At 57.9% G+C, this 249,187-nt stretch overlaps 17 protein-coding genes and 1 non-coding gene across 48 annotated transcripts; 9 read left to right on the top strand and 9 right to left on the bottom strand.

Moving 5' to 3' along the window:
* The first annotated feature begins 4,644 nt into the window (after positions 1-4,644).
* On the top strand, positions 4,645-16,954 carry SH3GL1 (SH3 domain containing GRB2 like 1, endophilin A2). Of its 2 annotated transcripts, XM_007524930.3 has the most exons (10): positions 4,649-4,838; positions 13,715-13,783; positions 13,859-13,931; positions 14,138-14,281; positions 14,511-14,644; positions 14,739-14,897; positions 15,584-15,687; positions 15,860-15,993; positions 16,076-16,132; positions 16,224-16,954. In XM_007524930.3, the coding sequence occupies exons 1-10, from the start codon at positions 4,794-4,796 to the stop codon at positions 16,421-16,423; spliced, it is 1,119 nt and encodes a 372-aa protein (XP_007524992.1). In that variant the 5' UTR covers positions 4,649-4,793; the 3' UTR covers positions 16,424-16,954. The 2 variants fall into 2 exon arrangements, with proteins under 2 accessions (XP_060038017.1, XP_007524992.1); XM_060182034.1 differs by lacking the exon at positions 15,860-15,993 and having other exon boundaries at positions 4,645-4,838.
* Positions 16,955-17,067: 113 nt separating this feature from the next.
* On the bottom strand, positions 17,068-21,451 carry MPND (MPN domain containing). The gene is made up of 13 exons (XM_060182000.1): positions 21,322-21,451; positions 20,931-21,199; positions 20,391-20,627; positions 19,792-19,912; positions 19,629-19,689; positions 19,415-19,511; positions 19,135-19,207; positions 18,977-19,053; positions 18,231-18,399; positions 18,081-18,151; positions 17,780-17,869; positions 17,507-17,599; positions 17,068-17,226 (listed from the first exon to the last, which is right to left on the bottom strand). Exons 1-13 carry the CDS (start codon positions 21,326-21,328, stop codon positions 17,140-17,142), a joined length of 1,452 nt encoding a protein of 483 aa, XP_060037983.1. The 5' UTR covers positions 21,329-21,451; the 3' UTR covers positions 17,068-17,139.
* Positions 21,452-26,748: 5,297 nt separating this feature from the next.
* On the top strand, positions 26,749-33,934 carry STAP2 (signal transducing adaptor family member 2). Of its 3 annotated transcripts, none has more exons than XM_016188954.2 (13): positions 26,756-27,026; positions 29,030-29,101; positions 29,202-29,324; positions 30,676-30,732; positions 31,428-31,528; positions 31,846-31,980; positions 32,334-32,403; positions 32,509-32,611; positions 32,739-32,807; positions 33,046-33,216; positions 33,329-33,415; positions 33,514-33,558; positions 33,776-33,934. In XM_016188954.2, the coding sequence occupies exons 1-13, from the start codon at positions 26,922-26,924 to the stop codon at positions 33,862-33,864; spliced, it is 1,227 nt and encodes a 408-aa protein (XP_016044440.1). In that variant the 5' UTR covers positions 26,756-26,921; the 3' UTR covers positions 33,865-33,934. The 3 variants fall into 3 exon arrangements, with proteins under 3 accessions (XP_060038014.1, XP_016044440.1, XP_016044439.1); XM_016188953.2 differs by having other exon boundaries at positions 33,046-33,222; XM_060182031.1 differs by lacking the exon at positions 32,739-32,807 and having other exon boundaries at positions 26,749-27,026; positions 33,046-33,222.
* A 190-nt stretch (positions 33,935-34,124) lies between these two features.
* Positions 34,125-43,956, bottom strand: FSD1 (fibronectin type III and SPRY domain containing 1). 3 transcript variants are annotated; one of them, XM_060182013.1, is made up of 14 exons: positions 43,830-43,918; positions 43,596-43,666; positions 43,016-43,111; positions 42,776-42,907; positions 42,008-42,109; positions 40,189-40,256; positions 39,897-40,018; positions 38,343-38,552; positions 36,555-36,653; positions 35,858-36,017; positions 35,532-35,611; positions 34,619-34,870; positions 34,449-34,537; positions 34,125-34,359 (listed from the first exon to the last, which is right to left on the bottom strand). In XM_060182013.1, the coding sequence occupies exons 3-14, from the start codon at positions 43,031-43,033 to the stop codon at positions 34,249-34,251; spliced, it is 1,443 nt and encodes a 480-aa protein (XP_060037996.1). In that variant the 5' UTR covers positions 43,034-43,111; positions 43,596-43,666; positions 43,830-43,918; the 3' UTR covers positions 34,125-34,248. The 3 variants fall into 3 exon arrangements, with proteins under 3 accessions (XP_060037996.1, XP_016044495.1, XP_007524884.1); XM_016189009.2 differs by lacking the exon at positions 43,596-43,666 and having other exon boundaries at positions 43,830-43,956; XM_007524822.3 differs by lacking the exon at positions 43,596-43,666 and having other exon boundaries at positions 40,189-40,211; positions 43,830-43,940.
* On the top strand, positions 43,843-53,707 carry TMIGD2 (transmembrane and immunoglobulin domain containing 2). The gene is made up of 5 exons (XM_060182237.1): positions 43,843-44,005; positions 48,697-49,059; positions 52,206-52,232; positions 52,314-52,418; positions 52,631-53,707. Exons 1-5 carry the CDS (start codon positions 43,843-43,845, stop codon positions 52,840-52,842), a joined length of 870 nt encoding a protein of 289 aa, XP_060038220.1. The 3' UTR covers positions 52,843-53,707.
* Positions 53,708-53,795: 88 nt separating this feature from the next.
* On the bottom strand, positions 53,796-60,636 carry SHD (Src homology 2 domain containing transforming protein D). Its single transcript, XM_060182045.1, has 6 exons — positions 59,730-60,636; positions 58,063-58,168; positions 57,815-57,988; positions 56,813-56,936; positions 54,769-54,885; positions 53,796-54,143 (listed from the first exon to the last, which is right to left on the bottom strand). The coding sequence occupies exons 1-6, from the start codon at positions 60,009-60,011 to the stop codon at positions 53,957-53,959; spliced, it is 990 nt and encodes a 329-aa protein (XP_060038028.1). The 5' UTR covers positions 60,012-60,636; the 3' UTR covers positions 53,796-53,956.
* A 2,766-nt stretch (positions 60,637-63,402) lies between these two features.
* YJU2 (YJU2 splicing factor homolog) lies at positions 63,403-74,171 on the bottom strand. Of its 2 annotated transcripts, XM_060182049.1 has the most exons (8): positions 73,956-74,161; positions 72,444-72,544; positions 69,786-69,930; positions 69,344-69,478; positions 66,017-66,198; positions 65,336-65,444; positions 64,348-64,492; positions 63,403-63,978 (listed from the first exon to the last, which is right to left on the bottom strand). In XM_060182049.1, exons 1-8 carry the CDS (start codon positions 73,977-73,979, stop codon positions 63,866-63,868), a joined length of 954 nt encoding a protein of 317 aa, XP_060038032.1. In that variant the 5' UTR covers positions 73,980-74,161; the 3' UTR covers positions 63,403-63,865. The 2 variants fall into 2 exon arrangements, with proteins under 2 accessions (XP_060038032.1, XP_060038033.1); XM_060182050.1 differs by lacking the exons at positions 63,403-63,978; positions 64,348-64,492 and adding an exon at positions 64,871-65,149 and having other exon boundaries at positions 73,956-74,171.
* A 1,690-nt stretch (positions 74,172-75,861) lies between these two features.
* LOC103115173 (ankyrin repeat domain-containing protein 24) lies at positions 75,862-112,265 on the bottom strand. Of its 18 annotated transcripts, none has more exons than XM_060181899.1 (24): positions 111,999-112,265; positions 109,849-109,925; positions 103,133-103,222; positions 102,858-102,988; positions 102,676-102,764; positions 101,870-101,934; positions 101,054-101,111; positions 97,603-97,673; positions 97,313-97,419; positions 97,022-97,209; positions 94,215-94,243; positions 93,726-94,028; positions 93,292-93,336; positions 93,106-93,204; positions 92,398-92,470; positions 92,074-92,192; positions 90,165-91,949; positions 88,143-88,310; positions 86,941-87,066; positions 81,003-81,156; positions 80,404-80,659; positions 78,632-78,810; positions 77,504-77,661; positions 75,862-76,661 (listed from the first exon to the last, which is right to left on the bottom strand). In XM_060181899.1, the coding sequence occupies exons 2-24, from the start codon at positions 109,882-109,884 to the stop codon at positions 76,509-76,511; spliced, it is 4,482 nt and encodes a 1,493-aa protein (XP_060037882.1). In that variant the 5' UTR covers positions 109,885-109,925; positions 111,999-112,265; the 3' UTR covers positions 75,862-76,508. The 18 variants fall into 18 exon arrangements, with proteins under 18 accessions (XP_060037882.1, XP_060037884.1, XP_060037881.1 ...); XM_060181903.1 differs by lacking the exons at positions 109,849-109,925; positions 111,999-112,265 and adding an exon at positions 103,929-104,056 and having other exon boundaries at positions 75,873-76,661; positions 93,726-93,833; positions 93,948-94,028; XM_060181901.1 differs by lacking the exon at positions 103,133-103,222.
* A 137-nt stretch (positions 112,266-112,402) lies between these two features.
* Positions 112,403-118,016, top strand: SIRT6 (sirtuin 6). Of its 5 annotated transcripts, none has more exons than XM_007524924.3 (8): positions 112,403-112,516; positions 113,870-113,997; positions 114,649-114,831; positions 115,095-115,154; positions 116,583-116,678; positions 116,756-116,836; positions 117,115-117,238; positions 117,322-118,016. In XM_007524924.3, exons 1-8 carry the CDS (start codon positions 112,451-112,453, stop codon positions 117,610-117,612), a joined length of 1,029 nt encoding a protein of 342 aa, XP_007524986.1. In that variant the 5' UTR covers positions 112,403-112,450; the 3' UTR covers positions 117,613-118,016. The 5 variants fall into 5 exon arrangements, with proteins under 5 accessions (XP_007524986.1, XP_016044437.1, XP_060038021.1 ...); XM_016188951.2 differs by having other exon boundaries at positions 116,756-116,842; positions 117,161-117,238; positions 117,322-117,370; XM_060182037.1 differs by lacking the exon at positions 113,870-113,997 and having other exon boundaries at positions 112,415-112,516.
* Positions 118,017-118,176: 160 nt separating this feature from the next.
* On the bottom strand, positions 118,177-126,967 carry CREB3L3 (cAMP responsive element binding protein 3 like 3). Of its 3 annotated transcripts, none has more exons than XM_016189006.2 (10): positions 126,834-126,966; positions 125,501-125,629; positions 125,192-125,411; positions 124,655-124,767; positions 124,206-124,346; positions 121,492-121,598; positions 120,742-120,810; positions 119,627-119,711; positions 119,355-119,451; positions 118,177-119,160 (listed from the first exon to the last, which is right to left on the bottom strand). In XM_016189006.2, the coding sequence occupies exons 2-10, from the start codon at positions 125,627-125,629 to the stop codon at positions 118,841-118,843; spliced, it is 1,281 nt and encodes a 426-aa protein (XP_016044492.1). In that variant the 5' UTR covers positions 126,834-126,966; the 3' UTR covers positions 118,177-118,840. The 3 variants fall into 3 exon arrangements, with proteins under 3 accessions (XP_016044492.1, XP_007524985.1, XP_060038013.1); XM_007524923.3 differs by having other exon boundaries at positions 124,206-124,343; XM_060182030.1 differs by lacking the exon at positions 125,192-125,411 and having other exon boundaries at positions 124,206-124,371; positions 126,834-126,967.
* An 11,653-nt stretch (positions 126,968-138,620) lies between these two features.
* MAP2K2 (mitogen-activated protein kinase kinase 2) lies at positions 138,621-147,405 on the top strand. Its single transcript, XM_007524821.3, has 11 exons — positions 138,621-138,812; positions 141,076-141,286; positions 142,245-142,391; positions 143,547-143,624; positions 143,927-143,978; positions 144,068-144,192; positions 145,331-145,544; positions 145,791-145,855; positions 146,586-146,647; positions 147,052-147,097; positions 147,224-147,405. Exons 1-11 carry the CDS (start codon positions 138,721-138,723, stop codon positions 147,332-147,334), a joined length of 1,203 nt encoding a protein of 400 aa, XP_007524883.1. The 5' UTR covers positions 138,621-138,720; the 3' UTR covers positions 147,335-147,405.
* An 8,521-nt stretch (positions 147,406-155,926) lies between these two features.
* ZBTB7A (zinc finger and BTB domain containing 7A) lies at positions 155,927-173,157 on the top strand. 2 transcript variants are annotated; one of them, XM_007524921.3, is made up of 3 exons: positions 155,927-156,237; positions 163,269-164,572; positions 168,641-173,157. In XM_007524921.3, exons 2-3 carry the CDS (start codon positions 163,284-163,286, stop codon positions 169,173-169,175), a joined length of 1,824 nt encoding a protein of 607 aa, XP_007524983.2. In that variant the 5' UTR covers positions 155,927-156,237; positions 163,269-163,283; the 3' UTR covers positions 169,176-173,157. The 2 variants fall into 2 exon arrangements, with proteins under 2 accessions (XP_007524983.2, XP_060037969.1); XM_060181986.1 differs by lacking the exon at positions 155,927-156,237 and adding an exon at positions 157,439-157,571.
* A 1,989-nt stretch (positions 173,158-175,146) lies between these two features.
* PIAS4 (protein inhibitor of activated STAT 4) lies at positions 175,147-181,917 on the bottom strand. The gene is given in 12 exon segments (XM_007524820.3): positions 175,147-175,695; positions 175,832-175,962; positions 176,673-176,833; positions 176,911-176,984; positions 177,595-177,700; positions 177,800-177,928; positions 178,104-178,194; positions 178,267-178,308; positions 178,389-178,473; positions 179,663-179,894; positions 179,896-180,099; positions 181,777-181,917. Coding segments are annotated over 12 exon segments (1,575 nt in total). The 5' UTR covers positions 181,804-181,917; the 3' UTR covers positions 175,147-175,402.
* Positions 181,918-197,039: 15,122 nt separating this feature from the next.
* On the top strand, positions 197,040-202,630 carry EEF2 (eukaryotic translation elongation factor 2). Its single transcript, XM_007524819.3, has 15 exons — positions 197,040-197,181; positions 198,522-198,736; positions 198,828-199,009; positions 199,083-199,294; positions 199,488-199,666; positions 199,748-199,853; positions 199,931-200,044; positions 200,117-200,255; positions 200,352-200,547; positions 200,630-200,888; positions 200,970-201,077; positions 201,154-201,507; positions 201,590-201,772; positions 201,864-201,996; positions 202,074-202,630. Exons 1-15 carry the CDS (start codon positions 197,179-197,181, stop codon positions 202,265-202,267), a joined length of 2,577 nt encoding a protein of 858 aa, XP_007524881.1. The 5' UTR covers positions 197,040-197,178; the 3' UTR covers positions 202,268-202,630.
* On the top strand, positions 199,344-199,408 carry LOC132535707 (small nucleolar RNA SNORD37). The gene has a single exon (XR_009547420.1). It is a non-coding gene; the product is annotated as a small nucleolar RNA SNORD37 (small nucleolar RNA).
* Positions 202,631-204,035: 1,405 nt separating the features above from the next.
* On the top strand, positions 204,036-212,702 carry DAPK3 (death associated protein kinase 3). Its single transcript, XM_016188921.2, has 9 exons — positions 204,036-204,194; positions 204,769-204,915; positions 207,963-208,323; positions 208,701-208,830; positions 208,916-208,964; positions 209,238-209,264; positions 209,565-209,717; positions 210,005-210,050; positions 211,896-212,702. The coding sequence occupies exons 2-9, from the start codon at positions 204,854-204,856 to the stop codon at positions 212,442-212,444; spliced, it is 1,377 nt and encodes a 458-aa protein (XP_016044407.2). The 5' UTR covers positions 204,036-204,194; positions 204,769-204,853; the 3' UTR covers positions 212,445-212,702.
* Positions 212,703-218,676: 5,974 nt separating this feature from the next.
* NMRK2 (nicotinamide riboside kinase 2) lies at positions 218,677-225,021 on the bottom strand. The gene is made up of 7 exons (XM_007524919.2): positions 224,873-225,021; positions 221,510-221,600; positions 220,033-220,081; positions 219,812-219,968; positions 219,444-219,515; positions 219,225-219,331; positions 218,677-219,129 (listed from the first exon to the last, which is right to left on the bottom strand). Exons 1-7 carry the CDS (start codon positions 224,896-224,898, stop codon positions 219,044-219,046), a joined length of 588 nt encoding a protein of 195 aa, XP_007524981.1. The 5' UTR covers positions 224,899-225,021; the 3' UTR covers positions 218,677-219,043.
* A 1,442-nt stretch (positions 225,022-226,463) lies between these two features.
* Positions 226,464-244,309, bottom strand: ATCAY (ATCAY kinesin light chain interacting caytaxin). Its single transcript, XM_060182035.1, has 12 exons — positions 244,212-244,309; positions 237,877-237,935; positions 236,476-236,685; positions 236,078-236,263; positions 235,703-235,805; positions 234,661-234,792; positions 234,373-234,459; positions 234,002-234,100; positions 232,147-232,182; positions 229,417-229,494; positions 229,030-229,062; positions 226,464-228,670 (listed from the first exon to the last, which is right to left on the bottom strand). The coding sequence occupies exons 1-12, from the start codon at positions 244,286-244,288 to the stop codon at positions 228,661-228,663; spliced, it is 1,110 nt and encodes a 369-aa protein (XP_060038018.1). The 5' UTR covers positions 244,289-244,309; the 3' UTR covers positions 226,464-228,660.
* Between the last annotated feature and the right edge of the window lie 4,878 nt (positions 244,310-249,187).

Genomic DNA, 249,187 nt, shown 5'->3' with positions numbered 1-249,187 from the left:
GAGTGCAGCTTCAGCCGTGAGACATTCAAGGCATGTAGTAAAATAAAATAAGTCAACGTTTTATATAAGCAACAAAAGTTAAATTAAACTGAACCTGGATGGCGCTTCAGAAGCCAAGGGAATGAATGAGCATGCATGTTCTCGCGCTCATTCTGGCTCTCTGGTTTTCATGTTCTCTCCTGGCCCGGAACATTCTTGTTCCAGTTGTTCTGATAACTAATGTCATGTCTGTCGGTGGCAGTTTAGATGTGCTGCTCCCTCAGACCCAGCAAGATGAAGTGTCTTCAAGACTTTGGTTCCTTTCTGTCTGTCTTACTGTCTGTCTTGTCTGTCTGTCTGTCTCTCTCTCTCTTTTAACATTTACTTATTTTTACCATAGAGCGTTGCTCCAGCAAATGTGCGCAGGGGCCAGCTCAAGACCTCATGCTCCACGGCGCAATTCTTCTTTTTTTTTTTTTAAACTTTTTCTTGTTATTTTTTTATCTTTATTTATTGGATAGAGACAACTAGAAATCAAGAGGGAAGGGGGAGAGAGAGAAGACCCCTGCAGCCCTGCTTCACAGCTTGTGAAGTTTTCCCCCTGCAGGTGGGGCCCGGGGGTTTGAACCTGGGTCCTTGAGCTCAACCAGGTGCGCCACCTCCTTTATCCATTGCACCGACTTCCAAGTCCCCAAGATTTCTATTACTTGATGCGATCCCAATGCCTCTGTGCGTGTGAGCTGATGATTTCACTAGTGAATTGATTGGCTGCTGCCAGTATCTCCGTGAAAGGCAGGACTCATTAAGGACGTATGCTGACGGAGGCATTAGTGTCTAGTGAAGTTTTGTTTTTATAATTTTTTTAGATTTATTGATTTATTTTCCCTTTTGATGTCCTCTTTGTTTTTCATTGTTGTTATAGTTATTGTTGTTGTTATTGATGTCGTCCTTGTTAGCTAGAACAGAGAGAGATGGAGAGAAGAGGGGAAGACAGACACCTGCAGACCTGCTTCTTCGCCTGTGAAGCGACTCCCCTGCAGGTGGGGAGCCGGGGGCTCGAACCGGGATCCTAATGCCGGTCCTTGTGCTTTGCGCCACCGGCTCCTAACCTGTTGCGCTACTGCCCGACTCCCAAGATTATTATTTTTTCCCCTTTTTTGTTGCCCTTGTTTTTTATAGTTGTTGTAGTTGTTTTTGTTGTTATTGATGTCGTCATTGTCAAATAGGACAGAGAGAAATGGAGAGAGGAGGGAAAATCAGGTGGGGGAGAGAAAGACAGACACCTGCAGACCTGCTTCACCGCCTGTGAAGCGACTCCCCTGCAGGTGGGGAGCCGGGGGCTCGAACCAGGATCCTTACTCTGGTCCTTGTGCTGTGCACCACCTGCACTTAACCCACTGCGCTACCGCCTGACTCCCAAGATTTTTTTTTGATTTTTTTTTTTTTACCCAAGCACTGATCAGCTCTGGCTTCTGGGGGTTAAAGGGGATTGAACGTGAGACCTTGGAGCCTCAGGCATGAGAGTCTCTTTGTATAACCATTATGCTATCTATCCCTGCCCATCTCATAAAGATTTGATTGGGTCTTTAAATAGACTATTTATGGGATCTTTAATCAGGTTTGTTAAAAACGATAATAATAAGGAGTCAGGCCATAGCGCAGCGTGTTAAGCGCCAGTGGGGCAAAGCATAAGGATCCCGGTTCGAGCCCCCAGCTCCCCACCTGCAGGGGAGGCGCTTCACAGGCGGTGAAGCAAGTCTGCAGGTGTCTGTCTTTCTCTCCCCCTCTCTGTCTTCCCTCCTCTCTCCATTTCTCTCTGTCCTATTCAATAGTGACGACATACAGTACAACAAAAGTAACTAGGGCAACAAAAGAGAAAATAAATAAATATTAAAATAATAATCACACTGAGGGGACTAGGCTGTGGCACACCCCTTTGAGTGCACACAGTAAAGTACAGAAGGACCCAGGTTCAAGTCCCTGGTCCCCACCGCCAACTGGGGGGAAGCTTCCCTAGTGGTAAAATAGATCTGCAGGTGACTTTATCTCCCTGTCTCTCTCTCTGTCTCTCTCTCTCTCTCTCTATATATATATATATATATATATATATACCCTCCCCCTCACAATTTCTCTGTCCTATCCAATTAATTAATTAATTAATTAATTAAAAAAACACATCACACTGGAAAGAGAGAACTTCAGTCTCAGACTGCAGCCTTAGAGATAGAATTTTTTTTTTGGGGGGGTAGATAGCATAAGGGTTCTGCAAAGAGACTCTAATACCTTGGGCTCCAAAGTCCCACTTTCAATCCCCAGCACTGCCGTGGACCAGGACTCTGCTGAAAAAAGAAAAAAAAGGGGGGGATTTTTTTTTTGCCCTAGGGAAATAACCTATGGGTCCAGAAAACTTTGATGCTTGAGGTTCTGAAGCCCCAGTACCTACATAAGTCAGAGCTCAGCAATACTTCACTTTTAAAAAAAAATTTATATAAAGAGCTGGGGAGAGAGCATAATGATTATGCAAAAGACTCATATCTGAGATTCCAGAGTTCCCCAGGTTCAATCTCCACCACCAGCATAAACCAGAGCTGAGCAGACCTCTGGTAAAAATAAAAATTATATATATATGTATATGCCATATATATTTTATATAATTCTTCTGTTCTTGTGCTTTCATCTCTCAAGCAGGGAAGGAATGAGAAAGCTGTGATTTCGCCCATATCTGGAGTTGGTTCTATAGACTGAAATAATTAAATCCTTAGACTTGACTGGAAAGACTGTGGAGACGTAAGAAATTGAGGAAGGTCACTGTCTTATTCAGAGTTTTGATTTTCCTCATCTGAACCATGAGGAGGGATGCTTTCCTTGCACTTATTTTTAAAATTTGTTTTTTAATAGACTTTATTTTTTGGATAGAGACAGCTAGAAATTGAAAGGGAAGGGGGAGATAGAGACAGAGAGAGACAGAGAGAGACCTGCAACACTGCTTCACCACTTGCAAAGCTTTCCCCCTTCAGGGAAAGCTTGAACCCTTATACATTGGGAGCTTGAACCCTTATACATTGTAACATGTGCGCTCAACCAGTTACACCACCACCCGGCCCCTTTTCTTTGCATTTTTATATCCCAACTTCTGCTAGGATTTGATTAACTGGATTGAGTCTCTCTCTCTCTCTCAACTGTCTTTTAAGAATCACATGGGAATTCTTTCAAACTACACATAACAGCCCTATGAGGAATCTGGAGAGGGCCAACGCCCATGTCCAGTGGAGAAGCAATGACATAAGCCAGACCTTCCACCTTCTGCACCCCATAAAGAATTTGGTTCCAGGGTGGAGTAGATAGCATAATGGTTATGCAAGAGACTTTCCTGCCTGAGGTTCCAAAGTCCCAGGTTCAGTCCCCTGCTACCCACCATCAGCCAGAGTGGATCAGTGCTCTGGTTAAAAAAAAAAAAGGAAGAAAGAAAGAAAAGTTAAGAAGAAGGAGGAGGAAGAGGAGGAGGAGGAGAAGAAGAAGAGGAAGAAGAAGAAGAAGAAGAAGAAGAAGAAGAAGAAGAAGAGGAAGAAGAAGAAGAGGAAGAAGAGGAAGAAGAAGAAGAGGAAGAAGGAGAAGAATTTGGGTCCTTACTCCCAGAGGGATAAAGAATACAGAAGTTTCCAATGGAGGGGATGGGACACGGAACTCTGGTGGTGGGAACTGTATGGAATTGTGCCCCTCTCATCCTACAATCCTGTTAATTATTAAATCACTGAGAAGAAGAAGGAGAAGAAACCGGAGAGGGAAATGTAGTGTGTGTCTCCTGAAATGACCCTTGCTTGGGTCTATTCCAGTAGCTTCTAATAGACATTTGGAAACTTCCATCAAGACGTCTGCTTGGGAAACTGAACAAATCTGTCAGAGCTTTTCAGCGCTAAAGTTGCAAGCTCTGGTTAATTTCTTCTTCTTTTTATTTGTTTTGTGTTTTTTTTCCCCACAGTCATTCCCTTATTCCTCTTTTTTACATCCATTTACTGATTCGGACTCATCATTCCTTTCCAATCCATCTGCACTATTTTTTTTTCCCCAGATAGAGCTGAGATGCAGAGAAGAAGGCGTGAGAAAAGAAAAACCACAGGCCTGAAACGAGATAAGATAAAATGTATAATCACGGGGGCCCAGCCGGTAGCGCAGTGGGTTAAGCGCACAGGGCGCAAAGCGTAAGGATTCCCTTTCAAGCCCCCGGCTGGCTCCCCACCTGCAGGCGGTGAAGCAGGTCTGCAGGTGTCTGTCTTTCTCTCCCCCTCTCTGTCTTCGCCTCCTCTCTCGATTTCTCTCTGTCCTTTCCAACAACAATGACAACAACGATAATTAACAAGAGCAACCAAAGGGGAAAAGTAGCCTCTAGGAGTGGTGGATTCGTAGTGCAGGCACGGAGCCCCAGCAATAAGCCTGGAGGCAAGAAAAACAGATGTCTAGTCATACAAAGTTCTTCAGCTGGCCTGCAGGGGACGCTGTGGCCACCGCAGCCCCTCTACGCTCCCTTTAGGAACTCGCTGGTGAAAAGGGCGGGGCTTCCTCCTAAGGCGCGCGGAGTGCGCGTGCGCCTGTCGGCCGGCAGGGGGCGCGCCTGCGTCGATGGCGCGGCGGGCGCGCGCGGGCGCCGGAAGTGTGCGGTTGCCATGTAATATCCTGGCGGCGCGGGCGCGCGAGGCCTTAGGAGAAGGCGGCGGCGGCGGCGGCGGCTGCGGGTGCGGAGCCTCGGAGGCGGCGGCTGACCGTGGACCCGCGGAGGTTCCGGGGCGACCTAGGGGGCCCCGGCGGCGGCCGGCGACATGTCGGTGGCCGGGCTGAAGAAACAGTTCTACAAGGCGAGCCAGGTCAGCGGCGGGGCCCGGGGGGTGGCAGCCGGGGCAGGGGCGGCTTCTACCCGACATCGGGGCGATCGGAGGGCGGCACCCCGCGATCGGGCCCGGAGGGGGGGTCCCCGCCAAGCGGGAGGGCGAGACCGAGGCTGTCGAGCCGGGAACCGGGGCGCCTGGAGGGCCAGATCAGCATCGGGGGCCCCTAACGGGAGGCAGAAGAAGTTGGGGACCCCCCGACTGTCCCCCCGGGTGTGTGATCGCTGAGGTGGCCACCCCCCTTTTCTCCCCTTTTCCCCCCAGGGATAAAAAGGGGCGGGGGGCAGGGGTCCACCAGCTGCGACAGCGAGGCAGGGAGGCTTCTTCCGGAAGTGAAGGGGCCCCCCGTTTCTTTCCCCACCAGAAGGTCTCCCCCAGCCCCCACTCCTGGCTCGTCCCCAGGGTCCTTTAGCAATTGGGGAGCGGGTGCGTGTGGTCTGTCCTGGGGGCCTGGACACTGGGCATCGGCTCCTCCGCTTCGGGGTCCCCCCACCCCCGTTGCTGCTGATCAGAGGGGCCACCCGGTCGCCCGGGTGTTGGGGGGTGTCGGGGTCCCCCGCCCCCCAGGTCCTGGCGCTGTGGGTTCCCTCTAATGGGCGCCTGGCAGCCGGGCCACGGAGTGGGTTGTAATTAGGCGGCGGGTGCGCATCTCTGCTCCTCCCAGAGCTTTCTGGGGTGACCAGCCGTGATCTCTGCTCGGGGGAGTGGGGTGGGGAGGGGGTTTACTTTGGACCTTTACTAGAGAGAGGACATCAGGAAGCACCTCTGGTCCATGTGGGGGGGGGGGGGGGGGGCTCGAACCCGGGGCTTCGGGCCTGCAAGTCCTGTGCCCAGATGCTGAACCCCTCAGAGGCTGCGTCTGTTGCCGTCTCCGGGCTCTGGTGCAGTGCAGCCGGGAGGAGGCCTCGGTATCCTAGGGTCCCCCCTCCGCCTCCGCCGGGTTCGGAACCTGGCGAGTGGATCGGGTGGTGCAGTGGGCAGCGCACAGGACTTGTGGGGGGGGGGTCCACCTCAGAGAGAGGGTCCCTGTCACCCCTCTGGGAAGTGGGGGGCAGCGCAGCCAGGATTCTCTGCGTTCCCGCTGAGCTCCCCGCAGCATCCGAGCATCCGGCAGTATCTGGGGGTGGGGTCTCAGTCTGAGAGGAGGGGTGAGACCCAAGGGGCTGCCCTGCACACCGGGCCCCCCCAGTTCCTCCAGCTGAACAAACAAGGGGGGCGCCCCAGGGTCTCGGCGCTCAAGGTGCTGGTGCCGGGGGAGCCAGAGGCTGGGTTGGGGGGAGGTATGGGGGGGGTCACATGGGTGGTGGAGGAGCGCGGGACTGCAGGTGTGAGGCCCTGGGCTGCCAGGAGCGCCAGCTCGACAGTGGGGGCGCCTGCTTTGCAGTGCAGTGGGAGCCCCATGGGAGTGCCACAGCACCAGGGAGGCTCTGGGGTGGTGGCCCTCTGCCCTCCGTCCTCCCTCAGTGGAAAGCAGTGCTGGACCTCACGCACTGTCCCTCTGCCCTTCCTCGTCAGACTTTCCCACTGGGGGGAAATAAAGAATTAGGGCTGTTGAAATAGTTCACTTGGATAGAGCTCCCGCTGTCGGGGTGTCTGTGGGGGGCTCCCCCTGCGCTGGCTCCCCCCACACACACACACACTGTTTACCCGCTGCTTCCTGGAGCTGCCTCTGCCAGCTGGCCTGTGGGTCACTCTCACGGGGTGTCGCCAGGGACGGCCTGGAATGCTGGCCTGACATTTTTGTTGGGGGGCCTAGAAGGGGGGGTCAAATGATTGGTTCCATCTGAGCGAGGAGGGACATTCCTCACCGCCTTGCTGTAGAGCCTGGAGAAGTGGGAGTCAGACCCTGGGTCCCTGCCCAGAAGGAGGACAGAGCACAGGAGGGGGAGGGAGCAGCTCAGCCCCTGGTGGGTGGGAGCCTGGGCTTGCCTCCCCGGCGCCACATGGCAGCACCAGGGCACCAGGAGAAGCTCACTTGCTCTGGATGAAAAAGCAGCCTGGGATCGGTGAGATCAGCTGTGAGACCCCTGTCACATAGAAAAAGAAAATGTGGGTCCCTACCCTGTGGACCCCAAGTGACAGGCAGCTCTGGAAGAGGGGCGCCCTGGGTCACCGTGGGAACTGGGTCACATTCTCTCTCAGCGGAAGTCAGCTCTGCGCCCTGCTATGGGGAGATCTTGATGCCCCCCCCAGGCCGGGGGGAGGGCTGTGGGATGGAGTTCAGGCCCCCCAACACTGCTGTCCTGTGGTTCTGCCCCGACCCCTTAGCCACGACACTCCGACTCAGGCCATACTTATCTGGAGCGCCTCTCCAGGCCACATCACAGCTCAAGCCTGGGAAGCTGGGGTGTTGGAAGCCCCCCCCCTCCCTTCCCTGTCCTGCTCCTGGCTGGGCTGACGTTTTGGGGGTGCCTCTCCTTTCCTGTTGCCCCCCCCCCCCCCCGCTTCAGCTCTTTTCCGCTTCATTCCTGCTGACTGGGCTGCCTCAGCGCCCCCACCCACCCCCAGACAGCAGGGTCACGAGGGCCACAGGAAAACAGCCCCACTTGCTTCCTCCGGGCCTGACTCAGCGCCCCCATCCCGGGAGGGCTCCTCACACCTGGGCCGGAAGCACCCTGCCTGGCCCCCCGCCGCCCTGCACCCCAGAGCCCAGGCCAGGGTTTCTGTCCCTGGACCTTTGGCCCCATCTCTCTCTCTCCTTTCCCTCAGAGGCAGAGCGAGGAGTTGAACCCAGGGCCCCAAGAGGCCTCCCCACACCCCACTCTTCCCCATCCTGTATGCTGGGAGAGACACCCCAGTCCCATGCCACCATCCATACAGTCCACCCTCCCCCGGCCACTGGTGGCACTCCCAGGTGGTGCTGGGGCCCCACCCTTGGGCCCACACACACACGCTGTTTGTGCCCCAGCTGTGAACCTGTCCCAGGAAGTGAGTGACAGGCAGGACCCGGGTGAGCCAGCTGATGGCCACGTCAGGAGGGGGTGTGCGCCTTCCTGGGGCACCCCCAGCTGACCTGGGCTGCAGTCCCGGCTCCGCCCCAGGCCATGGGCTCCCCTGTCAGACCAGCCTGTTCCTCCCTCACCTTCCTGCCTCCTCCTGCCTGCCCTCTGACACCTTTTCTCTGTGGTGCCACCCTCACCCCCTCCTCACCTCAGACCCAGGGCTCCTGCCCACCCGACTCAGTCAAATGCACAGGAGTCCAGGCGAGGGACGTTTATTTGTTGTTTTTTATTTTGCAAAGCTCTGCACCCCAACTCCCTAGCACCCCTGAGCAGACCTGCCTGTGGGAGGGGCAGAGGCAGCTGGGGAGGGGGTGGGCAGAGGAGGTCTCTCTCTCTCTCTCTCTCTTAAGATTTCCTGTTGGGGCCCGCACTGTACTGAACACACAGTTACGAGGCTCAAGGACCTGGGATCAAACCCCAGGCCCCCACCCGCTAGCAGAGGCTTCGGGAGTGGTGGAGCGGGTCTGCAGGTGTCTCTCTGTCTCTGCCTTCCTTCTGAGTTTCTCTCTGTTGTCCTGTCAGATAAAAAGAAGAAAGGCCGCCAGGAGCCATGGATTCAGAGTGCCGGCTCCCGGCCCCAGCGGTGCCCCCCACCCCCGTGGCAATAAGAAGAAAAGTCTTGGCTTATCAGTGTGTGAGGGGCGGGCACCGGTTCTCTAGCCACCGCACTGTCTCCTGGCTGGCTCTCTTGCTCTGACTGGCTGATTGATTATTCCCGTTGATGGCTCACACCACTAGGGACTGACCCCAGGGCCTTGTGTGCGGGCAGTACCGCCGCCCGTCACGCATTCGCTCCTTCCTTCCAGGGAGAGATGTCGAAGAACTGAGAAGCTCTGATGCCACAGCCAGGCTGCTCGGTCCTGACCCCATCCACGGTGCTGGGGGAGATGGGGGCTGGGGCTCCCTGCTCTCTCTGTCTCTGGAAGGTGGGGGGGCTTTAGATGGGCCCCGGGGGTCAGAGCACTGGGCTCTCAGGCATGAGGTCTTGGGGGTCACACGTGCCACAGGGACACTCCCTGCCCTCCATCTTTTTAAGTTGAATGTATTTATCAGATAGCGACAAATTAAGAGGAAAGAGGAGGGAGAGAGAGAAAGAGAAGCGCAGCCCTGCTTCACCACTCCTGAAGCTTTCCTCCTGCAGGTGGGGACCAGGGGCTCGAACCCTGGTCCCTGTGCACTATAATGTGTGCGCTTAACCGGCTGTGCCACCGCCTCCACCCCCACCCCCAGGCTCATGTGAGTAACTCACTGAGCCTTAGAAGGAGGCCGGCCTGTATCCTCGCAAGCCCACTGGCCTGCCCGGCCGGTCAGGTCACCTGCTCTGGGTGGCTCCGGTTTCTCTGCATGGTCAAGAGCTGCCCTGGCGCTCACACCCCGGTCAGTTTCCAGCCCTGTCAGTCAGGTACCCACAGTGGGGGGGGGGGATCAATGCTTCATGGAGCGCAGGGGGGACCCTCTGAGCCAGCACCGTGGCCCAACATTGCAGATTCCAGACACAGGAGAGATAAAAGGAGACACAGAGACAGGCAGATGAGGAAGAGAAAGAGACCCACAACCCTGCCCACCCTCCATGGGGCTCCCTGGGTGCTGTGCCTGTTGCTGAGAGAGGAGAGACCCCACAGCCCTGCCCACCCTCCATGGGCTCCCTGGGTGCTGTGCCTGGTGCTGAGAGAGGAGAGACCCACAGCCCAGCTCACCCTGCATGGGCTCCCTGGGTGCTGTGCCTGGTGCTGAGAGAGGAGAGACCCCACAGCCCTGCCCACCCTCCATGGGGCTCCCTGGGTGCTGTGCCTGGTGCTGAGAGAGGAGAGACCCCACAGCCCTGCCCACCCTCCATGGGCTCCCTGGGTGCTGTGCCTGGTGCTGAGAGAGGAGAGACCCCACAGCCCTGCCCACCCTCCATGGGCTCCCTGGGTGCTGTGCCTGGTGCTGAGAGAGGAGAGACCCCACAGCCCTGCCCACCCTCCATGGGCTCCCTGGGTGCTGTGCATGGTGCTGAGAGAGGAGAGACCCCACAGCCCTGCCCACCCTCCATGGGCTTCCTGGGTGCTGTGCAGGGTGCTGAGAGAGGAGAGACCCCACAGCCCTGCCCACCCTCCATGGGCTCCCTGGGTGCTGTGCCTGGTGCTGAGAGAGGAGAGACCCCCACAGCCCTGCCCACCCTCCATGGGCTCCCTGGGTGCTGTGCCTGGTGCTGAGAGAGGAGAGACCCACAGCCCAGCTCACCCTGCATGGGCTCCCTGGGTGCTGTGCCTGGTGCTGAGAGAGGAGAGACCCACAGCCCTGCTCCACCCCCCACCCCACCCCCGTGCTGTCCAGGGTGCTGACCGTGCCTTCCCCGCTGTCACGTGCTGAACTGGCTTATCTAGACTCTGCCTCCTGCCAGACCCTCTAGATTTTCTGCCCTCCTGGAAAACCCCCCTGTTCCATTCACGTGATCCACCTGGTCTGGCTGGCAGGGGCGCCCGGGGTGACATTTTACCTGGGCACAGGCCTCCGCCAGGAGCCAAGCACACCAGGAGGGCCCAGGCTGAGGTGTGCCCTGTGTGCTGCAGGTGTAGGATGGCAGAGCCCCGGTGGGCACCCCAGCTTGCTGGCTTGGCAGAGCTGGTCTTCGCCGGCTGGCAAGTCTCCCCAGAGCCCACTTCTGGGTCTTCTCTGCTCGTCCCGCCTGCTCTCATCCCACCTAATTTTTTTATATTATTATATTTTTATTTATTTACTTACAAGAACACTGTTCGGTTCTGGCTTATGGTGGTGCGGGGGATTGAACCAGAGACAGCGGAGTCTCTGGCATGAGAGTCTGTTTGCATAACCATTATGCTATCTACCCTCCACCCCTGCCTAGTGTTTTGCTCAAACCTGGGGCCTCCCTGCTGGGGTGAATTGGTGTCCTTTAGGGCCTCTGTGCTCACCCGTCAGGGCCCCAGAGCCCTGGCACCACCTCGGAGGCATTCTGGTACCAGGGCAAGCTCCAGTACTGTGGTAGCTCTCTCTGCATCACCCAGAAGGTTGGGTCCCATGTGCCAGGCCTCGCTGAGAGGAAAGTGATTCCTCAGAATCCCGGTCAGGGCTTTCTCCCCCGCAGGTCCCCCCTCCCCCTATTGCTCCTCTTTAGCATTCCAGCCTAGTCCTCCCGCCCCCATCCAGGGCAGCTCCTGGGGCTCCCTGGTGCTACAGTGGCTCCCCGACACAGTGGTGGGGTGCATAGAGGTTGGTGGGAGAACTAGGAGATGGCTTGCCCCTCCGCTCGCTGCAGGGCCTGGGGCGAGCCCTGGTACCACATGGGAGAGCCCTGGGCACCAGGGGGATCTCCCTGGATGGTGGAGCAGGGCTGTGGTGTCTCTCCCTGAGATAGAGAGAAGAGAGACATTAGCCCAGGACAGCGTCATCTTGGCATGTGCTGGGAACCAGCACCGCTTACCCCCCCCACACACACATACACACCTGGCCCTTGTGGCAGGCAACCCTGTCCATCCCTGGGCATGGGGCAGGCCTTCCAGAAGGGCGGGGCCCGGAGGTGCGAGCCTGTCAGGGGAACAGGAAGCGGTCAGGGGCCTCAGGTGCTGAGAGGTGGGGCAGGGTTTCCTGCGCAGGAGTGAGGGGCCCTCGGACCCTGGTTCCGGCCGGTCTGCGGGGTGTGGGGGCACAGTGGGTCCCGGCCTCCTGCACCTCCCTTGCCTGCCACTCCGCGGCACCCTGAACCCTCTGGAGTCGGGGTGACACCCTGCTCCCCCTCTGTGGCAGTTCAGATGCAGCCAGCCTGCAGAGAGACAGACGGACGGACGGGCAGACTGTTCATTGCTGCAGGCTCAGTGCTTCCTATAAGGTCAGGAGACAGAACACAGGGCTGGAGCTGCTCCCAGTGCTGTGGCACCCCCCCAGTGTGGTACCAGGCACTACTCCCTCCCGGGTCCGCAGGGGCAGGGCCCAGCGCCTGAGTCACTGTTCCAGGCCACCCCGCCTAGCCCAGGTCAAACGTGACCCTGAGTCACCGGGCTCTGAAATCCATGTCCCTGCCCTGCCTGGGCTCCCCACCCCATCCCGACCAACCCCCGGGGGCTGGAGAGAGCACTTAGCAGATGGAGTGCCTGTCTCTCCATGTGTGTTGCCGAGGTTTGAGCCCTGGCCCCTTAGGTGAGGCTCCACAGCACCGGGGGAAGCTCTGTCTGAATAATGAAAGCACCACCCAGAGCTGGGAAATGGCGCCCCTAAAACAGGCCAGTGAGGAATGCCACAGTTCAGCTGGGGGCGGGGGGGGGGGGGGGGGGACACAACACTCCGCTGTGCTCGTGGGAATCCATGTGGGGGTAGATAGTGTACCGACGGTGCAAAGAGACACTCAAGCCTGAGGTCCCAACGTCCCTGGTTCAATCCCCACACCACCATAAGCCAGAGCTGACACATATATATACATTTATATATATTCATATCCATCAGTGGGGGTCTTGAAGCTCTGTAGCTCCTGCTGAGGCTGCTTCCTCTGGTGCTGTGGCACCTCCCCCTGTGGAGCCTGGGCCTTGCCTGTGTGCCTGTGTGCTGTCCCTACTCGCTCAGTCCTTCTGGCGGGTGTGGCTTGGGCGGGGTCCCAGAGGCCTGGCTCAGAGCTCCTGGCAGCCTGACCCCCCAAAAAATCTGGCTCCATCACCAGGCCCCACCTCTGGCCAGATGTTCCCCCCCCACTGAGAGGGAGGGGCTGCAGATGGAGAGACCGGTCCTCTGGCGACCCTCCCAGTTCAGGAATGTCCCATCAGCCCCCGAGCTGGAGACGGGAGAGTGTACCGCCCTCCATCCGCATGGGTTATGGGGCCTGGGTTCAGCTGTACCCCACCCACCCTCATATAATTCCTGGGTGCCCGGGGCTGTGCCCAACTCCAAAAGGAAAAAAAAGCCCCTTCCCCACCCAGCTGGTGGGGCCCCAGGAACTGGGGGCAAGGCCCTGGGTTCGAGCCCCAGGCTATACATAGGAGCCCCGTGGATGTGGACAGTGGAGTGCCTCCCGTCTCCCAGTGGGGCTTGGGCTGGGCCAGGGGAGCTGTGTGTGGGGTGCACTGATGGCTTCCCATGGCGGGCAGGGGCCCTGAGGATGGGGGATGCTGGCTCCCTGGGGCACCCCCCCATGTGGTTTCCAGCCCCATCGCCCCTTCTCCAGAACCCCAGGCCCCACCAAGCTCAGTTCCTCTCCCACCACCTCCCAGCCAGAGCACTTCCTGTCTGAGCTTCATCAAAAGAAGTGAAACCTTGGGGTCAGGTGCTCGCCCCAGAAATGGGGGCGGGCACAGGCTGGAGTCTCTGCCTTCAGAATGAAGCTCTGCTGGGCAGTGTACCAGGCACCACTGAGAAGGTACTAAGGTCCCTGAGGAAGCTCGCTGTGGCACGGGCAGTACTGTGTGCAGGGTCTCCCCACTTCTCTGTGTCTCAGTCAAAGGGGGGAAGGGCACTCAGTAGGGGTGAGCCTACGTGTGGGGCAGCCCTAAGTGCCAGGGGCCAGGGCCAGTCCTTTGTTCATGGCTCTGTGGGGGCCGGCTCTGAAGTCAGTGACTTCCCATGTGAGCCCAGGCGACACCTAGTGGTGCCCTGGTGCACTAGAGGAAGCTCTAGGCACCAGCTCCATCAATAAAAATGAAACCCGGGTATAGGGGTTTCTGTGCTGAAAAAAAACTAAGATAAGCTGCATGGGGAGTCGGAGTGCTGGACTCTGAAGTGTGAGGTTCTGGGTTCGAGTGCCCACTCTGCTTCTCCTTTTAAGGAAAGTGTCCATGGGGCTCTTCCCACCTGGCTGGCCCACTCATCCCATGGGTGCCCCACACCACACACACTCATGCCACCTCCCTTCCCTCTGCCCCCCCCCAGCTGGTGAGCGAGAAGGTTGGAGGGGCCGAGGGGACCAAGCTCGATGATGACTTCAAGGAGATGGAGAAGGTGAGGGGCTCTGGGGGATGCCTGCCCCTGCAAGCCCGTCTCCCCCCACACCCACACCCTCCCCTCTGTTCGCAGAAGGTGGACGTCACCAGCAAGGCTGTCACAGAAGTCCTGGCCAGAACCATTGAGTACCTGCAGCCCAACCCAGGTTGGGGACCCCCCCCCCCCCATCCCCCAGAGCGGGAGCTGGGAGCAAACCCCAGGGCAGGTGGAGTTAGGGCAAGGCTGGATCCAGGGGACCAGTCTGTCCATCCCTGGGGTGGAGAACAGGGCGCCGCCGGCCAGCCCTGTGTGGAGGGTGCCCCTCGGGGCTCGGCCCTGTCCCACCGAGTGCCCCGCTCCCCGTTCTCGCAGCCTCCAGGGCCAAGCTGACGATGCTCAACACGGTGTCCAAGATCCGGGGGCAGGTGAAGAACCCGGGGTACCCGCAGTCGGAGGGCCTGCTGGGCGAGTGCATGGTGCGCCACGGCAAGGAGCTGGGCGGCGAGTCCAACTTCGGTGAGGCTGGGAGAGAGATGCCAGGGCTGTCCTTGGGGCTCGAACCTGGGGCCTCAGGCGTTGTCAAGTGTCCACACTCCCCGGCGAGCTACATCCTGGCCGTTTTGCTCATGCTTGTGTGGTGCTGGGACGCACCCTGGGGCCTTGCGGTTGGTTTTGGGGTCCCGGGGTGGCCGTGCGGAGGAGGGCTTCGGCCTGCTGTGACCCCGTGAGTGTGTGTCCCTCCCAGGCGATGCCCTGCTGGACGCGGGCGAGGCCATGAAGCGCCTGGCAGAGGTGAAGGACTCGCTGGACATCGAGGTGAAGCAGAACTTCGTGGACCCCCTGCAGAACCTGTGCGACAAGGACCTCAAAGAGATCCAGGTGTCAGAGCCGTCCAGGGGCCGGCCGGCTGGGGGCCATGGCGATGGGGCCCCGGGCCTGGGCAGGCGGCTGACTGGCCCCGCTCCTGCCCCAGCACCACCTCAAGAAGCTGGAAGGCCGCCGGCTGGACTTTGACTACAAGAAGAAGCGGCAGGGCAAGATCCCGGACGAGGAGCTGCGGCAGGCGCTGGAGAAGTTCCAGGAGTCCAAGGAGGTGGCGGAGACTAGCATGCAGAACCTGCTGGAGACAGATGTGAGTCCTGGGCCCGGCCGGGGCAGTCATGGGAGCTGCCTGCAGGCGGCAGAGGGCCAGTCAAGGAGGCCTTCCTGGAGGAGGTGGCCATGGGGTGGGCATCAGGGCACGGGCTACCCCCTGTAGTCTATTTGGTTATTCAGAAATGGGAGGGGCAGTGGAGACAGCTCAGGGGTCCTACAGAGACTCTCCTGCCTGAGGCTCTGAGGTTCCTGGTTCCACCCCCAGCATTCAGGATCAGCCAGAGCTGAGCAGGGCTCTGCTTTAAAAAGGAAAGAATGGTCGGGAATCGGATGGTAGGTAGCACAGCGGGTTAAGCGCACGTGGCGTAAAGTGTAAGGACCTGAGTAAGGATCCCGGTTCGAGCCCCCGCTCTCCATCTACAGGGGAGTCGCTGCACAGGCAGTGAAGCAGGTCTGCAGGTGTCTGTCTTTCTCTCCCTCTCAGTCTTCCCCTCTTTTCTCCATTTCTTTCTGCCCTATCCAACGACGACGTCAATAACAACAATAATTATAACAATTAAAAAAAAGAAAATGTTTAAAAATAATAATAATGGCCATGCCTGTGGCTGGCGAAGTCGGGGAAGACTTCCTGCAGGAGGCAGCCTAGGCCTTGGGGTCAAGGGGGAAGCAGTCCAGGAGGACTCCCTGTAGGAAGCAGCCCCTTCAGCCCCCCTCCCGCTGCAGATTGAGCAGGTGAGCCAGCTCTCGGCCCTGGTGGACGCACAGCTCGACTACCACCGACAGGCCGTACAGATCCTGGACGAGCTGGCAGACAAGCTCAAGCGGAGGTGAGGGGGGAATCCACTCCCTTCCGAGTGCCTGCCCTCTGCACTCCAGGGATCTGGTGCCCAATGCGCCTTTCCGGAGCCCCCACGTGCCCCCACACAGCGTGCAGCCCAGGTGGGTGTCCTGGGGGGTCCCCCTCACCCCCTTTTCCACCGCGACACCCCCCCCCCCCAGGATGCAGGACGCCTCCTCGCGGCCCAAGCGCGAGTACAAGCCACGGCCCCGGGAGCCTCTGGAGCTGGGGGAGCCCGAGCAGCCCAACGGGGGCTTCCCCTGCGCTACCGCCGCCGCGGCCCCCAAGATCACACGTGAGCGCGAGCCCACCGCGGGGGCCTGGGGGTGGGGCCAGCGCGAGCGGCGCCCCAAACTCTCTCTGCTCCTCCCACGCAGCATCCTCCTCCTTCCGCTCCTCCGACAAGCCTGTGCGCACCCCGAGCCGCAGCATGCGTGAGTGCCCCCTCCCTCTCGGGGCTGGGGCGCCCCCGTCCCCCGTGCCCCGTGCCCCGGGGCAGCACCCTCACCCCCCCCCGCCCCCCAGCGCCCCTGGACCAGCCGAGCTGCAAGGCGCTGTACGACTTCGAGCCGGAGAACGACGGCGAGCTGGGCTTCCGCGAGGGGGACGTCATCACGCTGACCAACCAGATCGACGAGAACTGGTACGAGGGCATGCTGCTCGGCCAGTCGGGCTTCTTCCCGCTCAGCTACGTGGAGGTGCTGGTGCCGCTGCCGCCGCAGTGAGGCCCACCCCGCCCGCCCCGCCCCGCGGGCCCACACTACGGTGCTCTCAACACTAACCCGACCCCCGCCCCGCCCCTCCCCGCCCGTTGCTGGCGATGGGCCCAGCCCGCAACCCCCAGCCGCTGCCGCCGGGCGTCCGCAGGCGGAGGACAGGCCCGGGGGCCCGGGGGACCCCCACAGGGTGCCCCACCAGCAGCCACACACCGCACGGGACCACAGGAGCACCCCGGCCTCGCTCTACGCCAGGCCAAGCACAAAGGCTTCTGGGAGTCGATGGTCGTCCCCCCCACCCCACCCCAGCACGCCCCTCCCCAATGTGATCTGAACAATGAGTAATGGGCCTGGTTCACATTCCCCCCATCTCCTGGGAAGTCCCCAGCCCTAGGACACCAGGCCCTGTGCACCCAGCACCCCACCCTTGTCGCCATTTCTTGGAGGTGGGGCGCTAACGGGCCACAGCCCACGGAATTATAATCCCGGTGGTTGTTTTTTAAAAGGAAAGTATTAAACGTCGGTTTCTACAACCTGGGGCCTGGTGGGGTGTGTGTGTGTGTGTGGTGGGGGGCTGGCCCTCCTGAGGGGACCCTGGGCCCGGGGCGCTGATACTGAGGCTCGGGGCCAGGTGATCCCAACAGACAAGCGCAGGCCGTTCGTGGGGCGGCTTTATTGTGTGGAACGCAGCCTCCGAGCACAGGGGGATCCTCGGGAGGCCGGGCTCAGCTCCCCTGCTTGAGGACGCCGAACACCTGTTCCAGCATCGGGCACACCCCCTGGTCCTTGGGTGTCCGGCTAGCCAGCGAGATCTGAAAGGCAGGGCCGGGCATCAGGACACTGCTCCCCAGCTCCCAGCACCCCCACGACCCCGTGCAGCCTGGCCAGAAAGCGGGGTGGGGGGGGTGTCTTGAACTGCTTCCACAAATTTTAAACACCAGGACAAGTAGCCAGCAGGCCACGGGGAAGAAACGAGGTCCCTCCCACTGCTTCCCGGAACGGAAGAAGGTGTGTGCTTGGTGTCTGCTTCCTCCTAGGGGCTCCCCCCAGATTCCTGTGCCCCGGCGGGGGTGGGGGATGACGCCGGCTGACCTTCAGCTTGTCTAGGTAGCTGTGCTCCGGGCTCCAGGCCTCCTGGAAATGCACCAAGTCGGGGGCGCCCTTGTAGAACTCAACCAGCAGCATCTACGGGGCAGGGAGTGCGGGTGGGACCCCTTCAAGCCACCCAGGAGAAAGGGGCGGCAGAAGGGAACCCCCGCAGGAAGGGCCGGGCAGCCCAGGTGTGGCCACTGCCTCCCAGGATCCACAGGGTCACAGGTGCTCCAGGAGAAGGAGCCGCAGCTGGTTCCCTGAGGCTGAGCTCACCATCTCATGCAGGATGTCGTTGGTCAGGAAGTTGTCCTGCACGTAGGCCATCTCCACGTCCATGGGGATGCCGTAGTCGCTCGGCCTTTGCTGGCAGGGCAAGGGCCACTCACCACCTGCCAGCCTCCAAGACGCACCCCCCCACCCAGAGGTATGCAGCGCCCCCACAGCGGGCCACGCCCACGACGTAAAGCCCCAGCTCTCCGCAGGTAGCCCCGCCTACCGTGTCTGGTCACGCCCACACCCAGGCTCCTGCCAGTCCATCAGGTGGCCCTGGCCACGCCCCCCGCGGCCCACCTACCTCCGGGGGCGGCATCACCCAGAAGGGCGCGATCTTGGACTCCGGGCCTGGGTTGCCGGAATAGTAAGGAGCTGTGGAAGAGGAGGGACAGTGGTGCAGCCGCCCCCAGGTCCCCAGCCACCCCCAGGTCCCCAGCCGCCCGGCACTCACAGCACAGCAGTGCCAGGCAGGGCTGGAAGCCGTTGCTGGAGCCTTGCAGCCGCAGCTGGTAGTCCATCTGCGCGTCCAGGTCCTGCAGCGACGGCAGCGCCGGGCTGTGTGGGTGGCTGTGGTACCAGCCCACCAGGGACAGGCCGCGCAGGAGCAGGCTCTGGTAGATCTGGGGGGACAGAGGAGGGGGCGTTCAGGGAAGGACAGAGAACAGAGGTGGGGGGTGGGGGAGGCACCGCCCCCGCTCCTAAGGAGGGCTAGCTGGGGCAGCCCCGCCTACAGCCTCTTCCCAGGCCACGCCCACCACGCCTGGCCCACCCACTTATTGACCACGCCCACGCGGGCCGGTGTTGCTGTCTGGCCACGCCCACGGTATCTGGCACCGCCTTCCAGTTCGTGCCCGTGCCCACTCATTGGCCGACTCCGCCCACCCGGGCTGGTAACGCCCAGACACTGGTCCGCTGGCGACCTCATACCCACCCAGCACTGGCCCCGCCTACCCACTATGGCCACGTCCCTGTCTCGCACTATTGGGGAAGGTGGCACAATGGCTACAGTTCTGGGCTCTCCAGACTGTGACACCAGGTTCGATTCCCGGCATGGTATGAACCAGAGTCCCGCTCTGTCCTTCCCTACCGCGATCATTCCTGACTCGTTCAGATGGCGTCAGAGGGGCAGGGGGAGGGAGACACCGCAGCCTCGGGGCTGGTCTCGAACCCTGAGCCGCCCACCCGTGCCATCCTCACCTCCTCTTCTGTGGCAGCTGCCGTCTCCGCGTCGCCCAGCCGGCTCCGACAGGGGAAAGCTCTCAGCACTGTGAGCACTGCAGGGGCCACAGGCAGGTGGGGGCCTAGCACCCATTTTCCCCTGCCCCTCCACTTCTCTCCTGGACCCCAGTACCCACTCTGGCTGTTGGTGTCCCAGCGGCCCCCCAGGTACCCCACGACCTCGCTGCGCGTCAGGTGGCTGTGGAAGTCCTGTGTAGGGAGGAGGCACGAGAGTCCCGGCTCAGACTGCAGCTGGGCACCCCCACATTTTCGGGGCCCCCTGCCACCCCTCTATTCACGGATTGACTGCCTGCTAGTCACCGGGAATGCGCAAAGCAGACAGGCTCCCTGGCCTCAGGGAGCTCACATCCGGGGGCCCCTCGCCCTCTGGGGGTGCCCAGCCCCACCCACACACACCAGCAGGAAGAGCACATTGCTGGAAACAGCCACGTTGAACGGCTGGAACTTGTTAATGGCAGAGAAGGAGGTCACCTCCACCAGCGTGTGGGGGTTCCTGGAAGAATGGGGTTCCCACGGCGTCAGCTCCCCCAGATCTCAAGTCTCCTACAGCCCCGTGCCCCACAAGCCACTGGGGGGTGGGGTGGGGAGCCGGGTTTGGGTGGTCTCTGACCTGGCCGAGTCTCGGCTCCCCAACATACAGTAGCGGATGGGCACCCGGAGTTTGGAAGCCTCTGCAGATTTAGGGGTGAGGGGGAGAGAAAGGACTGGCATCTCTAGGCTTCTGAGAAGCATCTTGGGGTGGAGGAGGGACCTGATTCCTCCCACCCCCTCACCCAGGTGCGCAGACTCCGAGGGGCCCTTCCCTGGGGCTCTGCGGCTCTTGTCCTCTGCTACGAGCTCTTCCTCCTCCTCCTCCATCACCAGCTCCTCCTCCTCCCCTTCGCTGGCAGGGCTCTGGGATGAGGGGACCCCAGGGCATGGTCAGGACTGGCCTGAGCCTCAGGCTCCCGCCAGTTCCCCATGTGACCACCAGAGGGAGACGGAGACCACACAAGTCAGGTCCCTTTCCCGTTCTCGAGCTGTCCTAAAGGCGGCCGGCGGCCACCAGAGAGCGAGTAGCAGCCGGAATGGTCCCTCCCCTCCCTCTGCCTGCTGCCCTCTGTGGCTCCCAGCTGCCTGCCGGGGCCGGTGGGCTACGTTCGAGTCCTCCCTGTGTCCATCAGGCCCTGTGTGCCCTGCTCCTTGCCTCTCCCCCCTTGCTCCAGCCCTCTAACTCTCCAGGGCTTGGCACCCCTTCCAGGAAGACTCCCCAGCCTTTCAGGACTTGCCACTTTCGTTTCTGCTACTCGACTTGCTAACAAACTCCTGTTCATCCCTCATAGCCCCAGCTCCAGTACCCAGCCTTGCAGGAGAGGCCACAGGACGGACACACCTCATCAGCGGCGGCTGTGGGCATGTGAAGCTGGTGTCGCTGCAGCCAGGCAGCCTTGTATTTGTCCAGCTTCTGACCTTTATACTTGACAGAGGCCCAGCCGCACCCCGACTTCTTGGCGGGGTTCACCAGCTTCTTGCAGTGCGTGGCCCAGGCGCTGGGGGAGTTGAACACCTGCCCCGTCTCCTGCCACACGATCCTCCCGTCGGGCTGCAGATCCCCCAGGAACTTCTTTCCCTGGCATGACAGAGCTGCTCAGCTGGCTGGGCCTGGCCTTGGGGCCTGACAGAGCGCCTCCTCCGGGAAGTCCTCCCTAATTTCACGCCACTCTCTGGGAGACCTGCTCCTGCCCACCCAGAAGTGTTCTTGCTGGCCCAATTCTGCTAACAAACTCCTACACACCCCTCAAAGCCCCAGCTCCAATGCCCGCCTTCTGGCCCAGCCCTGGAAGTGGCTTGAGTCCATCTGATTCCTTCTGGGCCTCAGTATCATCTTGTAGGCAGAGGCGGGACCGGGTGGAGGGGTGGGTGGGGCGCTCACCAGGTAGTAGATGGATAGCACCCCGACTCCAGGCTCCAGTAGCGCGTCTTTGAGAAGGACCCGCAGCGTGACCGCGCGCCGCGTGAGCGCGCCCCCGGGACCGCCGCAGCCCCCCAGCCCGGCCCCAGCCCCGGGCCCCAGCGCGCCGCCTCCACCGCGGACGCCGGCCCCTCCCGCCGGCCTCTCGGGGTCCTCAGCTTCCGCCTCGTCCTCATCTTCATCTGGCGCCTCCTCCCCCGCGCCGCCCGCCGGGGACAGCGACTCTGGAGCTGGGGGGGCGGGGATGGGGTTAGGGGTTGCTCTCCACCCAATGCTGCAGTCCCCCCCGCCGGCAGGTGCAGACCCCCAGCTGTGCAAGCCCCACCCCCGCCTGTACAGGGCCCCCCAATACCTGCCATGGCCGCTACGCCCCGCGGGCCGCCAGCCCTTTCTTCCCAGCACGTGACCCGGCTCCGCCTCCAAAGGGGGGGGGCCCCGCCTGGCCATTGGCCGCCATGGGGGGGGGGGGGGCGGCTGAAGGGCTCGATTGCTGCTGCCAGCGGGGGACACTGAGGACTGGTGTCCCCCTCCAAATGCCCGCACGTGGGGAGGTGGGCCTGGCTCGGGGGCGGGGGGTGCAAGGAATCAGCTCCCCCCATCACTCGGAAAACTCAGGAAGAAAGGTGACAGCTGAAGGCTCCCGGGCATATGTGGGTGAACTGAGGTCCAGAAATTAATTGCATTATCGGGGGGAGGGGTGTCCAGTGGTTTCTCTTAACCCCAGACCACCCAATATTGGATTGAGGGCTGCGGGGGAGGGGTTCTGTGCGCCGGGACGACTGGAGAAGCTGAAGTCCGCTGCTATGGCTTTCGGGGGCCGCGGAGGACACCAACAAGGGGACTCCCGAGAAACCGAGGTCAGCGAAGAGAGACCCTAAAGCCCGACGGCTGCGGGGCTCAATGAGAACGCAGCTGCGAGACGCAGACTTTTAAGAGCCCGCTGCTGGCCTGTTTCAAAATAGTTAATTCCTCTCCTTTTTGACTAGACCAGAGAGGAACCAGCCAACCAATTACAAGAGAGATTTTATTTTCACCAACCAATCATCAATCGGCACGGGCTTACTCCAGCCAATTGGTGCTGACGGCTGTCATGGGACTGAGCCAATGGGGAGTCGTTGCCCTCGACCAATCAGCGGGAGTCCTTGGATTTTTTTTTCCATCCAATCCACGGTAGGGGTTGGTCCTGGGACAGCCAATCAGATCCCAGGTCAGAGCAGCGGGTCGTGGGGTGCACGTGGGCGGGGTCCGAATATGTTCCCGGGCTGCGCGGAATCCCTGTTCTTTGTCCTTTGTCGCCTCGGACCTTCACCCAGAGGTGCAGCGCCTACGCCCGGGTTGTAGCATCTTCTGTGGTGTCCTGCTGCCTTTCCCGCCATCAAAAGCAAACCAGCCACTGTGAGCTTATTAGCCGCTGATGCTGTCCTTTACGGCAGAAAATGACTATCAACTTTATCAGTCCAGCTGCTGGAGAAACAGCCTTGAGTCACACAACCCTTGAATGGTTCCAAAGGCGATTCTAGTCGAGCAGGGAAGGGTGTAAAGTCCAGGCTGATGAGCTCTTAAACTATGAAGGAAATTACATCTGATTGAGAAACACCCGAGGTGCAGAGGGGGGATGGTGGGTGTGAGCTTTTCTTTTCTTTTCCTTTTTTTTTTTTTTTTAAAGATTTAATTTTTTTATGAGAAAGCTAGGAGGGGAGAGAAAGAACCAGACATCACTCTGGCACATGTGCTGCCGGGGGTCGAACTCAGGACCTCATGCTTGAGAGTCTAAAGCTTTACCACTGCGCAACCTCCTGGACCACTGCCCTACTCCCATAAATAAAGTTTTTTTTTTAAAAAAGAAAATATTAGCAAAGCGAGCCTGGTCATCTAGAAACGGATTTCTGCCATCATGACAGAGTGAAATTTCTTCCAGGGACACTGAGCTGGTTCATTACTCTGGGATCAATACTGTTTACATACTCTGGGTCAAAGGGCACAGACTCCATGAAAAAGAAAAATATGCTTAAAGAATGAAAAAGTGGTCGCAGGGAGGTGTAGTGGCCAGAATTCTAAACTCTCAGGATTCCTGAGGTCAGACCCTGTGGTTTCCATGTGTCAGAGTGATGCTCTTCCCCCCCCCCATCTGTTTTATAAAATGTTTTTATTATCTTTATTTATTGGATAGAGACAGCCAGAAATCCAGTGGGAAGGGGGAGACAGAGAGGGAGAGAGACACCTGCAGCCCTGCCTCGCCACTCACAAAGCTTTCCCCCTGCAGGTGGGGACCGGGGGCTAGAACCTGGATCCTTGCGCACTGTGTGTTCATCCTGGTGTACCATCACCGGGCCCCTCTCTCTATCTCTCTTTATTTTATTTACTTATTTTGCCAGAGCATTGCTCAACTTTGGTTTATGGTGATGTTAGATTCAACCTGTAAACTTTAGTACCTCAGACATGAAAGTCTTTTTTGCATATCTATTAAGATATCTCCCTAGCTCTAATAAGGACATTAAATTTAAAAGGGGGGGGGGAGAAAGAAGAACAACAAAAAAAGAGAAGTCTCTGGAATAATTTTTGTTTCTTTAATGATTGTCACTATTATTTTGTTCAAGAGGCTTTGCACTTCTGTTCAGTGATTACATTTATTACATTCTGTTCGATGATTACATTGTTATCAGTAGAATCTTTAAAATTTTTAAATTATTTTTTTTCCAGAGCCCTGCTCAGCTCTGCCTTAGAGGGATCCATGGCATTTAACCTGGGATTTTGGAGCCTCTGGCATGAAAGTCTCTTTGTAGAACCCTGATGCTATCTGCCTGCACCCTCAACAGACTCTTTTTAACTTAAAATAGAAGTGGAGTTGGAAAGAACAAAAACAAGACGCAGCATCATTCATGACACTTTCCCCAGGTCCCATCCACGGTGCTCCCACGTAGTGCAGGGGTTTCAGCCCAGCTCCTCAGGTACAGCAAAGTGTGCATTCCGCCGGGCGTGCTGTCTCTCAATCCTGAGCCACCAGGGCCATTACCACTGGGGCAGAGTGCTGGGACTATGAATACAATGCTGCTGCTAGTCCTTCTTTTCCGCTCTCTCTTTTTTCTTCATATTTTTTATTTGATAGAGAGATTGAGGAGAGGAGGAAATAGAGAGGTAGAGGAGCAGAGAGACACCTGCAGGCCTGCTCCGCTACTCATGAAGCTTCTCCCTGGGCGGAGGGGAGACAGCACAATGGTTCTGCAAACAGACTCTCATGCCTGAGGCGCCAAAGTCCCAGGTTCAATCCCCCGCACCACCATATGCCAGAGCTGAACAGTGCTCTAGTTAAAAAATTAAAAAATTTTTAAAAAAAAGAAACTTCTTCCTTCAGGTGGGGACTATGGGCTGGAACTCAGTCCTTACACAGGATAACGTGTTCTCAACAAAGTGAGTCACAGCCAGACTCCCAACTACTATTATTACTATTATTTGTAATGCAACGCCAGGGAATGAACCTAGGGCACTGTACATAGGCAACAGTGCCCTGTGGCTTCCTGGGGACATTTATTTTTTTTCAGTTCTTTAAGAGAGAGGAGGAAGGGAGAGAGAGGGAGAGACAGAGACAGAGAGAGAGACCCTTCAGCCCTGCCTACCCTCCATGGGCTCCCTGGGTGCTGTGCCTGGTGCTGAGAGAGGAGAGACCCCACAGCCCTGCCCACCCTCCATGGGCTCCCTGGGTGCTGTGCAGGGTGCTGAGAGAGGAGAGACCCCACAGCCCTGCCCACCCTCCATGGGCTCCCTGGGTGCTGTGCAGGGTGCTGAGAGAGAAGAGACCCCACAGCCCTGCCCACCCTCCATGGGGCTCCCTGGGTGCTGTGCCTGGTGCTGAGAGAAGAGAGACCCCACAGCCCTGCCCACCCTCCATGGGCTCCCTGGGTGCTGTCCATGGTGCTGAGACAGGAGAGACCCCACAACCCTGCCCACCCTCCATGGGCTCCCTGGGTGCTGTGCAGGGTGCTGAGAGAGGAGAGACCCCACAGCCCTGCCCACCCTCCATGGGCTCCCTGGGTGCTATGCAGGGTGCTGAGAGAGGAGAAACCCCACAGCCCTGCCCACCCTCCATGGGCTCCCTGGGTGCTGTGCCTGGTGCTGAGAGAGGAGAGACCCCACAGCCCTGCCCACCCTCCATGGGCTCCCTGGGTGCTGTGCCTGGTGCTGAGAGAGGAGACACCCCACAGCCCTGCCCACCCTCCATGGGCTCCCTGGGTGCTGTGCCTGGTGCTGAGAGAGGAGAGACCCCACAGCCCTGCCCACCCTCCATGGGCTCCCTGGGTGCTGTGCAGGGTGCTGAGAGAGGAGAGACCCCACAGCCCTGCCCACCCTCCATGGGCTCCCTGGGTGCTGTGCAGGGTGCTGAGAGAGAAGAGACCCCACAGCCCTGCCCACCCTCCATGGGGCTCCCTGGGTGCTGTGCCTGGTGCTGAGAGAAGAGAGACCCCACAGCCCTGCCCACCCTCCATGGGCTCCCTGGGTGCTGTCCATGGTGCTGAGACAGGAGAGACCCCACAACCCTGCCCACCCTCCATGGGCTCCCTGGGTGCTGTGCAGGGTGCTGAGAGAGGAGAGACCCCACAGCCCTGCCCACCCTCCATGGGCTCCCTGGGTGCTATGCAGGGTGCTGAGAGAGGAGAAACCCCACAGCCCTGCCCACCCTCCATGGGCTCCCTGGGTGCTGTGCCTGGTGCTGAGAGAGGAGAGACCCCACAGCCCTGCCCACCCTCCATGGGCTCCCTGGGTGCTGTGCCTGGTGCTGAGAGAGGAGACACCCCACAGCCCTGCCCACCCTCCATGGGGCTCCCTGGGTGCTGTCCATGGTGCTGAGAGAGAAGAGACCCCACAGCCCTGCCCACCCTCCATGGGGCTCCCTGGGTGCTGTGCCTGGTGCTGAGAGAAGAGAGACCCCACAGCCCTGCCCACCCTCCATGGGCTCCCTGGGTGCTGTCCATGGTGCTGAGACAGGAGAGACCCCACAGTCCTGCCCACCCTCCATGGGGCTCCCTGGGTGCTGCCCATGGTGCTGAGAGAGGAGAGACCCCACAGCCCTGCCCACCCTCCATGGGCTCCCTGGGTGCTGTGCAGGGTGCTGAGAGAGGAGAGACCCCACAACCCTGCCCACCCTCCATGGGCTCCCTGGGTGCTGTGCAGGGTGCTGAGAGAGGAGAGACCCCACAACCCTGCCCACCCTCCATGGGCTCCCTGGGTGCTGTGCAGGGTGCTGAGAGAGGAGAAACCCCACAGCCCTGCCCACCCTCCATGGGGCTCCCTGGGTGCTGTGAAGGGTGCTGAGAGAGGAGAGACCCCACAGCCCTGCTCATCCTCTGCAGCAGACAGAATTTAACACAAAAGTAAACAATGCACAACAAGAAGCCAAACCCAACGAGCAAGTCAGTCGAGCAGGTGGACTGAGGGCACCACTCCGCCAGGAATGACAAGGCAGCTCCCAGCAGGCCAACTGTGTTCATGGATGGGAATTCACGCTGTCATAAAAATGTCTGGTCTGGCTTGTCACGACTACTATCGGTCTTGTCACAATCCCAGCAGGATTTCATTTGACCACTAGAGGCCAGATTACTCTTCCGTGCAGGAGTTCAATATCCTGTGTTATTTGTGGTCACAGCCTGCACACTGGCCCCAAACTCTTTCCTTCCGGCCTTGCTGGGTGTCCCTGAGGCTGGCCTGTGCCAGCCCCAAAGTGCTCCTCCACCTCCAGGTAGCCCGCCTCCCTGACCCTAGGGCAGCCGGATAGCCTGGGATTTCGCAGCCTCCGCCCAGCTGGCAGGGGAGGGAGCAGTCAGGAAGCCACAGCCCAAGGAGGCAGGAGAGAGAGGGGGAGAGAGAGAAAGGAAATTCCCTTGGAACCTGTTTCTCTGCTTTCTGGCTGGCTGGCCACCCCCTCTGGAGGGAGAGGCTGATCTGAGACCTGGGGGGACCATGGCTACGGCCTTGGGCCCCCCACCAAGGGCCCCTAAGCCCAAGGGCGCCCAGCCGTCCCACTACCATGAAAGCTACCTGGAGAAAAAGGGACCCCGGGACCTGGTAAGGCTGGGCTGAGTGCCCTGGGGAGGGCGAGGAACGTCTCTGCGTCTCTCATCACCTGGTGGTCCTGGGGGACAAGGCCTGGGAAGGAGCTGGGGACAGGGGTGGACTCTGTCTACCTGTCCATCCGTCTCTGACCTTCTGTCTGACTGGCTTGCTTTCTTTTGCTCGGAGCCTCTGGTAGTCCTTCTCACTCTGCCTGTCTTTGTGTCTCCTGGTTTCTCATCTCTTGGTCTTTTGGTCTCTGATTCTCTTTCTGGAATGAAACAGGACCAGGGAGTACCTCCCAGGGGGTGAGGGGACTTTGGAATTCCCCCATTTAAGTCCTTGAACCTGAGCTGCCTGGAGGGAGACAGGGCGGGACCAGGCGTGGAGGTGGGGCATGTGTGTGTGTGTGTGTCTGTCTGTCTGTCTTTGTCTGTGTGTCTACCTCAGAATAAAGCCCCAACCCCCCCCCGCCCCCCCTAAGGCTCCAACCTCCCTCTAAAGCCTGACATAGTTCCCACTGTCTCAGCTGCCCAGCCCCACCTCTGCTTCCCTTTTCCAGGGATGGATCAGGGTGAAGAAACACCAAAGGCAAGCTTGGGAGTTGGCACAGTGGTTAGAGTGCTGGGCTCTCAAGCATGAGGTTCTGGATTCATTCCCTGGCCCCACATGTGCCAGAGGGAGGCTCTGTTTCCTCGCTTCCTCTCTCTCTCTTGTAATTTTCCCCAGAGCCCTGCTCAGCTCTGGTTGATAGTGGTGCTGGGAATTGAACCTGGGGCCTCAGAGCTTCTATCCCCACCACACACACCCTGAATTCCAGGCCTGCTTTTGAGCCTTTCCGTTCAGTCTCCTATGCTGTCAAGTGGGCAGACTGGGAGGCTGGTGGGATGGCTCACCTGAACAGTGTGTAGCACTGAGATGTGTGTGACCCAGTTTCGTGTCCAGCCCCCTCTGACCTGGTGGAAGCTTTGGGGCTGTGGTGTTTCTCCTTTTTTTTATTGGACTCTATCTCTAGATGACAAAGCTGACTGGAGTGGGGAGGTGGATAGCAGGATGGTTCTGCAAAGAGGCTCTCCTGTCTGAGTCTCTGAGGTCCTGGGTTCAATCTCCAGCACCAGCAGCAGCTAGGGCTTAGCAGGGTTCTGTGGGGGAGGCCAGAAATCTGTCTGGAGTGGCGAAAGCCCAGTGACAGCAAAAAGATTGGGGACACTAGGGTGGGGATCTCAGGGGCTGGGCAGGACTTGGGCAAAGCTGGGAGCATCACAGGTAATTCCTCTCTGCAGCTTCTCAGGGTGGGGGGAGAGAAGGAAGAAGGAATAGTGAACAGAGAAAGATGCATGAGGCACTGGACAGGCAGATGATGAGTGGATGGGAGAGTGAGTGGGTGAGTGGGTGGGTGAGTGGGTGGGTGAGTGGGTGGGTGGTTGGGTGAACAGTGGGCAGGGGAATGGGTGAAAATAGAGGAAAGGAGCAGTGGACATGCAGATGGACGGAAGGATGGATGGATGGGAGGAGAGATGGATGGATGGATGGATGGATGGACTGGAGGATGGATGGATGGATGGACTGGAGGATGGATGAATGAATGGATGGATGGACGGGAGGATAGATGGGTGGATGGATGGATGGACGGGAGGATAGATGGGTGGATGGATGGATGGATGGATGGGAGGATAGATGGATAGATGGATGATGGATGGGTGGTTGGATGATGGCTGGCTGGTGGCTGGTTGCAAGGTGAATGGAGGGCCCTAGACTCAGTTAACTCAACCTTCTCCTCTGCTCCTTCAATGTTGTCCCATCCACTGGCTCCTCAATTCTATCCAGGTTGCTTTTGCTCCTCCCCCCTTTCCCCTGCTAATAACGGATGCCCCAGAAACCAGGGGGACCAACAGGGTCCCCCTGAGGAAGGAGCACCTTGTGCAGGCATGGGGGCAGAGAGGGCAGTGCAAAGGCCCCGGGCAGATGCTTTGCAGCCGCTGCCTCCCCACTTCCTCTGCTCCCCCCCCCCCACCCAGGATTACAGGAAGTTCTGGGCCGGCCTCCAGGGCCTCACGCTCTATTTCTACAACAGCAATCGAGATGTGCAGGTGAGAAGGGACAGGGTCAGGGGACACACAGAAGTCGCGTGGTCCTCGGGGCCAAGAGGCCACGGGCCACATCCTCAGAGCCCCGTGTGTGTGCCCCCAGCATGTGGAGAAGTTAGACCTGGGGACCTTCGTGAAGCTCAAAGATGAGCCTCTGCGGGAGATTCACCGAGACCCGGGCACCCACTTCAGCTTGGTCCTCCGGAACCAGGAAGTCAAGTTCAAGGTGAGTGAGTCCCCATTCATGTCAAGCCCAGGACAAGGGGACTCACAGCAGCCTCCAGCCGTGCAGTGGACTTAACAGGACCTCTGCTGTGTGCTCAGTGCCTTGATGGTTCCGAGGCAGAGAACGAGGTCCAGAAACACGCCTATCCTGGGTCCCAGGACATAACTCAGCGGGTCCAGCACAGGACTTGCAGGTGTGAGGCCCTGGGTTCAACTCCTGGGGCTGCATGTACTTGCTGTTTTCGTCTTTTTGTTACATTTTACTCTCATGAAGTAACTCATTTTCAGAGAGAGACCCAGACCACAGCACTGAAGCTTCATGCAATACCCTGAGAACTGGGGTCTAAGCTAGGTTATGCACATGGAGAATAATCTTTCTTTTGTGTGTGTGTGGGGGGTAGATAGCAGGATGGTTCTGCAAATAAACTCTCCTGCTTTAGGCTCTGAGGTCTCAGGTTCAATCCCCAGCACTCCCCTCAGTTAGAGCTAAGCAGGGCTCTGGTAGTTCTTTGTGTGTATCTTTCTCTTTGTGTCTCTGTCATTAAAAATAAATAAATTAGAAAAAAAAAAAAAAGGGCCGGGCGGTGGCACACCTGGCTAAGCGCACATGTTACAGCGCGCAAGGACCCAGGTTCGAGCCCCTGTCCCCACCTGCAGAGGGAAAGCTTTGCGAGGGGTGAAGCAGGGCTGCAGGTGTCTCTCTGTCTCTCTCCTCCCTATCACCCCCTTCCTTCTCGATTTCTGGCTGTCTCTATCCAATAAGTAAAGATAATTTTAAAAATTTTTAAAAAAGAAAAAAAAAACAAAAGAGACACCACAGCACCACTCCACCATCCATGGAGTTTCACCTGTTGCTGTCCGTACGTGGTGCTCTCATGTGGTGCCTGGGCGCCAACCCAGTACCTCCTCACAACAAGGCGTTCACAGTACTGAGCTAGCTATCTCTAAGGTGCCACATAACTAATTCTGAGAACAGAACAAAACAAAAACACCAGCCTAAGTGAACCTGTCCCATTCATTTATCTTACAAAGTCCACACTCTGCTCTGGCTGATAAGCCAGGACCTCAGAGTCTCTGCATAATCCTGTGCTGTCTCCCCACCCAGTCCTCTCACTTATTATTATTTTTTAAAGATTGACTTATTTATTGTTGAGAGAGACAGTGAGAGAAGGAGACCAACACTCTGACACGTGAAATGCCAGGGATGGAACTCGGGACCTCATGCCTTAGAGTCCAATGCTTTATCCACAGCACCATCTCCTGGGCCATCAACCTTACCCAGAAGCAAGGACTCCGATCCCCTCCCATGTCGCAGAGGGACAGCCTGAGCTCACAGGCCTTTTCCTTTTCAGGTGGAGAGCCTGGAGTCTCGCGAGATGTGGAAAGGCTTCATCCTGACAGTGGTGGAGGTGAATGTGACACCCTCTTCCCCTCCTCCTGCTTCTGCCCGTCCTGCTGTCCCTCCAGGAGCCCCAACGTCCTCACACTGGTGGCTGGGGCATCCAAGGCCAGCTCTAATCTGTGTGGTTTTGCCAACCAAGTGTTACAAATATATATATATGGAGGGGGGAGGGGCTGGTTGAGGAGACAGCATAATGGTTCTGCAAAAGTTTCTCCTGCCTGAGGCTGAGTTCCTGGGTTCACACCCGGGCACCAGCACTCCCATCAGCCAGAGCTGAGCAGAGCTCTGGATTCTCTCTCTCCCTCTCCCTCTCCCTCTCCCTCCCTATCTCTCCACATAACACACGGATAACTAAAATCTAGCATCCCCAGAGCTGGTGCAGCCATAGAGACATTGCAGCACAATGTCCTGAGCTCAATCTCCTGCAATGTTATGTATTTTGGCAAGCATACTACTGTTCAGCTCTGACATAAGGCTTGAACCTGGGGCCTCCTGCTTGCAACCCCTGCATTCTACCCCTGAGCTATCTCCCCAGGGTTAAGAGGCCCCATCCCTGTCACCTGCCCCCAAGTCCTTTGTCCCTGAGATGTCAGGTGGTCCTGGAGTCTTCAGAGTATCTCCAACTTGCCTCCTGGCCTTGGTCTCTCCCACTGGGACCTGCACAAGAAACCTGCCCGCCTCTGAACCCCACTGGCACCCCAGCTCCAGGTCCCCTCGAACCTGACCCTGCTGCCGGGACACCTGTACATGCTGGCCGAGGCCCTGGCCAAGGAAGAGGCGCGTCGGGCGCTGGTGACACCCCCGTGAGCCCTGGGGACCCCTGGATGGGGTGGGGTGGGATGGGGAGTTGGCGGCTGGGGTGACTGGGCCCCAAGGGGCTGGCGGCTCAGGTGTGACAGGGGAGAGCCACTAGCAGTGGGGTCTACGGAGGGGATCCTGGGAGGGCTGGTATGTAGAGAGGGTGTGGCTGAACACCTGAGGGCGGGGCCCTGAGCCAGAGGGCGTGGTCGGGCCCATGCGCGGTGGGTCTGGCCGTGGTCGCGAGGCGGGGCTAAGGGGCGGGGCCTCGCGGAGGGGGCGGGGCCTCACGGAGGGAGGGCGGGGCTCGGCTCCCCCCCAGGTGCTTCCTGAAGGTGAGCCGGCTGGAGGCCCAGCTGCTCCTGGAGCGCTACCCCGACTGCGGGAACCTGCTGCTGCGGCCCAGCGGGGACGGCGGGGGCGGCGTGTCGGTCACCACGCGCCAGCTTCTCAACGGGTGCGCGTGCGCCGAGGGGCGTGGTCGGGCGGTCGAATCAGAACCGAAAGAACGGCCGAGGGGGTGGGGCAGAGCTTACTGGGGGGACCCGCCCGGGGCGGGGCTAGGGCTTCCCCAGGGGGCGTGGCCTCGAGGGTGCAATCAGCTGGTGCAGGGCCTGGGAGGGGCCAGTGCGCAGCGGGCGTGGCGCCATTCAGACCCGCCGGTCACGAGGGCGGGGCGATGGTCCAGGCCGGCTCTGCCCTGACTTCCCTTACAGGGCCTACTCTGGGGTTGGGGTGACCTCCTCTGGGTGCCAGCGGGGGTGTCTAGCGGGGCCAAGGCTTTTCTGAGCCCACCCATCACTCCCTCAGCACGCCCGTGGTTCGGCACTACAAGGTGAACCTTGAGGGCCCCAGGTACATCATCGACGTGGAGGAGCCGGTGAGTCTTGGGCTGGGCCGCGGGGTGCTCCTCCTTCAAAGAGTTCAGTCCCCCCAATCCCACTGGCCCTGATTCTCTCCTTCCCCTCCACCTCCCACCCTCCAGTTTTCCTGCGGGTCTCTGGACGCCGTGGTCAACTACTTCGTGTCCAATACCAACAAGGCGCTGGTGCCCTTCTTGCTGGACGAGGACTACGAGAAAGTACTCGGTGGGTGCGGCCTCAGGGGGGCCTGGTCCTTGCTGCTCCTGCCCTCCACCCACCCCGCGCTCTAGGGGATACCCCTGGGTCAGCTCCTGGCCCCCACGCCTCCTCCAGGCCGCCCTCTCTGTTCCAGGCTACGTGGACTCTAATAAAGAGAATGGCGAGAGCGTGTGGGTGGCACCCTCAGTGCCCACAGCCCCAGGTGACTGAACCCCTGGGGCAGAGACTCTGGCCCCACACTCCAGTTCCCTGTCCCTTTTATGCCCAGATTCCAAGAACCCAGAAGTCTCCCAGGTCCTCCCCGATAGGGAGCTCCCAGGTGGTGGGCAGAACTGGGGGCTGGGCAGGGCGCCCCTAAAACTGAGAACAAAGGGACAGGGTCAGAGGAAGACATGCAGCAGAAGCCTTTGCACACGTGACAGTGAACATTGTCCCCTCAGGTCCTCCCCCCACCACAGGTGGCTCCAAGAAACCACCTGTCGTGTCCACCAAGCCCGGGGGAGCCTCGGACAAACTGCCCCCTCTACCCCCCATGCCCCGGCCACCAGACCAGGATGACGAGAACTACGTGATCCCCATCGGAGATGCATCGGACCCCAAATATGAGAACGGTGATGGTGGGTGGGGGCTGGGGGGGCTGTGAGGTGAAGGTGGTGCTGGGGTGTGCAAGCCCCTGCCCCACGCCCCCCGGAGTGACTCCCTCAAGTCTGTCCGTCTGTACAGTGGCTCCTCCATGCCGGCCGGTGACAGCAAAGCCCAAGAAGTTGGCTGAGGCCAAGTTCCCCAAGCCACTGACTGTGCCCAAGTCAGGTAGGGAGGGAACTCCTCTTCCCCGGGGCACCCCATCAAACCCCCCACCCCACATCCGATCAAAGGCCAGCCCGAGCCTTGGTCCCTTTCTCTTCCAGAACCCAAAGGTCCTCTCAACCGGAAGATGGCCTTCCCTGCAACAGGTAGGGGGGTTGGGGAGGGTCCTGGGCCATCACATGGGACCTCACATTCCAAGGACTCCACAATTGGCTTATGCCTATCTTCAGATTTCCTGCACCCTCAAAAAACATTTTTTGTGTGGGAGGGTAGGGGAGACACATACCCTGTAGTGGACATGTGGAGGGGTCGTAATCTGACGGGGCACAGATGAAACTTTTTGGGATCCTTCTCTGATCCCAGGCCTGGCAGATGTGAGGGCAGAACTGGAGGAGAAACTCCAGAGGCGGCGGGCGCTGGAGCAGCAGGCGGGCCACTCCGGGGGCCCGTGAAACTGTCTCAGGGTGCAGCCTTGCCTGGTGTCTGTCCCCCAAGAATTAAAGGCCTTGCTCCTGCCCCAGGTCTGTGCATTTTCCCTGACTTCTTCAGAGGCGCTGGTGTATGTGTGGGGAGAGGGGAGGGAATTTCCACTCAGGTCATGCCCCCCCCACTTTCCCCACCCTAGCCCCTCCCCCCAAAAAAAAGCCCATTTCCAGTAGTAGTACTCCCAATATCACTCTCTGCCCCCCCCAAACCAGCAGCAGACCCCAGCCAGTGTTCGACATTTATTACGAGGTGAAGGGAAGGGGAGCTCCCCCCTTCTCCACCAGGCATTAAGGCTCCAAGCAGCAACGAGAGAAGAGGGTGTCCCCGAATTAGCCTGGCATGTGGAGGGCCTAGGTGAGGCTGGCGTTGGAGCTGCTGGTGGCGCTGCCTCGTTTCTGTAGGCAACGCACAGAGCTGGGTACCTGCAGGCCCGTGGTCACCTGGAAGCTGCCACACCAGACCTGGGGGCCAGAGAGGGGGTGAAGGGCTCAGCGGGGGTGGGCACGCCAGATTCCAGCCCCTGCTCCCCGCGGGCTGTGGCCCTGCTCACCGTGAAGGCAGGTAGCACGGGCTGCGTGAACTTGGTCTTAAAGGTGTGTAGCAGCTGCTTGGTGCGAGCGTTGTAGAAAGACAGGAGGCCTGTGGCAGGACAGGGCGGTCAGGGGGCGCAGGGTGGGCACCGCAGGGGCAGGCGGGGTGGCCGGTGGGGCTCTCTCTCACCCTGCGGGAAGTCGCAGTGCACGCCCAGACAGTCGGGCACCGGGGTGTCCAGGGCCTTGGCCTTGTTGTTGTGCTTGGCCGTGAAGCTGACCTGCAGCCAGTGGTTGACGTGCAGGCACCAGGATGCCGCCGTCTTGCCCAGCTGCTCGAAGCGACCCAGGCTGCGGTAAGCCACGCCCACGCCGAACGCCTTGCTGTCCGGCTCAAAGCGCACCTCCCAGTACTGCTCCCCGCTGTCGATCAGCGTGTCGCCTGCGGGGTGGGGGACGGGCCGATGGGGAGGACTGGGTCCCAGGGAGGTCCCCCAGAGGGGGCAGGCCATCCCAGGACTCCCTGCATCAGAGCTAGTTCCCCCTAGTTACTCCCCAGACAGGGGCTAGTCCCCAGCTACTCTCTAGACCAGAGCTAGTCCCCCAGCTACTCCCTAGACCAGAGCTAGTCCCCCAACTGCTCCCCAGACAAGAGCTAGTTCCCCAGCTACTCCCTAGACCACAGGTAGTCCCTCAGCTAGTCCCCAGACCACTAGTCCCTGCCAGCTACTCCCCTGACCACAGCTAGTCAACCTAGCTAGTTCCCAGACCAGAGATAGTCCTTTCCAACTACTCCTCCAGCCCACCTACTCCCTAGACCACAGCTAGTCCCCCTCAACTACTCCCCAGACCATACCTAGTCTCCCAGATACTCCCAGGCCAGAGCTAATCCCCAAACCACAGCTAGTTGCCTCCAGCAACTCCTTAAGTCCAGCTACACTCCAGACTAACAGCTAGTCCCCTGAAAAAATAACTACCCCTCAGATCTAGCTACTTCCTAGGAAACCATTCTCCACATGTACTCACCAGACCCAAGACCCCTCAAGTCTCAGCTTCCCATCAAGTCCCAGTCACACCCCAAGTCCCACCTCCCTCTTCCTTACCCAGTACCGTGTAGGACTCTGCTGTGAAGCGATCCCGCCCGCCGCGTCCGGAGGGCGTCCTCTTGGGTGATGGAGTGCCCCTGTGAGCAGCGGGGGGTGGGGGAGAAGACAGTTGAACCCTTACCTCCTCCACAGGAAGGCTTCCCTGATCCACCCTTCTCAGAACATGCCCGAGCACCCCTGCATCTGGAAAACTCCTATTCAACCATCAAAAGCCCAGTTCAAAAACCTTCTTTCCTCTCACTGACCTACTGGGCCCTCCAAGTCCTATCTCCCACTGTGGAGTGTAGCCCCCCAAGTTTCTGGGTGGGTAGGGGTCAGGCTACCTGGCCGGGGAGTTGACAGGCGAGGCCGTCCGCCCCTTGCCATCCTTCTCACGAGCCTTGATGTCCTGCACCTTCCCGCCCATGGCGTCCCACTCCACCGAGAGCTCCTCCACACGCAGGTTCTGGTGGGATGTGGACGCATCCAGGCGGAACATGAACGCTGGGGCCAGGCAGATGCGGGAGTCACAGAGATGGGGGCCCGGAGAGACACAGAGAGAGAGAGAAAGGGCGAGACAGAGAGAGGCAAGACAGTGACCAAGACAGACCCGAGCAGGGGCAGGGGAAGCCAGGGGCAGGCACACATCCAGACAGAGGGGAGGGGAGAGGTCAGCAGGCAGAGAGACAGAGACGCCAGGCAGAGAGAGAGACAGGAGTGGAGGGGGCGGGACACAGAGCCAGGGCTGTGATGGCTGAAGCTTGGAGCCCTCCTCAAGTCCTCTCCAAACACCACCCCTGCTTGTTACCGGTTCGGGTTTTTTTTTTTTTGGACCAGAGATTGGGAGTTTGTGTGAGTGAGTGAGTGAGTATAAACACCATCCAGCTTTTCCTGGGATCAAGTTAAAAAAGAGACACTCGAGTGAAGGATGAGAGGGAGCTTCCTGGCAACCAGGGCAAAAAGGACCCTGACCAGGGAATTCTCCCATCCACGCTGGTCCCCCAGGGTCCCAGAAGTCACGGTCAGGGTGGGATCAGTCACCTGGTGTCTCCAGGGTCACGGGCTCCGAGAACTCGCCTGCGACAGCTTTATTACACGCCTTCACGCGGAAATTCATGAATTTCATGTCAAACTTGAGACCTGGGGGTTAAGAGGGCCAACAGGGGGACCTTGATATTGTGCGAACGCGGAGCAGCCCCACTGTCCCTTGCGCTAAGGAGTGTCAATTTTATTTTATTTTATTTTGGATAGATATTGGGTTGTTGAAAAATGTCATGGTGTATCTTACAGTTTTTCTTTGAAATTTTTACTTATTTATTATTGGAGAGAGACAGAGAGAAACTGAGAGGGAAGGGGAAGACAGGGAGACAGACACCTGTATCACTGCTTCGCCGTTTGTGAAGCTCCCTTGGGGGCCTGGGTCCTTGAACCTGGGTCCTTGTGCTTTGTAACACACTCTCCCCCTTTCCCTGACCCCAGTGGGGCTACGTGTTAGGTTGTGGCTCCGCTCCCAATTCAGCCCAGCCAATGAAGTTATGCAGTGAGCCAGCCACTTCACCTGGCACAAGGACCCAGGTTCAAGCCCCCAGCCCCCATACAGAAGCAGCCTCACCAGTAGTGGGACAGTGCTGTGATCTCTCCTTTATCCCCACTCTATCTCCCTCTCTCTGTGTGCCTCTCTAAAAAACAAAGAAGCGGAATCATGCAGGCCTAGGGCCACAGCGGCAACCTTAGTGCCGAAACAAGAATAACAACAGTAATAATAATAAAACTTGGGCAGAGGAATAGTTCAGTTATAAAACTTGGTAGGAATTTCCTTCTTAACAGCAAAGGGCTGGGGGAAGTGGGGTGTGTTTATTTTGATCCCCACAGCACTAGGGAACCCCTTTCCAGACTGCTGGCTTTTCTTTCTGCAATTAGCAAGTTCATTAGTCAAGCATGGTAATTGAAGATAAGGAGCCTGTTAATTACAGCCCAGCACCCAGGGTGCCACTTAGCCTGTCAGCCAGGCCTCCCCACCAGCAAAGGCGCTCCCCCTGGTTCCGGGGTGGCCTTGAAAACACGAGGGACCCCAGATCTGAGCTTCTCCCCTACAGACCTGCCCCCATGGCCCCCACTCCCTTTGTTCACTGTGTTCTGGTTTTGGTTTTAAATCATTTTTTTCACTCTATTTTATTTATTTACTCACTTTTGCCCCCAGAGTCTTATGTCCGTGTGAGTCAACACACTCAGGAACCTCTCTCTCATTCTCTTCCTTTTTCAATTTTTCCAAAACGATGGTAAGAGACAGAGAGAAGAGAGACACCACAGCACTGTTCCTGCCCTTCGTGAAGCTTCCCCTGTGTGGGTGCCCACCCATGAGGTAGATGGGGACCCCAAGCCAGGTCCTTGCACAGAGGAAAGTGTGTACTTAGCTAACTCCTGGGCCCAGGTTTTTAAAAAGATTTCTTTATACTTGTACGAGAGAGAGAGAACAGGACGGCACAGCGTGACATGAATCAGTGCTGGGAATTGAACCTGGGGCCTCTGAGGCCTCAGGCAAGAGTCCTGTGTTCTAACAAGCTGAGTTAGCTCCCTGCTCCTCTTTCTCTTTCTCTCTCTCTCTCCTCCTTCAGATCTGGGACCTCACACTTGGTGTAATTCTGTCACTGCCAGGGTGTTTTTTTCCTGCAGATCAGAAGGGAAAGATATCATAGCACCAGAGCTTCCCACAGTGCTGGGGGACTAGCATGTAGTGCCAGGGCTCAAAGCAGGTCCACACACAGGGCAAGGCCGAGTGTCCTAGGGAACGAGTCCTCCAGCCCTGCCCTCTCTCGCGGCCGCCCTCACCCCTGAGCGTGTACTCTGTCTGCCGGATGCCCTCCACCACCATCCAGGGCTGCTCCTCCTTGAGACGGGGCGGGCCCTCGAAGTTGGTCCGCCGGTGCTCCAGCACGAAGTGGTCGATCTTGCTGTCTTCCTCAGGCATGCGCCACACCAGGGTCACGCAGTTGTCAGCCACCAGGGACTCGGCCATGTCGATTACGGGGGCGCTGGGCACTGCCAGGGCGGTAGGTGCTGTCAGGCCCCCCCCCCATCTGCAGGCCCGGAAGCCCCGCCCACTACGGCATAGGGCGGGGCCTCCACTGGAACCTATCCTTAGGGGCGGGGCCAGGACCTGGGGGTGGAGCTTCCTCTGAGTTCTACCTTGGCTACAGAATGACTTTCTTTCCAAAAAAAAGTTTTCAACTTCTGCTTGACAGTGGGATCATCCCATATCCATCCTTCTGTTTCTGACTTATTTCATTTAACAGGATTTCTTCAAGCTCCATCCAAGATGGGCTGAAAACGGTGAAACCATCCTTTTTAATAGCTGAGTAGTATTCCATTGTGTGTGTGTGTGTGTATATATATATATATATATATATATATATATATCATAACTTGCTGAGCCACTCTTCTGTTGTTGGACACCTGCATTGCTTCCAGGTTTGGGCCATTACAAACTATATATATATATATATATATATATATATATATATATAGCAGGACCAGGTGGTTAAGAGGACGTCTTATCCTACACAAAGATTCGGCTTTGAGCCCCCCTGCCCCCCACACACAGGGGGCAAGCTTCAACAGGGGTGGAGTAGGACACCAAGTTTCTCTTTCTTTTTCTCTATCTTCCCTTCTCAATTTCTCTCTAGCTAATAAATGTTTAAAAAGTTGTCTCTGATTCTTTGGAACTTTCTACCTAAGTTTAGCCATATTTACTTTAAAAAAATCTCGGGGCCAGATGGTGGCGCACCTGGTTGAGCGCACATATTACAATGCTCAAGGACCAGGGTTCGAGCCCCCGGTCCCCACCTGCAGCAGGAAAGCTCTTCAAGTGGTGAAGCCAGGGCTGCAGGTGTCTCTCTGTCTCTCTCCCTCTTGATCTCCCCCTTCCCTCTTGATTTCTGCCTGTCTCTATCAAATAAATAAAGGTTAAAAAAAAAACTTAATATCTTGTGAGTCAGCATTTACTCACAAAAGTGACACTGGAGGTGAGGGGAGATTTTTTTTTTTTTTTTTGCATGAATGAGAGGCAGTAAGAGAGAGAGTCTCCCTCAGGCACCTGCAATGCCAGGGCTCAAACTCAAGGTCTCAGACTGGAAGCTTTACCCGCTAGGTACTGGGGACCCTCACTCAGGGCAGGGCTCCACCCCCAGGGGGTGGAACATTCCTGGCTCCACCCCAGGGGCGGGGTATCCACAGAGCTCCATCCCCAAAGACTGGGCCTTTTTGTTGTCATTGCAACAAAAGTTTCTGGGCCTTCCTGCTGGCCCTGCCTCAGGGTTCCCCGGGCACCCAGGCCTTTCCCCCAAAGACCTGGCCGCAGGGGGGAGGGGGGGGCTCCCTCCTCACCGGGCAGGAACTTGAGTGCCTGCAGCATCCGCCGCTCCTGTGCGAAGTCCACCATGAGATGACTCATGTTGTCACTGACCTTGGCCTTCAGTGACAGCCGGAAGGCAGGCGCCATTGTCACACTGCAGGAAGGAGGCAGGGGCAGCTGTGGACAGGCGGAGGTTGGGTGGGGGGCCCAGGCTTCTGCTCAAAGGAGTATGTCGGGGGAGCACCCCTCATTCTGGACGGAGGGCCCCTCACCTGGGCGTCCCCACCTTCACACCAGGGCGGGGGCCAGACCCCAGCATCTTACCCATCTTTGATCTGCTTGGCGGCCTGCAGAGAAGGACAGTATGACATCCAAGAAGCTGCCTCCACGCACTCAGACAGAAACAAGAACAAGTACCAACAGGACAGGGCCTGAACCCCTCAAGTTTCCCACCTCCTGTGGTGCCCCCCAAAGGACAGGAGGGCAAAGACAGGCCCCATCCCACTCCCGCCTCCTGATCAGAGTACACAAAGGCAGGATGGCCTGTTAAGTTTCTATTTCTAATCCACAACCAATGACATTTTTAGTGTAAGTATATCCCCATGAAGCTTTGGCATAGTTGCATAATAAGCAGTTGCACAGCTGGGGAGATAGCACAGTGGTTCTGCAAAGGACTGTCCCGCCTGAGTCTCTGAGGTCCTGGACTCAGTGCCCAGCACCACCACCAGCCAGAGCTGAGCGGGGCTCTGGTCTCTGTCTCTGTGTCTCATTAAAAGAAAGTAAAAAAGAATAATTGCAGGGGCTGGTCAGTGGCACACCTGATTAAGCATACACACTACAGTGCGCAAGGATCCAGGTTCAAGCCCCCGGTCTCCACTTGCAGAGGGAAAGCTTCTCAAGGGGTGAAGCAGGGCTGCAGGTGTCTCTCTGTCTCTCTCCCTCTCTATCACTCTCTTCCCTCTCAATTTTTGGCTGTCTCTATCCAATAAATGAAGATTTAAAAAAATAGCAGCATAGGGCATATTTATACTTAAAAGTCTTCACGTCAGCTCAGCAAAATATGATGGGGGTGGGGTTAAAGTCTGATTCCATCCAAGATCTGGAACACACTTGTGTTACGTATTTCTGTGGGATCTAGTGACACACAAAGTCCTCTGCTGTTCGTGTGGATTTCTGGTCAACCACCAATGATGATTCCTAGTAAGACTAGCTCCCTCGAGATTCAGGACATGTTTATGACGGGGATAGACGTTTGCCTGAAGAACACTCAAACTAGTAATCCCTCCTTTGTGGCTGAACTTGAATTCCAGGTCACCAGGGAACGCTGTCAGGAGTAGAAGTCTTTACCTGGCCAGTTTCCTGGCCTATCCTGACGCTCAGCATTGGAAAATATGGGGCCTGCTCACACTAAAGCCAGTCACTGTCACAGGTGAAGTTCAAACCAAGTGCAAGTCACTCTTTTAACTGTTTCTTTTTTAAAAATTATTTTTTATTATCTTTATTTATTTATTGGATAGAAGCAGCCAGAAATCAAGAGGAACAGGGAGATAGAGAGGGAGAGAGACAGAGAGACACTTGCAGCCCTGCTTCACCACTTACAAAGCTTTCCCCTTGCAGGTGGGGACTGGGGGCTTGAACCCGGGTCCTTACGCACTGTAACATAGGCACTCAACCAAGTGTGCCACCACCTGGCCCCATTACTTTTTTTTTTTAAGTGAAGGCATGTCAGCTCCAAGATTAGGACATACTTATGCTACACATTTTCCCCAGGATATACTTATCCTCACCCGCAACGCGGGATAAACTAAGAGTCCTTCGTTGTTAGGTTTTAGCTTGAGACCACTCCTACAAAAGCATTTGCTGTTAAGGTGGAATCTCTAGTTAACAGCAAACGATATTAGTGACAATCTATCTCCTCTAAGCTTTGGGCTAGACTCATGCAAAGCACTCTGGGGGGGAGCTCCTTCCTACCCAAAACCCTTTGTTCCTCCATTTGAATGCTAAGCCAGGCACACAAACTTTTCTGTTCTCAAGTCAAAGTTTTCCCCATGCAACATCTGGGGTTGACTTATCCTCGGCAGTTGCATGGAAATACTCATCCCAGGATATGGCTGCCCCCCCCCCCAGCTCCCCAGATGCCCACCTGTGCAAAGTCCTCGCTGTCCGTGGTCTGCAGGGTCTGGTTGGCTGTTTCTAGAAGCTCCTCCGAGCTCTCGAGGGCCCGCGTGCAGGCAGCCAGCTGGTTCTGCGGGTGACAACGCATAGCAAGAGGGGACCCAACACCGACGTACCCACTGCGGCCTTGACTTTCTCCAGTGGGGGAAAGTGTATCAGAATCAGATTGTGTGTGTGTGTGTGTGGGGGGGGGGTTTCTCAAAGACTCAAATGCCGTCGGGGGCCCGGCGATAGTGCACCGGGTTGAGCGCACATGGTATGAAGTGCAAGGACCTGCACAAGGATCCCAGTTGGAGCCCCTGGCTCTCCACCTGCGGGGGTGCAGGGGGTGGTCACTTCACACGTGCTGAGGCGAGTCTACAGGTGTCTCTGTCTCTCTCCCTCTCCCTCTCCCTCGCCCCTCTCGACTGCTCTCTGTCCTATCCAATAACAATGAAAAATGGCCAGAGGAGCAGTGGATTTGTAGTGCGGCACCAAGCCCCAGCGATAACCCTTGGAGGCAAGTAAATAAATAAATAAGGAACTCAAATGCCTGAGCTCCCAGGGACAGACCTGGGGGTGTCTAGAAGTTGCCAGAGAGGTGGGAGCCATGGGGGGGTGTTAGAGCAGGTGTGGAACCAGATAGAGGGCAACACTGGGGAAGGCTGAGAGGTTAGAGGGAGTAGGGAAGGAGGAAGAGGCCCAGAGTCAGTGGGTGGCATCTGTGTGGGGTCCAGGAGCACCCCGCCCCCAGCACCTGCAGCTCGTAGGTGCGGCTGGCACGGTCCTGCTTGATCTTCATGAGCATGCCTTCCTTCAGCTCCTCCAAGACAGACAGGAGGGACTGGAACTCTGCCTCCAGGTCCTCCTGCACCTTAGTGGAGTTGGCCTTGGGGACAGTGTGTGTGTAGGGGGGGTCAAGCCAGGTCAAGCCAAGGCGTCCCCTCTCCCTCCCTTCCCCCTTCCAGGGCAGGGGCCAGGGCTGGGACATCCTCACCTCCACATTCAACAGCATCTGTTTGAGTGAGTAGATGAAGCTCTGAATCTCTTCGTTTTTCACAGCCAGCGTGGTGATAATTTTCTTCAGGGCCTCCTGGATCCCGGCCGCATCAGGGAGAACTGAGCCCCTCTGCCACCCCGGGATCCCCATCCTGCCCCCCCCCCCCCGGGATGACATGACACACCATGTGCAAAGCCCCTTTCACAGAGGGGGACACTGAGGCTCAGAGGGTGCTTCTCGGGGAGTAGGGGTGGGCGAGTGGGGAGGGGGTGACAGAACTTTCCACCAGCCTGGCACCTTGAATTCAGGGTGCGGGGAAGGAGAACCCCAGTAGCAGAGGCTGCTGCAGGAAATCCGATCGGGCAGAGTTGGGGCGGCTCCCCCGCCCCCCAGGAAAGGGCTAGCAGGGGGGGAGGGGGCTGGGGAAGGGGGTGGTGGGAGGGGGAGGAAGGAGCGCGGGAGAAGGCAGCTGCGGAGAGCCCCCCCGCCCCAGCACCGAGCTCTGGAGAAGCCCCGTTTCTGGGGCTGCAGGGTCGCTGGGGGTCCCCTAGGGCGAGCCTGCGGGCATCGGGCACACCTGCTCTGTCCTCAGCCTGGCAGGTGTGGATGCGGGGTCAGGGAGACGGGGTGCGGTGGGGCAGCGGGGGTCTGGACGGAGGGATGCAGCAGGACTGGGGTCAAGGTGATGCGGGAAGCCCGGGGCAGCGTGGGGGCTCCACGCGGGAGGGGTGGGGCCTCGCCTGCAGAGCAGCTGGGGGGCGCTGCGGCATCACCTGGGCCCCTTCCCACCGGCCCCCGGCCCCGCTCTTACCCGCTGATCCTCCATGGCTGCAGCCCAGTCGCCCCCGGCTCGACCCGCGGGCCCCGCAGCCTCCTCGGGACGCCGAGCTACCACCGCCGCCGCCGGGAGTGAATGGCCCGCCGAGCCCTCGCCGCCGCCGCCGCCGCCGCCGGTCAGCGCTCCATCACCGGCCGTACTGCGCAGGCGCGCGTCGCCCGAGGATCTCTGGGAAATGTAGTCCTGCCCCGGAGTCTCCCACACTCTGACCCCACCTAGCCACTCCGGTTTCTTCTTCTAGCGTTTGCCCTTCTTCCATAGCCAGTCAACAGCGTCAGGTTGAGCCTGATGTCAAGTTTCGAGACCTCCTTTGAATCTGGAGAGGTGGCAGTCGTTGACTGTGTGGGTCATAGTCTGTCTGGAGCCGCAGGGGCAGTTCGGGTCGTCTCTGGCTCCCCAGCGATGGAACATAGCGGCGCACCGGCCATGGCCTGTTCGATTGCGACTGAGGAGGGCCCCATCATAACGTGCTAGGTCAAAGCCGGGTTGACGCTTGCAGGGGTCTGTGATGAGGTGTTTGTTCTTGACCTCAGCTGACTGCCAACTCTGTTTCCAAGAGTCTGGAACAGAGAAGTGCAGTGCAGGCGTAGGGGACCAGATTGGGTGATGAGACGACAAGCATTGGACAGGGTGGGCGAAGATCTCCGCGTATATTGGCAGGTCCGGTCGAGCGTAGACGCGGGAAATGAACTTAGATGATGCCGCATCCCGACGAATATCTGGCGGGGCGATGTGGCTAAGAACTGGCAGCCATGGAACCGGGGTGGAACGGATGGTTCCAGAAATGATCCTCATGGAGGAATATAATTTGGAATCCACCAAGTGGACATGGGGGCTACGGAACCATCCTGGGGCACAGTATTCTGCAGTGGAATAGCATAATGCCAGAGATGATGATCGTAGTGTGGAAGCGCTCGCGCCCCATGAGGAGCTGGCCAGTCTTGCAATGATGTTATTCTTGTGCCCACCTTTGCTGCAGTTTTTATGAGATGTTCGTGAAATGACAGTGCGATCGAGAGTAACGCCAAGATAGACTGGCTGGGCTTCATGCCGGATTCTCGTATCGCCAAGCTACACATTAAGCTCACGCGAGGCCGAGGCATGGTGTAGATGGAAAACAGATGATACCGTTTTTGCAGTGCTAGGGATTAGTCGCCATTTTTTACAGTCATCAGATATCAGAGACATGTCTTTCGTGAGTGTTTCCTCGAGGATGTCGAACTTGGATGCCTGAGTTGCACAGCAGATGTCATCGGCATAGATGAACTTCCTTGAAGAAGTTTCTGGGAGGTCATTGATGTAAATATTAAATAGTGTAGGAGCCAGAACAGAGCCCTGGGGGAGGCCACTTGAGACAAGTCTCCATCTACTAGACTTGTCTCCCAGATGCACCCGGAATCTTCTGTTTTGGAGAAGAAACGATATAGTGTTGGCCACCCATGGAGGCAGGCATCTTGAGATCTTGACCAGGAGACCACGGTGCCAGACCGTGAGATCAACAAAGACAGCACCCGTCTTTAAATTCTTCTGGAATCCATTTTCAATGTAAGTTGAGAGGGCCAGGGCTTGTTCGCAGGTAGATCTTCCTGGACGGAAACCAGCCTGGGCGGGTGATAGGAATTTCTCTGTAAGATGAGAAATACGTGACAGAAGCAGCCTCTCAAGGAGTTTGTAACACACGGAGAGGAGAGAAATTGGTCTATAGCTGGCGGCCAGTGTTGGGTCTTTCTTTGGTTTCAAAACCGCTATAATCTTCTCACGACGCCAAACTTTGGGCATAGACTCAGATTCCAAGATGTGGGACAGGAATGAAGCGAGCCACTTCTTTGCCGCGGGACCCAGGTTAAGAATGAGTTCTGGGGTGATGTTATCATAGCCAGCAGCTGTTCCTGGTTTAACCCTCTTCAAAGCGTCTTCCAGTTCAGACAGTGTAAAGGGAGAGATTTTTGGAGATGGACAAGATAACCGGAAGTGGGATGCATTGGATCGACCTTCCCGTGGTGCATCCCCTGAGTACCCATTCATTGGGGAAACTGACGATCCTTCCTAGCCGACTGAATCCACATGGATCCCAGTCACTTTCAAAGCCAGCAACAAGCAGCTCCTGCCAGCTTTCAAGCTGTTGGTCCTGCTCTTCGAGTCCTCCAACTTAATGTTGAGGGGCTGTCCTTTGCCAAACGCGTTCTTATTGGTCAATTGGCGATTCAGCATCAGGCAGATGTTATCTGCCTACAAGAAACACATATAGCAGTCGATGAAGCTGCTCGATTCGCCACTCCGGTAATGACTCCCCATAGAAACAAAGCGGCGGGGGTGGGGGGGGGAGGCTAGGCGGTAGCGCAGCGGCTTAAGCACACATGGTGCAAAGCACAAGCGCAAGCGCAAGGACCAGCATAAAGCTACCGGTTCGAGGCCTCGCTCCCCACCTGCAGAGTGAAGCAGGTCTGCAGATGTCTTTCTCTCCCCCTGTCTTCCCCTTCTCGCTTTCTCTCTGTCCTAGAATAACAACAATAAACGGGCAACAAAAAGGGAGCAGTATTAATAATAAGAGCAGTATTGATAACAATAATAATAACAATAAACAAGGGCAACAAAAGGAAAAACAACAAAATAAAGAAGCTTCCAGGAGCAGTGGATTCTTAGTGCAGGAAACAAGCCCCAGTGATAACCTTGGAGACAACAGAGAAAAAGGACCTGTCAACAAATGTACTATAATATAAACCATTAATTCCTCAATAAAATGATTTTTTTTTTCAGGAGTTCGGTGGTAGTGCAGCGGGTTAAGCGCACGTGGCACCTCCAAGTCTGGCTTTTCCTTACTGAGTGGCTTCGATGTCCCCATGTTTGGGGGCCAGGGATTTGGAACTTCAGAAAGTCTGAAGGGGGCTAAGGGCCAGGCAGGCAGAGGCTGGAGTTGTGTGTCGCCGCAGGGACTGCCCCTGTGGTTGAGCCAGACCAATAGAAGGCCTTCTTCTCCTTGTCTCAGAGTGAGAAACCAGGTCACACTGTGGTCTGGGGGGCGGGGGAGGCACCAGAGGGCTTAAGATCTGTCCCTTCTGGGTGTGGGGGTGTAAGTCCAAAGTGGAGTTCTGCTATTCAAGGTCTTGGTGTCTGTTACTCACCCCCCACCCCCCAGCCCAGGTTGAGGAAGAAACTTCCAGAAAGACTCCCAGTTCTCTGAATGGGACCCATTTTCCCCACCCACAAAACCACTTTGGGGAAACTGAGGCAGCTGGAAGTCCAGTCTGGAGCAGCACTGGCTTGTGTGGAGGGCGGCCACCAGTTTCACCTCTGAGCCTGCGGTGGGGGACTGGGGGGGCGGGGCGGAGATTGTGGCAGGAAGTCTGTCAAGTGTGTGTGGGGAGGGGGGTGACTCAGGCACCAGCAGGGAGGGGGGGGCCTGGTGGGCTAGGGATGGGGTGCATGGGCATAGCAGCGCTGCTCCTTCTTGGAGAGTTCTGGGGTGAGTACCTGGATCTGTTCCCTGTGCCCCCCTGCTGATAGACATCACTCAGCTTCCTGCGCCCTCCACCCCTGCTTGACCCCTTTAAAAGGGAGGCTCCTTGCTTTGCCAAATGTGACCAGCATCTCTCTGACACACACTCCAGGGGGCTGGGGGTGTGGGGATTGGGGGGGGGGTGTCATCTAAAACTCAGTTCCAAGCATGACCTACATTCTTGTCTCCTGTGATCAGTCTCTCTCTTTCTCTCCACCCCCCATTCCCTCTCTCCCCCGCCTGGTGGGCCTGTCAGCCTCTCTCCTTTTCTTGTTCTCTGCTACAGCTCAGATGGATCCCACCCCTGCCTCGGGGACTCAGCCTCTGCTGTTCCCTCTGCTAAAAGAACACTTGTCCTGGAAGCCCCTGGCCCAGCTCAAATGCTCTGGGTCAGGCCTCTTTTTGTTGCCCTTGTTTTTTTTTTTTGTGTGTGTGTGTTTTTTATTGTTGTAGTTATTATTGTTGTTATTGATGTCATCGTTGTTGGATAGAACAGAGAGAAATGGAGAGAGGAGGGGAAGACAGAGAGGGGGAGAGAAAGATAGACACCTGCAGACCTGCTTCACCGCTTGTGAAGTGACTCCCCTGCAGGTGGGGAGCCGGGGGCTCGAACCGGGGTCCTTATGCCAGTCCTTGTGTTTTGCACCATGTACGCTTAACCCACTGTGCTACCGCCCGACCCCCCTTGACCCAGATTTGTATTTATTTTTCCCCAGAGCCCTGCTCAGCTCTGCTTGAGAGTGGTGTTGGGGATGGAACCTGGGACCTTGGAGCCTCAGGCAGGAGAGTCTCTTTGCTTAACCATTATATTATCTAGCCCCCCCTTCTCTCCCTCCCTCCCCCTCCTCTCTTTCTCTCTCATATTAACAGGAGAAAGATACTCAGCAAGGAAGATTGGAATTAAACAGGTGCAGAAAGTTCCAGCAATGAGAAGAGAGAGAAAAAAGTATGAAAAGAAGGAATGAATGAAGGAAGGGAGGGAGGAAGGAGAAAGAAAGGGAGACTAGAAGCTAGCTCAGGTACCAGCGGTGCACTTGGGTGCGTGAGGCCCTGGGTTGAAGCCTCTGCACCACATTGGAGCACCAGGGACCAACTGGGGGAAGTCAGCAGATGGTAGAGCAGGGCTGCAGAGTCTCTCCTCTCTGTGTCTGCTTCTCTCTCTCAGAGGTAAACAGAAAAGCAGCTCCCTCCCAGGCAGCTGTGGAATCAGGCAGTCGGTGAGACAGACAGAACTCCGAGTGACTTGAGCCATCTCAGGCCCAGAAGACACCCTGTCCCTTCCACCCTCCTGCCCCTGGGGCCTGGGTTTGGGGAGCCACACACACCCCTCCTCCTCCCCCCCAGCTCTGCAGGGAGCCCCAGGCCTGAGTGTGCAGCAGCTGGAGCCCCACCAGAAGGTGGTCCAGGGCAGCTCTATACAGCTGACCTGCAGGGTGACCCTGCCTGAGGTGGCCGAGAAGCTGCGGCTTGAGTGGCTCAAGGATGGGCAGATGCTGTGCCAGGCGCTCCTCAGTGGCCGCCATCTGAGCCCCGGGCCCTGTGGGCACCGCGGCCACCACGTCTCCTGGCAGCCCCCTGAGACCTTCTTCCTGCACCTGGACCACGTCACCCTCAATGACAGCGGGGACTATGTGTGTGGGGCCACCCTGGAGATACCACTGCTGGAGGAGGCCAAGGGCAACGGGTCCACACTGGAGGTGCTGGCAGGTAGGGGGGCCGGGGGCAGCACGGAGGGCCAGAACGTTCTAGAATCTCCTCTCTCTGTACCCTCCAGCTCTTCCCAGACTATAGCAGCCCCTAACTCCAGGCAACAACAATGCCACTTTCTCCTTATTTTCTATATTTGGAGAAGATTTAAGGGGGTATTTAAGGGGGTTGGTTGGGCTGTGGTACACCGGCTGAGTTCACCTGCTAGCAGGCACAAGGACCCGGGTTCAAGCCCCCAGTCCCCACCTGCGGGGGGGGAAGCTTCACCAGTGGTGGAGCAAGGCTGCAAGTGTATGTGTGTGTCTCCTCCCCCTTCTCTCTCTCTCTCTGTTTTTTAGAATTTATTTATTTATTCATGAGAAAGATAGGAGGATAGGAGGAGAGAAAGAATCAGACATCACTTTGGTACATGTGCTACCGGGGATCAAACTCAGGGCCTCATGGTTGAGAATCCAGTGCTTTATCCACTGTGCCACCTCCTGGACCACTCTCTCTCCCCTTTTTAAAAAAATATTTTATTTATTTTTAGTGAAAGAGGGATACAGAGAAAGATACACAGAGAGCTACCAGAGCACTGCTCAGCTCTGGCTTATGGTGGTGCTGGGGAACTGAACCTGGGACTTTGGAGCCTCAGGCTTGAAAGTCTTTTGCATAACCATTATGCTATCTTCCCAGCCCCTCTCTCCCCCTTCTATCTCATCTTCTCTCTGTCTAATAAATACATAAATAAAATGTGAAATATATACATATACATACTTAATATTTTTATTTAGGGTGGGAGAGATAGCAAGATGGTTCTGCAAAGAGACTTTCATGCCTGAAGCATCAAAGCTCCCAGGTTCAATCACCATCAGTGAGATCTGAGTAGGGCACTGGTTAAAAAAGAAAGAAAGGAGGGTCGAGCGGTGGCGCAGTGGGTTAAGCGCATGTGGCACAAAGTGCAGGGACCGGTGTAAGGATCCCGGTTCGAGCCCCCGGCTCCCCACCTGCAGGGGAGTCGCTTCACAGGTGGTGAAGCAGGTCTGCAGGTGTCTGTCTTTCTCTCCCCCCTCTGTCTTCCCCTCCTCTCTCCATTTCTCTCTGTCCTATCCAACAACATCAATAACAATAACAATAATAACTACAATAATAAAACAACAAGAGCAACAAAAGGGAATAAATAAATAAAATATTTTTTTAAAAATGGCCTCCAGGAGCGGTGGATTCATGGTGCAGGCACCGAGCCCAGCAATAACCCTAGAGGGAAAAAAAAAAAGAAAGAAAGAAGATAAACAAGTGTTTAATTTTTTTATTCTAATAAGACAGACATACAGAGAGTGAGAGATACAGGCTTTGGTTTAAAAAAAAAAAAAGGAAAACAAAAACAACTGTCTCTGTCTAATGAGAGAGAGAGAGGCACCAGAGTCCTGCTCAGCTCTGGCCGGTGGTGGTGCTGGGGATTGAACCTGGGTCCTCAGAGCCTCAAGCAGGTGAGTCTTTTGCAGAACCCCTGTGTTGTCTCCTCAGCCCAAGAAATCTTTCTCGAAACTGCTGTGGGGACCGGGTGTTGGTGCACCTGGTTGAGCACACACTTTACAGTGCGAAAATGCCTGGGTTCGAGGCCTGGCCCCACCTGCTAGGGGAAAACTTTGCAAGTGGTGATGCAGGGCTGCAGGTCTCTCTCTCTCTCTCTCTTTAATATTTATTTATTGGATAGAGACAGAGAGAAATTGAGAAAGGATGGGGAAGTAGAGAGGGAGAGACAGAGACACCCACAACCCTGATTCACCACTTGTAAACGCTTTCACACTGCAGGTGGGGACCAGGGACTTGAACCTGGATTCTTGGACACTGTAATGTGTGAATGTTTGTACTTAACTAGCTGTGCCACCGCCTGGCCCTGTCTCTCCCTCTCTATCACCCCCTTCCCTCTTGATTTCTGGCTGTCTCTGTCCAATAAATAAATAAATAAATAAATATGGGGGCCCGGCAGTGGTGCACTTGGTTAAACGCACACACTATGGTGAGTAAGGACCCGGGTTCAAGGCCCTGGTTCCCACCTGCAGGGAGAAAGCTTCATGAGTGGTGAAGCGGGGCTGCAGGGGTCTCTCTGTGTCTCTCCATCTCTACCTCCCCTTCCTCTCAATTTCTCTCTGTCTCTATCTAATAAAAATAAATAAACTTTAAATAAATAAATTAAATTAAAAAAATAGAAACAGAAGTTGTGGATTCTCAGAGCCAGAAGGAGCTTTCATCTTGCAAACAAGCCCAGTGAAAGCAGACATTGGTGTTCTCCGAAGCCTTGGCTCACATCCCCCCACTCCCCAATAATGCAGGGACCCCCCTCAAGGGCTGCTCCCCGGTAGGGAGGGCCCCGAGACCCAAGCAGATGGGTCCTTGGTGATGCCCCCTGTTGGGCACATGGGCCACTGCCCATCTCTCCAGCTGGTGCTGCCCTCCTGCTGGAGGTGTGTTAAGGCTGCTCCTGCCAGCCCCCCACCCCACCCCGGGCCCCTCCAGAGATGAGGGGGACAGTCACCAATAAGCAGAGGCAGGGGAGCCTGGCCCCAGGCTGAGGGCAGCTGACAGCTGTAGGGAGCCAGTGGGCAATGTTCCAGATCCCACAGCTGGTCCCCCCCCACCCCACCAGTGGCTCCCAGCTTCTGATTCTGCAAGATGAAAAGAAATGGGTGTCAGCTCCTCTTGATTAATAGGGCTGGGGAGACAGTGCTATGGTTATGCAAACAGACTGTCCTGCCTGAGGTTCTGAGGTCTGGGTTCAAGCCCCAGCACCACCATCAATCAGAGCTGATCAGGGCTCTGGGGAAAAATAAAAGAACAAATTAATTAATTAATTAATTAATATGCACAAAGATCCAGGTTCTAGTCTCCCCACCTGCCGAAGGAATGCTTCACGAGTGGTGGAGCAGGGCTGCAGATGTCTCTCTGTCTCTCCCTGTCTTCCCTTGCCCTCTCCTTTTTCTCTGTCCTATTAAATACTAATAAACATTTTTTTTAAAAGAAGGAAAAATGGAGGAAGCAGGCCCAGGACAAACCCTGTCGGGCACGGAAGCTCCCCGGGGGATGGAGGTGGGTTGGGTGGCTGTGCCTCTCGGGGTTCAGCAAGGTCCGTACCCCACACCCCAAGGCAGATGTCTTCTCTGCAGGTGAGAACTCAGACTCCAGCCTCCCAGGTGAGTACCACCTCCGGTTCCCCCAGGGCTCCTCCCTGCTCCGCCCAGCCCGCAGACCACCCTTTCCCCTCCGCCCTGCAGGCCCCCACGTGGCCCTGCTGCTGGCGGGGGGCGTGGCCTTGACGGTGACTTTGACCCTGCTGGGCTCCCGGTTCAGGAGCCGCCGCCGCCGCCACCTGGACTCAGGTAGGGCTGCTGGCCTTGCACAGCGCGCCCCCGCGTGGCCACGCGCGGAACTGCAGCGAGCTGAAAGCACCCTTAGAGCATGAGCTTGGGGGTGGGGGGGTTGGCGACAGACAGCCGGCTCTGTCCTCTGTGCTTTCCAGAAGCAAAGACGAAGCCCAGAGGAGCGGAGGACAGCACGAAGCTTTATTAACGGAAACCCCCCCTCTTTTCAGCGCACCCCCTTTACAGTAACGTCCTAAACAGACCCCGCAATAACCCCAAGGAATCCAAGACCAGGCCCATGGAGGAGGCGCAAGACGCTCCCGGAGAGGACCAAGAGTGTCTATGCCGTCCCTGTACCTCGCTGCCCCTGACCCCAGCAGCCACTGAGTCCCAGACACCCCAACTCCGCCGGCAGCATTTTCCCCGCCCCGGGCTTCTCTGAGTGGCCAGGGACAATACGGTTTCCTGAAATGGAGTCTCACTACCCCCCAGAGACCCGTGGGGGCGCCCCACTGCAGTGACCACATGAAGATGTGACATTAAAAAAGCCTGGGGGAAGTCGGGTGGTGGCGCAGCGGGTTAAGCACACGTGGCGCAAAGCGCAAGGACCAGCATAAGGATCCTGGTTCGAGCCCCGGCTCCTCACCTGCAGGGAAGTCGCTTCACAAGCGGTGAAGCAGGTCTGCAGGTGTCTGTCTTTCTCACCCTCAGTCTTCCCCGCCTCTCTCCTTTTCTCTCTGTCCTATACAACAATGACGACAACAACAACAACAATATATATATATTTTAAAGGGCAACAAAAAATAAATAAATAAATAAATAGATGTTAAAAAAAAAAAGCCTGGGGGCTTCATCATGCCACCCCCAGATCCCCATCCTCACTCTGGTCCTTGCACCTCTCTCCCTTGGCCCCCAGGACATGCAATAAAGGCTAATGCATGGTGAATTTGGGGGGTGCCAATAGATTTGAGGGTTCAGAGGTTAGAGAGCATCATCCAAGGACCCCGGAGCTGACGTCAGCATGGGGTCCACAGGGACGTGTCCAATTAGCAGGAAGGGGCCCCCTTTCCTTCACCCCCCCATCTCTTGGAGGGAGGTCCCGGTAACCCTGGGGCCTCCTGACCAGACTGTCACCTTGAAGTGACACCAGCTGGGCCTGGCTTCCCCTCCCCCGCAGCTGCCTCCGCTGTTTCCATAGTTTCCATAGGGACAGCTGTCCCCTGCCTGCTGGTTCTCATCTGTCTCTATCCCATCCTCCCCAGCTGGCCGGCTCAGTTAAGCTCCCTGGGTCATGAACCCCGGCCTGATCTCCCCCCACACCCCCCACCATAAGGAGCCTGGACAATGCCAGTGTCCCATCATCCTTCCCCATTTCCCAGAAAGGACTCTGGAAACTGTACACAATAAGTTATTTATTTGCAACCCGGGGAGGGCTTGGCATCCTGGAGCTGAGCAGCTGATGTGGACCTCGGAGGGAGGGCTAGGGAGGCCTGCCTTCCCCGCAGGCCTCCTCCAGCAGGAAGACCTCCAGGGTTTGCAGCTGGGCATCAGGGCCCTCAGGGCACCGCAGTGACCACTGGGTAAAGCAGGGCTAGGTGCTCAGCACCCTGCACGGGCAGCGGGCGGGAGCTGTAGTGCAGGACCAGCTCGGGCACGCTGGCGAACGGCCCACTGTGCTGCCCCAAGACCAGCTGGTTCTCGGAGGTCCGCGTGAACTTGAGGTGCAGGAAGCCCTGGCTGCTCCTGGAGGACAGAGACGACCCTTGAGCACCCCAAAACACTCAGGCCTAACCCCCTCAAAAAAATCCCTCTCATAGTCCCCCAAGAGTGGCAGGCTGGCACCCCCTAACATCGGTTTATATATATATATTTTTTTTTTTAATTACCTTTATTTATTGGATAGAGATAGTCAGATATTGAGAGGGTGGGGGAAAATAGAGGAGAGAGACCCCTGCAGCCCTGATTCACCATTTGCAAAGCTTTCCCCCTACAGGTAGGGCCCAGGGGCTCGAACCTGGGTCCTTGCGCATTGTAACATGTGCACTCAACCAGGTGCGCCACCACCTGACCCCCCCTAAGACAGCCAGAAATCAGGAAGGTGGGGAGAGTGAGAAAGGACACCTGCAGCACTGCTTCACCACTCGCAATGCTGTCCCAGCGCAGGTGGGGACCCGGGGCTGGAACCCAGGTTCTTGTGCATTGCAACATCACTCCGGGAGCCCTGCCCACAGATGCCCATGTCCCCATTGGTCAGAAAAACCTGCCTGGCAACCAACGAGACCCCGCCCACTGGCCAAAGTCCCACTGCCCCTGGAGCCACGCCCCTCTGAGCCCACAGGCAGCGGGGCTGGGGGTGCTGGGGACTCACCGGAGGGACAGGGAGCAGTCCTGGCTGGTCTCACTCAGCCGCACGAGGTAGCTACCTTCCTTGCAAAGCGACAGAAGGTTCTCTGCATCCGCCCGGCTCAGAGGGCCATGGAACCACCTGGGGGGGGGGCAGGGCACCCCACTTTCCAGCACACACTGAGGTCACAGGCAGCCCCCAAACTGGTGACAGCCAGGCCAGGAACAAAATTTCCCAGGGTTCTTGAGGAAACTGCAGTGTCTGGGTCTCTCCCATCCAACGCCAGCACCCAGCCTTAGTTGACGATTATCCTTAGTAATTATTACAGTTAATTTCCTCAGAGCCCTGCTCAGCTGATGGTGACCCCGTGGATTGAACCTGAGGCTTCAGAGCCAAGAGAGTCATGTTGTAGAACCCCTGTGCTGTGCCCCTGGTTCTGCCTTTTTCTTGTTGCTTTGTAAGCACTCTTTACATATGGAGGATTTTATTTTATTTATTTTTACCAGAGCACTATGCAGCTCTGGCTTATGGTGGTGCAGGGGATTGAACCTGAGACTTTGGAGTCAACCTCAGGCCTGAGAGCCTCTTTGCATAACCATTATGCTATCTACCCCTGCCTGAGGATTTTATTTTTAACCACAGAGCTCTGCTCAGCTCTGGCTGATGGTGGTGTGGGAGGATTGAACCTGGGACCTCAGAACCTCAGACAGGAGTCTTTTGAAGAACGGCTAGGGGATCTCTCCACCCCTCTCATTGAATTTTTTTCCCCCATCTGACTGAGAAGTGGCTTGCCTGACCCTGAAAGCTGGCTCTGGGCTCTGTGTCCCCCTCCTCTCTCCTAGAATCCCCAGCCGTCTATCTCTTGAATATCACTTTCTGAAGATTTGAGATTGGCCACTTCCTGTGTTCCCAGCCACCTGGCGGGGGGGGGGGGGGTTATCTTTCTCTGAGGGCTCAAAGAGGGGTTCACGGCTGTCGAGGCCTGTCGAGGTGTCAAACGCAGGGGGCCTTCACCCTCCGGGCAGAGCTCTGTGGTCTGTGGTTGTCTGTACTCCCAGAAGGCTGAGCACCCCCTTAATCCCTTCTGCCTGGACCCCACCCACCCACGGCGTCTGGAAATGACTGACAGTCACGGGGTCGGCCTGGGTGTGTGTGTGGGGGGTCACAGTCACGGGGTCGGCCTGGGTGTGTGTGTGGGGGTGAGAATTCAGGGAGATTCCTCCAGAAACTCCCAGACTGGAGGGAAACAGAAAAGACACCGCCCCTTCTCAAATCAGGACCCCATTCAAAATCCTGTCCCATTCAACTTTACACCAAGCTCTCTCCTGGCTGGAGAAGCTATTTCTGCCCCCCCCCCCCCAAGTGCAGGGTGAAACTCCTCCTTTTTCGTGATTTGAGCTGGACAGCCTCGTGGAAGGGTTCGAGCCTGAGGCTCAGAGAAGCTAAGTCACCTGCCCTGAGTCACACAGCAAGGGTTAGAGCCCCACTCACATCTCAGGCAGAAGTTAAAAAACAAGATGAGAAGAGCAAACACAAGTAAAACCTGAACTGGAGTTGGCATATTGCACCAAAGTCAAAGACTCTGGGGTGGGTGGGTGGGGAAGGTTACAGGTCCAAAAAGGATGACAGAGGACCTAATGGGGGTTATATTGGTTTTTTTTTTTTTTTTAAATCTATTTTCCCTTTAGTTGCCCTTGTTTTTCATTGTTGTTGTAGTGATTATTGTTATTGATGTTGTCATTGTTAGATAGGAAGAGAGAAATGGAGAGAGGAGGGGAAGACAGAGAGGGGGAGAGAAAGACAGACACCTGCAGACCTGCTTCACCACCTGTGAAGCGACTCCCTTGCAGGTGGGGAGCCGGGGTCTCGAACCAGGATCCTAATGCTGGTCCTTGTGCTTTGCGCCACTTGCGCTTAACCCGCTGCGCTACCACCTGACTCCCTGGGGTTGTATTGTTATATGGAAAACTAGGAAATGTTATGCATGTACAAACTGTTGTATTTACTGTTAATGTAAAACATTAATTCCCTAATAAAGAAATTAAAAAAAAAAAAGAACCTCACTCACGGCTGTCTCTCCAGAGGTAAGGCGGGGTCCACACGCTCAGCGGGCTGGGGGCTCCTGGGTGGGGGTCTGCGCAGCTCCTTGGCAGAGCCCAGGGTCCTGTCCCACTCAGGACTGTCAAACTGCACTGGAGGGGAAGGACCGGAGAGGACAGGGTTAAACTCAAGGACACTCCCCTTCCCTGGAGACGGGGGCGTGGTCACCCAAATATGATATGGTGGGCGGTCCTGGGGCCGGCCAATCGGAGAGCAGGGCTGTGGTCTCAGCCAGGCCTAAACAGTCTGGTCTGCCCTGGGCTAGTAATTCTGTAAAAGGTATTTCTATTTTATTTTGTAAGACATACTTTCCCCCCTTTCCCCCTCCTCATCCCTTTCTTTCCCTGTTTGTTTGTTTTACCAGAGCCCCACTCAGCTCTGGCTGATGGTGGTGCAGGGGGTCGAACCTAGGACTTCGGAGCCTCAAGCATGAGAGTTTCTTTGCAGAACCATTATGCTATCTACCCCACCCTAAAAGATATATTTATTTATTTGATAGAGGCAGAAATCGAGAGGGAGATCGAGAGGGAGAGAGACAGAGAGACACCTGCAGCCCTGTTTCCCCACTCATGAAACTTCTCCATGAGGAAAAAAGTTATTATTAAAAAAATATATACTGAGTAACGAGACGAAGCAAGAGAAGCTGGGAAGGCAACCTGGCACACAGAACACCCTGCAAGGCCCGTGCTCTCAATTCCAAGCCACACACCCGCTGCTAGCTTGTTTTTGGGAGGCTGAGCCGGGGCTTATAGAACTGAGCTTTAGAGATATGTCCAGTGTTTCCTGGCTCAGAAATCTGTCTCACGTCCACTCCTGAGCGGAAGACACATGATTCAGACATGGGGTTTCCCTGGAAGAGAACTTCCTATCAGCCACTCACACTCTAGTGAGAATTAGCCACAGGCCTGGCAGCCAGGGAGGCAGGGAAGGGGGGCGTTCAGGGGCCCGGCTCTGGGCAGGAGGGGCACACCTGCGAAGGCCTTGGAGATACTCTCCTTCTTCCATTCCCACGGCTGGTCGTACTCGTCTGCTGGCCGCTCGTCCTCCCTGGGCAGTCTCCGCGCATTCCGGGGTACTCCCTCGGGCCCCCTGTCCTGCTGTTCATACGGGGTGTCGTACAGTTGCATGCTCCTGCCAGGCAGTTCTAGATGGGGGGCCAGGACGGGTCATTTTCCAAACTGGCTGGGCCCGGGTCACCCCCCAGCCCCGCCCACTCACCGCTCGCCACCGGCTGGGCATCGTAGGGCCCCACGTAGCCTCCATCCGCGACTGGCGGGACAGGGTGGGCATCATAAGGGTCCGAGTACTCCGTGTCTGCTTCCGGCTGGAGCAAGAAGGAGAGCAGGGGAGGGGGCGAAGGTTCAGGAGACCAGGCCGAGCTCAGCCCTGCCTGCCTTCTCTGGGCCACCCACACGCCTCCTCCAGACTGGTGGGGGTTTTAAAGATTGACTGAATTATTGAAGAGAGAGAGAGAATAACCACAGCAGCTGAACTTCTCCTAGTGCTGTGGTACTCCCATGCGGTGCTGGGGCTCAAACCCGGATCTCATGCACAGCCAGGCTGGCGCCCCATCCCATAAGCTACCCCTCAGCCCAGGTCTGGTTTTGCAAAGATGTATTTATACACAACAGTGACTCCATAGATTTTTCCTGCTTGAGGCTCTGAGGTTCCAGGTTCAACCCCCTGGTACCACTATTAGCCAGAGCCGAGCAGGGCTTTTGTTAAAAATAAATAACTAGGGCGGGGGAGACAACATAATGCTTATGCAAACAGACTCTCATGCCTGAGGCTCCAAAATCCCAGGTTCAGTCCCCCACACCACCATAAGCCAGAGCTGAGCAGTGCTCTGGTGTTAGAAAAATAAATAAATAAATAAAAATACTGGAGAGGGAATCGGGTGATAGCACAGCGGGTTAAGCGCAGGTGGCGCAAAGTGCAAAAGACCGGTGGGATCCCAGTTCGAGCCCCCAGCTCCCCACCTGCAGGGGAGTCGCTTCCCAGGCGGTGAAGCAGGTCTGCAGGTGTCTGTCTTTCTCTCCCCCTCTCTGTCTTCCCTTCCTCTCTCCATTTCTCTCTGTCCTAGCCAACAACGACATCAATAACAACAACAATAATACAAGGGCAACAAAAGAATAAATAAATAAATAAATAAATAAATAAATAAAAAGATAAGAGAGACAGCATAATGTCTGTTCAAAAACACTTCTGCCTGAGGCTCTGAAGTCCCAGGTTCCATCCCTGGCACCACCATCAGTCAGAGCTCAGCAGGGCTCTGGGTTCTCTCTACATATCTCCACTTCTTTAAGTCAGTCAATAATTTCTTTCTTTTTAATAAAGGGAAGAAGATATAATAAACGCAGGAGATGGCTCAGCCAGCAGAGGGGGAATGTTCGAGCCCCCGTCCCCACTTGCAGATGTCTCTCCTTTTCTCTCTTTCTCTGTCTCTCATTCTCTATCTTAATTTTTTTTTTTTTTTTTTAGTCTGCTGGGAGCATCGGAGCCATCAGGGTGCAAACTCCCCATAAAAAGAAGACCCTGGCGGCAAAACCCCAAAATACATGCATATTTGTTTTGGGGGAAGAGTCCTGCCCGCCAACACTCTGGCGGGGGCTCGAACCCGGGACGCCACAGTACAAGTCCTGCGCTCTGCCCGGTGCGCCGCCACCTCCTCTTCTCTGTGCTCTTAGCCAGCCTCGCCCACAAGCCTCTGCGGAGTGGGGGTCCCCCAGATTGCAAATGGAAGCTGGCCACAGAGGGGAGGGGGCTCCAGCCTGGGGAACTGGGGGCGCCAGACGGAGTGGGGGGAGGGAGAAAACCAGCCTCCAGTGGAGACAGGGGGAGCCCCCCACTCTGCCCCTCCCGCCGTCGCCCCCCAGGCCACGCACCTCCGGGTCCGGGCTTCCCCGCGCACCCCGCGCCCTGGGGGCGTCCTCCACCTTGATGAGACGGTGTTTCGGGGACTCAAACGTGGGCTCGGTGGCCGCGGGGCCCTTGGGGTCGCGGGGGTCCCCCGGCTCGGGGTCCTCGTAGGGGTCCTCGAAGTCCAGGTCCCTCTGCTCCCGGTAGGCCCGCAGGACGTCGCTGTCGCCCGTGTAGTCGGGGGCGGGGGGCCGCGGGGGGGGCCGGCGTCCCCCGAAGCTCAGATAGTCCCGCAGCCAGCGGGCCATGGGGGAGCCGGCTGGGGGGGCGCCTGCACCCCAAAGCCCGAGGGGGACGGGAGGGGGAGGGGGCGCCGGCTTCGTCCGCAGGAAAGAAAAATATTAAAAGAAAAAAGAAAGAATGGGGGGGGCGAGGCGGGAACGCGGGAGAAAGTGGAGCAGAAGCCCCCGAACCCCGAACTGGGGGGCAGCCGCGCGCGCGGGGGGCGCAGCGCATCCAAAGGGCGCGCGGAGTTTGGGGATCAGCGCTCAGCCCCAGCCTTGGCGGGAGCCCGGGATCGCTCCCCGGAATAACTGGGGGGGTGCGGGGGGAGTCTGGGGGGACCCCCGGGAAAAGCGCCCCTCGCCTCTGGGGCTCCCCGGGGTGCTGGGTCCCCGCCGGCGCCAAGTTGATCCCGGGGCGCCGAGCGCGGCCTTTGTTGCGCCCCCTTCGGGCGCGGGGGGGGTCCCCCTCAATCTTGAGCCCCCATCCCCCGGCACAAAAGGAGCGGCCGCCGCGTCCTCCTCGCTTTCTGGGGGGGCGCAGGCAGACACCCCGATCCTGCGGGCTCCGTCCCTGTCTCCCCGACCCCCCTGCCCCCCCCCCGCGCCCCTCGGAAGTGACCGAGACCTTGCGGGCGGGAGGGGGCCGGGGGCGGGGACACCCCAGGCGGGCAGGCGCTGGACTTGGCCGCAGGGTGGGAGGGCGGGCACCGAGGGGGCGTGGCCAGGACGCTTGGGGGTCACCGGCTGCTGGGGGAGGGGCGCGGGCCCCCAGGATCCGGACCTGCCCCCCCACTCCCGCTCACTCCCCGGGGGCTCAGGGCTGGCGGCAGCTGGCGGCGGGACCCGGCGGCATTGATGGTGGGCGGCCCTGCATCTGTCCCTTTGAGGCTTGGGGACCTGGGGGAGGGAGGGGACAGAATGGACCAGGCTGTCACGTCCTGGTTCTTCCGGTAGCAGCTGGGGGGAGAGGGCTGAGGCCAGGGAGCTCAGAGATGTGGGGTCCCCCAGGGAGGACAGGGGTGTCGGCTTGGATTAAGCACCAACCCAGCTTCCAAGCGACTTGGTGATGAGAGAGCCAGAGACAGAGAACCAGAAGTCACCCTGGCACTTGGAGGCCGGGGATTGAACCTGTGGCCCTGAGCGGCAAGTCCTGTGCCCCAGCCCCTGCGCCTCCTTATCTGGCCCCATCACCCCAGTGGCTAGAGAGAGCTCATTAGGAAAGGGGCATCCCCAGAATGGACACCTGGTCCCAGGACCCCCAGAGTGGGCTGGTGCCATGTTGGGGGGGGGCTTGACTTTCTGATGGGGTGGTTCTCGCTTTCTGACAGAAGGTGAGAGACACAGACTGACTGCCTGCAGCCCTGCTCCACCACTCACGAAGCTTCCCTCCTGCAGGTGGGGAGTGGGGACTCAAACCCGTGGCCTGTGCTCCATCCAACCCCAAAAACATGGGGACCCCCACAAAAGCATGCAGAGACCACCCCCTCTTCACTTACCAGTGGGTAAACTGACGCACAGAGCAGCCTTTTGTTGGCCTGGAGCCACCCACAAGTTCATCACTATGGTAAGGGGACGTGTGACCCCCCAAAGCCCCCCTTTCCACTGTCACACCACTTTCCAGACCACCACCCCCTCAATCTGGGAGTGGAGACCAGGCAGGGTCCCCCAGGAGCTTGAGAGAAGGGCTGTGATTGTCTTGTTTTCTGTCAACAGCCTGGCGAGGGAGAGGGAGAGAGAGAGAGAGAGAGAGAGAGAGGGAGGGAGGAGGGGGATCTGAGGGGCTCTGGGGGCACCCGTGCCCCGACTAACAAGCAGGGCCCTGAGGTGGAATCAAACGGCATTTGACTTCCCTGCTCCGTGAGCTGCTCCCCCCAGGCCCCCTTTTTCAAGGCGGGAAGCAGGGAGGGGGTGCTGGGAGAAGGGGGGCTCTGGGAGGAGGGGGATCCCCACCATCTGATGCAGCCTGAAATGGGGGAGGCAAAGCAGATAAAATTGCAAACCAGCTTTGGGTTCATCCCAAATGGGGGCCAGGGCAGAGCATGGACAGAGGCCCAGGGGTGGGGGAGGTTTGGGGGGGTTCTGAGCCAGCAGAGGGGTCTCCCGACTCCCCAGATCCGGAGGCTGGAGGTATCTGAGAGAGAACATGCCATCTCTGGCTTTGGGGGGGCTGGGGGGCCGTCCCCCATGAGGGGTCTGGCAGGGGTTCAGGAGGGAGATTGGTGTTCCTGGCTGGGGGCTGTGCCTGGCTCCTCATCCTCCTTTCTCAGGGACCCCCCCATGGATCTGGAGGGAGGGGGTTAAAGGCAGCAGGAGCAGGACAGGAGGACAGCAGGACAGGGAAGGGAGGGCCCCTGCCTGAGGTCTCCTGCTGGGGAGGGGCCACTAGCCCTGCCCTGGAAGCTTCCAAAAGGTTCAAAGTCGGGCGGGTTCCAGAGGCAGGGAGACAGCCCAGCTACAGAGCACAGGACTTGCAGGCCCTAGATCCTGGGTTCGAGGCCCAGCACTGCTGGAGCTGAATATTGTTCTTCCAATACATAAAACAGGGCACCACTCCATGTACTGGCCCTCCCTGGCTCTGAGCCCCCCTCACTCTTCTGAGGTCCACCCCATGCTGATGGAGGGGATGCCCCCCCCCCCCCGCCCCCATCAGGACTGACAGCTCCAAGATGAGTGACAGATTCCAGGTGGGGCTGTTGCCAGGGGTGGCAGGAGGCCTCCAGACAGGAGCTGGCACCGCCTGGTGGCAACCTGGGGAACTGCACTGCCGCCACCTGCTGGCAGCTCCAAGGTGCTTTGGAACAGCTCTGAAGGGACAGCTGCTGCCTGATGGATGCTGATAAGGCACTGCTGCCTCCTCGTGGGCACTAGGGTATTGCACATGCCGGCAAGATAAGTGTTGAGACTGATGGATGGGGCATTGTTAGCATTAGGTGGCCACACTGAATATTGCACCCTCAGGCAAGACATGTGTTCATAGTCAAGGGGCGCTGTTGCCACCTGGTGGCCAAAACAGGGTACTGTACCCACCGGTAAGAAAGTATTGATGCGATGGGGGAGGGCCACTGCTGCCACCTGGTGGCCACACATGAAACCGCACTGAGCTGCCCAACAATGTTAGCAAGAAGGGCATTGCTGCTGCCTGGTTGCCACTCTGGGGAATTGCTCCATAACACCAGTGGGCGAGGTGCACTGGCGCCACCAGGTGGCCACTCCGGGAACTGCACTGTTGGAACTGCTTGGGGGATGGCAGGGGGGGACAGGCTAGGGAGACAGGGGACCCTCATGCAGGTCAGTCCCCAAGGTGAGGGTGCCTAAGGTGAGGCTCAGCCTGAGTTCTGCACCAAGCAAAACCACTTTGGCATCACACCTAGCAAGAAGCTCATTCCGCCAGGCAGGAGGATTGGTCAGAACCACGGACGATATGAAATGCTGTTTTATTTCTTGTGTCTCTGCCATGCCACTGCTCCCAGAAGACTCTCTCCTTTCCAGAGATGGGGAGGGGCAGAGAAAGAGAGAGGAGAGGCACCAAAGCCTGGCTCCAGCACTCATGAAGCCTCCCTGTGCAGCTATTCCATTGTGGTGCTGGGAGCTCGAACCCAGGTCCGGGAGCATGGCAGGGTGTGTCTCTGTGGGATGAGTCCCCTTTCTTGCTCCTGAATCAGGGTCCAGGCCATCTGGCCACGGGGCTCTGTCTGTCATTCCTGGGGCTCTGAGGTGAAAACGGATAGGCCCTGAGGCCTCCACACAGCAGTGCTGGGGCTGCTGGAGCCCTGGATCCTGCGTCTATGTGGAGAGGTGGGGGCTGGGGACCCCAAGTCCCTGGAGGCCACTTGTGTTGATCCTGAGCGCAGCTACGGTCACCTGTGGGCACGAGGGGCTCAGTTGCTGCCACTGTCCTCCTCACTGTCAGAATATGCACCCAGCTGGCTCAGGGAGGAGGCGGCGGGTGTCCGGGGCACAGCTACTGAGGCCTCCCTGTTCTTCACGGGACCTGAGAGGGAGAAGAGAATGGACCTGAGGTTCTGGGAAGAGGTGGGGGTGGAGAGGGGAAGGGAGGCTCCCTGCCAGCATGGTAGGGTTTTGGGCGGCTGGCTTGGCCTCTCTGAGCCTCCATCTCCTCAGCCCACGGTGGGCGCCATTTTGCTCACGGGGACCCCTGAGGACGCAGGATGAAGTCAGTCATGGAATTCGCTACCCCCACGAAGGTCCTAGGAGGCAGTTCTTACAGAAAAGGAAACTGAGGCCCAGGGCTGGAGGCCCACGAGAAAGGCCACTGAACAGGGAAGGCGGGGCTGGACTTGCTGCCCCCAAGTGGCTGCCCAGGGCACTGCATGCAGCTCTTGGGCCCGTGGGAACTCACCAGTCGTGGCTGCCTTCTGGGGCCGAGCAGGGGTGCCAGCCAGGTCCACTTTCTTCACCACAACCAGTCCTGACAGCTGGGATCGGCCGCCGAGGGTGCCCACGCTCCGCTCCCAGGTCTCTGCCTTCCGCTTGGCCTTGGGGGCCTGCAGACAACACGGTAAGTATTGGGATGTCGATGTTCAGGGGGTGGTCTGTCCTCGCCCCTTCTCTGTCCCCCTCGCTCCTAGGTCCCTATGGGCCCAGGACTTCCACCACTTCTCTGTTCCCACTGGGTCGACCCTGCTCCACGGTCCCCAGTGGTTCATTTCACAATCCCCCGTCAGCCTTCATTTATGCTTTTAAAGCCACGGCGGGGTTCCCACTCCATGCCGATCCTGACTTCCATGCCCAGCACGTCTCTCCTGCCCTGAGAACCTGGTCTCATGGTCCAAGCACAGGTGAGTACTGGGCACAGTGCCCCCTGCTACCTTGTGTACTGCCGCCCCGCCCCCGGATGTGGGTTCCTGCCCTCTTCCCGCCCCACACAGTTCTTGGTCCCAAGTAGATGTTGAATCAAAAGGCAGGATGCTATCAGCATCCAGGAGGTTCTGGGCCCAATCCCTGCTGTTCCTTCACCCCACGGGGACCCTGTTTATCTGAGGTTGTAGGAGAAGGAGAAAAAAGCACCAGACAGTGAGGGCTCTGTCTGAGCTGACTGAGGGAGGGGGAGAGCGGACAGGAGAGCCAGGTGACAGTTTCGTGGAAACTCTGACTTTCGCCAAACGGTGACACAAAACGAAACTGGGATCCCAATCCTGATGCTAGTTATAAAGAAATAGGGGCGTGTCACAGGCCTGGGAGATACCGGTTCTCATGCTAATCCAGTTGGGGGCTCACTTCAGGACCTGAAGTGGGGTTGGCTAGATGGGCCTGCCCCCTGGATACTGTTGGCCTGCAGTTGCTTCAGTGCTGGGAGAGCCGTGAATTGTGGGGTCCCCTCCCCTCACCTCATCCAGGATGGCAGTGGGGTTGGGCCGGGGAGCCGGGGCAGGAGCGTCTTCCTCCGAGTCAGAATCTTCCAGAAGCCTCCGTTTCCGAGATTCTTCCACCAAGGACCTGCAGGCGGAAGCGAGGCATTTGGAGCCCAGGGCACCACTGAGCCAAGCCAGTTGGCTCCGTCCCAGCCCTCACCACGGAGTGCACGAGTCCCTCTATCAGCAGAAGCTGTTCAGGCAGTGGGGGAGACGGACTGGTGGACGGAGCAAGCGTTTTGTGAACCTGAGGTCGGGGCTGGATCCCTGGGCACAAACATGGCCAAAGCCTTGCTCTTTCTCACTCTCCTCGCCACGTGAATAAAGTCATCTTTTAAAAACAGAAAAATGGAGCTGGGAGGCAGCTCCCTGAGTGTTCTGCACACTTTAAGGTGGATAGTGACCCAGGTCCAAGCCTCTGGCACCAAACAGGAGGACCATGCGAGTTGGAGGCTTCACGAGCAGTGAAGCCCGGCCTGGCGCCTCTCCATTCTCTCTCTCTCTCTCACCCTCTCTCTAGAAGGAGAAAGAAGAAACAAAACCGCACATGAAGGGAACCATACGCCCCAGGGAGTTTGCCGCCTGCCAAGCTGTCAGACTCGGGGTGACCTGGGAACCCCAACACAGGGCTGCGCGGCGCCCCGGGCAGACACTCACGCCGCCTCGCGCTCATCCTCCTCCTGCTCCTGCTTCTGCCGCGCCTCCTCTGACAGGCGATGCTGGCGCAGCATGGCCTCGAAGTCCACGTGTGCCTGGCGCTGGTTCAGGTCCTTGAGCTCCTGCAGGTTCTCCAGAACCTCCATCTCCAGCTTCGAGTCCTTTGTCCTGTTCTCCAGCACCTGGGGGGGGGGGGGGAAGCACTGAGGGCGTCCCAACCACACCCCAGCCACCCAGTTCAGTTACAACATAGAGTCCGGGGAGGGTGGGGGCTCCTGGGCAAAGCTGGAGGCTGATTCCAGTCTGGCTCCATTTTTAAAGTTGCCCCAATGTCATCACCTGGGTGTCCCTGCTCTAGGCTGTGGGGTCTCTCCTCTCTCAGCACATGGACAGCACCTAGGGAGCCCATGGAGGGTGGGCAGGGCTGTGGGGTCTCTCCTCTCTCAGCACCATGCACAGCACCCAGGGAGCCCATGGAGGGTGGGCAGGGCTGTGGGGTCTCTCCTCTCTCAGCACCAGGCACAGCACCCGGGGAGCCCCATGGAGGGTGGGCAGGGTTGTGGGTCTCTCCTCTCTCAGCACCAGGCACAGCACCCAGGGAGCCCATGCAGGGTGGGCAGGTCTGTGGGGGGGGGTCTCTCCTCTCTCAGCACCAGGCACAGCACCCAGGGAGCCCCATGGAGGGTGGGCAGGGCTGTGGGGTCTCTCCTCTCTCAGCACCAGGCACAGCACCCATGGAGCCCCATGGAGGGTGGGCAGGGCTGTGGGGTCTCTCCTCTCTCAGCACCAGGCACAGCACCCAGGGAGCCCATGGAGGGTGGGCAGGGCTGTGGGGTCTCTCCTCTCTCAGCACCATGGACAGCACCCAGGGAGCCCATGGAGGGTGGGCAGGGCTGTGGGGTCTCTCCTCTCTCAGCACCAGGCACAGCACCCAGGGAGCCCCATGGAGTGTGGGCAGGGCTGTGGGGTGTCTCCTCTCTCAGCACCAGGCACAGCACCCAGGGAGCCCATGGAGGGTGGGCAGGCTGTGGGGTCTCTCCTCTCTCAGCACCAGGCACAGCACCCAGGGAGCCCATGGAGGGTGGGCAGGGCTGTGGGGTCTCTCCTCTCTCAGCACCAGGCACAGCACCCAGGGAGCCCCATGGAGGGTGGGCAGCGCTGTGGGGTCTCTCCTCTCTCAGCACCATGCACAGCACCCAGGGAGCCCATGGAGGGTGGGCAGGGCTGTGGGGTCTCTCCTCTCTCAGCACCAGGCACAGCACCCAGGGCCCCCATGGAGGGTTGGCAGCGCTGTGGGGTCTCTCCTCTCTCAGCACCATGGACAGCACCCAGGGAGCCCATGGAGGGTGGGCAGGGCTGTGGGGTCTCTCCTCTCTCAGCACCAGGCACAGCACCCAGGGAGCCCATGGAGGGTGGGCAGGGCTGTGGGGTCTCTCCTCTCTCAGCACCAGGCACAGCACCCAGGGCCCCCATGGAGGGTTGGCAGCGCTGTGGGGTCTCTCCTCTCTCAGCACCATGGACAGCACCCAGGGAGCCCATGGAGGGTGGGCAGGGCTGTGGGGTCTCTCCTCTCTCAGCACCCTGCACAGCACCCGGGGAGCCCCATGGAGGGTGGGCAGGGTTGTGGGTCTCTCCTCTCTCAGCACCAGGCACAGCACCCAGGGAGCCCATGCAGGGTGGGCAGGTCTGTGGGGGGGGGTCTCTCCTCTCTCAGCACCAGGCACAGCACCCAGGGAGCCCCATGGAGGGTGGGCAGGGCTGTGGGGTCTCTCCTCTCTCAGCACCATGGACAGCACCCAGGGAGCCCATGGAGGGTGGGCAGGGCTGTGGGGTCTCTCCTCTCTCAGCACCCTGCACAGCACCCAGGGAGCCCATGGAGGGTGGGCAGGGCTGTGGGGTCTCTCCTCTCTCAGCACCAGGCACAGCACCCAGGGAGCCCATGGAGGGTGGGCAGGGCTGTGGGGTCTCTCCTCTCTCAGCACCATGGACAGCACCCGGGGAGCCCCATGGAGGGTGGGCAGGGTTGTGGGTCTCTCCTCTCTCAGCACCAGGCACAGCACCCAGGGAGCCCATGCAGGGTGGGCAGGTCTGTGGGGGGGGGTCTCTCCTCTCTCAGCACCAGGCACAGCACCCAGGGAGCCCCATGGAGGGTGGGCAGGGCTGTGGGGTCTCTCCTCTCTCAGCACCAGGCACAGCACCCAGGGAGCCCCATGGAGGGTGGGCAGGGCTGTGGGGTCTCTCCTCTCTCAGCACCATGCACAGCACCCAGGGAGCCCATGGAGGGTGGGCAGGACTGTGGAGTCTCTCCTCTCTCAGCACCAGGCACAGCACCCAGGGAGCCCATGGAGGGTGGGCAGGGCTGTGGCGTCTCTCCTCTCTCAGCACCATGGACAGCACCCAGGGAGCCCATGGAGGGTGGGCAGGGCTGTGGGGTCTCTCCTCTCTCAGCACCAGGCACAGCACCCAGGGAGCCCCATGGAGTGTGGGCAGGGCTGTGGGGTGTCTCCTCTCTCAGCACCAGGCACAGCACCCAGGGAGCCCATGGAGGGTGGGCAGGGCTGTGGGGTCTCTCCTCTCTCAGCACCAGGCACAGCACCCAGGGAGCCCCATGGAGGGTGGGCAGCGCTGTGGGGTCTCTCCTCTCTCAGCACCATGCACAGCACCCAGGGAGCCCATGGAGGGTGGGCAGGCTGTGGGGTCTCTCCTCTCTCAGCACCAGGCACAGCACCCAGGGCCCCCATGGAGGGTTGGCAGCGCTGTGGGGTCTCTCCTCTCTCAGCACCATGGAGAGCACCCAGGGAGCCCATGGAGGGTGGGCAGGGCTGTGGGGTGTCTCCTCTCTCAGCACCAGGCACAGCACCCAGGGAGCCCATGGAGGGTGGGCAGGGCTGTGGGGTGTCTCCTCTCTCAGCACCCGGCACAGCACCCAGGGAGCCCATGGAGGGTGGGCAGGGCTGTGGGGTCTCTCCTCTCTCAGCACCATGCACAGCACCCAGGGAGCCCATGGAGGGTGGGCAGGGCTGTGGGGTCTCTCCTCTCTCAGCACCATGCACAGCACCCAGGGAGCCCATGGAGGGTGGGCAGGGCTGTGGGGTCTCTCCTCTCTCAGCACCAGGCACAGCACCCAGGGAGCCCATGGAGGGTGGGCAGGGCTGTGGGGTCTCTCCTCTCTCAGCACCATGCACAGCACCCAGGGAGCCCATGGAGTGTGGGCAGGCCGCAGGGTCTCTCTTCTCTCTGTCCCATCTGTCTGAGCTCAGTCGGCCTCATTTCCAGGTGGCCCTTGAGCCTGCACGCCAAGTGTGGGTGGAGACCGGCCTACGGCACCTTCATGGGGTTGTTGAGCTCCTCGTCCTCTCTCTCCTTCTGGACGCGCTTCTCCTCCTCCTCCAGGAGCTTCTCGGCCTGGAAGTTGCGCGTGGCTCCATGCTCCACCGTGTAGTCCGTGTTCTCGGGATCTGTCTGCAGAGGAAGCACAGACGCCAGCTCCTGTGTCTGCCGGGCTGGGTGGAGCTCTGTGGGAGCAGCTCTGGGGTCCAGCCCCAGCACTGCACGCTCCACAGAGGGCTTCTAGCCCCTTTCACGTTCTTGCGACATAAAGACAAACATCTGTCATGTTTATTCGTTTTGCTTTATTTAGGAACGGAGGGGAAGGAGGGAGGGAGAAGCAGAGCCTTGTTCTGGCACCTGCAATGCCAGGGATCAAACCCAGGACCTCATGCCTGAGAGTCCAGCGCTCTAACCACTACACCCTCCCAATGGCCCCTACCTTGAAGGTGATCTCGGCCAGGCACCGCGTGCACTTGATATAGAAACGGAAGATGGGAAGGCCCAGGTAGACCTCGTTCTGCACCGTCTCCTTGCGTGCATTGAACTTCTTGCCTTTGTAGATGTACTCGCCACATGTCTTGCACCTGGGGGAGGGGGTGGGGCAGAGGGACACCAGCCACCCATCACCCGGGGCCCCTCACCCTCTGGGCCCGAGAAGGCTCAGGAGAAAAGGAGTCATCTCTCCTTTTTCAAAAGTTTTAAAAATATTTTAAATATTTACTTATTCATTCCCTTATGTCGGCCCTGTTGTTTTATTGTTGTAATTATTCTTGTTATTGTTGTCGTTGTTGGATAGGACAGAGAGAAATGGAGAGAGGAGGGGAAGACAGAGATGGGGAGAGAAAGACAGACACATGCAGACCTGCTTCAACGCCTGTGAAGTGACCCCCCTGCATGTAGGGATCTGGGGGTTTGAACCAGGATCCTTACGCTGGTCCTTGCGGTTTGCACCATGTGCGTTTAATCTACTTTAAAAAATTTTTTTTAAATTACTTGGATAAGGGTAGTAGTGCAGCGGGTTAAGCACAGGTGGCACAAAGTACAAGAGCCGGCAGAAGGATCCCAGTTTGTTTTTTTTTTTAATTTCTTTATTGGGGAATTAATGTTTTACATTCAACAGTTAATACAATAGTTTGTACATGCATAACATTCCCCAGTTTCCCATATAACAATACAACCCCCACTAGGTCCTCTGTCATCCTTCTTGGACCTGTATTCTCCCCACCCACCCACCCCAGAGTCTTTTACTTGGGGGCAATATGCAGAAGGATCCCAGTTCGAGCCCCCGGCTCCCCACCTGCAGGGGAGTCACTTCCCAGGCGGTGAAGCAGGTCTGCAGGTGTCTGTCTTTCTCTCCCCCTCTGTCTTCCCCTCCTCTCTCCGTTTCTCGCTGTCCTATCCAACAACGATGACATCAACAACAATAACAATAATAATAACTACAAAGATAAACAACAAGGGCAACAAAGGGACAAAAAAGAAGCAAAATTAAAAAACAAATTACTGGTTTCAACTTCCGGAGGTGGAGCTACGAGCAGCAGCAGGTAACTTTCTCTCCTCTCCTCTCCTCTCCTCTCCTGGATAAACCAGGAATACCAAAGGAGACCAACCGGGACCGAAACAAGACAGGACTAGAATGACCACAGAAACCCAGTAAATCACCCGTGAGTACAAACACACGTGGCTGGTGACAGAGAGGAGAGAGGGGCCTAAGGAGAGATTCAGCGACTGCTAACAGTTCAACAGTTTATCAGTGGAGACACCACCTCCAGTCTGCTCCACAACAAGGGGACAGCTGAAGGGAGGAGAGGACTCCCCAGAGACTCACCAAGTGCAACTCTGAGTCTCCATTGCTACTGCCCTCAGAATCTGGAGCAGCGACAGGGAGGGACACCAGGGGACAGAGATCTAACCAGGAAACTCAGGAGAAGACCTATACCTCGGTGGCATAGCTGAGGGGCTGTGAAAGTCTCTTTGCATAACCACTGGGTTATCTCTGCCACACCCTGCTTTATCTCTTGGTCAGGAGTCAGTGAATAAGCTAAAAAGCCTACTTGTAGTTTAAAAGCCCTCAGGCTCCCATAGCCTACAGGGAAGGAAAAAAAAAAAGAGGCTTTTACACCACTGAGCTCCAACTCAGGGATTAAAATACTATTGAAACAACTGTTAACTTCCACCACTGTGAACCCTTTAATTAACTTACTTAGACACAAGTCAATCCAGGCAATAGTGATCAATAATTTGAAAAGTATTGATAAAGGGAACTCATAACATAATATATAAAATGGTTAAAACAACAAGAAAAAATATTGGAGACTCAAACCAGGACAAGAGTCCAGCTAAAAGTCCTCCAGAGGGTGAAGCACAAAACAACGAGTTCAACATCAGCTAAGGAAATAATAACAGGAGTGAGTAAAGAATTTGAAAAAATTGTAATCAGAAATGCAGGAACAACAAATGAGAATATGGAAGACCTTGAAAAATTCATGTTTAGTGAAATAAGTCAGAAACAGAAGGATGAATATAGGATGATCTCACTCTCAGGCATAAGTTGAAAAACAAGATCAGAAAAGAAAACACAAGTAGAACCTGAAATGGAATTGGCATATCGCACCCAAGTCAAAGACTCTGGGGTGGGTGGGTGGGGAGAATACAGGTCCATGAAGGATGATGAATGACATAGTGGGGGTTGTATTGTTAAATGGAAATCTGGGGAATGTTATGCATGTACAAACTATTGTATTTACTGTTGAATGTAAAACATTAATTCCCCAATAAAGAAATAAATTAAAAAAAAATTACTTGGATAGAGACAGCCAGAAATCAAGCTGGAAGGGCTACAGAGAAGAAGAGAGACAGAGAGACACCTGTATCCCTGCTTCCCCACTTGCAAAGCTTTCCCTGACTGTGGGGACCGGGGGTCGCACCCGGATCCCAGAGCATTGTAACATGTGGGCTCAACCAGGGTCGCCACCCTCCGGCCCCACGGGGTCACCTCCCCAGGCATTTTCCCAAACATGCAGTTGCTCTGTCTGTGGCCGCAGGCCTGTGAGCCCCGGGGAGGGGGGGTGCGCGGAGTGGGGCGGGGGTCACGCACCTCATGTTGAAGGGGGCCATCAGCCGCACCACGTACTGTCTGTCTTTGGGGAGCTTGAGCTTGGGGATCTTCGACGGGTCGAAGTCGGGGGGGTAGTATTTCTGTGAGGAGGAAAGAGGTCTGCTGGGCAGATGCCAGGCTGGAGGGGGGCGGCGGCGGCGGGGAGCTGGCCTGGACCTGGGGGTTGGGGTGCGGGGTTGGGGGGGCTCCCAGGCCCTGCGCCCACTCTGCTCTCCTGCCGCCAGCGCTGTCACTGGGGCTCGGCACCTGCAAGCCCCCACCGGCGGCTCCTGGTGGGCTCACTGGTCTACCTTTTCCAGACAGATGAGGAGAGACACCACGGCACAGCTCCACCCACAGAGCTCTCCCCATATGCTCCCGTAGGGTGCCGGGGTTTGAACCCCTGCAGGAGGTGAGCGCAGCCCCCAGCTCTTCGTGGCCAGGACTCAGAGCGCCTCACACCCCCAGGTCCCCTTCCTGCCAAGTCTCTCCATGACGCGTCACTATGCAGCACAGGAGTCGGGGTCCAGTACTCCAGCTGCCCCTGCCTGGGGGAGAGGACTCTGGGGGAGGAGGGGAAGCAGTGTGGTAGAAAGATCTGGAACATGGGGACCGAGCTTTGTCCCCTTTCTTGTCCCTGGCTAGGTCACATCCGGTTTTCCTTTCTTTTTTTTTTTTTTTTTTTTTGATTTTTTATTTTATTTATTTATTCCCTTTTGTTGCCCTTGTTGTTTTATTGTTGTAGTTATTATTGTTGTTGTCGTTGTTGGATAGGACAGAGAGAAATGGAGAGAGGGAGGGGAAGACAGAGAGGGGGAGAGAAAGACAGACACCTGCAGACCTGCTTCACCGCCTGGGAAGCGACTCCCCTGCAGGTGGGGAGCCGGGGTTCGAACCGGGATCCTTATGCCGGTCCTTGTGCTTTGCGCCACCTGCGCTTAGCCCGCTGCGCTACCGCCCGACTCCCTTTTCCTTTCTTTTTATTTACTTTCTTTTATTATTGGGTAGGGACAGAAATTGAGAGGAAAGGGAGATAGAGACAGAGACACCTGCAGCCCTGCTTCCCCACTCGTGAAGCTTCCCCCCTGCAGCTGGGAACCAAGCTGTAACAAGAGCACTTAACCAGCCGAGCCACCGGGACCCCTGAAACCCGAGTTGAGCGGAGCCCCGCCCCATGACGCAACGCAATACTTCTGGGAGGGCCCCGCCCACGGGACGTCATTGGTGACCACCAATCAGAGAGAGGGAGTGGGCAAGGCGCTCCGAGCCCCGCCCCTCCGCTGATAGGCTAGAACTCATGAATGGGAGGCCACGCCCACCTAGAAAACGGTGATTGGAAAATGGTACTAAGTCCCGCCCATCTCCAGAGATGATTGGGCGGGATTTGCGAAGTCCCGCCCCATGGGAGGCAGTTAGGGCCCGAAGAAAAAGGACCCAACCGGAATTCCGGCTCTTCTGGCCCGCGGAGGTGTCCCGCCGCCAACCAGAAGCCCCGAGCCCCCGGACACTCACGTTCAAAACCTTCCGTTCCGACATCTTCGCCTCCGACGCCTCTTGCAAACACCAAAGAACTGCTCAGCCTCGGGCTGCAGTCACTTCACTTCCCCGCTCGTCCGGGTTACGCTCGCGACGTCCCGTCCTCCGGTCTTCTCATTGGCTGGAACGTGAGCCGCCCGAGGTTCTTACTGGCTGTCGTTTCCTTCTATCAAGTCCCTCCGCTGTTTGCCCGCCTCCCAGTTATAGCTTCGGCAGCGCGACTCTATGGTTCCGGGGTGAGGGGGTGGGGGAAGATTTTTACGGATTGCGGAAGTGCCTGTGCGGGTTGTGCGTCCCCGAGCGACCGGAGGTCGTATATTCAGGTGCGGTGAGTGCTGATTGCTTGCATTCATTCCAGGGCATTGTTGGGTGCATTGGACCGACCTTCCCGTGGTGCATCCCTTGAGTACCCAGTCATTGGGGAAACTGACGATCCTTCCGACTGAATCCACATGGATCCCAGTCCCTTTCAAAGCCAGCAACAAGCAGCTCCTGACAGCTTTCAAGCTGTTGGTCCTGCTCTTCGAGTCCTCCAACTTAATGTCGAGGGGCTGTCCTTTGCCAAAGGACAGACTATGACCCACATAGTCAACGACTGCCACCTCTCCAGATTCAAAGGAGGTCTCGAAACTTTACGTCAGGCTCAACCTGATGCTGTTGACTGGCTACGGAAGAAGGGCAAACGCTAGAAGACGAAGAAGGGCATTGTTCGTTGGTCCATCCATCCATCCATCCATTCATCCATCCATCCATTCATGCAGCAAACCGAACTCCCATGTTCTTCTCCCATTCTCTGGGCTCTGGGAATCATATAGATTATTATTATTACGGGAGTCGGGCTGTAGCGCAGCGGGTTGAGCGCAGGTGGCGCAAAGCGCAGGGACCGGCGTGAGGATCCCGGTTCGAGCCCCCGGCTCCCCACCTGCAGGGGAGTCGCTTCCCAGGCGGTGAAGCAGGTCTGCAGGTGTCTGTCTTTCTCTCCCCCTGTCTGTCTTCCCCTCCTCTCTCCATTTCTCTCTGTCCTACCCAACAATGACAACAATAATAACTAAAACAAAACAACAAGGGCAACAAAAGGGAATAAGTAAATAAACAAATCTTTTTAAAAGATTATTATTACAATGTTTTTTTAAATATTTATTTATTCCCTTTTGTTGCCCTTGTTGTTTTACAGTTGTAGTTATTATTGATGTTATTGTTGTTGGATAGGACAGAGAGACGTGGAGAGTCTGTTTACAGAATCATTATTACTATTACTACTATTATTATTATTATATATTTTTAATATTCCCAGAGCCCTGCTCAGCTCTGGCTGATGGTGGTGCTGGAGACTGAACCTGGAACCTCAGAGCCTCAGGCAAGAGAGTTGTTTGTAGAACCATTATTATTACTACTATTATATATTTTTAATTTTCCCAGAGCCCTGCTCAGATCTGGCTAAAGATGGTGCTGGGTATTGAACCTGGGACCTCAGGGCCTCAGGTAGGAGAGTTGTTTCAGAACTGTTATGCTAAGTCCCAGGCCTCCTGGCCTCTTTCTCATTTATCTTGAAAGGAAGAGAGAGGCTTTCTCTCTCACACACACACATTCTTCTGATGCTGCTGCAACTCCTATGTGGTTATTAAAGACACTTTTCAGAAATACAATTTTTTTTATATTTATTTATTCCCTGTTGTTGCCTTTGTTTTATTGTTGTAGTTATTGTTGTTGTTATCGATGTCATCGTTGGAGAGGACAGAGAGAAATGGAGAGAGGAGGGGAAGACAGAGGGGGAGAGAAAGACAGACACCTGCAGACCTGCTTCACCGCCTGGGAAGCGACTCCCCTGCAGGTGGGGAGCCGGGGGCTCGAACCGGGATCCTTATGACGGTCCTTGTGCCACCTGCACATAACCCGCTGCGCTACCGCCCAACTCCTTCAAAAAGACACATTTTAAAAATTATTTTTAATTACTTTTATTTTTTTAATTTACTACCTTTATTTGTTGGATAGAGACAGAAATCAAGAAGGAAGGGCAGGATAGGAAGAGAGACACCTGAAGCTCTGCTTCCCCACTCGCAAACCTTTCCCCGGGCAGGTGGGGACCAGGGCTTCAAACCTGGGTTCTCAAACAGTGTAACAGGTGCCACCACCCACCCAGGCCCTGGTTATTATTGCAAGACAGAAGTGGGGCCTCCCTCTGGTACGTGGGATGCTGGGAATTGAACTCAGGGTCTCATGCTTGAGAGTCCAATGCTTTATCCACTTGCTGTCTCCTGGGCCACAAGGACTTGGGGGTCCAAAGACAAGGGTCTTTTTCCTGTTAAATGCCCCCCCCCCCCACACACAGCTCCCACTCAGAATTCATGACGCCTTATGGTCAGAGGAGAAACAGACCGCACCCAGCTGCCCAGGGGGAGGAGCAGAGGCTGTGAGAGGTCAAGCCACTCGCCAGGGTTTCCACCAGTCCAGATGAGGGCCCGGGCAGCCCCGCGTGGGGGGTAGTGCAGGCCAGGGAGTGGGGGCAGATGTCAAGGTCCCAGCCGCCTGCTACCTGCCCAGGGCCTCCAGGGTGGCAGCGGGGGGGCTCCAATCACTGGACTCCCCGTAACTGGTGAGGTCTTGTGCGGACACCTGCACACAGTAGCCAGCTGCGGGCCTCCCAGCTCTGAGTGTGAAGGAAGTGGCTTCGATGGGTCCCACCTGCGGGCCAGAGGAGGGTGGTGAGGGCAGGGGACATGGCTCAGAGCCCCAGGAATGAGGTCTACTCTTCCCAGCGAAGCCACTTCCTGTCTCAGCAATGGGAACCCCCCAGTCCACAAAAACCCTGAACTCCAAACCCTCATCCCTTCTCCAGAGAGCCTGGCTCTGACCTCCTTCCAAGACCCCCTCCTGCTCAGCCCCACTGCACTGACCAGCTGCTAGCACTGTCTCTAGCTTGGGCTGGGAGGTGGCCAGATGGACAGAGCTCAGGCTCTGCCATGCATGAAGCACTGGGTTCGAGCCTGGGCACCACTTGAGAGCACCAGGGGAGCTGCACGGATGATGGAGCCATGCTGTGGGGCTTCTTCTTTCTCTTGTGCCCTTCAATTTTTTGTTTTCAGTGCCAAATAAAATTAAATGTTTGATCTAGTGACAACGAGGACTTCTACGAAGATGAACAATCTACCTCCGGAACATGTCCCACTCTTAGCATCTCCCCAGCTACATGCCATAGGATCATACTTCTAGTCTGTGGAGGGGTCTGTTCTGGATGTTTCTATCCCTGGGCCCCCATGATGGGGGTGGGGAGGGTGGTGTTGGGCATCTGGTTCTCTCCACCAGTGCTCTTTGTGATGGGCCTCCACAATGAGATTCAGATAACCTCCTCTTTGTCGTGGCTGTGTAGTATTCCATCATGTTTCCATTTGTGGGTGGACATTCGAGCTGTGTTGTCCCGCATTGTCTCATCAGCACCCCACGCTGTGCAGAGGATCCAACACGCCTTTGTACCCGCCCTCTCTCCCTGGACCCCTTGCATTCCTCACCTCCCTTGCACTCCTCACCTCCCGGAAGCGGGCAGCTCCCCGCCTTTTGTATCGAATTCGGTATTTGAGGGCGAAGACCTCTGGGAAGGGCCAGGTCCTGGGGGGCTGCCACTGCACCTGGAGCCGCTCGCCAGGCAGCCGATTCAGGCGCACAGCCTCTGGAGGGTCTGGTTTAACTAGTGGAGAAGTCCAAGGCAGAGTCAGGGCTCACGGCGCCCCTGGTGGACACAGCCAGGAGTGTAGGTGGGGCAAGGGCTAGAGGTGGGATGTAGCCCACCAGCCAGGGGGTGGGGTGGGGCGCCTGGGGGCTCACTCAGTGTCTGAGAGCACAGACTTCACATACTTGAGACCCTTGGGCCCTGGCTTCAAGTCCCAGCACCACCATCAGCCACAGCTGAGCAGGGCTCTGGGGCAAAAAAGACCACATATGTAAAGAGTGTTTACAAATCAACCAAAAAGACTGGGCAAGGAGACAGCATTATGGTTCTGCAAAAAGACTCTCCCGTCTGTGGTTCTGAGGTCCCAGGTTCAATCTGCAGCATCACCATCAGCCAGAGCTGAGCAGGGCTCTGGTCTCTCTGTCTTCCCCTCCTCTCTCCATTTCTCTCTGTCCAATCCAACAACAGCGACATCAATAACAACAATAAAACAACAAGGGCAACAAAAGGGAATACATAATTTTTTTTTAAAGAAAGACATCTGTAACACTGCTTTACCACTCGTGAAGTTTTCTCCCTGCAGATGGGGACCGAGGGCTCAAACCCAGGTGCTTGTGCCCAATATTTGATCATTTTTATAAGAGAGATACCCAGAGAAAGAAACAGAAAGATGGTTGTGGTTTCTGAGGGAGCACAAGATGGCCACATAGGAGACCATCAAGAGGAAAAAAAAAAGAAAGAAAGAAAGAGAGAGAGAGAGATAGGGAGACCAGAGCCCTACTCAGCTCTGGCTGATGGTGGTGTGGGGGATTGAACCTGGGCCTTTGGAGCCTTAGGCAGGAGAGTCTCACTGTATGACGTTGATGCTATCTACCCCACCCCCCAAACAGATCTTAATAAAACCATTTGAGGCCTAGATTGTTGGGGGGTGGGAGGCCAGGAGAGGATATCCAGCCTGTGGGTCCCCCCCACTCCCAGCCCCACTCACTGATGTGCTCGGGGATGAGGGGCAGGAAGCTGCTGGCGACGCCACCAGCGTGCAGGGCCGTGACGTTGAGCACGTAGGGGACCATGGAGAAGAGCTGGACGTTGCGGATGGTGCAGTGTCGGGAGCCCGGGCTGGGCTGCAGGCAGGGCCGGCTCTCCCCATAGGCCGACACCCCCAGCCTGGGGAGGAGGAGGGAGGGAGGGAGGGAGGGTCCTGCTGGGTGACCCTGGAAGGCAGCCCCTCTGCCCAATGTCACCACCACCCCAGAGACCCAGGGTGGGGTCACTCCGCCACTCAGGAGATGTGAGGTCACAGGTTCCTGGAACACGGGGCTCCCAGGCTTGGGGGGAGGTCTCCCATACTGAGGCTGAGGGTGCAGGAGGCTAGCAGGCCCTGCGGTCTCGGGTTCGATCTACATGCAGTAGAGTGATGCTCTACTTCTCTCTCTCTCTCTTTCTCACACTCCCCCTTTCCCCCCATTAATGAGAAACCAGTCAGCGGCCTGTAAGGTTAATGTCCCTAACTAATAGTACATATGCTTTGCTTTCTTTCCTTGGTTAATAAACACCTTTTCTTTTTTTTTTTAACATTTTATTTATTTATTTTTATTTTATTTTTTTTGCCTCCAGGGTTATTTCTGGGGGTCGGTGCCTACACTATGAATCCACTGCTCCTGAAGGCCATTTTTCCCATTTTATTGCCCTTGTTGTTATTGTTATTGTTGCCATTGCTGTTGTTCTTGGGTGGGACAGAGAGAAATGGAGAGAGGAGGGGAAGACAGAGGGGAAGAGAAAGACAGACACCTGCATGTTGCTATGTTTCATATGGTTTGTTCCCCTTCCCCCCAACTCTGAGAGAGTTGGTTTGGCCCTTGCTAGTTTCACGCCCCTTTTTCTCCCCGCCCTCTATGCTAAGGATTAAACTGCAGCTTCTCAGCCCAGCCCTGTGTCCCCAAGTCTCTGTCTCTGTCTACCGCCGCGAAGCCAGCCCGGCCTGCTGGAGCCTCCGAAACTTAAACAACACCCTGCAGAGCTGCTTCACCACCTGTGAAGTGACTCCCCTGCAGGTGGGGAGCTGGGGGCTCAAACCGGGCCTTATGCCGGTCCTTGCGCTTCACACCATATTTGCTTAACCTGCTGTGCTACCACCTGACCCTGTATTTATTTTTTAATGAGAGAGATGGGGGAGGGAAGGAGAGAGAGAGAGACATACCAGAGCCCTGCTCAGCTCTGGCTGATGGTGGTACTGGGGACTGAACCTGGGACCTCAGAGCCTCAGGCAGGAGAGTCTGTTTACAGAGCCACTATAGTATCTTCCCAGTCCCTAATAATAATAATAATAATCTAATAATGATTGTTAGTAATTATTTCCCCCAGAACCCTGCTCAGCTCTGGCTAATGGTGGTGCTGGGGATTGAACCCAGGACCTCAGAGTCTCAGGCAGGAGTTTTTTTGCAGAACCACTAGGATGTCTCTGCAACCTTTATTGTTACTATTATTTAGTTGTTACTTATTGTCGTTGTTTTCCCCAGACCCTTGGTCAGCTCTGGTCCTGGGGGAGCCTGCAGGCATAAGACCCCAGGTTCAATCCCGAACATCACATGTGCCAGAGTGATATTCTGGTCTCTCTCTGTCTCTCTCTAAAAAAGGATTCTCCTAGCAAATGACCCCCCCTCACCAAAATAAATAAATAATAAAAACAACCTGAATTCTCACTGCAGCTATGTTCCTGGTGGTTCTGAGTCCCTGGGTGTCCCCCACGCTGTCCCCTACCTGTAGGTGGCGATGAAGGATATGGGTCTTGTGGCATTGGGAGCTGGTGGAAGGTTCCAGAAACAGTCGACAGCGATGGGGTACCTGGAGGCCCGGCACTGCACCCTGGGCTGGCTGGACACTGTGTGGACCCCAGGTGGTGGGGGGCATGAAGGTGACCCTTGAAGACCCGCGGAGGGGCTCTGAGGCACCCCATCTCCCTGCCAGGAAAACTTGGCCCATTTTTCACACAGGGGAACTGAGGTTTGAGAAGTCACTAAAGAAACAAGGTGGGGGGGTGTTATTGGGGACCCCCCCAGGAATGCTTTTGTTTTGAAGACGCTGGAATAAAGGCCGGTGGGTTCACTCAGTCTCGAGCTGTGTCTGTCTGTCTGTCTCTCTTTGTCTGTTTCTCAACTCCTAGGCTGTAGCAGACCCGTCCCAGCCTCCCTCTGGGATAGGATCAGTCTCCCTGTGCCTCAGTTTCCCTATTTAAGGAGGTGATACTCCCCACATGCCAGAGACAGATGGCAGGTGTGAGGTCATCCCTCGCCCCACAACTCCCCCACCCTACCCCATTCTGCCCTCTGCCTGGGTCCCCCCCACAGGGCCTCACAAACCTTCTGTCCTGCTGCACAGCCAGCAGGTGGTCCCCAGCATGAGGGCCACAACAAGTCCCAGGGCCATGGCAGAGGCCCCCCAACTTCCTCCTGGGCTGGGCAGGACGGGGAAGTCGGAGCCGGGCGTCCTCCACTGGGCGCAGGAGGACGAGGACTGGCGAGTGGGGAGAGGGCAGGAGGGGAAGCGAGGACCCCAAGCCTTTCCCAGCCAGCAGCCTCACTTCCGCCCCAGGCCCAGGGGAAACCCCAAGAGGAACAGAGATGTGGGGGGACAGAGACGGAGAGGAGGGTGGGGGCAGAGAGAAAAGCGAGAAATATCTACAGAGATAGACCCAGAGGGAGAGAGAGAGAGAAGAGAGACAAGAGAGATCTAGAGGGGGAGAGAAGAGAGACAAACATATAGAGAGACACGAGAAGAGAGAGAAAATAGGGGAAGAGTCAGAGGAAAGATAGAGAAGTAACAGAAAAGAGACCTTGAGGGAGAGACAGAGAGACAAGAGAGTAGAAAGATAGAGAACTTTAGGGAGAGACAGGCCTAGAGGAAGAGGCAGAGACACACAAAAAGAGAAGAGAGACAGGAACACAGAGAGAAGGAGGGACCGAGAGACGGAGGCAGACAGAGGAGAGAGGGGGACAGAGACAAGGGCCTAGAGAGAAAAACAGACATGCCCGCTCAGTGCTCAATGCCCTGAAGCCTCTCTTCTCCCCTGAGCCCCAGTGAATCCCCCTCTGTCCCCCAGCCTAGCCCCCCCCCCCAAAAAAAAAAACACAGAAAGAAACCTAGGCATCGTCAACATTTCCCTGGGGGTTCTGGAGCTTGGTGCCTGCCCAGGGCCCCGGGGAAACCCTCATGGGCTGTCCAGGCTTTGGGGGCCCCCTCCGAGCAGGAAAGAGCCAAGAACCTGGGGTAGGGGGGGTTTCCGAGGGCCCCAGCCTGCGTGGTGTGAGGGAGAGAGGAGTCCGAGGGAGTCTCCACTCACAGGGAAACTTGGCCTTAAAGAAATAAATGTATTTTTGGGGAAAAGGGAGACAGCTTGCCCAGTCAAATGCACATTCTCCTAAGGTCAAGGACCAGGGTTCGAGTTCCCCACATACTGCCACCAACAGCTACCACATGGGGGCAGCTGCATGGGGGAAGCTTCACAGGCAAAAAATTGTGAAAGTATGCTGTGGATGGCCTCTCTCTCTCTCTCTCTCTCTCTGTCTCTCTTTCCTAAAAGAAAAAGGGGGAAAAAGGCCAGGAGTGGCCAGAGGTACAAAGCCCCTGACAAAAACCAAAAAGATGAAACCAAAAAACTTTATTGCCTATGAGAGAGAGTTTCTCATGAGAGAGGAAGTTTCAAATAAGAGAGTTTCACATGAGAGAGAGGAAGTTTCCACTGAGAAAGAGAGAAAGAGAGAGAGAGAGAGAGAGAGAGACCAGAGCCCCACTCTGGCACATTAAGAGCTGAGGAAGGAACTGGAGCCTCAGGCCCCCAAGCCCTACACTCCACCATCTCCATCCCCCCCAGCTGGCCTTGCTCTGATCTGAAATTTGTTTTGAGGTGGGGGGTGGGGACAACATCAGGGCCTCCTTGCATGTGCGTGATTCCACTTGGGGCGGGGCCAAGCAGGCCCGCGAAATTAACAGGACTCATCCAATTCTCTTGGAGGGGGAGGGCTAGAACAAGCCAATGTAAAGCATACGACAAGGGACCCTGGGAGAGGGTTCCGGAGTCCGAGAGTTCCTGAGTTCCCCAGTGACCGAGTTCCTGAGTTCCGGAGTTCGAGAGTGCGAGGGTGCGAGAGTTTCTGAGTTCGAGAGTAAGGGAGAGGGTTCCTGAGTTCCAGAGTAAAAGAGAGAGTGCTTGCGCCGCCGCAAAGAGACAGCAGAGTTCTGTCTGGTGATTAGTTTGTCTTAGTTTGTGAATCGTTGTTCCTGAATAAAGAAATACAGCTGCCCTGCCCAGCCGTTGTCTCCGCGTCTCTGTTCACCACCGTGAAGCTAGCCGGCCCGGCAAGAGCCTCAGGAATTTTAACAACACCTTTTCATCTTCAAAGAGATAGATATGGAGAGAGACAGAGAGACAGCTGTGGTGCTCCCAGGTGGTGATGGGGCTTAAACCCAAAACAAGTCAGCCACCCTCCCCAGCGAGCTATCTCCTGGCCTCTCCACATTGGCTTTGAAAAATAGCTTCCACAGTTCCAAGGACGCTCAGCTCAGCGGGCAGAGCACAGGACTTGAAAGACTGAGGTTCCTGGGTTTGAGCCTGGCATCACATATGCCAGAGAGAAGCTCCGCTTCTCTATCTCCCCTCCTCCTCCTACTCCTTCTCTCTCTCTCTCTCTCTCTCTCTCTCTCTCTCTTTTGCCTTCAGGGTCATAGCTGGGGCTCGGTGCCCGCACTACAAATTCACCGCTCCTGGAGGCCTTTTTTTTTCTCCCCATTTTGTTGCCCTTATTGTTACTCTTGTTGTCATCATTATTGTTGTTGTCATTGCTGCTGCTGTTGTTGGAGAGGACAGAGAGAAATGGATAGAAGAGGGGAGACAGAGAGGAGGGAGGACAGAAAGACAGATACCTGTAGATCTGCTTCACCGCTTGCAAAGTGACCTCCCTGCAGGTGGGGAGCCGGGGGCTGGCCCTGGGATCCTTACGCTGCCGGTCCTGTGCGCTTAACCCACTGCGCTATCACCCAGCCCCCCTCCGTTCCCTTTAATGAGTAAATAACTTTCAAAAAGAACACAACAAGGAGACAATGGATTCTTTACGGGAACCCTGACCCCCCACCCGCAGCCACCCCGGCCCCCTTTCCTGGCTGGAGGGGTCCCTCAAACAGGCTACAGGCTTGGGTCCTGGGGTTCATGAGTTTTTATTGGGGAGGTGTCGGGGGCAGTGGGGTTGGTGGGGAAAGACACAGTTTTGGCCAGGTGGGGGTAGGCAGGGGCAGCCGAAGGGAAGGGGTTCTGGGGGCCTGAGCAGCCGAGCGAGGCTGGTGCCCCAGGCGGGGGCTGTACCCCCTGGCTCAGCGGCCTTGTGTCTGCAGTCGTTGCATCTGGAGAATCTGGCTGAGGATGCGCTGAACGTCTTTGTCCATCTGGCCCTGGGGGGTGAGGTTTGGGGGGATACAGACAGTCTGTGGGGAGTCGGGGGTCTCCCCCTGCCCACCTGCCTCCCTGGCTCATGGGGGGCACAGTCACCTGCATGGCATAGAGCAGGTGGCTTCGGTACAAGGCCACCACAGCACTGTGGCCCCTGGCAGCCTCCTGCAGGGGAGTGGAAAAAGGGTTCAGAACAGCCACCCAGAAGGCCGGCTTGCACCCCAGCCCACGTTCTAATTTTTTTTTTTTTTTTTTTTTTTTGACCAGAGCACTGCTCTGCTCTGGTTTATGATGGTGCTGGGGATTGAACCTGGGACTTTGGAGCCTCAGGCATGAGAGTCTCTTTGCATAACCATTATGCTATGTACCCCAGCCCCCAGCCCACGTTCTGATGGCACCGACTGTGTGACCTTCCCAGATGCGGTGCGGTGGGCGGAGCACTGGACTCTCAGGCCTGAGGTTCCTGGGTTCAATGCTGGGCATTGCCTGTGCCAGAGGGAGGCTCTGCTTCTCTCTTGCGCGCGCCTCACCTCCCTCATTCCCCCTCCTCTCTCTCTCTCTCCCTCTCCCTCTCTCTCTCCCTCTTTCTGTCTCTCTCTTGAGGTCAGGAGAGGGCACCCCCAGTAAGGTGTATAAGTTATCATGAGCAAGGCCATGGGTTCGAGCCTCAGTGTCACAGGTGCCAAAGTAATTCTCTAGTTAACTAATGTTCTAGTTCACCCCCCCCCCATTTTTGGCCCAAAGCACCACTCAGTTTTGCTTACTGGCGTACCCAGGGAATAAACCTGAGACCTCTCACACACAAGTCCTGCGCAATACTCCTGAGCTATCTCCCCAGGCCTATCTCTCAGGAATAAATAGGGGCCAGGAGACAGCTCAACTGGGGGAGTGCAAAGCTGCCTATGCTCAAGGATCACTGGGGAGCCCCATGGAGGGTGGGCAGGGCTGTGGGGTCTCTGGACAGCATGCCTCATACCTTGCACTTCCTACTGCCTGACCCTCACAGCGTGTGGGCCCTGGATATGAGACCACAAACAGTTCATTTCATGACAAAGCAACCCATACACTTAAGCCTCCCTGTTTTAGTATGTTAAAACTAACCTATAGCATGGAGGTCAAAGACTAGAGAGCTCTAGTACCAGGGTCTCTCCTCTCTCAGCACCAGGCACAGCACCCAGGGAGCCCATGGAGGGTGGGCAGGGCTGTGGGGTGTCTCCTCTCTCAGCACCATGCACAGCACCCAGGGAGCCCATGGAGGGTGGGCAGGGCTGTGGGGTCTCTCCTCTCTCAGCACCCTGCACAGCACCCAGGGAGCCCCATGGAGGGTGGGCAGGGCTGTGGGGTCTCTCCTCTCTCAGCACCAGGCACGGCACCCAGGGAGCCCATGGAGGGTGGGCAGGGCTGTGGGGTCTCTCCTCTCTCAGCACCAGGCACAGTACCCAGGGAGCCCATGGAGGGTGGGCAGGGCTGTGGGGTCTCTCCTCTCTCAGCACCAGGCACAGCACCCAGGGAGCCCATGGAGGGTGGGCAGGGCTGTGGGGTCTCTCTTCTCTCAGCACCAGGCACAGCACCCAGGGAGCCCCATGGAGGGTGGGCAGGGCTGTGGGGTGTCTCGTCTCTCAGCACCCTGCACAGCACCCAGGGAGCCCCATGGAGGGTGGGCAGGGCTGTGGGGTCTCTCCTCTCTCAGTACCAGGCACAGCACCCAGGGAGCCCATGGAGGGTGGGCAGGGCTGTGGGGTCTCTCCTCTCTCAGCACCAGGCACAGCACCCAGGGAGCCCATGGAGGGTGGGCAGGGCTGTGGGGTCTCTCCTCTCTCAGCACCAGGCACAGCACCCAGGGAGCCCATGGAGGGTGGGCAGGGCTGTGGGGTCTCTCCTCTCTCAGCACCAGGCACAGCACCCAGGGAGCCCATGGAGGGTGGGCAGGGCTGTGGGGTCTCTCCTCTCTCAGCACCATGGACAGCACCCAGGGAGCTCATGGAGGGTGGGCAAGGCTGTGGGGTCTCTCCTCTCTCAGCACCATGGACAGCACCCAGGGAGCTCATGGAGGGTGGGCAGGGCTGTGGGGTCTCTCCTCTCTCAGCACCATGGACAGCACCCAGGGAGCTCATGGAGGGTGGGCAAGGCTGTGGGGTCTCTCCTCTCTGTCTCCCTCTCTATCCATATACATATGGAATGGGAAAGTTGGAATCACATGGGTTTCAAAAGTTAATTGAAGGGCTGGGGAGACAGCACTGTGGCTCAGCAAAAAAGACTCCCCTGCCTGAGGCTCTCAGGCCCCAGTTTCCATCCCCAGCACCATCAGCCAGAACTAAGCAGGGCTTTGATGGAAGAAACCAAGAAAGACTGAACAAAAGGGAGTTTGAAAGAAAGGGAAAGAGAGAGAGAGAGAAAGAAAGAATGGAAGTCTAGATGAATTTGGAAAAAATAAATGTTAGTCATTGAAGCCTGGGAGATGCCATGGTGGGTAAAGCTTTGGACTTGAAATAATGGGGAGCGGTCCCCAAGTTCAGTCCTTGGCACCGCATGTGCCAGAATGATGCTCTGGTCTTTTTCTCTGCTTCTCTCTCATGTTAATGTATAAATAACTAAATATTAAAAAAATATATAAAATAAACGAACCTAGAACTCACCAGGGAGGGCACTGGCCTTGACCTATAGGCAGCACAGCTTGGCGCCCTGGCACCACAGTGGAGGTGCCACAGTGCCAGGGGAAGTTCCAGAGAGGTGGTGTCTCCCACTTGCCCCTCCACCATGAAACAGTGGCTTGGGAGGAGTGAAATTGTGTGGCGGTGAAGACATCCCTACACACACACCACACATGGCGGGGGGGGGGGGGGGGGGGCGGTCCTTACCTCCAATTGTTCCTGCAGTGATGTCACCTGTTCCCGCAAAGTGTCCACTTCTGGAGTGTTTGAGGCTGTTGTCGCTCCCTTCAGAGCCTCCTTCAAACTGAAGACCTCCTTGGACAGCTCTGTGATCTGGGGGAGGGGGGTGATTGGGGTGGAGCAGTTCTATGGGGTCTCTCTCAGCACCATGCACAGTACCCAGGGAGCCCCATGGAGGGTGGGCAGGGCTGTGGGGTCCCTCCTCTCTCAGCACCCTGCACAGCACCCAGGGAGCCCATGGAGGGTGGGCAGGGCTGTGGGGTCTCTCCTCCCTCAGCACCAGGCACAGCACCCAGGGAGCCCCATGGAGGATGGGCAGGGCTGTGGGGTCTCTCCTCTCTCAGTACCAGGCACAGCACCCAGGGAGCCCATGGAGGGTGGGCAGGGCTGTGGGGTCTCTCCTCTCTCAGCACCAGGCACAGCACCCAGGGAGCCCATGGAGGGTGGGCAGGGCTGTGGGGTCTCTCCTCTCTCAGCACCAGGCACAGCACCCAGGGAGCCCCATGGAGGGTGGGCAGGGCTGTGGGGTCTCTCCTCTCTCAGCACCCTGCACAGCACCCAGGGAGCCCCATGGAGGGTGCGCAGGCTGTGGGGTCTCTCCTCTCTCAGCACCAGGCACAGCACCCAGGGAGCCCCATGGAGGGTGGGCAGGGCTGTGGGGTCTCTCCTCTCTCAGCACCATGCACAGCACCCGGGAGCCCATGGAGGGTGGGCAGGGCTGTGGGGTCTCTCCTCTCTCAGCACCAGGCACAGCACCCAGGGAGCCCATGGAGGGTGGGCAGGGCTGTGGGTCTCTCCTCTCTCAGCACCATGGACAGCACCCAGGGAGCCCATGGAGGGTGGGCAGGGCTGTGGGTCTCTCCTCTCTCAGCACTCCCAGCACCATGTACAGGGAGCCCATGGAGGGTGGGAAGGACTGGTGCATCCATCTTCGTGCTCTGTCTCTCCTCCTCCCTCTCAGAGACAGCAAATAATAAAATGACCAGACCAGAGAGCACGGCCTAGGTACATTCCCTGGCCCCAGATTCATGATTAATATCTAAAATCTTTTGTGGATGTTTGGAAGCTTCCTAACTCTTGCAGGGCTGAAAGGAAATTCAGAGCCCCCTGGCGTCCCTGGGCTGTGCTAAGTGGGGGACACGAGGTGGGCACGCAGAAAGGGGACCCACCTTCTTGTCCTTCTCCTTGGCTCGGTCCAGGGCCTCCTGAGCACGGCTCTGAGCCTGGCGGGCGCGGTCAGCCTCGGTGCGCAGACCCCGCAGCTGCTGTTCCGCCGTTGCCAGCTGGGCCTCAGCTGCGTGTCGCTCACTTTTCATGAACAGGGCCTCCCGCTGCACCTGTCACCAAGCTCACGAGTTACCCTGGGGTCCCCAAGATGCCAAGGCCCCACAGTCCTGGGGCCTGATGTCTGGGACTGGGACTGACTTGGCCATCCACGCCCATAGGGCCGGGGTTGGCTTCAGGGTCTTTGAAGGGTCCTGCTGAACCAGCAGCCCAGGAAGGGGCACAGTGGGCAGAGTGCTGGCCTTTCAGGTAGGAGTTCTGGAGGTGGATCCCTGGCAGCGCAGTGGTGGCCAGAGGGACACTCCACTGCCCTCTCTTATCCCTCTCACAAATAAATAAATAAATAAATAAATAAATAAGCCAAAGCAAGCAAGCAATCTAAGTAAATATTTTTTTAAAATCCTTATTAAGGCCTGTAGAGCATACAGATTACAGTGCTCAAGGACCCAGGTTCAAACCCCCGGTCCCCACCTGCAGGGTTGGGGGGAAGTTTCATGAGTGGTGGAGCAGGGCTTCAGGTGTCGGTGTGGCACACCTGGTTAAGCACATACATTACAGTGTGCAAGGACCTTGGTTCAAATACCTGGGCCCCACCTGCAGGGGAGAAAGATTTGAGCGGTGAAGCAGGTCTGCAAGTGTCTCTGTCTCTCTCCCTCTCTATTTTCCCCTCTCCCCTCAATATCTGTCTCTGTCCAATAATAAATAAATTAACTTTTATTTTGCCTCCATGGTTATTGCCAGGGTTTGGTGCCTGCACCATGAATCCACTGTTCCTGGAGGCCATTTTTTCCCTTTTTGTTACCCTGGTTGTTTTACCATTGTTGTGGATATTATTATCATTCTTATTGATGTCGTTGTTGTTGGATATAGTAGAGAGAAATGGAGAAAGGAAGGGAAGACAGAGAGGGGGAGAGAAAGACAGACACCTGCAGACCTGCTTCACCGCCTGCAGACCTGCTTCACCGGGAGCTCGAACCAGTATCCTTCCTCCGGTCCTTGCGCTTTGTACCACGTGCGCTTTACCCGCTGTGCTACCGCTCGACCCCCAATAAATTAACATTTTTAAGAATCTAATAATGGGGAGTCGGGCGGTAGCGCAGCCGGTTTAGTGCAGGTTGCGCCAAGCGCAAGGACCGGTGTGAGGATCCTGGTTCGAGCCCCCGGCTTCCCACCTGCAGGGGAGTCGCTTCACAGGCGGTGAAGCAGGTCTGCAGGTGTCTGTCTTTCTCTCCCCCTCTGTCTTCCCCTCCTCTCTCCATTTCTCTCTGTCCTATCTAACAACAACGACATCATCAACAATAATAACTACAACAATAAAACAACAAGAGCAACAAAAGGGAAAATAGGTATTTAAAAAAGGATCTAATAATATTATTATTGACTATTTCCCCCAGAGCCCTCCCTGCTCAGCTCTGGCTGGTGGTAATGCTGGGATTGAGCCGGGACCTCAGAGCCTCCGGCAAGAGTCTTTTTCTTTGTAATATATTTTTTCACTTAATGAGAAGATAGATGATAGATAGATAGATAGATAAAAAGAGGAAAGAGCCAAGACCAGAGCCCTGCTCAGCTCTGGCTGATGGTGCTGGGGACTGAACCTGGGACCTCAGAGCCTCAGGCGGGAGAGGCTTTTGCAGAACCACTATGCTGTCTCCCCAGCCCTTCTCTCTCAGAAAGAAAGAGAGAAAGAAAGAAAAAGAAAGGAAGGAAGGAAGGAAGGGAGGAAGAAAGAGAGATAGAAGGAAGGTGCCAGCAAGCTCGGGGTGTCTGGCCCGAACCCGGGTCCTTGCGCATAGGAGAGCGTGTATGTGACTTCTCTACTGATTAGAGGGGTGGCTGGGATCCCCTGGCGGGGCCTCCGCCATGGCGGCAGCACCCGCTCCCCAGCCGCCCACTAGCGCGGGGCGCACCTGGAACACTTCGGCGCTGGTCCTCTCGTGGCGGCGGCCCAGCTCCCGCAGCTGCTCCTCCAGGGCCGCCACCTGCGCCCGCAGCGCGCCCACCACACGCTCCTGCTCCCCGCCGGCCCCGCGCTCGCGCTCCAGCTCCGCCCGCAGCGCCGCCGCCTCCAGGCCGGCCTCCACGACTTCTTGCTCCAGACCGGCCGCCCGACCCCGCAGCTCCAGAGCCTCGGCCTGCAGCCGCCGGTGCTCGTGGGCCGGCACGGACGCCTCCCGCAGCGCCTCGGCTGCCTCCCGCAGCTCGGCCAGGCCCCGGCGGGCCTCCTCACAAGCTTCCCCCAGCTCCGAGGCCCGCAGCTCCGCCGCCTCCCGCGCCTGCTCGCCCGTGGTCCGGGCGGCCGCCAGCTCGTCCCGCAGCGCCTGTAGCTCCCGGCTCTGCTCTAGCCGCGCCTCCTCGGCCCGCGCCAGCTCGGCCCGCAGCCCCCGCGCCTCCTCCTCCGCCAGCAGCCGCCCGGCCCGGGCCTCATCCAGCCAGCCCGCCAGAGCCTCCAGCTCCCGCAGCCGCGCGTCCCGCCCGCAGAGGTCCTGCCGGGCCTGCTCCAGGGCCGCCCGCAGCTGGGCTGTGTCCTCCGGGCCGGCCTCCCGCACCCGCTCCCGCAGCCGGCCCGCCTCAGCCTCCGCGGCCTGGAACTTGCCCCGCGCAGCCTCCAGCTCCGCTGCCGCCTCCCGCTCCCGCTGTCGCAGGGCCTCCTCCAGGCCAAGGATCCTGGTCTCCAGCTCTGCCTGCAGCTTCTCAGAGGCCTCGGCCGCACTGGGGTGCAGCAGGGGGCTGGCGGGGTCGCTCAGAGCTGTGGCCTCACCTCCTGTGGCCTCCTGTTCTGTGGCCCTGTCTCCTGTGGCCTCCTGTCCTGTGGCCTTGTCTGCCGTGACCTCCTGTCCTGTGGCCCTGTCTCCTGTGGCCTCCTGTCCTGTGGCCTTGTCTCCTGTGGCCTCCTGTCCTGTGGCCTTGTCTGCCGTGACCTCCTGTCCTGTGGCCCTGTCTCCTGTGGCCTCCTGTCCTGTGGCCCTGTCTCCTGTGGCCTCCTGTCCTGTGGCCTTGTCTGCCGTGACCTCCTGTCCTGTGGCCCTGTCTCCTGTGGCCTCCTGTCCTGTGGCCTTGTCTGCCGTGACCTCCTGTCCTGTGGCCCTGTCTTCTGTGGCCTCGACTCCCGTGGCCTCCTCTCCTGTATCCCTGTCTCCCACGGTCTCACCCCCCATGCACCCCGTGTTCTCCACCGCTGTGCCTGTGAGCTCAGCCCCCACCGCAGCCATGCCATTGACCTTTGTTTCTGGATCCCCCGAGGGTTTGCCTGTGGCCTCAGCTCCCGTGCTCTCAGCTCCCGTGGCCCTTGCATCCGGATTTCTACCCGCTGCTGGAGTCTTCACATCTGCAGCCCCAGCCCCAGCCCCAGCCACCTGTGTCCCCAAGGCCTCACCCCCAACATCCTCAGCCTCCAGGGTCTCGCCCTCCGTGGCCTCGGCTCCTGCAGACTTGTCTGTGGTCTCCGCTCCATTCACCAGGGCTTCTGGGACAGGGGCACCTGTCCCCACAGGCCCATTGCTGGTGTCTGGGGCCCCTGCAGCCCCATCTGCAGGCACCCCTGGTGCCCCCCGCTGCTCCAGTGCCCTCAGGACCTCAGCATGCTGCCTGCAAAGCTGGTCGAACTCAGCCCGGAGGGAGTCATACAGGGCCAGGGGGATGAGTTCGGCTGAGCCGTTCACGTCCACCTCCTCCTTCTCAAAGGTCTCCAGGACCTTGGGGGTGGGAAGGGCAGACGGGTGGGATGGCATGAAGGGCCCTCTGTGCCACCCCCAGCCCACAGGGGACACTCCTCGGCCTCCTGAGACCGGCTCCGTTTCCCTGCCTCAGTTTCCCCACCTGCACTTTCTCCATCAGCTCCTGGTTCTGCTTGGTGAGCACAGCCACCTGCTCACGCAGGGAAGCCAACAAGTCCTGAGAGGACGGGCCCGGACACTTCCCCGGTGGAGCCTCAGCGCCTGGGAAGGGACGCTGTCCATTAGCCCCTGGGCTCCCACCGGCCCCTGGAGTCCCAGGCTCAAGGTGTCCGCTCCCCCCAGGGTAGTGAACTCCAGCATGGGGTAGACAGTGGGTGCGGACCAGCTGTCAAGTCTCCCCACCTCCCACGGCCTCAGGGACAAAGAGAGTGGGGTGCGTGGAGGGGGACTGGGGATGGGACTTCACCTGAGAAGTCGAGGAGCTCCCCCTCCTCGTCCTGCAGGGTGGCCACGTCGTAGCTGGTGTTCTCACGCTCATTCTGGAATGGTGGTGGCATCTGACATGAGGGCCTTCCCCACGCACCCCAATGTCCCCCCAGCCGAGAATCAAAGGGGACGATGCCAACTCCTGGCACCACACCTTGCATCTCTCAGAAAAGAGGGGGGATTGCCAGCTAAGGTGGCCCAGGCGGCGGTGCGTTGCATATAGCTCTGGACTTAAAAGCCTGAGGTTTCGAGTTTGATCCCTGGCACTGCATGTACCAGAGTAGTGCTGTGGTGGTGGTGTTTTTCTTCTCTCTCCTTTTTTTTTATACTAATTATCTTCTAAAGAAAGAAAAGGAAAAAAGGAACGAAGAAAAAAGGATGGAAGGAAGGAACGAAGAAAGACGGAAGGAAAGAGAGACAGAGACAGAGAGAAAGAAAAAGCAAGTCAGGGAGGCCAAGCCCCCACAGTAGCTCCACGGTGATCCAATCCGTGCCCCCCTTGTAGGAGCCCCGCCCACCACAGCCCCGCCCCCGGCTCCGTGGCCGCTAGCCTGTCCACGGGAGCTCCGCCCCCGGTAAGCTCAGCCCGCTGTGGCCTCGCCCCGAGACGGCCCCGCCCCGCCCGTGGTTGCTCCACCCCTCGTGGCCCCGCCCAGCCGTGACCACGCCCCACGGTGGCCTCGCCCACCTCCATCAGGGACAGCCGGCTCTGCAGACTCTCCACCTCGCGGCCCAGACTCTCCTTCTCCTCCTGCCGCTCGGCCAGCAGCTGCCGCAGCTCCTGCACCTGCGGGCGGCGGGAGGGCGGAGCGCTCAGGGGGCGGCGGCCTGGCTGTGGGGAGTTTTCCCCTCCGGCTGGCTGGCAGGCACCCACCTCTCTCTCCAGGCTGTGTAGGGAGGTGGCCTCCGCCTCGGGCAGCTGCGGGGGTCAGGGGGACAAGGCTCAGAGCGAGCAGGGAGGTGAGGGGTCCGCTTCCAGCCCCCAGCTCTGCCCCCTCGTCGTCCTGGGGGTCACAGGGAGCTGGGAAGTGATGTGGGGGCACTGGACTTTGGAATACGAGTGGGCAAGAGAGGGGCCTTTGTAGCAAAGGCATGAGGAGGTGTGGACGGGAGCAGCAGGTAGGAGAGAAAGAGTGTTCTAGGCCGCCCACCCGCACAGCCTGTGCAAGGGTCCTGGGGCAGGGCCCGCCTGCATGTGAGGAGGAGGAGCCACGAGAAGGCCCGTGGGGCTGGGGCAGAGCCAGGACGGGAGGAAGGGGAGCTCTCTGCCCATTTGGCACTCCGCTGGCCGGCCAGCCCCAGGCTCACCTCCTGCCTCCTCCGCTCCTGATGCTGCTCCAGGCCCCTGATCCTCTGCAGCAGCCGCCCCCGCTCCTGCCTCAGCCGCACAATCTCCTCGTAGGCCTCCCGGTCATCCTGCGACGCCCCCAGGCCCCAGAACCCCACAGCCTTCCTCACCTGAGCCACACCCCACCCCACCACCCTGCCTGAGCCACCCTGGCCCTCCCCCGGCGGCTGGGCATCTCTCACAGGCATGGGGGTGCAGGCAGGGGGCGGGGGCGCCTTCCGCTTTCTGGGACCCCCTCGCTTGTCACGGCTGGACACAGAGTTCTGGTGGAGGAAGAGCAGAAAGGAGACGACGGGGGTACCACTTTGGGAACACCCCCAGCGAGTTCAGACGCCTCCTCCCTTCCCCATCTCACCCCATCCCCTGCGGTGGCAGCACTAACCAGTGCTCCCAGGGCAGAACCCTGGGGAAGGGCAGCGGGGCGCGAGGAGAGAGACAGATGGACATACCTGTGATGAGGCCTCACCAGACTCGTCCTCTAGGGGGTGCAGGGGAGAGAGAGAGCCCAGACTCAGGGGTTCTGTTTGGGAGACAGAGGCCCTACAGGAAGGGGAGGGCGGGCACCCCTAGCTCCCCCGGACCAGGGCTTTTCAAGTGGAAGCCTGACACGTTGACGAGACGCTGGGAAGCAGACCCTCAAAATAAAATGCCCCAAAGTGAGAACAACCGTGCCTCCAGGACGGGGCAGGAGGGCCCTGAGGTCTGGAGAAAGGCATGAGCAGTCTCGGGCTTCTTTCTTTTTGGCTTTCGCCACCAGAGAGAGAGAAAGAGAGAGACAGGGAGAGAGGAGAGAGCACAGCACAGCTCCACCTCGCAGGAAGCTTCGCCCTTGGGTCTTCCTATGGTGCCAGCGGCTTGAACCCGGGTCCTTGTGCACAGCAGTGTGTGTGATCTACAAAGAATTCTCCTTGGAGGGTGCCAGGTGGTGGCATTACAATGCGCAAGGATCCAGGTCCAAGCCCCCCACCCCCTTCCCCACCTGCAGGGGGAAAGCTTCACAAGCAATGAAGCAGGGCTGCAGGTGTGTCTCTGTCTCTCTCCCCCTACTCTCTCAATGTCTCTCTGTCTATCTGATAAGAAAGACGAAGGAAGGAAGGAAGGAAGGAAGGAAGGAAGGAAGGAAGGAAGGAAGAAAAAAGAAGGAAGAAAGGGATGGAGGGAGAGAAAGAATTCTCAGAGGGAGTCGGGCGGTAGTGCAGCGGGTTAAGCGCAGGTGGTGCAAAGCGCAAGGACCGGCATAAGGATCACGGTTTGAGCCCCCGGCTCCCCACCTGCAGGGGAGTCGTTTCACAGGCAGTGAAGCAGGTCTGCAGGTGTCTGTCTTTCTCTCCCCCTCTCTGTCTTCCCCTCCTCTCTCCATTTCTCTCTGTCCTATCCAACAACGATGACATCAATAACAGCAACAATAACAATGAAAAACAAGGGCAACAAAAGGGAAAATAAATAAATATAAAAAATTAGGGGGCGGGGTAAAAATTTTTAAAAGGGGGAGTTGGGCGGTTGAGCAGCAGGTTAAGTGCACGTGGCACAAAGCGCAAGGACCGGCATAAGGATCCTGGTTCGAGCCCCCGGCTCCCCACTTGCAGGAGAGTCACAGGCGGTGAAGAAGGTCTGCAGGTGTCTGTCTTTCTCTCTCCCTCTCTGTCTTCCCCTCCTCTTTCCATTTCTCTCTGTCCTAACCAACAACTATGACCTCAATAACAACAGTATATAAATAACTACAACAACAAAAAAGAACAAGGGCAAAAAAGGGATATATATATAATTTTGGGGAGTTGGGCGGTAGTGCAGTGGGTTAAGCAGAGGTGGCACAGAGCACAAGGACCAGCATAAGAGTCCCAGTTTGAGTCCCCGGCTCCCAACTTGCAGGGGAGTCGCTTCACAGGCGGTGAAGCAGGTCTTCAGGGTCTGTCTTTCTCTCCCCTTCTTTTTTTTTTAAAGATTTTATTTATTTATTAATGAGAAAGATAGGAGAGAGAGAAAGAACCAGACATCACTCTGGTCCATGCGCTGCCAGACCACTCTCTCCCCCTTTCTGTCTTCCCCTCCTCTCTCGATTTCTCTCTGTCCTATCCAACAAAAATGACAACAACAATAACAATGATAAACAAAAAGGGAAACAAAAGGGAAAAATAAATATTTAAATATATATATTTGATTATTTTATGTACATATTTCTTGGGGCCAGGCGGTGGCACATCTGGTTAAGTGCACACACTGCAGTGCGCAAGGAACCTGCAGGGGGAAAGCTTCACAAGTGGTGGTGAAGCAGGGCTGCAGGTGTTTCTCTGTCTTTCTCCATCTCTGTCTCCCCCCCCAATTTCTCTCTGTCTCCATCCAATAATAAATAAATATAACATATATATATAATTCTTATTCTTTTTTAAGAGAGTCTCTTTTTTTTAATGGAAATACTATATTTGTCCATTGATATACAAAACTATGTAATACACTGGGGGAAAAGTGGATTTTGTAGTAATAGCACAATTATAAGACGACACCTTTTTTGATCACCTTTCTCATAATCTTTTTTTGCCCTTGTTTTATTGTTGTAGTTATTATTGTTGTTGATGTCGTTATTGTTGGATAGGACAGAGAGAAGTGGAGGAGGGGAAGACAGAGAAGGGGAAAGATAGACACCTGCAGACCTGCTTCACTGCTTATGAAGCGATAATTGTTATTCTTTTTTAATATTTATTTATTTATTCCGTTTTGTTGCCCGTTTTATTGTTGTAGTTATTGTTGTTGATGTCGTCATTGTTGGATAGGACAGAGAAAAATGGAGTTGTATTGAGAGGAAATAAGGGCTCGAACCTGGATCCTTAAGCTGGTTCTTGCACTTAACCCGCTGCGCTACCGCCCAACTCCCAAGAATTTCTCTTTTTCTATTATTATTCTGTTCATTTTATTGGTTAGGACAGAGAGAAACTGAGAGGGAAAGAGGAGGGAGATAGATAAGAGAGACACCTGCCGACCTGCTTCACCCCTTGTGAAGCTTTCTCCCTGCAAGTGGGGACCGGGAGCTTGAACCCAAGTCCCTGAGCACTGTAATGTGAGCACTCAACCAGGTGCATCACCACCGGCCCCTCTAAACAAAAACCTTTGAGGCTCCTTGAAACTGTCATGCGTAGGTGGAGGGGCACAGGACCTCTATTAAGGCAGCAGATGGGGACCCCTTTGTAACCTCCCACAGGAGCGAGAAAGAAGGAACAGCAAGAAACTGTCTAGAAGGTTGGAGGGAAGGGGGCATGAGTACCGCTAGGTGGCGAGGGCCTCTGGGCGGCTTCCTGGAGGAGGTGGAGGATGAGCTTGTCGCCCGCCTGGGCGCCGTAGTAAGCCGCGTCCTGGCCCAGAGCGTCGGTGATGCCCGGCTGGGCGCCCCCCTGTAGCAGCACCTCCACCGTCTCGGGGCTGCCCCCCTCGCATGCCAGCATGAGAGCCGTCCTGCCGGCAGAGGGCGCTGTTGAGCGTTAAGGCCTTGAGAGGCCCAGAGAGGTCAGGACACCAGGCCCAGGGCACACAGCACCAGCCTCAAGCCCGAGCCCACCTGCCCTGCAAGTCCTGGTCATTCGCGACTGCGCCCTGCTGCAGGAGGAGGCGGCACAGGTCTGTGTGGCACATCTGAGCAGCTATGAGCAGGGGCGTCGTGCCTGACTGGTGTGGGGGCAGGGGGGCAGGCAGAATGAATCAGGGCAGGGAGGCTGACCCCAGGAGACTGGCCCCTGAGTTCAGCCCTGTTGAGCTCCCTGTTGAAGACCGGCGGGAGTGCCCCTACTTGGTGGCGGAGATCCTCAAAGTCCCGGGTCTGTCCCCCAAAAAGGTCCCCAGGGGCCTCACCCGATCTCGGGGACTCAGATGTGCCTTGAAAGAGCAGAGGATTTCTGAGCAGGAGAGACAGCCACCGGCAGCTGGAAGAGAGAGAGGACATTCAACAGGGAAAGGGGCCGGCTACCTGGGTGCTGTGCCTGGTGATGAGAGACCCCACAGCCCTGCCCACCCTCCATGGGCTCCCTGGGTGCTGTGCAGGGTGCTGAGAGAGGAGAGACCCCACAGCCCTGCCCACCCTCCATGGGCTCCCTGGGTGCTGTGCCTGGTGCTGAGAGAGACCCCACAGCCCTGCCCACCCTCCATGGGGCTCCCTGGGTGCTGTGCATGGTGCTGAGAGAGGAGAGACCCCACAGCCCTGCCCACCCTCCATGGGCTCCCTGGGTGCTGTGCCTGGTGCTGAGAGAGGAGAGACCCCACAGCCCTGCCCACCCTCCATGGGCTCCCTGGGTGCTGTGCCTGGTGCTAAGAGAGGAGAGATCCACCCCCAGCCCTGCCACCAGGTGATGGTGTACCCTGAACACTTCTCTTTCCTAAGAGCTAGCTCCTCCCACTTCCTGCCCCAGGGCTGGCTTATCTCTTCATTCTTCGATGCCTGAAGCTGGGGGGAGGGCCAAGTGGGGTATGCAGAAGGGAGTGGCTCTCTGACTTCATGCAACCAGCCTTTACTGGGCATCCGTTGAGTAGCAAAGCCTGGGTGTGTGTGGGGGGTGGGGCAGAGGCTGAGCCATCTCTGAGTTCTCAGTCTGAATAGCGTGGGACACAGGAGATCAGGGCACATGACCCCAGTCCCCACCTTCAGGGGGAAAGTTCACATGCGTTGGAGTAGAGTTGCAAATGACTCTTGTCTCTCTTCCTCTGTATTTGTAATTTTTTAATTTAAATTATCCTTATTTATTGGATAGAGACGGTCAGAAATCGAGAGAGAAGGAGGAGATAGAGAAAGACAAAAAGAGAGACACCTGGAGCCCTGCCTCACCATCCACAAAGTTTTCCCTCTGCAGGTGGGGACCGGGGTTCGAACCTGGATCCTTGTGAATTGTACTGTGCACTCAACCAAGTGTGCCACCACCCAGTCACTTTCCCTCTCTATCTCCCCTCCTCTCTGAATTTCTCTATATCTCTTTCCAGTTATAAGTAGATAATAAACATTTAATAAATTTTTAAAAATAAAGAGAAAATTAAGTCCCCACTTGCAGAGAGAAAGCTTCACGAGTGGTAAAGCTGGGCTAAAGGTGTCTCTCTGTCTCTCCTTCTCTATCATCCCCTTCCCTCTCGATTTCTGGCTGTCTCTATGCAATAAATAAATAAATAAAGATAAATAATTTAAAAACAACAACAAAAAAGAAAATCAATTGAATGCATACAAGTACTACTGCCACTAGGTGGCAGCACAGACCAAGGGCAGGGCCTGGGCGACAGGGCAAGAAAAGCTTCAAAGCAAAGCCAAATCTCTCCAGAATACAGATACTAAATTTAAGTCCTGCTCAGCTCCTACTGAGCCATTTCCCCAGTTGCAAGTTAGTATTTAATTTTTGTGTGTGCGTCGCTCTGCCGGCCAACAATTTTAGCTGGAAACAGACATACAGAAGACAGGGAAAGGAGGTCGGGCGGTAGCGCAGCGGCTTAAGTGCACATGGCTCAAAGCACAAGTGCGGGCGTAAGGAACCCGGTTCGAACCCCCAGCTTTCCACCGTCAGGGGAGTCGCTTTTCAGGCGGTGAAGCAGGTCTCCAGGTGTCTGTCTGTCTCTCCCCCTCTCTGTCTTCCCCTCCTCTCTCCATTTCTTTCTGTCCTATCCAACAACAACGACATCAGTAACAACAATAATAGCCACGACTAAAGACAGAGAAATTGAGGCCGGGGGGAAGCTTCACCAGTGGCTGCAGGTGTCTCTCTGTCTCTTTCTTCTTTTTTTAAGACTTTTTAAAAAATGTTTTTATTTTATTTATTTATTATTGGATAGAGACAGAGAGAAATTGAGAGGGGAGGTGGAGGTAGAGAGGAAGAGAAACAGAGAGACACCTACAGCCCTGCTTCACCACTTGTGAAGCTTTCCCCCTGCAGGTGGGGACCAGGGACTTGAATCTCAGTCCTTGTGCACTGGAATGTGTGTGCTTAACCAGGTTTGCCACCACCTGGCCCCTCTCTGTCTCTTTCTATCTCTCCCTACCCTCTCAATTTCTCTGTCTCTGACTGGGAGTATGGACCGACCAGTCAACGCCCATGTTCAGTGGGGAAGCAATTACAGAAGCCAGACCTTCCACCTTCTGCAACCCACAATGACCCTGGGTCCATCCTCCCAGAGGGCTAGAGAATAGGAAAGCTATCAGGGGAGGGGGTGGGATATGGAGATTGGGTGGTGGGAATTGTGTGGAGTTGTACCCCTCCTACCCTATGGTTTTGTTAATTAATACTTTCTTAAATAAAAATAAATAAATAAATAAATAAAAGAAATATATAATAATAATTAAAAAAATTTCTCTGTATCTAAATAAAATAAAAAATATTTTAAATAAATAAAAATGGGGTCCGGGCTGTAGCTTATCGGGTTAAGCGCACATGGTGCAAATCAAAAGGACTGGCATAAGGATCCCGGTTCGAACCTCCGGCTCCCCACCTTCAGGGTGGATCGCCTCATAAGCTGTGAAGCAGATCTGCAGATGTCTATCTTTCTCTAGCCCTCTGTCTTCCCCTCCTCTCTCCATTTCTCTCTGTCCTATCTAACAATACATCAATAACAACAATAATAATAACAACAACAACAATAAACAACAAGGGCAACAAAAAGGGGGAAAAAATGGCCCCCAGGAGCAGTGGATTTGCAGTGCAGGCACTGAGTCCCAGCAATAACCTTGGAGACAATCAAAATAAATAGAAATAATAATTTTTAAAAATTTTTCTTTATATTTATTTATTTTCCCTTTTGTTGTTTTTATTGTTGTTGTAGTTATTATTGTTGTTATTGATGTCGTCATTGTTGGATAGGACAGAGAGAAATGGAGAGAGGAGGGGAAGACAGAGAGGGGGAGAGAAAGACAGACACCTGCAGACCTGCTTCACCGCTTGTGACAGGTGGGGAGCTGGGGGCTCAAACCCGGATCCTTCTGCGGGTCCTTGCACTTTGTGCCACATGCGCTTAACCTGCTGTGCTACTGCCCAACTCCCAATCAATTATTTTTAAAAAGAGAGAATCTGAAAAGGGAAAGGGGAGAGAGAGACAGAGAGATACCTGTAGCCCTGCTTCACCACTCGTGAAGCTTCCCCCCTGCAGTTGGTAACCATGGGCTCGAACCTGGGTCATTGCTCCTCGTAAGGCATGTGCTCTACTGGTAAGCCATGTCCCTACCTGCTTCTGACTGCACGTCCCCTAAGGGAGTTCTGTCTTGATCATCCCGTTATAGAAGCACCCTCAAGTCTGACACCCTCCATTTGTGGCAGCTAGGCAGAGGGGTCACACGTACCTGCGTGATGCAGAGCCGTCCACCCACTGCTGTCCACAGTGTCCGCCGCACAGGAGGCCTGGGGACGGAGGGGACAGGTCATGGAGGCCCGTGACATTCTCCCAGGACTCAGTCTCCTTGGCTTCTTATCCTCTCCCCTCCTGCCTGCCCCTCTCTGTCTTCTCTGAACATGGGTACAAAGGACTATTTTAAAGCTCAGGAATAGTTGAGGCTTGGGGGGGAGGGGTCAAAGAAGCCCTGGCACTTTTGGGAGTTTGGGAGGAGGGGGGTTCAGGGAACTGCCGGAAGCCAGGAGCAGTTAGGGAAAGGGAGCCTCTGAGGTTGGGTAGAGTAACTAAGGGGGGGGCTGGGATTGGGAGAGTAGCTGGGGGTAGAGGAGTAGCTGAAGCTAGAGAAGTAGCAGAGGTGGGAAGTAACTGGGACTAGGTAGTAGCCGAGGTTGGGGAGTAGCAGAGGTTGGGGGGTAGATACGATTACGAAGTAGCTGAGATTGTGGGAGTAGTGAAGTGTTGGGGAGTAGCTGAGATCGAGGTGTAGCTATGGTTGAGAGTAGCTGAGGTTGGGGAGTAGCTGAGATCGAGGAGTAGCTATGGTTGAGGAGTAGCTGAGGTTGGGGAGTAGCTGAGATCGAGGAGTAGCTGAGGTTGAGGAGTAGCTGAGGTTGAGGAGTAGCTGAGGTTGGGGGAGTATCTGAGGTTGGGGTGTAGCTAGTGTTGGGGAAGTAGCTAGGTTCGGGGAGTAGCTACGGTTGGGGGAGTAGCTGAGATTGGAGAGTAGTTGAGGTTGGGGAGTAGCCGAGACCAGAACAGCATTGACCTGCAGCAGCTGCCTCAGACACTCAGGATGCCCATACTTGGCGGCCAGGTGGAGGGCATGGTAACCTGGAAGAGAGAGGATTGGCAGAGCGCCCAGATAGTCCAGGAGACCCTACTGCCCGCCACAAGCTGGGTCCAGCACTAGAGGTGTGTCTTGTTCCCCCCTCCGCAACAAACCCCTCGTGGCAGACCCCCCAGACCCCTGTCTCCGCTCAGCCTCGCTTCATACTCCTTGGACCCGCCTGCCCCAGCTACACCACGTGAGCTGCGCTTGTCCCCCTGCTCAGCCCAGCCAGTGAGGTGTGACGTGTGTGGTGTGACTGCATGTGGGCCCAGGCAGACACAGCAGTGCCACAGAGCGCTTGTGACACACACGCCAAGGGGACGCAGCCAGAGGCATGGCCAACCAGACTGTGGGGGCCTCCAGGGCATATCTTGATGCATTTTGGATAGAGACAGAGTGAAACTGGGGGGGGGGGGAGCTGGAGGCGGAGAGAGACAGATGGACACCTGCAGCACTGCTCCACCACTCAGGAAGCTTCCTACCTGCAGGTGAGGACCAGGGGCTTGAACCCAGGTCCTTGAGCACTGTAATAAGTGCTCCCACGTGGCTATTATCATTGTTATTATTAGCACTGGCCCATGCACAGCAATGTTCCCGGGCTGAGTTTTTCATTGGTTTTATTTCAGAGAAGGTGTGTGTGTGTCGGGGGGCAGACAGTGGCACCTTACATACTACAAAGTACAAGGACCGGGGTTCTAACCCCTGGTCCCCTCCTCCAGGGGGGAAGCCCTGGCCCCTAGTACCTGCCCCATCCACACTCGTAACATTGGCCCCATGGGAAAGCATGGTCTCCAGGCAGCTGGTGGCACCCCGCATGGCGGCCAGGTGGAATCTGAGGGGCAGAGGGCAAAGGGCAGGGGTCAGCATCAGGGCCACGGTTGGCCCAAGCCCCTTCCCCTCCTCCAGCATGGGGGAGGGCACGCACGCTGACTTGCCCTCCGGGTCGAGCTTGGTGGGCACCAGCCCCTTGCGGGCAATCAGGGCAGCCACCCTGGAGGCATCATTGTTCTCCACAGCCTGCAGCAGCCTCTCATCACTTTTGGTCCAGTCCTGGCTCTGTGGAAGGGGATAGGGACACACCCAGAGGAGGTATGGGGCTGGGGGCAGATAGCTGATCCCCAACCCACTCCACTCCTCACTCCCCCTGAACTGGCCGGGCCCCGCCCCCAAGGCTCTCTCCACCCGCCCATGGGCACTTGCCTGCCGCCTGCCTCCCCAGGAGGCCGGCTTGGGGATGGGGCAGGGGCCACAGGGCGGGCAGGAGCCGAGGTCAGTTGGGCTGAGCCGCAGCTGCGGGTGGGGGGGGAGGAGGTCCTGGACTGGGAGGGCCCAGGCAGTGGCCCCCAGACCTGCACCCACCTCACCAGCATCTGCCTCCCTGGCCCCTCAGCCCCCAGGCCCACCCATCCAACACCCACAAACCCCTCAACCAGCTCCGATGAGTCCCCCACCCCTGTCCCCAAACTGTCCCTGAGCAGGAAAAGTTGAAAAGTGACCCCCCCAAACACAGCGACCCCCCTCAAAGTCTCCCAATAGGAAAGCAAAAGTCTCCCCAAAGAGCCCCCCAAATGGCCTTGGGGTGACCCTCAAACCTGTCCTTTTTCCTTCTCTGACCCCCGAAAAGGTCACAGTGGCCCTCTGACTGATGAAATCTTGAAAAACACACTCCCTCTGTCCCGAATCGCCTGGATCTGAAGGACACCCCAAAACTCCAATGTCCTGAAGTGCTAGAACCCCCTCCAAAAAAGAGCCCCCCCCACAAAGCACAGCCTCGCCCTAAATCCCTCTACTGCTCTGGAGAGATGATTCTCCAAATATCAGTGCCATTTGTTTCCCTAAAGGTCCCCCAAAGTAGCTCCCAAGCTGCCCCCCGCTCCTCTTCTGAACCGCCCCTCCGAGGGTCGCCATCTGTTCCATAGGTGTCCCCAAATGTCCTGTCCACCCGCCCCACCTCGGCCCCTGCCAGCGCACACTCTCTGGCCCTGGGGGGCCCTACCGCGAAGGAGGTGGCGGCGCAGAGACACAGCTGCTTCATGGCGTCCAGGGTTCCGCGGGGGCCGCAAGGGACAGAGAGGGGGGTACAAGGGGACCCGCCGAGGGGACCAGAGCACCGTGCCCGCCCCGCCCGCCTGTAGCCCCGCCCTCGATGCTGCCCCGCCTGCAGCTCTGAAACCACGCCCCTCATGCGTGAAGCCACGCCCCTCCCAACACAACCCCTGGAGTTCTGCCTCCGCCCTCCTGTAGCCCCGCCCATCACCGTGAAGCCACGCCCCCTCTGAAGCCACGCCTCTCCCGTCTGGGTCACGCCCACACCCCCTGAAGTGTAGCTCCTTCCATTCACAGCCTCGCCCACCAGACGAAGCGGGAGGAGGGCTTGCGGGGGTGGGGTGCAAGGGCTGTCAGAATGGGAAAAGCTCTCCCCTGAGGAGGGCCCCCCGGGACCCCAGCTCCTCGGAGAACTGTCCCCAACCCCCGCAAGTGGAAGGGCCCTGGGTCTGTCCCCGCCCACTGAGCCCAGGTGGGCTTCCTCTCTTAGCTTCCCTCATTCATTCATCAATTCACTCCATCATCATCTGATATCATTAGTTGTTGTTTTTACCACAAACCCTGCTCAGCTTCCGGCTTCCGGTGGTGCGGGGAAATTGAATTTGGGTCTTTCACTTATTCTTACACTCACTTATCTCACCCAGTTACTCATCCCCTCTGCCATCATGGGTTGTCCTGGTCATCCATCCATCCATCCATCCACCCACCAGCGGGGGTCTGAGACAGGGCAAACCTGATTAGGGGCCCTAGCTGTACCCCCTGCGCCCCCTCCTCTTTCTCTTTTCTTTAAACACGTGCATGACTCAGCTGAGAGGCTCACCAGCCTTTGCCTTCATTCTCCTCCTGGGGGAATGGGACCCCCAATGACCAGTACCTACCTTGGGGGGCTCCCCCAACCCAGGCAGATACTAGGGGTGCATTAATGCTGAGTCCTGGGCAGGTGGGGCAGAAGCCAAGGGTAGGGAGCCCCCCGGGGAGAGAGGCCAAGCATCGCCAGCCCCCAGTCTTTTTTCAATAGTGAACATAGAAGTGAACGGAAGTAAAAAGTAAAAAACAAGTTAAAAGCCATTATTATTATTTTTATATATGTGAGAGAGAGACACTAGGGCCAGCTCCCTGGGCTAGGGGTGCAGCAGGTTCCATCCCTGGCACCACATGGAAGAGGCCGTCACACTGGGGGAAGCTCTCTCCTCTCTAGCTCAATGAAAAAGGAGCCCAGAAGCAATGAAAGTGTGCATGTGTGAGGCCCTGGCTCCATGAGAGGGAAGAAAAGAATGGGGGGGCAGGGAAGGAAAGGAAGGAAAGGGAGGGGAGCTCCAGCGTTTGCTGTGCAGGGTATCAAACCTGGATCCTCATCCAAGTGCAGAGAGAAGTTATGGGGCATATGCTCAGAGGAAGACTGCTCTGCAAAAACAGACAAGATTGGGGTTCAAGCCCCCCCCGCACCCCACCTGCAGGGGGAAACTTCATGAGTGGTAGAGCAGGGTTGCACGAATCTCTGTCTCTCCCTCTCTCTGTCTCCCCCTCCTGTCTCAATTTCTCTCTGTCTCTACCCAAAGTAAATAAATTTATTTTGATCCCCAGCACCACCACCAGCCAGAGCTGAGCAATGTGTGTGTGTATGTGTGTGTGTTTCTTTATCTCTCTGTCTCAGTCTCATTCAAATAAAATAAAATAAAACAAAATAAAATAAAACTTTTAAAAATGCAATCTTGGGGGTTGGGCAGTAGCACAGCGGGTTAAGCGCGTGTGGTGCAGAGACCAAGGACCATTGTAAGGATCCCAATTAGAGCCCCCAGCTCCCCACCTGCAGGAGGGGTCGCTTCACAGCCAGTGAAGCAAGTCTGCAGGTGTCTGTCTCTCTCACCCTTCCCTCTTGATTTCTGGCTCTTTCAAATAAATAAAGATAATAAAAATAAATAAATGCGATCTCGGGGCCAGGTAGCGGCGCACCTGGCTTAGTGCACACATCACAGTGCACAAGGACCTGGGTTCAAACCTCCTGGTCCCCACGTGCAGGGAGAAAGCTTCACAAGTAGTGAAGCAGGGCTGCAGGGTCTCTTGGTGTCTCTTCCTATCTCCCCTCCCTCTCGATATCTGGCTGCCTCTACCCAACAAATAAAGATAAAAAAAATAAAATAAAATGAATTAATAAAAAGGCAATTTCCAACTTGGTCACTGAACCACAATTCTTTGGCTCATTCCCAGGTGTCAGTGATAGGAATGTCTTTAGGGTTATTTATTAATTAAAAAGCACTTATTTTTCATACTGTGTATTAACTAGCAGAGCAGAACTCAGGCCAGGATCAAAACTGGGACCCCATGCCTGAGAGTCTAGTGCTTTATCCACTTATCCACTGCGCCCCTCCCTCCCTTTTTTTTTTAACTTCTATCAGAGAGAAAGAGAGAGAGAGAAAAACCCCACAGCTCTGCCCCACCATCTATGAGCTTCCCCCGGGCCATCCATGGTGCTCCCATGTGGTGCTGGGGCTCAAACTCAGGGCCTCACATGCAAAACGGTGCATGTTCTAGTGTCTAGGCCCTATCTTCTGGGTGGACAGGCTGAGGCCCAGACAGGCTTGAGAAGGATCAGAGGAAGAAGGGTCATCTCCCAGGTGCAGAAGGCAAGGCCAGGAGGAGGGTGCTGGTTGCTGGGTACACAGAGCAGAGGCAACAGAAGCAGAGCCTCTGCAGAGGGGAGTGTTAGCTTTCTCCCGCAGGAGCCTGACAATAGCTGAACCCGACTCCCAGCCTCGCCTGGCCTGGCCTGCGGAGAAATTGGAGCTAGGGTTGGGGGGGGGGCGGCGGGCAGAGGACAAGCTGCTGTCCTTCCCCTCCCCCTGGGACAAGGACAAGCAGCCCAGAGCTGGAGGCCCATGGGTCCCTCCCTGCTGGGAGCAAACACTATCCCCATCCCCCCACCTCAACTCCAAATCCTACTGAAGCTGCCACCTGCCAGAATTAGCTCTCTTGGTTTGGGGCTGTTCTACTCTGTCTTTAACGATTTGCCCAGGAGAGAGGGAGATGGGGGAAGAGAGAGACCGGGAAGGAAGGGAAGGGCGGAGGGGGAGAGAGAAAGAAAGGGAGGGAGAGAAGAAGAGAGAGAAAAAGAGGGATGGAGGGGGGAAGAGAGAGAGGAAGGGAAGGGGGGCCAGGTGGTGGCACACCTGGTTGAGCACATGTGTTACAAATGCACAAGGACCCAGGTTCAAGCCCCCGGTCCCCACCTGCAAGAGGAAAGCTTCACAAGTGGTAAAGCAGCACTGCAGGTCTCTCTCTCTCTCTCTCTCTCTCTCTCTCTGTCATCCCCTTCCCTTCGATTTCTGGCTGCCTCTATCCAATAAGTAAATAAAGGTAATAATAATAATAAACATATATTTAAAAGAGGGGGGAGAAAGGGAGAGAGAGGAAGGGAGGGACAGATGAAGGGAGAAAGAGGAAGGGAGGGATGAGGAAGAGAGAAAAAAGGAGGAATGCAGGGGGCAGAGAGAGAGGGCTAGAAAGAGGGGGAGGGAGGGAGGGGGATAGGAGAGATAGATAAATGATAGATAGATAGATAGATAGATGATAAATGAATTATAAGTAGATAGATGGATGATAGATAGAAGATAGATAGATGGGAATCGGGCGGCAGCACAGCGGGTTAAGCGCACTTGGCGCAAAGCGCAAGGACCGGTGGAAGGATCCCAGTTCGAGCCCCCGGCTCCCCACCTGCAGGAGAGTCGCTTCCCAGGCAGTGAAGCAGGTCTGCAGGTGTCTGTCTTTCTCTCTCCCTCTCTGTCTTCCCCTCCTCTCTCCATTTCTCTCTGTCCTAGCCAACAACGACGACGTCAACAACAACAACAATAAGAACAACAATGGCAATGAAAGGGAATAAATAAATCCTCTCTGTCTTCCCCTCCTCTCTCCATGTCTCTCTCCTATCCAACAACGATGACATCAATAACAACAACAATAACTACAACAATAAAACAACAAGGGCAACAAAAGGGAAAATAAATTTTAAAAAAGAAGAAGATAGATGGGTAGATATCTAGATTATAGATGGATGACAGGTAGATGGATGATAGATAGGTAGGTAGGTAGGTAGGTAGGTAGATAGATAGATAGATAGATGATTGATAGATAGATAGATAGATAGATAGATAGAGTGGCAGGCCCTGCTCAGCTCTGGCATAAGGGGATGTCTGGGACTGAACCTGCAGCCTCTGGGACCTCACTGTGTGAGGCCAGAGCTCTGGCAGACTGAGCTGGCCCCTAGCCAGTCCTTGCTTGGTTGTTCTCCACCTGAGGCTTTGTTCCCTGGAAATTCTACAGTTTGACAATTGGCTGATGGCTCATTGCAAATCTCTCAGACTGATTCTTGGGGGCTGGGGGGGGGGGGGCACAGAGGATAAAGTGCTGGGCTCTCAGACATGAGGCTGGGCAGTGGCACACCTGGTTAAGGGCACACACTACAGTGTGCAAGTACCCGGGTTCAAGCCCCCGGTGCCCACCTGAAGGGAGGAAGCTTCACGAGCGATGGAGCAGGGTTGTAGGTGTCTCTCTGGCTCTATCTCCCCCTTCCTTCTAGATTTCTCTCTGTCTCTAATCTCTTTAAACACATTTCTTTCTGAGGGAGAGAGAAGTACAGCCTCCCACTGCCACATGCGATGCTGGGGATTGAACTGGAAGCCTCATGTTTGACTCTTAAGACCTGATCCATTGTTCTTCCTCCTGGAGCTAGATTATTTTGAAATATTTTATTTTCATTTTATTTATTTATTATTGGATAGAGACAGAGAGAAATTGAGAGGGGAGGGGGAAGGAGAGAGGGAGAGAAACACCTACAGCCCTGCTTCACCACTTGTGAAGCTTTCCCCCTACAGGCAGGGACCAGGGGCTTGAACCTGGGTCCTTGCGCACTGTAATGTGTGTGCTTAACCAGGTGCAACACCACCTGGACCGCCCCCCCTTTTTTAACAGAGCACTGCTCAGCTCTGACTTATGATGGTGCAGGGGATTGAACCTGGGATGTCAGAGCCTCAGGCAGGAGAGGTGCTTTGCATAACCATTATTCTATCTACATCCCCCACGGTGAGAGGTGAGATCCCTGGCATCTCGTGTGCCAGAGTGATGGTCTAGTTTCTCATGAATAAGCAAATAAATAAATAAAGCCCATGGAGATAGGCTGGGGGGCACTGGGGATAAATAGATAAATATTTATCAGATTTAAAATGACGGTGACGTGGGTGGGGATGGGGCGGTGCCGTGGCCAAAGCTCTGGACTTTCCAGCATAAGGTCCGAGTTTGATCTCTGGTACCACTTAGTCCACCCCGACTGCTCCGTCCCCAAGGGCAGGGACTTCTGTCCGGCCAGCTCCTTCCTGCCTCCTCTCTGTCACCCCACAGCGAGATGCCAGAGACTCCCTCTACCCCCATCCCCCCGCACCTCCGGGATGCCAGTCCTCCTGTCTGCTTCCTGGGAAAACAGAAAGAAGTATTGTGGGAGCCCGACTTTTGAAACTGGATTTTGAGGTATGAGAAGGAGTTTACCAGAGAAGGGAAGAGTGTGGAAGGTTTGGCGGGCCTTTCTGCTGGAAGAGGATGTTCCAGACAGAGGGAACAACCCCTGCAAAGGTACAGAGGCCGCACTGGCTTTGGAGCAGCAGCCAATGGGCAACCGGGTGGGGTGGTGGAGGAGAAAGGCAGAGACTAACTGGCATCTTCACTGGAACCTGGGGGCTCTGGGGAAGTATGGGGGGAAGGGCTCCGCTCACATCACAGCTACCGATGAGTCTGGCGAGGGGCAGAGGACAACAGCCCAGGAGTCCAGCGACGCTTCAGCAAGACCTTGGGAGCACAGGGGGCATCTCAGGGACCCCACTCACCTCTGTCTTTTTAAACTTTGCTCTGAGAGTCTTCATGGCCGGAGCTGTGGGAAGCGTCCCTCAGGTCCCCGGGCCACCTTGGGGAGGACAATGGGGAGAGATGTCAGCTCAGGTCCACCACCCAGTCCCCACCCCATCTCCTCAGTGCTGTGTGGTCCTCTCAAAGCTTCCCTGCCTTCTTCCAGAGAGAGAGAGAGAGAGAGAGAGAAGAGCAACACCCCAGCCCCTCTCCCCTGTGTGTGGGGGTTCCAGGGATTTGAACTCTGTTTTTCAAGCATAGCAAAGTGTGCACTCTACCGGATGAGTCCTCTCCCAGCGCCTCCCTGTTCTCCTAGCCTCCTTCAATCATGCTTCAAGGACAGGGGGAGATAGCATGATGGTTCTGCAAGGAGACTCTCCTGCCTGAGGTTCAATCCCCCACACCACCATCAGCCCTGAGCTGGGCAGGGTTCTCATAAAATAAAATATCATGCTTCAACACCACACACACCCCACTCCCCCAGCTTTCTCCTTTTCCTGTTTCTGGACTGACTGGGGCTTTGCACACACCAATTCACGGCTCTGAACTGGGAAACTTTTTTTTTTTTTTCGACAGATAGGCAGAGGAAGAGGGGGAGACGCCACAGTATTGAAGTCTCCCCAGGGCTATTCTCCATCCTCCCCTAGTCTACTTGTCTACCCTTGATTTGTTGAACTGCCAATCCATCCACTTGCCCATCTAGTCACCGTTATTCATTCTTCTTTCCAGTCATCTGTCCATCCGTCCACCCAGCCACTCATCCATCTACTCATCCTCTCATCCACCCATCAATCCACACCCCCATTCACCCACCCATCCACCATTCACTCATATGTCCATCCATCCTTTCATCCATCCATCCATCCATCCATCCATCCACTCATCCTCCCCTCCACTAACCAATACACCCGTTTATACTCACCCCCCATCCCTAGCCTTCCCCCTCCCCCACAAAGGATTCAATCACACCTGGCAGAGTGTAACAGGACACCCCAGAGGAGCCCACAGGTTGACTGGGGGGGGGTGTCGGTAGGCTTGGGGTTGGGGGAGCGCAGGTGCTCCGTCTGGAGCCACTTCCGGGAGAGAGGTGGCACAGGGGCAGGGCCCAGGCGGTGGGGGGGGTGGGGGGGGTGGGGGGAGCTTATTGAAGGCAGTGGCAGGAAAAGAGGGGTGACACCCGGGAAGTGGTGTGTGTGTGTCCACCCATGTGGTGCCCGACACTTGGGTGCCTGGGTGGCCCCTCTGAGTGGCTGGGACCCCTCCCCTGCCTCTCCTCCCCCACCCCATGTCAGGGCTTGGAGGAAAGAGGGGCTTCCAGCCTGGGCTTCCTCTTGCTCTGGCCTCTCCTCCTACCTCCCCGGCTCCAGCAAGCCCAGCCCGGCACCAGTGCCCACTGGCAGCTCCAGTTACCCGTCCCAGCTGGGCCGTTGCGTCGTGCGCTCAGCCGGACAGACACCCGATCGCCTCTGAGTTGAGCAGGGCGGCTGCCCCAGGGGGCCAGGGATGCGCCCAGGTGGGGTGGGGGGAGGAGACAGGCTGGCAGCGGGGCTGCCGGTTGGCGGACTGGACGGGGCTCCTGGCGGGAAGACACCCAGGCTCTCCCCTCTCCTCACCCGAGACCCAGCTCAGTTTCTGGAATGTGCCACCCCTGCTACCTCCCATCCCGGCCTGTGCACTTGCTGTCCTCTCCGCCAGGGGCACTAATGCTGGACTCCAAGTCACTCCAGACTCCCTCAGGCTTGTCCTTTTGGTTTTGCTGCAGGGCCCCTTTCTCCAGGAAGCCTTACTGGATGTCTCCAGGTAGGGCCAGGTGTCTCCTGGACTCAGCCCTGGTTGCTCCGCAATCACATGCAATCACCGTGGGTCCGACACCTGTGCTCTGTATCTGTCACAAGGTGACACTTTCGTTGGCCACGGGGCCCCCAGCAGGTGACCAGGACGTGTTTTTCCAGGGAGTCCTGCAGCCCCCCACCGCCACCCTCGCCGCAGTGACCTTGCAAAGCGTTTCTCCAACTTATCTGACTGTGACAATTCCCACCCGCGTGAGCAATGGTCAGCCAAACTTGAAATGGGGTTCTTGGCTCTTTTCAAGGACCCTCCCCCCCCAAAATGAGCCCTTTCCTTCGTGCACCTGAACTGTGCTTCGTGCAATTGTGGAAACGTCCAGAAGGTGCAGCAGAGAGCCCCAGGATTGGAGGCAGGGGTCGAGGTCCCAGCTCCCATTTTGTTCCCAAGGCCTACGGAGTCAAGTGGGGATGTGTATGTTTATGTGTGTGTGTGGGGGGTGTCATTCAGATTTGCAAAACACATGGAAACCATGACCTGAGCGCCTCGTGGTGCTGGGGGCTTTTGGCATCTGGCCACCCCTCGGCCACCCCGTCCCTCCACTCTGAACTGAAAGCCGGAAACGCCGCTATTTGCCAGCAGTTAAGATGGCGCTCGCAGCGTCCGCGCACGCGCTCTGGGTAACGTGTGGGACCGGCCAGGAACGCGGCTCCGCCTCCCTCGAGTCCCGTCCCTCAATTTCCGGCGGAAGTGGCCACAACAACAGAAACTTTATTGTCCGCGTCTGGGCCGCTTAGGATGTCGGTCAATTATGCGGCGGGGCTTTCGCCGTACGCGGACAAGGGCAAGTGCGGCCTCCCGGAGGTGAGTCTAGTTGGGACATCGGGGTGTGGGGTGGTTCCCCGGCGATCGCCTCCTACACCCACCCGGGGCCGAGGGTGGGGGTGTTCGGGGCCCGGCGGCTGCGGGGCATTGTGGGAATATCTGGCAGTATCCAAGTGGGATAGGCTGGCCAGGAAGGGGGGCACCCGGGGACCCCTTCACGCCCATGCTAGGGACCCCCCCCGCCTGCCGGGACAAAGAGGGGCACAGCCTGTAGTGGGGGTGCAGGAGGGCGGTGCTAGGAGGGAACTTGGTATTGCAGACCAAAAAGTTTGTGTGTGGGGGGGGTGCAAAGAGGGACACTTGCAGGACCAAGGGAGCTGGACAGCTGGCTCTTGATCCTGGAGGGGGTGGAGAAAGAGCTGGGTGAACGGAAGCAGGTATTATCAGAAAGACACCCACCCCAATGGGGGAATCCCCCCTCCCCCAAAAAACAAAGACTGTCTGGTGCTGCCCTGGGGGCAGGGGATGGCCAAGGTGGATAATAAATTAGATTGAGTTGAACTGCCCATTTGATAAAAATCAGTCTGGAAACAAGATGACCTCAGTGATGCCAACCCGCCATCCCAATTTTCCAGACGGCCACTCCCCTTTGACATCACGCCGAATAGTTGGGACCTAAGAGCTTTGTTTTCCGAAGCTCCTTGATCTAGAAATGGTTAGAATTATGAGATGGGGGAAGATGTTGGGGGCCTGCACCCCCCTCCCTGATGCCCCCAATCCAGTGCCTGGCTCTCCAGCCCTCTCTCTGATCCACCTGTATATAAAAAGCTGACACTCCTGAATAATGGTTATGCAAAGAGATTCTCTTGCCTGAGGCTTCAAGGTCCCAGGTTCAAACCCCAGGACCACCATCAGCCAGAGATGAGCAGGGTTCTCATTAAGAGAAGCAGAGAAAAAAAAGAGAGAAAGAAGAAGCTCCCCTTTCCACCAGTTTACAGAAGGGAAGAGACCCCCCCCCCAAGTCCTCACAGCGGATGGAGGGGATTGAGGGGCCCACTGACCAGTCCCACAGAAAGCCACATTCCACCACATTAACGTTTGCATCAAGGACAGCTTGACAGTGCGGTCCAAGCCAGGCCTCTCTCTTAGCCCAGACCGGACACATTTTATTTTCAAAGGGAGACATTAACAAAACCGTAGGATAGGAGGGATACAACCCCACACAATTCCCACCACCGGATCGCCCTATCCCTTCCCCTCCCCTGATAGCTTTCCCATTCTCTATCCCTCTGGGAGGATGGACCCAAGGTCATTGTGGGGTACAGAAGGTGGAAGGTCTGGCTTCTGGAATTGCTTCCCCGCTGACTCCTCTCTTGTGCCTGGGCCCCCCAGATCTTCGACCCCCCGGAAGAGCTGGAGCGGAAGGTGTGGGAGCTGGCACAGCTGGTCTGGCACTCCTCCAATGTGGTGTTCCACACGGGCGCCGGCATCAGCACTGCCTCGGGCATCCCTGACTTCAGGTCTGTGGGCTTGCAGGGGCCCCCCGGGGTTGAGGGCACAGGCTGGACCACTCACCTTCAAAAGCATATCCCTTTAAATCACATGCCCGCCTGCCCCCCCAGGTACATCCCATTGAGCAGAGGTGGGTTCCCTGACCTTACTGACTGCAAGGGTCGCTGGGAAATGTAGTTTTCTTTCTAAGCTCTGTGCATGACGATTGGCCAGAACAGTGTCACCTGACCAGAGCTGGCTATCGGGAATGCTGGGAAATGTAGAATGTAGTCATGTGTGTAGTCCCCTCCTCTCCCCCCCCACCCCCGACCTTCGTGACTCGGTGGGAAGTGTCTCTGAACCTCGGACTGCAAGGAACACTGGGAAATGTAGGCCTTGGGGGGGCTCAGTCTGTGCGGCTATTAGTCACCACTAGCTGCGAGAGATGCTGGGAAATGTAGTCTCTTGCTTGGGCTCACTTTGCCGGCTCTGGTCTCTCTGTCTCTCCGTCTCTGCTTTTCGTTGTCTTCCTGTCTTTCTCTGAGCCTTACCCCACCTGTTTCAAACTCTCTCTCCGTTTCTACTTCTCTACACGCCTCTTGTCTCTCTGCCTTTTATTCTGTCTCTGCCTGTGACTCTCTGTCTCTGTCTTCGCCTCTCTCCCTGCCCTCCCCCTTCAGGGGCCCCCGTGGCGTGTGGACGATGGCGGAGCAGGGCCTGACACCCACCTTCGACACCACCTTCGAGAGCGCAGGGCCCTCGCAGACCCACATGGCTCTGGTGCAGCTGGAGCGCGTGGGCCTCCTGCATTTCCTGGTCAGCCAGAATGTGGACGGACTACACGTGCGCTCCGGCTTCCCCAGGTATCGCTGCCCTGCCCAGCCTCAGTTTCCCCCTGGGCCGACATGGCAAAGCATCTAGGTAACCAGGGAAGGCACTAAGCACTTACTCGGACTTTGCAAGCCAGACTGACCCTGCCCTTGTCACATCCTCTGGGACACTTCTGGAGAGCTGGAGTCCCCTTTGTGCTTGCATGGAGGACTTCCTGGGGGAGGAGGGCGTGGAGTCAGGGCGCAAAGCTTAGTGGACGGCCCCTCCAAGCCTCTGTCTTCTCCTCCTCCCCCAGGGACAAGCTGGCAGAGCTTCACGGAAACATGTTTGTGGAAGAATGTGTCCGGTGTAGGACGTGAGTGCTAGGGGGTGGATGGAGGTGCGGGCTGCAGGTGCGGGCTGCAGGCAGGCAGGTGCGGGCTCCACTTCCCAGGTAGGGACGCTCCACCAAAGGGCCTAGCAGAGTTACCTCTGAGATCGGAAGGTCTGGGGTGCAGGACTGAGCGGAGGCGGGTCTTTCTTTGGCCGAGGTGAGAGACAACCACAGCCCAGAGCTTAGAAGCACATCTGGGCCCAGCGGTGACACCCAGGACCCACACGGGAGAGAGGCCCCCGGCTCCATCAGCAAGCCCCCAGCCACCACCGGAGAGCCCCTGCAGGGTGGAATCTTCAGGAGTGGTGGAGTGGCACTGTGGTATCTCTCCCCTCTGTCTCTGCCTCTCTGCCTCCCATCCTCCATCTTTTAAAATATCTTAAACAGGGGAGTAGGGCAGTAGCACAACAGGTTAAGTGCAGGTGGCGTGAAGTGCAAGGACCAGTGTAAGGATCCCGGTTCGAACCCCCCCCCCCACTCCCCACCTGCAGAAGAGTAGCTTCACAAGCGGTGAAGCAGGTCTGCAGGTTATCTATCTTTCTCCCCCCATCTCTGTCTTTCCCTCCTCTCTCCATTTTTCTCTGTTGACATCAATAACAACGACAACATCAATAACAATAGTAACTTACAAAAGGGAATAAATAAATATTTTGTTAATTTAAAAAAATTTTTTTTAAAGTGCTAGAAAGATAACATCATAGTCCTGCAAAAAGACTCTACTGCCTGTGACTCAGAGGTCCCAGGTTCAGTCCCCAGCACCACAATAGACTTAATCTCTTTTTCTTATTATTAAATTAAAAATTTTTTTTTACCAGAACACTGCTCAGTTCTGGCTTATGGTGGTGCTGGGGATTGAACCTCGGACCTCAGAGCCTCAGGCTTGAAAGGCTTTTTGCATAACCTTTATGCTGTCTCCCTAGCCCAGATTGTCTTTTAATATATGCAATCATACTATGAACCCATTGTATTTGGTTTTTTAGTTAGTTTTTTTTGGGGGGGGACGACAAAGACAAATTGGGGGGGAAGTGGAGACAGTGAGACACCTGCAGCCCTGCTTTGCCACTTGTGATGCTTTCCTCCTGCAGGGGATGACCAGGGGCATGAACCCAGGTCCTTGCACACTGTGGTGTGAGTGCTTAACCAGCCCTAACCTGCCCCCTATGCTCAGTGTGGCTGTGTGCCAATAAAGCTTTATTGACCAAAGCAGAAGCTCGGGGCCAGGATCACTGTGTGCACGTCTTCTCTGAGCTGAAGTGGGGGGAGGGTTGAGAGGTGGGGTTCCAACCAGCCCCGCCCCCAGCACCCCTGAAGGGTGAACTGCCAATCATCCGTCCCTGCAAAGGACTGTGGCCTCCCAGGGAGGGGGTCCCCCCATCAGGCTGTGGAGTTGACCTCCGTGCACCCCCACAGGCAGTATGTCCGGGACACGGTGGTGGGCACCATGGGACTCAAGGCCACCGGACGACTGTGCACACAGACGAAAGCCAGGGGACTGCGGGCCTGCCGGTGAGGCCCCTGCGGGAAGAGGGAGAGGGAGGCTGGGGGGGGGGGCTCCAGGCTGAACCCCCACCCCCACTGCGCAGGGGAGAGCTGAGAGACACCATCCTGGACTGGGAGGACGCCCTGCCTGACCGGGACCTCACTCTGGCCGATGAGGCCAGCAGGTCTGCCTCCTTCCCTCCCTTCACCCAAACCCCCAGAGTGAGGCAGAAGTAGGAAACTGGCAGCGGGGGAGAAGGCAGAATCCCCAGCAGCTTCCACCGGAGACAGGGGCCCTGGCACTCAGGCGAGTCGGGGAAGGCTTCCTGAAAGAGGTGGCCATCAGCACCCTACCTGAAGCCTGAATTTCCCCCTCTAAGAATGGCAGCTCCTCCTGCCCTCGGGGGCGGGGCTAGAAGGCCCAGGGGCGAGGCCTTTGTTAACCCCGCCCCCGGGCCCCCAGGAACGCAGACCTGTCCATCACGCTGGGCACCTCCCTGCAAATCCGTCCCAGCGGGAACCTGCCCCTTGCCACCAAGCGCCGTGGGGGCCGCCTGGTCATCGTCAACCTGCAGCGCACCAAGCACGTAGGTGCCAGCCCCGGGGACCCCCCCCCCGCCCTCGGACCCCTGAGCCCCATGCCCTGACCCCCTCCACCTGGCCCCCGCAGGACCGCCACGCTGACCTCCTCATCCACGGCGACGTGGATCTCGTCATGACCCGCCTGCTGGGGCATCTAGGCCTGCCCGTCCCGGTCTGGGGGGGTCCCTGCGTGCTGGACAGGGCGTTGCCCCCCCTGCCCCGCCCGCCCGCCCCCAAGCAGAAGCTCAAGGAGGAGCCCAAACCCCAACCCCAGCACAACGGTTCAAGTCCCCCCAGCCCCAAGAGAGAGTGGCCGGACAGCCCCGCCTCCCAGATCCCTCCCAAAAAAGTCAAGAAGGAGGAAGGGTCTCCCAGCTGACCAGGGGGCTGGGGAGGGCAGAGTGTTTTGTAAAAACTGGGGGTTCTGAGAGCAGGTCTACTCCAGCCCCCCCCCCAACCAGGGCCAGTCTTCCTTTGACTCCAGGGTCTGCAGAGGGGGGCTGGGGCAGAGCACCCCCACTGGACTGACAACCCAATCCTTGACTCAGGGCTGGGGGAGGCAGGGCGAGGCCTGCCCGGGCCTCCAGCCTGCAGAGGAACTGCCCCCCCTTCCCCTCACACCCACACCCCCAAGCTGCCTTCACAGGCCCCCCCAGGACACATGGGGGCCCCTTCTGGAACCAGACCTCATCTCGGGGAACACGAGAGGCTCGTACTGCCTTTCGGGCTCCCAGCTTCCAGACACATCTCCAATGCAATAAACACACAACTTCTGGTGGCCAAGTGTGTTCTATTATTTTATTATATTGGATAGAGACAAATTGAGAAGGGATGGGGAGAGAGACAGACTCCTGCAGCCCTGCGCCACCTCTCCTGAAGCTTCCCCCTGCAGGTGGAGAGGGGTCTTGAACTCAGGGTCTTCTTCATGGTAACACGTGCGACCTCAAGCTTGAATCCACCGGCCTGCCTCCTGGGGCACATATATAATTATTTTTATTATTTTAATGAGAGAGAGAGCCCAGGGCCCTGCTCAGCTCTGGCTGGTGGTGGTTCTGGGGATTGAACCTGGAGACTCAGCCTCCCGGCTTGTCAGCTGCCCCCCCTGCACCCCCCCAGTGTGCAGGACCTGGGCTCCAGATGGCCCCGCCTGCCTTCGGTGCCGCTGTCCATGGTGCTGAAGCTACACCAGCCGCCTGCAGAACCGCCCATGCAGCCTGGGGGGACACCCTCCCCCCGCCATCCCCCAACCCTGGTTGGCCCAGCCTCTGTGTCTAGGAGAGGGGGACCCCAGGCCCCTCTTCAGGCCTCCCCCTGCCACGCCTCTGCCTCAGCGCATTCTGCCAAAATATTAAGCCTCAAAGCAGTTTTAGAAAAGGGGAAGACTAAGTGGATCCTCTGTTCCCCTCAGGGCTAGGGTCCCCACAGCCCTCCCTGAGGACGAAGTAGCAGGCAGGGGGAGCCCCTGGGGGTGCTGAAGGCCTGTGCACCCCCCGGATTTGGAAAAAGGATTTCCCCCTAGGCAAAGGGGCCTGGAGTGGGGGTGGGGGTCATGTCCTGGGGGCTAGGTCCTAGGAATGGGGGGAGTCTTCAGCCTCGGGGTGGGGGACTCACAGCTCCCCTGCCACCCCTGCCTCCAGTGCCCCCAGGCCTGAGTCCAGTGCGGGTTCTGGGGAAGCCCAGCCCAGCAGGGCAGGGGTGCCCAGCTCCTCCAGGGAGCCGCCCCCCACCACCAACGTCGAGTTGTCCAGTTCCTCGGAGGAGCCATCTAGCCCAGAGGGGTGCTGGGGTCCCCAGGGTGCTCCGTGGCTGCCTGGAGACTCATCTTGGGGTGTAACCCCCTCGGGCCGGCGTCCTGGGACCTCCGAGCCGGATGTGACTCCAGGGGCCACCCTGGAGGCAGCATCGTTGTGCAAAGTTCTGGAAAAAACTGGGTGGGATCGGGGCGGGGGGCTGGTAAGGGATGGACAGGAGGGCAGTGGGACCCTTCTTAACCATGTCCCCCCGGCTTCACAAGAGCACCCCCTATTCTCCAGAGCCCCATGGGGGGGGACTCATAAAGAGTTTCTCCCGAAGTCCAGCCAGAGGCTTTTTGGGGGGTGGGGGGTATGCCAGCCCTCCTACCTCGTACAGGAGTGAAGTCTCCAGGGTTCTCAGCTTTGCTGGGGGTGAACGGGCCGATGGACGGGAGGACGATGAGGGCAAAGGAGAGAAGCAGGACCTGGGGGAGACGGGGGCAGGTCACCCTGTCCCTGCCCCTCCCCTGTGAGCAGGGAAACAGGCCTAGTAGACTGGGCTCGGCCATCTCTCCTCCCCCACACCCTGTCCCCCCAAGGCTGAGGGCCAGACCCCTAACCCGGAGAGGGGCAAAGTGGGGGGCCCAGGCCAGGACTCACAGCTATGCAGGTGCCCGTCTGGGCTGACTTGCCGGAGGACTGAACCACCAGGGCCTTTAGCCTCTTCAGCTGCTCCAGGAGGGATCTGAGGGGACCAGTGGCCTTGGTGAATCCCCAGCAGACCTCGCTCGGTCTGAACTCACTTCCAGTAGCCCCCACACCCAGGAAGTTTTTCATGACCTGTCCTTTCCCCTCCCTGCCATCCCACTTCCCTCACCCTCTGCTCCATCAGACTCCGACACACCAGTCAGGGCTTGCCCCAGGACCTTTGCACACACTGGGGGGGGGTCTCTCTTCTCTCAGCACCACGCACAGCACCCAGGGGGCCCATGGAGAGTGTGCGGGGCTAGGTGGGGGTCTCTACTCTCTCAACACCATGCACAGCACCCAGGGAGCCCATGGAGGGTGTGCAGGGCTGTGAGGGGGGGTCCTCTACTCTTTCAGCACCATGGACAGCACCCACGGAGCCCCATACACTGTGGCTGTTCCCCACCACACTGGAGGAAGCTTCAGGACTGTGGTGTCTTGGTCTTCCTCTGTCTCTGTCTTTTTCTGTCTGAAAAAGTCACCCTGTAGATGACCTTGGAGGGGGTGCAGTGGTTAGCACACCGGGCTTTCAAGTCTGAGGTCCTGAGCTCCATCCTTGTGCTTTGCACCATGTGCGTTAACCTGCTGCGCTACCACCCGGACCCTGATACAAATATTTTTTAATTGATTCAGGGAGATGACAAGTACATATCAAAGTCTGGGTTCATTCTTTGGATAAATTATAATAGTACTATAACAATAATAGCAATAATAATAATGATAATAATAATAATAAGTGGCTAAATGGTGCCCCTTGAGTGAGAATCATCTGTAGTTCTCAACACATCACAGTCTCAGCTTTTGGCCATGTCCTCCACCAGGGATGCCCTCCCCAAGCACACTTAACTCTTATACATCCTTCAAAACCCCAAGCAAAAATCCCTCCCTCTTCCTCACAATCCTGGTGAATCCTTCTCCTGGTGAATCCTTATCCTGCTGCTCTGTCCAGCCACCACCCATGCTGCCCCCCTACAAAGGCCTCTGTGAGCACCCCGTCCCCCCAACTCACAGGACCCAGCCTGACTCACAGGTTCTGCTTCTCCAGCTGAAGGACCTTCCTCTGCAGCTCCTGGTTCTGGGCCGTACAGGCTGACATGCTAGGGGGAGACAGTACCATGGAGACTCTCAGAATGACCTGCCAGCCTGAACCCCCAGAAAGGGGCAGAACCAGGCCCAGAGCCCCCAGCCTGCCCTGGACCCCAGGGTGTGGGGGCCCCAAGCCATGCCTGCTCAGCTCTGGCTGATGGTGGTGCTGGGGACTGAACCCGGACCTCAGAGCTGCAGGCAGGAGAGTGTCTTTGTGCTGTCTCCCTAGCCCTGCCTCCCCCCCCTCTTTTTAAATTTCTTTATTGGGGGATTAATGTTTTACATCCTACATTCGACAGTAAACACAATAGTCTGTACATGCATAACATTTCTCAGTTTTCCACATAACAATACAACCTCCACTAGGTCCTCTGTCGTCCTTTCTGGACCTGTGCTCTTACTCCTCCTTTCTCTTGTTGATTTCTAAGAGCTCTTTACATATGTAGGGTCTTTTTTATTATATATATATATATCACAGCACTGCTCAGCTCCAGCTGGTGGAGCTATGGATTGAACCTGGGACCTCAGAGCCTCAGGCAGGAGAGCCCCAAACCTTACTGGCGCCAGTTGAAACCATGTGCCATGGACAGCACCAGGAGAAAGGAGCTCCTTGAATGATCTCTGCTCTCTCCCCCACCCCCGCTATATGGGGTTTCCCCCAGCCCAGCTGGAACCCAGGGCCCCGACCTCACCGAATCTCCAATCCATCGATATATTCCTTCTTCTTCTTCCGGCTCTCTTGTGCCGACTGCTTGTTCCGGATTTTCCGGCGGATCTTTTTTAGGACCCGCTCCTCAAACTGCCAGAGAGACAAGGAGCAGGCTGCGAGGGGCTGGGGCGGGGGGACTGGGGGCTACTCTGTGCCCTGCACCCCACAAATTCACCCCACCCTGTTCCCGCGGGTGCCGGGCACCCAGGGGTGGGGGTGGCTTCAGGCCCCTTGGGGCCTGGTGCTTGGTGCCAGCCCCTCATTCATAACCGGGCGTCCCCTGCTGGCCGCTTTTGGGAACAGCGCCTTAGCCAGAACCTTCCTGACTCCAGGTTCAAGTCAGGGACTAGAAACAGAAGTGGGCTCCGGGGGACAGGGTCTTGGGGGGGTCCATGTTCAGGTAGAAACCTCCCCCCAATTCCAGATCCTCGGCCCCAGCAGGAAAAGAGGTAACAAAATTCAAATCACAACGACGAGGACAATAATAACTACAACAATAAGACTAGTGCAACAAAAGGGAATAAATAAATATTTTTTAAAAAATTCAAATCAGCTCAAAGTGCAGACGAATAGCGCGCAGGGCTTGGGATCCCAGGTGTCCTGGTTCAGCTATCTCTCTCCCCCTCCCCCCGCTCTCCACCAGACCTCTGCTCAGCTCTGGCTGATGGTGGTTCTGGGGATTGAACCTGGAACCTCAGAGCCTCTGGTAGGGGAGTCTCTGCAGAACCATCACGCTATCTAACCCCACCCTTTTCATTTTTTTTTTCCTGTCCTCTATCTCTCATTAACAAATATTTTTTAAAAATCTGATTTCTTGGGAGTCGGGCGGTAGCTCAGCAGGTTAAGTGCACGTGGCGCAAAGCACAAGGACCAGCGTAAGGATCCCTGTTCGAGCCCCCAGCTCCCCACCTGCAGGGGAGTCGCTTCCCAGGCGGTGAAGCAGGTCTGCAGGTGTCTGTCTTTCTCTCCCCCTCTCTGTCTTCCCCTCCTCTTTCCATTTCTCTCTGTCCTACCCAACAACAACGACATCAATAACAACAACAACAATAATATAAAAAAGGGCAACAACAGGGAAAATAAATTTTTTAATCTGATTTCCTTATTATGTATGCTCATAGATTTGATCCATTAATTTAGTTTTGCCTTCCAGATTGATAAAGCTATATTAATATGTCAGAATTCTGCTAGTTTCTCATACACACGTGTTTGATCTGTCTTATTTTCATAGCTACCATAAGCACTCAACCACAGAACTTCACCCTTAAATTTCTGCAAACTGGGGGCCAGGCGGTGGCACACTTGGTTAAGCACACATGTTACCATGTGCAAGGACCTGGGTTCGAGCCTCTGCTCCCTACCTGCAGGTGGGGGGAGTTTCATGAGCACTGAAGCAGGGCTCAGGAGTCTCTGTCTCTCTTCCTTTCTATCTCCCCCTCCCCTTTCAGTGTTTCTCTGTCCTATCAAATAAAATAGAAAGAAAAGATTTCAATTAGGTTGGAGAGACAGCATGGTGGTTCTCCTGCCTGAGGCTCTGAGATCCCAGGTTCACTCCCCAGCACCACCATCAGCCAGAGCTGAGCACTACTTTGGCACCTCTCTCTCTCTCTCTCTCTCTCTCTCTCTAATATATATATATATATATATATATATATATATATATATATATATATATAATTGGATAGAGACAGAGAGAAACTGAGAGAGGAGGGAGAGACAGAGAGGGAGAGAGACAGCTGCTTCACCGCCTGTGAAGCTTCCCCCTTGCAGGTGGGGACTGGGAGATTGAACCCTGGTTCCTGTGCACTGTGCCACTGCCTGGCCCCTGGTCTTTTTCTCTCTCTCTTTCGTTAAAATAAAAAATATTTTCAATTAAAATATACCTCTTTCTGGGGCAGGGGTAGATAGCATAATGGTTATGCAAACAGATTCTCATGCCTGAGGCTCCAAAGTCCCAGGTTCAATCCCCTGCACCACCATAAGCCAGAGCTGAGCAGTGCTCTAGTAAAATAAAATAAAATAAGATAAAATAAAATAAAAGTATATATATATATATCTTTGAAAGCAGAATGAGTTAAATAAAAAGATTGATTCTTCTTTTCAGACTAGGGAGATGAGGACCAGCTAGATAGTTCAGCTGAGAGGGAACCTGCTCTGCCACGGGCTCCAGCCCCCAGCACTGCAGCACCAGGGAGCTCGGTGACTTCGGGTCTCTCTGTCTCTGTCTGAAATAGTTGGCATGGAGTGGTGTAGCCATGGTGATGACAGGAAGATCATAAAGAGGGAAGAGAGAAAGAGGGAGGAAGGGAAAGAGAGAGAGGGCAGCAATCTGGCCCACGCAGTGCAGGGCTGGGGGTTAAGGTCAGCACTCCAAATCCGCAAGTCTGCACTCTACTGAACCCTACCGGCCCCCCGGCCCCCTTGCTCATGTGCAAAGTGGCCAGGAGACAGAGACGGAGGGAGAAGGACCCCAGCTCCGGAGTTTCCCCCAGGGCCGAGGTATCTCGCGTGCTGTGCCAGGGCGAAGCAGGCTCTGGCGTCTACCCTCTGGGGGCCACCCAAGATGACTTTGGGGGTGACTCTCAGATGACTTTTGGGGTGACTTTATGACTCTGGGGACAGGCACTGCTAAGCCCAGGAGCCTGAGAGTGGAGAGTGAGCTTGAGTGGAGGGAGGATGGGGTGCAGGGGTGCCCCTCACCTTGGTGAGCGGTAGCTGACTGGGCAGTGTGACGCCTTCCTTGGCCAACAGTTTCTTCTCGTCCTCTGTCAGCACCAGCTCCTGGCTGTGCCCGGCGGAGGGTCGTAGCAGGTGGGGGGCTGCGGGGTGATACTGAGGCTGCTGGAGGAAGGACCCAGAAATGCCACTGGGGGTGGACTGACCAGGGCTGTCCAAGCTGAGGAATCACCCACCCGGCCACTTCCCTCAGCCTCACTTATGTGCAAAGTGGCCAGGAGGAGACAGAGACAGAGGGAGAGATAGCCCAGCCCTGGAGTCCCCCCATGAGGTGCCAGGGTGAAGCAGCGGGTGCCCTCCCTGGTGAGCCAGCTCTTCGGTCCAATCTCTTGTCTCCCTTCCAGTTTTCACCATCACCACCAGCAGCCCAGGAGACAGAAGAGGAATGGGTGTGTCTGTGGGGGAGTTCTTACCGGCTCCCCGCCGCTGCCAGACAGAAGAAGGTCCTTGACTGTGAGGACGGGGCGCGGGGGTGAGTCCAGCAGGTCCGGCCGCTGCTCCGGGTACAGCCCCGAGGTCCACAGTCCTGTCCGGGGCCGATGGAGACAAAGGGGGTTCAGGAGTGGGCCACTCCCTCTCCCCACAGCCTCCACTGTCCACCTCCCATGAGGGATGAAGACGGGGGACCCCGTTTGTGCTGAGGACTTTGGGCTTGAGCTCTGGGTCTAAGGGCTCAGCCCTGCCTGCTGCCTCAGTTTCCCCTCAATGAGAATGGAATCTTCATCAGAAGCTTGCTCAGAGGTCTGGGGGTATGTCTGTAGGCCAGTGGGAGCTTCTCCGTCTATGGTGGGGTTCAAGGGTGGGGGCCCAGACTCAGATGAGCCAGCTCTGGGTCCTTCATGCCTGGCGGTTCTCACGCTGAGACCCAAATGCTGTGTGACCTGGGGTGAGTGTCCACCCCTGTCTCGTCTGAGAGTGAGGTGTGTGTGGGGGGCCCTGGCAGGACTCACCCAGGTCGATAGCCACGGAGGTCTCCGGCATCTGGGCCATGGGCCCCAGGGACCCCAAGGGGCAGGGAGCCCCGGGACTGAGGGCAAGGCCGGGTGTGTCCTGGGGGTCAGAGTGCAGGTCCTCTGAAACACCGCTGTCGCTGCCCGCAGGGGACGAGGCCGGGGAGCCGGGCACCAGCAAGGAGCTGAGCAAGTCCTCGGACCCTGGGCCGGGGAGGGCCTGTGGGAGGCAGTGGGGGCTAAAGGGCGCTCTGACCTCACAGTTCTGGGAGGCATGAGGGGGCCCCAGGGCTGGGCTCGGGGCCTCACCTGGCCCTCGCCGGGGTCCCACTCCTTGCCCAGCTCCACGTGCCTCAGGATGCCATCCTGCTGGTCGAAGAGGAGATCCAAGAGCTCCAAGCTGCCCAGGGGGGGCCCAGGGCAGGGGGGCGAGGCCATCTGGGCAGAGACAAAGGGCAGGGTCAGCGGGCCCCAGCACCCCCCGGGCCATGAGCCCCGTCCCCCATCCCCCCCACCACCAAGAAATGAGAGAGAGAGATAGGGAGAGAGAGAAAGGGAGAGAGAGAAAGGGACAGACAGGTAAGGAGAGATAGGGAGAGAGAGAAAGGGACAGACAGGTAAGAGACAGCTCACTCCATAGAACACACCCGTCACTGTGGCAAGAACGAGTTCGAAGCCCCCGCCCCCACCTACACAGGGGAAGCTTCACCAGTGGTGGGGCAGAGCTGCAGAGGTTTGTCTCTCATTATCTCCCTCTCCCTATCTCTGCTCCACTAACTAAAAAAGGAAAAAGAATAAGGCCGCCAGGAGGGGTGGAATCGTGCAGGCATGGAGCCCCAGTGGCGCTAAAAATCCTGGTGGTGGTTAAATTAATAATAATAATAATAATAATGGTATTCCCACAAGAGGACCCAGGGAAAAGTAAAAAGAAATTAAATTAAATTTAAAAATTGGGTCCCAGGTTCAAGCCCCAGTAAATGTGTAGGTTTTTTTGTTTGTTTTTTTGCCTCCAGGGGCTTGGTGCCTGAACTACAAATCTACTGCTCCTGGAGGCCATTTTTTCCCTTTTGTTACCTTTGTTTATTGTTGTTGTTATTATTACTGCTGTTATTGCTGTCATTGCTGGATAGGACAGAGTGAAGTGGAGAGAGGAAGGGAAGCCAGAGAACGGGAGAGAAAGACACCTGCAGACCTGCTTCACCACTTGTGACGGGGGGGAAGCCAGGGGCTTGAACTGGGATCCTTAAGCTGGTCCTTGCGCTTTGCGCCATGTGTGCTTAACCTGCTGCGCTACCGCCTGCCCCCCCCCCTCTTTTCTTTTTCTTTTAAAGAGAGAAGGAAAGAGTTAGATGAAAGTAAACCGGTCTGGACAACTCCCCAGAATCTCCTGGCCTGCTCTCTCTCTTGAACCCACAATATGTCTCATGTGTCCCCGGCTGCCCCAGTGGGAAGTGGGACAGGGTGGGGGTCCTGGAATGAAACCACGACCCCCCCCCCCACTGGTTGGACTGTCCTGGGTGCAACTCTTCCATCAGTGCAGTGGGGGTTTGGAGTCCAACCTTGGGGTTCGGGGGGCTTGGACCGGCTGCCCATTAGCGCCCCTCACCCCATTCCCGGGTCCTACCTGCTGGGACGGACTTACCTCTCAGGCTGCCCAAATCCCCATCCAACAAGCCAGGCAACCTTCTGAATCTCTGGTGCTCTGGGGCCACCCCAAAAGATGCTGGGATAGTGGTTCAGGGCTCCCAGCCTCCCCAGGGCCCCGATTGGGGAGCAGGACAGACTGACAGGCTGAAGGCCCAGTGAGGACAGGGCTGGGGTGGGGTGGGGAGACCGTTATCTATGTTTTGTGCTGTTTCCAGCCGCCGGGGGCAAAGGGCAAAGTCTGGGGCCTCAGCCCTTCCTGACCTCTCCCCTACTTTCCCCGATTCACCACCACCAAAGCCCCGGAACTACTGGGGCTCCAGGGGTCACCAGGCTGCCCTGCCCTGGGAACTGGGGGCTTCGAGAACCAGAAGCTAACCTAACCAGGAGGACAGAGCCCTGGGCCTCCCCGGACAAGCAGAGTCTGAACTTTCTAGAATTTTTTTTTTTTTTTTTTAAATCACCAGAGCCCTGTTCAGCTCTGGTTTCTGGTGGAGCAGGGGGATTGAACCTGGGACTTTGGAACCTCAGGCATGAGAGTCTCTTTGCATAACCATGATGCTCTCTGCTCCGCCCTTCTTTTCTTCTCTTTTAAAAATGTATCTTATTGCTCACATGTGAGAGAGAGGACCTCATGAGGGACATGAGGAGAGAGAGGGGTGGGGGGAGAAGGGGCCGAGAGCATTGCTCTTTTTTAATATTTCTATTTATTTATTTATTGGTTAGAGTCAGAGAAATTGAGAGGGGAGGGGAAGCTAGAGAGGGAGAGAGACAGAGAGACACCTGCAGCCCTGCTTAATGATTCGTGACTCTTCCCCCTGCAGGTGGGGACTAGGGGCTCGAACCTGGGTCCTTGCTCACTGTGATGTGTGTGCTCTACGAGGGGCATCACCGGAGCACCATTCAAGTACACGTGGGATAGGGAACCAGGAGCTTCAGGCTGACAAGTCTTGTGCTTTGCCTTTGGGGTTAGCACAGTGATCAAAGCGTCAGACACGAGGTCCAGAGTTCCATCCCCAACTCACATGTGCCAGAGAGGCACTCTGCTTCTCTCTCTCTCTCTCTCTCTTCCTCTTTCACTAAGGGACCAATAGTAAACCTAATCACCCATCATTACTTCCTCCCCCACCAAAAAGGAGGGGGAGAGTCGATACAGTGCCAGAAATTGAACCCAGGGTCTGGGTTCTACCCACTGGGCTCTCCTATCAGTCAGTGAGGCAATACAATTGTATAACGCCACACCCATTCCTGCCCCAGGGCCTTTGCACTTGCTCCCCTCCTCTGGGACTGGACCTACCCTTCACCCACACCTCTGTCTGCCACTGTGCTCAATTCCGGTGAACACCATAGACACCCTAGATTAGACAGATGTAGAGAGAGAGAGGAGACCTCTGCTAGTCCTTCTCCAGCCCCATGATGCTCCCTGGGTGCTGTGCAGAGTGCTGAGAGAGGAGACACCCCACAGCCCTGCCCACCCTCCATGGGGCTCCCCGGGTGCTGTGCATGGTGCTGAGAGAGGAGAGACCCCCACAGCCCTGCCCACCCTCCATGGGGCTCCCTGGGTGCTGTCCATGGTGCTGAGAGAGGAGAGACCCCCACAGCCCTGCCCACCCTCCATGGGCTCCCTGGGTGCTGTGCCTGGTGCTGAGAGAGGAGAGACCCCACAGCCCTGCCCCACACCCCAGCCCCAGGCTCCCTAGGTGCTGTGCCTGCAGGGGTGGACATCCAGCTGGGGGTCCCTCAGCATGCTGATGTGGATTGGGTGGGGAAGGGAGGGTGCTCCATGGCGCCTGCCTGAACAGAGAACAAGATGCCCCAAGACCCCCAACTGCGCAGAGAAGGGGTTTCTGGAACCCTCGATTGTCCGCCCCCACCCCTGGAGATCTGGCAGACAGGGTGCTGTCTGGCCTGGCTCCTGGTCAGGCCCCAATCACAGTGTCAATTCAGCCTCTGCCAGTATCGGTCTCCCAAGCAGATCAGGGAAGGAGGTGAAGTTTGACTTCTGGACTGTGTCTGCCTCCCCCTCCCCCATACACACACACCCCCTGCCTTCCCCTCCATTTATGACCCGGGGACTCTGGTGCCCTGGACCTCTGCCTCCTCCTCTTATCAGATCTGCTGGGAGAAAGGGACTGGTGTCACTCACTACACCTACAGTAGGAAAACGTTGACACTCCCTTCCCAAGGCACACGTGTGTGCGTGCGTGTTTGCGCGCTTGTGGACCTGGGGACCTCACTCATGCATGATCTCACTGCCTCCCCGCCAGACCAAGAGAAAGACAGATCACAGGACAGAGCAGGAGTTTCCTCTGGTGCTATAACAGGTTCCATGTGGTGCCAGGGGCTAGACCAGGGCCCAGTGCATGGCAAGGGAAATGCTTTACCCTGTTTCCAGTATATTTGTGGAGGCTGAGAGGTAGCACACCGGGTTAAATGCACATAGTGTGAAGCGCAAGGACCAGCTTAAGGATCCCCGTTCGAGCCCCTGGCTCCCCACCTGCAGAGGAGTCGCTTCACAGGTGGTGAAGCAGGTCTGCAGGTGCTTCTCTCCTCCTCTCTGTCTTCCCCTCCTCTCTTGATTTCTCTCTGTCTTATCCAGCAATAACAACAATAATAATGATGACAACAACGGTAACAACAGGGCAACAAAAATGGGAAAAATGGCCTCCAGGAGCATTGGATTCGTAGTGTAGGCACCGAGCCCCAACAATAACCCTGGAGGTAAATGAATGAATGAATGAATGAATGAATGAATGAATGAATGGGATCTGCCAGGAGCAGTGGAGCCATGCAGGCAGGCACAAGGCACCACCAGTGAAACCCTGACAGAATATAATAATAATAATAATAATAATAATAACAGTAGTAATATAATAATAGCAGTAGTAATATAATAATAGCAAGGATAGTACTTGCTCCCTGGTATTTCTGTCCTGTCAGGCCGCCCTGGTCTGCAATCCTGCCCCAATCACAACAGCCCCTGCCCCATTGCCTGTTTCCTTCTCTGGGAAGCAAGCAGCCATCTGCCCAGCCATCCGCAGGCACCTTGGGGACACCCCTGCTCTGTCCCCTCCCACTGGCTAGGCCCTTTGGTCACAAGGAGGGTCCTCCAGAGGGACAGGACACAGACAGGATGAGGACAGAGGGGCTAATCTGGGGGCGGTGACTCAGGCTGTGAGTCAGCCTCTGGGGCCGCTCCCAGGTCCCCAAGCCAGAGAGAGGCTGGTCCCTGGTCCCTTGTCCCGGTCAGGTCACCACCCCATTCCTGGGGCTGTTTCTCCCCAGTGTGGTCAGTTCTGGTGGGAAGGGACTCCTCCTCCCTCCTGGGCCCTCCCTTGGGGCTGAGCCAGGCCAGCAGTGACTAAAAACCTTGTGACGGGTGTGGCAGGGACTCGGGGGCTAGGGGGCAGGGGACTCTGAACTGTCTCTTGGGTAACAACAGCTGATTAGGGCCTAAGCCTCGAGCTGCCTGAAGTCATAGCCCGTGCAGGGCGCCACCTCCCCGTGGTGGGGGAGCCAGGGTCCCCTGAGGGCTTCTGGGGGGAGAGCCAGCTGTGGTCTGAGGCCAGGCTTGAGATTCCCTCCAGAATAGTAAGGGGTGTGAGGCCTGGGAATTCACACCCTCATCTACCCATCCATCTGTCCAACTATTGTCCATCCATCTATCCACCCATCATCCACCCATCCATCCATCGTCCACCCATCCATTTATCCACCTGTCCATCATCTAATCATCCATCTATCCATACATCCATCCATCGTCCATCTGTCCCTCCCTCCATCATTCATCTTTCCATCCATCCATCCATCCATCCATCATCCATCTGTGCACCTGTCCACCCATCCACCCATCCATCATCCACCCATCCGTCTGTCCATCCATCCATCCATCCATCCATCATCCACCCATCCATCCATCATCCATCCCCCCATCCATCATCCATCCATCCATCCATTTGTCCGTCCGTCCATCCATCCATCCATCCACCCATCTATCATCCACCCATCCACCCATCCATCCATCCATCCATCATCCGTGCATGCATCCATCCATCATCTATCCACCTATCCATTATCCAATCATCCATCTATCCATCCATCCATCCATCCATCCATCCATCCATCCATCGTCCATCTGTCCATCCATCCATCCATCATCCACCCATCATCCATCCACCCATCCATCTACACACACACATTCACAGGTACACACATGTACATACGCGCATCCCACGCCCCCCCCCCCCCATGGCCTCTGCTCTACTGCCCACCTGCCCTCGGGCAGACAGACACTGGGGATGCTGCAGAATGAGCTGAGCCCTCTCCCCGCCCCACCAGGAGCCAGAGGCCGGGCAAGACCATTCCCTGTGGCTGGGAATCCACCTGAGTGACCAGGACAGAGTTGGGCGGTGGGCAGGCTTCCCCAGAAGTTGCTCCGGGGAGGCAGGGCAGGGTGAGGGAGGCACGCAGGGAACTGTGTTGCCAACAAGGGAACAGACAGTGCAGAGGCCCAGAGGCAAGAGGGACAGCAAGGTGTGTGTGGAGGGGGGCTGGGGAGACAGCATAGGGGTTGTGCAGAAAGTCACTCCTGCTTGAGGTCCCAGGTTCAGTCCTTAGCACCACCATCAGCCAGAGCTGAACAGGGCTCTGGGAAAGAAGGAGAAGGAGAAAGAGGAGAAAAATAGATATAGGTCCTAATGAGAGAGAGGAGGAGAAGGGGGGGGGGATCAGAGTACATCTGCTGCCGGGGGTTGAACTCAGGACCTCATGCTTGAGAGTCCAGTGCTCTATCCACCATGCCACCTCCCAGGCCACTCATTCTGGATTTTCTGAGGGGGGGGAGGAGACACCCCAACCCCACTCCACCATCCCTGACGCATTCCCTTGGTGCTGTCCATGGTGGCAATAATAATAATTATTGGGAGTCGGGTGGTAGCACAGTGGGCTAAGCGCAGGTGGCACAAAGCGCAAGGACCAGCTTAAGGATCCCGGTTTGAGCCCCCAGCTCCACACCTGCAGTGGGGGGGGGGTCACTTCAGAGGCCGTGAAGCAGGTCTGCAGGTGTCTATCTTTCTCTCACCCTCTGTCTTCCCCTCCTCTCTCCACTTCTCTCTGTCCTATCCAACAACGATGACATCAATAACAACAAAAATAATAACTACAACAATAAAAAGGCAACAAAAGAGAAAATAAATAAATATAAAAAAATTATTATTATTCATAAGAGCAGTAAGGGCAGCCCTCTGGCTCAGGTGATGCCAAGCGTTGAACGTGAGACCTTGTGTCTGAGCGTCCAACGTTCTCACAACTGTGCCCCCTCCCACCCACTTTTTTGTGCTTGACTATCTTCGGGTCCAGAAGCAGAGACGCCTGAGCCATCCCCCAGCTCAGCCAGGACCCGCCGGGACCCCCAGACTCACTTCTGCTCCCTCTGGAGTAACACGCGACTATTGACCAAAAGCTCGGGCCACGGCTTAGCACACGGGCTTAATGTTTAAACCCAGGGGAAAACTTTTTTCTTTGTTTATTTATTTGTTTGTTTCTAGTCTGGGCCTTGTGTGGTGTGTGTGATTTCATCATCAGTCCTGGAGTCTTTCTTTTCTTTTTTTCTTTCTTTCTTTCTTTTTTTTTTTACCAAAGCACTACTCAGCTCTGGCTTATGCTAGTGGGGGGGGGGGATTGAACCTGAGTCCTAGGGGTCTTTTTTTTTCTTCAGAGAGAGAGGAGAGACAGAGACTGCAGCTTGTGAGGTGGTACTATGGGTAGGGAGTTAGACTCTCACCCGTGAGAACCTGAGTTAATCCTCCAGCATCGCATGTAACAGAGGTGGGGGTTCTGGCCCCCCCATTAATAAATATATTTTGTTTTTTGCCTCCAGGGCTATCACTGGGTGCCGACTCTACAAATCTGTTCCTGGTGGCCATTTTTTCCAATTAATTGCATAGGACAGAGAGAAATTGAAAGAGGAGGGGGAGTAGATAGAGAGGGAGAGAGAGGGTGGGGGTATATAGCATAGTGAACCCGGGGTTCGAGTCCCTGCACAGGGGAAGCTTCACAAGTGGTGCAGCAGGACTGCAGGTCTCTCTCTCTCTCTCTCTCTCTCTCTCTCTCTTTTGCCTCCAGGGTGATTTCTGGGGCTTGGTGCCTGCGCTACGAATCCACTGCTCCTAGAAGCCATTTTTCCTCTTTAATTTGTCCTTGTTTATCATCATTGTCATTGTTGTCATTGCTGTCATTGTTGTTGGGTAGGACAGAGAGAAATCGCGAAAGGAGGAGCAGAGAGGGGGAGAGAAAGACACCTGCAGACTTGCTTCACCACTTGTAAACCCCTGTAGGTGGAGAGTCAGGGGCTTGAACCGGGATCCTTCTGCTGGTCCTTGTGCTTTGCGCCATGTGTGCTTAACGAGCGCTTATCCCGCCGCACTACCGCCCGACCGCCTCTCTGTCTCTCTCCAATATCTCCCTTTCCCCTCTCAACTTCTCGCTGTCTCTATCCAATAAGTAATAAATTAATATATTTTTAACTTTTTAAATTAATTATGTTTATTGGATAGAGAAATTGAGAGGGTAGGAAGAGGCAGAGAGGGAGAGAGACAGAGAGACACCTGCAGCCCTGCTTCACCACTCGTGAAGTTTCCCCCTGCAGGTGGGTCCTGGGATCTCAAACCTGGGTCCTCATGCACTGTAACATGTCTCTCAAACAGGTGAGCCATGAGCCATACCCAGCCCCATATATATATATATATATATATATAACTTTTAAAAAGTTTTTAAAAATTTATTTTATTTACTTATATTTATTTTATTATTATTATTTATTTATTCCCTTTTGTTGCCCTTGTTGTTTTATTGTTGTAGTTACTATTGTTGTCATAATTATTGGATAAGACAGAAAGAAATGGAGAGAGGAGGGGGAACACAGACAGGGGGAGAGAAAGACACCTGCAGACCTGCTTCACTGCTTGTGAAGAGACTCCCCTGCAGGTGGGGAGCTGGGGGCTCCAACCGGGATCCTTATGCCGGTCCTTGTGCTTTGCGCCACGTGCGCTTAACCCGCTACGCTGCAGCCCGACTCCCTTTAATTTTTAATTTTTTATTTATTTAATTTTTTTTTTTTTTTTACCAGAGCACTGTTCAGCTCTGGCTTATGGGGTGCTGGGGATTGAACCTGGGACTTAAAGCCTCAGGCATGAGAGTCTGTTTGCATAACCATTATGCTATCTACCCTCCGCCCATACATATATTTTTCATGAATAAATAAATGAAGAGACCCATCTCATCTGAAAATATAGATCCACCATCCTGATCTTAGGCCCCCCCACCTCACCTGGGGAGCCCCTTACCGCCCCCCCCCCCCACCATGTACAGAACTGGGAGAGACCCAGGTCGGTTTCCCGGTCCCTGGCGCCCTCTGCTGGCCGCCACGAGGACTGCTTCCCCAGCCTCCCAAATGCCCTCTCCATCCCACCCCACACTCTGTCTCCCTTTGGGGAGTGAGACTTTGTCTTGGGGAGCCAATGGGGGCCCTCAGTTCTAGCAAGCCCCCCCCCACCCCGGGGGCTTCCCCACTTGCGCTTTGAACGCTTGGAGGCTTTTCAGTGAATTCCTAGCACTGAGTTGGAATCAGCCACACAGCCACCATAAGCCAGAGCTGAGCAGGGCTCGGGTGAAAAAGAAAAATAGAGAGACAGACAGACAGACAGACAGATGGAGAGAGAGAACACCAGAGTACCACTTTGACCCCTGCGATGCCCGGGATGCTGGTCTTGGAGATGGCACAGTGGATAAAACCTTAGACTCTCCAGCATGAGGTCTTGAGTTCAATCCCCACGTATTGCATGTGCCAGAGGAGGCCAAGACCTCGCACCCCAAATCAAGGGTCCTACCCACCATGTCATCTCCGAGCTCATGAAACCTGTCCAGAAAAATCTTTGAATAATCTCTTTGGTCTTATATGTTTAATACTGTATTTATTTGATAAAGATAAGAAATCGAGAGGGAAAGCAAAGATAGAGAAGGGGAGGGCGGGGGCAGAGAGCATCCTGGTTCTGCAAAGAGACTCTCCTGCCTGAGGCTCCAAAGGCCCAGGTTCAATCCCCTGTACTACCATCAGCCAGAGCTGAGCAGGGCTCTGCTGTCTGTGTGTGTGTGTGTGTGTGTGTGTCAAAAATAAAATAAATAAAATTTAAAATAAAAAAGAGAGAGAGGAGACAGAGAGACTCCTGCATCCGGCCGGGCGTGGTGCACCTGGTTGAATGCACACATTACAATGCACAAAGACCTGCGTTCAAGCCCCCCCACCCCCCACCCCGCCTGCAGGGGGAAAGCTTCAGGAGTGGAGACGCAGGGCTGCAGTTGTTTCTCTGTCTCCCTCCCTATCGCCCACTTTCCGTCTCAGTCTCTCTCTGCCTCTATCCAATAAAAAAAGAGAGACACACCTGCAGCCCCCCTGCTCTACCACTCAGGAAGCTTCCCCTCTGCAGGTGGGGTTGGGGGCTTGAATGACACCAATACCCATAGGGATGCTACTAGAAACGTATTTCCTGGGCCAGCAGTGACAGATCAATTCAGAGAAACCAAGTCCGTGGATCCAGAGATCCAATGTGGAGAGAGGTCACTGGAGCCGGTGATAAGATCGGCTGGGGCAAGGAGCCGCGTCTCAGCATAGACCATGAACTCCCAGATCTGTGTCCTACAAGTGATTTTCAGGAGGCATGTTGGGGGCGCTGAGGGGCAGCTCACACTTTATCAAACTCGATAAGACCTGGGTTCAAGTCCTACCAGAAGCCCAGGGGAAGCTTCAGAGGTGGTGAAGCAGTGTTGTGCTGTCTCTCCCCTCTCCTCTCTCTCTCTCTCTGTCTCTGTGTGTGTTGATCTCTCCTTCTCTGGCTATCTCTCCCTCAAAAAAAAAAACAAACAGAAAAGCAGAAGTCCAAGGTGGAGTTGTGACCCCGGGGTCTTTTTAACTTCACCATAGCAGGGGGGTGTGATGAACAGGGGCCCCAAAAAGAAGGAGGCAGAGGAGGAAGAAGGAAAGAGGAGGAGGAAGAGGAAGAAGTAATTTGTCAAACATTAACCACCACACCCCTGTGGCTTGGGGCCAGGGGTTAACTGCCGAGGACTGAACAGACAGGCTGGGGAGAAGACCATGGTCTCCATACTATTCCAGGCATGGTCATGTGGGTGGGGTAGATTCTAGAAGTTCCTCACCCGAGCCCTTATTAGATGGCACTTATACATCCCTGGTTTTATTTTAATTTTGTGGGATCAGGGCCTCAAGTATGGCATGCTTGAGTTCCTTTTTTCTTTCCCCCATTCAGATAGAGTGGCGGCGGGGGGGGGGGGGGGGGCGAGACACCACAGCTTGGGAGCTTCCTCCGGTGTTGTAGCACCTCTGCAAGTGATGCCAGGGCTGCATCCTGGCAGTCTCTTTTGCTCTGGCCACAGCTCCACTTTTTTAAAAAGGATTCTGTGTCTCTACACTGGTGGAGGGGATCACTTCGCAGATGATAAGGAAGGTGGGGGGTCGGGTGGTAGCGCAGAGGGTTAAGCACATGTGGCGCAAAGCGCAAGGACCGGCGTAAGGATCCCGTTCGAGCCCCCTTCCCAGGCGGTGAAGCAGGTCTGCAGGTGTCTGTCTTTCTCTCCCCCTCTCTGCCTTCCCCTCTTCTCTCCATTTCTCTCTGTCCTATCCAACAATGACGACATGACAAGAATAATAGTAACTACCACAACAATAAACAACAAGGGCAACAAAAGGAGAAAAAATAACCCCCTGAAGCAGTGGATTCATGGTGTAGGAACCAAGCCCCGGCAATAACCCTGGAGACAAAAAAAGAAGAAAAGGAAAGGAAAGTGGGGACTCAGAGCTGGCAAAAGGCATGGGATTCCCGGACACCAAGCAGACACCCCTGAATTTTGAGTAGGAGCCATGATTGGCTCGGGGAGCTAGCACAGTGGTGATGCACTGGACTTTCCTGCGTGAGGTTCTGAGGTCCCAGGTTCTGTCCCCGGCATAGCTGTCAGCCAGAGCTCAGTAGGACTCAGAGGCTGGGGAGGTTTTTACCTTCCTCAGAGACAGGGAAGGGAGGTGGGGGTCAGGGGCTGGGGGGTGGGTGGGAGAGCAGGGGAGGGGAGGGAGGGATTCTGAAAGTGATGGTGAGGAGGCCCGTGTACCCTGTGCTGGGGAGCTGTGCAGCACAGTGACTACAATGTTGTATCACAAGCCTGAGTTCCGGAGTTCAACCCCTGGCATTGCAGGTGCCAGAGAGGCTCTGCTTCTCTCTCTCTCTCCCTCTCCCTCTCCCTCTCCCTCTCCCTCTCCCTCTCCCTCTCTCTCTCTCCTTTTGCAAAATCAGTAAGTCAAGAACCCACAAACTTGAAACTTGAGGGCAGGGATAGATAACATAATGGTTCTGCAAAGAGACTCTCCAGCTTGAGGCTCCAAAATCCCAGGTTCAATCCCCCTGCACTACCATAAACCAAAGCTGAGCATGGCTCTGGTCATTATACCTCTCAGATAAAAAGAATATATGTATATATTTTTCTTTGTATTTTACGTGATCAGACAGTGAGCAATTGAGACAGGAGGGGGAGATAGAGAGGAAGAGAGACTGAGAGACACCTGCAGCCCTCCTTCACACTCATGAAGGTCCCCCCTGCAGGTGGGGACCGGGGGCTTGAACCTGGGTCCTTGCACATGGTAACATGTGCGCTCAACTTGATGCACCACCGGTTTCTAAAGTCCAATCTTTTCTTTAAACCTTTATTTACTGGATAGTCAGAAATTGAGAGGGAAGTAGGGAGCAGGGGTAGACAGCATAATGGTTCTGCAAAGAGACTCTCATGCCTGAGGCTCCAAAGTCCTAGGTTCAATCCCTCACACTACCATAAACCAGAGCTGAGCAGTGATCTGGTAATAAATAAATTAATTACTTTTAATAAGAGGGGGGAAGAAGGTGATAGAGAGGAACAGAGACACCTGCAGCCCTGCTTCACCACTCGCAAAGCTTTCCCCCTACAGGTGGGGACTGGGGGCGCGAACCCGGGACCTTGTGCACTGTAACATGTGCGCTCAACCAGGTGCTCCACCACCAGGCCCCTGACATTTCCTTCTTATCCATTTTTTTAAAACCCAGAGCCCCGCTCAGCCCTGGCCGACGGTGGTGTTGGGGACTGAACCCGGGCCCTTGCAGCCCCAGGCGGAACAGTCTCCCTGCAAAACCAGTATTTTTTTCCACCGAGCGGCAACGCTAACATTCAAATGGCAAGTGGGGGTGTCTTGCAGAGGTGTGTCCTGCATATGCATGAGATGCAAATAGGCCCGCGCAGATCGATGGCGTGTGGCCTCGCATTTGCAGGTTCACCCTGTTTCTGGGTGCAGGAAAGGGGTGGGGGGTAGTCGAAGCCTGATGAACCTGCAGAATTAGTAGTCGCCAGGTCATAACAGTTTGGGGTGCCCTCCCACCACTTGGGAGGGCCTACTGGCTCTGCAGCCCTGGCGTGGCGCCCCCAGGAACCCATGAGCCGCCAGACCCTCGCCCACCGGCCGCCCTCCCCGCCCCGGCGCCCCCGGCCTCCCCAGCCCAGACGCATGCGCACACGCTCGCAATCCGCGGCGAGTCAGCACGCATGCGCACCGGCCCTTTCTCCCCCGGCCTTCTCGGGCGGCGATGCGGTGCGCAAACGCGCGCTGAGGGGCGGGGCCCGGTGACTTCCCGGAGTGAGGTCTCGCGAGAGGCGTCGCGATCTCGCCGCCCCCTCCCCTCCGGCCTCCAGGCTCCGGCTGCGGCTTCGGCCCGGCTCGCACCCGGGACCGCGCCCCCGACCCCCACCCCCGACCCCGACCCCCCTATGGGCCCCGGCTAGCGCCCCGCGGAGCCCCGATGCTGGCCCGGAGGAAGCCGGTGCTGCCGGCGCTCACCATCAACCCCGCCATCGCCGAGGGCCCGTCCCCCACGAGCGACGGCGCCTCCGAGTGAGTGGGGGGCCCGGGGGACCCCGAGGCTGTAGGGGCGGCGCGGGGCGGCGCGGGGCGGGGCGGGGCGGCGCGGCCCCGAGCGCAGAGCCCGCCGTCGGGGCGCAGGGGAGCGGTGCTGCGAGCCGGGTCCGCCGAGAGCATCGGCACCGCCGCAGGGGAGGGGGCCCGCCAGGGAGGGCGACGGCGAGGGGCCGGGATGGGGGTCTCGGCGGCCGTGGGGCAGCGGGCGGGGGGTGGGGGGCGGGCCCCGCATGGGGTGTCGAGGGCCGGGGGTGGGCGCGGGCCCCGCATGGGGTGTCGAGGGGCCGGGGGCGGGGGGCGGGCCCCGCATGGGGTGTCGAGGGGCCGGGGGTGGGCGCGGGCCCCGCATGGGGTGTCGAGGGGCCGGGGGTGGGCGCGGGCCCCGCATGGGGTGTCGAGGGGCGGGGGGCGGGCCCCGCATGGGGTGTCGAGGGGCCGGGGGCGGGGGGCGGGCCCCGCATGGGGTGTCGAGGGGCCGGGGGTGGGGGGCGGGCCCCGCATGGGGTGTCGAGGGCCGGGGGTGGGCGCGGGCCCCGCATGGGGTGTCGAGGGGCAGCGGGTGGGGCGCGGGCCCCGCATGGGGTGTCGAGGGCCGGGGGTGGGCGCGGGCCCCGCATGGGGTGTCGAGGGGCCGGGGGCGGGGGGCGGGCCCCGCATGGGGTGTCGAGGGGCGAGGGCGGGCCCCGCATGGGGTGTCGAGGGGCGGGGGGCGGGGGGTGGGCGCGGGCCCCGCATGGGGTGTCGGGGGGCGGGGGGCGGGGGGTGGGCGCGGGCCCCGCATGGGGTGTCGAGGGGCGGGGGGTGGGGGGCGGGCCCCGCATGGGGTGTCGAGGGCCGGGGGTGGGCGCGGGCCCCGCATGGGGTGTCGAGGGGCCGGGGGCGGGGGGCGGGCCCCGCATGGGGTGTCGAGGGGCCGGGGGCGGGGGGCGGGCCCCGCATGGGGTGTCGGGGGGCGGCGGGCGGGGGGTGGGCGCGGGCCCCGCATGGGGTGTCGAGGGGCGGGGGGCGGGCCCCGCATGGGGTGTCGAGGGTCCCGAGGGGCCGGCAGGGTGGGGGGGGTCCCCGGCAGGGAACTGGAGTGTGGGGTGCGGCCCCCCAGGAGCAGAGGGCCACTCCGGTGTCTGGGGCAACAGCTGGGCCAGGGGGTGGCGCCGAGGGGTGCGGGGGTCCTGCAGGATTCGGGGGGGGGGGCGCAGAGAGAATGGACACCACTCACGGTCCACACCCGGGCGCCGGGTTCGAGCCTCCAGGCGGCCTTCTAGAAGGCTTGGCCCCCGCCCCCCATTCCCGTCCCTTCCAGAACTGTCCTTGGGGCCTTCAAGGGTCCCTGGTACATCCATCCCAGAGAGAGAGAGAGAAGCAGGTGCCACGTAGCTCAGGCCTCCAGGATGGAACCCTGGCCCTGCCTACCGCACTCCACCTCCTGACCGCCTCTACGTTAAGTACAAATTCAATTGTTTGGTAGAGAACCGCAGCTGCCTGCTCCTGCCTCCTCCTCCAGGGAGCCCTCCGGCACCCAAGCTCCTGGCCCCGGTCCTCACAGCTCTGATGGCCGGGGCAGCCTCCCTCGGTGTCTGCCTCCAAGGGGTGCAGGCCGCCACCTCCCGGGACCAGGAAGGTCCGAGAAAGAACCCCAAAAGTTCCGGAGAGAACCGGAAAGTACCGGAAGATTCCAGAGAGAACCTGAAGGTTCCAGAGAGAACCGGACAGTTCAGAATCCCCACCCCCCCACACACACACACTTGAAATTCACTCGGCTTTCCGCCCCCCCAGAGGGCCTGAGGACCCCAGCGTCGTAGGCCCCCCTCCAATTAGTAGATGCTTTTGTTTGTTTCTTTAACGTCTCCTTGTATTTATTCATTTATCGATCAGGTAGAGATGGGGGAGAGGGAGCCACCTGCAGCTCTGCTCGGGAAGCTTCCCCCCTGCAGGTGGTGACCAGGGTCTGGAACTAACTCTTCTCCCTTGATGGAGCCTCCCCGGTGCGGTGCTGTCCATGGTGCTCGAGCCTGTAGGCCCCCAGGCCTGGCAGACTGCCTCCCGCAATGGTCCTGGCCCCCATGTGCCTTTAACCCCTCCTTCAGAGAAGGAGGCACCTGGGCCTGGGAAGCTCCCCCGGTGCCTTGGTGCCTTGGGATCCTCCATGTGGTGCTGGGGTTGGCCCCGGGCCCCGGCCCTCCTGTGGAGCCGTGTCTCTGGTCCCCGGGAGCAGGGCCGCTGAGGGCTCGCGTCTGCGCAGGGCGAGCCTGGCGGACCTGCAGAAGAAGCTGGAGGAGCTGGAGCTGGACGAGCAGCAGAAGAAGCGGCTGGAGGCCTTCCTCACGCAGAAGGCCAAGGTCGGCGAGCTCAAGGATGACGACTTCGAGCGCATCTCCGAGCTGGGCGCGGGCAACGGGGGCGTGGTCACCAAGGTCCAGCACCGGCCCTCCGGCCTCATCATGGCCCGCAAGGTGGGCGCCTGAGCAGCCTGGCGCCACTGGAGCACCCCGTACATGGCACCGGGGGCAGCTCCCCGGCTCATGGACCAGTTTCTCCTCTGTTCCTGTCAGCGGCACTTGCAGGACCCAGGTTTAAGCCCCCAGCACCTGCAAGGGAGAAGCCAGGCTGCAGTCCCCCCTCTGCCTCTCCCTCTCCCTCTCCCTCTCCCTCTCCCTCTCTCTGTCGTTCCTGTCTCAGTCTCATCTTGTCTCGCTCTCGGTCCAGCTGCCCGCAAGAGGCTGCTGGCTGAATTGCATGCCTGAGAGTGTGGAGTGGATTAAGTCAAAGGCAGCTGGGGAAAGACGTTACAAAGAAAATGGGGCCAAGGGTTTTGGGGAGGGAATCCTTCTGCGTACTGTCACAGAGAGGAAGCCACACCGCAGCCCGCATTCTCCCGCTCCTGCCGCTTCTGCTCTATATGGCTCGAACCCTGGCCGCAGGCTGAGCGCTCTCTTTTGGGAGGCCTGGATGACTGGGGCCTGGCCGCGCCGCGAAGCAGGGCCGGAAACTAGTAGGATGGACCCGAGAAGCCGCAGGCCACGTTCCAGAAGCTTCTAGAGGCCCCAAGAGAGCCAGGCGCCCTGCCCCGACCTGCCCGGGGCTCTGCTTGTGGGAACCCCCAACTGGGGATGGGGCATGTGGGGCCCTGGGGGGGCTGCACGTGCTTTTAGGTTTATCGAGAGAGAACAGGTTGAACCCGGGACCTCAGGCTGGAAAATCCAGCATTGGAGCTTCCCCTGGTGCCATGGTGTCGCCTAGGTGGTGCCAGGGGCTTCAACCTGGGCGGAGTATGTGGTGAGGCAGGGGCCCTCCCGAATGTGTGTGTGTGTGAGAGCAAGAGAGGGCAGGCACCTGGGACGCGTGCAGCCCAGCACACGCCACCCCGGGCCCCGACCCCGACCCTGACCCTGACCCCGGCCCCGCCCACAGCTGATCCACCTGGAGATCAAGCCGGCCATCCGCAACCAGATCATCCGCGAGCTGCAGGTGCTGCACGAGTGCAACTCGCCCTACATCGTGGGCTTCTACGGTGCCTTCTACAGTGATGGCGAGATCAGCATCTGCATGGAGCACATGGTGGGCGGGGCCCCCGGGGGGTGGGGCAGCTCCCAGACGCCTCCCTGGCTCGCACAAAGACTGATGGGCGGCACCAGAGCTTCCTCTGGTGCCCTGGATCCTCGCAGTTGGCACCTGGGTCATAAGTCCCTCCTCTCCTGCCCTCACCGGTAACTGGAGGGAGTCAGACAGCACCAGGGGAAGCTCCTTGGGCAGTGAAGCAGGGCCGTGAGGTCTTTCCCCCCACCCCACCCCCCCCTTGTCTCCCTCAACAAAGAAAATGAAAATATCAGGCCAGGCTGTGCCTTGGCCCTGGGTTCTGGGTTCTGGCCCCGGCGCTAGCAGAGGAGCTCATGGAAGTTTGACTTGGTCCCACTGTGCCGGGGGTGACCGTGGTGTCTCTGTCTCTGTCTCTCCATCTGAAATCTGCCTGCAGCGGGGAGGCCAGGAAGATGGGGGGGCAGTTTCCAAGCCCCAGTGGGACGCCCCCGCCCCGCCAGGCAGGAGACATTGTGACCCCGGGCAGCAGGCTGGGCTTCCACTCTTGCCCCCAGGCTGTCGTCACCCCAACAGGAAACGGCTTTGAGCAGAGGGCCCAGAAGGAAGACCAGACATGGGGATGGGGGTCACCCTTCCTCCCTGGGGGCCCCCAAAGCCACCCACGTGCCTGGCAGGGACAAAGGCCCCGGATCAAAGGGGGAAGGACTGTGGTCTAGGGGAGCCCTGCCCCTGCTTCCTGCACTGGGGTCCCCTTCTGAGGTGGGGGTGTGTTTGGTCCTCAGAGCCTCTGACTTCAGGTGGAGAGGAGGGCAGGGAGAACACCCTGACCCCCGGGCCCTGGCACCAGAGGGGGTGAGCTGAGGGCGGGCAGCACCTGCTGCTCTGACAACCCCCAGGGCCTCCCCCACCCAGCACAGTCGGGGCCCGAGTGCTAGGTGTGGGGGGCCCCAGCTTTATCTCCGGGCCACACGTGGGGTTCCCTTCGGGGTCACATGGGGCCGCACCCAGCAAGGCACAGCCCCCCAGCCCTGCTGGGGATGACGTGGGACAGTGGGGAAGTGGGGGGCTGAGGAAGGGGGGGTATGCCTTCCCGACATCCCCTCTCCCAGCCCCGGGACACCAGGGTCCCCCACTCCCTGGCTCAGGGCAATGCATCCTTCCCCTCCACCCCCCCAGGACGGCGGCTCCCTGGATCAGGTGCTGAAGGAGGCCAAGAGAGTCCCCGAGGAGATCCTGGGCAAAGTCAGCATCGCGGTGAGCCTCAAACCTGGGGCCTCAGACTTGAGAGTCCAGTGCTGTCCCCCCCGCTGCCCCCCGAGTCTCATCATAACTCCCCTTCTCATCCTGTCAACATCCCTCAGCTTTGTTATCCACTGGCCCCCCAAAAATGCACTGTGCTCTCCTTTTTGATGGCTGCGTAGTATTCCACAGAGAACCCACCCCCACAGTGCTCCACGGTGTGGGTGTGGCATGGGGCTTCTCTGCTGGCGTGGGGGGCTGGGGGTACGTCTGGCACGGGGAGGCCCCAGAATAAGTACCCCGCCCCCCCCCCCCAGGTCCTCCGAGGCTTGGCCTACCTTCGAGAGAAGCACCAGATCATGCACCGAGGTGAGGGGCTGGGGAGCTGGGGGGTGGGGACAGCCAGTCAGGCAGCCCTGCACCCTCACCACCCCACCATCCTGCCCCGGCACCCCCAGACGTGAAGCCGTCCAACATCCTGGTCAACTCTCGAGGCGAGATCAAGCTGTGTGACTTCGGGGTCAGCGGCCAGCTCATCGACTCCATGGCCAACTCCTTCGTAGGGACCCGCTCCTACATGTCGGTGAGCTGTGCTCCCTGCTCTGTCTCTCTGTCTCTGAGCGAACCCATGGCCCTGTGAGGCCGCCTGGGAAGAGCACGTGCACCCTTAGGACTCCTGGCAGACTCTCTTCTTTCTGTGAGATTATTTGGAAGAGAGAGGAGCCTTCCTCTGGCAGTGCAACTCCAGGGCTCGAACCCGTTACCTTAGGCCAGTCACACGATTTAACCACTGTGCCTCCTCCCAGGCCTAGTGTATCTCCTCTCTTCCCCTCTTTTCTCTCTCTCCTCCCTCTCCTCTCTCCCCTCTCCTCTCCTCTCCTCTCCTCTCCTCTCCTCTCTCTCCCCTCTCCTCTCCTCTCCTCTCCTCTCCTCTCCTCTCCTCTCCCCTTCCATCTCCTCTCCTCTCCTCTCCTCTTCTCTATCTCCCCTCTCCTCCCTCCTCTCCTCTCCTCTCTCTCCTCTCCTCTCCTCTCCTCTTCTCTATCTCCCCTCTCCTCCCTCCTCTCCTCTCCTCTATCTCCCCTCTCCTCCCTCCTCTCCTCTCCTCTCCCTCCCCTCTCCTCTCCTCTCCTCTTCTCTATCTCCCCTCTCCTCTCCTCTCCTCTCCTCTTCTCTATCTCCCCTCTCCTCCCTCCTCTCCTCTCCTCTCCTCTCTCTCCTCTCCTCTCCTCTCCCCTCTCTCCCCTCTCCTCCCTCCTCTCTTCTCACTCTCCTCTCCTGTCCTCACTTTCCTCTCTCTCTCCTCTTTCCTCTCGGTTGAAGTTAATGTGAGGGACCCCACAGCCCCTGCTGTACTCCCCCATGGCACTCTGGACTCGAACCCAAGCCCTCACGTCCAGGGGTGGGGGAGCCCCATGCTCTGTACTGAGGGAACCCTGTCCCGGCCCCTGGTTTACGAGGGCGGAAGAGGGGCTGAGCCTCGCTCTCTCCCTTTCTTTCTCTTCCCTCTCTCCCTCCTTGTCACCCAACCTCCCTCTTTCCCCCTCTCCCTTCCCCTCCCTCCTCCTCCCTCTCCCTTTCTTCCTCCCGTCTTTGCTTCCCTTGTCACTTCCCCAATCTCTCTCTCCCCGTCTCTGTCTTCCCCATCTCTGTCACCCCTGTCTCCCCCCATTTCTCTCTCCCCCACCTCTTCCCTATCTCTGTCTCCCCCCCCCCCCCAGCCGGAGCGACTGCAAGGCACACACTACTCCGTGCAGTCGGACATCTGGAGTATGGGGCTGTCCCTGGTGGAGCTGTCCCTGGGCCGCTACCCCATCCCGCCGCCTGACGCCAAGGAGCTGGAGGCCGTGTTCGGCCGGCCCGTGGGGGACGGGGCCGAGGGGGAGCCCCACAGTGTGTCACCGCGCCCCCGGCCACCTGGGCGCCCTGTCAGTGGTACGCCACCTCCAGGGGGCCAGACGGGACCCCGGCTGCTGTTCCCAAGTCCTCAGATGGTCCTCACGTCCCTCCCCGGGGGCCTCAGCTCACCTGTCGCTCCCAGCCAGGAGACAGACAGGTGGACCAATGGACAGACGGCAGACTTGGAGGGCGGGTGGGGGCCTAGTTTGGGTGTGGGGTGTGGGGTGGGGGGGTGGGGGCGGGCCAGCCTCCACCCACTTCAGTGGGCCCTGTGTCCCACAGGGCACGGCGCGGACAGCCGGCCAGCCATGGCCATCTTCGAGCTGCTGGACTACATCGTGAATGAGGTGTGGCGCCCAGGCCGTGCGGGCCCCCGACCCCCCCCGGGCGCCTCCTCCAGAGACAGGAGACACCCCACCATCCAGGGGGCTCCCCCCAAGCTTGTTCCTGTGGTCCTGTCATTTGGTGCCAGGGCTCAGATCCACTTCCTGGAGGGACAAGACGGGGGCCTTCACCTCGCAGCTCTGGCCCCGGGACCCCCACCCCCATCCCAAAAGGCCCCCCCTGGTCTGGGGCTTGTCCCCCCACCTGGCGAGAAGGGTGTGGCTGGGCTTGCGTGAACACGCCCACGTAGGGGCCGGAAGCCTCAGCTGGGACTGTCCCACTGCCTCCCTGTGGGGGTGGGGCCAGGCAGGGTGTCACCCAGGGCCTGGAAGCCCAGTGGGCGGAGGCCCCATGACACAGCACCCGGCCCAGCCAGCGCGGCCTGTCCTCCCGAGGAGGTCTCCCACCCAGCCGGCTTGTCCACACCCTGTGCACCCACCCACCCCCCTGATACCTTGGGCCCAAGCCCCGGCCCAGCTCCACATGGAGGGACTTGCAAGCTCAGAGGAAGCCCCCTGGCTGGGAGATGACCCCCAGCAGGGCACCGGATGGAACAGCTCATGGGGGCCGGGTGTTGACATCACGTCGTCCCCTGGGGAGCCCTCCCCAAAGAAACACCCCATTTACAGGGTACTGGGGGTCTCTAGTGGGGTTCTGGAACCTTCCACCTGACTGACCCTCTCCTTCTCACAGCCGCCCCCCAAGCTGCCCAGCGGAGTGTTCACCCAGGACTTCCAGGAGTTTGTAAATAAATGGTAACGCCGGGGCCTCCCTAATACCCAGCACCTCAAGGTCAGCGCGCCTCAGGCTGCCCTTGAGCTCACAGAGAGACGCTCCAGCGTGGTGCTTCTCCTGGTGCTTGGTGGCCTGTGCTGTGGTGCTGGGGCTGGGAAGCGCCACTCGTGCCCTCCTGTGTGAGCTGTCTCCCCTGCCCCCGGGCTGCCCCCCAAGTATCCTGCGTCCTCACTGCCTGTGGAGACGGCAACTGGACACAGTGGATTCCTGAAACCTGAAGCCCAGACTGGAGCCCCGACACCACGGGAAGCTCCGATGCCATGAAACTGAAGTCCTGAGGCCCCAGCTTTGGGGTGGGGGTGGGACTGAGTGGTAAGAGGATGAAGCTGGAGCTGCCCCCGTCTTGTCCCTTGTCCCCCCACAGCCTCATCAAGAACCCTGCAGAGCGAGCCGACCTCAAGCTGCTCATGGTGAGTGCAGCTCACCCCTGGGCGAGAGCTTTCTAGAACCTTCTGTGCCCCTCTTCACACGTGTGACGGGGTGGGGGGCGGTGAGTCTCTGCCTCGGGGTTCTAGCCCCCGCCCGCCTCTCCCCAGAACCACGCCTTCATCAAGCGCTCAGAGGCGGAGGAGGTGGACTTCGCGGGCTGGCTGTGCGCCACGCTGCGTCTCCACCAGCCCAGCACCCCCACCCGCAGTGCCGTGTGACGCCGCGGCTGCAAGACGCACCCCCTGCGTGCCCCAGACCCCCAAGAAAACAAAACAGAAAGAAAACGGAACCTGCCGTCTCTCTGCCTCCTTCTCCCACTGCGCCCCTGAACCCAGAGCTCTGCAGGCAGAAAGTGGGGAGGGGGGCCCCAGCAGAGAGGAAGTGCGAACCCCGGAACCTAGAGCTGTAGGAGGTGGCCAGGGCAGGGCCCCCCAAGCTTCCGGAAGGCGGAGACGTGGGCCTGCTGAGGGCTTGTGGTCCTCCCGGAACCGCGGCTCCTTTTCATCCTCAGGAGAACTGGAGTCTGGGTGTTTTCTCTCCTCCCCCGCGAACACCACTGAGGGGATCCCCCCTTCTCCAGCCAGCTTCCCGGGGTTCTGTGCCTCCCCCCAGAGTCTCAGACAGTCAGGGCGCCGGCCTCACTGCTGCTGTCCCAAATGAAATCGCTGTCGCCCAGGGCAGGCCTTGGCAGCAATATTGACAGAGGAGACAACTGGCTCGAACCCAGGCCCTCTGCCACTGGACCACCTCCCTGCCCTCCTCCAGTGAGCCCAGCGAAGGAGGGGGAAGGGAGCCAGAAGGTTCATTCACCTCATGGCAAGCCCCTCCCCTCCCCACCCCAGCCTTGGAGAAACCAGCTTGAGTGCTGACCCCTGGGGGGTGCCAGCCGCGACCCTAGAAACAAGGGGACAGTGCTTCCCAGAAAGTGGGGTTCAGACCCCAGTGGGGGTGAATTAACAAAGGGAACCGCTGTGCGGGGCTCACCTCCAGGTGGCTTCACCTCTGACCTCGTGCAAGGCCTGTGGGAGGGGTTCCTGAAAGACAGGGCACCCGGCGCCAAGACCCGTGTTCGAACCCCCAGCCACTACATGCGAACACCGGGCACAGGGTGGGCTGGGGGTGGCTGTCTCCACTCAGCCTGGAGCCGGCTAAAGCAATTCTAAAGAAGACTCCTGCCTGAGGCTCTGAGGTCCCGGGTTCAATCCCCGGCACCACCATCAGCCAGAGCTGAGCAAGGCTCTTGGGGAAAAAAAATGAAGTCCACTTTTGGTGGAGAATGAATATATTTTAGTGAGAGAAGCCTTGGCCCTGCTTCCACCACTGCTGGCCTATCTTTCCAGTCAGTGAGAGAGGGAGAGAAACACAGCATCTGAGTTTCCCCCTGTGCTGTGCTGCCTTCCATGGGCTGCCGGGGCTCAAGGCCAGGCCTTGTCCAAGGCAAGGCAGGTGCCCTGGTTGGTGGGCTCTTTCTCCAGCCCCAAGCCTCCTTCATGAGGTGGACTTGGGGGTGGAGTGACTTAACACCCTTTGCATGCAGTGTTGTGCTCCCCCCCTTGAGGAGGAAGGATCCTAGCCACTGTCACCCCCACCCCCTGCACACGCAAAGGTCCCCCGTGCTGGAACCTGAGAACTGGCCCCTCCGCAGACACAGACAGGAAGTGGGGGCCCGGGGCTACAGAGGGGAAGGGAGGGGACAGCCAGTGGGGACGGGGGGTTTCCTTCGGGGCTGACGGGATGTTCTGGGAGCAGCACTGCTGTTGGTTGCACAACAAATGTCCTCAGAAGCTGGGAACGAACGGCACGTATGCAGTGACAACAACATGCCACCGTGGTGGGGGGCTTCAAACCCAGGGCCGCTGCTCTGCCAGGTGGAGCTGTCAGCAGGGTGGTGGCTGGGGCTCCTATCTGTGGGAATCCTTCCTAGACAGAAAGAAAGCCAGAGGTTGGAGACACCTGCAGCCCAGCTCTGCCCTTCAGGAACCATCTCCCCCTGCAGGTGGGGAGTGGGGGCTCGAACCCAGGGCCTTGCTGACTGCGAGGTGCACCCTAATGGGTGTGTCACCAGCTGGTCCCATTGTACTTTCTTTTTAATATGTTGCGTCCCTGCTCTGCCCTGGCTGACGGTGGTGCTGAAGGTTGAGTCCAGGACCTCAGAGCCTCAGGCAGGAGGGTCTTGAAGAACCCTCCACTGTCTCCCCAAAGCCCCCCAGTATGTGTGTGGAGGGAAACGCCAAGAGACAGAGCGTGACTTCAGCCCTTGGGAGGCCAGGGATTGAGCCTGGGAACCCCTCACCCCTGCTGTACCTGAGCCCCCCAGTGAGGGCATGTTGGGGGGTACTCCACTGTCCCGTGGGCTAAGCCCTCTCCTGGTTGGACCCGAGGGCTCCCCCTTCTCCCAGGATATCTGGGGCCCCGGTGGGGGTGGGGCGGGAAAGAAGCCACACCGGGACTGCCCCCCCCCCCCAGCCCAGAAGGACAGGGGGGAGCAGAGGTCAGCGGCTGGGAAGCACCAGGCTGCCTCACCCTCCCTCGTTCCAAGGCTTCTGGGCCAAGGGTCCCCAACTGTGGGGGGGGGGGGCGGGCAGCCTGTTGGGCGGGGCGCCCCTCCCTGGGGGACCTGCGGGCGGGCGGGGCCTCGCCTGAGAGGAGGGGACAGGAGCCGGAGCCAGCCGGGCCCAAGGTCACGGACTCACAGCGTGACCTTGACCCTGAACCTGAGCTCCCCGACCTCCACACACCTGGGGGGCGGGCACGGGCGAGCTGTGCACCTGCCCCGAGGCTGTCTGCCCTTCCCCCCCCCCAGAAAGTGAAACCGAAGCCAGGACCCCAGGAGCCCAGCCGAGGGGGGGTGGCGGGGGTGACCGGCCCAAGCTGGGCGCCCACGTGGCCGACAGCGGAGGGAGGAGGATCCCCAACTGCGGCCGTTTTAAAAAAAGAAATGGCCCGCGGAAGATGGGGGGGTGAGGGGCAGCCGGAACTTGAAAGCAAACACCTTCCTTTTCCACCACCTCCCCCCACACAGGAGTTGCTTTGGGGGTTCCCTTGGTGGGGGAGCAGAGAAGGTTCCTGGGGCCCGGATCCTCACTCCTAGGGAGGCTGGAGGCAAAGCTGCACGCTTCTCCTCACATTTCTGAGTGAGTGTGGGAGGGAGGGATTGTCCCAAATTAAATCCTAACACAAGATTCATTAGGGAGGGCAGGGTGTTAACTGTAACCCGGGGTCCCAACACCCTCCTTTGTGACCACAGATGTCCTGTGAATGGGGGTGAGGGGGCAGAAAGAGAAGATGGAGACCGAACAGCACCTGAGCTTCCCCCTGTGCCCCGAGGACCTCCCATGTGGTGCTGGGCCTCCGAGCTGGGTTGTATGCACAGCACCCACCCTAGTGGGCTGCCTCTCTGACTCCAAGCTTTTCATTCAGACAGAGATCTTGTCTAGGAGACAGCCCAATGCCTGAAGCTCCCCTTGTGCTTGGTGCTTCCATGTGGTGGCTGGGGACTTGAACTATGTTCCACTACTGACTTCCCCAGTACATTCAACTTTTAAGAAAACAGATGGAAGGGGGCTGTGTGGTGGTGCACCAGGTTGAGCGCACCTGTTACCAAGCACAAGGACCCGGGTTCTGCAAAAAGATTCCTGCCTAAGCCTCTGAGGTTCAATCCCCAGCACCACTACCAGCCAGAGCTGAGCCCGGATCTGGGGAAATAAATACAATAAATAACTATAATTAGGTCCATGGGTGAGAGCATAGATGAATAGTTGATAGATAGACGAAAGGATGGTCCGGTGTGGGTGGACAAAAGGACAGACAGGAGACAGTATAGCACCAGAGCTTCCCCTGTGTCCTTAGGTGTCTCCCCTGTGGTGCTGGGACTCAGGCCTGGGCAGCTGGGCCCTGAAAACATTAAATTAAAATTTTATTTGTTCATTTCTTATAGAAAAACACCAGAGCCCTGCTCAGCTCTGGCAGTAAGTGGTGCCGGGGATGGAACCTGCGGCCTGTGGGGCCTCAGGCGTGTCCTGGCTCCTCCGGCCGGCCGGCCACATCCCTGCCAACACTTGGTCCTGTCTGTCTCTCGGCGTCCGGCCCTCACACCAGCAGTGCAGTGGTTTTGGTTTTGCCTGGTCTCGATGACTAATCACGTTGGACAACTCTTCTGTGACCTCTCTTGAGCATGTTTCCCCCAGCGCCCCGCTCAGCTCTGGCTGACAGCAGTGCGGGGACTGAACCTGAGACCTGGGAAGCTCAGGCAGGAGACAGTCTGTGCTGTCTCTCCTCGTCTTACAAACAGCCCTCTGCCCACTTCTACAGTGTCAGGCTGAAGGCTGAGCACTGGCTCACTGGGTAGAGCAACCGCCTTCCCACGCACGAGGGCCCGGGTTCAAGCCCCCAGTTGCCAAGGAGAGCACCGTGCAGACAGCAAAGCCTCGCGAGCAGTGGGGTGGTGCTGTGGCATCTTTCTTTCTCTCTCCCTCTCTGTCTCTCGTGTCTCTGAAATGAAAAGGGCTGGGCAGGCACTACCAGGCTTAGTCCAACAGATGCTCCTGACTGAGGCACCAGAGGGCCTGGTTCAGTCCCCAGCACCACCACAAGTCAGACCTGAGTGAAGAAAAAGGAAGGACAGACAGATGGACTTCATTGGGAACCGTAGAGTGACACAGTGTAAGGTCCTGACAGGAAATAAATTGAATACAGAAATAAATACATAGGGTGGGAGTAGATAGCATAACGGCTATGCAAAGAGACTCTCCTGCCTGAGGCTCAGAATAGTCAGGTTCAATCCTTCACACCACCTTAAGCCAGAGCTGATCAGTGCTCTGGTAAAGGAAAAAAAAAAAAAGGATAGGAGGTGGCACAGTGTACAAATAACTTTTTTTTTTTTTAAACCAGAGCCCTGCTCAGCTCTGGCTGTTGGTGCTGGTGCGTGCAGGGGTTTGAACCTGGGACTTGAGAGCCTCAGGCAGATGGGTCTCTTTGCAGAACCCCATTTTATGCCTAAAAAAGGAAAGATAGGGGCTTGGTGGTGGTGCACCTGCTTGAACACACACATTACAGTGCACAAGGACCCAAGTTTGAGCCCCTGGCCCCCACCTGCAGGGGGAAAGCTTTGCAAGTGATGAAGCAGGGCTGCAGGTGTCTCTCTGTCTCTCTCCCTCTCTATCACCCCTTTCCCTCTCAATTTCTGGCTGTCACTATCCAATAAATAAATAAATAAACATAAAAATTCAAGAAAGAAAATATGGTGCAAAGTGTAAGGACTGGCATAATAAGGATTCTGTTTCAAGCCCCCAGCTCCCCACCTGCAGGGGAGTCATTTCACAAGCGGTGAAGCAGGTCTTAAAGAGTGTATCTTTCTCTCCCTGTCTCTGTCTTCTCCTCCTCTCTTCATTTCTCTGTCCTATTCAACAATAACAACAACACGCAAAGCACAAGGACTGGCATAAGGATCCCGGTTCGAACCCCGGCTCCCCACCTGCAGGGGAGTCGCTTCACAGGCGGTGAAGCAGGTCTGCAGGTGTCTGTCTTTCTCTCCTCCTCTCTGTCTTCCCCTCTCTCCATTTCTCTCTGTCCTATCCAACAACGACAACAACAATAATAACTACAACAATAAAACAACAAGGGGAGTAAAAGGGAATAAATAAATAAATAAAATAAATATTTAAAAAAATAAACAAAACAATAACAACAACAATAAAACAAGGGCAACAAAAGGGAGTAAGTAAAAATAAAGAAAACTAAAAAAAATTTAAATATATATATGTTATATATGTCTAATATATGTTATATATACACATACATATTGTATTTTCTTTTTTATTTTTATTTTCTTTTACTTTTAATATTATTTATTCCCTTTTGTTGCCTTTTTTTAAAGATTTTACTTATTTACTGACAAAGATAGGAGGAGAAGGGAGTCAGCGACAACAGCAATAATAACTACAACAATAAAACAACAAGGGTAACAAAGGGAATAAATAAATAAAATTAAATAAAAAAAAAAAAAAGAAGAAAGATAGGAGGAGAGACAGAAGCAGACATCACTCTGGTCCATGTGCTGCTGTGGCTTGAACTCAGGACCTCACGCTTGAGAGTCCAGTGCTTTATCCACTGCGCCACCTCCTGGACCACGCCTTTGTTTTTTTTGTTGTTGTTGTTGATATAGTCGTTGTTGGATAGGACAGAGAGAAATGGAGAGAGGAGGGGAAGACAGAGAGGGGGAGAGACAGACACCTGCAGACTTGCCTCACCACTTGTGAAATGACTCCCCTGCAGGTGGGGAGCTGGGGCTCAAATCGGGATCCTTAAGCTGGTCCTTGCGCTTCGCGCCAGGTGCGCTTAACCCACTGTGCTACCACCCCACTCCCCCTATACTGTATTTTTTTAAAGTCATACTATTTGTGGTTCTTACAACCACATTGAAGAGTTCTTTACATATATTGGGTCCTGGCCCCTTTACATTTGTGATGAGCAAGCATTTGGACCCAGGTTCGAGCCCCCGGTCTCCACCTGCAGGGGGGAACTTCACAAGTGGTGAAGCAGGACTGCAGGTGTCTGACTCTCTCCCTATCTTCCTCCCCCTCCGTTTCAGTTCTGTCTCTATCCAGTAAATGAATAAATAAATAAAGATTAAAACAAGATTTGTGAGGACAAGACAGCAGGGTGGAGGAGAGCGAGCCCAGAGCAGTGCTGAGCTCTGGCATAAGTTGGAGCCTGGGAGTAGAACCTTTGGCCTCGGGGACCTTGGGCATGCTCTATTGGTGCTCTGACAGGCTATGCTGGCTGTGTGTGTGATGGGGGAAGAGGGAGCGGGAGCTGGAGAGAGAGGGGAGACACCACAGTTTTGGAGCTTTCCCCCCCCCCGGGCAGTTGTGATACTCCCATGTGGTACCAGACTCTGTACCCAGCGAGCTATTCCCGTGGCTATTTCTCCCCTGTCCTGGATGCATGAAAGTGAAGAGATGCAGGCTTCTTTTAATATTTTTGTTTATTTGTATTCTTAGGTAGAGACAGAGAGTGGGGGCCGGGTTTGAACTCGGGTCCCACCCCGGGAGCTATCCCTCCAGATTCCAAATGCTTAACCCCCCCAAACTCCTCTCCCTGATACTGTCTCACCTATAGGGGGGTAGCAGTGTGTGTCTGTACTGGGGGGGAGCCCTCGGGGCCCAGAGTCAGCTAAGTGCCAGTGCCGGGTCCCACATGCCCGCCTGCCTGCTGTCTGGCCCCATGTCTCAGTTTCCCCCAGTGTAACCCCTGTGAGTCAGCCAGCCCCGGCCTGGGGGGCCCTGTGGGCTTCCTGACTGGGTCCCTGCTTGGTGGCTGAGGGCGGTGGCGACTGAGGCAGCCAGGCCTGTCTCAGTCCTAGCCAGGGTCCTTAGAACAAAGTCCCTGCCCTCCCTCCCTCCTGGGACGCTGCCCCTCCCTCCCTGGGTCTCTTCTCACCTCCTACCAGGAGCTGGTTTCGCTCTGGGGTTACCAACTTCCCTCCTGCTGCATATGTTGGGGGACAGGCTGGGTTTCCCCCATTTAGGGTCAAATAAATAAATAAATATACTGGGTACCATTGGGGCTACCCCAGAGCTAGCTTCCAAGTCACAGGAGTCGGGGGGCCTGAGCCAGGGGTCCCCCTTTCACCCCGACAGGCAGGCACGTGGAAGCCAGAGACATAGGCTTGAAGTTGACAAGTGGCCATGGAGATCGGGCCACCCTCCCCACCCCGCGCCTGCCAATGCCAGGCCAGGGGATAAAGTAAGGGGGCACTGAGGCCTGGCGGTAACCCTCTTTTAGATGCTGCCCCCAGGGGCTGCGGAGGGCACCCACGGGCCTTCGGGGGGGGGGGGGCGGGCAGCAGGCCTGCGGGGTCAGGCCTGCTCTCCCCTGTGCTGCCTGCCCTCGCCCCCCCAGACCTCTCCCACGACCGGGTGGAGGAAGTGGACAGAGAAAAAAAAAAGCCGGGCTGAGTCACCCCTCCCCACTCCCCACCTCCACCCCTCCCGGTGGTGGGAGCGGCCGCAGGGGACCCGGGAGCGGGGGAGGTAGTGGGGGGGCACGGCTGGGGATGGGGGTGCAACTGAGCCAAGCAAACACCCGTCCCCGGTCCCCCAAGTCGTCCACCCCCCACTTCCCCAGCTACGCCCCTGGCGCGGGCAGGAGAAGACTCTGACACTTTATATAATCCCGGGCCGGCAGGTTGGCTGGTTCATTTGGGGGGGAGAACCTGCCCCCCCCCCGTTTTTACAAAACCGGCTCCCCACACCCCCACCCCGGGGAGGGGGGCTCCTTGAACCCTCCGAGACCCCCCAGGTCTAGGGCGCACGGGCGGGGTTCCCCACCCACACGCGCGCCCCCAATCTCCATGCACCACCCCACGCGCCCCCCCAAAACCCAGCAGCGCCGGCGCCCCACGCCCGCCCTGCGCGCTGCCCTCCCCGCCCCCGCTGCCAGGCTGCCACGCCCCGGGCGTCGGGGGGCACAGCCCCGCGCCCCCCCAGCCCCCCTCGGGGTGCAGAGGCTGGGGGGGCCTGTTTATCTCCAGGTCCCCACCCCCCCTCTCCACCCCGGGGGGCCCGCTCCCCCTTGCGCCCCGGGGAGCTCTGGGGCCAGATAAGCTGGCAGCCTGGCACGGCGCCGCGCGGCGGGCGGAGAGGTCAGAGCAGAGAGGGGGGGCGCGCCGGTGGGGGCGGGCCCCCTCCCCACCGCACCCCACCCCACCCCACCCCACCCCCGGCGCCCCAACTTGGACGGAACCCCGCTCGCAGCCCCGAGCTCCCCAGGGCGCAGCCCCGCGGGAGGGTAGAGACGTGGCAAGCAGGGGACCTGCAGAGCCAGTTCTGGCCTCAGAGGCCGGGCTGGGGGGGCGGGGGGGGGCCGGGCTGCGGCACCTTTAAGACAAGGGAGGACCCCTCTTGCCCTCGGAGCAACCAGGAAGGGAGTCGGAGCATCATACGGGGCCTTGGCGGCACTGGAGTTACTGGAGGGCCGTGACGCCGCCGCCGCCGGAGCCAGGGGGAGCGCACGACCGCCGCCCGGGGGTGCAGCCGGGGGGGGGGCGCCCCGCGGACCCCGCACCCAGCGGCGCAGGGAGGCGCCCGGTCCCCCCAAGCCCGGGCCCCGGCCCCGCGAGGTGAGTCCGCGCTGGGCGCCGGCTGCTGCCGGTGCTGGGGGGCCCGTCCACACCGGGGGTGCGGGCAGGGTGCAGGGGAGATCTGGGGGTTCCGGGGGGGGCTCTCCCTAGCTCTCCAGGCCGACGGGGTCCATCTGGGGGCCGGTCCGCAAGTTTCTGAGGTCTGGGGAGTGTTTGGCAGCTGCCGGGAGATTTCGGTAGAAAGAGGCGTTTTATTTGTTTGTCTTTTTTTTTTTTTTTGGGGAGGGTGGCTCAGTGCAGTGGGCTGTGTGCCAGCCGCCCCCCACCCCCACTCCGGGTGCATGGCTTTTCGGGGCTCCGGGCGCGCGGGGAGCGGGGGAGGGGAAGCGGGGCTGCATTGAGGGTGGGGAGACCGGGAGGGGGGGCGCGGCGCGTGCTAAGTTTGCAGCCGGGTACGGGGGTGGGCGGTCGCCCTCTCCCCTCGTGAGTGGGGGGCCCCTCCGGTGCTGCGTGCATACGTTGGAGTTGGCCGGGATTGAGCTCCTTGGGGGGATGGGGAGGGGGTGTCTGAAAAAACAGGGAGGGGGCTTTGCCAAGGAGGGGGAAGGGGTGGGGTGTCCGGGTGGGCGGGCGCGCCGGGCGCGGCGACCTCTGGGCGTCGTAGTTCCTCGCCGCCGCCGGGAGAAGGCAGCTGGCCAGCCACCCAGACTACGAGTCCCAGGGTGCTTCGCGCCGGGGGCCCGCGGGGAGGAGCGGCGCGGAGGAGGGGCGGTGAGTGGCGGGCCGGCGGGCCAATGGGCGCGGGAGAAACACGCGGCGCGGGGCTCTGGGGGCGGGACCAGGCTGGTAGAGGGGCGGGGCCTGCCGCCGGGCTCCCCTCGCCGGGGGCCGGCGGTGGTGGCGGTCCCCGGCTTCCGGCTGCGCGGCCCCGCGGGTCCCCGCCCCGGGGCCCCTCCCCGCCTGGTTGTGTAACCGTCCCCAGCCCCCCCCTCCCACCATCGTGTCCTCTCGCGCCCCCCAGCACCAGCCGTGTCCGCGCGTCCGGGGGGTGCCAGGGTGCCGGGGTCACCCCGCCGGCGCTGCCCGGGAAGGGCGCGCCCCGGCTGGCCCGGCGGCGCACGCGAGGCCGGGGATGCGCGGCCTAGCGCAGGCCGGGCCCGGGCGTGGGGGAGGCGGGCGGCGGGCGGACCCAGATCCGGGGTAATTTGCATCGCCCTCCCCCCAGCCCGGGTGGGGATTGGCCGCCGGCGGCGGGGGGTGGCGCGGGGCCAGGCTCACTGCCGCCTCCCGGCCCCTCGGAGGGAGCCAGCGCAGCCGCCGCCGCCACCGCCGCCGCCGGGGCCGGGCCCCCCAGCCGCCGCCCCGGGAAGGAGGTAGGAGCCCCCCGTGGCGCCGTTCGCCGGGGGCGGCCGGGGAGGGGGCCGCCTCCCGCCCCCGCCGGGCCTGACTCAGCCGGGGCTGCGGAGGGCCCCCCTCGGCCTGGCCCCCCGCCCGGCGCCGGCCCCCCGGGAGGGCGCGGCGCCGCAGCGGGCCGGGGGCGCCCCGACCCCTCGCCCGCTCACCCCCTCACCCCGTCGCCCCCGGAGCGCGTGACCCCGTCTCCTACGGCCCCCCGCCGCCCTCCTCTCCTTCCCCTTGACGCCACCACCACGTGCGAACCCGGCCCGCTGGGCGGGGGGCTGGGGGATCCGGCGCCCCCTCTCTGCCGGCGGCCTCCGCCTCCAGCACCCCGGGCGGCCCTGGGGACCACGGGCAGGGGGAGGTGGCGCCCGGGGCCCGAGTGTTTGCGGAAGCTTCACCCCCACCCTGGGGCGCGGGCCTTTGCAGATTTGGGGGAGCTCCCCCTCCCCCGGCACCGCAGCAGAATGCTGTCGGACCAGGTCTGCCCCGCCGGCCAGGACACCCTGTCCATGTCGGGGTGACTGCAGCCAGCCCTGGCCCCACACGGCCTGCCCCCCACTCACATCAGGGTAGAGACCTTTGCAGATTTGGGGTGCCCCTCGCGGGGGCGCAGAGGCACTTCTGGCAGGTCCCGGGGGGCCATGCAGCCAGCAGTTGGCGGGCGGGCCTCCCCCCCACCTCCGCTCTGCACCCCACACACCCCAGCCCAGCTGCGGAAGTGGGAGACGAGTGTGGGTGCCCCCTGCCCCCTCGCGGCCGTGCCCACCTGGCTCACCCATGGGTGGCCGCTGAGCCGGGCTCTCCCCGCTCCTCCCTGCCTGCCAGCTGCCTCCAGGACTCCATGCCAGCCCCCCCCCCCCCGCCGGGTCAGGGCGTAACCCCCAGTGTGCCCCTCCCCGGACTGGGGGGGCCGTCCCTGCGACCCGGCTTCCCACGGGCAGTGCTGGACACCAAGAGAAGGCCCCGGAGTGTCCCCACCTGCCATCCAGCTTCCCCCGCGGTGGGGGGCTGCGAGCTCTGGCCGCTCCCCTGCCAGGTGGGGGCCCCCAGAGCCTGGCGGGCGCGGGGCTCTGTTTACCGCCTGCATCGCTGTGGCGACAGAGCCTGGGGGAGGGGGCGCCCTGGGAGCGCTGCATGTCTAATGAGGAGAGGAAAGGGGACCCGCCGGGGCGCTGAAATTTTAATTCCCCACTCGCTTTGGGGAGGGGGGCCATTTATTATTTAGTTGGGGCGGCAGCCGGGGGCAAGGGGCGGGTTGCCAGGTCCCCTCCAGGCAGAGGTCCTTAGTGCAGACCACAGGGGCGGCCAAATCTCACTGCAGGCTGCCCCCCCCTTCCGGTCCCCCTGGACTCTGCTGGGGAAACTGAGGCAGGAGCGAGCAGCTGGGAGTCTCCTGAAGCTCGGGAAGCTTTTTGGTCTTTGCTGGTTTCTTTTCTTTTTTGTGTTTGGGGTTGGTGGCCATCCCTAAGGAAACGGGGTTCCTTCCCCAGGGAGGTCAAGGCTGTGCCCAACCCACCACCCCTCTGGAGTCCAGCACCCCAAGGTCACCCAGCGCCAGCCTGCCAGGGGCCTGACCCTGCCGTCCTGTCTTCCCAGAGCACCTGCTGGCCGACTGGGGACAGGTGTGTCCCCACGTCACAGCAGGGGGACATCTGGCTTCCAGAGGCCCTGGAGGTGGGCGGCGGGCACCTGTTGGACGGGTCAGGCCCAGAGAGGGCCGCCACAGCGCCCCAGGGCGCACAGCGAGGCCAGGCTGCGCCCGCCGATACCACCCACCCCCCACCTGGCAGCCCAAGGTCCTGGCTCAGGGAGGGGTGGCGTGCAGGCCCCACCCAGCCCTGGCCTCTCCCCGGGCAGAACAATGGGGGGCAGGTTCAGCACCCCCACCTCGCCCGCCCTGCTCCCCAGCACCTGCTGAGCCTGCGGTTGCTGGTCTAGAAGCCCTGTCTCCCCCAGAGGACCCCAGGAGCTCAGTCCCCCCACCCTGCCCTGGGTGAGAGTTGGGGGGGGTGTGGGAAGGGCTGTCCTATGTGACCCTGGGCCATCACTTCCCCTCTCTGGGCCTCAGGGTCTAGGGGGATGGGGAGCTGGGGTGATCAGATCAGCCATGAGGAACAGCTCTGGAGGTGGGGAGGTGGGGGAGCGAGGCTCAGGAAGGCCCCCCTCATGGACTCTGGCCCCAGCCCCAGCCCCTCCATCTGTCCCCACAGCAGGCCTCCTACCACCCACGTCATCCCCTCAGTACCCCCCACCTGGACCTGCTTGATGGGAGGGGTCAGCTGGGTTTGGGGGAGCCTTAGGGCACCCCGGCTTCACGCTGGGGGTGGTGCAGGTGACTCAGGCCTCCCGGGAGTCTGGGAGGGCGGGAGGGGGCTCTCAGAGGTAAGGGGGGTGCAGGCGGTGCACTCAGGCCTCCTTGGTGCCTGGAACAGCCAGGTGACATTCTGAGGGGGTCTGCTTACCCTGTGTCCCATGGTTCCCCTCTCCCATCTTCAGAGTGTGTGTGTGTGTGTGTGTGTGTGTGTGTGTGTGTGTGTGTTTCTGTCTTTCTCCACTAGACTTCCTGGCCAGCCTCCTGCCCCCAGAGTGTGGGAACAGAATGTGGGCTGGGGGGGTGGTGGCCATCAGAGGGGATCCCCTGACGCTCCCCTTCTCCACTTCCCCCCCACAGCCGGAGCCCATGGCCTTCCTGCCTCTGTCTCTTTAAGGCCGGAGCAGGAAGCCCCTCCCCACTTGGGGTAGAGAACTGGACACAGAAAATGGCCGAGGGGCTGGTGGCTCCTGTGGCCTGGAGGACACAGTGGCTGGGGGAGGGGGCAGTGGCAGCCACCCCTTCCTGTACCCACCCCCACGATCATGGTTGGGGAGGGGAGACACACACACACACACACACACACACACACACACACACACACACACACGCCGCTGCATTCCTGCCCCATGAAGCCCGGGCCCCTGGGACGGCCAGGCGGGCGTTGGCATGGGGTCAGGGACCCAACCTTGCGACACCGCCCGGCCGAGGGAGGGAAGAAGGGAGGGGGTGGGGCGCGGGGCACCAGCACCTGGGCTCGAGCTGCTGTGTGACCTTGGGCCGGCCGCCCACCCTCTCTGGGCCTGGTGTTCCCCTCCTGGGTCACCACCCACTTCCTTGTTGCTTGTGTGGTGAGTTGGGGGTACAGGGAAGGGGTACAGGGCCTCCTGGGGCTCTGACCTAGAGCATCCCCTTGTCCCCTGGTTGGGGCCCCTGTCACCACCTCCACTACCACCCCCGGGAAACTGAGGCACAGAACAGTGGTGCACTCCCTGCCTCTCCTCCAAGGTCAGGGTTCGAATCCCAGGTTGGCCCTTGCCTGTCTCCTGTGGGTGGGGTGCAGGGGCCTGAACCCCCTCATTAACCGCCGCCCCCACACTCCTATGGGAAGGCTGGCAGGTGATAATTACCTGTGCGCCCATAGTAGTGGGGTTGAGCCCTCACCTTGCACCTGACCTTGGGGCTTGCTCCCAGGGGCCCCCCTCTTTCCTGGGGTGCCTCTGCCATGCCTTGTGCTGGGACCCTGTTTCCAGCGGTCCTGGGGTCTCTCCTGAGTGATGCCTCCCCTGCTCCTGGGGCAGGGGCATCCCCCTAGTCCCAGCTACTGTGCGACCTGGTTGGGTCTCGGCCCCTCTCTGGGCTTCTTGTCCTCTCGGGTCTCTGTCAGCCCAGCTCCTTGCTCTCCAGAGCACCCCTGGGGTTCACCCACACCCCATCATGTGGGGTGGGGGCCCCTGGGAGTGCCCTGAGGGAGGAGGGCGCCCCACCTCCCGCCCTGGAGGAGCCAGCCTGCCAGGGCCTGCCCGAGTCCGCATCCTGCACCCCGGAAATCCCAGGGCTGGGGGCGGGGCCTGATGACAGACCGGTCCTTGGGTGGGCGTGGGCCGGGACCCTGGCCTCCCCTGGCCGTTGAGGGTGGGGCCCTGGCTAGTTGAGGGTGGGGCCGCCAGGCTGGAGCCCAGGAACTAACCCATGGTGGGGGAGAAGGAGAGTGGCTGGACCCCCTCTTGGAGCTGGGGTGCCCCCAGTGTCGGTTGGGGACGGTGGCCCTGGGCGGGGCCGCAGGTGGAGCCCTGGGGGCGCAGGTGTCTGCTTCCTTAGGGAGGGAGGCGGGACCTCCAGTCTGCTGGGGGGGCCGGGGGGGGGCCCGCTGTGAGAACCCAGGGTTTGGGTTCGAGCCCCGGCCCCCAGGGGTTTCACACAGCTGAGTCAGCTGGACTTGTCTGGGGCGGCCACCTGGAGCCCCTCCAGGGGACCCAGGCAGCCATCTGGGGGGGGGGGACCAGGCGGCTCTGATCCGGACTTCCCATCTGCCCATTTGCTCCCTGCCTGGGCCAGACGGCAGATGGTACTGGGGTGGGGGGGGGTCTGATGGGACCGCGCCCCTCCCTCAGAGCATGCTGGGGGAGGGGGATTGGCAGCTGGGCCCAGGCGGCCTGGGAAGTGTTTGGCCGCCATGGGTACAAAAGCCTCTGTCACCCTGTGTCACCCTCCGTCACCCTGTGTCACCAGGACGGGACCAGCCTAGGTCTCTCCAGCTGGGTCCAAGAGGAAGTAGGAGGAATTGGGGGTCGCAGGTGGGGGGGTGGGGGGCTGTTTTCGGTGGTGTGGGGCCCCGGGGCTCTTCCCAGAGGGCGGAGGGGTGGGGACCCTGCCAGAGGGTTGTGTAAGCTGGAGTGGGTGAGTCACCATGGGGGAGGGGCGAGCAGGAGCCGAGGGGCAGGGACACCTGGCGTGACCCCCAGGACCCTCTGGCTCTACCCTCGGAGGCCCAGAGCATGGGGGGGGCAGGGGCCTGGGAGCTGGGCCAGGTCCTTGCTCCTGCAGACTTGACACTCTGGTCTCCCTGCTGGGGGGGGGGGGTTTGCCCTGTAAGGTCAGGTACCTCACCCGGGTGGCCTGCATCCCCTCTGCCCCCTGCTCTGTGCCGCCCCGCTCGCCACACCCCTTCCTGCTGACTCAGGGCCCCTCCTGAGAAGCGGCCCTGGCAGAGGGAGGGGCTCTGACAGAGAGGGGCTGGGGCATCTGATGGTTGTGGGGGCCACAGCTGGGGCATCTGAGAGTCCTAGAGGTCACAGCTGGGGAGACTGAAGTAGGATTGTGTCCTGAGGGCCCTGGGGACTCAGACAGGGAAACTGAGGCAGGCTTGGGTGTCTGAGTGTCCTTCAAGTTACAACTAGGGAAACTGAGGCTGGGCTGGGGCATCTGATGGCCCTGGGGCCATAGCTGGGGAAACTGAAGCAGAGCTGGGCCCTCTGAGTGTCCTAGGAGGCCACAGCTGGGGAAACTGGGGCCAGGCTGGGCCCTATAAGGGCCCTGGGTCCACAGACGGGGAAACTGAGGCTGGGCTGGGGCATCTGATGGCCCTGGGGCCATAACTGGGGAAACTGAGGCAGAGCTGGGCCCTCTGAGTGTCCTAGGAGGCCACAGGTGGGGAAACTGGGGCCAGGCTGGGCCCTTCAAGGGCCCTGGGTCCAGAGCTGGGGGAACTGAGGCAGAGCTGGGCCCTCTGAGTGTCCTAGGAAGCCACAGCTGGGGAAACTGAGGCCGGGCTGGGCCCTCTGAGTGTCAGAGTGGGGGATGACCGAGGCGGGGGTGCCGTCTCCCCGACCCTCACCAACGCCCCCACGCCCTCCAGGTCTCGCCGCAAAAGATGGCCGGCGGCGTGGACGGCCCCATCGGGATCCCGTTTCCCGACCACAGCAGCGACATTCTGAGTGGCCTGAACGAGCAGCGGACGCAGGGGCTGCTGTGTGACGTGGTGATCCTGGCCGAGGGCCGGGAGTTCCCCACGCACCGCTCGGTGCTGGCCGCCTGCAGCCAATACTTCAAGAAGCTCTTCACATCGGGGGCCGTGGTGGACCAGCAGAACGTGTACGAGATCGACTTCGTGAGCGCAGACGCCCTCACGGCCCTCATGGACTTCGCCTACACAGCCACTCTGACGGTGAGCACGGCCAACGTGGGCGCCATCCTGAGCGCCGCTCGGCTGCTGGAGATCCCCGCCGTCAGCCACGTGTGCGCCGACCTGCTGGAGCGCCGCATCCTGGCGGCCGACGATGCCCCTACCCCCGACGGGGCGGACGCCCCTGAGCCGGCGGGCCAGCTGGACCAGCGCAACCTGCTGCGGGCCAAGGAGTACCTCGAGTTCTTCCAGAGTAACCCCATGAACAACCTGCCGCCTGCCGCCTTCCCCTGGTCGGCCTTCGGCCCCGACGACGACCTGGACGCCACCAAGGAGGCCGTGGCGGCCGCCGTGGCCGCCGTGGCCGCCGCCGGGGGGGACTGCAACGGGCTGGACTTCTACGGCCCGGGTCCCCCGGGCGGGGACCGGCCCAACGGCGGGGACGGGGATGATGGCGGAGGCGGCGGCGGCGGCGGCGACGGGCAGGCCGGGCTGTGGCCCGAGCGAGACGAGGACGCCCCGTCTAACAATTCGGCGGCCACGGCGGGTGGGCTCTTCCCTGCCACGCAGAACGGCCACTACGGCAGGGCGGCGGCGGCGGCGGGCGGAGAGGAGGAGGCGGCGTCGCTGTCCGAGGCGGCCCCTGAGCCGGGCGACTCCCCGGGCTTCCCCGATGGCGAGGATGGGGAGGCGGGCGAGACGGACGGGCTGGCGGCCAGCGCGCTGCTGCAGCAGATGATGTCGTCGGTGGGGCGGGCGGCGGCGGCGGCGGCGGCCGGGGACAGCGAGGACGAGGCACGGGCCGAGGACAAGGGCGTGATGGACTACTACTTGAAGTACTTCAGCGCCGCCCACGACGGTGACGTGTACCCGGCTTGGTCGCAGAAGGTGGAGAAGAAGATCCGAGCCAAGGCCTTTCAGAAGTGCCCCATCTGCGAGAAGGTGATCCAGGGCGCCGGCAAGCTGCCCCGCCACATCCGGACGCACACCGGCGAGAAGCCTTACGAGTGCAGCATCTGCAAAGTCCGCTTTACCAGGTGAGCCGGGGCCCCGGGGTGCCGGCCGCGTGCGTCCTCCCTCCCGTGAGTGGGCGTGGGCTTCCCCTTCTGGGTCTGCCTCTTGTTTCTCTCTCTAAGTGACGGATAGATCACTCGCCGGGCAGTGCACTCGAGGACCTCGGTTCGGTTCTAGTCGACTCCCTGGCTGGCTGAGCACTAGAGACAGACGGAAATCTAGAGGGAAGGGTTACATAGGGCAGAGGGCAGTGAGCAGAATGGTGAGAGAGGGAGCTGGGTGGTGGCACACCTGACTGAGCGCACATGTTACAATGCGCAGAGCACCATCCTTACCTGCAGAGGGACGGCTTTGCGCGTGGTGAAGCAGTGTTGCAGGTGTCTCTCTGTCTCTCTATCCCCTTCCCTCCTGATTTTTGGCCGTCTCTATTCAACAAATAAATAAAGACAATTAAAAATTAAAAGAGAGAGGGGGAGGGAGGGAGACAGAGACACCTGCAAACCTGCTCTACCACTCAGGAAGCTTCCGCCCTGCAGGTGGGGACCAGGGGCTTGAACCTGGGACCTGGCAGACTATAGTGTGTGCATTTTTTAAATATTTATTTTCCTTTTTGTTGCCCTTGTGTTTTTGTTGTACTTATTATTGTTGTTATTGCTGTCAGATAGGACAGAGAGAAATGGGAAGAGGAGGGGAAGACAGAGAGGGGGAGAGAAAGACAGACACCTGCAGACCTGCTTCGCCGCTTGTGAAGCGACTTCCCTGCAGGTGGGGAGCCAGGGGGCTCGAACCGGGATCCTTCCGCTGGTCCTTGTGCTTTGCGCCACCTGCGCTTAACCTGCTGCGCTACCGCCTGACTCCTGCATTTTTAAGATTTTTTAAACTTTTATTTATTTACTATTATCTTTTATTTGTTGGATAGAGACAGCAAGAAATTGAGAAAGCTGGGAGAGAGAGGAGAGAGACCCCTGCAGCCCTGCTTCACCAATTGTGAAGCTTTCCCCCTGCAGGTGGGGACTGGGGACTTGAACCTGGATCCTTGCGCATTGTAACGTGCTGAGCTCACCCAGGTGTGCCACCACCCAGTCCCAAGATTAAAAAAAAAAAAAAACTAAGATTTTAAAAAATATTTATTTATTTCCTTTTGTTGCCCTTGTTTTTTAAAAATATTTATTTATTTATTCCCTTTTGTTGCCTTTGTTGTTTTTTATTATTGTAGTTATTGTTGTTATTGATGTCATTGCTAGACAGGACAGAGAGAAGAGGGGAAGACAGAGAGGGGGAGAGACAGACAGACACCTGCAGACCTGCTTCACCGCCTGGGAAGCGACTCCCCTGCAGGTGGGGAGCCGGGGGCTCGAACTGGGATCCTTATGCCGGTCCCTGCGCTTTGCGCCACGTGCGCTTAACCCGTTGCGCTACAGCCCGACTCCCGTTGCCCTTGTTTTTTATTGTAGTTATTATTGTTATTGATGTCGTTGCTGGATAGGATAGAGAGAAATGGAGAGAGAAGGGAAGACAGAGAGGAGGAGAGAAAGACAGACACCTGCAGACCTGCTTCACCGCCTGCGAAGTGACTCGACTCCCTTGCTGTTGGGGAGCCGGGGCCTCAAACTGGGATCCTTACGGTCCTGGCACTTTGCGCCACTTGCGCTTAACCTGCCGCGCTATGGCCCAACTCCCAGTGTGTGCGTTTACCCAGGTGTCTTGGTCTGCCGAGTGGCGGCAAGTCCTCTCCACAGAGTGTCCTCTGGGGCCGGAGAGATAGCTCACAGGATAGTGCACCTGCTTTCTCCCACTCTGAGCCCAGCCCCCACTGCAAGGTGTCAGAGAGCTTTGATGCTGGGGTTTCTTTCCATCTCTTAAAAGATATTTATCTTTATATATGTATAGCTTTATCCACTGCGCCACCTCCTGGACCTACATATATATATATTTTAACCAGAGCACTGTTAAGCTCTGGCTTATGGTGTTGCGGGGGCTTTGGAGCCTCAGGCGAATCTGTTTGCATGACCATTATGCTATCTACCCTCCGCCCCTATATATTTATTTATTATTGGATAGAAACAGAGAAATTGGGAGAGAGGGAGACTGGGACACCTGCAGGCCTGCTTCACCACTCGTGAAGCTTTCCCCCTGCAGGTGGGGACTCAAACGCTGGTCCTTGCACATTATAATGTACATTGAACCAGGTGTGCCACGGCCTGGACCCCCTTACCGTCTACTGGAAAAAGTCAGTCTTGAGCAGCGGCGGGGGGGGGGGGAAGAAAGAAAAAGCGTATTGTTGTTTGACCTGCCAGGATGCCAGACATGGAACCTGGGACTCTGCTGGCCAGGCCGGCGCTCTGCCCTCTGCTCTACTGTCAGGATGGCGTTTTTTCTCTTGGGGGAGAAGAGGAGCCCCAGGAGAGCTCCCTCCGGTGAAGGCATTTGCCTCCCAGTGCTCAAGGGTTTGAGCCCCAGCACCACATGGGAGCATCATGGACAGCACCTGGAGAAGCTCTGTGATGGTGGAGCAGGGTCCTGGGTTGTGGAGTCTCCTGTTCGTCTCTCTGTCGGGAGTAAACAGAAGACAAGAGAGAAAGTTTTCCTGGGAGTGAGCTTGTGCGGTCTGTGTAAACAGTGAAGACATAGGTAATCGAGATTGTTATTCATTGACAGAGGGGGAGAGGGAGAGAAGCAGAGCCTCCCTCTGGCCCCTGTGATGCTGAGGATACCACCTGGGGCCTCAGGCCTGAGCGTCCAGTGCTCTGACCCCTGTGCCCTGTCCCGGGCCCCGAAATTCTTTATTTTTTTAATTTTTATTTATTTTTAATTTTTATTTATTTTTTTTTTCCTCCTCCAGGGTTATTGCTGGGCTCGGTGCCTGCACCATGAATCCACCGCTCCTGGAGACCATTTTTTCCCCCCTTTTGTTGCCCTTGTTGTAGCTTCGTTGTGGTTATTATTATTGCCCTTGTTGACACAATTCGTTGTTGGATAGGACAGAGAGAAATGGAGAGAGGAGGGAAGACAGAGAGGGGGAGAGAAAGATAGACCTGCTTCACCGCCTGGGAAGCGACTCCCCTGCAGGTGGGGAGCCGGGGGCTCGAACCGGGATCCTTACCCCGGTCCTTGCGCTTTGCGCCACATGCGCTTAACCCACTGCGCCACCGCCCGACCCCCGAAATTCTTTATTTTTAATTCTTAGGAGAGGGAGGGGTAGGTTAGAGCACTGCTCAGCTCAGCCACGTGTGTTGCTAGGGATCAAACCCAGGGCGTCAGGTGTGCCGGCTTCACTCTAAGGCACTGAGCCACCACCCTGCTGTTTGAGGTGGAGGGGTCGGGTTGAGGGGGCTTGGGGAGTCCCATGAGTGAACTGAGAGAGCGGATGGGACCCAGGCCTGTCTTCTTTTTCTTTTTTCTTTTATTTATTTTCCCTTTTGTTGCCCTTGTTTTTATTGTTGTTGTAGTTATTATTATTGTTGTCGTTGTTGGATAGGACAGAGAGAAATGGAGAGAGGAGGGGAAGACAGAGAGGGGGAGAGAAAGCCAGTCACCGCCTGTGATGCGACTCTCCTGCAGGTGGGGAGCCGGGGCTCGAACCGGGATCTTTATGCCGGTCCCTACGCTTTGTGCCACGTGCGCTTAACCCGCTGTGCTACCGCCCAACTCCCGAGGCCTCTCTTCTTTTATTTATTTTGAGAGGACTTCCAGGGAGAGCTGATGCAAAGGCCCTGTGGCCTGTTCAACTTTGGGGGGGCTGGGGGTGGGTGGGGGTGGTGCCCACTGGAGGCTCGCCCACTCAGGGCCCCCCTCTGAGTCATTCCAGAGGGTTGAGGGAGCCGGGGCCTGTGGCTGCCAAGGAGGCTGTAATTACCTGGCCCGGGGCTCAAGGTGACGACGCCCCTGCACACACACCCCCTCTGCCCTCACCCTCTGGCTGGTGGTGGGCAGCTCAATGGGCAGCGCCTGGAGAGGCGGGGGGGGGGGGTGCGGCGGCCTCTGGTTCTTGGGAAAGGGCTCCCCGAGGAAGGGAGTGTAGTGTCGGCGATGGGGTGTTGCAGGGTGGGTGGGTGGGAGTGTGCTTGCTGACCCCAGTCCCCCGCCCACAGGCAGGACAAGCTCAAGGTGCACATGAGGAAGCACACGGGCGAGAAGCCCTACCTGTGCCAGCAGTGCGGGGCCGCCTTCGCCCACAACTACGACCTGAAGAACCACATGCGGGTCCACACGGGGCTGCGGCCTTACCAGTGCGACAGCTGCTGTAAGACCTTCGTGCGCTCAGACCACCTCCACAGGCACCTGAAGAAGGACGGCTGCAACGGGGTCCCCTCTCGCCGCGGCCGCAAGCCCCGGGCCCGGGGGGGTGGCGGCGGCGGCGGGGGGCTGGCCGGGCCCCCCGAAGCTGGCCCGGGGGTCCCTGCCCCGCCCGGCACCGTCCCGGGGGGCCCCGACTCCCCCGACGGCCGGCGCAATGGCCAGGAGAAGCACTTTAAGGACGAGGAGGAGGAGGAGGACGAGGCGGCCAGCCCCGACGGCAGCCTGGGCCGCTGCTTGAATGTAGGGGGCGCGGGGGCCCCCGGCACTGGCCCCCCGGGGGCGGGGGACGGGGCCCCCCACGGTGGCTTCCCGGCCGGACTCGCCTGAGACACCAAAACCAAAAACACAGCAGGAAACGAGAAGAGACGACAGACGACGAAGCATAACGCAGAGGAGACAGAGAGCGAGCGAGCGAGAGAGAGAGAGAGAGAGGGAGGGGAACCACCTGCCTGCCCGTCCCCCCCCCGACCCCCCAGAAAAACCCACAAAAAAGATCTATATATGAATATCTATATCTCTCTATATATATGCAGATATATATATATATATATATACACACACACACACACATGAACTGTCACAGGATCTAGAATAGCGCTTTCATGTCCTCTCCCGCCTGGGGGGCGCCCCTCGGCCCCCCAAACCCGTCTCCCACCCTCCCTTCTAGCCCGGCTCCCCCCGCAACCTCTCCCATCGGTGGATCCCGGGGCTCGGTGAGGCTCTTTTGGGGAGCACAGCATTCAGAGCCCCCCCTCCCCGATGGGCGATGGTGTCCGGGGACCCCCGTTGAAATCGGGGGTTGGGTTTTCCTCTGCCCCTGCTTCTCTGCGTCTTTTCAGATAAGACCTTAAACGCTGTCTGCTGTGAGCGGACGTTAAATACACCATCCCATCCCCCCACCCTCCTTCCTCAGGGCACTTAACTTAGGGGGACCCCCCCCCCGTATTCCTGCCTGTGGTCACCCCTCCCCCAGGGCAGATTATTTATTTCCAGGTGTGGAGGGAAATGGGTTGTGGGGAGAGTTGGGGAGATACAGGGGGCTTTCTGCTTGGGGGGGGGGCTGCACATCGGGGCTGCTTCTCTTGGGGGGCCTCCTGCCGCATTCATTCACGGCACTTACATCTTGGCGGGACCCCTCTCCACCTCCCACACCTCCCATGAGACATTTGGAGATTGAGAACGAATTATTTCTCCCGTTCCTTGGGAGGGGGAAAAAAAAAACAATTTTTAAAGCACTTTTTAGTCCCTCCCCCTTCCTTCTTCCAAACAAAATTTATAAATAGATATAGAGAGATAAATATAAAAATGATATATATGTATACTTTTCCTCAGCAGAGCAAGCCCCCCTGTCCTGTGTGGGGTTGGGGGAGGGAACCCAGGGTCTCTAGGCGGCAGGGAGAGAGAGAGGCGAGGTCACAAAGCAATAATCCAGACACCCCCGGGAGGACCACCAGGATTCAGGAAAACGACAAAGCAAAAAAGTAACGGAAGATCCCACCTCCACTGACAAGAGATTTCAGCACTTTGTCATGAACAGAACGGGTAACTCTCCAGACAGACAAGACAGAAAACCCATGTTTACAAGTCAAACCCAACTTCTATGAAAAGTCAAAGAGAGCGAGGGCGTGAGAGAATGAGAGACTGAGATGGAGAGAGAGAGAGAGAGAGAGAGAGAGAGAGAGAGAGAAAACTGTCTACCCCCCCCCGCCCCTCAAAAAAAAAAAGAATTTTAAAAGCCCATTTATTTTTGTACAAAATAAAAAGGCGAAACTCTAGCCGCGGACAGAATCCACTTCTGTTCCCCCAAGAGGGGGTAAGGGGGACCCCAGGAAGACGGAGGGGGGTACCGGGGCTCTGCTGTCTGTCCCCTCCTGTTGTCTCTCACTTGGTTCTGATTCCAGATGTCTCGTCACCCCATAGCCATCGGTGGCCGCCTGGGGAGCCCCCCCACCTTGACACTCATAGCTCAGGGATGGGTTCAGACCACCCAGTGTCCCCTTGTCCCCACACCCATTTCTGGGGCTTCCAGCCCTGGGGGCGGCCTCCCCTGTGGAGGCGGGCATGGGGGGGACCTTACATCACCCCCCCAGGAGCCCCCCCCTCATTTAAAAAAGGCACTGACTGTAACCCGGGGGCCTGTGCTGAGCCCCCGCAAAAGGCCTGGTGTCCGCCAGGTCAGCCACGGACTAGGGGCCGGAGGCCAGGACACCCCCCCACTACGTGCCCCCAGACACCCTCCTGTATATGCAGTGCCCACCCACCCGTGTGACCTTGTAAATAGTCACTCGCTGAGCTGTGGCCCCAGGTTTGGGGGTGTCCCTACACCCTGTCCAGCCACTGGCCCTCACCCCCGTTTTGTGACAAGCCCTTGTCTTTTTTTTTTTGTTTTGTTTTAAAGGGAAACTTCTAAGAAGGCCATTTGTAGCGAGTGTTTCTTAGATCCTGTACCCCAGCCCAGCAAGCCCCCCCCCCAGTCTCAGGACCCCCCCTCTTCCTGAGGGGGGTGGCAGGGGAGCCCAGGGCCGGGTGGCCTCTTCACAGCCCATTGTTGACAGGGTGGGTGTGTGGGGGCTCAGCTCCCAGAGGGTCCCCCAGACCCCGCAATAAAATGAACTGAAAGAAAAGAAAAAAAAAACCCGCAGCTGTCATCCTGGCCAGTGGTGGCAACTGGACTTGGGGATGGAGCCTCTGGGACTTTTGGGGTGGGGGAAGATGGTGTGCCCCCAAGCACACTTTGAACCAACTCCTCGGGGACTGCACTAAACCCTTTCCCCTAGCTCTGCGCCCTGGCTTCAGCCCTCCCTCTGCCTTAATCCCTCCCTCTGCACCGCATGGGCCCACGCTGGGACCCCCACCTCCCGCCTGCCTGGCCCCCTCCAACTCCGTGCATACTGTACATAGAAGTGGGTCGATTTTATTTTTCTTTAAATTAAGGTCATGATCAAGTGTTGCCAAAGATACTGAGTTTCAGGAAACAAAGCATCTGAGGGCGGGGGGATGCAGTGGAAGAAAAAAGTGTTTTTGGTTGTTTGGGGTTTTTTTTTTTTTTTTTTTTGGGGGGGTGTTTTTTTTTTAATGGCCTGGTACAAAAAAAAAAAGAAAAAAAGAATTGTCCTTTCCATCTTCTTGGTGAAGCTGTGTGGATGTGTGTGCGTGCGAGAGAGAGAGATATTCAGGCTCTGAGTTGGCTGCAGGTGGGGGCTCTTGAGGTCTGGGGGTGCATTTGGGGGCTCAATGGGGTTCCGGAGCCCTCACCTGGGGCTCTCGCCCACCTGTAGGGTCTGAGAGACCCTAAGCTGCTGTTCCCTGTCAATCCCCCCCCCCACGCCTTGTGAGATTAAGATAAGTTTAAAAGGCAAAAATTAAAAAAAAAAAAAAAGTGAATGTATATAGTATCAGATCAGGCCTAGCCTGGCATGGGGGGTGGTGGCTGGAGCCCTGTGGGGGTCCCCCATGGACCCTACCAAAGAGCCCCACCCAAGGGAGGCCCCCTAGGGGACCCCAAGTAGCTACCTGTCCCCCGTGTGCTCAGGCAGGTGTAGGGGAGGGGGGTGTTTGTACTACTGACACCCCCCTTTTATTTGGGGGGGAAGCCCCTGCCAGGGGATGCCTAGGCGGCCAGGATTGTAGGAGATGGTGGAGAGAAGAAAATATAGAAAAAAAAAAAAAAAAAGAAAAAACCAGAAAAACCCAGGAAAAAAAATAAAGCAGAAATCCTATTTTTTGAGAAAGAAAGATATTTATATTTGCAGCTTTATTTTAAAAAAAAGTTATTTAAGCTGAGGAGTCAGCCTTCCTGTGGGGGGGAGGTCGGCTGGGCAGGACGGGTCAGTCCTGAGGTTCTGGAACCCCCAGACCCAGGAGCACAATCTCGGTCCAGACTAGTCGCAGGAGATACAGGGGCTGGGGGATGGCCCTGTCTCCTGGCCGGGCCACCTGGAGGGCAGAAGTCGGGGGGGGGGGGGGGGGGGGGTCCTGGCGCCCAGGTGTCCCTCCCTCAGCGCCCCCCCCTGCTGGCCCAGACACACGCAGTGCCTTGGACTTTTGGGGGGTTGTGCCTGTCAAGTTGGGGGTACGGCACAGAGGACACATTCCAGAAACTGTATTTGGGAGTCTTTATAATGAAGTCGCCAACCCAATGGCGACCAGATCAATTGGTGAAAAGGAAAAAAAAAAAAAAAAAAAAAAGCACTTTTTGGGGGGTGGGAGAAGCTTAGATTGCGACGAGCGTGATGTGAAAACCAGAAACGACAACTTTTTTTTTTTTTCTTGTACATAAAACCACTAAAAGCAGCCTGTTAAGACCCTCCCTCTCCTGTCTGGCTTTTCTGTTGGTCGGCGGCGAAGGGGGTGTTGGGGTGGTCTGGGAGGGCCCTTGTCCACCAACTCTCTCCCACTCACCCTGCCTGAGTAGGGATGGGTGTCTCCAGCAGGGCCAGGTCTTGGGGTCCCCCCAGGTGACCCACAAATTCTGGGGTGCAGCCAAGGCACTTTTAGTCCCAAGATTCCTAGGTGCTTTGGTGGGAGAACCCTTCTTCCCCCAAAAGGTTCCAGCCGCATGCTAGGCCACAGTGATAGCATCTAGGACCTGGGGCCGGAACCCCCAGTTGCCCCCTCCCTCCTCTCCCACATCCTCCGGAAGCGGCCAGGGGCCCAGTCATGGGATTGGGGAGGGGGCTGCGGTTGGGGTCATTATGTGTGGCGCCAGGGACTCACCCAAGCAGGGGTCCACTGCTCTCCAGCTGTTTTTTTCATTCAGAACACAACGCTGAGCTTCCTCCAGTGCCAACCACGAGGGACACTGGAGGGCTCTGGCCAGGACCAGTTGTGTAGCTGGTCAGACCAGCTTCCTCCGGAACACTTCCCGGCAAACAACTCACCCACCCACGGGCAGCACACAGCCTGAAACTGCCAGTACCACCTGGGTCCCATCCTGGCCACCAGCACTAGACCCTCCATTTCTCTCCCCCGGCTCTACCAGTGATGATTATTTGGGGGGTGGGGGTGGGGAGTACCAAGTCAGCTGGCATGTGCTAGTTACTGCGATCTCCCCTGCTCACAGAATTTACACACATTGGAACAGGAGTCCAAACCTCCTTTTTCAAGGCTGAATAATACTCCCCCATGCATGCCTCTGACATAATTCATGTGGTCCCAGGGGCTTGAACCTGGATCTGAAGATGGCTCTCCCCACCTGATGGTTGTGAGGGACCAGGGGGGCCCTGCTCAGGTGAACCTGGGACCTCGGACGTGCAAACCCAGTGCCAGGGTTTGAACCTGGACAGAATGCATAGCTGACCCCGGCCCCGTGAGCTTCCCTTCACACGCACACAGAAAAGACGCACACACAACTCCTGGACTGGCTTCACTTTTTTTTTCTTCTCATTATTATTTGTTTTTAAAAAACAATTAAATTAGAATACAAATATTAGAAAACAGTGCCCCGGGTAGAGACCCTGGGGCGGACGGAGGGGGCCGGGCCCCCCCCAACCACGCAGCGGGGGTTTATGGGTTCATGCGGCCAGTGGCAGAGGCTGCAGCCCGGCCAGAGCTGATGTCCGTTTCCGGCGGAGACCTGAAAGGCTATTGCTTCCTGACTCGGAGAAGTCTGCTGGGAGAGAAATAAAAAGCAGAGGGGGTGGGGGCCGCTGTGAAGATCTAGTGATTGGGAGCCGAGGGGCACCCCCCCCCAAATTGGAAGACGAGAGCCAGGCGGCCAGGGGAGGGGGTGGCGGGCCTGGTACCCGTCGGGGGGACCCAAGAGCACAAGTAGGGGGGCCAACATGGCGAGTCCCTGCTGCCCCCTCGGCTGAGCTGTTCCGGAGGGAAGTTAACCTGAATTGGAGTTACCGAGGTAGCTGACTAGAAAACTGAGAACCCCCTCCCCACGCCACCCCCCTCGCGCCCCCATGCGCAGAGTGGAGGTGGGGGGGGGCAGCGGGAGGGCCGTCCTGGCCAGAAGAGCCGGGTCTTTGAAAATCTCAAGGTATTGCACTTTCAAAAAAATACAACGCATCTGTGGGTAGCCCTCCCGCCCGCGCCCCCCTCCATGGCTTCTAAGCTTGTTGCTGGGGGGGCAGCAGCGGGGGTCTCCGCGCCGGAGAGGAAAGACAAATAGAGGAGGGGGTGGAGAGACAGATGGGCGGCGGCCGGGGACTGTGGCTGCTGCCCGGAGGGGGAGGGGGTGGGGAGGGCACCCCGTTCTCAGACCCGGCTGGGAATGGTCCCTGGAAGAGGGGTCCGCCTGGCCCCTTGCAGGTTCAGCGAGTCTGGGGGGCCTGTGGCCAGCTGGGGGCAGCTCGGCCGTGTCCCATCTCTGAGTCTGATGGGTGTCATCCTGCTCGGTTTCCTGTGGTCTTGCTGTTAGTCTCTTGGTCGTTTTCGCTTTTATTTCTCTTTAAATTCTCTGCCGGAGGAAGTCCGAGAGGGGCAGGCGCCAGGAGCCGAGGAAAAGGGTGAACAGAACCGAACGCGCCATGGCCGAGAGAAAAAACAAAAAGGTTCCTCCTCCCTCTGAGCACCAGGATGGCGGGGGCCGGCCGGCCGGGCAGCGGTCAGCAGGCCGACACCAGGCCCTTGGGGAAGGGGCAGCGGCGCTTGGGCCGGGGACCCTCCTCGTCGTCGTCGTCCTCCTCCTCCTCCTCCTCCTCCTCCTCCGAGGACGATGAGCTGTCCAGGGTGAGGTCCACCACGTCTGCGCCCGGCTTTCCGTTCTCCACTCCACCTGCTGCGCCGCCCCCGCCGGCGGCCCCTGGCGCGCCGCCTCCACCCCCGCCGCCGCCTCCCCCGCCGCCGCCGCCGCTGTTGAGGCTGGGTGCTGACAGGAGCCCATTGGCGTCCGAGGGGCCTGCGGGGACGGGACAGACGCTCAGGGTGGGCGTCCCCTCTGGGCTGGGGTGGCCAGCCAGGGAAGCCAATGGGCGCCCCCTGGACGCCTCCTCTAGGAAGCCTGTCTGGCTGTGCCCCGGCCCTGGCAGACTCACCGAGCACCAGGATGGGGCACTGAGGGCTGCAGCTGCGTTCCTTCTCGGCGCGGATGGGGCACCAGGAGCCGTCCACCAGGTACTCGATCTCGTCGGCGTCCTGGCACTCAGTCAAGATCTTTGAGAGGAGCCTGAGGGAGTGGGGTGGGAAGGGGGTTGGCTCATGCCTGGGCTGCCTGGGCGGGCAACTGCTGCGGCCACTTCTTCTCTCGTGACTGTCCAGCCCTGGCGGCCTACGGGACCTGGGCCCAGTCAGGTGGCTTCCTGGAGGAGGGGCCCCGGCACCTCTTCTCCACCTCACGGGGGCTGGGTCATGGAGGAGGGTCTGCCAGGCCGCATCAAGGACTCACTGCAGCAAAGTCCTGGTAGACCACGGGCTCAGTGGGAAGGTTCCTGCTCAGCTGGGCAGACGGCCCAGATCCACGCCCCAGCACCACATGGGAGAACCATGGCACCAGAGGAAGCTCCGCTACAAGGATCTGACCCTCTGTGTGACAGAGCAGCCTGGGAGTTGTGCAAGCACAGAGAAAGATCCTGGACACTATTACACAGGTAGACGCAGCTCACAGAGCAGCCTAGCACCTCAAGGGCTCCAAAGCCCCGTTCCCGTGGGTCCCTGCTCAGAACCCCGACACGAGAAGAAACCCAGGCCCCCGAAGACAGGTGGGTGCTTCACGATGGCGAAAGCTGCCTGGGGCCCCCTACCCCGCCCCCAGACCTCCCAGACCGCTCAGCCCAGTGGTGGTGCCCTGCCCCGCCCCCAGCTCCACCTGTCCCCCCCCACCCGCACTGCCCTTCCCGGAGAACTCCCACCCCCGCCCCAGAGCCGGCCGCAGCTCACCCGTCGATGATGAGCTGGTCGTAGGGGGCGGGCTTGTCGCACACGGGGCACAGCCAGGTGGGCTTCTTCTCATTCATCTGGAGGTAGAAGACGGCATCGAAGCACTGCAGGTGGGCGCAGGTCTCGGCGCGGCAGGGCACGGACAGGCGCATCTTCACCAGCTGGGGGCACGGGCCGTCAGCGGGGCAGTGGACCCTCGGGTGCCACCCACCAGCCCGCCTGCCTGCCCGCGGCTCACCGGGCAGATGAGGGACACGCGCACGCCCGTGGTAGCGATCTCGCTGTCGGGGTCCAACCGCATCTTCTCCTTGACTGCAGTGGGCGGGTGGGCGGGGAGGTGTCGGCACCTGCTTCCTTGGGTGCCCCTTTCCCGCCCGGGCTACCAGGGGTTAAGCGGCCTCCCCACCCCGCGGGTCCCATCAAGCTGCCCATTGTGTCCCCGTGTCCCCGCGGGCACAGGGCAGGTGGGGGCGACGAAGAAAGGGCCCTTTGACGAGGAGCGGGAGGCGCTAGGGGCCTGGGGTCACGGCCAGTCACGTGGGGCCCTGGGGACCAGAGAGGCCCAGCAGGGCCCAGGCCACACAGCCGCACCCACCCCCACCCCCACCCCCACCCCGGGGCACTCTGCCCCTCTCCCTCCTCCCCTCTGGGTGCTGTCATAAAAAAAAAAATAAAAAAAAAAAAAAAAAAAAAAGCAGAAGATATTCAAAGGCACCCCTCCCCCACAACCCAGGGCGCCCCTCCTCCAGCACCTCGCCCCCCCGCAGCCCGGGGCGACCCCTCCCCAACGTCCCGTTTCCCCACGGCCCCCCACAGCCCGGGGCACCCCCTCCCCAGCGCCCCATCTCCCCACAGCCCGGGGCACCCCCTCTCCAGCGCCCCGTCTCCCCACAGCCCCCCGCAGCCCGGGGCGACCCCTCACCCAGTGCCTTGCAGAGCTCAGGGTGCTTCACGCCGATGGTCTTGAGGCGCTGGAGCAGCTCTGAGGATGTGAGCTGTCGCACCAGGTACAGGGCCACTGAGTAGCTCTACGAGGGGCGTGTGCGCGTCAGGGGGTGACACACTGACCTTGGGGCCGGCCGGGGACACCGCCTGACCCCCCATGCCCCGGTGTCCCCGAGGAGTACCTTGCCATAGTTACCCCACGTGACTGTGATGCGGTTGGTGGCGGATGACAGGTACATGAGGTGTGTGAGGTTGATGGGGCGGCATGGCCGCTTGGGCTCCACGCCCGGCTTGTTGGAGGGGTAGTAGCCCTGGGGAGGTCGGGGAGGGTCAGGGGATCCCCTCATGCCGCCCGCTCCTTGGAGGGGTAGCAGCCCTGGAGTCCGGGGAGGGGGGTCCCCCCATGCCGCCCGGCTCCTTGGAGGGGTAGTTGCCCTGGGGTGGCTGGAAGGCCCTCTCATGCCCCCCACCCCCGCCAGGGCTCACCGGGACAGAGCAGTAGCTGTGGTTGACTTTCACGGCGATGTTGGGGGGATACTGGTCCTCCTGGGGGCTGCTGGTGTCAGAGTAGCAAATCCTGGGGGGCGGGGGGCAGGGTGAGGCTGCTGGGGGGGGCTCAGGGGGCAGGGGAGGGGGGAAGGCGGCTCACCTGAGGACCACCTGCACGGCCTTGACCCCGGGCTGCAGCTCTCTGAGAGGGAGAGGTGGGGAGAGTGAGAGTGAGGGTGCCCGGCAGAGCCCCCACGAGCCCACCCCGCCCGCCCCACGCACCTGGAATTGCGGATCAGCTCCACCTGGCGGGGTGTCAGGGCGAAGATGCACGGACTCTCCTGCAGCTTCTCGCTGTTCTGAGGGACTGCGGGCGAGGGGCGGGGGTCAGGGGTCGGGGCCAGGGAAGGGTCTCCCCCTTTCTGCAGACTCAGGGCGGCATTTCCCCTGCCCTCTTGGAAGACACGGGGTGAGGGAAGCGCGCCGGATTTGAGGCCCCGGCACCCATGGGCACCGCCCCCCAGCACCAGGGGCAGCGCAGACATCTCTGGGCTCCACACCCAAGGCCGGCGTGACCCGCTGAGCCCCAGGCCAGGCGACCCACCAGGGACCCGGGCGAGCAATGGCCGCCAGCTGCTGCCCCTGCTGCTTGGGAGTGGAGGCCCCGTCCTGTGGAGGCCCAGGGTGGCCGGCCAAGGCTCTGGAAGCCGCTGATGGGGCGGGGAGTGACCCACTGCTGCTAAGGGCCAGGGGCGACGGCCCCCCACTCCTGGGTGGCAGGCACGTGGCCAGGCCGAGGACCGAAGCTGCCCAAAGGGTCCCGCTGCGTCAGAGAAGGAGACTCCCTGCTGCAGGTCCATGCCCAGGCGCCACATGCCAAGCACCGCAGCCCTGGGGAAAGCTCCTATGCTGAGAACTCCCCCTCCAAAAAAGGCAACGGCTAGAGTGACCAGGAGGTGGACAGTGGGCGGCCCTGGACCCGAGAAGTGCCAGAGTGAAGCTCTGCTTCTGACAGACGGTTACACAGACGTTGGGGCAGGGGCCGGGAAGGAGCTAGGCCTCCCTTCAGATCTGAAGGATGCCACAGTGCCCTCCAGGGAGCCCACCCGGACTGCCAGCTGCCTGTGGCCAGCAGGGCACCGTTGTTGAGATTCCCATTAGGGAACCCCAAACGCTCAGGGGCGTCACCCGAGGCTGGGGGGGGGCCCACGTCCAGCTGCTTTATGAGCCCTCCTAGAAGGAACAGATGGGAAAGGGGCACAGCCAGGGAGCCCCACGAGGGGACTGGACAGCCCCTCACTCCCCGTGTCCTGGAGGCTGGGGGGCCGGCCTCGGCCCGGAGCAGAGGTGCATCGTGGGCCGGCAGGAAGGAAACCTGGAGTCTGCTGGTCCCCCCGGAGGAAGGGCGGCTGAGAAAATGGCTCAACCTCCTCATCCAGGGGAGCCCTGCACGCACCTGCGGGAGGCTCCTGGCTTACCCCCAGCCGCGCTCTAGCGCTGGGCTCTTCCCAGGTGCCACCCGAGAGGCACCAGAGCACCGGGGTAAACTCACTCACCCAGCTCGGTGGGCTTGAGCAGCTCGTCCAGCATGTTGAAGAAAGGCAGCTTGACCAGGCGCACCTCGGGCTTCAGGGCCTTGGGAGGCAGGCGGCCCAGGCCGTTGAGGTACTTGCCGTACAGCACGGGGTAGTCCAGGCCCGACCCAGCCAGCGCAGTCCGGGGCCGCTCGTAGGGGGTAGGCGCCGCGTGCAGGGCCAGGGGCTCCAGGGCCCTCGGGGGCGGGGGGTGGCGGCGAGGGGCCCGGCTCGGCGCCCCTCTTGGCGTAGCGGGTCTCGTAAAGCTCCTTGATCTTCTTGAAGAGCTCGGGGCTGCAGTCGAACTGCACCAGCTGCAACGCGCGGGTCACCAGCTCGTGCTTCAAGCCGCTTTTGCTGCGCCCCACGAAGCCCAGCAACATCTGCAGGTCCGACACCCGGAAGCTCATCACCATGTTCTGCGGGTGGGGGGCGGGAGGAGACGGTTCAGCGGGGGGGGGGGGGGGGGGGGGGGGCAGACGCCACCGCCTCCAGGCAGGCTCTGAGATTGACCCCGTCCCCTCACCCCCACCCCAGGAGGACCCCGTTCTGGTTCTGGCACCTCCGCACAGGGTGTCCAGGAGGGTTTAGAGGTCATCCAGGGGGACCTGGGACTTGGGGGTGCGGTGTGAGCACAGAGGGGCCCTGAGAGTCTGCCTAGGGCAGGGGGGGCAGGACCCCCAGGGAGGAGCTGGCTGCAGCCAGGGTTCCCCCGCAGGCAGGTGGCACTGGGGCCTGGGGCCCGGCGTCCAGGGGCGCTGGGGGGCCCAGCTCGGCCCTTGCCTTCATCTGGTTCCAACTCGGTTTCTCAGCAGCTGCCACCCGGAGCAGGGGGTGGGGTCGGCGGGGAAGGAAGGAACCCCCAGACCCGCGTTTAGAAGCAGGCGGGCCGGCCGGCTGGCAGACACAGGGGGCTGGGACAACGTTGCCCCCACTTGCTCCCCAACGCCCAGCGGAGTCCTGGAAAGGGGGCGCCAGCCCGCCCCACGTGCGGTGCCCCAAGTGGAAAAGGACCCGGGTCTGGTGGAAACCGGGGGGCGGGCGGGCGGGCGGGGGTCTCCAGCCGCCCTGAGGTCAAGCCCAGTTCAGCGGATCGGATTTCAAGGCCCGCAGCGCAGCCGGCTGGGTGGGTGGGGGGCTAGATTTCAGACTTCAGGGCTCCGGGGGGGACCCCCAGGGGCAGACACAGCTCAGGGCCGGGGGCATCCCAAGGCCGGGACCCCCAGGAGAAGGCGCGGAGGCTGGACCCCACCGCGGAGAAGCGTCGCAGCCTTTCCAAAGGGGCCGAATCCCAAAAACAGCGGCGGGGGGGGGGGGGTAGCCGCCAGCAGGAAGGGGGCCCCGGGTGGCAGGTGGGGGCCGCCGAGGGACCCCCGCCCCCAAGCTGAGCCTCCGGGGGCTCCTGGGCCGGGCCGGGCCGGGCGACGGGGCGCTGCCGGCAAGTCTGGGGTCCCGCACCCCGGAGCGGAGCCTCGGAGCGAAGCGGGGCCGCGGGACCCCCGGGCTGAAGAGGGCGTCGCGAGGCTGCGGACCCAGGACCCCGGACCCCGGGGAAGGGGCGTCTGCAGCGGGCGGCGCCCGGGGGGTCTGGCCCCGCACCATCCGGCTTTTATGTTTGAAGCTGCGGCCGCAGATATCGGGGGGCCCTGAACTCAAGCCGGGGGTCGCCCCTCGGGCCCGGCCTGGGGCCCAGACACCAGCTTCGGAGGCGCCTGTGGGGGGCCGTGGACCGGCCCTGCAGCCCCGGAGCAGCTGCTCCCCTGGGACCCCGGGAGCCGCGCGGTCGGGGGTGGGGTGGGGGGGGCGGGTCTGCATCTGGGGGCTCGGGGCTGCGCGGCGCAGAGACCCCGCGGGCGGGGCGGGGATCCGGGGTGCGGACCCAGCCCGGGGCGCCCCGCCCCCCGCAGCCGGAGGTTGAGGGGGCCCCGCCCCCCGCCCGCAGCCCGAGCCGCAGGATCCCGTGAGCGGCCGCGGGGACCCGGGGATCCGCAGCGGGGAGGCCTGCGGGGCGGAAGCCGCCGCCCCCGCCGCGTCCTGGCCCGCCACCCCCGCGCCCCGGCAACCCTCCCGGCCCCGCGCCGCCGCCGCTCACTCACTTTGGCCTCCACCAGCTCCGCCGCCATCTTGGCCACCAGCGTCCCCCGCGCCGGGAGCCCCCAGCCGTCGCGTCACGTGACCGCGCGCCACTCGCGGGGCGGGGCCCCTGGGCCGGCCAATCAGCGCCCGAGATCCCGGCACCCTCCCGGCGGGCGCGTGTGACGTTAGCGCGCATGGCCGCCGCCCAGAGCGCGGACCAATCGGAGCTCGCCCCCCCGCTCAGGGCTCGCGGCGGCCACGCCCACTCTGGGGTCGCGTCTTGTTTTTTAAAGAGACATGAGCCAACACACCACACACACAACACACACGCTCACACACACACACAACACACACGCTCACACACACACACACACACGCTCACACACACACACAACACACACGCTCACACACACACACACAACACACACAACACACACGCTCACACACACACACACACACCACACACACACAACACACACACCCTCTTAACCAGCAGCGATGGGGGCGGGTGGGGCGGCGGCTCCTGGCGACAATAAGGCAGCTAGGTGGCCGCCAGGTGCGCACCCGGATGCCTCGCGGCGCCGTGCAGGGGTGGAAACGGTTCCACTGGCGCAGGGGCTGCCGGGAGCGTGCAGGTGACCCTGGACAGCTAGGTCCTGCTGCTGGGCCCCTCTATCCTAGGAGAACTGGGAGGGCCCAGCCCCAATTACCACCTGAAGTCGTGCACCCTCCCCTCTGGCGGTCAGCTTCTCTCCCGCGCGAGGCCCGCCTCCCCAGAGCTATTTAACCTTTGGAATCTGCAGCGAGGGCACCTCCCCTGCTCAGGAGCCATCAGTAGCCCCCGGGGCCTCTTGTGCCAAAAGCAGTAAGATGAGGGGCAAATATTACAGCGCAAACCCAACGCCTGTGACAGCCTGATGCTCCAGGAAAAGCTCCAGGAAGGATCGCGTGACATTTAAGGGGGCCCCCCACCCCCACTCTCTCTCCCCAGTCAAGTATGTTAACGTGAAAAAAGTTTAGACATTCTTGGATTGGAAGAGAGAAACCAGTGCTCAGCTTCGGGAACCGGCGGTGCTGAGGGCCTCAGGCATGATGGAAGCCGGTGCCCTGAGCCCGGGAGTTTGTTTACTGGTTTCTGAGCCTCCAAGGTCTCGGGTTCAACCCCTGACACCACCGTCAGCCGAGGCGGAGCAGGACTGTGGTCTTTTTCTTTCTTTTCTCATTAAATCAACAGATTTATTAAAAAAAAAAAAAAATATATATATATATATATATATCTGAAAAGGAAGTGGGTGTCCTTCCAGGCTGAGTTAGCTAGCTCCTGTCTATCACCTTTTAGTTGTTTAGTGAGAGAGAACTGGAGCATTACTCTTTATGCGATTCTAGGGATGGAACCTGAGACCTCATGCCTGTAAACCAAGTGCCCCACCCGCGGACCCACCTGCCTGCACTCAAATTGAGAAATCTTGAAATAGTTTTAAAATTCCCAAGACGTGGGAAATGGCTGGGAGCCTTTCTCAGCCCCTCCCCCAGAGCATCTTACATAACCACGTGGGTCGCCAAAGCCCAGGAAGTTCACACGTGGGTGCAACACAGCCAGGCCCTGATGTGAAATTCCCCGGTTTGCAGATGTATTTCTTTTTTGGGAGGGGACGCACAGAGTTGCAGGAAAGGTGAGCAAAATGTCATTCCCTTAGCCCAACTGTGAAGGATCCGAATAGGGAAAGGTCACAGAATTTACTTTATTCAAGAAAACATTAGGGCAAGGAGCAGAATGAAATCAAACTCCTGGGGACCAACCAGTGGTGTGCCTGGCTAAGCGCTCACATTACAATTCCCAAAGACCGGGGTTCAAGCCCCCCCCTCCCGCCTCACCTGCAGGGACAAAGCTTCACAAGTGGTGAAGCAGGGCTGCAGGTGTCTCTCTGTCTCTCTCCCTATGTCCCCCTCCCCTCTCAATATCTTTCTGTCTCTAGCCAATAATAGATATATTTAAAAAAACACCATCTCCCCCCAAAAGCTCTGCTCAGCTCTGGCTGATGGTGGTTTGGGGGATTGAACCTGGGACTTGGAGGTGAATCTCTTTGCAGAATCCTTTTGCTATCTAGCCCCCAAAAGTCAAACACTTTTAAAATTCAAAAATGTCGGGGCTGGGTGGTGGTGCACCTGGCTGAGCGGACGTGTTGCCATGCGCAAGGACCCAGGTTCGAGCCCCCGGCCCCCACCTGCAGGGGGAAAGCTTTGTGAGTGGTAAAGCTGGGTTGCGAGTGTCTTTCTGTCTCTCTCCCTCTCTGTCTCTCCCTTCCTCTGGATTTCTGGCTGTCTCTATGCAATATTAGTAAAGATAATGAATAAATAAATAAACAAATAAATAAACAAATAAATGATGTCCTGGAACTGGGTGGCAGAGGCCCCAGTGGGAGTTGTACTGTTATGTGGAAAACCGAGAAATGTTATGCAAGTACAAACTATTGTATTTACTGTCGACTGTAAAACACTAATCCCCCAATAAAGAAAAAAAATGTGGGAGAATCTGGGGGACAGCACAGTGGTTCTGCAAACAGACTCTCCTGCTGGGGACTTTAAGGTCCCAGGTTCAATCCCCAGCACCACCATCAGCCAGAGCTGAGCAGGGCTCTTGAAAAAACAAACAAACTGTTAGTGACTCATTTATTATCACACAATTCTTCTTCTTCTAGCGTTTGCCCTTCTTCCGTAGCCAGTCAACAGCTTCAGGTTGAGCCTGATGTCAAGTTTCGAGACCTCCTTTGAATCTGGAGAGGTGGCAGTCGTTGACTATGTGGGTCATAGTCTGTCTGGAGCCGCAGGGGCAGTTCGGGTCGTCTCTGGCTCTGAAGAAGACCAACAAGATAGCTCAACTGGGTAAGAGAAAGGGAAAGCAGGACACACCTGAGGCCAGGGAGGTGGTATAGTGGTTAAAACACTGGCTTTTCAAGCCTGAGGTCTTGAGTTTGATCCCCTGCGGCAAATGTGTCAGGGGGACCCTCTGCTTCTGGCTCTGTCATGCATGTAAATAAATAAACACATTTTTAAAAATAAATGAATCTTTCCAAAAAAAGAAAAAAAATCTCCAAAGGAAGCATGCACCATCATGGTTCAAGTGTTGGAGCTGGAACTGGGTTTAGTGGTTTCTCTGTGGACAGGGAAGGGCCCAGGGAGTAGGGTGGAGGAGGACATGAAAAAGATAAAGAATTGGGCTGCCTAGCGGAGCTCGAGGCAACGAGGTGTGTTCGCCCTCAAAGGCTTCCTGGGGGCAGTTTTTACACTGGAAACACTTTATTACTTTGCCTAGAGACAGAAATAAAGAGAGGCGACCACCTGCAGCCCTGCTCTACCGCTTGTGAAGCTCCCCCTTGCAGGTGGGAACCAGGGGCTGAAATTCATATCCTGTCCCTGAATTTATTCCTTTTGGAGAGAGACAGAAATCAAGAGAGGAGAGGGAGAGAGACAGAGAGAAGCTCCCCTCCTGCAGGCGGGAGGCAGAGCGCTCAAACTCTATAACATGAATGCCCTACCACTTGAACCATGGCCTAGGCTCAGTTTTATTTATTTGTTTTCTCGAGCTGGGGAGACATCATAATGGTTATGCAAAACTCTTTCATGCCTGAGGCTCCAAAGGTCACAGGTTCAACCCCCAGCACCATGACAAGCCAGAGTTAAGCAGTGCTCTGTTATAAAACAAAATAAAATCTTTTCTAAACTTTTAAAAAGATACTGTGAATTGGTTCTTGTTTTAGCCAGAGCACTGCTCAGTCCTGGTGTCTGGTGCTTCAGGTAGGCGCCTCTGTGGTGTAACCGCTGAGTTCTCTCCCTGGCCCGCCTGGGTGGCTTTTTAAATTCAGTTAGAGAGACAGAGAAGGGGTCGGGGGTGGATAACCTGGTTAAGAGCTCACAGGATGTGGTCCAGGAGGTGGTGCAGTGGATATGCATTGGACTCTCAAGCATGAGGTTCAGAGTTCAATCGCTGGCCGCACATGTACCAGAGTGATGTCTGGTTCCTTCTCTCTCTCTTTCTTTCTTCATGAATAAATAAATAAAAATCTTTAAAACAAACAAACCAAAAAGGAGCTCACAGGACAGTGTGCAAGGACCTGGGTCCAAGCTCCCGTCACCACCGTTGGGGAGAAGCAGGGCCGCAGGTTGTTTCTGCCTCTTTCCCTCTCCTCGCAATTTCCCGCTAATAACAAATACCTAAAAGTATTCTAAAAGAACCTGACACTTAAAATTACTTATGAGAGAGATGGAGACCCTATAGCACCAGCCCCCCCCGCCGCCCCCCCCCCCCCCCGCTGCCATGGCGCCTCCCCTGTGAGGCTGGGACTTGGAGCTGGGCTTCGCCCATGACAAAGAGCTGCCCTGCAAAATAAGTTCACGTTCCAGCCCTTTTTAAATAAACAGCGAGTGCAGAAGGCCTTGACAATGCAATGGATGCTTCATTCCAATGCACCTTGGCACTTCTGGTTTTTGAGGCCCCCCAGAGAACCTGCACTGTGAGAGGCTTAGAAAGAGAGAGGGAGAGACAGAAGGAGAGATGCCCAGTGTTTATGAAGCTTCCCTTCCCTGCAGGTGGGACCCGGTACGGTAATGTAATGTGTGTGCTCTGAGGCCCCGGGTTCAATCCTCAGCACCACCATCAGCCAGAGTGGAGCAGGGCTCTGGGTTTAGAAAGAAATCTCTCCTGCCTGCAGCATCTGCTGCCTCTCCTGCGGCGCTGGCGTGATGACTCAGAAGTCCACACCTCCCGCCAGGGCCTCCCCCTGAGCTCTATTCTGGGTGCCGGGCTCCCCTGGACTCGGGCATGTGGGCCCCCCCTCCTGGCAGCTCACACAATCTGCCCACACTGAGCCTCCCTTTGCCGTCAGTGGGCTCCCGCCTCCTCCCCTCTTAGCTGTGCCAAGCTGGTTCCCAGCTCCATCACCCACCTCCAGCCTGTCCTCCCGGAGATGCTCACCAGAGAGCACCCGGGACCCCAGTCCTGGCCCTTTGGCCCACAGTCTGTCTTCCCGGCCGTGGCCACCAGAGGGCACAGCAAGTCAGGGCTCGGTTTTACTGCCCAGGTGCTTGTACTTCCCATTTCAGCCACCAGAGGGCGCTCGTAGACATCCCCAAACCGAAGGAGCTCTCCATTCAACTTACTCACTTGTCCTCCTCAGAGCTGCCACACGAGGGCGCCCTTGCACAATGATTCCTGGCTACTTGCTTCCCAACAGCCTGACCTTCCCACCATGACCACCGGGGGGCGCCTGTGAACTGCCCAAACAGACCCCATGTTTAACCTTCATGCCCTGTCTCTTCTGAACGGCCACAAGAGGGCGCGTGCAGGGCCCGGGCCACAGCACAGTGACCTTGGAAGCCTGATTGGGGAATTCTGCACAATTTCCCATGTTCCCAAGTTCTACTATACTTCTTTTTCTCTTTTTTAAAATAAAAAAAAAAAAAGGGAGTCAGGCGGTAGCGCAGCGGTTAAGCACATGTGGCGCAAAGCTCAAGGACCAGGGTTCGAGCCCCCGGCTCCCCACCTGCAGGGGAGTCGCTTCACAGGCAGTGAAGCAGGTCTGCAGGTGTCTGTCTTTCTCTCCCCCTCTCTGTCTTCCCCTCCCCTCTCCATTTCTCTCTGTCCTATGCAACAACGAAGACAGACAATAATAATAACTACAACAATAAAACAACAAGGGCAGCAAAAAGGTAATAAATAAAAACATTAAAAAAATTATATTTCATTTATTTTATTTTCCCTTTTATTGTCCTTGTTTTATTGTTGTATTTATTATTATTGTTGTTATTGATGTCGTCATTGTTAGATAGGACAGAGAGAAATGGAGAGAGGAGGGGAACGCAGAGAGGGAAAGAGAAAGATAGACACCTGCAGACCTGCTTCACCACTTGTGAGGTGGGGAGCCGGGGGCTCAAACTGGGATCCTGATGCTGGTCCTTGTGCTTTGCGCCACGTGCGCTTAACCCGCTGTGTTAACTTCTGACTCCCTTTTTAAATGTTTTTTTTTAAATATTTATTTTTCCTTTCGTTGCCCTTGTTGCTTTTATTGTTGCAGTTATTGTAGTTGTCGGCATTGATGGATAGAACAGAGAGAAATGGAGAGAGGAGGGGTAGACGGGGAGAGAAAGACAGACACCTGCAGACCTGCTTCACCGCCTGGGAAGCGACTCCCCTGCAGGTGGGGAGCCAGGGCTCGAACCGGGATCCTCACGCCGGTCCTTGTGCTTTGTGCCCCGTGCACTTAACCCCCTGCGCTACCGCCCGACTCCCTCCTTCTTTCTTTCCTCCCCTCCCTATCTTGTGTATGAAAGTAAATCAGAAGTATTTTTAAAATTTTATCTAGGCAATTTCTTTTTAAAGTTCTAATTATTTTTAAAATGTTTTATTTACTTTATTTTAATGATAGAAAAATACACAGAGACTGGAGCCCTGCTCAGCTCTGGCTGATGATGCTGGGATTGAACCTGGGACCTCAGAGCCTCAAGCCTGATTATTATGCTGTCTCTTCAGACCGATAAAATATTTTGTAACTTTTTTAAATGTTTTTTTTCTTATTTTTTTTTTATTGGATAGAGACAGCCAGAAATCGCGAGGGAAGGGGGATATGGAAAAGTAGAGAGACATCTGCAGCCCTGCTTCACCACTCGTGAAGCTTTCCCCCTGCAGGTGGGGACCAGGGGCTTGAACCTGAGTCCTTGTGCCCTGTAATGTGGGCACTCAACCAGGTGTGCCAACACCTGGCCCTCTCCTCCTCTCCCTCTTTCTCTCACAGGGCACGGACCTCTTTTTCAGAGTTTTTTCACAGGAAGCAGAGAGAGAAGTCACCCTGGCCCAGGTGGCCCTGGGGATTGAACCGGGAGCCTCAGGCATGCATGGCCAGTGCTCTACCTGTTCTGCTACCTCTCCAGGCTCTTTGCTTGTTTAATTTTTCTCCCAGAGCCCTGCGGAGCTCTGGCTGATGGTGGGGGACTGAACCTACGATCTCAGAGCTCCAGGCAGGAGTGGTTTTTGTTTGTTTGTTTGTTTGTTTTTTAGATTTTATATATTCAAGAAAAAGATCGGAGGAGAGAGAGAAAGAACCAGGCATCACTCTAGTCCATGTGCTGCCTGGGATTGAACTCGGGACCTCATGCTTGAGAGTCCAACGCTTTATCCATTGCACCACTTCCCAGACCATGGCAGGAGTGTTGTCTTTTTTTTTTTTAAGATTTTATTTATTTATTAATGAGAAACATAGGCGAGAGAAAGAGCCAGACATCACTCTGGTACATGTGCTGCCGGGGATTGAACTCAGCAGCCTCACGCCTGAGAGTCCGATATTTTATCCACTGCGCCACCCCCCGGACCACGTCTTTTATATATATAGATAATTTATTTATTCCCTTTTGTCACCCTTGTTGTTTTGTTGCTGTTGTAGTTATTATTGTCATTGATGTTATTGTTGTTGGCTAGGACAGAGAGAAATGGAGAGAGGAGGGGAAGACAGAGAGGGGGAGAGAAAGACAGACACCTGCAGACCTGCTTCACCGCCTGTGAAGCGACTCCCCTGCAGGTGGGGAGCCGGGGGCTCGAACCGGGATCCTCACACCGGTCCTTGTGCTTTGCGTCATGTGCAGTTAACCCGCTGCACCACCCGCCTAGCCTCCCTTTTCTTATTTTTTAAAAGATTTTTTAATCTTTATTTATTTGATAGAGACAGGCAGAAATTGAGAGGAAGGTGGAGATAGAGAGAAGAGACAGAGAGACACCTGCAGCCCTCCTTCACCACTTGTGAAACTTTCCTCCTGCAGCTGGGGACGGGGGCTCGAACCTGGGTCCTTGTGCACTGTAGCATGTGCCCTCAACCAGGTGTGCCACCACCCGGCCCCTTTAAAGATTTTTTTTCTTGGGGGGGTAGTCATTTCTTGGACTTCCTCTCCGTACTGACTTTTTCAGACAGAATCAGAGACAGAGATAGACAGACAGAGAGACACAGTACCACAGCTTCCTCTGGAGTGGTGGGGATGACCCTGGTTCATGCATAGGTCGCCGGGAGCTACCTGGCCAGCTGTGCGAAGATTCATTTATTAGGCCGACAGACAGCAGGATGGTTCTGCAAACAGACTCTCCTGCCTGAGGCCCTGAGGACCCAGGTTCAATTCCCAGCACCACCATCAGCCAGAGCTCAGCAGAGCCCTGGTCTTGCTCTATCTCCTTTTTATTTCTGTCTCTGTCATGTTACTAGCAAGGAGATAACTACATCTTTAACAATATTACATGTATATTATGAGAGCGAGAGAGAGAGAGAGAGAGAGAGAACCCAGCGCACTGCTCAGCTCTGGCATGAGGTGGTGCTGGTGGTTGAACTTGCCTTGTGGGAGCTGTGAGTTGACCGGGGTTTGAGTCCTTGGTCCTCACCAGCGGGGGTGGGGTGGGGTGTGGGTTAAGCTTCCTGAGTGGTAGAGCAGGGCTGCAGGTGTCTCTCTGTCTCTCCCTGTCAATGTTTCTGTGCCCGTTCCAGTAAGTAAATAAAAGATCAAAAATAAAATTAAGTCGGTGGCAGGCTCAGGGGAAGTGTCATGTCAGCCTCTGGGGTGGCCCAGCCTCCCTTCCCCCCAGACTCTTTCAATCCGCTGGCCCGGGGCCTGAGGCCCCAGGTTCCAGTCCCAGCATCGCAGGTGGCACAGGGAGGCTCAGCTTCTCTCCCTGTCTCACAAATAAATCTTTAAAATGTGTGCTAAGGGGCAGGGGAGATAGCATAATAATGGTTCTGCAAACAGACTCTCCTGCCTGAGGCTTCAAAGTCCCAGGTTCAATCCCCCGCACCACCATCAGCCAGAGCTGAGCAGTGCTCTGGTGTGTCTCTCTTTCTTCATCTCTTTCAAAAATAAAATAAAATAAAATAAAATAAAATAAACAAATAAAAATGTCCACTGAGGAAGTGTGCACAAGGGCGGCAGCACTGTGGTTCCGCAAACAGCCTCTCCTGAGGCCTGGGTTTCATCCCCAGCACCACCATCGGTTAGAGCTCAGCAGGGCTCTGGGAGAAAAAAAAATAAAGGACTTCTCGTGGTCCGGGAGGTGGTGCAGTGATAAAGCTTTGGTCTCTCAAGCATGAGGTCCCAAGTTCGATCCCCGGCAGCACATGTGCCAGAGTGATGTCTGGTACTTTTTCCTCCTATCTTTCTCATAAATAAATAAATAAAGTATTTAAAAAAAATAAATAAAGGACTTCCCGCCCAGTTCAAAGCAGGAACAAACAATTCTCTACCCTTATCCAGTATCGGGGGACGCTGGCCTCACGGCACTGCTCCCCAGTCATGGGCTTCCCTGCACTGTGCTCACATGTGGTGCTGGGGGCTTGAACCCAGGGCCGAGTGTATGCAGTGAGAATGACCATATCTTGGTCCCCAAATAAGTCTTTACTTATTGATTTATTTTATGGAAAGAAAGAGAGAGAGAGAAACCAGATCCCTGCTCAGCTCTGGCTGATGGTGGTGCTGGGAACGGAACCTGGGACCCGCAGGCAGGAGAATCTTTTGTGTAATAACCATTATACTGTCTCCCCATTCTCCACTGCAATTCCACAACAGCCAGGCACTGTGCTACCTCATTCATTCATTCATTCATTCATTCATTCATTCATTCATTCATTCATTTTTCTGGTGCTGGGGTTCTGAAGGTGCTGACTCCACAGCTCCTGGTGGATGCTTTTTCCCTCCATAGAGAGAGGCAGAGAGACAGAGAGACAGAGAGGAGAGACACCACAGCAGCTCTCCGTGGCCTGGGAAGGGTTCCCTGGGGGTTGGGGGCAGCGTACACCCTGCTGGCTGAGCCAGCTGCGGGCCAAGGGCACTGGATAGAATTGGGTTTACTGCACTGACCCTCGTGCTGGAGACTCCAAGGTCCCGCGTTCGAACCTCAGGGCTCTGACTCAAATTGATGGAAGGAAGGAAGGAAGGAAGGAAGGAAGGAAGGAAGGAAGGAAGGAAGGAAGGAAGGAAGGTGTATTTTTAAAGCTCTTGGCCCCTGAGTTCTGAGTGTGCACTCCATGCGCTTGCAAATTGAGGCGTCTGAGCGTGAAAAGCAGAGGTGCTTCCACGCGGGTGAGAGAGCTGGGGGCGGGGGGCGGGTTGCTGGGGGAGGGGCACAGCGCACAGGGAAGAAGCAGGGGCCATTTCTAGGGGGGAGCGAGACCGAAGCCCCTTCCCCACCTTTAACAGCTTCTTGCTAAATTGCTCACCACATGCACCCTTTCTCCCCGCTGCAGGGGACCCCCCCCCCGGGTTTTTTTTTTTTATGAAACTGGAGGTCAGTGGAATCAGAGAGCAAAGGCGGCCACTGAGCAGGTCAGGGGTCGCAGCAGTACATGCAGGAGGCTGGCGAAGGGTTCAAAGGCAGGGAAGCCCCCCCCCCCCCCCCGAAAAAAGCCCTGCAGGGACGCTGCATTGCGCATGCGCCGGCTGCACAGCCTGTGGAGCGCGGGACTGGCGGCAGCGGCCCCTGCTGGCCACTGGCCGCCACTGCACTTGAATCCGCCACTGGGAAACCACTGTGCTCCGACCAGAGCAATTCTGCCTGCGGCCAGGGCTTGATGTTTCTACAGGATCCAGAGGACTCAGACAGGCTCAGTGGTTTGTCTTAGGTCACCCAGCGAGTGCAGTCCCACCCAGTAACTCACGACAAGGAATCCCATCCATAAGGTGGAACAGTACTCATCCCTGAGTACAGGCCATTTGGACACCTGCTCCCATATGGAGGGACCCAGAGGACAGGACACTCGGGGACACTATCCAGGCACAAAAGGACAGATCCTGGGGCTCCACTCCTAGCAGGTCCCCAGAGGAGTCCCCTCCACAGAGACAGGGAGGAGGGGGGCCAGGGCCAGGGGCTGGGGGGAGGGAGGGTTTCTTGGGCAAAGAGGATATATTAGTGGGAGGGAACACACTAAATAAATAGTTGCTGTGTGTGTGTGTGTGTGTGTGTGTGTGTGTGTGTGTGTGTGTGTGTGTGTGTGTGCTTTTAAACCAAAGCCCTGCTCAGCTCTGGTTGATGGTGGTGCTGGGGATGAAACCCGGGATCACGAGGCTCAGGAATGTATCACCACTGTGATATGTCACCGGCCCTTTGTTTTTTATTATATTTCTTTTCTAGAGCCTTGCTTGGCTGTGGTTGATGGTGGTGCTGGGGACTGAACCTGGGAACTTGGAGCCTCAGGCAGAGAGTTACTTTGAAGAACCCCTGTGCTGTCCCCACTACAGGGGGCCCTGGCCCTTTGTTTATTATCTTGAGAGGGAGGGAGGGAGAGAGAGGGAGAGAGCAAGAGAGAGAGAGAAAACAGAATTCTGCCCAGCTCTGGCATAAGATGCTGTAGGTATTAAAACTTGCAGACTCTGTGGCCTCAGGCATACAAGCTGGGTGAACCCTGCAGGAAGCTTCATCTTTTTATTTTTGAAAAGGAAGAGTAATTTTTTTTTTTTTCTACCAGAGCACTGCTCAGCTCTGGCTTATGGTGGTGCAGGGGATGGGACCTGAGACTATGGAGTCTCAAAGCAGGAGAGTGTTTGCAGAACCACTATGATATCTCCCGCCGGCCCGCGAATAAGTTAAGGGTGGGGTCCCCCTTCACTGCCGAGCCCTGTTGCTCGCAGGTGGGTAGAAGATCACGCTGAGGATGGGCTGCTCTGGGCCTGCACCATCCCCTAGCCCGGCGCCTGCTGTCCTGCCTCAGTTTCCCCAGGGTGCCAGTCAGGATGGGACGGGCCGCACGCCCATGGGATACAATCGGGCCTGGGCAGTGCTCTGCCAAGCAGACAAGGCACAAATCCCTCGACTGATTTTTGCTGGGTGGGCGGGCACCACCAGCCCAGGGCTGCAGGTGTCTCTCTGTCTCTCTCTCCCTATCTCTCTTCCCCCTCGATTTCTCTCTGTCTCAATCAAATAAAGAAATAATATTAGGGGCCAGAAGATGGTACACCTGTTTGAGAGCACACATCACGATGCACAACGATCCAGGTTCAAGCCCTGACTCCTCACCTGCAGGGGGGAAGCTTCCCGTGTGGTGAAGCAGTGCTGCAGGTATCTCTCTTCTTTCTTTTTATTTATTTATTCCCTTTTGTTGCCCTTGTTTTATTGTTGTCGTTGTTGGACAGGACAGAGAGAAATGGAGAGAGGAGGGGAAGACAGAGAGGGGGAGAGAAAGACAGACACCTGCAGACCTGCTTCACCGCCTGGGAAGCGACTCCCCTGCAGGTGGGGAGCCGGGGGCTTGAACCGGGATCCTCACGCCGGTCCTCGTGCTTTGCGCCACGTGCGCTTAATCTATTGCGCTACCGCCCGACTCCCCTCTCTTCCTTTCTATCTCCCCCGCCCCTCTCAATTGCTGTCTCTATCCAGTATTAAATAAATAAAAAAATATTAAGAAAAAAAAGGGAGCGGAGCGGTAGCACAGTGGGTAAACCGCAGCTGGCGCAAAGCCCCCGGCTCCCCACCTGCAGGGGAGTCGCTTCACAGGCGGTGAAGCAGGTCTGCAGGTGTCTGTCTTTCTCCCTCCACCCCTGTCTACCCCTCCTCTCTCCATTTCTCTTTGTCCTATCTAACAATGACGACATCATGTGGGCCAGGAGGTGGTGCAGTGGATAAAGCATTGGACTCTCAAGCACGAGGTCCTGAGTTCAATCCTTGGCAGCACATGTACCAGAGTGATGTCTGATTCTTTCTCTCTCTCCTCCTTTCTTATTAATAAATACAATATTAAAAAAAAAACAATGACAACATCAATAACAACAATAAAAAACAAGGGAAACAAAAGGGAAAATTAGTAAATATATTTTTTTAATTAAGAAAAAAAAAAGAATGCCAAGCTCCCCCTGAATGCCTGATCCCTGCTTTCTTTGGGGTCACACGAGGACACTCCTGCAAGGCTGCCCTCCCCGCCACCCCCTGGCAGAACCTGGAACAGCAGGGCCCGGCCCAGAATAAACGTAAGTGTGTTATCAATACAGCAGGCAGGACTCATGGCTTTTATTTTTCAACTGTGGTTTTTGTAAACTCCTCCCACACAGGGAGAGGGTCTTGATGTGCCCCCAACCCCAACCCCTTAGGGAGGTAGAGACTGAGGCCAGAGAAATATGAGGGGCTGATGGTGGGTCTGGGGGAGGTGGTCTGTTTATTCACCCCTCAACATGACCACGCTGAAAACAACAGGATTCCTGGGGCTGGAGTCAAGTCTATCTTTGCAAAATGAATCACTGCCTGAGGACTTCTGGCCCTGTCCCCCCCCCCTTTTCCCTCCCCCTACTCTTCCTCCTCCTCCTTCAAAAGTCTTTGCAAAGAAATAAAAGCTTGCTGGTTTGAGAGGACCTGTCAGGGATCTCTCCCCAGGGCTCCTACAGTTTCAGCAGCTTGCGGAACAACATAGAAGGAAAGCAGAGAGGGAGGCAACGCACAGACCCTGCTTTGCATTCTGACAAGCTTCAAGAAAAAAACAAAATACAAAAGCAAGACTGGGGAGACAACATCAGAGCGATGCATATCCTTTCCTGCCTGAGGCTCTGAGGTCTCAGGTTCAAGCCCTACCACCACTATCAGCCAGAGCTGAGCCGGGCTCCAGTTAAAACTAAATAAATAGGGAGCCGGGTTAAGCACGGGTGGTGGAAAGTGCAAGGACCGGCATAAGGATCCCAGTTGGAGCCCCCGGCTCCCCACCTGCAGGGGAGTCACTTCACAGTCTTTCTCTCCCCCCCTCTCCATTTCTCTCTGTCTTATCCAACAACGACGACATGACATCAATAACAATAACAACTACAACAACAATGAAAAACAACAAGGGCAACTAAAGGGAATACATAAATAAATATTTTTAAAAACCTAAATAAATAAACTAAAGCCCAGGAGGTAATAAAGCTTTGGGGTACCTTGGGCTGGGGAGAGATAGCACAATGCTTATGCAAAAACACCTTCATGCCTGAGGCTCCTTCATACCTGAGGTTCAATCCCCAGCACCGCCAAAAGTCAGGGTGGAGCAGGGCTGTGGTGGCATTGGACTTTCGGACTCAAACTTTGGCTCAAGCATAGTCTGGATTTTGATCCCCAGCACAACATGTGTCACAGTGATACTTTCGTTGCCTCTCTTTCTTCCCTCCTCTTCAATCGCAAATAAATAATTAGGGTGGGGGAGATAGCATAATGCAAATAGACTCTCTCGCGTCATGCCTCGGAGTCCCAGGTTCAGTCCCCTGCATCACCATCAGCCAGAGCTGATCAGGGCTCTGGTAAATAATAGCAATACTAGTAATAGCAGTAGGAGTCCGGCGGTTAAGCGCAGGTGGCACAAAGCGCAAGGACCTGTGTAAGGATCCCAGTTCAAGCCCCCGGCTCTGCGGGTGTCTGTCTTTCTCTCCCCCTCTCTATCTTCCCCTCCTCTCTCGATTTCTCTCTGTCCTATCCAACAACGACGACATCAATAACAACAATAATAACTACAACAATGAAAAACAAGGGCAACAAAAGGAATAAATAAATATTAAGAATAATGATAATAATATTCAATAAGTGAGTAAATTGGGCAGAGGAGAGAGCATAATCGTTCTGCAAAAAAGACTTTCATGCCCAAGGCACCAGAGATCCCAAATTCAATCCCCACCACCGCTATTAACCAGAGCTGAGCAGGGTTCTGGTAAAAAATAAAATAATAAAGTAAAAACAACAGTAAAACAAGTCACCAAAACGCAGATAATGATAAAGGGGCGGTGGTGATGTGGACTGGCACGCCTGAGGTTGAGTCCTTGTCACCGTCTGTGCCAGAGGGACTGTGCTCTGATTTCTCTCAAAACTAAAATAAAACCCATTAAGAAAATAAGAAAGAGAGAAAACCGAAGTGCGTGGATGTCTGCAAGCTATAAGAGCAGCTGCATTGCTGGGAGGGCGCCCTGGGTCCCTGCACCCGCAGAACTGTACCTGGGGGAGCGCGGGGGGGGGGGGGGGAGATAGCATAACGGTTATGCAAAGAGACTTTCATGCCTGAGGCTCCAAAGTCCCAGGTTCAATCCCCTGCACCACCATAAGCCAGAGCAGAACAGTGCTCTGGTAAAAAAAAAAAAAAAAAAAAAAAAACCCAAAAAACACAACTGTACCTGGGGGCGCGCACCCAGCTCAGAAGACAGCCCACCGCCTGCCTGCACCTGCAGCAGCAGCCGCCCGGGTGCCCAAGGGGTTAACAGGGGCCCGCGCGTCACTGCGCTTGCGCGCCGCCGAGTCCTCGCACCCCGCCCCCTCGCCGCGCGGTCAGATGACCCACCCAACCGGCGTCGGCCTATAAAAGGCCGGGCGTTGACGTCAGCGTTCTCTTCCGCCGTCGTCGCCGCCATCCCCGGCGCGGCTCACCTGGTTCACAGCTGCCTGGGAGAATCCACCGCCATCCGCCACCATGGTGAGCCGCGCCGCCGGGTGTGGGGTGCCGGGCGGCGGCGGAGACCCCGGGGTGACGGGAAGGGGCGCGGGGTCGCTGGGGGCGCGGGGCACCGGGTGAATCGGCGGGGTGGGAGTTCTGGGGTTGCGGCCGCCGCCATGTCTGAGCCGTGGCCGCCCGCTTGGAGCCCCGAGTCCGCTTCCGGAGCCGATGTCGGGGCCCCGGAGGCCGGCGGGGCGGGGATCGGTGGGGTGGTGATGATGATGCGGCCGCCCCGCAGTGCCGGGGGAGGGGAGGCTTACGTAACCCGGGGCGCTGCGGGGGGAGCTCGTAAGCGGGGGCCCCGGAGGGCACGTCGAGGGCGGCAAGACCCAGGAGGGGCCCCCGGCCGCCCTGTGCCCCGCGACACCGCCGCCCCCGCGGCGCGGAGCCCCCAGCTGCGTGCGAGCCTGGCGCTTCCCGGGCGGCCGTTCGGGGGGAGCCTGCAGAGCGGTGACCTTAGGCGACCAAGGCCGTCCTTCCGGGCGGGGACACCCTGCCCGGCCGGCCGTCCCCAGGGGCTGGGTGGGGGCTCGCGGCAGCCGAGGACCCGACCCCCCCCCCCCCCCGCCCAGCTCCTGCGTCCCACGTCTGTCCGCTCGGGGCGCAGGGCCTGCCGGGGACGGGCTGGGGGTTGAAGGCCGCCTCCTAGGCGGCGGCGAGCGACTTGGGGGCTGGTGTCCCGTCCCCCGACCCGGTGTCCTGCCGGCGGCGTGGCCCCATGCGGAGCGTTGGGCCGGGGGTCCCGCCCGCCACCCCTCGACTGACTGCGGGCCGCCAGCCGGGCCCGCGGCCCCAATGCAGGACTGTCACAGCCCCGCTTGGTTCTGGCCAGAAGGCCAGCTGGGGACTGAACCGGGACCTTCAGTTGCTCCGACAGGAGAGCCCCGGGCTGTCTGCCCGGCCACCTGCTCAGCTCTGGCCGACGCGGCGGTGTTGGGGCTTGCACCTGGGAGCTTGGAGCTAGACTGTCTTTCCTTGTGCCGCCTTCGCTACGCAGTGAGAGAGAGAGCGAGAGAGAGAGAGAGCCGCCGGGCAGCAGAGGAAGCCAGATTCTAGACTCCTGCGCAGTTCTGGCTGACGGCGGTGCTGAGGCTCGAACCTGGGACCTCACAGACCGGCAGCTGTGTGCAGCCCAGGACCCCCTCTGCTGGTGTGGGGGGGGCGTTCCTGCCCCAGCCCCCAAGCTGTCAAATGCCTCTTGGTCCCCAGGGCTGTCAGCTGGGTGTGTGTGCCAGGCTGCAGGGGGGCACAGGCCAGAGTGGCGCTGGGGGCGTTCGTTGTGCCCAGCACTCCCCGGCCTGACACCCCCGCGCCCGCAGGTGAACTTCACGGTGGACCAGATCCGTGCCATCATGGACAAGAAGGCCAACATCCGCAACATGTCGGTCATCGCGCACGTGGACCACGGCAAGTCCACGCTGACCGACTCGCTGGTGTGCAAGGCCGGCATCATCGCCTCGGCCCGTGCCGGTGAGACGCGTTTCACTGACACCCGCAAGGACGAGCAGGAGCGCTGCATCACCATCAAGTCCACGTACGTGGCGCCCCGGGGGCTGGCGGGCTGGGAAAGCAACCCCGGGCCGTCCCCGCGCCCACCGCCGCCCTCCCTGCCTCCCGCCCCGCAGCGCTATCTCCCTGTTCTACGAGCTGTCAGAGAACGATCTGAACTTCATCAAGCAGAGCAAGGACGGCTCGGGCTTCCTCATCAACCTCATCGACTCGCCGGGCCACGTCGACTTCTCCTCCGAGGTCACGGCTGCCCTGCGTGTCACCGACGGCGCCCTGGTGGTGGTGGACTGCGTGTCGGGTGAGTAGCGCCCCCTCTTCGATTCCCCGTCCCCCCCCACGCCGGCCCCAGACTGACCCCGACCCGGCCGCAGGCGTGTGCGTGCAGACGGAGACGGTGCTGCGCCAGGCCATCGCCGAGCGCATCAAGCCGGTGCTCATGATGAACAAGATGGACCGTGCGCTGCTGGAGCTGCAGCTGGAGCCCGAGGAGCTGTACCAGACCTTCCAGCGCATCGTGGAGAACGTGAACGTCATCATCTCCACCTATGGCGAGGGCGAGAGCGGCCCCATGGGGAACATCATGGTACGGCCAGGTGGGGCGGGCGGCGCGGGGCTCGGACACCGCATCCGGGTCACGTGATGACGGACATTTCTTCACTTTGACCTGACGCACCGTGAAGAGACCCACAGTCTGAGCGACCCAGCCCGGGCTGGGGGGATGCCTCCTGGGTCCCCACCTCTGCCAGCCCTCACCTCCCCTCCCCTTCCCTTTGCAGATCGACCCCGTCCTGGGCACCGTGGGCTTCGGCTCAGGCCTGCATGGCTGGGCCTTCACGCTCAAGCAGTTCGCTGAGATGTACGTGGCCAAGTTTGCAGCCAAGGGTGAGGGTCAGCTGAGCCCCGCCGAGCGCGCCAAGAAGGTGGAAGACATGATGAGAAAGCTGTGGGGTGACCGGTGAGTGCCCCCCCCCCACAGCACCTCCCCCCTCAAGTGCCAGGTGGGCCTGGCTGGCCCGTGACCTGCCCCTCCCTCCAGGTACTTCGACCCATCCAACGGCAAGTTCAGCAAGTCAGCCACCAGCCCGGACGGGAAGAAGCTGCCCCGGACCTTCTGCCAGCTCATCCTAGACCCCATCTTCAAGGTGCGGGGCTGCGAGGGTTAGCAGAGCCAGACCCACCCTGAGTCTGGGGCCTGACCTCTGTCTGCTCTGCCTCGCAGGTGTTTGACGCCATCATGAACTTCAAGAAGGAGGAGACAGCCAAGCTGATCGAGAAGCTGGACATCAAGCTGGATAGCGAGGACAAGGACAAGGAGGGCAAGCCGCTGCTCAAGGTGATGGCGCCGGCCCTGCCCCGCCACTTCCGCCCACTCCCCTCTCTGTGCTGACTCCCGATCCATCCGCAGGCCGTGATGCGCCGCTGGCTGCCAGCTGGGGATGCGCTGCTCCAGATGATCACCATCCACCTGCCTTCGCCCGTCACTGCGCAGAAGTACCGCTGCGAGCTGCTCTATGAAGGGCCGCCGGATGATGAGGCCGCTATGGGTAGGCGGGGACCAGGGATGCCATGGATAGGCCCGAGACCCGGGTATCCCAGCCCCCGATAGGGCGGCAGGCTCAACCCCCCCACCCCGCCTGCAGGCATCAAGAGCTGCGACCCCAAGGGCCCCCTGATGATGTACATCTCCAAGATGGTGCCCACCTCTGACAAGGGCCGCTTCTACGCCTTTGGCCGAGTCTTCTCAGGGCTGGTGTCCACTGGCCTGAAGGTCCGCATCATGGGCCCCAACTATACCCCTGGCAAGAAGGAGGACTTGTACCTGAAGCCCATCCAGAGGTGAGCCCTCATCCGCCCCCCACCCCCCCTCCCCCCCACCCCCGTCCCCAGGCCTGCCGCGCTCACTCTCCACTCGCCCCAGGACCATTCTGATGATGGGTCGCTACGTGGAGCCCATCGAGGACGTGCCGTGCGGCAACATCGTGGGCCTGGTGGGCGTCGACCAGTTCTTGGTCAAGACGGGTACCATCACCACCTTCGAGCACGCGCACAACATGCGCGTCATGAAGTTCAGCGTCAGCCCCGTGGTGCGCGTGGCCGTGGAGGCCAAGAACCCGGCCGACCTGCCCAAGCTGGTGGAGGGCCTCAAGCGCCTGGCCAAGTCCGATCCCATGGTGCAGGTGGGTGTGCACAGTCTCTCAGCCCTGTGTTCGTGGAGGGCAGTGCTGTAGGCTCATCTCCCCCCTTGCCCCCCCCCCCAGTGCATCATCGAGGAGTCGGGTGAGCACATCATCGCGGGCGCGGGTGAGCTACACCTGGAGATCTGCCTCAAGGACCTGGAGGAGGACCACGCCTGCATCCCCATCAAGGTGGGCTCCGGGGATGCCTGAGGGCGGCCCTGGGCTCCAGTCTACCCCCTTCCTGAGACCCCTTCTCGCTCCACAGAAATCCGACCCGGTGGTCTCATACCGCGAGACCGTCAGCGAGGAGTCAAACGTGCTCTGCCTGTCCAAGTCCCCCAATAAGCACAACCGGCTGTACATGAAGGCGCGGCCTTTCCCCGACGGGCTGGCCGAGGACATTGACAAGGGCGAGGTGTCCGCACGCCAGGAGCTGAAGCAGCGCGCCCGCTACCTAGCCGAGAAGTACGAGTGGGACGTGGCCGAGGCACGGAAGATCTGGTGCTTCGGGCCCGACGGCACTGGCCCCAACATCCTCACCGACATCACCAAGGGCGTGCAGTACCTGAACGAGATCAAGGACAGCGTGGTGGCTGGCTTCCAGTGGGCCACTAAGGAGGTGAGGCCCGGCCCACAGGTGGGGGTGGACATCGGGGCTGCGGCGAGAGAGCACCCCTTCTCACCCCTTCCCCACCCCGCAGGGGGCGCTGTGTGAGGAGAACATGCGGGGTGTCCGCTTCGACGTGCACGACGTGACCCTGCACGCTGATGCCATCCACCGTGGCGGCGGCCAGATCATCCCCACAGCGCGGCGCTGCCTATACGCTAGCGTGCTGACTGCGCAGCCGCGCCTCATGGAGCCCATCTACTTGGTGGAGATCCAGGTGGGAGCATCCCCCCCTCCACCTGGCCCTTGGTGCACCCCCCGCCACCGCCACCAGTGCCTCACCGCCCTCCCCTCGCCCCCTCTTGCAGTGCCCCGAGCAGGTGGTAGGTGGCATCTACGGTGTGCTCAACCGGAAGCGTGGCCACGTCTTCGAGGAAGCCCAGGTGGCCGGCACCCCCATGTTCGTGGTGAAGGCCTACCTGCCCGTCAACGAGTCCTTTGGTGAGTGGGCCCTCCGTTCCCTGCTCCTGTCTCCCCACCGCCCCCGGACACCCCCTGACCTCTCCTCCCTCCTGCAGGCTTCACTGCTGACCTGCGCTCCAACACCGGTGGCCAGGCCTTCCCACAGTGTGTCTTTGACCACTGGCAGATCCTACCCGGCGACCCCTTCGACAACAGCAGCCGGCCCAGCCAGGTGGTGGCCGAGACCCGCAAACGCAAGGGCCTCAAGGAGGGCATCCCTGCACTCGACAACTTCCTGGACAAGTTGTAGGCACTCTGCGCCCGCCCGCGGCCCCTCGCCATCACTCAAAGCCGAATCTTCCATATTTATTTCCGGCCCCCAGGCCGCAGGCCCTCCGAGCAGGGACTCAACTGGCCAGTCGGGTGTGGGAGGCGGGTGGCCCACCCAACAACACGTTCCGTGGTTGGTTTTTTTTTTTTTCTCCATTTGAGAGAAAAACTAAAATGTCCAAAAGAGACACGAGTTGAGACGCATTTGAGAGGTTTATTGGGGGCAGCGCCGAGGTGAGGGCGATCTTCCAGGGACCGTGGGAAGGTGGGGTTGGGTTGGTGTACCTGTCGCCCCTCCAGTGTCCTCTAGTGCCATGGAAAATAAACCTGTGGAGGTGACCAATCATGCTTCTCTGAGGCTTGCTTCCGGCCACCTGGCCCTTCCCAGAACGGATGGGTATCTCTCCATAACACCCCCCAGGTTCTGTCCTGGGCTATTCATGTCACACAGGCTGCTTCCCTGCACTGCTCTACCATGGAGTCCTCTGAGTCCTGGCTCTAGCACTAAGATGGCCAAGTTTTAAGCCTCTTCTCCCCCCCCCCCCCAAGAGCTGAGACTGGTTGAACTTGGTATCTGGGGGAGGCTCTGAGTTGTTGGCATGAGACCCTGGCACCTGGTTTGTTCACTGAACACACTGGTGAACCTAGTCACCCACCTGAATGTTGACATAGTTGACATTGGTGCTCTGGGCTGGCTACAGCTTTTGAGTTACTGTTGGGTTCTGGTCTGAAGTGCACACCCCCCACCTCACTGGCCAGTGTCAGCTGGGCCTCTGCCTTGAGCTTGGAGAGGAGGAGGGGGGACAGCTTGGAGCCAGGGCAGTGGGTTCCCTTCTCTGCTGGGGAAATGGCTCAGCTGGCAGGGCAGAGTTAGCACTTGGCTGGCCTGACACCATGCGGTTGAGCAGTCTATGGGATGGGACTTCAATAAATCAGCCAAGAGTCCAAGAGGCAAAGTTTAACTGTCAGCCTGGCCACGAGTTACAACAAAGAGGAGCCCAAAGAACCGATGGGGTTCCAGGACATGAGGGATATTAGAATTGGGGCCAGGAGTGACCGTGGCCTGGTTTGTGTCATTATGGATGTCTAAGCACAGTCCGGAGATGCCTTTGGCCCAGAAAAGACGTGGATGTGTGTCTTCACGGGCCTGAACCCCCGGCCCTGCACGATGGGCTTGGGGGGGGGGGGCGGGGACGGACAAGACACAGCCGATAAGGTTCAGGTTCAGCCACGCAGGGAGTTGGGGCTAGGTGGCTCAGCCTGGTAGATCAAACCTCTAGGCTACAGGTTTGATCCCTGGCACCAGCAGGCCTCCTGCCAGTGACCCCACTGCCTGAGCTAAGTGACCCGGGGTGGGTGGGTGCCTTCTCTGGGTCTAGAATATGGGGGTCGCTCTCCCTTCCGGGCTTGTGACTGTAGGCATGGTCCACAACAGTTGGGCATTCCGTGTGTCTGCAGATGTGGCCCCAGAGGACCTGCGACGGGCTTCGTGCCAGGCGCTGCCACGCCCACCCGGTCTCCCAACTTCAGCGCCCGGGTCAGGGCCGCGGGCGGGGCCGCGCGGAGCCCGGAAGTCGCCTCCCACCAGCCCGACTGCGCGCTCCGCAGCCAATCAGTGGTGCCGTCGGCCAATGGCGAGGCTTCCCTGCCTGATGTCACGCTTTGGGGCGGGGCGTCGCGAGAGACGGGCGCGTGGGCCAATGGGTGGCCGGGGGCGGGACTGAAGCGCGGTGACCTCACGCGCATGTCCGCCTGGGCGGCGCCGCGGGCCTGTGTCCGCAGAGGCTGCGCGCCCCTGCCTGCGTCTTGGGGCGCTCCGGTGCCTCTCGGGGGGGACCGGGCCGGACGAGACCCTGGGTGCGGGTCCGTCGAGGGACGTGGTGGCTTCGGGGGACCCTCCGGAAGGGGTATTACATTTCGGGGTCCCTCTCTTAGAGGAGATATGCCTCCGATGCGGTTTGGGGGCTCGGGGGGTCGCGATGGGGGCTCCTTCCCGGAGAGTTGGACAGAGCTCAGTGTCGCTGGGCCGGCGGAGAAGGGAGGCGCTCAGGGCGGGTGCGGCTACCCCGAGCTTGGGGCCTGTGTCTACTTTGGGGCAAGCTTCAGTTTTGGGGGTGCACACTGCAGAAGGGGGGTCCTCAGAGATCCGGAGCTGGGGGGCCTCCGGGGGTGGGGGTGCCGGGCGAGAGTCAAGATGAGCACTCAGGCACTTGTGGGGGCTGCGGGCGAGGGGCTGGGTTTGGGGCTGCCTGTGGAGACTCCTCAGGCTGGAGCAGCCTAGCGACATCTGGGAGGAGAGACAGACGGCGGGGGCCAGCGTGTGGGGCACCCCTGGGAGCCTGGGCCTGACACCCACCTTTCCAGACGGCCCCAGCCAGCTGAGGGGGACAGGAGAGCTATTTTGGGGGAGCTGGTCACTGGCTTTGCCTTCCAGGCGGGCCGGCTGTCAGCACCCGCCCCCCTTTTCTGCCCTCCGTCTAGGGGACTCCCCGAAGGCTTGTTCCCAGGCCGCCCCGACCGTGCCTGCCCCGGCCCCGGCCCCCGAGCGCAGGGCTGGCCGGCCGCCATGTCCACCTTCAGGCAGGATGATGTGGAGACCCACTACGAGATGGGGGAAGAGCTGGGCAGGTGAGCCCCCACCCTGCACCCCATCCCCAGGACCACTGAGTCATGGTCCCAGCTCCCACACTCTCTGCCTGGCCCGGGGCGAGAAGCAAGGGAAGCAAGGGAGGAACCCGGCTCGGGACAGACAGACAGAAAGACAGACACAGTGGCGGCGAGCAGTTTCTCTGGGCCATTCTCCCCTCCCTTTTCAGGGGGGCCCAGACTGAGTCGCCCCACAGGACACACACACACACACACACACACCCCAGTTATTTTTTTCTTGGGAAGGAAAAGTAACCTCAGCCCTTCTGGCCGGCCTCACCCTCACCATGAGCTCCGGAACTCCCGCCTAGCCAAAGACCCTCCTTTTCCTATTTCCCCCCCCCCCCCACTTCTCTGGCCAAGCCCCCAGCCTTATTTGGCGCTTTCAGCGCGCTGAGCCGTGATGTCACCACCGCGGAATGTAAATACTGAGAAAGGGCCCTAGGCTGGCTCCTGGGGGACGCTGCCAGGAATTTCCTCTTCTGGAAGGCAGGTGGGAAGAGGCCTCCAGCCCCCCAGGAGAGCGCACACGTGGCCTCGCCTGCCTCAGTGCCGGTTTGGCGGAAGTGTGAGCGTGTCCCCCACGGGGTCCCCATGAGGCTGTGAGTGGTGGCACTTCAGGATTCCCGGAGTCTGTCCCCTCTGCGAAGAGAACCCTGATTGTGTCCTGTGACTGCGGTGCTGGCCCGCCTCGTTTCTTTTCCCTTCATTTGTTTACTGATTTCACGGGGCCAGACCTTGTATAGTGTGATCTTGGCGCTCTAGGAAGCCATTTCAGAGAGAGGGAGAGAGACTTCACAGACCGAGCTTCCCCCGTGACGTCACACCTCTGTGGCGCCAAGAGGCTCGAGCCCGGGGCTGTGTGCATGAGAGACAGAGAGATGGAAACAGAGAGAGGAGCAGACCATCACTCTGGGAACATGTGATGCCAGGCCAGGCTGGAGCTCCTGTGTGAGTCCAGGGCTTTGCTTTGCCTGGTGCACCACGTTCTGGGCTGTTATTATTATTGTTGTTGTTACTCATTCATTCATTCACTTATTGGGTAGAGACAGAAATAAGAGGCAGAGGTGGAGAGAGACACACCTGCAGCTGTGCTTCACTTGTGAAGCTTTCCCCCCTTCAGGTAGAGACCAGGGGCTTGAACCTGGGTCCTTGCACATTGTAATACGTGTGCTCTAACGGCTGTGCCACTGCCCGACTCCCCACCCACTGTTTCTGAAAGTACGTGTTTCTTTCCAGTCTGGCCCCAGGGAAGGAGGCAGGGACACACACACACACACACACACACACACACACACACACACACACACGTGCGCGCGCACGCGGCACCGTCAAGCAGCCTGCTGGCGTCCTCAGTGGTTTTCATTTAGACAAAGGAGACGGTGCCATCGCTATCACTGTGCCTCACTCCGCTGGGCTTCCCCTGTGCAGCTTGGGGTGCTCCCATGTGGTGCCTGGGTGGCGTCCGGCCGGCCTCCACTCACAGAGCCCCTCTAGAGGGAACCCCCACAGATCAGGGGGGCCTCACCACAGACTTCTTTGGGTTTATTCCTTCAAGATTTATTTATGTGGCCCAGACGTTGGTGCAGTGGACAGACTGCTGGGCTCTCAGTTGTGAGGTCCTGAGGTCCATGCCCGGCGTCGCCAGTGCCAGAGGGAGGGAGGCACACTCTGGGAGCTGCTGGGCTCACGACTGTGCCACCCAGCCATGCGTCACTGCACAGGCAGAGCTGGGGATTGAACTCAGGTTGATGGCTTTATCCACCGCGCCCCCTCCTGGACTACACTTTCTGTTTCTGTGACTGAAAAGGGAAAGAAAAACCAGGGCTGAGGAGCTAGCACAGCATTCAGCAGAAAACTTTCTTTGCCGCCTGAGGCTCTGAGGTCCTGGGTTCAATCCCCAGTGCCACCACCATCAACCAGAGCTCAGCAGGGCTCTGGGCTTTTTTTTTTTGTATCTTTTTCATTAAAAAATAATATGAAATGTAAAAATAAAATATGAAAAAAAGGGCACAGGACAGGCAGTGGGGCACTTGGTTGAGCACACCCATTCCCGTGCACAGGGACCTGGGTTTGGGCCCCTGGTCCCCATCTGCCTGGGAGAAGCTTCCTGAGCGCTGGAGCAGGGCTGCAGGGGTCTTTATACCTCTCTCTACTGCCCCTTCCCCTCTCAATTTCTCTGTGTCCTATCATCAAACAGAAAAAAGGGAAGCCAGGTGGTGACACACCTGGTTAAGCGCATGTTACAGTGTGCAAGGCCCTGGGTTCAAGCCCCTGGTCACCTGCAGGGGGGAAGCTTCATGAGCGGTGAAGCAGGGCTGCAGGAGTCTCTGTCTGTCTCCCTTTCTCTTTTTTTTTAAATGATGAATTCACCTTTATTTAAATTTTTAAAATTTAATTAATTCATTTATTTTTACCAGAGCACTGCTCAGCTCTGGCTTATGGTGGTGCGGGGGATTGAACCTGGGACTTTGGAGCCTCAGGCATGAGAGCTGTTTGCATAACCATTATGCTATCTACCCTCCGCCCCAAATATTTCTTTTTTTTTTAATTGTTTTATTATCTTTATTTATTTATTGGATAGAGACAGCCAGAAGTCGAGAGGAAGGAGGAGACAGAGAGGGAGAGAGACAGAGAGACACCTGCAGCCCTGCTTCACCACTTGCAAAGCTTTTCCCCTGCAGGTGGGGACCGGGGGGCTCGAACCTGGGTCCTTGTGAGCTGTAACATGTGCACTCAACCAGGTGCGCCACTACCCGGGCCCCAAATACTTCTTTAAAGAATAAAACGGGGGAGAATTAGCCCACTGGGGCAAAAAAGGAAAAAAAAATAAACCTTACACTGAGTCCACTGCCGGCCTCGGTTACGGTCACGCCTGCCCCTTCCTATTTGAACACCACCGCTGTCCATCACTGTAGAGACTGTCCCGCCAGCCTCGGACCCGGGGCAACAGGGGCAGGTGCCCGGGTGGGGAAGCCAGGACCCCCCCCAACCCAGCTGACTGGCTGCCCCCTGCGCCCCGCCCGCAGTGGCCAGTTCGCCATCGTGCGCAAGTGCCGGCAGCAGGGCAGTGGCCGCGAGTTCGCGGCCAAGTTCATCAAGAAGCGGCGCCTGTCATCCAGCCGGCGGGGGGTGAGCCGCCAGGAGATCGAGCGCGAGGTGGACATCCTGCGGGAGCTGCGGCACCCCAACATCATCACGCTGCACGACGTCTTCGAGAACAAGACGGACGTGGTGCTGATCCTGGAGCTGGTGTCAGGTGGTGAGCTCTTCGACTTCCTGGCTGAGAAGGAGTCGCTGACGGAGGACGAGGCCACACAGTTCCTCAAGCAGATCCTGGACGGCGTTCACTACCTGCACTCCAAGCGCATCGCACACTTCGACCTCAAGGTGGGGACCCTCCTGGGGCTGGGGAAGTGGGGGCCGCCCCTCCGCACCTCAAGGTGGGGACCCTTCCTGGGGCTGGGGAAGTGGGGGGCCACCCCTCCGCACCTCAAGGTGGGGGACCCTTCCTGGGGCTGGGGAAGTGGGGGGCCGCCCCTCCGCACCTCAAGGTGGGGACCCCTTCCTGGGGCTGGGGAATTGGGGGCCGCCCCTCCGCACCTCAAGGTGGGGGACCCCTTCCTGGGGCTGGGGAAGTGGGGGGCCGCCCCTCCGCACCTCAAGGTGGGGGACCCTTCCTGGGGCTGGGGAAGTGGGGGGCCGCCCTGTCCGCACCGCCCCCTGACCCTCCCTGCCCGGCGCTGCCCCTCCTGGCCCCTACGTAGCCCGAGAACATCATGCTTCTGGACAAGGACGTACCCAACCCCCGCATCAAGCTCATCGACTTCGGCATCGCCCACAAGATTGAGGCCGGGAACGAGTTCAAGAACATCTTTGGCACCCCTGAATTCGTGGGTGAGTCAGGGTGCCCGGGCCCCATGGGGTGGAGGTTGGGGTTCCGTGGCAGAGACCTGCCCCCATCCCCTGCCTCCCCCCGCAGCTCCCGAGATCGTCAACTATGAGCCCCTGGGGCTGGAGGCTGACATGTGGTAAGTGGGGTGTGTGTGGGGGGTTCCCTGGGGAGCACAGAGTTGGAGGGGCTCACTGTGCCATCAACATTCGAGGCTGGCATTTGTAGGTAGAGACAGAGACGGAGAGAGAGAGAGACAACATAACCCCAGCGCTTCCCTCAGTGCTGGAGTGCCACCCATGCAGTGCCTGGGTTGATGCAAAACAGGGGCCTCTGGGGTGAAGGGCTGGCGCACTAACCATTGTGCTCTCTCCCCGGCCCCCGCCCACCCCTCCTTCTACCCCATTCTCAGGAGCATTGGCGTCATCACCTACATCCTGTGAGTTACCTGTGGCTCTGGGGACAGTCGGGGGCACACCCACCGCGGGGACCAGGGGCTCTTGGGGTCCACACCTGCCTGCCACCTGTCCCAGGGGAGGAGGGAATGGGAGCCCGCAGAGGCAAGGCCTTTGTTCATTCTGCTGGGTTTAGTCTTGAACCTGGGGCCCCAGAATCCTGTGCTTTGCCACTGAGCTGTCTCCCTGCCCAGTGCTTCTTGTCCCCAGGGCGACTCTGGTGCCTGGCGCGGGATGGCCCCGTGTCTCCTGTCCCCCTGAACCCTGTGTCCTGCCACCCCCAGGCTGAGTGGGGCATCCCCCTTCCTGGGTGAGACCAAGCAGGAGACGCTGACCAACATCTCGGCCGTGAACTACGACTTTGACGACGAGTACTTCAGCAGCACCAGCGAGCTGGCCAAGGACTTCATCCGCCGGCTTCTCGTCAAAGACCCCAAGTAGGGGCAAGTCTGATTGGGTGGCGGGCGGGGGGGACCCTGGAGTCCAGGGCCTCATGCCGATGTGCCTTCACTGCTCCGCTCCTGGGATTGCGTCCTCATTGGGGGGCGGGGGGCACGACACCACGGCCCTGAGCTCCCGCCTGCAGCTGTGAAGTCTGCTTTAGAGGTGGCTTCTGTGAGCTGGCTGGGTCCCCCATTCCAAACCCCCTCCAGCTGGGCAACCCCCCAGGGGGCCGAGACCTCAGCACATGTGGCCCTAAGTGGGGGAGGGGTTGTCCTTTCAGGAAGAGGATGACTATCACTCAGAGCCTGGAACATTCCTGGATTAAGGTGAGTCTGGCCTACACAGCCCCGGGGCCTTGGCGGGGAGGTCTGAGGTCAGACGGGCTGCCCCCCCCCCCATCCTCTCAGCTCTGCGGCCCCTGAAGCACTTCCCAGCATTCCTAGTGCCACTGTGCAGGCTGGGGAGCCTCAGCACCCCCATGTCTACAGGGCCGAGTGACAATAAAACTTTATTAGCCAGAAGCAAGCCGAGGGCCAGAAGTGGCCCTGGATGGGCCTCCCCTGCCCATCCCCCTTTTTAAATGTTTTATTGATGATTGGATGAAGACAGAATTCAAAAGGGCAGAGGGTAGAGGGAGAGACACCGGCAGCCCCACTCCACCACTCGTGAAACTTGCCCCGTGTTCAAGCCACTGGTCCCCACCTGCAGGGGCCCAATACTTGCTCTGTGCCAATAAAGCTTTATTGACACAGAAGAAGGAGAGGCACAGGCCCTCCCCCAGCCGCTTATGGCCTGCTGCTTGCTCTGTGTCAATAAAACGTTATTGATACAGAAGAGAGACAGAGACAGGTTCTCCCTGGGCCAATTAAAGTTCTCTGCTTTTTTTTTTTTTTAAATATTTATTTATTTATTCCCTTTTGTTGCCCTAGCTGTAGTTATTATTGATGCTGTTATTGATGTCATTGTTGTTGATATCATTGTTGGATAGGACAGAGAGAAATGGAGAGAGGAGGGGGGAAGATGGAGAGGGGGGAAGAAAGATAGACACCTTCACACCACTTGTGAAGTGACTCCCCTGCAGGTGGGGAGCCGGGGGCTTAAACCAGGATTCTTATGCTGGTCCTTGTGCTTCACGCCGCGTGCGCTTAACTGGCTGCACTACCTCCTGACTCCCCTCTGCTTACTTTCTGTCAGTAAAACTTTATTGATACAGAAGAGGGACAGAGACAGGCCCTCCCTGGCCAATTAGAGTGCTCTGCTTACTTTCTGTCAATAGGACTTTATTGATATAGAAGAGAAACAGGGATAAGCCCTCCCTGGGCCAATTATAGCCCAGTCTTTGTTCTGTGCCAATAAAGTTTTTTTTTTAATTTTTTATATTTATTTATTTATTTATTCCCTTTTGTGCCCTTGTAGTCGATGTTGGACAGGACAGAGAGAAATGGAGAGAGGAGGGGAGCCAGAGAGGGGGGAGAGAAAGACAGACACCTGCAGACCTGCTTCACCGCCTGTGGGGAGCTGGGGACTCGAACTGGGATCCTTATGCCGGTCCTTGCACTTTGTGCCACGTGCACTTAATCCACTGAGCTACCACCCGACTCCCGTCAATAAAGTTTTATGGGCATGATACAGAAGAGGGGTGGGGTGGGGTGGGGCCGGGTGGTGGCACGCCTGGTTGAGCACACACATTACGGTGCGCAAGGACCAGAGTTCAAGCCCCTGGTCCCCACCTGCAGGTGGAAAGCTTTGCAAGTGGTGGAGCAGGGCTGCAGGTCTCCCTCTCTCTCTCTCTCTCTCGCTCTCTCTCCCTCCCCCTGTCTCCCCTTTCCCTCTCGATTTCTGGTTGTCTCTATCCAATAAATAAAGACAATAGTTAAAAAACGAAAGAAGAAGCAGAGGGATAGGGACAGGCCCCCCCTGGGCCCAGTAGTGTTCTCTGCTTGCCTTCTGTTAGTGAAGTTGTGTTGGGGCCAGGAGTTGGCGCAGCTGGTTGAGTGCACGCATCGCAGCGAGTCGGGCCGTAACTGGCCCAGGTAAGGCTTGTCCGCTCTCTCTCTCTGCGTCGATAAAGCAGCCGGCCGTACTTGGCCCTCTTCTGGCCCGGAGGCAGCTGGGCGAGCGCCTGCCAGCCTGGCCCCGGTCCCAGCCCCTGTGCCCCCGCCCCACCCCAGGCCATCCGGAGGCGCACGGTGCGGCGGGAGGAGAGCGGGCGGCGGCCCGAGCGGGAGCGGGAGCGGCGGCGGCTGAAGACGGCGCGCCTGAAGGAGTACACGCTCAAGTCGCACTCCAGCATGCCGCCCAACAACAGCTACGCCAGCTTCGAGCGCTTCTCGCGGCTGCTGGAGGACGTGGCGGCGGCCGAGGAGGCGCTGCGGGGCCTGGAGCTGGGCCGCCGGGGGCTGCGGGCCGAGCTGGCGGCGCTGGCGGCGCGGGCGGCCGAGCGGGAGGCGCGCTGGCGGGACGAGCAGGCGGCGCTGGGCCAGGCGGTGCGCGGGCTGAGGCGGGAGCTGCTGCAGGCGGAGGGCCCGCGCCGCCAGGCCCGCGACGAGGCCCGGGGGGCGCTGCTGGGCGCAGGGGGGCTGCGCCGCCGCTTCGGCCGCCTGGAGAACCGCTACGAGGCGCTGGCCAAGCAGCTGGCCTGCGAAGTGCGCTTTGTGCAGGACCTGGTGCGCGGGCTGGAGCGGGACAAGTTGCAGGCGGGCGAGTGCGGGCTGCGCTAGCTGGCGACCCCCCTTGGGGCCTAGCATCGCCCCTGGGGCCGGGGACCCCCAACAGGCCTGGGCTGGCATCCCTGATAGGGGCCGGGGACCCACCAACCGGCCTGGCCTGGCATCCCTGATAGGGGCCGGGGACCCACCAACCGGCCTGGCCTGGCATCCCTGATAGGGGCTGGGGACCCCCAACAGGCCTGGGCTGACCTCCCTGCTAGGGGCCGGGGACCCACCAACCGGCCTGGCCTGGCATCCCTGATAGGGGCCGGGGACCCCCCAACAGGCCTGACCTGGCATCCCTGCTAGGGGCTGGGGACCCCCAACAGGCCTGGCCTGGCATCCCTGATAGGGGCCGGGGACCCCCAACAGGCCTGGGCTGACCTCCCTGCTAGGGGCCGGGGACCCACCAACCGGCATGGCCTGGCATCCCTGATAGGGGCCGGGGACCCCCCAAGAGGCCTGACCTGGCATCCCTGCTAGGGGCTGGGGACCCCCAACAGGCCTGGCCTGGCATCCCTGATAGGGGCCGGGGACCCCCAACAGGTCTGGCCTGGCACCCCTGCTAGGGGCTGGGGACCCCCAACAGGCCTGGGCTGGCATCCCTGATAGGGCCCAGGGACCCCCAACAGGTCTGGCCTGGCATCCCTGATAGGGGCTGGGGAACCCCTCCAGCCCGGCAACCCTGCTAAGGGGCCGGGGGACCCTCACCTGGCCTGACATCCCAATGCGAGGCCAGGAAACCCCACCCTGCTGGGGGGGCAGAGGACCCCCACTCACAGCTGGCTGGCACCCTTGCTAGGGGACTGGGGGCCCTATCCAGCCAGCCTGGCATCCCCACTAGGGGGGGACCTTCCACCTGGCACAGGCCAGCACCCGGCTAGGGGACCAGGGACCCCCCCACTCGGCTCAGCACCCCTGCTAGGGGGCTAGGGGAACCCCACCCGGCCCAACCACACCCCCCACTCTGTCGCTGTCTGGGCTTCACCTGCTTTCTGGGGACCACCCCCCACCCCACCAGCAGGATCACTCCGGAGAGGGTGGGTGTGTACCCTGCCCCCCGCCTGGCACCCAGATATTCTCTGCGCCTCCCCAGCCTCAGACAGGCCCCCAGTCCCCAAGAACAGTTACATCTGACACCCCAACCCCCAGTGTCCTGAAAAAGATCCACAGACACTGCCCCTGCAGTCACGCCCCCACCCCCACATCCTTATCTCAGGGCCCCTCGCTGAGAAATGGGGGTTTGCAGCATGGGCACAGGCAGGTCAGTACTGCCGTCAGCCACCAGGTGTCGCGTGGGGCCAAAGCCCTGTTGGGAGCCAGTGGGGGGGGCAGGTCAGCACCTGGGGTGCGTGGGGGGGCAGCAGGGCCCCCACTCTCTTTTTGTACCTTGTGCTACACATGCACCTGCAGGAAATAAACCCAGTTTAACCCCCCTACACACGCTACCTGCTGTCTTTCCTGCGTCTGCTGTGGAGACCCGAGTCCCCCCCCCCCCATAACTCAGCCTGGCTGGCCACCTGTTGCAATGATGCCAAAGCTTTCGGGCAGCGCTGTGTACTCCGGCCCTTCTTGTCCTGGTCCCCCCCCCCCCCCGTGGGAAGTCACCTGGGGGACTTCCTGGAGGCAGTGTCCCATCCCTGCTGAACCGGTCCTGCCGTCCCACCATCCCTGGGCCTGGCTTCTTGTCACTTTATTCACCAAGAGGGACCTCAACATGGAGATCTCTGCACACTGCACCGTGCTGTCCATGGTGCACTCAGGGACTTGAACTCAGGGCCGCTGTGCATACTAAGGAGTGTGCTGTACCTGGTTAGCTACCTCCTGGCCCCTGCACCAAGAGGACAGGTCTGAAGCCTAACGCTGACTATAGAGCACAGCCTGGGTTCAAGACCCTTACACCACGGGGCAGATCCTACAGTACCAGGGACAGCTCCAGTGCGGTTGTCTCTCCATCTGTCTGGGGGCAGTTGCCCTGGAGGGGAAGACTTCACATTCGAGGGAGGACCGGGTTTGAGACCCCAGCCAGCACGGGAGCAGGGCCGTAAAGCCCTTTATCTGTCGCTCATCCTTAAAAAAAAAACAAAAAAAAAAACTACCCACAACGACCCTGGGTCCATGCTCCCAGAGGGATAGAGAATGGGAAAGCTATCAGGGGAGGGGATGGGATATGGAGATTGGGTGGTGGGAATTGTGTGGAGTTGTAGCCCTCCTACCTTATGGTTTTGTTAATTTATCCTTTCTTAAATAAAAAAATAATAATAAAAACAAAACCCTGGGAGCCGGGCGGCGGCGCAGCAGGTTAAGCGCAGGTGGCGCAAAGCGCAAGGACCGGCGTAAGGACCCAGTTCGAGCCCCGGCTCCCCTGCAGGTGGGGAGCCGCTACACAGGCCATGAGATGGGTCTGCAGGTGTCTGTCTTTCCTCCGTCTCTCTGTCCTGTCCGACAACAATGACATCAGAACAACAATAACTACAATAATAAAACAAGGGCAACAAAAGGAAGTAATTTTTTTTTTTTATAAAAACCCTGGTGGGCAGATGCAAGAGTGTCCCCTGACCCTGAATCTTGTGAGATTTGGGGGGCCCAGGGCGGGACGGTGTTTCCCAAGGAGCTTGGGCCTCCTGCACCCGCCCCGCCCGACTTGACGCCCTGGCTAGGCTCACAGGCCGAGCTCTGACCATACTCGGGCAGTACTCTGGGCCTCTATTAATAGCGGGCTGCCCAGCTGCGGACACCAGCTGGGGGGGTCACCCCTATAAAGCCAGGCCTGAGGGGGCCGGCTGCTCCTCCAGCCCCAAGACCGTTAGCCCCCTGTTGTGTGAGAGAAAAACAAAAACAAAAGTAAGTACCAAACCGCCTCCCCCAAGTGAGCCACCCATGGTGTTCAAAGACATGGCCCACCCAGGGCTCACCACCCCCAGCTTTGGCAGGGGGGCATCCCGTGGGCAAGAGGGCAGCGAGGAGGAAGGAGGAGGTCCAGCACCCCAGAACCCGTGTGCCCTGCAGTCAGCGTGCCAGGCCCCTCGGGTGGTGGAACAAACACCAGGGGCTGAAATCAGGGCTCCCTCTTCCTCGTCTCCGCCCCCCAGACCCTGAGACACCACCAGACCTAGGCTTCCTGAAGAGCCCTTTCTGGGGGACTCACCGGCAGTCCGGAAGGAGCCCTGTTTGTCTCCATGGAACCCCGAATTTCCAGAGTTCCCAGCCATGTATCTGCCTCTGAAGGACACCCCAACACTGAGCCTGGCTCCCGGGCACCCCCAGAAGGCACTGGGTAAATCTGGGAGGGGCTCCCGGGAGGCACAGAGGGCAAGTGGGGCCCGTCTGGTGCCTCAGCTGCCAACCCCCATCTGTCCCCACCGACCCCTGGTCTAGACTCTGGCAGGACACCCCACCCCCCACCCCTGGCCCTGGAAGGAGGGCTCCCCCCCTCGGGTGGAGGTGACTTAGATCCCGCAAGACATAAGTGCTGATTAGGAGGTGCTGAGTGCCATCGGATTGGTGGCAGTTGGTGGGGGAGGAGAGGCGGAGGCTTGAGATAGCAGAAAAGGGAGCCGAGGTGTGGGCCTGGCCTGTTTCTGCTGGGGCCTGGCTGATGTAACTCTCCATCAGGGGAGGTTGGGGTACTGGTCACCCCACGCCCCGGGACACCTCAGGACAAGCCCATTAGCGTCCCGTGCTGTGTGTTTGGCCCATTCCCATGTGAACCCCCAAAATATGCCTCTCCCCACCAGCCTTCACCGCAAACTGACGCACCTCAAATCCAGTGGAATGGGTGTAGTGATCGCCATTGTGGGTCCTGGGTTCGAACCCTGGCTACACATGGGGCAGCACCATGCACAGCATCCAGGGAGCCCCATGGAGGGTGGGCAGGGCTGTGGGGTCTCTCCTCCCTCAGCACCAGGCACAGCACCCAGGGAGCCCCATGGAGGGTGGGCAGGGCTGTGGGGTCTCTCCTCTCTCAGCACCCTGCACAGCACCCAGGGAGCCCATGGAGGGTGGGCAGGGCTGTGGGGTCTCTCCTCTCTCAGCACCATGCATAGCACCCAGGGAGCCCCATGGAGGGTGGGCAGGGCTGTGGGGTCTCTCCTCTCTCAGCACCAGGCACAGCACCCAGGGAGCCCATGGAGGGTGGGCAGGGCTGTGGGGTCTCTCCTCTCTCAGCACCAGGCACAGCACCCAGGGAGCCCATGGAGGGTGGGCAGGGCTGTGGGGTCTCTCCTCTCTTAGCACCAGTGGGGCTGGGGTGACTCCTCTCTTTGGCTCTTCTCTCTCTCTCTCTCTCTCTCTCTCTCTCTCTCTCTCTCAACTCTGGGGGTGGTGAAGGAGCACAGGGAGACTGCAGGAGGCTCCTGGGGTGGGGGTAGCCTGGGTGGGCAGCTCATAGTATGAGACTGACTCCCTTTCCAAGATCCGCTCAACTGAGGGCCTCTGGGCAAGTGTTTTCCCCTCTGTGATCCCTGCAAAGAAACTTCTAGAACAATCTGGTCCCTGAGACCAGGATGGAACTCACCCAGGAGGACCTGCATCTGGCCAAGTGTGGGAGCTGGGTTCAAACCCTGGCACCACATGGGAGCAGCACAGAACTGAGGAGAGTGACCCCTCCCCCCGGATAAAAAATGTGACAAACCGACCCAAGAGCAGTGGAATCACACATGTACGAGGCCCCGGTGTTGATTAATAATAGTAGTAGTAGTGATTGCAGAATCAGGAGTTTAACCAAGTTGACCATCATATATACATAGTATTTCAGTGAGAAAGAGACAGAGAGATCAGAGCCCTGTTGAGCTCTGGCTGATGGTGGGGCTGGGGATTGAACCTGGGACCTCAGAGCCTCAGGCAGGAGAGTCTCTTACAGAACCCCTGTGCTGTCTCCTTGGTCCTGCCTTTTTCTTGTTGATTTGTAAACACTCTTTACATATGTCAGATTTTTTTTTTCTTTTTATCAACCAGAGTCCTGCTCAGCTCTGCCTGGTGGTGGTGCTGGGGCTTGAACCTGGGACCTCAGAGCCTCAGGCAGGAGAGTCCCTTGCAGAATCCCTGTACTGCCCCCTCCCCCTATTTTAATTTTCCACTTGGTTTAGCTTTTTAGTTTTCTGATGGGCCAGAACTCTGCACCTGTGTGATAGCGCCCCTCCGGTGGGTGGACTCTCTCCTTTGTCTCCTTTTTACAATCTCAGCCAGAGAGGGAGAGTGAGAGAGGGAGGAAGAACAGACCCCAGCCCTTTGCATCTGGTGCTTGCTCCCATGTAGTGCTGGGAACTCAAACCCATGTCCTTGAGGCTAGTGAAGTGTGCTGTCTGCTGGGAGAGCTATTTTTTGGCACTACGATGTTAAATTTTTTCCTTTTTATTTCATTTGAGAGAGAGAGAGAGGTGCCAGACCTGCAGTCTGGTGCATGCCATATGCCACATGGGGAGTGGAGCCAGGAGCCTTTGCAGCAACCCCCAGCTGTGGCCCCAGCCCAGCGACTGCTCTGGCTCAGTCCCCAGGATCTTAGTGCCCCGGGACATGTCTCCAGGTCCCCCAGCAGCCCATCAGGACTATTTTGGGCCTGTGACCTCGGTTTATCCCTGCAGAGCTCCGTGCTCTCTCAAAGGACAAGCCCTGGCAGCGTGCCTGTCTAGGACTGGGGACTTGGGTCATGGCTGGCCCCCAGGGGCCTCTCCCCAGGCCCCCTACCACACCCACTGGTCAGCAGGGGCCAGAGAGGGAGGCACCCTGGAGCTTCCCCCTGTGCTATAGCACCTTCTGTGTGGTGCCAGGATTCACCACACTCGCTGCAAGGCAGTCATCCTGCCTGGCGATGCCACACCCTCAGGCATGAGAGTCTCTTTGCATAACCACTGTGCTATCTACCCCTGTCCCCCCTGGACGTTTCCAGCCCAGAGCCTTGGGGTCTTCCATTGCCATCATAATTGTGAGGGCTTCCTTGGGGTGGGGACACTTGTGTATCTGTTCATCTGGGCCACGGAAGCTTCCAGGAAAGCCTCCTCGAGGGACTGGCTGTACTTTGGGACCTTTGGGGTTCAGGGGGTGGGGGTGAGCCTGCGGCTTGGCTAACAGCCAGGGGCACCCTGAGACTTTTCGACTCCCCAGCTGCCAGGGAATTCCCCTTGGCCTGGGGAAACTGAGGCCCAGGGACTCCACCCCCATATTGTGAAGGCCCAGAGCCCCCCCCCCCCAGAAATGGAGGGGGGGCTTTATCAGACCATCAGATCAGAAGCACCAGGCTGCTCCCCAAAGTTACAAAAACTGTCGGGTTTAATACCAAAGTTGCTGGGGGTGGCAGACAAAGACCTTGAGGAGGATGGGGAGGGGCTGGGTCTGGAGCCCTGAGGCTCTGGGGGGAACGGGGGGTGGGGGGCGGGGGTCCGCTCTCCTTGTCCAGAACGGGTCAGGCTCCGGCTGGGCCGGGGTGGGGTGCTGCGGGTCTGGTCCTTATGGGGCTGGGATTGTGGGTGTCGCAGAGGGTGGGGGTCCGGGTGGCCCGGGGCGGGGTCTGCAACATAGCCACGCCCACACAGACCACGCCCCTCACCCGGCCCCGCCCACGCGCAGTCTTTCTCCGGCCAGGCCCCGCCCCGTCCGGCCAGGCCCCGCCCCTCCTAGGAGCAGTTGAGCAGCGAGTTGTGCAAATCCTCCAGGACCTGGTGCAGGAGCTCTGCGCGGGGCCGCGTGCCGTCCAGATAGACTGAAGGCACAGGGGCCACGTCAGGGGCTCCCCGCTGGCCTGCAGCCTCCCCAGGGTGAGCTAGTGGGGTGCAGGGCTCCCCCAGAGTTGCTCACCCACGTCCACGCCGCCCTCCTCCATCTCCCGCTGGTATTTCAGGTACATGGGCCACACGTGGCCGTCGAAGAGGCCGGGGGGGTCGGGCACCTCATAGCTCCGGGTGCTGGAGGTGGGGGAGACGGCCATGGAGGGGGTCATGGAGGGGCCATGGTGGGGCTGGGGGCCGGGGCTCGGAGGAGCCGCACCCCCCCAGGCTGCCACCCCCAAGCCCTCACCTCCTCCTCCGCTTGCACTCCTCGTAGGGCACCGTCAGGAAGTAGCGACGGCTGTACAGGTCCAGCAGGGGCCTGGGAGGGGCCACGGTCAGCGCCCGACTCCCCACCGGCCTTCCTGCAGGGCCTCAGGCCCACACGCCCCCAGGCTTGGCCTCCAGGACTTGGGGTGACTGTGGGGGTGTGAGTGTGTGTAGGTGTGGGGAGCTGGGGTCGGGTGGCCACACTTGGATGTTCCCACAGGCCCAGAGAGGTGGGGTGTGCGGCCTGGGACACACAGCCAGCCGCAGCCGCCCACGAGGCCGCTGGCCTCAGTTTCCCCAAGAAGATGGGGTGTCCTGCCTCCTCCCTGCACCCCCAGAGAGCCTCACTTGTAGCTGTAGAGCAGGAAGCCTTCGAGGACCAGGATGTGGGTGTCAGGGAGGCCGGGCTGCACCGGGACCCCGTGGGCGCGGGCGAACTTGGGGGGGTTGTCGAGCCAGGCCCTGACGGTGCTCAGCATGGCCTCCATGTCCAGGGACTCCAGCACTGGGGGGGCAGGGACGTTAGGGAAGCCGGGGCGGGCGGGCCGGGCGGGGCGCCCCCTCCTTACCGTCCCACTGTTTGAAGCCGTCCTTCCCGACTGCTATTTGGTCCTGGGGCTGAAACAGAGGGGCCCACAGCCCGGCTCAGCACACCCCTGTGGGTCCTGGGGTCTGCCCCTTGCAGGGCCCCGGGGCAGGAGGTGGGGTGGGGTGGGGGCCGGGGACCCTCCGTGGTGGTGCTTGAACCTGCGCCCCTGAGTCAATCTTAATAGGCAGTCAGTCAATGAAGAACGAGTGGGGCCTGGAGGTGGGGCAGCGGAGAAAGCTTCAGGCTCACCGGCCTGAGGTCCTGAGTTCAATCCCCAGCTTGCGTGTGCCAGAGGGAGGCTCTGGTTCTCTCTCTCTTTCCCTCATAAATAAATTTAAAAAAATGTTTTTGTTTTTTTTTTTTCAAAACTTAACCCATGGCTGGGAAATAGCTTAACTGGTAGAGCTCTGTCCTTTTTTTTTTTTTTTTTTTCTTTTTTTTTTAACCAGAGCACTCACTGTTCAGCTCTGGTTTATGGTGGTGGGGTGGATTGGACCTGGGACTCTGGAGCCTCAAGCATGAGAGTCTGTTTGCATAACCAGTATGCTATCTACCCTCCGCCCAGAGCTCTGTTCTTACATAACTGAGATTCCAGTCTCCTCTCACTCTTTTTAAAAATTATCTTGATTTATCAGATTTAGACAGCCAGAAATTGAGAGGAAGTGGGAGGTAGAGAGAGGGAGAGAGACACCTGCAGCCCTGCTTCACCACTTGTGAAGCTTTCCCCCTGCAGGTGGGGACCAGGGGCTCGAACCCGGGTCTTTGCACACTGTAATATGTGCGCTCAGCCAGGCGCAGCACCACCTGCCACCCTCCCTCTGAATGAATAAAGACAACTCTCTTTAAAAAGTTCTTATCCGGGACCAGGTGGTGGCGCGCCTGGTTGAGCGCACCTGGTTGAGCGCACATGTTACAGGGCACAAGGACCCGGGTTCGAGCCCTGGTCCCCACCCGCAGAAGGAAAGCTTTGCAAGTGGTGAAGCAGGGCTGTAGGTGTCTCTCTTTCTCTCTCCCTCTCTATCTTCCCTACCCTTTCAATTTCTGACTGTTTCTATCCAATAAATAAAGATAATAAAAAAAAAAATTTAAAAAAAACAACAGAAAAAGTTCTTATCCACCACACAGAGCACCTGATTTGCAAGTGTGAGCTCCAAGTGCCAAGGGAAGCTCTGGATCTTTCTCTCTTCCTCCACCTCCTAATTATTGATGGTGGTGGTGGGGGGGAGACAGAGAAACAGCATCCTGAGACCATGGGAATCGAACCCAGGACCTCACCAAGCCTGAGACCCCAGCACTTCACCCACATGCCCCCCTAACTCAGTTCAGTGGCCCCTGACAGTGGGGAGGAGGGGTTAGGTGACGCCAGGAGCCGACTCGGATTCCCACCACCACCACGGGAAAGTGGGGTGCAGTCAGAGGGCAGGTGCCCGGAAGCCCCAGCCTGGGCTGAACCCCACCTTGAAGAAGTCGTCCTGGTGGACCACACAGCAGTTGGGGAGCGATCTGAGGAGGCCGCTGGTCAGCGTCGTCTTACCGCCATTGGTCACGCTGTGGGGACAGCAGAGGGGGCCTGTCGCCAGGGTCCCAGCTCCTACCCCCCCCCCCTCAGGAGTCCAGGAAGCCCAGCTCAGTCCCCACAGCTTGATTTCAAAATCGGATTTATCTGTCTTTATTGGATAGAGACAGAGAAATCAAGAGGGGAGGGGAGATAGAGGTAGAGACAGAGAGACACCTGCAGCCCTGCTTCACCGCTCATGAAGCTTCCTTCTGCAGGTGGGGACTGGGGGCTCCAGTCCGGGTCTTTGCACGTTGTAATGTGAGCACTCATTAGCCCTGCTCAGTTCTGGCTGATAGTGGTGCTGGGGATTGAACTCAGGGCCTTGGGCCACAGGTGGGAGAGTTTGTTTGCAGAACCACTGTGCTGCCTCCCTGCCCCCAAACTATTTTCAAAACAGATTTTTTTTATTCATTAGTGAGGAGGAGAGAACAGCAGGGCCTCTCTCTGGCCCTTGCTAGGCATGGGCTGGAACCCAGGGCCTCAGGCCTGAGAGTCCAGCACTCTGCCCACTCTGCACCCTGCCACACTCCTTATTTCTTTAAGATTTACTGTGGCCAGGGAATCGGGCTGTAGCGCAGTGGGTTAAGCGCACTTGGCGCAAAGCGCAAGGACCGGAGTAAGGATCCGGGTTCGAGCCCCCGGCTCCCCACCTGCAGGGGAGTCGCTTCCCAGGCGGTGAAGCAGTTCTGCAGGTGTCTGTCTTTCTCTCCCCCTCTCTGTCTTCCCCTCCTCTCTCCATTTCTCTCTGTCCTATCCAACAATGACGACATCAGTAACAACAACAATAAAACTACAAGGGCAAAAAAAGAGAATAAAGAAAAAAAATTATATATATATATATATATATATATATATATATATATAAAAGATTTACTGTGGCCTGGGGAGACAGCCCAGGGGTTTTGCAAAAACACTCTGCTTGCCTGAGGCTCTAAGGTCCCCGGTTCAATCCCCAGCCCCAGCTGAGCAGGGCTCTGATCTCTCTCTCTGTAGTTTTTTCTTTCTCATTAAAATAAAGCAAATATTTAAACAGACAAAGGGAGAGAGGGAAAGACACCATAACACTGGAGCTTCCTCCAGTGCCAGGCTTGGGACGAGGCTCCACAACACCAGTCCACCATTCGTGGAGCTTCTTCTGGTGCTGGGGTGCTCCCCTGTGGTGCCAGTGCTCGAACCACACAGCAAAGGCAAAACCCTATTTGGTGAGCGCTCTCTGAGGTCCTGGCTTCTTTTACTAAAACTCCGTGTTTTCCTTTTTTCGCAGAGAGAGAGAGAGAGCCCGAGCCCAGTCCTGCTCCACTGTACTTGAAGCTTCCCCTCTGCCTGGACCTGGGAGGGGGGGCTCGGGCCAAGGGCAGGAGGGGGTCCCTGGGCTCGCCCCAGGCTGGATGGTTGCCCCGGCTGTGGAGAGAATGGACCTGGGGTGGGGGGAGGGCACTCCAGCCTGAGGTCATGAGGAAGGACTTGGAATGTCCTTCTGGGACCCAAGCCAACTGCCCACGTGTCTGCCCAGGGCGATGGGCCCCACGGTCACCCCCAAACTTCCCCAGTGACTGAGGAGGGTCTGCCCTGCTGGGCTCCAGGAACAACTTCTTTCATCCTTCTGAGTGAAGATGAGAAAGACTGAGAGGGAGAGACGCCACAGAGCCAGACCTCCCCCCCAGGTGGTGCCGGGCCTAGAACTCAGGTCCATGCGCATGGCAGTAGGTGCCTTCCCGGGTGAGCCCAACCCCCTGGAATTGTTTCTTAAATATTATTTGTGAATGTGTGAGTGAGTGAGAGAGAGAAGCAGAGCCTCCTTCTGGCACATGCCATGCCAGGGATGAAAATCTGGGACCTCAGGCCTGACATTCCAACACTCTAGTCACTGTGCCCATGGGGGAAAAAAAAAACTGTAACAAGAAATTTCTTTATAGGTTTTAACTTTCATTTGTGACTTCCTAACCAAGCTCTTCCATCTTTTTAAAAATCCTTTTATTGGGAGTCGGGCGGTAGTGCAGCGGGTTAAGCGCAGGTGGCACAAAGCACAAGGACCGGCGTGAGGATCCCGGTTTGAGCCCCCGGCTCCCCACCTGCAGGGGACTCGCTTCACAGGTGGTGAAGCAGGTCTGCAAGTGTCTGTCTCTCCCCCTCTCTGTCTCCCCTCCTCTCTCTATTTCTCTCTGTCCTATCCAACAACGACTACAACAATAGTAACTACAACAACAATAAAAAACAAGGGCAACAAAAGGGAAAATAAATAAATATTTTTTAAAAAATCCTGTTATCACAGCAGGGTTACCGCGGGGGCTCAGTGAGAACACCAGTGCAGGGTCATTGCCCACTTTTCCTCTGACAGAGGGTGGGAAGCAGAGACAGACGGGGAGAGAGACAGATGGGGACAGAGAGGCCTCTGCAGCCCTGCTCAACCGCTTGGGAAGCTTCTCCCTCACCCTCCGCAGGTGGGGACCAGGGGCTCGAACCCAGGTCCTTGTGCATGGTAATTAATGTGTGTCCTATTGGTTGTACTACTGTCTGGATTCTTTATTTTTATTTTTTTTTTATTTATTTCTTTTCCCTTCTGTTGGCCTTGTTTTTTTTATTGTTGTAGTTATTATTGCTGTTGTTGTTGGATAGGACAGAGAGAACTGGAGAGAGGAGGGGAAGACAGAGAGGGGGAGAGAAAGACACGTGCAGACCTGCTTCATCACCTGTGAAGCGACTCCCCTGCAGGTGGGGAGCCGGGGGCTCGAACCGGGGGCTCGAACCGGGATCCTTATGCTGGTCCTTGTGCTTCGCACCATGTGCATTTAACCCACTGTGTTACCGCCTGACTCCCCTTTATTTTTATTTTTAAAATGTGTATCTATGAGAGATAGATAGATAGATAGGGAACCAGAGAGGCTGTCTCGCATATTCAGTCCTGGGACTCGAACCCGGGACCCCGTGCTCTCAAGTCCTTTTCCCCACAGCTGTGCCCACCTCCCAGGCATCTCCGTTTGAGAATGTAAATAGCTCCCTGCACCCCCCAGACAGTGCACTGCTTTGACATGTGGGAGACCTGGGTTCAAGCCTGACACCCACCTCATTGGAGGGAGCTTCTGGGCTGTGTCTTCTCTCCCTCTCCTTCTCTCTCTCTCTCTCTCTCTCTCTCTCTCCTCTCCTCTCTCTCTCCCCATCTAAAAGAAAACAAAGAAGTAAAAATAAAGTTGGGCACCCCCCCCCGCCCCGCCCCGGGTGCTCAGCAGGACCTCCCCTACCACTTGGCTCCCAGGATTCTCACCCTCCAATTCCCACGATGTATTTCATGGCCTCAGAGGCGGCAGTGAGGACTCAGGGACTCTGTGACCGGCTCCCCGCTGGACTGGCCCCCCGCAGAGCGTCGTCTCCACCTTCATTGAGAAAACCCTCCGTCTTTATAGCCCCGGGCAGCCCTGGTGGCCCTCCTGGGGGAGGTGGCCCCGCCTCAGGGGAGCCGGGAGGGGGAATGGGGTGGGGGGGTGGGGCTGCACCTGTCACTCCAGACTGAAATAGCTGCGGCTGCCTTTTGCCTAAATTAGTCCCGGGCAGCCAGTGACTGTTCCCCTCCTGCCCTCCCTAAAAATATACCCTCTCCCTCCGCACGCCCGTCCCCCGGAGTGACCCTGACATTCAGGCTGGCCAGGGTGGCCCCAGAGAGTCCCACAGCACCCCTCCCAGTCCTCCCAGCAAGCGGTCACAGCCAAGTCGGCCTGAAGGTCCCCAAGATAGCTGCTTCGGTGACCCGGGGCCAGCCAACAATCTCAGCGTGACACCCCGTCACCTGCCCACCTGCCACCCTCGTGAGGCCTAGGGCCACTGGGCTGGGTGCCCCACAGCCTGGGGGAGCTGGGACGGGGTGTCCCCAGAACCCCCTCATCTGCTGCTTCAGCCCGGGAGGAGGAAGGGAAGGGGCACAGTGGGCTTTCAGGCCTGAGGTCCTGAGTTTGAATCTCAGCATTGCCAGGGCAAGAGGGAGGCTCTGCTTCTCTCTCTCTGTTATTTCTCATTGTCAATTGAAAACGGAGTGGGTGGGGGCACCATCACCAAGGGCAGCTCGAGCAAATGGACCCCACTGTCTGCCCTTGTGGGACAGAGAGAGACAGAGAGATCTTTATGATGCTGACAGATAAGCAGGTGTCCAGGAGATGGTGCACTGGTTAGAGCATACACCTTACTATAGTTGGGGCCAAGGGTGAGAGCCCCAGCACCACATGACAGAGCCATGGCATTGGGGAAGCTTTAATGCTGTAGTCAGTGTCTCTCTCTCATAATCAACAGAAGAAAAAGGTGAGCCAGGGATGGTGGAAATGCTACTATATTAGATTTGGGCACTGAAGAAGGAAGGAAGGAAGGAAGGAAGGAAGGAAGGAAGGAAGGAAGGAAGGAAGGAAACTAAAATAGGGGGCTGGGTTTTAGCACACCGGGTTGAGCTCACATGGCGCAAAATGCAAGGACCGGCATAAGGATCCCGGCTAGAGCCCCCGGCTCCCCACCTGCAGGGGAGTCGCTTCACAGGCGGTGAAGCAGGTCTGCAGGTGTCTGTCTGTCTCTCCCCGTCTTCCCCTCCTCTCTCGGTTTCTCTCTGTCCTATCCAACAACGACAATGGCAACAATAACAACAAGAGCAAGGAAATGGGGAAAACGGCCTCCAGGAGCAGTAGATTCATAGTGCAGGCACCCAGCCCCAGTGATAATTCTGGAGGAAAAAAAAAAGAAAAGAAAAAGAAAGACTGAAATACTAATGATGTGATAATCACATCTACCACTAATTTTGTTCTGGCCCCAATATTTCATGCCTGTGTGGAGTCCTGGCAGACTTCTTTTCTCTCTCTTTCTCTCTCTCTTTCTCTCTCTAATGTCAGGGGAGACAGAAGAAAGGGAGAAAAAGAGACGGAAAGACAGGGCAACACTGTATCATCCCCTGAGCTTGCTCTGGTGCTGTGTGGCGCTCCCATGTGGCGCTGGAGGCCCAATCCTTGCTCCCCGGTGGGGAGAATGAATTGTGGAAAGGGTTCCAGTTCAGATCACACGGCCTTCACGTCCCTCCCTGAACCCCTCAAAGCCTCCCCGCTGCAGAGAGATGGCCATCCCCAGCCTCATTTGTTTTCAGTGGGTTTATTTCACATAAAAATCCCCTCCAGACCCCAGGAACCAGGCCTTCTCTTCTCGTCCTGGAGTGCCGGGGGCTCAGGGAGCAGGTCCAGTGGGTCCAGAGGTCCCTGTCCCCAGAGCCCAGCCTGGCAACCCCCCCCCACCCACTGTCAGTCCCGGGGGAAAAAACCATCCTGGTCCCCACCTCCTGGATCCTTTCTGTGTGGCATTAAGTCCAGTGTCCATGGACATGTACCCCTCCAAAGGCTGGTTCTGGGGGCTCGGGGGTCAACCTGGTTAGAGGGGGCTGGGGGCAGACCCCCAACTCCAGCTGGCTGTGTCTCTGGGACCCAGCTGGGGTCCTCACATCCCCTGGGTGGCCGCTGGGGATCCAGGCACCCCCGTGTCAGTGTAGGGTTTCTTGCAGGCTTTGTGTGTGTGTGTGTGTGTGTGTGTGTGTGTGTGTGTGTAGGGGACTTTGTGGTCACCTGGGTGGGGTGACAAAGGGACAGTTTTGGTGTCCCCTGATGCTGTCATTCTGTTGACTTTCAGGAGCTGGAAGAAACACATCTGAGTCCCTGCCAGAACCTCCTTATAAGGGCAGGGGCAGAGCCGGGACTGGGGGGAGCAGGTCTTCAGTGCCTGTGAATCCGGCTAAGTCCCAGCGCTGCCTTGGGGTTCCAGGCCAAGAGACACTCAGGGATGGAATAGACAGCCCACCGGGGCCGCACCTGGCACAGTTTAAGCCCTGGCACCATCTGGGAGGTGTCACAGCACCGGAGGAAGCTCCTGTGCTTGGTGTCCCTCTCTCTCTCCCTGTCTCTCACTCTCAAGAGAGAAAGTCAGCGAAGGAGCGGTGGAATCCTGTTTGGGTGAAGCCCTGACTCAGCTGAGAAAAAAGGGAGAGAAATAATAATAATAATAATAATAATAATAATAAACCATTCACATAATCTCCAATCTCAGACTTGGCAATGGTGGCCCCAGTTCAAGCCCCCAGTCCCTACCTGCAGGGGGAAAGCTTCACAAATGGTGAAGCAGTGTTGCAGGTGTCTGTCTATCCCTCTCTATCTCCTCACCCTTTCAACTTCTGGCTGTTTCTATCCAATAAATAAGTAAAGATAATTTAAAAAATTAAAAAATAAAAGACTTATAAAAAAAAGAAAGACTTGCAGGGCTGCAGCGGTCCAGAGGGGACCCCTCCCCCTTCTCCACAGGCAGGGCCCAGCTGTCACTCTTGTAATCTGCAGGGACGGGGAACTCCCTAACAGCCCACCCGTGTCCACTTCCCTTCCTCCTCCGAATGCTGGGACTGTGGCCTCCAGGCCCGGGGACACCGCCTCTTCTCCTTGTTACTGTCTCCCCGCGAGCCCGTGGATGGAGAGGCGACATTTCAGGGTCCCCGCTGGGTGGGAGTCTGGGGTTCGAGCCCCCATGCCGCCTCATGTGGACGGCTCCTTGCCCTTTGGAGAAATTTCCAGAAAGTTCTGGGGATGGCGGGAAGGGGCTGGCTTTGCAGCTTCTGGATGAGAAGTTACACCTGGTTGTGCTGTGGTTCACGCCCCCAGGCTCCAAAGGAGGGGGGTGGGATCAGAGGTCAAGGGTCAGGGGCCAGGTGGGGGAAGTGAGCTTCTGGCCAGATGGGTGTGGAAAGGCACAAGAAGGAAGGACCCCGCATCCACCAGAGGCCAGGGGCAAGGTCCAGGACTCTGTATGGGCAGGGGCATCTTTGAGGTGGTGGTGGGGTCCTGGGAGCTGGACTGTAGGCCCCTGGGGTCAGCATGTGGCACTGAGGGAGGGGGGTCCTTTCCCCAGATGCGGAGCACTGCACCCGGAATCCCTGACGGGGTGCTGCAGGAGCAGGGGGCGCGGGCAAGGGAGGGGCTGGCGGGCGGCAGGCTGAGGTCCCTGGGCTTCTGGAAGCTTCTGTGGGTCCCTCCCGAGTCCTCATGGGCCACCTCAGGACATGCTGGAGAGACAGGCAGAGGGCCCGGCCTTTGAGTCCTCACTTCAGGCAGAAGCGGAGCCTGGATGTTGGAGCGAGGGGTGGGTGCCACCCAGGTGGGGAGCCCGGGGAGCCAGGAGGAAGGGGTTAGACCAGCACCCACCATCCCACCCTGGGTGTGGGCTGACGGGGGTACCTGTCTCATGGGCGGGTGGATGATGGATGGATGAATGGATGGATGGGTAGATGATGGGTGTGGATGGTGGATGGTGGATGGTGGATGGATAGTTGGATGATGGGTGTTGGATGATGGGTGGATGGAGAATGGATGGTGGATGATGGGTGAGTGGGAGGAGGGGGTGGGAGTGTCACTTCACAGTCACCTTGTCTCCTGGCCTTCTGTGATAGGAGTGGGCCTGTGGGAGGGGAGAAGATCTCAGCCCCAGGCCTCCATGTCCGTTGCTGAGGGAGCCATGGGCTTCACCTGGTATGAGATGGGGGTTCCAGGCCCGCCCACCTGCAGCAGCCTGCTGGAACCTTCCCTCCTTCCTTCCTTTCTTTTCATTCTCCCCTTCCTTCCTTCCTCCCTCCCTCCTCCTTCCTCTCCCTTTCTCCTCTCACGCTATTGGGGGATAAACTCTGAACCTGATTTGCCCCACACCACTGAGCTGCCCCCAAAGCCCAGTTTCCTGTTGTTCTGTTCAGACACAGAGAGGAGAGACATCCAGCTCTGCTCCTCCACGCAGGGTGCTCCCACGAGGCCCGGTCACCTGTCCTCCTCTGTCGCCACTGCGGCCTCTGATGTCTCTTCCACCCTGGGTAGGACAAACTCGGGCTGTGGCCGTGCACTGGGGACAGAGAGACAAAGATATGGCCAGTGACACCACTGGAGAGGACACTTGAGCTGGGAGGGCTGGGGAAACACCCAGAAAATGGGAGGGGGGCATGGCTCTGAAACTCCTGCCCAGGCCACCTCTGTACTATCTGCTCTGTACCTCTGCTCCCTCCAGAGCCAAACAGCAGAGACAGAGAGACGGAAACAGAAAGACAGATAAGGCAGAGAGACAGAGGGAAGGTGTATAAGGTGTATGGAAGGAAGTGAGGACAGAGACAGGTAGAGGCATGGAGAGGAGAGAGAGAGAGACTATTAGAGAAGGACCACAGCCCTGCCCACCCTCCATGGGCTCCCTGGGTGCTGTGCAGGGTGCTGAGAGAGGAGAGACCCCACAGCCCTGCCCACCCTCCATGGGCTCCCTGGGTGCTGTGCCTGGTGCTGAGAGAGGAGAGACCCCACAGCCCTGCCCACCCTCCATGGGCTCCCTGGGTGCTGTGCCTGGTGCTGAGAGAGGAGAGACCCCACAGCCCTGCCCACCCTCCATGGGCTCCCTGGTGCTGTGCAGGGTGCTGAGAGAGGAGAGACCCCACAGCCCTGCCCACCCTCCATGGGGCTCCCTGGGTGCTGTGCAGGGTGCTGAGAGAGGAGAGACCCCACAGCCCTGCCCACCCTCCATGGGCTCCCTGGGTGCTGTGCCTGGTGCTGAGAGAGGAGAGACCCCACAGCCCTGCCCACCCTCCATGGGCTCCCTGGGTGCTGTGCCTGGTGCTGAGAGAGGAGACACCCCACAGCCCTGCCCTCCCTCCATGGGCTCCCTGGGTGCTGTGCAGGGTGCTGAGAGAGGAGAGACCCCACAGCCCTGCCCACCCTCCATGGGCTCCCTGGGTGCTGTGCCTGGTGCTGAGAGAGGAGAGACCCCACAGCCCTGCCCACCCTCCATGGGGCTCCCTGGGTGCTGTCCATGGTGCTGAGAGAGGAGAGACCCCACAGCCCTGCCCACCCTCCATGGGGCTCCCTGGGTGCTGAGAGAGGAGAGACCCCACAGCCCTGCCCACCCTCCATGGGCTCCCTGGGTGCTGTGCAGGGTGCTGAGGGAGGAGAGACCCCACAGCCCTGCCCACCCTCCATGGGCTCCCTGGGTGCTGTGCCTGGTGCTGAGAGAGGAGAGACCCCACAGCCCTGCCCACCCTCCATGGGCTCCCTGGGTGCTGTGCCTGGTGCTGAGAGAGGAGAGACCCCACAGCCCTGCCCACCCTCCATGGGCTCCCTGGTGCTGAGAGAGGAGAGACCCCACAGCCCTGCCCACCCTCCATGGGGCTCCCTGGGTGCTGTGCAGGGTGCTGAGAGAGGAGAGACCCCACAGCCCTGCCCACCCTCCATGGGCTCCCTGGGTGCTGTGCCTGGTGCTGAGAGAGGAGAGACCCCACAGCCCTGCCCACCCTCCATGGGCTCCCTGGGTGCTGTGCCTGGTGCTGAGAGAGGAGAGACCCCACAGCCCTGCCCACCCTCCATGGGCTCCCTGGGTGCTGTGCCTGGTGCTGAGAGAGGAGAGACCCCACAGCCCTGCCCTCCCTCCATGGGCTCCCTGGGTGCTGTGCAGGGTGCTGAGAGAGGAGAGACCCCACAGCCCTGCCCACCCTCCATGGGCTCCCTGGGTGCTGTGCCTGGTGCTGAGAGAGGAGAGACCCCACAGCCCTGCCCACCCTCCATGGGGCTCCCTGGGTGCTGTCCATGGTGCTGAGAGAGGAGAGACCCCACAGCCCTGCCCACCCTCCATGGGGCTCGTTGGGTGCTGAGAGAGGAGAGACCCCACAGCCCTGCCCACCCTCCATGGGCTCCCTGGGTGCTGTGCAGGGTGCTGAGGGAGGAGAGACCCCACAGCCCTGCCCACCCTCCATGGGCTCCCTGGGTGCTGTGCCTGGTGCTGAGAGAGGAGAGACCCCACAGCCCTGCCCACCCTCCATGGGCTCCCTGGGTGCTGTCCATGGTGCTGAGGGAGGAGAGACCCCACAGCCCTGCCCACCCTCCATGGGGCTCCCTGGGTGCTGTGCAGGGTGCTGAGAGAGGAGAGACCCCACAGCCCTGCCCACCCTCCATGGGGCTCCCTGGGTGCTGAGAGAGGAGAGACCCCACAGCCCTGCCCACCCTCCATGGGCTCCCTGGGTGCTGTGCAGGGTGCTGAGGGAGGAGAGACCCCACAGCCCTGCCCACCCTCCATGGGCTCCCTGGGTGCTGTGCCTGGTGCTGAGAGAGGAGAGACCCCACAGCCCTGCCCACCCTCCATGGGCTCCCTGGGTGCTGTGCAGGGTGCTGAGAGAGGAGAGACCCCACAGCCCTGCCCACCCTCCATGGGGCTCCCTGGGTGCTCTCCATGGGCTCCCTGGGTGCTGTCCATGGTGCTGAGGGAGGAGAGACCCCACAGCCCTGCCCACCCTCCATGGGCCCTGCCCCGGTGCCACCCATGGTGCTCCCATGTGAAGCCAGGGCTAGAGCCCGGGTCTCCCTCAAGCCCTGGAGAGAAGAGACATCCCCTGGGTCCACATGCAGGTGTGTCCTGGACATGGGTCCTTGCTGAGTGGCAGTCAAGGGGCGTGCTCTCCAGGGGGACCCCAGCTGAGAGCTACGCCCCCATCCACCCACCCAGACAGGGTCACCCGCCACCCACCTCTCTCTTCTGGCCTTGAGCCTCTCCTCGTCGAATCTGCAGGAGAGGACAAAGTGGGGGGGGGGGTGAGAGAAGCCCTCTTGGCCCCTGAGGACAGCCCCCCGAGGTGCCCCTGGGACCTTTGCTGGTTTGCTCTGGTGCTCACGTTCCTGAGGCTGCTTTGCAAGCACCAGAGATGGGATAGAACTTTCTAGAACATCCACCCCGCTCCAAGTGGCCAGGGAACAAGCTTTTCTGGCTCTACGGGCCAGTCTGGGGCACAGGGACCCCACTGGTTGTGTGGGGGGTGGCTGTGAAAAGCAGCAGCCATAGCCAGTGAGGCCTAGAGTGGGAATTGCTGGGTGTCAATAAAACTTTATTTATATAAGCAGGTTGAGGGCCAGGCTGTGCTGCCTCCTCTCACCCCACCACAGCCTGCACTAGATGTGCTTGTTCCACTGTATCCCTGCTCCCCAAGAGCTGGGGAGATAGAATAATATTTAACAAAGGGCTGGTCCTGCAATAGGACTCTCCTGCCTGAAGCTCCGAGGCCCCAGGTTCAGCCCCAGTGCCACCATCAGCCAGAACTGAATGGGGCTCTGGTTTAAAAATAATTAATTAATTAATTTAAAGAACTCCTATGTAAAGAGCTCTTAGAAATCAACAAGAAGCACTGGGCCTGTTTGGGCACACATGTTACAGTGTATAAGGACCCAGGTTTGAGTCCCCGGTCCCCATCTGTAGGGGAAAAGCTTTGTGAGTGGTGAAGCAAGGCTGCAGGTGTCTCTCTGTTTTTTTCTGTCTCTATCTCCCCCTCCCCTCTCAATTTCTCTCTACCTAATAAGTAAATAAAGACTAAAACATGTTTTTGTTTGTTTGTTTTTTTGTGGTCCGGGAGGTGGCATAGTGGATAAAGCATCGGAATCTCAAACATGAGGTCCTGAGTTCAAACCCCGGCAGCACATGTGCCAGAGTGATGTCTGGTTCTTTCTCTCTCCTCCTACCTTTCTCATTAATAAATAAAATCTTAAAAAAAAAAGACTAAAACATGTTTTAAAAATCAGGAAGAGGGGCCGGTGGTGGCGCACCTGGTTGAGCGCACATGTTACAATGTACAACGACGTAGGTTCAAGCCCCCAGTCCCCATCTGCAGGGAGAAAGTTTCACAAGCGGTGAAGCAATGTTGCAGGTGTCTCTCTGTCTTTCGGCCTCTCTTATTCCCCATTCCCTCTCGATTTCTGTCTCTATCCAATAAATAAAGATGAGAAAGAAATCAAGAATAAGGCAGGGCCACGGAGACAGCACAGCGGTTCTGCAAAGAGACTCTCCTGCCTGAGGCTCTGAGGTCCCAGGTTCAAGCCCCAGCATCACCATCCACCAGAGATGAGCAGAGCTTAAAAAAAAAACTTAATAAATAAAAACCATTAGTTAAAAAAAAAAGGATTTATTTCTGAGGAGCGGAGGAGGAGGAGGAGCATAGTCTCCCAGCCTCTGGCACAGGCGATGCCGGGGCTGGAACCTGGGGCTTTGGGCCTGAGAGTCCAGCACTCTGACCCCAGCGACCCTCCCAGCCTGAGGAAAAGAAAAAAAACTCTGGGAAGAAGAAACCAAAATTGCCTTTTCCACGCAGAGACTAAGTTCCAGAGAGGGAGAGACAGCATAGCACTGCTCTCCTGTGTACGGGGCCCCTTCCATGTGGTATCGGGGGCTTGGACCTGGGTCCGAGCCATGTCCCAACTCTGATTTCACAGTTGAAAGGAAAAAGGTAGAAAGGTATTTGAGACTTTACCCCTGCAGGACATGCCCCGAGGGGGAGGGGTTTGGGATGTGAAACTCCAAGACATGGGGGGCTCCCCAGCCCACGCCCCCCACTCACTGCAGCACGCAGTCTGGGATCTGCACGTGATCCATGGGGATAAGCCGTTCCAGGTCCTCCAGGCTGTGCACGTACTGCACCTTGCTGATGAACTTGACGCTGTGGGGGCAGAGGGAGGGTGTCGGGGGCCTGTGGGCAGACCACCCATCCCACCTCTGCCTCACGGATTGGGCAGAAGAGGCAGAACTTGTGGGAGTGTTCCTTTGCAAGAGCGGACCCCCAGGGGGAGGTACAGAAGGAGGGAGACACCTGCTTCACTGCTCGAGAAGCTTTCCCCCTGCGCCCCATCCTGGGCCCCCTCACTGTTCCTGTAAAGCTACAGAGACTCCAACACCCCCAGGGTAGGGGCCCCAGCTGGGCCCAGGCCTCACCTGATGAAGGGTCGGGAGATGGCCAGCACGGTGCGGATGAACCAGGATGGGTGCACAATGATGAGGGACTTGAGGTTTTTCCTCAGCCTGTGGGGAGCAGAGCAAGTGAGGGGGGTTCCTGGGGCCGGACCCTGGGTGGCAGAGGTACTGGGGAGGGCACACACTCCTCCATCACCCACTCATCTCCCTCGCTTTGGTCTCCAGGGCCCCCAAGACTGCCCCCCCATCCACAGAGCTTCCCCTGTGCATGCATGGCAATCCCATGTGGAGCCAGGGCCTTGAGCTCACCGCCTATCGATCATCTGGTAGCATTTCTTCAGCCAGCTGATGCCTGGCATCTTCCGTCGCGGGGTGGCCCCGTTGAGGTACACAATCATGTAGTCCTCTGCCACCAGGAGCTCCAGGCTGCTGATAACGTACCTGCAGTGGGACAGGGGCCACGCAGGGTGAAGAGGTGGTGGAGGTGGGGATGGTGGTGAAGGTGATGGTGGTGGAGGAGGTGATGGTGGTGGAGGTGATGGTGATGGTGGAGGAGGTGGTGGAGGTGAGGTGATGGTGGTGGTGGAGGTGGTGGAGGTGATGGTGGAAGAGGTGGTGGAGGTGATGGTGGAGGAGGTGATGGTGGTGGAGGTGATGGTGATGATGGAGGAGGTGATGGAGGTGATGGTGGTGGAGGAGGTGATGGTGGTGGAGGTGATGGTGGAGGAGGTGATGGTGGAGGAGGTGATGGTGGTGGAGGAGGTGATAGTGGTGGAGGTGATGGTGGTGGAGGTGATGGTGGAGGAGGTGATGGTGGTGGTGGAGGTGATGGTGGAGGAGGTGATGGTGGAGGAGGTGATGGTGGTGGAGGTGGGGATGGTGGTGGAGGTGATTGTGGAGGAGGTGGTGATGGTGGAGGTGATGGTGTTGGAGGTCATGGTGGAGGAAGTGATGGTGGTGGAGGTGATGGTGGAGGAGGTGATGGAGGAGGTGATGGTGGTGGAGGTGATGGTGGAGGAGGTGATGGTGGTGGAGGTGATGGTTATAGCTGTGGAGGGATGGTAATGGTGGTAGAGGAGATGGTGATCATGGTGATGACAGTGACTGCACGCAGAGTATGAGGCCTTGTGGCCCTCTAGTGGCTGGAGACGCAGCTCAGGTTCTCCTTGGGCCCAGGTTGAGCTCTCACCCGCCCAGCCCTGCAGCCTGGCCCAGTCCAGGGGGCCCCTCAGTACCCCTGACACCCCGGGGGCCCCTCGGTACCCCGCCGGAGAGCCCCAATGCCTGGACAGACCCCTCAGCCCTCCTGACCCCTGGGGGCCCCAGTCCTATCCCGATGCAGGGAGCTCACAGGAAGAGGTTCTCCATGATGTAGTGGTAGTCCGGAAGGCTGCTGTCGGGGAGGAAGCAGGCGGCGAACACAATGATGGCGTTCAGGCCCTCGCCGTAGTACCCTGGGGGGCGGAGCGCCTGCTCTGACCACTGGGCCTCCGGGGGTCCAGCTCCTGGCCCTCCATCCTGCCCCCAGAGGACCCCCACCCCATGTCCAGCTCCCAGTCCCCACTCTGCCCCCAGAGGACCCTCCACTCTGAGCCCAGCTCCCAGCCCCCACTCTGCCCCCAGAGGACCCCCACCCCATGTCCAGCTCCCAGCCCCCACTCTGCCCCCAGAGGACCCTCCACCCCGAGTCCACCTCCCAGCTCTCCACTCTGCCCCGACCCCTCACCCCCGTGGGTGACCACACGCATGTAAGGCCGAATCATGTGCAGGTCGATGCGATGCTCCTGCTCCCCCAGGATCACTGTCCTCCACAGCCGCCCATTGGCCGCGGCCCCATCCTCTGCCGCCCCGTCCCCAAATAGGTCCGCACTGGCCCCCGGCATGTTCTTGGCTGCCGCCACCGGGGTGTCATCTGGGAGGGAGTGAGCCCAAGGCTAGGCCGGTCATCCCTCCCTCCATCCCTCCCTCCCTCCATCCATTCATGCATTCATCTCTTTCTCCCTCTTTCCCTCCTTCCCTCCATCCCTCCTTCCCTGCCTGCTTCCCTCTCTCCCTCCCTCCTTTCCCCTCTCCACCCCTCCCTTCTCTCCCTCCCTCCTCCCCTGCCCTCCCTGAGCCACTGACCCTCCCACTCCAGCTCATTGCCAGGACCCAGGAACTCGAGCGAGTCGGTCTCATCGGGGGTCTCCATGTCGTCCACGTTGATGTCCAGGTCGTCAGGGGTGTCCAGGAAGTCGTCTGACAGCAGGGAGCCCTCGCTCTGGTCCAGAGAGATGTTGATCTCCGGGGCAACCAGCATCTTCCGCTTGCGGTGGGCACTGCCGAAGGGGGGTGCTGTGCAGGCAGAGGGAGTGGGGCAGACAGAGAAAGAAAGAGAGAGAGAGAGAGAGAGAGAGAGAGGAAGGAAGGGAAGAGAGAGAGCACCCAGTTGTAGCACAGAGAGCTATCTCAGGAGGTAAAGCTGTGAGGCCTGGGATTTGGACCTGGAAACCACAGGGCCGCACCAAGGGTCACAGGCAGGGGGATCCCCATGAAAGTGAGGTCTCTCCTCTCTCAGCACCCTGCACAGCACCCAGGGAGCCCATGGAGGGTGGGCAGGGCTGTGGGGTCTCTCCTCTCTCAGCACCCTGCACAGCACCCAGGGAGCACATGGAGGGTGGGCAGGGCTGTGGGGTGTCTCCTCTCTCAGCACCCTGCACAGCACCCAGGGAGCCCATGGAGGGTGGGCAGGGCTGTGGGGTCTCTCCTCTCTCAGCACCATGCACAGCACCCAGGGAGCCCATGGAGGGTGGGCAGGGCTGTGGGGTCTCTCCTCTCTCAGCACCCTGCACAGCACCCAGGGAGCCCATGGAGGGTGGGCAGGGCTGTGGGGTCTCTCCTCTCTCAGCACCAGGCACAGCACCCAGGGAGCCCATGGAGGGTGGGCAGGGCTGTGGGGTCTCTCCTCTCTCAGCACCAGGCACAGCACCCAGGGAGCCCATGGAGGGTGGGCAGGGCTGTGGGGTCTCTCCTCTCTCAGCACCCTGCACAGCACCCAGGGAGCCCATGGAGGGTGGGCAGGGCTGTGGGGTCTCTCCTCTCTCAGCACCCTGCACAGCACCCAGGGAGCCCATGGAGGGTGGGCAGGGCTGTGGGGTCTCTCCTCTCTCAGCACCAGGCACAGTACCTGGGGGAGCCCCATGGAGGGTGGGCAGGGCTGTGAGAACCCTGGAGGCAAAATAAATAAATAAATAAAGGCAGGGCTAGATAGCATAATGGTTATGCAAAGAGACTCTCATTCCTGAGGCTCCAAAGTCCCAGGTTCAATCCCCTGTACCACCATAAGCCAGAGCTGAGCAGTGCTGTGGTAAAAATAATAATAATATAAAAATGAAATAAAATAAAATAAGAAAATTTGAAAAGCTGGGCCCAGGAGTACCACACATACATGAGAGCCCAGGGTCGGGAAGCGGGAGAAGAAAGAAAGGAGGTGGGAATGGTTGGGATTTATATAAACCAGGGCCTTGGACCCGGGCGGGAACTCACAGGATGTGTCTTCGGCAGGGCTGCCCAGAGAGTCCAGGCCTGCGTCTTCTGGGAGGGGCCTGGGGGTCCAGCGGGTGGAGGGGAAACGGGAGCCCCCAATCCAGGCCAGGGAGCCGGGGGGAGGCATCAGTTGGAAGAGAAATGACAAAGCCTGTTTAGTTCAGAGCACACTTTGAGCTGAATCACATGGGTCCGTCAGCCCAGAGAATCGCACTGTCTCTGTCTCCCTGTAAAAGCCAGCCCTGGAGGGGCAAAGCCCCAGCGGCAACAACAGCAAAACATCGCATAAACACATACGATTTTTTGGGGGGTGTGGCAGACACTGGAACCCGGAACTCAGGGGAGGGGTTGTGTGGCTCACAGGAGCTGTGGTGTCTCTCCCTGTCTGTCTCTTGCCTCTCTATGAAAAAAAGTCTGCTGGGAGTGTTCGCTGCGTGGTCCTCAGAGCAGCCCCATCAGGCAGAGGGGGAAACTGAGGCCCATGAGGAGCCCCCCCCCCCAGCTCCCAGGATTATTGTCCCAAGCAAAGCCACCACAGCTATTGCTCTCTGCTGCCCCCGCCTGTCCAGACAGCAGACAAACAACAATCAATGATGCCCAGGCTGGGGGAAGACAAATGATGGGTCTCTCCTGCCTGAGGTTTTGAGGTCCCGGGTTCAATCCCCAGCACCACCATCAGCCTAGAGCTCAGCAGGGCTCTGGGCAAAAGGAATAATAGTAATAATAGTAACAACCACAGTAATAATAATGCTGGGGAGACAGCACAAGGGTTCCGCAAAAGACTCTCCTGCCTGAGGCTCTGGGGTCGCAGGTTCAATCCCCAGCACCACCATCAGCCAGAGCTCAGCATGGGTATGAATAAAACAATAGCAATAATAATAGTTACTATAACTACTGACTATTAATGGAGCCGAGGAAACAGCTTCTGATGATGATTCTGCAAATGACTTTCCTGCCTGAGATTCTGAGGTCCCAGTTCTTTTTATTTATTTTATTTTACTAGTGATGTAATAGTGATTTACAAAGTCACAAGGTAACAAGGGTACAACTCTGCACTGTTCCCACCAGCAGAGTTCTGTTTCCCACTCTCCCCAGTTCTCCCAAGGTTGCAGATATGGGTTGACTATTATTTCTACAACCATCCGTCCATATTTGTATGTGTTTGCCCTTTTATTTCTCCCATGTTCCCATCTTCTCTTCCTTTCCAAGTCACACCTACACCTGTTACTCCATCCAAATGTCCCTGCTTTTTCCTCTTCTCTCTCTGGGTCCTGATGGAGTTGTTGTTGTTATTGATGTCATCGTTGTTGGATAGGACAGAGAGACATGGAGAGAGGAGGGGAAGACAGAGAGGGGGAGAGAAAGACAGACACCTGCAGACCTGCTTCACCGCCTGGGAAGCGACTCCCCTGCAGGTGGGGAGCTGGGGGCTCGAACCGGGATCCTTCCCCTGTCCTTGCACTTTGCGCCACGTGCGCTTAACACATCATTCTTTTTTTTTTTTTTTCCCACCAAAATTATTGCTGGGACCTGGGGCCTGCACAATTTCACTGCTCCCTGTGGCCATGTTTAGGGTAGAGCCTATGAGACAGAGGGAGAGAGAGAGAGAGAGGATAGATGCCTGCTATGGCCATTCATCACTCCGGAAGCTTCCCCACTGCGGGCAGGGCCTGGGGGCTTGAACCCAGGTTCTTGTGTGTGGTAACACGTGTCTGCTGCCTGGTCCTCCCTAGTGTTTTCCCTGAGGAGCTCATGTCTTCTGAAACCAAAAGAAGGGAAATTGGAAAAGAAGAAGAAGAGGAAGGAGAAGGAGGAGAAGGAGAAGAGGAAGAGGAGAAAGGTTGATTGATTGGTGAGAAAGAGAGGAGGTGGGGTGCAGGTGTCTCTCTGTCTCTTCTCTGTCTCCCCTCCCCTCTTGATTTCTGACAGTTTCTTTTTAAAATTAATTTATTTATTCCCTTTTGTTCTATCCAATAAATAAAGATTAAAAAATTAAAAAGTAGAATATTTATATGCCTCTACCTAGATCTATCCAGGTATAACAACTGCCAGCATTTCTTTTTCTTTTTTTAAAAATTTTTAATATTTATTTTCCTTTTGTTGCCCTTGTTGTTTTTCATTGTTGTAGTTATTATTGTTGTTATTGATGTCATTGTTGAGAGAAATGGAGAGAGGAGGGGAAGACAGAGAGGGGGGAGAGAAAGACAGACACCTGCAGACCTGCTTCACCGCCTGGGAAGCGACTCCCCTGCAGGTGGGGAGCCGGGGCTCCAACCGGGATCCTTAGGCCGGTTCTTGGGCTTTGCGCCGCGTGTGCTTGACCTGCTGCGCTGCCGCCCGACCTCCCCTAGAAAGAATTTTTTAAAAATGGAAAAAAAAACGGGAGTTGGGCAGTAGCGCAGTGGGTTAAGCGCACGTGGCGCCAAGCGCAGGGATCGGCGTAAGGATCCTGGTTCCAGCCCAGGCTCCCCACCTGCAGGGGAGTCGCTTTACAGGCGGTGAAGCAGGTCTGCAGGTGTCTGTCTTTCTCTCCCCCTCTCTGTCTTCCCCTCCTCTCTCCATTTCTCTCTGTCCTATCTAACAAGGACGACATGAATAACAACAACAATAAAAAAGGGCAACAACAGGGAAAATAAATTAAAAGAAAAAAATGGCCTCCAGGAGCAGTGGATTTATAGTGCTGACACCGAGCCCCAGTGATAACCCCGGAGGAAAAAAATAATCTTTCTACTTTATTTTTACTTGTGTTATTTTTAAAAAATATTTATTGGGAGTCGGGCTGTAGCGCAGCGGGTTAAGCACATGTGGCGCAAAGCGCAGGGACCGGCATAAGGATCCCGGTTCGAGCCCCTGGCTCCCCACCTGCAGGGGAGTCGCTTCACAGGCGGTGAAGCAGGTCTGCAGGTGTCTGTCTTTCTCTCCCCCTCTGTCTTCCCCTCCTCTTTCCATTTCTCTCTGTCCTGTCCAACAAAGACGACACCAATAACAACAACAATAATAACTACAACAATAAACCAATAACAAGGGCAGTAAAAGGGAATAAATAAATATTTAAAAAATATATATATATATATATTTATTCCCTTTTGTTGCCCTTGTTGTTTTATTGTTGTAGTTATTTTTGTTGTTACTGATGTCATAGTTGTTGGCTAGAACAGAGAGAAATGGAGAGAGGAGGGGAAGACAGAGAGGGGGAGAGAGATAAACACCTTCAGACCTGCTTTACCACCTGTGAAGCAACCCCCCTGCAGGTGGGGAGCTGGGGTCTTAAACTGGAATTCTTACTGGGGTCCTTGCGCTTTGCGCTACATGCACTTAACCTGCTACCACCGACTCCCGTGTTATTATTTTTTAATATTTATTTATTTCCTTTTGGTTGCCCTTGTTTTTATTGTTGTAGTTATTGTTGTTGATGTCGTTGTTGTTGGATAGGACAGAGAGAACTGGAGAGAGGAGGGGAAGACAGAGAGGGGGAGAGAAAGACGTCTGTCTTTCTGCAGACCTACTTCACCGCCTGGGAAGCGACTCCCCTGCAGGTGGGGAGTCGGGGGCTCAAACTGGGATCCTTACTCAGTCCTTGCACTTTGTCTACTTTATTTTTATTTGACAGGACTGAGAGAATTTGAGAGAGGATACCTGGCTCCTGATATATGCTTTTTTTTCTTTTCTTTTCTGCACAGCCAGCCAGAGAACCCAGAGCCTTGGACACAGGCACTCACATTCCTGAGCAGCTACCCTGACTACATGTTTTCATTTAGAGAAAGACTGAGAGAGAGAGAGAGCACAGAGGGGCCAGGCGGTGGTGCACCTGGTTGAGTGCACACATTACAGTGTGTAAGGACCCAGGTTCAAGGCCCTGGTTCCCACCTGCAAGGAGAAAGCTTCACAAGGGGTGAAGCAGGGCTGCAGGTGTCTCTCTGTCTCTCTCCCTCTATCTCCTCTCTCGTTTTCTCTCTGTCTCTATCTATGCAATAATAAAAATTAAAAAATTAAAAGAGAGGAGCTAGCCAGCCTGGCGCCCTCGTGGTGCTCCTGTGTGGTGCTGGGGCTGGAACCCAGGGGCCCAGCTGCTCTTCCTGATCCAGCTCTGGCATTTTGTTTTCCTGTTTAATTTGAAGATGCACAGCCAGCCCCCCACTATTCTAGGACAAAGACAGAGGCCCCAGCTGACTGGCTGAGGCTGCCCTGCCCTTCACTGGCTGCAGTTGGGGACAGAGAAGGGACCCTGGGTGGAGGCCCAGGACTGGAGTGGGCAGCACACAGACGTGTCTGTTGAACCACAGCTGTGCCCCCCGAGAGCCGGAGGCTTTCTGTCCAGAAGCAGCAAGACAGAAAGAAGCCACTGTCACCAGGCCTTGGGCCTCCTGCAGGGAGACTCCCTCCCAGAGGCTAGAGAGCCCTGCGGAGCTTCCCGCGGCTCCCTGAGAAGCTATTTACTACTTTTTAAAAAATATTTTATTTATTTATTCCCTTTTGTTGCCCTTGTTTTATTGTTGTAGTTATTATTGTTGTTACTGCTATCGTTGTTGTTAGGACAGAGAGAAATGGAGAGAGAAAGATAGACACCTGCAGACCTGCTTCACCGCCTGTGAAGTGACTCCCCTGCAGGTGGGGAGCAGGGGCTCGAAGCGGAATCCTTATGCCAGTCCTTGTGCTTTGCTCCACGTGTGCTTAACCTGCTGTGCTACCGCCCGATTCCCTATTTACTTCTTAATCACAGAGACACACAGAGATAGAGACAAAGAGAATCACTGTCATCTCACTTTTATTTCAGACCAGGAAGCAGGGTGTTTGTGGGTGTGTGTGTGTGTGTGTGTGTGTGTGTGTGTGTGTGTGTGTAGGGAGAAGTCAGCTTTTAAAATATGATGGTGGCAGCCAGGGAGGCAGTGCAGTGGTTAGAGTGCTAGACTCTTGGAGGCCCTGGGTTCCATGCCCAGCTCACAGGTGCCAGAGGGAGGCTCTGGCTCTCTCCCCCTCCCTCCCTCTCTCTCTCCTTTTTTTTTTTTAAAGATTTTATTTATTTATGAGAAAGACAGGAGGAGAGAGAAAGAACCAGACATCACTCTGGCACAGGTGCTGCCGCGGCGGATCAAACTTGGGACCTCATGCTTGAGAGTCCAAAGCCTTATCACTGCGCCACCTCCTGGACCATTCTCTCTCTCTCTCTTTCTTCCCCCTTTGTCTTGTGTGAATAAAAAATAAGACTAGGGGGAGTTTGATTATTGGGGGTCAGGCGGTAGCACAGCAGGTTAAGCGCAGGTGGCGCAAAGCGCAAGGACTGGCTCAAGGATCCCTCTTCAAGCCCCCAGCTCCCCACCTGCAGGGGAGTCGCTTCACAGGCGGTGAAGCAGGTCTGCAGGTGTCTATCTTTCTCTCCCCCTCTCTGTCTTCCCCTCCTCTCTCCATTTCTCTCTATCTTATCTAACAATGACATAAATATCAACAACAATAATAACTACAACAACAATAAAAAACAAGGGCAACAAAAGGGAAAATAAATATTTAAAAAAATTAAAAAATAAAGTAAGACTAGGGTCAGCCAGAAAATTCTCCTGCTTTGCCCTGTGTGAGACTCGGGTTTGTACCCAGCCCCTAACACACTGGGGGAAGCTGTGGTGTGTTTCTCTGTCTCTCCAGCTCTGTCTCTTTCCTTTGCAGCAGGATTATGCTATTTTCCCAACCCACTCTGTCTCTATTAAAAAAAAAAAAAACTGGCCAGGAGTGGTAAGACCTCAGCACCCAGGAAGCCCCATGGAGGGTGGGCAGGGCTGTGGGATCTCTCACCCTCTCTCACTCCTTCTCTGTAAAAATTTAAAAATTAAACAGTTCCACCGGGACCAGAAGAACTGTGGAGGTGTGGGGTTCCCCAGTCATAGCCACGGGGGACAAAACAATAAAAAGCAAAAACCAAAACAGTTGTGTTCTTTTTCGTTACTAGTGGCAAGGACTGAACCCAGGCCTTCTACGTGCGAACTTGTCTTACCCCACCGATATCCCTGGTCCCTGCAAACAGTTTCCAATTACACTGAGTGTTCATTTGCTTATCTTTGAGAGAGAGAGAGAGAGAGACAGAGAGGGAAGCAAAGGGATCACTCGGGCACAGATGACGTCGGTGATGGAGCCCAGGACCCCATGTGGCAGTCCTGCCTCTGCCTGCTGCAGGCCCTTTGTGGGTACCCAAACGAGCTTCAGTGAATCAACATTCACTGGATGGGGCCTGGACTGATAGCATTGGGCAGAGCACCGGACTCCCAGGCAGGAGGGCCTGAGACCTGTGGAAAGTCTCTGACATCCCAGGCTCAGTGAGGGAGGTCCTGCCCTGAGGGGTGCCATACCTGGGGAGCCCCTCTTCCTGCCATTCCTCCTTTACATCCACATTCTCCATCCGTAGCGTGGCCTCTGTGGTCCCCATGGAGCTGAGCAGAGGTCGGTTAGCAGGGACGGGTCCTGGGGGATAGTCACAAGGGGGTTTCACTGGAGTCACCAAACAGCAGCCCCCCCTCATGGGCAGAACACCCCCAGCTTCCCCATCATGCCTGCCTTTGTCTAGAACTTCAGCCTGGGAGCTACCCATCCCTGGAAGTCATTTTTTTAATTATATTTATTTACTTTTCCTTTTGTTGCCTTTGTTTTTATTGTTGCTATTGTTATTAATGTCGTCATTGTTTGGATAGGACAGAGAGAAATGGAGAGAGGAGGGGAAGACGGAGAGGGGGAGAGAAAGACAGACACCTGCAGACCAGCTTCACCGCCTGTGAAGCGACTCCCCTGCAGGTGGGGAGCCAGGGTTCGAACCAGGATCCTTACACCCGTCCTTGCGCTTTGCGCCACGTGCGCTTAACCCGCTGCGCTACCGCCCCACTCCCCTTGGAAGTCATTTATACTCAAGTGTGAATGACTGATACACCAGTCTCAACTGGGGCGTCCCTAAGAATCAGGGTCCGGTTCCCTCCACACCGTCTCTCTGCTCTCAGCCACCTGCCTTGCACCTGCCCAGGAACAGCACTGAGACTGGATTCAGGGGTCTTGTGTGGGGGGGGGGTCACTCCTTCTGGTTTGTTTTTCTTCAGGGCTAGGAGTGACCTCTACTGTAACCTTTGGCTTGGAGCTTCCAGAACATTTGCCCTCACCATAATGTAGATCCCATGTTGTTGTTATTGTTATTATTTACTATTTATTTATGAGACGGGAAGGGACCTCATTCTGGCACATGTGATGCCAGGGGTTGAACTCCGGAATGAAGTTAAGAATCCAGTGCTTTATCCACTGCACCCCCTCTTGGGCTGTAATAATAATAACAATAACTAATATTTTACCTGCTACAATAATAGCAACAACTATTACTATTATGATTATCACCATCACCAGAGTTTTTCTATCCTGAGCCACTTTTTTTGAGAAAGACAGAGACAGAAGGAGAAAGACACCCCCATCCCAGAGCTTCTCCCAGTGCTGTGAGGTCTGGACTGGAACCCGGGTCAGGCTCCACCTCCATCCCCTGCTCTTCCCTGGGGTGAGGGTCATCCCCAAAGGGATGACCTGGGGCTCACACTCTAGTGAGATCAACCCCCCTCACGTGAGCCTCATAGCTCTACATTCCTGGTTCCTCTCCAGATGTTGTCATTGGTTCACTCATTCATTCATTCATTCATTAGTCACTCACAGAGAGATGCAGTGTAAAAGGGGAAAAAAAGAACCTTCTCACCATCTCCGACCCCCAGAACCTACTTGCAGACTCTCAGGGCGGCTCCCCCATCCCTGAGCCCATGCCTGTGTGTGTGAATTCAGCCCCCCAGAAGCCACCTCTCTCCCATCCAGAAGCCGAGCGGGTCTCAGTTCTGCAGTTGGGGGGCATGAGGGCCTCCCCATGGGGGAGGGTGAAGGAGGCCTGGGGTGCCCCCTAAGCCAGCTGGACACCCACTCCCCCTCCTTAGCAGCTTATCAAGCCCCCCTTTCCCTCCTTCCTACTTCCATCGCCCCGGGGGTTTATAAATAGAGAGGCGGGGCGGAGGGGCTCTCTTCTTCAGGAAATGGTGCGGTGACACCCCGTCTTTCTGGCTGGGCCTGGCTTGTGACTGTGGGTGGCCTGGGCCCCAAAGAGTGGGGGGTAGAGAGGAGATGCTTTCACCCACCCCCGCCCCCCAGAGTCACAAGACGCGCCCCAGGGCCTGGGGGCCCCCAGGAGAGAGGGGTTGGCTCCAGCGACGAAGCAGGTGTGCTCACCTGGGCGGCCTGGGCTGGGGGTTCAGGCGTCACCCCAAGACAGCATCCTTCGCCTGCAGAGGGAGGGAGAGGTGCTGGGGCTGCGGGGCCCGCTGCGGGCTCCCCTTCTTTGCTCCCCAGCCCGCAGCTGTCACAGCCTCCAGCAGCTATTACTGGGCTTTTGTGTGTTGGGGGCTGGGCGGGCGCTCGGGGAGGGCAGGGCGCCCCCAAGTCCAGCCCCCCGCAGCATCTTCCTGTCGCCATTGGCTCCGCGCGCAGTCCCTCCCAGAGGCTCCCCAAAGGGACTGGGGGGTGCGGGATGCAGAAGCGGAAATGGTTTCTGCCTTGCGCAGCACAGATTGGAAAGGAAAAAAGAAGGGGAAAATTAGCAGCTCAGGAGTCCAGGAGTCAGTCATTGCTTCTCCAAGGCTCCAGGCTCAACAGCGCCAGGAGGGAGGCCCCCAGTTTTAAAAGCAGAAGCCCCAGTGGGCCCAATGAAGACACACACACACACACACACACACACACACACACACACACACGCCACTCCCACCCGGGGAAGTGACATTATTTGGAGGGAGGTGGACTGGTAGTTGGGGGCCGAACCCTAAATTATTTCCAAGATAAGTGCATCTAATTGTTTGTTCTCTGTCAACACGAGGGAGAACCCTGAGACCTGCGAGGCTGGGGATCGAACCCAGGGCCTCAGGCATGCTGAGGTGTGCACTCCGCCCCCCCCCCCCCCCAACCACCGCCCTGTCCTTTCGCAAAATGCTTTTTCCAGAGTCACTTTAACTGGGAGCATGCTGGGCCGGGTGCTGTCCGCGGTGCTGAACTCGGCCACAAGGACCCTGGCTTTGCTCATCCCTGGGTGGTTTTGTTTTACTTTCTCTTATTTGCCACCAGGCTTGTTGTTGGGTCTCTGAGCCTGCACTATTCCTCTGCTCCTTTTATTGTTATTTTTTTAATTAATTCATTCATTCATTCCATTTTGTTGCCCTTATTGTTTTATTGTTGTAGTTATTTTTGTCGTCACTGTTGGATAGGACAGAGAGAAATGGAGAGAGGAGGGGAAGACAGAGAGGGGGAGAGAAAGAGAGACACCTGCAGACCTGCTTCACCGCCTGTGAAGCGACTCCCCTGCAGGTGGGGAGCCGGGGGCTGGAACTGGGATCCTTACGCCGTTCTTAGGCTTTGCGCCACATGCGCTTAACCCGCTGTGCTACCGCCTGACTCCCTATTTTTATTTTTTAAGACAGAGGGCAAGATACAGGAAAGATGGAGTGACAGAGAGAGGAGAGACCCCGCAGCACCACTCCACCTCTCACGAAGTTTCTGCTGGGCATGGTGCTCCTATGGGGCGCCACCTGCCCTTAACACTCTGCGCTACAACTCGACTCCCTCCCTTTCTCAATTTCTGTCTGTCTCTATCCAATAATAAGTTAATAAAGTGGTCCGGGAGGTGGTGCAGTGGATAAAGCATTGGACTCTCAAACATGAAATCCTGAGTTCAATCCCCGGCAGCACATATACCAGAGTGATGTCTGGTTCTTTCTCTCTCTCCTCCTACCTTTCTCATTAATAAATAAATAAAATCTTTAAAAAAAGAAATCATATAAAAATTAAAGCTTTCTTTAAAAAATTAATTAATAAATAAATAAAAGTATAGAAAAAATTCTAAATGTTGTTTTGATGAGAGAGGGAGAGGAGCCTGAGCTCTGCTCAGTTCTGGCTGATAGTGGTGCTGAGTATTGACCTCAGAGTCTCAGGCAAGAGAGTTTTGTTTTCTCCCCCCAGAGAATTGCTCAAGTCTGGTTTATGGTTCTTCTTCTTCTAGCGTTTGCCCTTCTTCCGTAGCCAGTCAACAGCGTCAGGTTGAGCCTGATGTCAAGTTTCGAGACCTCCTTTGAATCTGGAGAGGGGGCAGTCATCGACTATGTGGGTCATAGTCTGTCTGGAGCTGCAGGGGCAGTTCGGGTCGTCTCTGGCTCCCCAGCGATGGAACATAGCGGTGCACCGGCCATGGCCTGTTCGATAGCGATTGAGGAGGGCCCAGTCATAACGTGCTAGGTCAAAGCCGGGTGGACGCTCGCAGGGGTCTGTGATGAGGTGTTTGTTCTTGACCTCAGCTGACTGCCAACTCTGTTTCCAAGAGTCTGGAACAGAGGAGTTCAGTGTAGGCGTAGGGGACCAGATTGGGTGACGAGACGTCAAGCGTCGGACAGGGTGGGCGAAGATCTCTGCGTATATTGGCAGGTCCGTCGAGCGTAGACGCGGGAAATGAACTTAGATGCTGCCTTCTTAGCCTTCTTCTTCTTTTTTTTCCCTTCCAAGTAGGTTCATTTCTTCTGCCAGTCTGTCTTTCTTTTAGATTGTATTTTGTTTTTATTATTATCATCACTTTTTGCCTCCAGCATTATGGCTGGTGCTCATTGCTGGCACATGAATCCACTGTGCCTGGAAGCCATTTTTTCCTTTTTTTTTTTTTTGCCTCCAGGGTTATCGCTGGGGCTTGGCCTGCACTATGAACCCACTGCTCCTGGAGGCTGTTTTTTCCCTTTTGTTGCCATTGTTATCATTGTTGTTATTACTGTTGTTGTTGTTGTTGGATAGGACAGAGAGAAATGGAGAGGAAGGGGAGACAGAGACAGGGAGAGAAAGGTAGACACCTGCAGACCTGCTTCACCCCTGCAGGTGGGGAGCCGGGGGCTCGGACTGGGATCCTTACGCTGGTCATATGCTTCATGCCATGTGTGCTTAGCCTACTGCACTACCGTCCGGCTCCCTTCTTTTTCTTCTTCTTTTTTTTTAAATTTTATTTTATGGGCCAGAGAGACGTTTAGAGAGGAGGGGAAGACAAAGAGAGACACAGACCTGCTTCATCTCTTGTGAAGTTTCCCCCCTGCAGGTGGAGATTAGAGGCTTAAACCTGGATCCTTGCACATAGTAACATGTGCACTACACTGAGTGTGCCACCGTTAGACCCCTGACTGCTTTTTATTTTTAAATGTTTTATTTTATTTTAATGAGAAAGACACAGAGAAAGCCCAGAGCCCTGCTCAGCTCTTGCTGATGGTGGTTCTGGGGACTGAACCTGGGACCTCAAAGC

The sequence above is a fragment of the Erinaceus europaeus genome, chromosome 23 (genome assembly GCF_950295315.1).
Source record: "Erinaceus europaeus chromosome 23, mEriEur2.1, whole genome shotgun sequence".
In the NCBI taxonomy this organism is placed as follows: domain Eukaryota; kingdom Metazoa; phylum Chordata; class Mammalia; order Eulipotyphla; family Erinaceidae; genus Erinaceus; species Erinaceus europaeus.
The sequence above is the reverse complement of the archived record's forward strand: the minus strand, read 5'-3'. Positions and strand labels throughout refer to the sequence as shown.

Coding starts and splice junctions, on each gene's coding strand:
- ZBTB7A (XM_007524921.3), top strand. CDS start 163,284: ATGGCCGGCGGCGTGGACGGCCCCATCGGGATCCCGTTTCCCGACCAC. Junction 164,573..168,640: donor TGCAAAGTCCGCTTTACCAG/GTGAGCCGGGGC, acceptor CCCCGCCCACAG/GCAGGACAAGCTCAAGGTGC.
- CREB3L3 (XM_016189006.2), bottom strand. CDS start 125,629: ATGGCCTCGCCCCCCTGCCCTGGGCCCCCCCTGGGCAGCTTGGAGCTC. Junction 125,412..125,500: donor GGGACCCCGGCGAGGGCCAG/GTGAGGCCCCGA, acceptor TGCCTCCCACAG/GCCCTCCCCGGCCCAGGGTC. Junction 119,161..119,354: donor AGACTTCACTCCTGTACGAG/GTAGGAGGGCTG, acceptor GATCCCACCCAG/TTTTTTCCAGAACTTTGCAC.
- ATCAY (XM_060182035.1), bottom strand. CDS start 244,288: ATGGGGACCACAGAGGCCACGCTACGGATGGAGAATGTGGATGTAAAG. Junction 236,686..237,876: donor CCCTGCCGAAGACACATCCT/GTGAGTTCCCGC, acceptor CTGCCTGCACAG/CACCCCCCTTCGGCAGTGCC. Junction 229,495..232,146: donor CTCAAGGCCAGAAGAGAGAG/GTGGGTGGCGGG, acceptor CTCTGTCCCCAG/TGCACGGCCACAGCCCGAGT.
- MPND (XM_060182000.1), bottom strand. Junction 20,628..20,930: donor TGCTATCCATCTACTACCTG/GTGAGCGCCCCA, acceptor CTGTCATGCCAG/GGAAAGAAGTTCCTGGGGGA. Junction 17,600..17,779: donor ACGACATCCTGCATGAGATG/GTGAGCTCAGCC, acceptor CCTGCCCCGTAG/ATGCTGCTGGTTGAGTTCTA.
- NMRK2 (XM_007524919.2), bottom strand. CDS start 224,898: ATGAAATACATCGTGGGAATTGGAGG. Junction 219,332..219,443: donor GAGTGCAAGCGGAGGAGGAG/GTGAGGGCTTGG, acceptor CCCCACCTCCAG/CACCCGGAGCTATGAGGTGC. Junction 219,130..219,224: donor GGAGGGCGGCGTGGACGTGG/GTGAGCAACTCT, acceptor CTGTGCCTTCAG/TCTATCTGGACGGCACGCGG.
- MAP2K2 (XM_007524821.3), top strand. CDS start 138,721: ATGCTGGCCCGGAGGAAGCCGGTGCTGCCGGCGCTCACCATCAACCCC. Junction 144,193..145,330: donor GGACCCGCTCCTACATGTCG/GTGAGCTGTGCT, acceptor CCCCCCCCCCAG/CCGGAGCGACTGCAAGGCAC. Junction 145,856..146,585: donor TGGACTACATCGTGAATGAG/GTGTGGCGCCCA, acceptor TCCTTCTCACAG/CCGCCCCCCAAGCTGCCCAG.
- LOC103115173 (XM_060181898.1), bottom strand. CDS start 103,967: ATGAAGCAGCTGTGTCTCTGCGCCGCCACCTCCTTCGCG. Junction 102,989..103,132: donor CCTGGGGAGGCAGGCGGCAG/GCAAGTGCCCAT, acceptor CCCCTTCCACAG/AGCCAGGACTGGACCAAAAG. Junction 101,112..101,869: donor GTCTGAGGCAGCTGCTGCAG/GTCAATGCTGTT, acceptor CTCCGTCCCCAG/GCCTCCTGTGCGGCGGACAC.
- TMIGD2 (XM_060182237.1), top strand. CDS start 43,843: ATGGCTGCAGCCCAGTCGCCCCCGGCTCGACCCGCGGGCCCCGCAGCC. Junction 52,233..52,313: donor CTCAGACTCCAGCCTCCCAG/GTGAGTACCACC, acceptor TCCGCCCTGCAG/GCCCCCACGTGGCCCTGCTG. Junction 52,419..52,630: donor CCGCCGCCACCTGGACTCAG/GTAGGGCTGCTG, acceptor CCCTCTTTTCAG/CGCACCCCCTTTACAGTAAC.
- FSD1 (XM_016189009.2), bottom strand. Junction 36,018..36,554: donor CGTGACCCTGGAGACACCAG/GTGACTGATCCC, acceptor GCCTGGCCCCAG/CGTTCATGTTCCGCCTGGAT. Junction 34,538..34,618: donor GCACTGCGACTTCCCGCAGG/GTGAGAGAGAGC, acceptor GTCCTGCCACAG/GCCTCCTGTCTTTCTACAAC.
- YJU2 (XM_060182049.1), bottom strand. CDS start 73,979: ATGTCGGAACGGAAGGTTTTGAAC. Junction 69,931..72,443: donor ATGGCCCCCTTCAACATGAG/GTGCGTGACCCC, acceptor CCCCTCCCCCAG/GTGCAAGACATGTGGCGAGT. Junction 69,479..69,785: donor TGGCCGAGATCACCTTCAAG/GTAGGGGCCATT, acceptor CTTCCTCTGCAG/ACAGATCCCGAGAACACGGA.
- DAPK3 (XM_016188921.2), top strand. CDS start 204,854: ATGTCCACCTTCAGGCAGGATGATGTGGAGACCCACTACGAGATGGGG. Junction 209,265..209,564: donor GGCGTCATCACCTACATCCT/GTGAGTTACCTG, acceptor TGCCACCCCCAG/GCTGAGTGGGGCATCCCCCT. Junction 209,718..210,004: donor CTTCTCGTCAAAGACCCCAA/GTAGGGGCAAGT, acceptor TTGTCCTTTCAG/GAAGAGGATGACTATCACTC.
- EEF2 (XM_007524819.3), top strand. Junction 199,295..199,487: donor GCCCCATGGGGAACATCATG/GTACGGCCAGGT, acceptor TTCCCTTTGCAG/ATCGACCCCGTCCTGGGCAC. Junction 200,889..200,969: donor AGTCCGATCCCATGGTGCAG/GTGGGTGTGCAC, acceptor CCCCCCCCCCAG/TGCATCATCGAGGAGTCGGG.
- SHD (XM_060182045.1), bottom strand. CDS start 60,011: ATGGCCCGCTGGCTGCGGGACTATCTGAGCTTCGGGGGACGCCGGCCC. Junction 57,989..58,062: donor TGCCCAGCCGGTGGCGAGCG/GTGAGTGGGCGG, acceptor CCCCCCATCTAG/AACTGCCTGGCAGGAGCATG. Junction 56,937..57,814: donor TATCTCCAAGGCCTTCGCAG/GTGTGCCCCTCC, acceptor CTTCCCCTCCAG/TGCAGTTTGACAGTCCTGAG.
- STAP2 (XM_016188953.2), top strand. CDS start 26,922: ATGGCTACGGCCTTGGGCCCCCCACCAAGGGCCCCTAAGCCCAAGGGC. Junction 32,808..33,045: donor CTCAGTGCCCACAGCCCCAG/GTGACTGAACCC, acceptor TTGTCCCCTCAG/GTCCTCCCCCCACCACAGGT. Junction 33,559..33,775: donor GATGGCCTTCCCTGCAACAG/GTAGGGGGGTTG, acceptor CTCTGATCCCAG/GCCTGGCAGATGTGAGGGCA.
- SIRT6 (XM_007524924.3), top strand. CDS start 112,451: ATGTCGGTCAATTATGCGGCGGGGCTTTCGCCGTACGCGGACAAGGGC. Junction 114,832..115,094: donor GTGCGCTCCGGCTTCCCCAG/GTATCGCTGCCC, acceptor CTCCTCCCCCAG/GGACAAGCTGGCAGAGCTTC. Junction 116,679..116,755: donor AGGGGACTGCGGGCCTGCCG/GTGAGGCCCCTG, acceptor CCCACTGCGCAG/GGGAGAGCTGAGAGACACCA.
- SH3GL1 (XM_007524930.3), top strand. CDS start 4,794: ATGTCGGTGGCCGGGCTGAAGAAACAGTTCTACAAGGCGAGCCAG. Junction 14,898..15,583: donor AGAACCTGCTGGAGACAGAT/GTGAGTCCTGGG, acceptor CTCCCGCTGCAG/ATTGAGCAGGTGAGCCAGCT. Junction 16,133..16,223: donor CACCCCGAGCCGCAGCATGC/GTGAGTGCCCCC, acceptor CCCGCCCCCCAG/CGCCCCTGGACCAGCCGAGC.